This window comes from Phalacrocorax carbo, chromosome 9 (genome assembly GCF_963921805.1).
Source record: "Phalacrocorax carbo chromosome 9, bPhaCar2.1, whole genome shotgun sequence".
Lineage (NCBI taxonomy): Eukaryota > Metazoa > Chordata > Aves > Suliformes > Phalacrocoracidae > Phalacrocorax > Phalacrocorax carbo.
The window spans coordinates 33,253,148-33,541,505 of NC_087521.1; the positions used below are offsets into that span (position 1 = coordinate 33,253,148).

The following is a 288,358-nucleotide window of genomic DNA, read 5'->3' on the forward strand; positions in this document are numbered from 1 at the left end:
CGGGAATTACACTATGTAGCACCTCCAAGAGAATAAGAAGCTGGGAACTGGAAAACTCCTTCCTCTATGGGACAAAAGCATATTAAAAAAAATGAGTGCTGGAACAAGTGAAATTCAGATCACAAATTAGCAATGGTTTTAACAATTGCAAGTTGGTGGATTCTCCACTTTTTAGTGTCTTCAGAACAAATCTGGATGCCTCTAGGAAAGGTTCCCCATAGTTAAATACTGCTTATTGGCTTTAACACAGTTAGAATGGGATGAAATTCAATATATGGGGGATCAAATTGTTTGATTCAATGGTCCCTTCTGGCTGTAAGATCAATTTTGACATATTCCTCCTGCTGGTGGTGCTTCCATTCACCATCTTTCCTGAAGCCTCCTTCCTAATATGCAGAAGAATTAGAACTCTTTGAAATAATTTGTGGGAGGCCTTGGAAAAAAAAGAGTGTCCCAAACACTAAAAATCTAACTAAGCTTGAAATGCTCTTCTGAATACGTTGTCTACAAACAGCAACCATTCCAGTGGTAGGTGAACTTTGCTGGTAGGCATTAATTATCAAAGTGTGAACCTACCAGAGACATTTACTGTTGTAGTACTGAAAACTACAGCCAGTTTAATTCCTGGTAGCAAAGGAGGCTCCATTTTGCTGAATATTGGTCTTACCTGAACTTGGACGACTGTCTGTCTCAAGGTGTTCATCTGTCGTTTTTTCCACGTCCAGCCGGAGATCACTTATTTGTTTATCTAGCTCTTGTAACTGATTTAGTAGGCCGGCATCCCTCCTCCTCAAGCAGTTCTGGAAAACAAGAAGACAAACAACATCAGCTCCTTCAGTGAGGCAGACATGAAGGGGCTCCAAAAACAATCAGCCTTCTCCATCAGAGCATGGCAGAAATACCTTGTCAATACTCTTTTATAAAAAACAAACAAACAAAAAACAAAACACAGCTGAACAAAGCCCTGAAATTTTAAGTAGATGCTCTGGATAAAAACTTCACTGAAGAATTATGCAGGCACTTCCTTCCAGCCTCTTCCAGCCAGACCTACGTAAGGAGCACACTCCCCAGTTTAGGGAGACCAACACACTGCGCTGGCAAAGCACTCCTTTGCAGGACCACAGCTGTGACAACAAAGCTGTACTGCATGATATGGTCAAACCAGACCTGTGCACATGAAACGGGCTCCTTTGGCCAAGGGACGGCTTTGCCGGTGTGACGGGACGTTCACCACCACAGTGATGTTAGACAAAGATCGCATCTGGTCACACAATGGGACGAAACAGCTCTGCCAACAAGTGCCTGTAAGTGTGGGAACTGCCTTGTTCTGCTGCACGTTATGAGCTTATAGTCTGTCTTACAAACAGCAAGATTCCCAAGGCTGGGATCATGGCCCTTTTATTAGTTTTGCAGTGCAGCAGGAAAGAAGAGCAATTCTTCCTCTTCTCCCACTATAATAGTATAAAATTGCTGTGAGATGAATTTTAAGGCTATTTACGAAGGTAATTTGATGGCATAAAATGAGCAATAAGAAATTATTTTGTAAGGCACTCATTAACCCACGGTCAAGGCAATCAGTTTCCCTGTGTGTATTATAATGTTGCTTATCCGTCACCGGTTCAGCTGCATACCCTTTAATTGTTCTGGCTTTGGGGAAGGTGGGGGAGGCAGGAGGAAGGTTTATCTCTTTTTTTCAAGTGCATCATTTGATCGGCGCCCAGCAGTGCTCTGATACGCTCATCGCAAAGAGTTTTGATGCTTATAACTGGACTAGTTCTAAACCCATTAAATCCAGGACAACCTTTCCCCTGGGGTGGCCCAGTCCTCAGGCAAAGGGAAAGGAAATGCTAATAGTATTAGTGAGACTGTTTGAAGATGTGCTGGTATGTAACACCAGCCTTGGAGAACCCAAAGGGGTGATCCCAAGTCTTCTCCCACATTTCTGACGGGAGGCGGGAGCTGGCTGGAAGCCAGGCTGGCAGAGGCGATGGGTTCAAGCCGTAACTCACTGCGCCACCTATTGCCACCAATGTCCCCCCTCCCCCAGCGAGCACCGCATCTGGTTCCAATCTGCAATGTCAAGTGCACAAATTAAAGTGCTACCACAAATCCCCGGGTTTTCTTTTTGGTGTTTTTTTTTTTTTGTTTGTTTCTATTGGGTTTTTGTTTTGTTTTTTTTTTAAGTAATGATTCCCTCGTCTGTCGCTACTGCTTTTTGGCAGTCAGCCCCTTCTCAGCAGCAAAATCATTTCTTTTTATCTTTTAAAGAAGGAAATAATCCTAAATGAACTGCACCAAAAGGCTAAGAAGGAAAAAAAGGAAGAAAGAAAAGGGCGGGAGGGTGGGGGGAAGAAGAAATCACGCAAATATATCACACAATCCAACTTCTCCCTGGGTGAAAGCAAATGCTGAGCCGTGCACAAAGACCGCCAGGCACAGCTGTATGCTATTTTCATTGAAAAATGATCTGCCGCTTCATACCGCCCTCCATCTCTTCCCACACCAGCTACAAAGCGCGTCCTTCAACAAAAGCATCCCTTATTTTAAGGGGCCTGATCCTGGCCGTGCCGGAGCGCTCGGTACCTCCTCTCGGGGTTGCGACCCAGGAGCTCGCTCCCAACTTCCATTCAAGGAAACGGCAGCGCCTCGTCTTGCCTTGAATGGAAGTTGGACCGCCGGCCTGGCTCTGGAAACCCACGGGGAAACTCGGGTTTTCAGCAGCCACGAGCAAAACCGCCGGTGAAACCCGGCCGCCAGCGATTTGCGTCCCCCCTCCCTGCGGCCGGACCCCCGGAGGCCCGGGTCCCGCCTCACCTGCGCGCCCGGCCGGGACGTTGTGCCGGCGTGACAGCGGCGCGGGCGTGCAGCCCTCGGGGGACCGCGGCCGGCCCCCCAACCCCTTTCGGGCTGTGGGAGCCACCGCCGCGGTGGGTCACGCCGCGCCGCCGGGACCGCGGCAGGGCGCGCATCCCCCCGCGGCGGACAGACGCCCGCGCCCCCGCCTTCCCCCCGCTCCCCAAGCCGCCCCCCACCCCCCCCGGCTCACCAGCTGCCTCCGGAGGAGGAGGATGTTCTCCTCCAGGAACTTCTCCTCCAGGCTGCGCGGCGGCGGCCCCTCGCCCGCCGGCTCCCCGCGGCCGCCCTGCGCCCCGGCCGCCGCCCCCGCCGGCCGCCGCAGCAGGAGGCTCTTCACCAGCAGCTCCTGCCGCTGCCTCAGGTACTCCAGCTCGCCCAGCCCGGCTAGCGTGGCCTCCAGCCTCTCCCGGGTGCGTTGCCTCTCCGCCTCCGCTTCGCCCTTCTCCCGCCAGCGCGCATCGCCTTCCCGCGGTCCCCCCGCCTGTCCCGGCCCCGCCGCCGCGGTGGCGGCCGCCGCGGGGCTCGCCTTCATCGCCGGGGAGGGGGCGGCCGCCGCTGACAGGCCCTGCCCGCGGGGGGCCAAGCGCCGCCGACCGCCGCGCTGCCGCCGCCGGTGGCGAATGGGCCGCGGGGCGCCGGGCTCCCCCTCCCCGGCTGCCGCCGCCCCGCGCCCGCCTCCCGCCCGCCTCCCGCCTTCCCTCCTTCCCTCCTTCCCTCCTTCCCTCCTTCCCTCCTTCCCTCCTTCCCTCCTTCCCTCCTTCCCTCCTTCCCTCCTTCCCTCCTTCCCTCCTTCCCTCCTTCTCTCCCTCCCCGCCCGCCGGCGGCTGCACCGCCGCGGTCGCCTTCCTCCTCCTCCCGCCCCACACCTCCATCCCCCCCCCCCCGCCGGGCTCGGGTGGGGAGGGTGTGTGAAGGTGGGACACTAACCACTGACATCTCCAGAATCTCCGGCGGTGACCTCTAGAACCACGCACGGCGCCATCCCGGGCCATCGGCAGCACGTTGTGGTGCCGTGTTGCTTATACAGCCCGACGCGTCCGAAACAGGAGCATAAATGATGCGTCTGGACACAAAACACCCTGGTGTGAGGGTGTAAAGAGAGGGCAGGGAAAGGTGGAAGGCAGAGGAGAACATGGCAGTCCTTGCACCGGGGCGCTGACCACGGCGTAGGCGCGAGGATCAGGGCACCAGCGAGGTGCTGCTTCAAAGCCCGTTTGAGTCGACCAGCCAAAAAAGCCATAATGAAGTGAACTTCATAATAGCATGTAGACTAATTGCAGCAAGGGATCTGCAATTAGATTTTCAATGGGCACTCAAGGGAAAGGGGGGGGGGGGGCGGGAATGCAGATGCCAAAGGAGAAAAAAAAGAAAAATGTTTGTATTGAAATAGAGCAAAAACTGAGTTCCAGACATGTTCTGGGGTGGGGGGGAGAATGGAGAAGGAAGAAGAAAGCATTGAGGGAGCCCTTCACAATATGGGGTTTGTTTGGAAAGACGTGAGCCCGCTATACAGCAGCTCTCACAGACGTTATGAGCATAATGAAATGCTCTTTCCTGCTCTCCCTCTGTTCCTCAGAAGATTATGAGTGTTTGTGGTACTGAAAGGTCTCAGATGAAATTCATCTCCCATGCTGTTTGCAGTAGACAATATATTGCGGTGGTGTACCGTACACCTATTTTACCTGTTGTAGGTGTTGGTCCTTTTTCCAAGAGGTGATATAGATCATTATTTCACAGTCTTTATAAACCAATGGAAAGTGTTTTCTAAAAAGGAGATCGGTTTTCCTCCTGCAGCTTATAACCAGCCCTCGGTCCCTCCCAACCGCTGGCCCAAATGTAGGTGAGGCCACACGCATCAGCCCGGAGGATAGCGGAAGCTAAAGCTAGCTCTGTTTCTTTTTGCTTTTGATCTCTTCCCAGGGCTGGTTCACCACACAGCCGTGTCAGCACAGTGCATCTATGTTAATATTTTAGTTTAGATTACGAGTGCCTTTTTGAACTAACTCTCTAGATCGTTCTGGTTTACCACTCTGCGATTCACATTGCGGAGGGATTTGAGAACAAATTAATTGAGCTGCTTTGGGGTAAAACAAAAGCAGAAGAAGGGAGCACACCTAAAGCACCCCAGCCACTAATGGGTGTTCATTACTGGACATTTGGTCTGCAGGACAAAAATACAACCAGCCCAAAGAAAAACCCTTGCAATACATACAGCATGGGTGGCAGGACCTCAGTACAGCCATGCTGCTTGGCAAATCCATGCCTGTTGTGCTGTCCTAGCTGCTAATGTAGATGTAGGTGTATGTGCCAGCAAAACGGGGAGTGAGGCAGCGCAGGCATAAGCAGACAGAGAAGGCAGGGCCACTTCTTTGGGGAGCAATATCGCTCCTGCCAGATTCAAGAGACCATGAAATTGCAGCCTCAGAGAAAACTGACAAATGCTGAAAGGACAAGGGATGCCCCAAGGGCAAAGGATTGACAGAGGTTGCTGAGCAAAACTGGAAATAAAACCCAAGCCCCATACCAGACCACGGTCTCTCTATTCATTTTATGTATCTGGGCCCATAAAAGGCCCAGAAGTAGGTTCAGCCTCTGCCCCACAACCTGTAGGCCACCACTGCTGACCTAAAAACCGACTCCATGGCTTTCTCTCCTGTGTGGAGCTTGGCATACAGCACCCTCTGAGCATGTTTATGCTGAAAGCTGTGTTGCAATGCAGAGTTACTTTCCCAAGTGGGTACCGGCAGCTCTCCAGGTATGAAAGCAGAGAGCTCCCACATTTTCCTTCACCCTTTTTAGCCAGATTTTGCAGGTAGCTGTGTGCCATGTATGCATTTGTACAGAAAGCTTCATGCAATATTTATGTTAAGCTATGTTAATTATTTCTGTGCTGTTGTGCAGTGTGCAATGTAGAATTTGCTTCAAAAATAAATTACTGCGCTAAATAAAATCTGTCTTAATGTTCAGATTTATTTATTTTGCCACTTATCTCTTGGTAGATTTCGGTGCGATTCCTCCCTCCCAAGTCACCTCTTCCACTCTGAAGAGCATAAGATGCTGCTAGTCTCCTGTACTCCCTGCTGACATTTCTGTGTTCATCCTTCGCAGTGCATCAGTTCCAGTAAGGAAAAGAAACACATGAACTGCCAAAACAGACAAGTGCCTACATCACGTGGAGAGGAGAATGCAGCTTTGACTGAACAAGACTCGCTGTGCAGCTACGATCAGCAAAGAGGAAGGGGAATCTGAAGCAAAAGGAGCTCAGGTTTCACCCCATAGAAGAAGGATAAATATGGTGCCAGAGAAGCAGTGGGAATTAGGAGACTGGACAGCATGGGAGATGGAGACGTGCGAGTGAGCAGCCAGCAAGAAATGTCAAATTATGTGAATGACAGAAGGAAAACAAGATGTGATCTAAGACACCAAGAGTGAGGGAAGGTCCACAGAAGAGTATTCACGGACCAGGATGAAGCTCAGCAGAGTGTAGGTCATGGAGACAAGGGGAGGGAGAGCCCAGAAAGGCAGGATTTGAAGGCAGCAGAAAGACCAAATAGAATAAGCATAAAATAATCTACTTTACTTACTTTAATTTACTCAAGAAGTCACTGTTCAGAAAACAGCAAAATAGAGAGTCTATAAGCAGCAAGGCAAAAAGTCCTGCCATAGGTGGTGGAGTATAGACAGAAGAAAGACAGAACCAGAAGAGCACAATAAAGTGAGAAGATGGAGAAAAGGATGCCTTTGTAGGTATTGTCCTCAAGTAAAACAGATATTTTAAGCACAGAAGGAACAAGAGACTAAGACTGGTTTCTCCCCTCTCAGTTACAATGCAGCCGATCATCCCGGAGAAAAACTAGCCTGAGATAAGAGGGGGGCCCCAGTCCCCAGATTAGCTCTGACTGGACAACCTTTGGAGGCCTCTATCTCAGCAAACCAAACATCTCGAAACTCTTAGCAAGGGCTAAGTAATAGGACTCTCACATGAAAAAAAACCTCCGAGTCCAAAACTGTCTTCCATTCCTCTCCCGGTCTGTGGCAACAGCTGAAGGTCTTGCTCTTTCGCTCCCTCATACAGTTGCTACTCCTTCACTGGGGTGATCAGCTGAAATCCTCCAAAAAAAAATAATCCCAGATTCCCCATCTTAAACTTGAACATAGAAACTGCAAGGAAGGAGTCAGTGAGTTATCTGCAGGGAAGGAGAAGAGATAATGATTGAGGAGCTCTGTTGCTAGGATGTTAGGAGAGGTGTAATTCTGTCTGGTACAGAGGCGGTTACGAAACGGCTTTTCTTTTATGATTATCCTGGCTCATCTTTTATTATTATATTATTAGGTAGTAATAATACTGTGCTGTGCTCCCTTTGCATTTCATATATAGGGAATAAAGAGATGGTCTCTGCCCCACGGAGCTTACAAGACAAGAAGCAGCAGGTGGCTGCCACTGGTAATATAAAAGGAGCCCTGAGAAAGTAGTGGCTGGCATGATGGGCAGTGAATCCAAAACACATCGGCAAGGGGCAAGAGTTTCGGAGCCCCATCTCACCATTAAATTCCTCCCCACTGGGAGCAAACCCCTACGTCCCAATGCATATATTTGTCTTTCCTTCTTCCACCCATTGATCATTAAATTCAGTTTAGATTAAATGAGGCCAATTAACACTTGTTAATTTTCCTAGGTTTATTTTTGACCAGTCACACTAAAATGAGTGCAGAAAATGGCAGAAATCAAGAGGAACATTACAATTCCCTGTTTGTAAAATGAAAGCAATTGCTTTCCTTGCTTATTGTAACACAGCCCTTCGGAGGCAGAGTGATACACTATCCGGAAACATCCACTTGGGGACTATGCTCAAGACCCACAGCTGTCACTACGCCTCTGATACTTTATTTTAATCTATTCTAATGTTAATTTTCTAAGCATTTCTTAATTGCATTGTATAATATAATAGGGTATAAATCTTATCAGCAAATCACACTGACATCAGTTTGTGTTATCATATTACCATGGTTACATTATTATTACAAATGAACCTTGTGCTCGTTACTAACCACAAACAATTCTAGCAAGTAACCCCAACTGAAGCAAAATATCCTGGCAGTGTTTCCAATTTTTGTCAAACAAAACCAATTTCTCTGGGTGACAGGTAACTGCAGTGTACCTATGATGTATTTTACTCTCCTCAGACTCATTCAGCCTACGTTTATCTCGTTGTGTTTGTACAGCGTTGAAACATTGCTGTGCTGTCAACAAGACACAGAGGCCAAATGCCTTAAACATGGACTAGGATCTTTAACACAAATTCGGGGTGTTCAGATGACAGGCGCTACCCCAGCCTGTCAAAACATTACCACGTTTGTATTGTTATGGCAAAAACTGCTAGTGACTGCTACGTTAGGAGCCATTAACTTGATCAGGTCCCTCCAGGGTCCAGTTTCTCCCTACTCTAATCTGATCTGACTGTGGTCTCCCATCGAAAGACACAGTCCCACTTTCCCTCATCCCCAGTGCTGCTGCCCATGTATCAGATGAAGGGACAGACTTTTCCCTTGGCATCACTGCAACGATCTGCCTCCCCGGATCTGATGTATGGGAGGGAAACGCGCTGGAACAGGGGAGGACTGTGATGCTGCCCCTTTCCCTGCAGCTGACTGTTAGTTTGGGCATTTCCTACATTTGGCCGTTCCTCTGCTGCAGATCATTGTCCCACTGGCTGTGCTGGAAAACAGATTGCCTCCCTGATCTGAGTTAAAGAAAAATAACCTCTTCTTTCCTTTCTGTTAACCCAGATATTTCAGTGATCCACTTTAAAGCGCAAGCAGTTGCACTGGCACGACTGAGAAGGCAGAGCTGTACAGGAATGAAGAGATGACAGCAGGAAACCCTCCAGCAAAAAGCTCCATCCAGAGGGAATGTGGAAGGAAGGATGGACCATTTGCAAAACAAGAAGTCACAGGAGGCCATGGAAGAGGATGCAGGAGACAGCTGCTTGTGGGGAAGCGACATTAGAGCTTCTCCAGACATTCCTGTCAGACTACGAGCCGTGCAAAGACATTCATTTCTTTTTTGCAGGCAGCAGCCCACCTGCTGAGGCAGGAAGAGGGCTGATTTTGAATCGCCCATTGCTGCCTCAAATGGGGTAGTGCTCCTCAAGGCCATGAAAGACCCACTTCTCCTTAGCAAAGGAGCAAGAGCAGTGCAGAACCTCTGGAGAGCTGGTGAGTCCTGAGCCCAGCGAGGTACTGCCGCGCTGCTCCAGCAATGCCTCCTGCCTGCATCAGGTGCCAAAATGGGAAAGAAGATGCAAAACTTGCTTCTAGTCCCTAGATTAGGGAAGATGTGTAAGAGAATTGGATGGAAAGGGTGGAAAGCCAGGGAAGATCAGCTCTGTTTTTACCTCTGTTTTAAGGATAAGAGAGGGTCTGATAAAGACAACATGGGGAGGGGGAACATGCAGTTAAACAAACCAGTGTCACTCATGATGTTCACAGCTGACAAGAAGCAGAGCTTGAAGCTACCCCCCTCGTTGTTCACTATAAAGAAACTTTACCAGCATTTTAGCAAAGCACCTAATACATCATGTCTTAATGCTAACTGGTGGGGACTGCATTCCCTCTGCAGGCTCATGGACACTGTTCAAATGAAGTCAGCGCTGGGCTGCTCCAAGTATCGCTTTCTGTCTGACTTGTTTTTTCCTTCTCCCTCATCACCAAGCAGATTATGTCAGTGGGGTTCTGCTGCAATTACTTTTCATTCATCCTTACAATATCATGTGTAATGTTCTTGTGCTTTGACGCCTTTTCTTCTCCCGGCCTGTGTTTCACATTTACATTTAAAAATGCCTAACCTTTGGTGACATGGACATCTGCTTAGTTTAATGCCTTCTTGCTCCCGTGCTGCCAGCGTTCATCTCAGCACACCAGACTGGGAACGGCCCTCACCAGCATGGCCTTTCAGGAAGAATATATATTGAACTGTGAATAATCAGCCACCAGGAGTGGAAGAACAGAAACAATGGTCTTAAATTACAGCTTGAGATTTAGACAGCCTGGGAAAAATTCCCAACAGAAGGAACTGGAACAGCCTGAGGAGGAGAAAGCTTCTCCATCATAAGAGGTCTTTGACAAAAGGTCAGGTGTGGATATGTCAGGATCAATAAAGACTCTTCAAGGGACAACAGTGCACTGAGATTGAGCTCATGCTCTTTGGGTCCCACATTAACGGGGGCTCCAATGGCACCCAGGCCAGTAAAGCAAGTCCATGCAAAGGGTTGGACAACCACTGGTTGTCTTCCCTTCTCCTCTCCCTCTGCCTTCAGTACTCTATATGCCCTAGAGAAGCACACACCCTTGCTTACCAGGAAAGGGAATCCCACCCTACCTGTGCTTGGCTTCCTCCTGCCTCACCCATACCTGTGATTTAGTCTTCAGAGACCTACCCATGGCAGCTGCACAGAGGACCACTTGTGCTGCTGAGCCCTCCCTTGCTCCTTCACGTTGCTAAGACCCTCTGCTCCCCCAGCAAAATCCCTTTGTGATCTCCTCAGCCCCACATGCCCAGGAGCCCCACTCTGCTCCGGCTCCCTGCCAAAAGGAGGAAGAGCAGAAGGGCAGAGAGTGGGTCTCACCTCCAGCATTCCTTTTTCCCTCTGCTGCAGCACAGAGACAACCACACAGGGGTAGGGAGGAAGGAGGCAAAGCACAGCAGGGTAAAAGAGGCGATGCTAGGGCCAGCTCTGCTTTGGGGACGCTGCAAAACCATAGTGACATTGGTTATACTATACTATAATTAAGTATAGCAACAGCTCTCTTGTGCAGCCATGTAGCACCGTTTCAGCCTGTGTGGCCGCTTCCTCCATACAGGATTAATCTAGCCTGGATGGTTGCTAGTGAAGGTATAGCAATAGTGACAGCAGCACAGCCCAAATGTTTTGCCCCAAACAGGCTTATACATTTCGTGCTTTCCCTGCTAGCTGAATCGTTGCACCTACCTCACCACACAGCCATAAACAGCCACAGCTCAGCATTCAGCCCAGGACCAGAGGGGTTCATGCTCAAAATAGTAAGGCCTTCCCAGAAGAAAGGACATAATTTGCAGTACAATTTGCATTCAAACTGCCTGCGACGAAGGCAGAGCTGGCTGCAATTGCGCTCTTTGGATGGCCTTGGGACCCCTCAGCTGAAGCAGGCCACGTGATGGAAGCCTGGAGCTGGGCAGGAATGCTCACGGGAAGGCTTTCCAATCAAGCCTGCCTGCACGCTGTGGGAAGCTGAGCAAGATCAAACTACACCCGCAACACGTTGTAGTTCATACAAATCTGACAGCAACAGCAAGGACTTCTGCTTTTTTTTTTTTTTTTTCTCAGAAAACTCTAACCCTACAGCCTTTAAAGGAGTTCATTCAGCCTCAGCTGATGCTCACTTGGACAAAGGCCCATTTATATCTGCTCCACTGCTAGTGATAAATGACCCTTGAATATGAATCAGAGGCAACTGGCATGTATCTTGTTTGCACCAAACAGCACATCTTATGAGCTGGCTTTTAACGTCCTTTTCGACGTGGGCAGGCTGAGGTGGGCTAAATAACGCAACCAAGGTCACAAGACATCAGTGTCAGAGGCAGAAGAGATTAGACGTACCACCCCCTGTCATTTGGGCTCTCCCTTTAAACCAGGAGATATCTCATGTGTAAAAAAAGAAGGCTCAAAAGATCTTGTGGTAGTATCAGTCTGCTAGACAGTCCTCAGTGCATCCCGTTACTCTCACTATCTCACCCTCACACTCTTTGCATCTGAGAACTTAATTTTGCAATTAAGAACTTAATTGAAAATTTTAAGCTTCATCTCCACCCACTGTCTCTCTCCTGGTTTTCGGTACTCAGAGGGTTAACAGGAGTGAGTTGTGTTTAGTGTATAACAACAAGTCAAGAAACCACTAGAAAAAAAAACCAACATAAATCTCTCTGCCTGAAATAATTCCCTTTCCACTGTGCTAGGGAGAACAAACACACCGCTCTCGCTGTTGCTTAAGGCACGTGCCTGGAGAAAGGGAGGTGTCGCTGGCTCCAGGCTTTGCATCAGTGAGTCCCATAAAACCTGGAAGGTCAGGTGTGCAGTCATGGAGCCCGTGACTTGTAAACAGTGGGATGCGAATCAGAGCAGATAGGGCTCCGGGGGGGACTCTCTCCATCTCTGAGCCTTAACTTAAAACCTGAGCTGAGAAACTGCCACACAGAAAAGGATGGCTTTGAATTCAGATGCAAACAGACCTGAAATTGTACCTGAATCTCTGTTGTTTTCACTGTTCCACTGTTTTTTGAGTATCGAGCATCTTATCAACATTGGCGTAAGAGGGAGTATCACTTTTTAATCTTCTTTAATGTAGGCTTTGTCCTGGAAGAATACATTTTCTATCGACCCAGGCATCTACAAACCTGCAAGAGCAAAGAATGGCATTTCAATTTCCAGAAATGATTGGCCCAAAACTTTAGTCTGATTCTCACAGCTGACCTGTGGATTCAAGGCATGCTGCACCTTTGCATTACTGTTTGCTGTGCTAGCATCAGATGTGCAGACGGGAACATTTTTTTTTTTTAGAAAAATAGCCTGCAACAGCAAGGCAGCACTAAGGAAGTTATTTTGTTTCAAAAGATGTTGGCATTGCAGATCAAAGCCTCTCCCTCATATGGCACTGATAGTCATGGGACAGCGCTGCCAGCCCTGTCCTGGGACAACTCAGCAGCCAGCCTGCTTGTCCCTCCAGACCTGGGAGAGGACACAGGGGAGGGAGGGCTGCAGCTGGTTTGTCTGGAGAAGGCCACTCCAGTCCTGCAGTTTTAAATTTGCCTTTCCTTTAAAAGGAAGTCTAGTTTTTCGTAACCATTTTGGTGCCTCTGCCATAGGCTGAAATTGTTGCCCAGAACTGTTCCCGCTTTTCAGATGATTACCTCCAAGTGGCTCTCAGATTCCAACTGTTAGTCTCATGCATAATGTATTTCGTTTCAAGCCTTTCATCCGTGCATAAGTTTTCCATCTATTTCCATCCTGGTCTCAGGCGCTCTTTTACCTGTAAAGCAGGGGAGGTTGCTATTTTCCCCACTTCTTTCTGGAGTCTCATTTCTCTCAAACACTGCTTGCCAGCTCTAGCATTTGTGCCACCAAAACACAGTTTCAGGGGATGAGGTTCATAGCCTCGTCCTTACTGCGGATTTTTGGGGACAACTCCTTTCCAGCAGCATCTACATTGACTGAAAAGTTCACTGCCTGCAGCTACTCTCTGTTCCCTGCTGCTGGTGATGGATCAGCCAGCTCTGTTCCTGTGATCGCTCCCTAACCCACCTCACCCACAGGGAGCCAGCTTAGCTCACGCTCACCCACTGCTTTTAACCAACCTGACTTCAGGGGTTCTCACAACAAGGAGAATCCGGTTACAAGGAGCAGCAAAGCAGCCACCAAAAGAGGACACCAGAAGGCCTGCCATGTGCCTCTTCAGTTGGGCCAGCAAAACGGCAGCACACTGCAACATCCCGGTATTACCATGCTGCCTCAAAATCTCTGATGGAAACTGCAGGACAGCTGAACTTCTCCAGGAGTTGTGCTGGGCGTGTGTTAAATGTCCATAACTCCCTGTGCTCTCTTCATAATCCCCTGATGGCCAGGGACAAGACATTTAGATGATTTGGAATAGCAATGAGAGCAGATTTAGAGGAACAAGCCTTCAAAGCAGGAATGCAGAGCTCAGCAGTCAAACATCCAACAGTATCTGGATGCCACTTCTTTTCCAAATCTTTTCAGATGCAGCCTAAGGGGTTAGTATTGACTTTAAAAGCCAGGGGCCCTGATTCAACAAAAACAGCTAAGCACTTAATAACATTAAGCACATGCTCAAGTCTCTTCCTATTCAACAAAGCACTTAAGCACATACTTCACCCCTCTTAGATGGCCCAAAACCAAAACACTGAGTTCTCAGAATTTCTTCATTCTTTATTTAATTTTGGAGGAGGGACAGGAATTTGAACCTTGATCCATGTTTTGCAAAGGGTCCCTATTTGCAAGTGAGTCAGACTCCAGCTCCAGACCTACACACCCAAATGCTGGCACATCGTGGTTTGGATTGGGATCTGAATTTTTCAGCTTGCACCTCACTCTGATCTATGCTTATGTTCATTAAAGAGATTGAACTGCAGGCAGGGAGCTGTTAAACCATGTTTCTGTGCAAGGTTTAAATTGATACTTTCCCCAGCTCCACCTGAGATGCAAAACTGAGGTGCTACCTCAGCGTATATCGTGCAGATGCTCAGCCTAGAAGCGGGCAGGATTTGCAGAGCTCACCCCATGTGGCTGCTCTTCCAAAAATTTAAACCTGCCCAGCTCTGTAGCCCAGCTCCCAGAGTCATGGGAAATCCTCAGCCTTTGGTTATTACTAAAACGCCAGATAGCATTCACTTAGAAGTTGCAGAGGGAAAGTGCAAAGGGAGCGAGCCCGGCGTGCTGTGAGCCCGCTGGGGGATGCAGCCGAGGAATGGGACTGACAGCCAAGAGGGAGAGCCTCGATCTGCCTCCGAGCTGTTGTTTCAAGCTTTCGGCAGACTGAGGCAAACGTCACCACATTGCTTTGCACGCATTTCCAAATGTCACTGCTTCCTCCAACACCTTTTTTCCTTTTTTTTTTTTTTTAAATTTGATATGTTTATTACAAAAGCTGAGATCCTCTAGAGCGAAGCAGCAGGCATTAGGAAAAGTAGCAAACAAATAAAGAAATCAAAACAAAAACATCTGGGCCACGTGGCCAAATCCGAGCCCGCTTCCCATCTCACTCAAGTGCCAGTCACATCTCAGTGTGTGGAGCTCAACTCTTCTCCTCTCTTGCTTTGGCAAAGGGGCTCCAGGGCTGCTGGCAGGCTGGAATAAAGCTACGAAATAAAAGGCCAGACTCCTTCCAGAGAGACTGAAAACAAATAGCCTGCCAATTGTCTGGGCGAGCAGGGGAAGTGGTACTCAGACATCTAAGGCAGCCAGAGGATATGAGAGCCCTCCCATAGGCATTACCAATTGCCTGTAGCCGCATTGTCAGCCTTCGGGGAAGGGCATCACTGGAGGGCTTGTTTATTAAATGGTTGCCAGGAGGACAAGAGGAAGAAGGAGCATCCAGCCAAGGACTATAGAGCCCATAAGGTGGCTGTCACTTTGAGCAACAAAAGGCCCAGGGAACCAGTGGGCCCTTCCTTGCTGGCCACAGCAGTGGGGACACCAGGAAAGTCAGAGCAGCTGGAGGGACCAGTTCACTCAGGCTTCCTTCCACCACTTCTGGGGACCGGTAGACATCCAGAGAAACAGCTCTTGTCCTTCCCAGGCAGCTAGACTCAAGGGGAGTCTGACACAAAGACTAAACATGAGGCCAGTAATGAGGAGAGACAGGCATGACAACTGCCTTGTGGGCAATACCTGCCTGAAACCTGCCCGGTTAATTGACTTTCCACTATACCTGCTCTGAACAAAATCACATGGGCTGAAGACACTGAACATCCTTTATTTGGGTGGCTGATAAAGAGGATGCAGTAAATGCCCTGTGTTACCAAGCTGGAAGCAGAGATGGGGAGACAAGTCACCTGCTCAAGCTAAGACACAGAGATGAGAACAGAGCTGGCACATGCACATGAATTTTACTAATCACCATCTGGCGCTACTGCCCCAAGATCAGGCTCCTTCACACCACTGGATGACACAGTTAAACAAGGATTCTTCAACAGCTCCTTGCAGCCCAGCAGCACTTTGAGAGCCTGTCACGCTTGGCTGGACTCAGCCGTGTCAAGGGGAAGAGGTGTTGTAGGCACCTCTCTGCATTTGCGGTCGTGATGCCACGGTACACTGGCTCAGCAGATGATTTCCCAGCCTTTGCAACTGGATGACATCCTGGTGCAACGAGTTTCCCAAATCACACCACTGCATTGCAAGAGGCAAACACAGCACCTTGCACCGTTGTGATGAGGCAAGAGCTTTATCTTTCATGGACAGGTATATGAAGGCACTAACCACAGAGTATCTGAGAGGGCCGCAGTGTTGGGAAGGACTGGATGGCAAATGTTGGTACAACAACAAGGGTTTGGCTCCTGGGTGTCACTCATTGCCCTAGAGGCCATTCCCTCTCCTCTCCTGTCCTGCTCTGAAGCCAGAGAAAGATAAAATGTGTTGAGAGGATGGACCCAGCCCAAGAACCACATCCAGACTGTAGGGTGCTGGCTGGATTGTGCTGGTCTGCTCAGACCTTCCCCACCACTCCCCAGATCACAGGTCATTTCCAAGTGGGTGCATCACCCCTAAATGTGGGTGCAACCCCAGGTTTACCACAGGAGGTGTTTTGACAGCACTTCCAGCTTAAGGCACAAAGGGCCATGCAAAGCCCAGATGATCAACACTGGCTTAGCCAAGAAGCAGGGGAAAAGCTCCAAAGGTTCTTACACTCTCTTGTCTTTCCCAACGACTCCCATCAGCTTATCCAGGGGACTTTTTAACTAAAGTGACCAAAACCCATCTTTTGTTCCTGTCCCTAGTACATAGACTGGCTTATTTTCTATGCTACAACTGCAGGGACCATCGGAAACATGCAGCCCTTGGAAAGCACACGATGGCTGCAGCAGCCACCCTGGGAGATTTATGAGGGCAGCAAGCTCTTGGTTTCCCTGGTCACCCTTGGAGGATTTACAGCCCCATGTATTGAGAATGAACAAAGACCTGCTGTTCCTCATCAGAGACCTTATGATTCTGTCTGTGGGGAGGAGGCTTCAAACGTAGATAACCTTTGCAAGGACAACTAGCCATTCCTGGATGTAATATGAGAGATAGGCAGAAATAAAAGCATCTGCAGTGCTCTGGGAAATCTCAGAAAATGAAGCTGGGAGTTTGCATTATTTGTAAGGGTGGAAAAGAAAGGTTAGCCGTGGGGCAGCAGGAGGAGGAAAGGAGGTTGGTAGCAGAGTTTGTTCATGTAAATTTGGCTTCTGGGCTGATTTTCTCTTGGTTGTGATACAATTAAAAGTTGCTTCTGCACAGGACTCAAGTTCCAGCTTCTTCTAGCTACAGAGCACATGGTGCCTTGAGGTCTGCACCAGTAGTCTTGGACTCCCATTTTGAGTGGGCTCTGCTCTTTGACATACAGATACACGGCACCTACAGGCAGTTTTTGGAGTATAAGGGCTGATAAACTTTCAAAGGCTTCCCTGAAGTCTGTGCACTTTGCCCCTCCATCTGTGCTGGGGCTCTGATCTCCCTGTAATCAAGAAGAGCACGACCAGCAATACTTTCTAAAAGACTTTGCTACAGAGCCGTGACCTGTGTGGTTTTCCTCTCAGCTTGTTATCCAGTCTTAAACGACTGGCATGAGACTTGCACTCAGCTGAAATACTTGATTCTGCTAATGGATCTGACCATGAAGCCCACGCGGCTGTTTACTGTACCCTTTGTATTGGAGTCATCAATGAAGGAGGAAGGACGGTAAACAGTAATTACTATGCAGATTTCAAAGAGAAGTGCATCTGTGCCTTTGGTTTCTGCTTTGTTTGTTTGGTGACATCTTCACAGGACAAAGTAGAGGATTTTTCCTTAACCCTTAAATTAGCAGGGGAAGTATGAATTTGTTGTGCTACTCATTGTCACATGCATTAAAAAAAAAAAAAAAAACAAAAAAACCAAACCAAAACCACGACAACCCAAACAGTAACACCATTCCCTGGGACTGAAGATGCTGCATCTCAGTAAGTGGCTTCCTGGAGGAATATATCCACAAAGGAGCAAATTCCCATTCTAATTAAAAGGAAATCTCTGAGACAAGCTTTTCCATGAAGGAAACAAAAAGGCAGAGCTGACACATCTAATGCATATATTAACACTAAAGACATGGAAATTAATTGGGTTTATTACTAGTCACAGCTGCAAAGATGGCTTATTTCTAAGTTTATTTTACAGAAAGTGGCAGGAGGAGTGGGATTTAATAGTCATCTCAGTTAAGCTAATGAGCCAAAACTAATGGTCTCTTCTTGTTTAGAGAGGCCCCAGTTCAGTGGAGCACCTAAGCATGTGCGTGGCTCTCACCGTGGTTTCCAAGGGATGCTTTGTATCTGCTGGAGTGTTTGTTGATGAGTAAGATGCTTACAGATGCTTACAGTCTGGGAGGCAGAGGAAGTATTTTTCTGAATGGCAGTCAAAATCAATGGGATGATCAGTCATCCCACATTATCATTTCTGTCCAGAAGAGAGGAAATTACTTTCCAGAGGAAAAAAGACAATGAGAAACTCAGTGTCATGAGGACTTCTGTGCTGTCTTGAAGTCCTCAGTGTGAAAACAACAAAACCTCTCCCTGTGCTTGCAGGTGATGAAGTGCAAGAGAGGGACCAGCAGGACTCACACCCTGTGCACAGGGCAAAGCTGGGACAGAGGTGACAGCGCAAATACAATGAAATTAATTGCATTTCAATTACAAATTAAAACTAAGTCAATCCAGCCTGCCCACAAAGAGGATTTTTGGTTGTCCCAGAAAGATGGGTGAATCCTGCAAGAAGGCTAGTTACTGGAAGGGCTGGGGCTGGGCTTCCGGTGGTGACCAAGCTGCAGCAAGGACATCCTTCCTTTTTTTCCTCTCTACTGCTCCTGACTGCAGAGTCTTATCCCCTCCCTAGCCCAGCAGAGCATAATCTTTTTCCCTTTTTTCTCCCAGGTTACTTTTCTGCTATTTTAACAATCCAAACCATCTTTCCAAAGGGTCGGCTCCATTCCAAAGGAAAGCCATAGCTACCTTGTGGTGGCTCCAGCAGGTACACCACTGAGAGGGGAAGCCAGGAGCCTAGCCTCAGCTCAATATTGGCACCAATGTCCCTAAATCACAGCCCCTCTCCTGTTTTCTAGGCTTCATCACTTGAAAGGATACTGAAAAGGTGCCCAAAGGAGATTTCAGAAATCCCTCCTCTCCTACAGATCAAGAAAAACAGGTGTTCAATGGGAAAGCTGACCATGGAAGTGGCAAGACGGGTGTCATTTGCAAAGCACTTCTCTCACCTCTCCACGAGAGGGTTTGGAGGATTTTGGTAGCTTCCTTCCCAAATTGGAAACCAATTTTCTGAGGCAAAGACAGGCTGCCTTAGGCAGGGAGGTGTTAGACTAACAACAAAAGGGAAAGGTGCAAAGAAGGAGCAAATGGAAACTCATTTAGCACATAATGAAGGTGCTGAGAACAAAATTATTCAAAGCACTGAAGGAAGTGGAAAGAAATTCTTTCATCACCTATCCACCAAAGGTAGGTCCTGGCCAATAAACAGGAATCACTGTTGTACAGGCAAAAATTTGGCCTAGCTGGAAAGGTGGAAACCCGGTGAGAAGCTGATTGGAGTGTTAAAATCATGGCTTTTAGGAAGGCTGAAGCGGGGACAAGATGGAGACCTGTTAGAAATAGGATCACGAGCATCCAGGTCATTGGACTCAGGAGTAAATGAATCTGAAAATTGATGGCTCAATCGTCTGAAATAGAAAGCACAAAATAGACCAACCAGTATCTGCAGTGGAGCACAAAATCAAACCTGCAAACCATCTGAACGTCTGCCTGAGCAGCTGCCAAAGGCAAGGAGGGGAAAAGGGCCAGATTGTTATGGGAAAACTTCAAATGGAGCAAATTCTGCAGGAACACTGCCTCCAGCACTGAAACAGCCTCTGTATTTGTAAAGATGATGGTGATTATTTCCTATCTCAAAAGAACTCACACATCCAACAGGGGAGAATTGTATATTCGACCCTTTTTCTTGGCAGATACGGAGAATTTGATCACAGGACTGAAAACGCACAGTAGCTTTGGTAGGAAGTGATTGCCACTTGAAAATATTTGTTATGTGCAGACAGAATAAAATCAAACCCAGTAAGATATTGCCTTGCTGCTCTCTCAGGCTGCTATTACAAACCTGAAAACAGTCATGAGCCAAATCAGTTCAGAGAAGGAATTTAAACAGAAAAAAAGCCCCAACAATTATAATTGGGGAATATTGAAGAACATTTCTCTGTACCAACCAAAAGCCATAATCCAATGACCAAGAGACTATTACAGCGGTTAAAACAACAACTCCTTCCTCACCAAGAGAAGAACACAAATAGCCTTTATGAATCAAACGGGGAAAAGGGAAGCTGATGGCAGTGACTACAGATCAGAAGGTAGGATCTTTAGATCATCCATATGGGAAACAAAAGAGCACAGGAGACAGGAGAGAGCCAAGAGAATTAGGGCAATCACAGCACACATTTTTTAAGTACAGGGAAGCTTCTTGTTCTCCATGCAGTGGGCATAAGCCTGCAGAAAAGGCAGCAACATAAAAGCAACATTTTTGGTGTATGTCTTTTGAGAACAGCCAGATGGTAAGGTTACATCCTATGGGGCTGATGACAAACTTTTCGCTCCAGTGGTAACTAGGGTGATCGTTAGACAGAGGCTAGATACTTTTAAATAAACTGGTGTGTACAGCTTGCAGCCAGGCAGAACTGCCTATGCTGGGCTTTTACCTAGACATTTCCCATTGCTGCTTTGTTGACACGAGCAACACAGGGAGTTTTCATGCAGAGACAGGGCCAAAAAGTTTCTGAGGTAAGAATGGGCAATGTGACATCTAGAACACAGGGAGTAGCCTTACAGTAAAACTCTCCCATATCTCCAGGGTAGATAGGAGCCAGTTGTGCCATTGGCAAACAGATCTTGCCTGTCTTCATAAGGAGCAGTGGGGTTTGCCTCTTGGATCCCGGAGATTAAATCTTACGAGGAACCCATGCTGTTGTTGTGGGACGCTGCCCTTGTGCAGCGAGAAGGACCAGGGCATTGGGTGGGACAGGATCTTGCTGACACACCCCTACAACTCCCAAGGAGTTGTGGGATCAAGTGTTTGCCTTTCCAGCTGGACACTCCCAAACCCACTTCATCCGGATTTGTTAACAGAGATTGTGTACTGCGAAGCTGGTTTAGAAACTCCATAAAAATAATCCTTAGCCTCTTCCCTGCTATTTAGCAGAGCTGCAGTCCTCCAGGGATCTCCCAAAACATCCTCAGAGTTGCTGGAAAGGCAGAATTAGTCACTGAAACCTTTTATTGACAGAGACAGATCCAGAGGAAGGATAAGCCCAAGACAGCTTGATGAGCACATGGCCAGGCCTTGCTTCCAGGACAACGCACCGCTCTGCTCTCCACACTCCGACTGAGCCTGTGTTGACCACCTTCCCACTGCAGGTAGCCAGATCCTCCTTTCAAGACGGGGGGACGATGACTGATGCTTCATGGCACTTCTGTGTGATGGTGGCCATCCTGCTATTGACCCACAAAGCTGTCCCCATTTCCACTGCAGCTGCATGGAAATCAGCCTGTGCAAGCGTATCCTGTGGGCCACTGTTGGCTCAACAGTCAATAGCTGAGCCACGCCGCTCATGGTACCTGTGCAGAGGCATGTACCAGTCGGTATCTTCAACCTCCAGTGTCTTAAGGAAGAAGAAAATCTACAGAGTGGCACAGATCTGCTGTATTTGTGCAGCTGTAGTGAGGCAAGCGTCTAAACGATGTCCATACACACCCACCTCCACTTTCCCAGAAAACGCCTGTTACACCACTACAGAAAAAACCTGTCAGTTATTAACTATTAATGAAAGCATTCTCCCGAGAGGTGGGAAGGAACAGGAAAGCTGATGAGCCCAACCCAGCTTACCAGAGCCAGAGATGTGGGGCGTGCAGTGCCAAGCAGTGGTTGATGCAACATGAGCAGTCCTGAGCCAGTAAACAGAAGAGACCTGGACTGGTGAAAGAGGAGTCTAAATCCCATGGGTGTACAGCTAGGGCCTGGCCGAAAACTTTAGGACAAAAAGTAAAGAGCAAAGTTACGTACCTTGACTCCACCATGAACCCCACCATGCTCCTGGGTGCTGCTGGCTACAGTATATCAGTTCTTAATACAGACTGTTATTTAGCAAGGGAACAAGTCAATGGAATAATATACTCCAGATTCATTACTGTCAGCTCACTCAGAATTATGTGTATTAATGACCAGATTATATCTGTTTATATAATAAAAATTACCATAGAGTGACCGCAGGCATTGAAACGCTGCTTGTCTGTTTGACATACATAAATAATGGAGGAGCTCACGCTGCATTTGGTACACATGACTAACCTTTTATCCCTGGCACCCTGGTGCAGGCTGGAGAAATGACTCGGGTTTCAAATTCCTCGCTCCAGCTGTCATTAGCCTCGCAAAGCGTTAGCGAATCGGTGGCTAATTGATGTCCTTGTTGGACATTATTTTATTAGTCAGGCCTGGTGAGCATCAAGTGGAATTTTAATGCCCTTCTATCCTTGGGTCCACGTGGCCATAAGTGTTAAGGCTTGTAAATAATTAACTGCACTCTAAGAGTTTTAGGAAGGGGCAAATAAGTTATCCTGTGGGTTTGGGCTGCTCCAGCTGGCCCCGGTGTTGCCACCAACGTAGGCTCCTGGCAGAGATGAGCTGAGCTTTCTGCGGGGTGGAAGGAACAGCCCAAACTTCGGTCCCCCAGCAGTGGTGGTTCATAGAGTGGTTTATTCACCAGATCTGGGGTTCACATCATCCTTGAGAGTGGATGGCCCTCAGGGAAGGTGCCATGGGGAAAAGGGAGAAGCAGGAGTTTGCAAATAACACTGAGAAAAGGTTCAAATGAAGGCTCAAGGGATGAAGCTGTGCCACGCTGCCTGGTGCTCGTTGCTGCACCAAAAACACAGCATTGCATCAAGCTGTCCTCAACACGTGGTGAGGAATAAAGGATTTTCACAACCTGCTGTGAGCTTCTGGCTTCTCTGAAAACCCACGTGCTGGGTCACAGAGAGGTTGGGGCTTAATGGCTGTGTCGCTCATGGGCCGGGGCACCGAGTGGCAACCCCATGCTGGTCCTGAGCACCTTTCGGCAGCAAGACTGCAGCTGGGGGACCCAGGGCAGAATCAAACCCCTCTGTGAGTGTGGGAAGAAGGTTTTGCTTTGACAGTCTGTATGCAGAGCATGTTGCTTGGAAAATACTAGCCTTTTTGCTCTACTTTTTGTTTAAAACTTGCTAAATAACCTGAAAACGAGCATAGACTTATAAATCAAGGACAAAAAATATTTTTGCTTGAGTTGAAATGAAATTTTAGGAATGTTTTCCTTTTTAAAATGTCATCTTTTTTTTTCTTTTTGTTTTTTAACAGCACTGGGAAGTCCACCATAAACCCAGGCCTCCTGAGCTCACAGCTGGCAGATGTCCTTGATACCATCCCCTGCTCATCTACTGGGACCTGTCCCCTTCCTTTCCCTCCTCTACCAGTCTCCCTGTAACCTCTCTGGGGCAGGAATCATCTTTTCTTACATGAGTATTCTGCATTTGCTCTCAAACAGATCCTCTGAGGTGACAGCACAATGCAAAAAATAAATAATTTAAAATAAAACCTTCATCAATCTCATGAGATCCTGACTCGAGCCCTGCTTACGTACTACGCAGGCTTTCCAGGAGCTGAGCAAAAATGAACACAGAACTTGGGCACACCAGGCTATTCATACATTAGGCAATAATTATAATGTATATTAACTGCCTGGGTGTTGAAAGAGTCCCAGCATGAGATTGCTTCTCTAATAGGAGACAGAAGTGATAAAAGACAGTAATAGATTGCCTTTCAGATGTGGAATTAAAAGCAGCAACTCATTAGATTATTTTTTTTTCACAGCCTCTAATCGCAAGTAGTTTCTTTTCAAGTCAGATTTCCATTTCCAAGGCTAAGCTCGGCAACACAAACAGAAATTAAAGAGGGGGGTCCTATTCTGACCTCTCCGGCATCACAGGAAATGGGGAGTAACTGCGTTCAGCTCAGCGGTGCTGCCCAGCCAGAGCGGGAGCCCAGGAGCCAGCCCACCTAGGCAGCCTTCTGAAGAGACTATCATCAAAAGATCAGGATTTGGCAGCTTTTTTTTTTTTTAAATGCTAGCTGCAGCCACTAAATTTCCTTTTTTTAAAGAGATAGCCTAGAAGATAAAGCTTTTGAATTAGAGCAATCAAACAAAAAAATGAAGTTACTTCAAAGCAGTGGCGGAGATTCTGAAAAACTGACATTTCCACTTACTGATCCAGTTTGTCTCTGGCAAGGAATGCTTTCCAGACAATTTTTGGCTGCTGTTTTGAAAAGAAAAGTATAAAAAGCAGGAGAAGAAAAAGCTGGATTTTAGCTGAGCTGGGAAGCACAGTAAATAACATTCATTAGGTTCTCCTGGACAGTTTTAATGACTCAGAGTTTTAAATCATTCATTCAACATCTTTACAGGCCGAAGTATAGTATGGTTTCAAACTAAAATCCTTTGGCAGGAGCTGCATAATCCATAAAACATTTCAAGGGGGGAGTACGGGGGGAGAGGAAAGGAGGTATAAAATCAGGCTGGGAATGGTGTTGCTGGTCAAATTTCATCTAAATCAGCTGCAAAGTCCGGTTTTATCTGTATCGATGGCACCTAAAAATAAAGCAGTCCAGAGCACCTCCGTCTTCCCACCCCCAGAGCCAGGACCAGCACAACCACGTGCACGCTTTGGCTTCCAGCGCTCCCAGAGACCCCAAGCATGGGTTAACCAGGTTTCACCGCCTACATTTCTAGTAGCCGAGCTCTTAAACACAGATGGCGATTTGGATCCGGCAGCACAAAAGCTGCATTTTTTTCCGCTGTGTTGTCCACCTACTCTGGATGGGAAATAAGCTCTTCGGCAGATGAGGGTTTTCACAAGATTCACGCACAAAGCCAAGCCTGGGGTTTAGGGCTAGATAAAGTCTCCCAAAATGGCATGGTCCTCGTCCCTTGGGAGCAATCCCGCCGTGTCCTCCCAAGGCGGGTGCAAACGCTGCTAGTCCTGGCACCCCAGCGAGGGGGGGGGGCTCAGGCAGCTGGGACTTGTCTGTGCCCTGACACTGCTCCTGGGGAGCTGGGGGAGTTGAAGGCAAAGCTCCACAGCTTGGTCACGGCTCTCCTTGAGGAGCGTGGGGATGCAGAGAGTGCCCAGGAGCTTTTCTCAAGGCCAGAGGCTGCTTTTGGGTGCATCCCCTTGGGGTGCAGTCACAGCCATGTTCTGGGGAGTCCATCCCCTTGCCCAGCCCCACTAGGCTGAGGCTGGTTATGGAGGTTTATCCCACCTGTGGCATGCTCTGATGCCAGCTAAAGGGAGTTTTCAGGGTAGTTAAGTGCCTGAACAGGCAGAAAAGCGAAGCCCATACCCACAGCTCAGCAGGGCTGTTGTCACAGGAGCCCTTCTGGCTGATGGGAGACACGAGCTCATGAGGCACAGACCTCACGCCAGCAGCAACAGGTGACAGGGACCAAGTGACACTGGCTCTGCCACACGCCAGGGCCCCCCCAGACCGAGCTACAGTGGCATAGCTGTCCCGTGGCAACCCCCAGACCCCAGCTGTGCCGGCGCAGGGAGGAGAAGGGTCCGTGTCCTGGGGAGAGAGACCTGATGCAACTGGGCTGCGCTGTTCCCTGAAAAGGGATTGCTCCCGCAAACCCCATTGCACCACCTGGCAGGGAGGGAGTGGTGAGAGGGCGGCAGCTGGCAGCTGCGAAGGGTGAAGAAACCGTGGCAGAGCATGAAAGGCAGCGCCCACTGGCCTGGGGGCTGTTTACAGGCATCTCACTGCTGCCCCTGTCCCCAGGGATGCACGCCAGGGCAGGGCTCCTTGGGGAAAACACCCTGTGGAGGAGATTTTAAGGAAAGTCTTCAGCATTCTGGGGACTGGAACCCGCCGAGGGTGCTGCAGAGGCACCAGCCCACCCCGGGGTGGGAGCCTGCACCTGAGATGACTTTTGCCATTTTGGTATAATAGCACTTGGGATAAGTGTGGTCGGGGCCTGGTTCTCACCTCCAGCGGTGCAAATCAGGAGTGCATCCACTGCCATCCACCGGGGCGTGGGAGCAGACCAAGGCCTTGCTGTTCGTCCAGAGGTGATGAGAAGCAGGGAAGATGCTTTTCTGTACATCGGTTTGACAAACATGGTGTTGTGGTTAAGAGATATCTAGGAGAGCCCTGCGAGGGGAAGGAAAAGAACATGCAAGATTTCCCATTTATCAGCTGTAACCACCTCCTCTATCTCTGCTGTCAGACAAGAAAGAGTTTGCAGGAAGGCGCTGTGGTCTGGGCAGGAAAGGGATTTCATCCCTATCACACCACACTGCGGCACATCAGGCCCCACTGATGGTTTGCCCGGATCAGACATGCTTTGCCCGGATCAGGCTTGCAGCCATGTGCATTTAATTGCAGCAGCATCGCAGCCATGCGGATTACCTAACATGCTCACCAGCTGGATATCGAACCTGTAGCCAAAACCAAAAGTCCACAAATACAGAGTCTCTTGCCACACTCCAGCTTGGCTCCACTCCCCAACTCTGTTCATTCCTCTGGAGACAAAAGGCTCAAGCCCTGTGGCCGTTTATAGAAATAGCATCAAGACCTAAAGTAGCTATTAACCCCCCACCCCCCACCCCCAAGTCCCCATGGATTAATTTTTGTCGCTAAACACTCTCCTGCTGCTCCCCCTTCCTCCCAGCATCCTGTTGCATGGAGAACTCTAGCACAAAAAAATGCACAGCTGAAAATGAAGCATCCCCCAGAGAAAACAAGGAAACCAACCCAGTAGTGAGCCCTTCCCTTTACTGCCCCATGTGCTAAATCCATTGGAGATGAGCAGTGCAGACTGAGAAACCCCAGGGCTTCCCACTCTCTTGTTCTTTTATGATTATATGTCCCCGCTACAAGAAGGTAATAAAATCCTGCAGCCACATCAACAAAATTAGATCAATTCCATGGCTACACATCCTCGGTGAAACTTGATCAAATAACTCCTCATCCTAAGGAACCTGGGGAATAGCTCTTTATAGGGAGAGCACGAAAGGAGACAGAATCGAATTAAAGATTAATTCAAATTAAAAGGTTCAGTTTTAAAAGAGGCAGGGCCAAGCGAGAAGGAGCTGGGGAATGTATTTCTTAATGAGCTCAGTGGCAAGAGTATCTTTAATAATAGATCTGATGGGGGAACCATGTAACCCAGCAGTGCACGAGGCATTCTCCTCTGCACCGCAATAAATCGAACGGCATGTGTCCCCCATGCACAGGTGGTTGTTAATGCTCTGTCTGAGCCTGAGATTAAATTTCAGTGACCAGAACAAAAATGTGGCATTGGTGTTATGGACAGGCCTGATGATGTTGAGCCAATAGCACGGGGGAGAAAGTGCTCTAAAAAAAAGAGAAGATAATAAATAGTTATGAGAGAAAACGAATAATTCTACAGTAGGATGAGGTCCCCAGTAACTTGGCTGTGCCCCTGGCTGGTCCTAGTTTGAAAACAAACTCAGCAGGAGAAATGCTGCCTTCTTCAAAGTACAGATGAGGATTAAAAAAAGGGAAGGTTTTTCCCCAGGTGCTGGCCTGAACTGCTGGGGCAACCTCAAGGCAGCCACTTACAGCACGGGCAGCACTTCTCCTTATAAATAGATCAGGATACATGAAGGTGCTTGTTATGATGAACCCTCAGAGCATTAACAACATGTGTTATCACTTAGACACATCATTTCCCCACAATTTCTTTTTCAAAATGGGATTTCTCTAACTCTTTCTAAGTGGGGGAGCAGAAAATAAAAGGTAGTTTACAGCTATTTTCCTTTTTTAAAAAAAGCAAAAATGCTTGCATTGCAAGGAAAACACAAGTTTTGAATAAAAAATTCAGTATAAGCCCCTGAGCTGACAGCCTGGGCTGGGGAGCGATACTTCTCCCTGCCCTGTTTCAGGAATGAGCACCCCAGCAGCCTTGCAACCCCTCTGCCAGCTGTGAGCCCTCACCCTCATCAATGCCCCTCCTGGCGCGGCTGCCGAGAGCAGGCGATGCCGTGTCACACAGCAAGGCAAGGCAGGGAAATAGCCCCTGAGAAAAAAAAAATTACCAAACCACTTGTTTCTAACCCATGCAGGAAGCAGGGTCCAGTTTTAAAGAGCTTTGGAGCATTCTTCCGTGGCCCCAAGCCTGCCCAGAGGATGCTCCCCAGCACCCAGCCTCTCTGCTGGGGCCCTTTGCCAAGGGCAGTCCCTGCTGGGGATGGGGCAGGGGAGTGCAGATGCTCACAGCTTTATTATAGTTTTTACAGGCAACTTCACCTCCACCATTGCAGCTCAGTTCCGCAGCTCTCCAGGCTTTTTTCAATCAACCACATCAAAACTTACTGTCTGATATCGCATCCCGAAACAGCGAGAGCTGAAGCCCAGCTGATTGCTGTCTCCCTTTCCGGGCCAGCGGGGGAGCACAGGACGGGGCAGCGAGAGGAGACAGGCACTCTCTGTGAGCAGGAGGTGAGATTTATGTGAACAGTTGTGGAAGGGAGGAAAGGGAGGGCTTTGGGGCTCAAGAAAATCTGCAACTGTTTTCTTCCATGGCCAGCTCCCTCACCGGTAGCACTGCTTCATGGGCAGCTGGCTGCCAACAGCACCATCAAACTCATCGCTCTCCTGCTGTGGCTGCACAGAGGCTTTGCAGGAGTTTTCCAGGCACCAGAGAAGTGCAACAGGCTGCAGGAAAGCAAGTTGGCAGCAAGAATGGGCAAGAGCTTGGCCAGGAAGACAGGCAGGTGGGGAATGGGGAGAAAAACAAAGAGAAAACCAATTTGTGCCTCAACATCTCCAGCTGCAGATCAGTCCTTTTTATTTTTCCTTAATTTTCTTAGTTGTCTTCAATATCCTTCTCTCTTTTCTCAGCAGAGTATGGCTCATTTTTCCCTCCCAGGGGAAAGATGGACTGCCTTGTCAGCAGCTGCCCGCAGGCAGATTGATTGCAATATATAACACGCACACACATATATATGTATATATGCATTTACATGTATAGCTATATATATATGTGGTGCCCTGAGATTCCCTAAGACGTGGGTATCCAAGTCCCACATCCCCCCCACCTCAAACATCTCCCTTCCTTGCCCTGAACTGGAAGGCATTTCAAAGTCAGGTTTAAGGACTTAAGTTGCTCCCTGCCTTGGAAGACTCCCTGCTTGCTGGAAGTGGAGTCTCCGCTGCGGCACCACAGCCCTGGCATTTGCAAGCCCAGCTCACCCCAACACAGGATTTTGGTACAAGCATTTTACAGCAAACAATGTGGCAACCCATCTATGAACGGGCAGGGTTTGGGAAGAGGCCTGACATGGAGCACTGGGGTTTTGATGCTACTTTATGAATAGGGGCAAAATTAGAGCCCAGCATTTCTGTCCTTGGAACACAGTAATTCTGCCATAGATGTGGATGGGTGAATTAAACTAAGAAAAAGCTTAGAGAGACACTGCACCATGCTAAAACCCAGTATTTAAAAATGTTAGAACCTGGGATAGCATTGGAGTAAAGGGCTCAGGACATATTCACCAAGCCCTCCAAAGCTAAATGGTTTAGGTGCCACCATGCCCTAATGAAGGGCCTCAACGCGGGACCATATTGTCACCGTGTCCCACCAGCCACAAAGAACATCCTGAGTTACTTGGTGCCATCAAAAATGTCACAGTACTTTGTCACTGTATTTAGCACAGCTCCAAAGCATCGACTGCCAGTCGTGGATCATATCACACCAGCTCCTGTTAACAAAACAGAGTAAATCTTTGGCTCTTGTGATTGTGGGGTGAAAACCTCTGGAAGCACATTGGCTCCTAACCTGCAATGCCAGAAACAAATAAGAAGCATGAGCAATCCTGTCCTTACGCAGGGATTTTCTCATCCCGGCCTTCCACATTTTTTTCAGTTCTTATTTCTGGGGTGATACCCTATTTCCTGCTTGTATTGTGATATTTGAGACCTGGAAGGTCACCAAGAGGCAAGTGTCATAATGTCTTTAGGATCCACCAGGGTGGGGGCTGAGCACATGGGATGAATCCCACAGGATGGCTGGGTCTCCAAAAGCCGACATCCAACTAAAGCGTCAAGGAGGAGCTTTCCCCACTGACACTTCACTTCCCCAGCATGACCAGTCACTGAGTCCTTGAGCTAAAGGGGAGTTTTGTACTTGTTTAAGAGTTTTTTGTCCTCAGCAAAGCACCATTCAGGGCTCCCTGGCGGGGAATAACCAATTCCTGTGAGCTGGAATAGCCCATTCCCATGTGCTGAGATTGCTGCACTCTAAACCAAACATTTTTTAAAGTTTTGGCTGCTGTACGGCAAATGCCCTCGATCCCCACTTGGGCTAGGTCCCTTGGAAAGCAATTTCTGATGAGTTTTGTTTTTTAATTAGAATGTGGCTGCATAAAAAGTTATAACGAGGCTGCTGTTAAACTATACTTTTTACAGCTGCGCCATGGGGAAAAAGCCCTTGCTTTAAAGCACGGGGAGGAGTCAAGTGGGTAAGAAAGGTGATAGCTTCCCTGGCATGCTCTGATGAACTCAGAGCGCTGAGCCCTGGGGAAATGCCAGAACAGGCAGCTCAGCTCCATCACTCCTGCCTTCACCTGGCCAAAAACACCACCGTGCCCCTGCCACGGCCATGCAGCCCCCACCTTCCATCTTGCTACGGATCTGCTGCACATTGACTTCCACTCCAGGATGGTTTCAAAAGGCTGGATTTAGCAATAGATGCAGGCCCACGATCAACTGCGCCATCACCTCCAGTTGTGCATCCAAAGGTTTCTCTTTCTCTTGCTGTCCCGTGTTTGCCAAGCGCAAATTGAAGAGTTACAAAGAAAAGTAATGGAAATTGTTTGTTCCCATTCTGCAAAGGATCCGAGGGGGTTCAGGGACCTCCGTGCAGGTACAGCTGCACTGCCACTGACACCAGCCTGACTGAAGGTAGGCTTTGCCAGAAGCTAACCGCTGATGAAGGCTTCAGAAGAGCAGCCCAAGCCCATTTTTCCATTGCTGGTCACAGATGCGCCATTGGAGGTTCTGCAAAATTTCTCCCAGCATTTTTCTTTTCTTTTTTTTTTTTTTTATAGCCTCATAACCACTTAAAACACTTCTCTTGGAGGAGCAGGGGTCTCTTTATTTGTTCAGAAGCGAGGAGTGGATTGGCAGAGGACAAGGCGAGGACAACCCCTTTGAAATGACTCCCCATGAACCAAGCAAAGCACCTGGATCTACAGCACGATGGAGGCAGAAGTCTGTCTTTGCTGGCTCTCTTTGGAGAAATAAACAAAATAAATGTGATTTATACAGCAGCTCACGTGCTTAACAAAAGGCAGGCAACAGTTGAGCAGTTCCCCTGCTCCAGAAGGTGGGAAATCTGTTTGGTTACACTCACCCCCTTCCCGAGTTGTTGGCATATCCCAAGGAAAGTGTGATATTTCCGCATTTCATGGGAGCAGCATAGTATGACAGAGAGACCTAGAAAGCAAGGACCAGCACAAAAGCAATAAATACCAACCACAGTGCTGAGCCAATTAGTGAAACAAAAGAAAACCAATTCAGCCTTGGTTTTCACTTAAAGGTAGCAACGCCTCTCCTGCAGCCTGGGAAGTTCGCAGGCGTTGGCAGGTCTCTAAATTCACCTCATGTAAACTCAGCAGAAAGATGAAAAATATGTTCCTGCTCCAGGCAAAGCTGCTGAGAAGCTGCAAAGTGGCTGAAAGAGGAGTCTGCAGGTAGATTAATGTGGGGATCGATGAAATAGCCAGAGCAGCCAAATGAACTCAGCTGGACATGTGAGTGGATCGATAGGGATACGTGAGCAGCCTCCAGCCCAGCCAGTTAGCGAGAGCTTTGGGTCAAAAGCAGCACTTAGAAAACATGGCCAGAAAACAGAGCTGGAATCAAGGATGATCTTTTCTACTCACTGTGTGAGGAGGAACCCGACACAAAAATCAAAGCACCCAAATCACCGTGGTACTTGGAGGACGCTTGCATGGCGGAGAGCAGAGAGAGCACCGCAATATCCTACAAAGGATATACACAAAAGTATGAACAGAGGTTTCTGTGCCAGTAGCTCTCACCCCTGGTGGAGGGATGTCTTCCAAATTGGGACTTTAGTTCAGTTCCTGAGCTTCTACACAGGGAATTCAATGTCTGATGCCCCAAGCAGCAGCTCTGTTTTGCCTTTATTAACCCATAACCAAAGAAAGAGTTTTAAATCAGCTTTTACACAAAGCTCCTGCATCACTGCTTTTTGGCTGCAGGAGCCATGGCTCTTTTGAAACCCTCTTCACAAAAAGAAGGCACCAGGAACAGGCTCTGCTGCTGCATGAATGTCCCCTACTCCAGAAACTCGTGAGAAAACTCTCCTCTCATTGGGAGTGTCAAGCGCAGCTAGCAAAAAAATAAGTTCTTTTAATTCATATAGACATTTTAGCTTTGCAGCCAGTCTTCATCATTAACAGCAAATGTAATTCTGGTGACTTCCATGCACCCTGATGAAGAACAGGCCTTGAAACTCCTGATGTTGCTGTCCTTGTGCCCTTTACCCTAAAAAATGAGGATATTTGAGATTTAAAGGAGGCTGTGCAGCACCAGGTAACTGCAGCCCCAGCAGCCTGACCCGACCTGAGGGGCTGCAGGAGCACAAAACCCCGAGTCAGCGTGAAGGAAGGCTCAGGCCAGAGCGTTGAGCGTGCAGCGTTGAGCACCCCAACGCTGGGCAAAGGGCCCAGGGGGCACCAGCACGGGAGGGCAGAGGCGACGGCGAGCGGCAGTAAAACAGGCTGAGCGGGTCACCCAGCCACAGCCTTGCGAGAGCCAGTGTTTATTCTCCACAGGTATCTATGCCAGCAGGTAATGGTAACACAGCGATGGCTTCAGCACTCGATAAAGCACAGTCTGCAGGAGATCCCTAATTCTCTTGCTGGCAGTGGAAGCTTTCACATCTGGGGACCTGCTCTGTTTAAAGCTCTCTTAATGGTCCCCTCTGAGTATTTTCACAGCCAGCTGCCCTTTCATCTGCAGTAGGGAAAGGAGCGGGGCCTCATGGATGCCTCACCTTTCCCACACTGGCTCTGCCAGGCTGCAAGCACTGGCAGCCGCCTGCCTGTCCTTGGCCTCTCACAGCTGAAATCAACAGCACGGCTTTGCTTTTCCTTTCTTACTTTGAGAAACTCTGGGACACACCCCAGCCAAGATCTGGCATCATCCCCAGATAGCCATCAGCTCCCAGAGCCTCAGTACCTCTCGATGGGAAGGGATGCCGGTGGCTCACCCAGGAGCTGTTCTGCCAACCGGATCCATCACGTCTCTGGTATCTTCAATCAGGAGCTCAGAAATTTAAAATACTGTTTTAAAAAGTTGTTTTCAGTTGGAGGAGGATATTCCTGCTGGGGTTCGGAGACAGACTGGCCACCGTCTCTGCCGTGCAGGGTCATATGTGGTAGCATGGATCTGAGTGGCACTGGTCCAGGGGGCAACAGGGGAGCCATGTGTGCATTGGGCAGGAAATGAGATGGTTTGCTCCATCCTCTGACAAGCCACAAACCCAGGGATTTTCAATAATTCCCAGGGATTTTCAATCATTCCCCATTACCTCTAGCGATGCCTGAAGGATGCAGGGAAGGACCAGACGATGCCAGCAGGGAGATGGGAGCAGGAGGGCCTTTTGCAGCCATTTCTCAGCTTGGCCAGAGCAGACGGTGGTGGTGCTTTGGCACATTCCTCCTCTGGACATCGCCCGTGCGGGATGCGCAGGGAATGGAGCACACCTCCCTCGTCGTCCCCCAGCACAGAGCGCTCCCACCTGCCGCTGCCATCTGGAGCAAATCCCTCGGCTGGGCCAGCAGCAGAGGACAGGGAGCAGCAGAAGAAATTATTTCATTTCATCTCTGCTGCGATAATCAGGAATCCGTGTGTAAACTGGATTTGCAGCAACAGCACCTCTAAAGATGCGTTTACTGGCTGAGCAAGAAAGTTTTCTGTTGAATAATAGACTTAATGAAAGACAGCTTAAAAACTGGCTATTTCTAACTGAGCAACCCAAATTCCTAATTTCTGCATATGCTCCTCGCCCTGAGACACAGCACGTAATACATCTACGCATACCAGCATGCAGTCTGAGAGCTGAAATACTATACCCCTCAGTTTGTCTGAGGGAGGAAGAGTTATCAGATTAAAGATCAGCAAGATTTAAGAACTGGTAAAGGATTTATCACAGTGTTTTTTGCACTCATCTGCTTTATGTACTCAAGTGGGATTTACTTGGAGTTGTTACTACGTGGGCCTTGAGGAGGAAGTACGCAGAGTCCTTCTATGCTTCTCATTCAGTGAGACATCTGAGCCTATGCCTAAATTTACCCAAGAGAAGGGTCTCACTGAAGCCTGTACAAGTATTCATACGATTAAATGTAGGCATGTGTTTTAAATATCTTGTGAAACTGAGGCTTGGGTGCAGTAATCCAAAATACTTTCACGTTTCTATGCTCGTCCCTGGCCCTGCTCCTTTCAGAGCTTCTGTCAAGTTGCTCAAAACCTTTGCACATTAATATTTTTCCATTTTGTGTGGATACTGTGTCAGTGTCACTAGTGGCAGCCAGAACAATTAAAATACTCCAAGGGAAAAACTCACGGTAAACCAGCATTCAGTCAGGTACTTGACCTGCATCAGAAATGTATGCATTACCTTTTTTCTTATTTATTCCTTGCTGCAAGAATTCAGCTTTGCACCCCTTAAACTATCCAGTTTCTGGGCACTGTTTTCTTCAGATGTTTCATTTGCCATGCAAAAGTTAAGTATCACAGCTAAAAATTCCCATTACACCAAACACCTTTTAAAAAAAAAAAAAAACTAACAAAAAAACCCAACCAAAACAGCCTTTTCCCTAACAAAGATACCTGGCAAGATACAGAAATAGCTATAAAAATAACACATGAAGCATAATGGCTGCACTGCACCCATCTAATTTCGTGTTGTGCTTCTGGTGGTGGCCACCAGCAGATGCCCACAGTGCAGGAAAAATAAAATCTGTGACAACTGTCTCACATTTGCTGAAAACAATCTGAATTCCAGCTAATTACCTCGTGTCAGAACTGGCCTCCTAAGCCATCTCACAGCCTACAAAATGCTCTTGCAGACAGAAACTGGGAAGGAACATTTTAATGCCAGCAAAGGCCTTGCAAGAGGACCCTGCTTCCCTGCGATGCAGTGCCCTGCCCAGACACCCAGATCCGTTTTTCTCTGCTTCTGTTTAAGAGCAGCGTTCCCAGGCTGCGTTTCCAAGAAGTTTTTGGTTTTACAGCTGTCATGACAGTAATTTTCTCAGCTTTGCAATGTTCCTTCATATCCTGTTCGAACCGGCTTATCTCTGTTTAGAAGGGATGTTCCTACACAGCGTTCTTCAGGAACAGATGTTCCAGCTGATCTCACATCGCAGCGCTCAACATATTACATGGCCCCATTTTGAAACAATTAGCCTGTCACCGTTGAAAGAAACCTAATGGTTGGCTACTTGTTCACTTTTGAAACAAAAAAAGAAAGAAGTCAGCAGTAACCTATGATTTATACTTTTTCCAAGCATGCTAAGATGCTCTAAATTTACAGTTCATTAACATGGCAGCTTGTCCCGGTTCAGCTGCTGGTCCCAAGATTTGTTATCTGGAGAAACAAATCCCTGGGCAAAGCTGCTGGCAAAGAGCTTCTCCAGCCCAAGTGACAAAAAAAAAATCCCCCCAAAACTAATGAGAATCTTTATTTACACAAATTAAAAGCTAATGAATTAGTGAGGAGTGTTTAGAGCGGTGGCATCCGTAGCTTTTGGACCACAGACTGCTGTCAACACATGAAATTTATTGTGGAATACAAGGCAGTCTAATTACTAAGTCTGTAACGGAGGATGCTCTGGAGAAGATTGCAAACACCCAACTGAGGGCCATGTACCTGTGGTTGTGACTCCAGTCGTCTGCAGACAGCAGCTCGGGAACCGTCCGTGCAGGGCGCTAACGCAGACCCAGTAAATCACAAGATGCGGTAAACGGCTGTAGTGCCATATAAGTCAATGGAGCTACATGCAGATTTATATCAGCTAAGAATTTGATCCCCTACATTAAGCAGCAATATACTCACATAAAAGGAACTTGCAGGCCACTGTAATAAAATTATCTCCCTTTGATCTCATCAAGATTCCTCCAGCCTAGTTCCACTCAGAGAAATTGATCTCATGGTTATACAGATCCAGACCAAAGCGAGTGAGCGCCAGCACAGAGCCCATCCGCTGCCAACACACATCCCCCACTTGTCCGTATCTGCTTTGCACCTTCCTCAGTGTGATTTGTAACCCTGCTTCTTGTTGTCTCCCTTTTCCCCTGTACCTCCCTTTCTCCTGGGGGTGCAGCATTCAGCGATGGCGGGGGTTGAGCGAAGCCCGAGCTGGCAGCCCCGTGGCTGACGTTTCCTGGCCAGCACAGGGTGCAGTAACAAGGAAGACAGCAACAACCGAGTTTCCAGCATGGAGCAGCTGCCAGGCCACGTGTCCTTGCTGACACGCTGCCTGGCAAGGACAGGCACAGTCTGCCAGGACCAGGCTGAGCAGGAACGGCATCTCCAGGAGCAGGCTGAGAGCCCAGGCAGGAACAGCATCTCCGGTAACAGCTCAATAGTGGCAGATGGAGATAGGAGATGAGCTGAGGGTCAAGAGAGGGCTTGCAACAACCACAAGCTTCAATTAACTGAAAACAGCAGAGGCTGCCTGAAATAAAGCTCCTTCTCATATCAGCCAACACTCACGGCAACGGCATTTTTGACCATCAAAGCAAAACCAAAAAGCTTTGCTCTCTGCAATTGCTCACAGACCTTAGCTGGGAAGTAATCCTGCCACTCAAAGTTTTCACAAGAGAAATGCTTTCTCAGGCTCCTAGAAAGACCACACAGCACAGATGTGCCAGAGACAATCCCATGTATTATACATGCGTATCAGATGCAAAACTGCTTTCATGAGTACGTGTCGTAAGCAGACAGCCCTTAAAAATAGGAGTAGCTGAACTGAAGGGTGGGAGTGGAGCAGTGAAATGTTTGCAGGGACCCATCCAGGTCACTGCTAACTCCAAATACACATTTAGCAGCCAACACCCCTCAAAGAAAGGTTTGAAGATGAGGTCTGCTTACTTGGAGGCTCTCAGGCCAACAATGCTATTGGAAAACGAGCCATGGGGTGGGTTCATCTCTACTACCCCCGATCCCTGCCATCTAGGGACGCTGAAGGGAAAGACCTGCCTTACCCCAAAGGAGGTGTCTCCAAGAGCAGAGATGAGTCGCATCCTATTCCAAAAACCATAAGGAGGTGCAGAGGGCTAGCAGAGACGTGGACATCTTCATTGCCCAGCAAACTGACTCCCAGCCTCAGCAGAGACACAGCAATAGGACCTCTGAATAGGCTTACCTTTTGCATACAGAAAAATAGTTGTTTCATAATGAAAGACAAATCATGGACCCAGCACTTACTGCCCTGGAATATTCCTACAAGGTTCATCACTGATTAAAGCGATTTTGACTCCCCACTACCCTCCCAGACTGGCCTTTCTGCCCCTGGGTTCTTGCACATAGCCAGGAGTGCAGCACGCAGGGACTGAATTGCCAGGGTTATAATTCTTGGCCGTGTACTTTTAACTACAGCGAGGCATTGGCACAGCTCAGCACACTAATTCACCTCCATGTAAACATGATTATTTTAAATGAACTCCAGACGAGGTTTAACTGTAAAAACATCTCCAGTTTTTGTAGCGTTTTTAAGTGTTCAGCTCGAAGTTGTTTTCGTTATGGCAAGAACTTACCCTTTCTTCATTTTACAAAGAATATTTTCAGAATTAATGATGTCAAAACAGCCTCGCAACTATAACATGAAGTTTGAACGAAAGTCACAAGTCTGAAAATTAAGCTGCAGCAGGATTTCATGGTCAAGATTTTCCCTTTCTTAGCCAGCCATTCCTTTCCTTACAAGCAGAAATGCTTTCTGGTTTCAAAGCCAAGTTGAAGAAGAGAAGTGAAAACAGTAAGAGGTATTCACTTGGCCACATTTCTTTCAGTGTGTCTGGTGTAGGAGTCCCATTATAGCTTGCAAGGAGAAGTGGCAGAAGAACATTGTGTATACATTGTAATGGTTGTGCATTCTCTGAACAGACACGCTTCCAGGAGGCGGCAGATTAAAGAACCGGTGTTACTTCAGACAGAGGAAAATAACATCTTGCCAGTTGTGTTTATTTGTAGGGACCCATGATTTATGCTTTCCCAATTGTAGAGGGGTTGAGAGAAATGGATCACGTGGGCTCTGTTTAGATAATCCCTGAGGAAATTCAGACTACATCAGGTGGGAAGAGATAGGGCTTGTTCTCGTAGATGAGACAGGCTGGGAAATGGTGGGGAGACGTGAGATTTCCTCAAGATCCTGGAAAGAAGTTCAAGGCTCCAATTTTCTGAAAAGATTGAGTGTGGGTTGTGAGAATGAAGCAATTAAGATAACAACAAAAATAGTCCAGGTAGGCAGGGATGAGCAGTTCTTTGCTGTTATTTATTGGCCCAGTGCAGAGAAAAAAATGTTCCTGCCTAAAGGATCTTTACCAGTCAAAGAGTACAAGAAGATGCAAAACTCTTCCTACAAGCACCAAAGAGGGATGTGTCACCCTCTGACCCACTCCTGCCCTTTCTTTTCCATAAGGATGCCTCTTTGTGGTGTGGTCCCCATCTCATCCCTCTGCACCCTCCTAGTTTTACCGGGACTTGCAGAAACCAGCCGCTATTGTCCCCATAGAGGTCTATAAGAACCTAAACAAAACCACTGAGACCCCCTGCCCTGAACAACAAACACCCTTATCGTAATTAGAGGAGGCAAGAGTGCGCCTGCTTTTAAAAAGAAAATACTTATTGCAAAGATGGCTTTAGTTAATTGATCTGGGGAAACAAAACGGAACAAAACAAGATCAGTTGTTCAAAGTCTGGCATCAAAGGAGGCAATGGCACAGCAGCCCAAGCACAGATGGGGAAATCCTTCTCACTCTTGAGCTGCAAAGTTTATCAGCCAGAGGAATGCCTTACTCTACAGCACCTGGCACTGTACTGCCTAGAAAGCTGCATTAAACAATCGGCATTAACAGATGTAAGTGCTATTTAAGCAGATGCTGGGTTTCACAGCAAGTACCAGGTTTAATCCGTGGCTTCGTGCCCGCTGCTTTGCCATAGGTGCTGATTAAGGAAACACAGCAGGGAAGGCGCCACGGCTCTGCAGCACGGAAGGGAAGATGGTATTTATGTGACAGATGCAGGATGCTGAACGCCCTTCTCCAAGGGCACATCACGCAGGAAGAGCACAATTTCCAAGAGTGTCAGAATAAAAAGAAGGGAGGGGGAAAAACGACAGGATGTCACTCACCCAGCAAAATCCCCAGTCACTGCAAGAAGCGTCTCCCAGAACCCATTAAAAATAAGCTCTAAGTCATCATTTCAGTGGCAAGATTTTTACACGGTGATCAAACAGTTGGCTATCCAGGCGATAACAGGCTGCAGGGTAAGTACAACTGTACATATATTAAGGAACAAGCACTAACCAGGGGAGATTTTTCAGCTGACAGTAAGAAATCGGTGTGCTGAGATGGTAGAGCAGGGAACGACCCTACCGATACAACTGCAGCATGTTGTCCCTGCACAGGGGCCTCTGCCTGCAGCCACCTCAAGGCAAAATGAAATGTTAGCAACCCTAATTTGCAGGGCTGGCCACTCCTGTCAGGAAAAGACAGAGCCAAGAGAGGGCCTGAAGAGCCAGAGCTGCTGCCTTGCCTGCCCAGGGCTGGCAGGATGAAGATGGGCACTGCTGGGAATGCCCTGCCTGCTGCTGGCAGCGGTCACTGCCTGCCTCCCGAACCTCCCTCCCGGCAGCTGCCCAGCCTTCCAGCTCATCAGCAAAGTAGGCAGCGGTAGCAGAATTGCTACTTTCCTGTTGTTTTTAGTTTTCTGAGTTTCAGTAAAGTTCTTTTCTCAGCACCCTGAAGCTCAACTCTTCGGATGACTGATCTTTGCATCTCTCCCTTTCCCAGCTATTATTCTGAGAATAGCCCTAGACCTGCAATGGCAGCTACACAGGCAAGAATCACACTGGCTTTTAGTTCAAGCCATTTCAGGGGCCTCATGTACCCCCCTTCAAGGCTCTCAAGAGCTTTAGTGCAGGACCTGCCAGCCTGGAAGACCTATGGGCCTTGGGAGTGAAGTCTGATCAGAACAACGATGCTTCTCTGCCCCAAGGAAGTTCTACAGAGGGGTGAAAGAGTACTTTTTCCCAAAACAGCCCTTTCATGGAAATACTGGGGTGCCGCACAGGCTCCTGATTACACTTCTGATTTGACTTTTCTCTTACCTTCTGGTTTCTAACCTAGATATGAAGCAATGTATAAGGAAGAAAAATGATCCCTGAACTTTAATGGTCCACTTTCTCCTCTCAAGGCAGAGAATGACAGCAAAAGGCAAAAGCAGGTTTCACCTTCTACACAAAATATAACAAAAGCTCTAGACACAGACACAGGTTTGTGGGTTTGTACTATTGCCGTCACAGAAGCAGGGCCCAGGGCGTTATTGTGGCCCCTGCTCAGCTGGCCACATCACCGTCGTGAGATTTTGATGGGGTTTTTTAAGATTTCTGGAAAAAGCTTCTGTTGCAGTTCCCTCACTTGGCTCAAGGATGCCACAACATCAAGATTTGGATCTGCAGGATCAAAGAAGCAAAATCACATCCAAGTCCTGGAAGGTTGGGGCAGATATCAACACATAATCACAATAATGAATATTTTAGAGACAACTTTTAGAGACATGTATCTAAATCAGGAGTGAAGCAGAATAAGGGGAGAAAAAAAAATAAGAGAGCTCCATAGGAACACGCCTGCCAACCAGTACAAATATCACAACGCTTATACAATAGCTTTCACTCCCACACACTGTTGGACACCTATGGAAAGGATGAACTTCTCAGGATGTATCAATTCTATAGGTTGCAATCCTCTTGTCTTTCTGTCTTAAAGCCTTTGTTGAGTGTTAACAGAAAGCTGTTAAACAGCTGCAGGGTTCCAGCTCTTAAATGGCTACATTTCAGACTAGGATCCAGCAAATTTTTGCACACGTGTAATTTTAAACATCTGAGTATTCAATTCACAGGGAGGAGGTTGGCACATACATCTTTACCCAGCCAGGATAGACAACATTATCCTGTAGTGATGTGTAAAGCACCTTGGAAGGTTAGCATATGTTTTTAGCAGCTAATTTTGACAAGTTCCATCTCTGAGCTACGAAGGTGAAGAGGAATAACCAAAACCTCACTTTATCCAATTTCCCACAATTGTTCAGATGAAACGTGCACATGAAATTTTCTGCTTCCTATACTGAAAACCAAGATAACTCAGCTGAACAGGGGAAGGGCGACACTGGCATCAGACAAATTACCTACCAGCTTATGGCTGGGGTCCTGTCCCAAGAGCCTTTGCTGGCCTGGGAGCGAGGATCCCTGCCCGTGCCAGGAGCAGCATCATGTCTCTCTCGATCCACCCATTCTCTTCATTGCTGCCACCCTCACCATACAGCATCTCTGTTTTTTTTTTTCACAGAGTGGGAGAAGAGGAAGAAAAAACCCCCTGGATTTTGAGCACCTCACTTCCAAACAGCCGATTTAACTTACCAAAGTCAGAAAAGATGCTCTGCAGATATAACCACTTCTGACATTTCAGTTTTGCACTTTCATATACTGCAAGTCCAATCCATCAACAAATACTCTTGTTCTAGTGCTTTTCTACTGTAAGACAAGAGCAAGCTTCACCAGGAATTCAGTCAAACCAAAAAAATAAAGCCAGGGTTTTGGTTTCCACACGACAATCCTGAAATCCAATAACACCCCTCTCCCCCCCACCTCTCTGCTGCTGAGAATTAACTGAAAAATATAGCTGTACAGAGGTGGGGTTTTAATACTTTTTCTAGATGGAATTCTATTTGATGCTGTTAAGCTTTGATGACATACCCCAATGACTTGCTTGGAAGAAATCCATTTAGCAAGCTTGCAAATCATGCTGTTTCAGTACTGCGAGTGCCCATGAGAGATGTGCATTTTCAATCATAAAAGCTGTAGAAACAAAATGGAACTTGGAGACGCAGACAGACAAATTCCTTATCACGGCTTGGCTGTGTTCACAGAACATGTGCTTACCATTTCAAACCCCGGAAAACTATTTACAGGAATCTGAAATATGAAACTGAATTGAAAAGAAATAGATAAATTTCTAGAAGATACTTTCCCCCCCCCCCCCATTTCAAAGGAAAAATGGAGACTCTGATTAAAACCAAAGCAAAACAACCCACCCGCCCTCAGCCTACAGCTTTTCCTAGGAATATAAATACCTGCAATACGATCTATGCACAGGGTCCCAGATTTACAGATGTCCATTTATGTTTATGTGGCATGATACTTTGTTTTTGGAAAGCTTTGGTGAAGGAAAAGCAAATAGTTTGCACTTTCTTCCTCTCCAAAATTCTCTTTGAATGGGAACAGTGGGGGTTGTAGAGGGGATGAACATTAGCGCATCCCACTGCCAGTGTGATCCCCACCAGCAGCAGACCTTTGAAGCAGTGCCAGCCATCTAGAAGCTTAGGAAAAAAATCAGTCTCGTCAAGTTGGGAGAGAACATAACTCTATGGGGAATTTTCAAAACTGACTGAAAATGGTCTCCACCAGGCATTTTCTGACATACTTCCCTAAAAACACAGCTCATTCCTACAGGATTCAGTCAGTGACAATGACAACACCTTTGATGTGATGCGCTTCTTCCCAAGAAGAGAAAAATAAGAGAATTAGAGCAAAACACGTGATGCTCAGCACTGCAGACAGTAAAATGTGACACAGTTGTTTTCCTGGTATGATGAGACACTGCCTCTCCCACTGGCCAGGGCTGTCTCATCCTTTCCTGTGCGCTCTCCTTTCCTGTGTATCCATCTGCTGTCTCCCGTCCCATCCTTAGTTTATCAGCTGTCTTCGTGTTCTCAGTGCGATTACCATACTTTGGTTAACAAAGCACAGTCCTGACCCAGGCCTACAGCTCTGGGCGCAAGAAGGGTACAGCTCATTTGCTTTTTACACCACAACAAAAGGGGACCTAAATTATATATTAGGAGCCTTAAAAATCTAGCAGTTTGACAGATCACTTGGAACATAGTTTCATGAGGGTTTTCTCTCACGGGAAACCTGGTTTAAGAAGCTCTTGCCCTCTCCACTGCATTTCATTATCCTGCTGTCAGTTGTTACAGTGCAACCATTCAGAGCCCTGCTGTAGCAACCTGCTGCAGGGTAAAAGAACACCTCCACCTTCCCCAAAAAGGCTGTTGTTTTTTAAAGCACTGCTCGTGTCAATAGTCTGATTTATAGCACAATTCCTCGGACAGCAGCATCAGCACAAGCTTGAAGATACTCTCCTCTGCTCCTGGTGGTTTTTCATGGTGTAAGAACATCTAGAGGCAGCTTTACCACTGGAGACACTCCTTGTGGGATCATATGCTGAAAACCAGCTCCCAGTCATGCTGTCTCATTTCTACCTTTTCTTTTTTTAAAGTGATGTTGCATTTAGCATGAAGCCTGCCACGCTTTTACCCCTCACCCAAATCTGATGTTCACATGGCTGTCAAGACAGACAAGAAATCAAGTCTGTAACATGCTAAAGAGACTCTCTTTAAAGTTGAATCCTCTGGATATTACCGACCTTGAACGGTTGAACCTCCCTCTTTTTCCATTTACCCTTGCAGATTCTGCAGCAAATCAACAGAACCTCGTGGTCAGTGAGATCAAAATATAGCCAAAAGGAGCTTTTAATGTTTGTCTGATACGGAGAGATGAAATCAGCGCAGGCTCCATAATATAAGAGTAATGGAAACTGTTCACAGTTATGAGTATCTGCAACAACCAAGCACTTCTCGTTAAGTGATGCTGTGAAGCTGTGCAGATGGAATTATATGCTCCAGTGTCACAACAAGGTACAAGTCAACCCAAAATGAGTATTTTTTTCCTAGCTTTTGAGAGGTGCCTTCATGCCCCATGACTCTGAAAGTGCCACAGTATCTCCTCTTTCCCACAGATATTGCATGAAAAGTTCAAACTGGATGAGGAACAGATCAAAAGCTGTGTTTGCCCTGCTTGAGAAGAGCTTCTTTCCTAGTTTTCCTACTGGAACATGTCTGAATTCCTCTTTTTTATTTTGCTTGGAAGCTGCTTGGGGCAGACAATCCTACCTTCCTCCCCAGACACTGCTGGATCAATCACGTTGTCCTCGCTAAGGCAATAAAAAACAGAGCAGTCCCTGCGAGGGTGGCAACATGCTCATGCACTCTTGCTGTTAATCGTTACTATGGTATTTCTGGCTAGAGATTATTGGGCTTCTGAAGGGCTAAGACTGCAGTAACTAGCTCTGTCTCATGAGAAGGAGAAATTTACATTTTAAAATGTAAACAAATAACCTTCTCACACAATCTCTCATTGAGACATGTTTCAAGACAAGGAAAAAGTGTTTAGGGGAAACAAACATCAAAATGCTGAAAAATTCTTGTAATTCTAAAAAAAGAAATTCCTCATAATAACAATACAAACTCTAACAGTCTCTTTTACATTCAATTTTGAATTACTGCCTTGTGATAGCAGTCTTCTAAGCTCTGACGATACCTAGCAACAGGATTTTCTTGCAAACTTTGGTTTTAAATATGTTTTCCTCTGGCTCCACATTTCGACAGTAGTGACATTATATTGAGATAAGCATTTTTTTCCATCAGCGAGGCAGACTTTTGCCATAGATTTTAATACCAATCACTTCATTGTTCCTCTGTACATACAATAAATAGTTAAATGGCCTTCACCTTCATTGACTTAAACTCACAATGATTCTGAAAGAATCGCATTTTATTTGCTTAAAAATATTTTAAATACTCACAAACAGAATTATTGCCTAAATTTATAATCATAATAAAATTGTAAGAAAAACAGTAGAAAATAAGCAGTACTGAAAGACCAGTATTTTGATGAAATGTCCAGGCTATCACACTAGGCATCAAATGCACCAATGACAAAATCTTCAGACAGTGACTGCCATAAAAACCCATGAGCTTTAAAACGTATCTGTCCCTGAAGAATCTGAATCGCCATGTGTACTACTCATACTTTGTGTTTGGTGGTCTACGTCCATGGAAGGCAGCCTCACTGACACCTTTGCTGCAGAAACACGTGAATTTAAGTGTGGGGCAGCATCCTCTCCTAGAAAAAAAAAAAAGGCAGAACAAGATACATTATTTGTTGCCTGTAACAAACAACTAAACTGTACCGAAGTCATCTCCACATTGCATCACTCCATGGAAATACACAGACATCCTTACCGTGCACAGTTCTGAGGCATTTCAAAGAATGCTGTTTTAGCCATAAAAGTTCCCTTTAGCAGGTAACAAAGGGATGAATTTCTGTGCATATGTAGCCTGGGTTGTATTTACAAACAGAAAAACTATACATACACACACACACATGTACGTATATTATCTCCGGTAGGCCCAGAACAATTTCAAATATGTATACTGGTGCTTTCCACAGAAATGAACTGAGATCCACAGACACTAACAATATTCCTAAACTCCATCTATATGTGTAAATTTGTTTGCATCAAACCCTCAGGAATCATTCAGGTTTTTCAATACCCCACATATATATATATATGTGTGTGTGTGTATATACACACACACAATCATAAAAAGCAAAGCAATCCAAATTTAAGCCATTGGCTACAAGTCCTACAGAGAAAAACACCCTATCAATGTTTCAGCTGCCCAAAACACAAGAGAGAAGTTGCTTTAGCTGCTCCCCATCTCCAGCCCATTTCCCTGACTCATTAAGGGTCCTTCTTGCTACTCCTTTGTGGTTTATCTCCCTTCTTTCATCCTCTGACAGGCTCCAGAGAAAATGTACACAGCCTCCCCCGTGGAGATGTGGCTTGCAGGACTTTACGAGCCACGTTCATCTCCCAGCAAGTCTGAGACGGCCCCTTGCCACATGCGATCTGACCCTGCAAAATGTGGGACATCCTGGGAGAGGAACAAGGCCCTGCACAGCTGAGCCGCAGCCCCTGCAAGGGAGGGGGACAACGTCCTGCAGGGTTTCCAGTAGCACTGGCTGCTGAGCACCTGTGAAAGATCACTGCAGCACTGAAAAGTCCCCCTGTCTGGGAAGCACTGGAGGGGTAGAAAACAACCTGTAGCCAGATCCTGGAGATGGGAAGGGAGAGGGGTCATGGCGAGAGTTACTATATTTAGCCAGAGGAAGGAGACAAGATGAATCAAGTCATGGAGCAGGGGGAGCAAGACAGGAATCAGGCTACAGACACAGAATGAAGGTGGACAGGAGAGATGGCATTGGATGAATGGTACAATGTTCATGAAACTGCAGAAAGAGCATTTTGAGATGTCAGTTGTTCTTGGGACATTTATTTTAAGTGCAGCAGCTACAAGCAAAACAAACATATATGAGTCTGTGTACCACAGCAAAGGCTCTCTTGGAGTTTGTTCTTATTCCAATAAGCTCTAACGCAATATAATTGTCCCTTCCTCTGTGATAGACTAGGTAATTAAAACACTATTCTCCCAAGAAAACCAAGAAGTTAGGCTTGCTTTCACCCCAGTTAATTATCTACTGTGTCACTGTAGTAATAATCTGCTTTCATCTGACTTGTAGCAAAGCACGCTTCAAATGGCTAATTAAAACAACAAAACCCCACTGCTAAAATAAAATTTCATCCGGTGTTCTTCATGCTAGAACAGCAGCCAGCAGCCTAGGAAGTCAAACACGAGGGAGGCCAAAGACAGTAAAGCCAGTACATGGAGCGACCTGTGCCAGCCAAGCCTTCTGTCCCTCAGGAAGGCAGGGCTCTGGAGAGGGAGCAAGAGCACAAGAGCATTTTTTGTGTCCCCAGGGAATCAACACGTCACCTGCCCGCCACAGCTGCTTATGCACTTTGCAGGAAGAAGTGCCCATAGTTTCACCAGACTGTCCTCACTAGCTGACAGGCTTCATCACCTCCAGCCCAAATCCCTCTACAAAGCACAGCTGCCAAAGTTTGGGCTGCCATGGGCCTGAGCAAACCTAACACACGAGCAGTAAGAAGACATGAGAAATTCTACATCTTCTGAACATGATTCAAAAGCACATTTATGGTAACACCACAAAGATGTGCAAGCAACATGTGTGTTTTGTTTTTCCACAAGTACTTCCACGAGCTTAGTCTGTAGCCATGTTTGCGTGATAAAAATAGGTTATTCTGAAGGCGAACTGAAGAAAAGCAAAGCGTTTATTTGGTTAGACGTGAAGCTGACACACAGTAAAGACGTGAATGTGTAATGCCTGAGGAAACTCTGTAAATCATGCTAGACGCTAAAGCAACTCTCTAGCACTACATGTAGCTTGATGCTTTCAAAGCTTGACTTTGTTAATAATTTCCACAGTCATGTCACATTCCATTATGTCATTGTTTCAACAGCTGTTTTCAGGTTTGTTAAAAAAGAAAAAATGAAGGTGGAAAAAAAAAAGAATATTGCCTTATCCCAAGGCTCTGTAGTAACTTCCCAAGTATTTGATTCTGGGGTGCTGAAAGAAAGTATCATATTAGTCTACATTCTTCCTAACACAGAGTCTAATATATTTTACAGGCATACTGTACTTTGATTTTATGATAGGTATAAAATGCTAAAAGGACAGAAAAATTAAAATAATAATTCCATCTACTTGCTCAACAGAAAGGTTACCAGTTTCCTGGGTTATCTAAATATCCTTAAAGATAAGCTTAAAAATACCCAAAGTAAACATTTCCCCTTTTTTAAAGACAGAAATCTGAAGTCTTTGTTAGATGCACACAGAAAATACAGAATCTGGATTTTTAGCATTTTAACTGTAAAAAACCCCTATGGATATCCTATTTCAGCTACATGGGAGACTCTGCTCCATGACTGTATCTTCCCAGGACAGAAAGCTGCTCGTCCTGAAAGTCTACATTGGCCCAAATGTACAACTGCTAAGTTACTCTCACATGTACTTTATCATTATTACCTTTTGCTTAATTGAACCTTGCGCATGCACAGTGCATAAAACACATTCATATATACATATAGGGCTGGGCATATGAATAAATACACAAATACAGCACACATATATGCTATTTACTGATGTCTGTATCTGCCTTTTGCTGTACTCCAGTGATAGTGCTTGTATAGTCCCTGGCCAGCTCCTTAACAATGTGATACTCCCTTTTATTTCTTCCCCCCCATCAGAGAACAGCTCATAACCGATACTAAGATTGTTTCCCCTTAAACATTGAGCTCTTCACCACCACAAATATGCAAATTGCAATGATGCTCATCATCTTCTGATATGCGATAAAAATGGAATAGAAAATTCCTCCATTTACAAAGCAGGGCAGGGCAGGAAAGCAGGTAATCTTCACAGCTTTTTTCCCCCTCTTTAGAGGCTCTGGAACTACTCAGTACAATTTTGTAATCATGTACTTAGATGTATTTATAAAAATTTTCCTTGTTAAAATCCAATAAATGGAGCTGTGACCTGAGGTGACCTCCAGTTCTCCAAATTAATTGTCACCGTCTAATAGAACACATTCATATAAACTGTGAAAACTGACACTCTTAATAAGTGTGATAGGGTCCTTCACTGGTAGAAACTCAACAGTGACTGAAAACATCTTGGTGACCCACTGATGGAAAGGTCAGATTTCAGATTAGAGATTTTTCCTGTTCTTGGCAATCTATAACAAATTCATGCACAGTACTGAATTTCCAGATCTTTGTTTAACAGAAACATAAAAATTAATGGTGTGTCAACCATCCGGTGACCTGTGAAGGGAGTTTTTCTCTAAGAGGTACTGTCACACACAGAGTATGCTATATACAAGTGTATCGTGAATGCACGCCAAATGGAAAAGGAATTAAACACACTGAAGGGAGGTTTGGTTACTAATACCATATGGCAACAATAAGAACAAAGAAAAATGTTTAAATCCTTCTTTTTAAATTTTTCTATTTGGCAAAATAAAAAGACTAAACAAGTCTGACTTTTAAGGCAAAGAAAAACCATGTGTTTTAACTCCTTCAAGTCGGTGCCCTTACGTTAAATAAAACTTCTATTTTTAACCTATTCAGAGGTAAACCAGACCCCGTTTTGTAAGTGAAAAGAGCTATCTTCAGGACACTAAACACGGAGGGGTTTGAAAGGTCGGGACCCAGGTTATTGTTTCAGTATAAAACCAGAACCATAATTACTGTAATTAACTACATGTTACTTCCTAAAACTTAAAAACAACCATAACCCCCCGCAACCCTCCCTGTACTCTCTAACCTAACAACTGAAGCAGCTAACTTCTAGAGCAAGAATAAACTTCCAAGCATATATAAAAACAGCTCCAGTGCAGTGCTCTCATTCCTTTAATATCACGGGTTGATATGAATGCCTTGTTTCTTCTTCTGCCAGATTCCAGCTGCTTCACTTTGTTTATTACTGACATCAAAGTTTAAAACACTGTCCTGTCCCAACAAATAACTTCCTCCAGATGGCATTATCTCAAGTGTTCAGAGCACTGCAGACAGCACAGCACCTGCAGATCTGTAATTCAGCATCTTAAAATCTTCAATGAAAGGGCCTTTTTTTTTTCCCCCGTGTCATTCCCCCATTTTGCTTTTTCCCTACAAAAACAATTTACATCCGGGACATAGTTACAAAGACTGCTAGCAGGGAAACAGAGTTGTCAGAAATTCTTTACAGTAATCACTGTAAAGTAGAAGAATACCTACGAGCCCAAAGGTAACAGAACCACTACCAGTAGAAACTTACTTTATCTGCTCCTCTTACCTGTAAGTAAAGATGTGAGATTGGTGCCCATCTGTGTCCGATCTGTGTCTCTATGGATAGCCGTAAGGTACCAAAGAAAAATTCACCCATTTTCATATGTGGTTCTACAGGCAACTTACCAAGTATAGCAAACCAAGCAGCATTTTCAGCAAAACCAAAATTATTCCAGGCTTGCTGGGCTAACGTATACTGATAAGAAACATCCATGTTTTGATGTAAGCTATTCTGAAGGCTACACTGAAAGGAGAAAATACACTCCAATGTCAGTCACGTTACTAATTATAATTATATACAGTATTTCCAGTTCAGACTCATGTCTAGCTATACCCTGCATATCAGCTACATAATTCAACGCTTCTGGAATTTAGTGGCTTATACAGTTGAAAGTAGGTATGGTAAGGAACTAGTCACATGTCCTCAAGATGGTAAAGAATACAACATTCTCAGGAATAAGCCGGACCATCAACAGTTTCTCAAATAAGCCGATTGTTTGGACAAAATTATTCTCCATTTATTAGAAATGATAGCTCCTCTGCTTTTCTAGCCCCGACTACCCTGAATCCATATGCATATTTATGTTATTGTGTAAAAGGTGTCCTTCCTCAGCTCTGCCAGAAATGAAACAAAAATGCTTAAGCACGTGTGCTTTTTAGGGCAGGGACTCTCTTCTCATTGTGTAAATGTTTTGCTAAGCATCGGGCTCTGGCTGCAGGTCACACCGCTGCCTTCCACTAGCCTAGAAATACAGAAATCAAGGATAAGATGCTCTGCAAATGCATACAGTTCTGTGTTCGTAACTCAAAAACAGGCTGCCCCTAACTTAGCCGGTTTCATGACAAACAGAAAAGACTCTAGGCAAACTTAGGCAAAATTTCTAAAGCTATGTTACATAAAAAGGATAGATTTACAATTAAAACACTTCAGTTGTTTTACAGAAATGGACTGACGTCTGTAGGACTTGAGCCAAAAATGTCTGGATTTGAAAGCATGAGTCTACTGCTTGAGCTGAAAAAACACAGCTTCATTCTCAAAGGCTTCAGCCAACTCATAAACCTCCATAAGTGGGCCACAGACACCAGTGGAGACAGAAAACTATATAGCATGAGTTCAGTTCAAGTTTTGACCTAAACTTGGCAAATTCCACCTTCGCATGGTGTAATGTACTTACAGAAACTCTGCATACAAGCACACAGAAAATAAACATGCATACACACAGGCGCTTTTCTTTTTTTGTTTGTTTGTTTAAACCCTAATGTATATCCTAGCTATAAATATTTCTGAAAAGAAAATAAATTCAGATCCTGAGTCAGTAAAGGAGGGCGGGACACAGGCTAAGCAGCTAACAAATTTTTCAGAGCAGAATATTTGAAAACAATTTTTCCTTCTCTCAAGTCTGAGTTCAAGGTTCAGTGGTTTTCCAAAACATGCTATATTCCCACCAATAGCAACACTAAACAGAACCAAAACTAGAAATACATAAAATAAACTGGAACCAGATTTTTCAAAATCCTAACAGAGACCAGTAGGGAAGGGCAGACTGAAAGCAGCTCCGAAAACATCTCGGAATGAGACTGCAGAGTTTACTAAATAAATATTTCCTGTTGGTGCCTAAAATCTACCCTGCTCCTTTAGATCTGGCGTATTTTGCTCTGTACAATATCTCATTGCTTAACAAATTTGTTTCCCGGCCACAATTCTTGCTGTTGTTTCCCAGCAAATCATTTCCAAAAGTTGTGTAATGATCTTTCCAATTATCAATACTAAGAAGAAATATTCAAGGTCAATTTGATTTTTCCATATAGATGCCCGTGATCTTTGGATGTGCAATTGGCTAGAAACAAATAGCCGTCTTAACTTTTAAGCACTGCTGTTTCTTGACTGCAACCATTTTCCTGAGGAGAACTGAGATGAGAGGTCTGCAGCAAACCTTGAAGCAGCTGCTTTTATTTCAAAGTAAAAAAAGGAGGAGGAGTTGGTTCATTACTGGTCCAGAGTCTCTGAAAAACACTAGGAAAATGTGTATCTTGTGCAAGGGCTGGGGGGGAGGAGTAACCTCTAAATCCAGAAGAGACAACCTAGGTAAACAGCTGGTGGGATCAGGAGAATCTGACAAGTGATAATTAAAAATGTGCATATCTCATTGTATAATTAATATTTTATTTATTCAGTAGAAGTAAATATCACATACATACCAATCTTTTTCTCATTTTTCTGCAAAATCTAACAGGCAAGTGGACAGGAGGGTAACCTTAAAAGCATGCTTGTATAATATATTCAGCTCTGTTATTCACACCTTCATGACTGGGGATGCAAAAGACATGTTAATGCCAGCATCTGAAGCAAAATAAAGAAGCTCAAAAAGAAAACAGACTCAAATGATCGATAGTGGGAATTAACACTAAATTCTACGATAAAGTTATGCAGACTTCCCTCAGAATGCAGAATCATTCACTGCAATCCTAGCAGTAGGACTGGCTCCACTGAGACCTCGTATCTTAACAATATTAATTGCAGCAATACTGCCTCCAGCTTATCTACATCGTACCACAGTGCTAGACATAATAGCATTCATAGCCTACATGGGGAGTGGTGAATTAAAGAAAAAAAAAAAAGCATCTTTTTAGTTCTTAAAAGTTACATGGTCTGTTTTTACTTAAAAATAATTAAAAAAGAATTTACACAAGTAATTCAAGTTGAATGAACAAATTCACTGATGTTTCATCATAAATTAGGGTTGCAGTAGGTTTGAATATGAACATAATTTTAAGTGCAAACTGGAAAGAAGATGGGTGTCCCAGTCAGGGGATTGCCTAAGCAAATAATGTTCTTTTGTAAGTTGGCGCAGTGGCCAGGATACGTATTGGGTCACTCTGGAGGCCCTTACTGTCTCACAACTTTAGTCCAGCTCAGTTTGGCCCATGCAGTTAAATTACCAACAATTACTCCAACGAGCTGCTCTTACGCAGTCTTTGATGTGTGGCTGTCCATGTCACTTGGGATGCACATAATTCGGGGCAAATGACAATCTCTACTTATCAGGCAGGTTCAGTACCTTGCAGGTCAAGACTGAACACGTTATCTGCAGCAAGGCTTGCACTCCATATGCTTACTAAGCACTGCATGCTATCCAGCCCGATTAACTCCTCAGCTACATGACTATTAAAAAAATTGTTTGGAATGTGAGACAACTTTCAGTGAATCAGCATGAGAAGTCACAAGCTACTTTCTATTACTTAAAAGTGTGATGGAAGACCTTGATGAGCTCTCCCTCAAAGAGCCAAGAGGATTTCCTGGGCAAGGAGGTTTTATCCCCTCCAGCCATGGCAGCAGTCAGCACCCAGATTTGAATGAAGACTAGGGGATAGGCATCATCAGGAAGAAAACAAACCTTTCTGAAACCACACGGCTCTTCAGGCTGTGCTGCAGGGCAGAATTTTCTCATTGCAAGTCATTCTTCACATATAATGGAGGTACTAATGCATTCTTATAATAAAAATTTATATGAGAGATACTAAAAATAAAAAACTGTTCAAAGAACAAATGTTTTTCTAGATGACCACAAACAAAATAGCTATTATTTCTCTATTCTGAATACATCTAAATTCTAATTATTCACATGACCCTATGCATTTGTTTTGATGATTTTCACTTACAAAGTCATGGGATTCTCCATATGGAAACAGTTTGCCAAGACTCCTATTACTGTACTACCATTACAAAGATCTGGCATATTAAAACACTTATACCTACAGCACAATTACTTAATTTTTTTAATTACAGCTTTTAAAAAGGAGATTGTGAATGTTTTTCCCAGGAACAAAAAAGACAGAACAAAACCAACCCTATGCAGTTAACGTTTTCCAGTGTTACGTTTAATAAACACTAGGACATTTCTACGCACATTTCTAGCGCGCACACTGACAAATTCCTTAAAAAGACCTCCTTTCAAGCCATTTGTTTAATAGCAGAAGATGGCCATGAAAGGTCTTACATTTGTTTATATCAATTAACTTTGAAAAATGTATTAGGAATAAGCAATTCTAGGAAGCTTAGAGAGGCAAGCAACTATTAGCTCAGAGAGAATACTGTTGTCATCTACATAAGTAAGTATAGGTTAAAATAAGGAAAACATTACATGTCTTTACTGGAAGATCTGCTGGAAGACAGCCATTATGTAAGAGTCCTGCCAAAGACCAGCTAAACCTTCTCTTGACACGAGTACCCAGCGTGATGACAAGTAACACTGCCTCTACAGTTTAATGCCTGGGACAAGAGACTTGGAAAGGTCTGAGAGTAAATACACATTTTTATCCTGTGCTATTTTAAAGTTTGTTAAAATCTAAAATGTTTCAACTTTGTGCAATAGAGATAAGCATTCCTCCTTGAAAAAAAAACAACAACAACAAAACAAAACCAAAAATCCAAGAACCTTGGCCTGTTACATGGGAAAGAGTGAAAACAAAACTCCTTTGTAATACCTGGGTGAATCTGAGCTCTAATTCATTAAAATAAATGAACTGCAGAAATGTATTGCTCTACATCTATGCTACATATTCAGCACACTACACCACCTTCTTAACTCACTCTCATACACATCACTATTGATTTTGATATGACACACACGTCCAACTCTGCTAATTGCTATAAAAAGCAGGGAAAACACTGCAGACTGCTCCCAGCAACACTGTGCCTCCTGAAGATTTCACTACCGACCAAGGGTTCCCAAGTAGCAACCATGAAACCAGCAACTGTTGTTAGCAACCCAGGAGCTGCTCTGCCCAAATCTTCAAGCAGCAGTAAAGCAATGCCTTCTGAGACACTGAACATACACATTTACATTAGGTTCTTGCTTAGGCAGATGTTCTCTACCTCTGAGGCTGCACATACACACGCAAGTTGAAACTCTGAACATGCTGGCTGCATTAACTGATGGTGCCAACTCCTGCTGGTATCTAGTGCCAACTTATTTTAGAAAGCATTGCAGCACTTTGACATTCGCTCTTCCCAGTTCAAAGTGCTGGTGCCAAACCTGGTTGCACTCAGTTCATCAATAGCTTTCTTCATTGCTCTGAGCCACAAGCATGATTAATATAGCTTGTAAGCAGCCTGAATGAAATTCATTTATCATTTGTCTAGGTTTAAATATTCCTGGCCACAGTACAGGGAAATCTGCATTGGAAAGGAGCGTGGACGGAAAGCCAGCCAGCATGTGTGGGAGCAGAGGTGTGGGCTACTGTGTGCTGATGGGACGTGACTTGTGCAGGTGAACAGCGCAGAGGCCGCAGTCTGTTCGCCGCTGTAGAGCGCACGCTGCAACTCCTGAATTTATATAGAGTTTGTAGGTAAAGCAATTACGGAAAGCTCCTTAAGAAAGCAGCTTTTGCAAGCCTGCCATATACCTGACAATGACATAAACCCAGTTAGTTAGCACAATCCTAAACTGCCACAATGACACCCAGTGTGTACCAGTATGAAAAGCACAAAGGCAAAAAAACCCCAACTTATCTCATGCGTCTCATAGAATTTCATGGCTCCCCAGTATTTTACTTGAAGTGAATTCATCCACATTATATACACACACACGCACTCCCGAGTTCAGGAACACTTACTCTGCAAGTATTAGATAAATTAATCTGCTTTCTAGCAGTTTCTTGCACACACTCACAGTAAGACCAGAAATTTTAAATGCATTATTCCTTATTTTCGTTCTCTCCCTCTTTTAAATATCATAAAAGAACTGAGTCTAGAATATACTTAATATTCAATACACATACAAGTTGGGGAATATGTTTCCCCTCATCATTACTCTGTCACTGAGTTACATGGCCACACGGCCTACGCAAGAGCAGAAGAGAAAAAATGCTTAAAGATCATCTTTGTTTATACAAGACAACATTTGAATGTCAGTTATTTAATGCATATTTTTTTTGTTTGTTTTGGGGTTTTTTTGTTTTTTAAATTTTTTTAAGTCTTGGAAGGAGAGAACACACACGTTGCAAGGTCTCTCGGAACAGGACTGTCTCCTGCCATGTAGGAAGCCTGGCAGAAAGGGGGCTGGATCATGCCTGGGACCTCTCAGTCATTCTTGCAACGCAAACCGTAATATAGTTTTACTGCCTAGGTTACAGTTATCCAGTCCTTCCCTATTCCTTCAGAGAAGAAATAAACAGGTTAATGCAGACTCATTGTCCATTGCTTTATATTTTTAGATTGCTACTTGAAAAGTGAGTAGCGTAGTAGCCAAGGTGTAGCGTTATTCACACAACCTATGCTCATCACGCACAGAAAGTTTCCTGGAAAAGTATTCTAAATCTGATAAGACAAATCCTCATTAAGACTCATTTGCTTGTTTAATTTTCACTTATTGAGCTTTAATATACCATAAAAGTAAGTAATAACAACAGTGCTTTAAATAAATATTGCTTGTCTTGTACTCATTAATGTTTCAGAAGAACACAGAACTGCCTCTAGATACAGGAAGCTGCTGGAAAATAAAAACTAACCAATCATATAAACTAAAATGAGAGCTTTAAAGAATTTTTTGTTGAACATCGAGTTCAACAAAAATGTATTCTGTTCACTGTACACACGACACCAATGGGAATAAGAGCCAGTTCAAGTTCTAAGTTACCATTACTTGGGTAATAGTTTCAAGCTGCAAGGCACAGCTGTATGGGCCCAGCCAGACAGGCTATCACAGCAATGCTTTGATAGCATGGGGCCCTTAAGTGTCAGGATATAGAAAAGGCAGCAGTTGTTGGCTGTGAAAACAGTCTGATACAAACCAGATGGGGACTTACTTGATGGGCAACACAAAGGAAAACAATTGGCTCATTCAACAAAGTCAGGCCACTGCCCCGGAGAATTAACAGAAGACAATAACAGTCAACCAGAGTTGATGCAAACAAGAAACAGCCATGTGGTTACGGTTTAAGGAATTGTTTCTCCTCAGACTAAACATAAAGTTTTGATTTCTAATTCTTATATTCATTAATTTCAGTCTCGTTTACAAGCCCCCTCTTCCTCCAAAGTCTTCCGCATAATTCATTTATGTAGCACCAGCCTTCACACACCTACTTAAACAAGAAAAAAATTATATGACAAAGGCAGCTATATTAATCTAATGTTTCCTGAAGAATGCCAAGCCACAGACAACTTTCTGAACCCTGTCAGAGATACAGAGCACACAGTGTGTTATTAGACACATTTGCATGCATATGGCAGCATATTTACTGATTCTTTTTGATTTGAAATGCATAAAGCCCAGTAGGTCACACACTGGGTTGCCAGAGTACAGATGTCTTCAAGTTTTGTGAAGAGTTCTTCTGGTTTCTCAACTTTTTTTTCAGAAGTAAACTTCAGATTAATTATGTTACCACATAACAGTTTTGTTTGTCAGGTTACAGTTTAAAAATCTATTGAAATAGCTATTACCAAACTTTTTCTGAAGCAATCAAAAAATTAAAACCTGGCTATTTCAGCCATAACTAAAAAAAAAATCTCCAACCCATTCATTTTTAGACGCTCGTAGAAGATTATGGTCCAAAATCTTAATTGCTCTTGCTGTTTTATTACAGGAAATATAAAAGTGACATGTGCAAAGGTATTTTGATTACAAATTACTTACAGAGATTGCACAATAAGTCAGACCTCTAAGGGCCTTCTGCAATTTCACTCTCAGACTAAAAACATCTGAACTTTCTTTTCATATACTTCAAAATATTCCCTCTGGCAGTCTCTGCGCTGCAGTGCTCTACACGAGTGTGAATGGTTGGATGGCACATTCTGACAGACAGTCACATAACCAGGACACCCAAGCAAGAGCGTCTACAAAATGCAGTCACACACAGACGTCCTGGATGCCTTATGAAGTCACACCGTCCTGGGACCCATCAGCTTCAGCACACCACCACGCAGCCCCTGAGCTTCACTGCTTCGGGGGATTGCTTGATGGCTAGTTCACGGATTTCTGAGCTAGCGGTGTTGCATGATGTAAACATCTCCTAAACACATCACTCAGATCTACGATGGGTACACCTGAACTCGATTCATCTTTCTAAGATCTTTACTTTCCATGCAGACTTGCAAAAAGCAGCTGGGTTAAGAACTGAATATGCGGTGCTCATTTAACAGCCCACACTGGACAGACAGAGCAAGGGAGTTTGTCCTTAAAGAAAGAAAAAGACCTACTGAATTAATAAAGTACAGAGTCAGGTCCTAATTGCCACCTTAAATGGTCCTAGCTTTTAGCTGTTTGGGTGCTCAAGCCTGTGAGCACGGTTTTACTTAGGGGAAAAAAAAAAAAAGAGAGAGACTAAAACCCAGCCTTGGCCACATTCGAAACAACCACCAAATATCGTAGGTAGAAAAGTAAGGTTTTTACTGCAGTTTCCTCCCATAAGCACAGAGCCAACACTCCAACAAAGCCGTTGTGTGCTGCGCTCTGTCTGAGCTAAAACATCTCTCCAGCAGAATCATGAGGCTTATTTCCAAAAGCTCAGCCAAATTCTTGAAACCTCCAATGAAGGGGTGGGTTGTCACATCATAGCAGAGAAAATTTTGCCTGCAGTGCTGCTATTATTCATTTTTCACACCATATATATCGAGGCCAGAACACACTTTTTGCATACAGCTGAAATTTTGGGTTGAGTCTCTTCATTAGGCCCTTTCTAGAAGATTACAGATCTTAGGGGGAGAACAGCCTTTATCAAGCCTTAACCTCAGAGATACTGGCTGTTGTAGCCTTGCATTTAAAAGCAGATGAGAGAGGAGCAAAAACCTCTTTAGATCCCAGGTCTGCTTGTACAGGCTGACCCCAATTGCTCTTGTAAAAATGGTTTTGGACATGGTTTGTCAGAGAACGCCTCCACAAAGGACAGCACGTAAAGGCCAGCTGGAGCAGGGGGAGGCACAACAGCCTGGCCTCCGTTAAAATGAGGACTCCAACAGGAAACTGCTCCCTCTCTTTTTTGTTTTTTAATCAGGAAGGAAGCTTCATCTTCAGAAATAAGCATTCCCTGTGCAATATCCCTGCTTGCCTGTCTCTAGAAGCAGGTCCAATTACTGAAATAAGCAACATGCACTTTTAAGAAGTTAATCATGTATTTACACTGTAACTCAAACTAGTAAATATTTCCCATTTAAAATTCTGATGTATGTAACAGGGCACAATGGCAGCTGTTAAGTAAATAAAACAGTTTTCTCAAGATCTGTAATTATGGTTTTAGGATTATAAAAACAGACTACAAAAATTAAAAATAAAGCAACTGCCAGCAAATTCCATGCCTTTTACTTCTACTGAAGATACAATGGCCTGACAAGGACAGAAACTGCAGCTGTTATACTGCCTTTAAACAAACATAGCTCTGCCCATGTCTTGCAATACATACGTTGCATAAAACAAGGCCACAATATGCAACCCTGAGATTATTACTTTACTGTAACAACCTGAGTTGGGATGGAGGTCTGCAGGTCAGCTCATATTAAATCTAACCTGCTTTGATTGCATGGTTTTGAGCTAAAACATAAATGTAATTCTACCAGACCCAGCAAATGTGAGATACACATTTCCATTGTTTGCATATGGTTGACGATTTATTATTTTGTATTAAAACTACATGTCTATCTGACATTAAAAAAGGAAGAGTTAATGAAAGTCAAAGTTGTGCAATACACAAAAAGAAACAGTTACTTCCCCGTGGCCAAAGCATAGGGGAAAAAAAAAAATGCACTTTACAGAACTGTTACATATTTTGTGTCACACTCAACAATTTTTACTCAGGCTGTTTAAAACTGTGCTTAAAAACAGTTCTTCCTTCTTTAAAAGCAAAACATAAGTTTTAGACTAGAGAAGAATGACCAGGCAGATACAAAGATTCTAAATGTAAATTGAGTTTTTCTAGGTGTACCCTTTTTTTTCCTGAATGACCGCATGCATGATAAAAACCAGAACACCGTAGTCCACAGACAAAATTTAACCCATCTCTATCATTTACTCTTGCTTCTTGCAAATGCAGTCACCAAAAACACACTTGTAACTGGTATTTCAGAGATGAGGATTTGTTGTATTTTACTTTCGTTATTAGTTTTATGGAAGATGAAAAGTGTTTTAACCAAATTTTGCATTTGCACGTGCTATTCAACACTATTACAAAATGCAGCCCCATATGGAACCTCAGCAATGAGTAACAGGTCACACACGACAACTTTAATCTTCACTCACCAGTCCTTATCCTATTTTTAAGAAGAAAGCTACTTTGGCAGACAGCATTTCTCAAAACCAGCATGTTATCAGAGAGTAGCATTACCATTATTTATATAGTATTCTTCATTTGGAAGATGTCCTAGATAACATTTACTTCATGCTGTTGCCTTATTTGAAAATTTCCTGGGCTTCTAGTCATAAGAAATTAATCACATAGGCATGGAAACATATATTTGTATTTAATTATAGGCAGTCTTTGTATCACTGTATTGAGAAGCTGGCTGGAAAAAGCTGGCCTCCCTTCAGCTCATAAAGTAGAAGGTCTGTTTACTCCTAATGTATCTAGGAAAATAAGCAAATAATGTACTTTGGTAACGACACTGTTCAAGAGCATGAGAACTGCCGGTAAGTCAAGCCTTTCATAATATAATAAGAAGTAAAATTTAAAAAGTACCATTACAATTTGACTGTGGACACCAATCATCTAAATATCTGTTTTTATTGCCTAGTTAGGTTCTCTTAATGACTTTACAGCTATGCCTTGCCTCTGCTAGCAGTGCAAAAATTTACAAAGCATTAAAAAAGAAGAAGAAAAAAGTTTAATGGCTGAGAAAGACAGTTTTTGCAAATCCCCCATCTCCTTTATAAAAGAGTTTTGGAGGCAGACAGGCAGAATCTGTAGGTTATTCATCACTCACATTAAGCTACCTCCACTCAGCATATACACTCATGTCCTAGTAATTTTTCTCCTGCCCATTCACCCCACACACAAACAGCTGTCTCCTTCCAGTTTTTACGTAGTGCTTTAAAAAGCTGAATTAAGAGCTCTTGACAACAGGTAAAGCTGAAGGGTGTCCAGCTGTCTCTGCCCAAGGATCACCAAAACCAACACAGTGGGGAAAGCAGAAGCTGTTCCTTCTGTTGTGTTGCTCTGAGATACACAAGCCACTGAATTATAAAGGGCAACATCTGCCTTCCCTGCCAACCAGAAAAATAAAACAAACCCAGCACATGCTGAACACAGAAAGCCTACATTTCTCCTATCGCGGTGCTATAAATGTTTCTCGAAGTTGAAATATATGTTTGTAATACACCATGTCTTCACCTGTCACCATACAGTATCCATGCAATGTGTTGCCAGCACCCAAAGGCATCAAGACTTCCTGGTCTGATACTGATGCCTTTATTAAAAGAAATGCAACTTTCATACTAAAAAAGAAACGTGAGATGAGAGGTCTACTTAAATGACTGTTAATCCAAGAAAGGATGATCATCCTGAAAGATCCTATAGTGCATCTGCCAACTGAACTACCACAGAGTCGGCAGCAGGTCTACCCGAGACAGCTGGAATGGTTCCTGACTCCAACTTAGCTGGCATTGACATACCAGGCTGAAAATGATAGGGACTGAGGAGTGGAAATACATCTTATTCAGGAAATTGCCTTTGCAGGCTGTATTCTCTGGCAGAGGCTGTAGCATACTCCTGGAGGTAGTAACTCCCACCAAATGCTTGGCTGAATAAGGAAAAGGCAATGTTATTTCTTACAACACATCTTGTTATAGTCACATACAGAGGCACAGTTTAGAACAACTAGGAATCTCAATTTAAATTCATTTGCCATCACTGCTAACAAATAGGCACATGAATTCAAGTAGTACAAGACCATAGAAATCCAATGCCTCTTCGCAACATTATGACAGAAGAGGATGTGTAAAGGGACTTCAGACTCAATTATACATATATAAGTGAGTAACAGGTTCAGGAGAGACTATTCTGATCATTTTCCATGACCTACCACAAGACACAGGCCACAGAACAGCTAAGCACACTGACTTTCTAGATGCACATCAGTTCGTTCTTATTAAACCATGGACTCAGAGCTGTGGAACCACTAATTTGTGAGAAACTTTTCCCTCCAGAGAAGAGCTAACTGGAAACAGCCCTCAGGCTGATGTAAGCATTAAGTACATGGGGAGTCTCTGTCCTTAGGTGGCTTGCCCGAGCCCATTAATTTTTTGTGTGCGTCCCCCATTTATATAAGCAATGTTTGCCTGAAAGGGGAAAGCAGGTCAGCCTAGTCAGCTTGCTACCATCTGCTTTTATTCAGAGTTACTCAAGATCAGTGCCAGTGGGATCAGTGCCCATTAAGGGGGTTTATTGTGTGTGTTTATTTTTTGCTCTTTACAATGAAGGCAACAGCAATTACTGTAAGTTTGTAAAAGTGCATACAAATCATAATACACAATACAAAGCTGCTTCAGTCAGATCCTAGCATGTTTACGAATCCTACACAGGCTGTGAGAAAGACCGCTTTGGCACAACAAATTGGATAGACTGGTGAGGAGTGTGTTAGTATCCAGGAGATCTGAGACTGTATTTAATACTTGCTGTCAAGACCATACTCTGCTTGCAACACACAGCAAATCCAGCTGATTCACCACCACATGAGAACCTTACACAAAAGAAAAAGCACGACATTCTAGCTTCGACCCCAGATGGGCAGACAATAGGTGGATTTATACAACTGGAAACTAGAACTGGTGAAAGATGAAAGGTAGACTGCTAAAGTGGAAATAGCAATTTAGGGCTCTCAGCTTGTACATTCCAACTCTTAAGAGTAGATATGCAGCAGCAAGAGGTATTCTCCTCTTAACGAGAATTCTGCTTAGAATATGCCTGGCTATTCGAAGAGACACAAGCTACAGAAAAACACTTGGGCTTGTGTCAGCAATAGTGTGGCCAGCAGGAGCAGGGCAGGGATGGTACCCCTGTGCTCGGCACTGGTGAGGCTCCACCAAAAGAGTGTGTTGAGTTTTGGGCCTCTCACCACAAGAAAGACATTGAGGTGCTGGAGTGTGTCCAAAGAAGAGCATTGAAGCTGGTGAAGGGTCTGGAGAACAAGTCTTATGAGAGGCAGATGAGGGAACTGGGGTTGTTTAGCCTGGAGAAAAAGAGGCTGAGGGGAGACCTTATTGCTTTCTACAGCTACCTGAAAGGAGGCTGTAGTGAGGTGGGTGTTGGTCTCTTCTCCCAAGTAACAAGTGATAGGACAAGAGGAAACAGCTTCAAGCTGCGTTAGGTGAGGTTTAGATTGGATATTAGGAAAAATTTCTTCACCAAAAAGGCTGTCAAGCATTGGGACAGGCTGCCCAGGGAAGTGGTCGAGTCACTGTGCCTGGGGATATTTAAAAGAGGTGTAGATGTGGTTCTTAGGGACATGGTTTAGTGGTGGGCTTGGCAGTGCTGGGTTAACGGTTGGACATGATGATCTTAAAGGTCTTTTCCAACCTAAATAATTCTGTGATTCTATGAAATCCGCATTGCAGGGATGAGGCAGTGGTGCCACATGCAGCTTAGCAGAACAGCCTGGCAGTCTGGACTGCTTTGGTTCCAGCAGGTAGTCATAAGTGTTTGAAAAGCAAATACAATTATGAATCGAATTTTTAAAGACATTCCAATAAACTTGGAAGTAAAATACTTTACATTATTAAGATACACTTAAGATCAGAAGATCCTCAGAAGTCTCTGGTGTCTGTGTCATGCGATACAGACAGCTGATGCTCAGCAGGCACTCCATACTGGGTACCACATGATATTTTGAGGCAAAAAGGACATACAAACTCCAGAATGTACATTGGATGCTTTATGCAGCAGTACCACAGGTTTTCAGCTTACCAGTATGAAAAAGGGACTGGTCCCTCATTATTTGCACATTACAACCCCTACGTATGAGTGAAATACCAGGCTTAATTTTGTCATTGCCTTGAACTTTAGTTTATGATATATAAATGCACTTTGAGGGATGCCACAGGTCATGGGATCAGATCTCCTGCAATCCTTTAAAATCCAGGCTTGAAGAGAGAATCTGATAAGATTTCTAGATATTTACCTTGAGCCCCAGTAAATCTGGAAAAAGACAAGTAAAAATCCAAGTATTTGACAGTCTCCATAGGAAGTAATCCTTTAAGTAGTGATCATGTCAGTTTGAGTAAGTTTTTCTTTCCCTTTCTGCAGGAAAAAAAACCAGCTGGTGCTGGAATTTTCATGAAAATCCCTGCTGCTGTGTACAGAACAGAGGATGGACTGGGTACCAGGAATACACCCTGAACCTCTGCAAAATACATGTACTTTAAACGCAAAGATCTGATCAAAAGGGAGAAAGGGGCAACTGTAGATACTTTCACCTGCTTAAGTAATGGGACTATAGATGCTAGCCTCACCTCCTGAACTTAAAACTTTTGAGCAGGAACTCTCCTTAAGGCCACACTGGAAGGTTTCCTGCTTTATTCTTTTTCACTATATAAAAAGTGCAAAATACCTTCTTTCCAAAGAGTATGCATACTCACATCCAGCATGGAGCAGAAACAGATTCTCATGAGGGCTCTACAAGGGAAACTTAAGATATACAAAGCTGTGCCGATTTCATGATGGGTGTAAAGCATCATCTGTATAGGCACCAAGGGAAGACTAAAAGGGGAATTTTCCTGCCTTTGCACATACCTCCCACAGCAAAAGCCTCAGCACAAGGTCAGAGAAATGTCTTGACAATACTGCAGCAGTGAGAGAGCACTGTATCCCTCTGTGCCGTTTAAGGAGGCAGGCAGTCTGAGGAGAACTAACTCTCAACCTCTTAGAAGTTGAAGAAAATTGCCAAGTGAACAGAAACCTAATGCTTGTAGATTCATAAGAAAAGGGCCAGGTGACACGTGGTATGGTACTGGACTCCAGAGGAGAATGACTTCTACCTGAGCATGCCAGTCAGTAGGAAACCCTCAGACTGCAAGAAAATGTGTACTGGTAGTTTTCTTTAAGTATAAACTGGGTTTTTTTTTTGTTTGTTTTCTATTTCTCCATCTGATTACTTGGATTTCAATTAATTTAGATGCCTCAAAAAAATAAAATAACATTCTCGGGGTGTAAAAAACACACCAGGGAGATCCATGCTTCACCTGCTAGAAGTTCCCATTGTTCATGCCTTTTGTACAAATAAGTGATGGGAAGAAGTGACAGGCCTAGGAGACTGGAGGATCATTTCCCAGAAAGAGATCTTTTGGGAATAGGTGCAAAGATGTGCACAGTCACATGAAACCCACAGCAGTTCCTGGCGTTTGATTTCCCAGGACCCTAACTTGAACCAGCAGAACACATCCGCAGCAGGAGGACATCATTGTCTCAATAACAATTCTACACAAGACTTTGCCATAAGCTACGAAAAACTAAACTTCTGTTTTAACATTATAACTGAAGTAACTCAGTGGGAGAAGAAGGAACCATAGACATAAATGGCACTTAACAGATAAATAATATTTACAAAACCCAAGAAATTCAAAACTCCTGTTCCAAAAGTACTGTAAGACAGCTAAATATTGACTTACAGAAATTCAAACTAAAAACTCTTAAGTGTGGCTACTGAGGCTTTTATGTGGGGATAATATGCAAAATGCATTATTACTCAGACACATGTTTTCAGTGCAAGGGCTATCACGTAGCTGCTATGGTCACATGTGCAGAAAAAGCAAATGAAAACTCTTTGAGAACTGGTGTTCTAAACCACTTGGAGCACCTAAAAGCTAATGACTACTTATAGAAAAGACACAGTTTCTGTGGGAAACGCAGCTTTGCATTTCCTGACTTGCCCGAATGTAAAATATATTAACTGAATTATGTCAATGAACCATCTGATAGCATGGGGACGTTACTGTATAGGAAAACCAGAGTCAAAATAGACCAGAAATAAGAGTTCTGAAGAAGCACTGAAAAACATACATAAACCTCTAAGGGGACATTTGCTTGAAAAATGCCATAATTATAGATAATTGATTTCATGACTTCAACTTCCAATATCTTCTCCCCAAAATTAGTCAAATTCAAGGAGCAATGTAGGCTACGCAAACTATTCCTACCTCTTGGGTTGTGGTGGTACTGTCTACAGCGTGAAAGAATAGCTCCGTTTTTCATCACTAGCTGCTATTTTCAGGGTGGTATGGATGGTCCTTAGCAAAAGCGTTTAGTGAAATTCAGTCCAAAAAAAGAAACAGCAGGATATTAAAGAGAAAGTAAACTTTCAGTAGAATAGTTGTTAAGAGTTTGACCAAAACAGTTCCAGTTCCAAGGAAAAAATAAAGACCTTTAGCCTTATCCTAATCTTCTTCCTTCCTTGAAGCATCTGTTAGAGATTTGCCTCATGCCACAATAGTTTTAAGAAAAAATAACCCAAAATGTAACTCAGAGCAATGTCTGGCTGAAGAAGAGTGGCAAAGTCGTATTTAGTTATATCCATATTTTCAATATTAGTTTTCAATACAGCATAATCTCAATGCTGACACAGAACTAGCCCATTTTCAATACCAAACAGGGACTCTGGAAGCTTTATTTTTTATATACAGATTGTTTTAAGGGCTTCTTGTCCTCTTACTCATTTATTGCACAGATCATCTCCTCCCACAAGCAATTGTGCAATCTTTCTGTGGCAACAAAGCCAATTGCTTAGTGTCCCAATATTGCTTTCCCATGTACTTAACAGCTGCCTGAATATTATTCACTAGCTGGAGATAAAAAGGAATTACTATCATGAAGTTGTGCTCTCTAGGTCACGTTTTGAGAGTCTGTGCTGCAGAAAAATAATTAAGTGAAGATATATCTACTTCTTCGTTCTGAGCTGCTCATATTAAACTTTAAAAATGCTCTGCAGTCAAGCATTGCCACCTGTTCTTACATTTTAATTTAAAAATTCTGAATCATGTTAATGTAAGCCTGAAAATGCTTGTATTCTGGAAATATGGGCATTCACCAACCACAACAATTATTATCATATTAAATTTATGAAGATATATGAAAGAATGGTACAAAGATTAAAGGGTATCATAAAGCCAAAAATATATATGCATGTATATTATGTACTAAAAATGTATGTTTTCAAACCACTGTCTCCACTATGTCTAGAGAAGGCACACATTTCAATTAATAATACATTCAGGCTTGATTTTCAGTTGTAACTTTCAGGAGACATTACCCTTTCAGGCATGATATTGTAACAGTCCTACTGAACTTCAACTTTCATTAGAAGACATGAATCAACTTACTTTCAGTAAAAACACATGTTCACTGTAGACCACAAAAATTTTTTAAACAACAAAAGAAAGCTCTATCGTACGTATATTTATAAGCATAGACAAAAAATTAATCAAATCTTGTCATGTGTTTATCAATTAAATAAAAAGGCTTTTTTTACACCCAACTCTAAGCCCTTTTCCCTCCAAGAAAAGGGAAAAACAATTTCCCTTTTCTCCCAACATCCTGAATTCACACTTCATTTCAGGGCTCCAGATTTTCTAAGCTCTAATACCAATACAACCACTTACCCTTTAAACTCTGAAAAAAATACCTAAATGGCCCTGCCTCAGAAATGCTTCTCCATTTTCAGGCGAGTACTGAGATAGCAAGGGACAGTGAGTAAAAGCCACCGTTTGACATGAAGTTTTTATAAACAGAGTGCTTTGAACTTACAGGAACAGATGTGCTTAATTTTAAAATGTTGTATTTATTTAAATCCATATATACTTATCATGTTGCAAGTTTTCATTTTTCTTTCAAATGATTCTTATTAATTTTTACCCTCAACTTTTTGACTAAGTTGCTGTGGTGAAGCTTATAGAGACAAGACCTTCTGGTTAAAACTGACAGACAGTTGTTTCCATTTGCAAATCCTCTAGATTTTTACTGGCTCATTAAATATGTATACTTTGAGTAAGATTTAAATTATCCTGGTATATAAATAATCTTTTTTTTTTTGTTCCTCTCAAAGAAAATTGACTACTGCCATCTCGTGGTCAAACATTTTCATCTGACACACAGGCATAGATGGACTGTGCCCAAACCCCTTGTATTACAGTACAGGTTAATTGAGTTTTTCTGAAGATAAATATTCCAGAAAACAAAAGATTTCATAAAAAATATTTTACTCCATTTCCACCCCTCTCTAACACCCTACTCAATAATGCAGGCTGGAAGTGCCATCTTGTTAACACTGTGAGACTAAGTACAGTGTTAGGAGGACTATCTCCCCTTTCCTCCTTCTCTCTGATGCTTAATAGCAAGTGTTGGGAGGAAGAAAAGGAAGATTCCTATAACTGCTGTCAAGGAAGTTCGGAACAGGTTGATCCTGCAAGGCAGACCTGCCACATAATTTCCTTTCTGGCCATTTAAAGGTCATATTCAACTTACTGGAAATTCACTTTCCTTAGGCAATTTGGATTTCCTAAACACCAGAGGAAAAATATGGTTCTTCCTATTAGAAAAAGTCATTGCAATATTTTCCACCAATGCTAAATAAAAGAGTTAACCCCCATTTTTTAGTAAATTCTTTATTTACCTACTTTAAAAGCACGTGTTGATAAATGACCCTACAACAAAACATGTACGTGCACTAAAGTGTGCCACTTCAGTTCTGTAAGCTTTTCCACTAATTGTCCATAGAAGCTAAGTTTTACATTATTCATAACTTCCTTCATATGTAAACCATGGTTCTGAAATTAGGTTCCGTGTCCCACAACCAATAACTCTGGCCTAGGGCTTTTCTTACCACTTATACGTATTTGAAGTAAAATAATTCCATCAGAGTTATAATTCGATTAGATGTTTTAAAAAAATTAAATGGAAGAAGTTCAAAGAATTATTTTAAAAAGGGCTTGAAGGAAGAATTTGTCTATACTAGGGTGGAGCAATTGTAATTGCATTTTTGTAGACATGTAGGTTTTTAGATTCCAGTTCTTAGCACGTAAGATTAAAACTGCTACATATCTCACTCTACCACTTCCACAAAATTATCTCCTAAGACAATTAAATATGGCAGCAATATGCACAGTTTATGTTATTCCAATACTGACTTGAACTACAATAAACATGCAATATCCTTAACACTTCTAACAGACACTGTTATCTCCCAAAATAGCATGGTTATGCATAGATAATACAGAGAGTCCTTCACAAAAGACAATCACTGCTACACACTAGCTTGAAGTCCATCTCAAACCAGGCCGTTTTAACATTGAAATCTCTATTTTTCTTTTCACATTTGCAAGATCTTAACTTTGTATTATCTTTCAGTTCTCCTCTAGTACCCTTGCATTTTCTCATGTGTATGAGCCACTGCCATCTATCACAACATTATGAATATTTTGTTTGCGAACAGCATTCTATAAAGCAATTAAGATTCAGCTGACTACATAATATGCACATTGTCATGCTCTTGGCAAACAAAAATTTAAATAAATACTTAATTGCAAGGATTCTGATGACTTACATACAGATACATTTCCAATCCCTTCAGTGCATCCCAACAATACCATAACTATGTACACAGGTTTATACACACTATATACAAGCGTTTGGAAGTTTGGGTAATTTGGTAGTACTGAAAACCAAATTTTTTTAAAAATCAGTATCTTATTATACATCAGTATTCAACAGCATTTAAAAGTGATGTGCTTAACTGAAAGAACTATGTTTGCTTATTGACATTGATTTACCTTCTTGTTGCACCTCTTCAGACTTCCTTCTCACATGAATAACCAGGGGTCTCACAGTCTCAACTTGTGCAGCTCCTCGGCTTTCCTCCTATATATCATACATTAAAATCATATTACAACCCTGACTTTTGATGTAAAAGCACAGTAAAATTATTTGGAACTTCAAGAAACACCCAAAGATGCTTTTAAAGATTCATTAAAGGACGTGCACTTGTTCTTCCTTCCTTTCGACTTCAAAAGAATTCAGATCTGATTTAGCCTATTGCTGTGCTATTTCCTCCAGACAGACATCCTGGGAGCAGTAGGTATGGCAAAGTGCCATTTAGACCTGAACACACAGGGGACCCTCAATTCCTAATCAAAGCATGTGGCGGAAATAACATAAGATTTCTCTGGCTTTCTTCAATACCCAGGACTTTTCCCTAGGTATTACCCTCCTGAGTAAAAAGAGAAAGTTGAAATGGAAAAGAAAAATAAAAAGACAGCACACAGGTTAGAAAACCCATCACAAGTATAAAATTTATTTCCTTAACCGTGTTTTTAAAACCATTTTCCACTCTTTCTGAAATGCTCTTCAGGACCTAGGTCTGCAACAAAGCCTATAGGAAAACAGTTTCTTAGAAGCAACAAACGCTCTGCAGGTTAAAAAGACAGACATCATATTTGTCAAATATGCTGGTTATCTTATGTGCTAACTGGAACAGGAATTGTGGCCCAAGGACATTGCACTACACATAGACAGGAAACATGAGAAGTGCAAAACATAGAGTCATAGAGTTCTAGAAGACTGAATCATTCTCTAAGACAGACAATTTTGATTTGCGCAGTTATTCTGTTGATTCCACAGATGAATATAAGTTTTTTAATGAAGATTCTTAAAGAAGGAGGAACACAAGAAAGATCATAAATGTTTGCATATCACACAGTGTTTGGAGCCTACAGACAGAATTGCTGTATGACTTCTGGGAAAATTATACGTCCTGAGAAGCAATGGCACGGGCATTCTCTTGAAGACCTGATGTCAAAGTACCAGTGGTATTTTGCTCCCCAAAAGCTAAAAAGGAAGAAAAGGAAAGTATGCTTCAGTTCTGTAAGAGAAACCCTCCACTACTGTGGAGGCCACAAGTGAAACACACAGTCAAAAATATAGATCAAAAGAAGAAAATTTTTATGTCTGGCAAACAATAAGCATGGTGCCAACTATGCAATCAGGGCTTCCCGCTTCTTTCAGCTAACAGCTGTCTCCTATGATAACAGGAATCTCAACAGTAATGGTATTGCTTCTCATGTACTTAATGATCATTTAAGCCAGCATTGCAAAACATTAGGAACAAAAAAAGGATAAGCCATTCAGTCACTGTCTTTTCCTCAGTGGCTGCATGGACTTGTTTACACTCCCCAGTAAACAAAGCATAGAGCAAACAAGCTACACTAGTAGATAGCACGTCATCTCTAACGAGCACTGACACAACCCCACCAGCACAGTGAGAGCGTAAGCTGGTGGAAGTGAATATACATGCATCTGAGATCAAGCTAGCATCTCCACAAGGCACTGTGAGTATGGATAGACCAGTTAGGATTGGTGCTTACTTGGGCACCTCTACACACCATGATGCCGACCAACTCTGTTCATCCTTTAAAGCTTACAAGATAAGAAAGAGCTGAGATGATTTCCTGAAAGCAGGAAGGCCTCACGGAAATGTGATCGAAGGCCACCAATGTTACAGAACATTAAATGCAAGCAGCATGACAGCATATTCATGAGTCCATTTGAAGTGTTTTTTCTGTTTTGTTTTGTATTGGATTTTTAGTAAGACAAACCAAAAACCAGTTTAACTGAACTGAGCTGCAACAAGAAGCTGAGAGATAACACATAGATTCATAATCTACAATTATGCATTCCTGAAGATTAAAAAACCATCTCTTTTGAAATGCTAAAAATGAAAGCTAATGAGAATACCAAAGTGACAATCCCACTTAAAAAATGTTGATTGTATAAAAACATTCATACTTACACAAGAACATGATGAAAATATTTTGCAACTAACTGATTTTCTAAGATTTTAACAATGCATTTGGGACTTCAAATGATTCAGATTTACCATCTTTGAAATGTTTAGCCACACAAATATGACTTCAATGTTCATGTCCCTCCCACGATCAAAATGTTTTATGTAGAATAGGAAAAGCCCAGCTTCCTCCTACTCATTCTGTTGTTTCTTAGAGCTAATAGCACAGGGGCAAAGTGGTCACAAATAACAGTTAATTCCTGTATCATTGCACAAGAATGGAGTGAAGGGGTCAAACCGAAGATGCATTTAGTCTGGCATTCTGTCTAACAGTGGCTAAAAACATATATAAATCTCAAAAAAATCCAACACCAGAAAAGGAGGAGCAGCCAAGGAATCTGGGTAGATAAGAAAATTCCTGTATGACTTCAGCCATTTGTTTTGGAGTGAGTGACCACACAGACTTCACTCTTCATGACTGAAAGCCATTTGCCTCTGCCCTACATGAAAAGACAATGCTCTTTCTGCTGGTCAAAATCTGATCTACACACCGGTGCCAGGGAGCAAACAAGTGGCACATATGTGGCAGCTCCACATCACTGCCCACAACCTCCCTGAAGTGAGGATCCTGTTCAGACAGATTATGGAAACCACGCAGGCTTTGCAAACCTTTTTACAAACCCTAACACCCAGGAGGATTGTTCCCAGTTATATCAGGACAAAGCTCTACCGAACCCAAGCTCAGCTGGACACCATCTGAAATACAGTGCATTCTCTCAGGTCTCCCAGCAAACACCTAGTTTTGCTCCTAAATAGATTAGTCTTCTTGCTTCGTACGTAGCTGATAGAGTTTAATTTCAATGAAGGCAAACACTGCCTAGAGATGAAAGAGATGTGAAACAACTGACAGTGACTAACCTGGGAGGAAATCTTTGAAGAAGTTTAAAGTGATTATTGCCTTAAACATTACATAGAATGAATCATTCTGAAAGCCTGAGCATCTCTTGCTCTTGCCACAGCTGATATTATGTTACCAGAAAATCTGTTTCCTACAGGCAGACGACAAAGCAGATCCAGCCATAGATCTGAATACAGATGACATCCCTAATGGAAAGTAGGGGAAAGGTTCCTCATTGTTACATGTTAGACAGATGCTGTCAAAGCAAACTTTCAAATCATCTGGTACAGGGATTCTTTTTTTTCAGAGGAGGATGTACAGATCCAGTAGAGGATCTTATGGAACACGGCTTTGCCACATCCAGGACAGACATTTACAGTTGTTATCGCATATAGGTACAGCCACGTCATAGAAAGGCAAAAAATTTAGCCCATGAGAAACAGTGGTTTAGAGCCTTAAGTGAGGAACATCCATGTACAGGAAGAGATCATTTTCTTTGGGTAAAGAAATGAAAACAAACGCAACCACACACACAAAGTTCAGGGGTTTGTTTGTTTGGTTGATTTGGAGGGAGGGTGAGTTTTATATGCCAGCAGGCAAAAAAAGTGACACTACGGGTTCAGACGCATGAAGAAGTTTCTAAAGATAACATAATATATAATAATCCAGGTATTTTCTATGAAAGACACAATGTCAGATCACCTTACATTTCTTGCATAGGTAAGACTATGTACATGGGTAACGCAAACAAAAATCAAACCTAACCCCATCAGTTAATTCTCCAGAGCATGAGACGTAGGTATCACTGGGTTCTTCATCACAGCTAATGGTGCTGAAAGAAGGAAACATGTTTTGCCCTCTCTGTCCCTACTTTTGGCTAGTTGAAACGGTAACAAGGATATGAGCTTCACCCCAACACACACAGCGGTTTAACTTAATCCAGCCTTGCCTGTGAACAACCTTTCCAATAAATAATACATTCCAGTGATCTCAAAGTGAAAGAGGTATAACATTTTAAATCCTCTTTGAAGACGCAACACACTGCTTCAGATGACCAGTTCAAGAACTGCTCAGACACCAGTGGCATAATACATAAAGCTCAAAAACATGAAACCAAAGACAGATCAATGTAAGATAGTTCAGGTTATTTTTAATATAGAACATCAGGGAAGGACAGAATGCATGCAGGAACATAGCAAACATGGTAAGTAGATTATTACTTTCAAACACAGTGTGAAGCTTAACATATTAAAGAGCAATCTGCCACCTCGTTTTTAGCTTTTGCCACTTGCTCTTTAAATTTATCTTTAGTTAGCTAGTAAATCATCATCTCTAGGAAACAGCACATACTAAAAAAAGTAGCAATGGATTAACTCTATAGGTTTCAGAGATCAATAGGATCTTCCTCTACCTTCAGGTATTCTGAGGAACATCACCATTACCACCTTTCCAACCCTGCCCCTACAAGGACAGCTAAAGCTCCTGCAATGATGAATCGGTGGGTTACAACTAGTGAGGCCAAACCTCTATTGTCGCTTCCTCTCTCATATATCCATCATGTTATTCTTCTGTATTTGAAGCCCTGTGCCCCTAAAACATTGGAATGCCTCATCTGAACCAAGTACGTATAGTATTAGATCCTGTGAGACCACTGAAGTTGTGAGGAAGTGCAGAAAAGGTAAAGGAGAAGGTCTGAACCTAACAGAAAACATATTGTAAGGATTCCATCACAGTCAACACAAGTATTTTTATTACACACATGTACTTCTGACTTCAGTTTCTCAGCTGAATGTGTCACTTTAATTACACTGGTTCTGTGATGTCAGTCCCCATGGCGAAACAGGAAGATTTATTTGCCAGGGTTTCAGTTTGCACTTTCTGACTAGTCATAGAAAAGATCCTTTGAGTTTACCTGGGACAGATCCTCTGAGAGAGATGTCACTCTGCAGCTTGGTAGGGCTGACTGCAGAACAGGATTTGAAACCAGTTGCGATTCCAGTTCAGCCATAAGCATTGGACCACGACTTGTATCTGCATCTCCAAGAATTTCTGCTGAGAGAGAGAGAAAAATAAAGAGAAAAAAATTCCTTGATGAGCTGGAGCAATAATCTCCCAGTCAACTCATGTGGCAGGATGTGGAGCCTTTCAAGGTTCAATAATGGGACATGCAATTGTAAAGAGAATGATTTCCTCCTTACGTGGCTCAATGTATATCCCTTAAATTGTTCTTGTGGGAAAAAAGAAATAAGAAATACATGTCTGTGGAAATTGAAAAAAATAAATCAGTTTTATCATCTGTAGATTTCTAACATGGCATTTGTGATAGCTTCAAAGCTGTATAGTTCATCATACCATTATATGCTTAATGAGCTTTATCACACATATTGGAAAGAGATTGGAAAGGCTTCTCCATGAAAATGTTTCATTGTTGTGTGAATGAAAAGAAACCTGTATATAGTCTCTTTTAAAGGGACCATTTGCTATATAATCCAGCATTTATCATGCTTTTGCAGCCTGCAAGTATGTAAAGCATCTTTATGAAAAATGTACTGACAGCTCACGGACTAACTTTAGCCTTCTGCTATCATACAGAGCCAAAGAATGAATTTTAAGCCTAATTAACTATAATCATTGCTTAATTAACTGTAATTATTGTTCACTTTAAGACTACATGTGCCACATTCCATTTGCATGTTGGTTTTTATATCCATGACTTCAAGCACTGAAAAGAAGGATTTATAAATGAAAGACTGATCATCAAGATGCTGTTATATACCTGCATAAGCAACACCTGCTCCATCATACAAATATGTAGGATGTTTCCATAATACACACAAAAACTGGTCGCAAAACTGAAGATACCCATACACACACAATCCCCAGAATTCTTACAGGTATATCTGAGAGTGACTCATTTTGACAGAGAAACTGAGTATCCACTGCAGGGTTTTATGTACAGAGATACACACCCTGAAATATATGAACTTTTACCCCCACTGGTGTAACAATTATTTAATTTTAGACCTAAAAATAATTATCAAATAAAATGAAATAAAATGATGGACCTGCATTGTGAATGTTGCGGCTATTGAGAAATATCTCTTAGTCCTGACTCGCAACAGACTGAAGGACATGCAATCTCACATACCAGTGGATGGATATAAAAGATTTGGAAGAAAAGTGGTAACAATCACAGATCATTCCTTCCCCTCTCCAGCTCCCCCACCACCCAGAACAGATTGTTTCCTATTCAGTGTTGATTTTGCTATTAAAGGGACTTGGAAACAAGATTTTCTGTTCCTCCCTGATATGAAAACACTTGTCTTGAAAGGAGACCCTAGGTCTTATACAACACTGTTTCCTGAGCAATGTCAATGAATCCTGTGCTGTGTGTTCTGAGGTGTGGAGGGAGGGAAGCTAAATTAAAAATCATTAGGATGCAGCAAAACTCAGTCTGGGATTATTACAGATTATGTAAAAGCACAGGGCATTCCTATACGGTAGTTAGTCCAGAGCACTTGCATCCTCTAAAACAAATACTAAAACAGAAACAATACCTCAAGATGCGCATAAAAAATTACTAGAGAAACACAATGCTTTTAGATTATCATCACATGTAGGAGCTGGTTTTGGATTTACAAGACAGCCAAAGGGCATCCTAAATTAAATGAAATAAATTTAGCAAATATATATAGGGGAGATACAAACATTTTATACCAGATACAGCTAAGGGTAAGAAATATCCCTAGTAGGCAGGTCCGGCCATTAACTTGTGTCTTCTAACTTTCTATATGGTCCTGAGCACTATCAGAGACTTAGAGCAGACTGATCTAGATCACTGATTTTTCCCACATCACAGTGTTCTTAATGCTGACTGTACTCTAACAACGGTGTTAAACAAATGACTTGGAGAAAGGGATAGCAGCATTACCTAAGTCCTTTGCCAGGAAGCCTAATGTAACAGATCTCCAAACAACATTCAACAAACTACTTTCAAGTAAAAGTTTGATAATATGTAGTGTATGTCATATGTTTATATATAAATATAACATGTAAATACCAGAATGTATTTTCAAGGCTGACAGTGGTGTAGCTGGTCCAAAACATTAGGTAACAGCTGCCTTAAAAAGCTTACTCTCTGTATAACCACTTCAAAACTAAACAAATACTCTTATTTCGCTGAGTTACTTTTTGCCACATATTGAACACATTCAATCTCAATCCACTTCCTACTGGTCAAGGGCTGATAACATGAGATATGCTTCTCTTGTCAAATTCATAAATGTGAAATTTAAAAGGACAGAAAACCAGCTGTGTAATTACTTCAGTTTACACAACTTTTGATGAATCAGTGCAACAACATCTGTGTTGTAACAGCTTGATAATTATTTCAGTTTAATTGAATCACATTTAAAACCACACTCAACAAAACTAAGAGTTTCTACGAGCTTGCAGCAGTTCAATTAAGCAAGTATAGAAGTACATTTTCAGATAACAATAGAGAAACTGGGATAAAAAGATAAGGGAGAGGAAGGATGGGCCAGTGGTTATAGCACTAGTTTCAACTGAAAAGAAATAAATTAATTACCCTTCTTTACCACAGCAACAAATTCCCACACTACTTTGTACAAGCCATTATATGTGTGCCTCACCTACCCATTTGGGAAAAAAAAATGAACTTCCATATTGTTACAGGAATATTTGAAGCAAAAATATATTACCAATTATGAGACACTACAGTATCCCCTTGATGGAGTGATAAAAACAATGAGCAGGTGTGCTGTTTAAGGGGACAGAGAGAAGTAGCTTGAACTGCTGGTGTTAATACCTGTCCTAAGGAAACCGACTTCAAGAACGGTCAAACTAAGTGCTTTTGAGAACTGAATTTGACTTAAAAGACTAAAACACATACTTTACAATCAATTAGTCTATAGGCAAGAGGTACTTGGCACGATTTTTTTCAAACTGTAGAATATTACAGACAAAGAAGAGTGAAGACACAGCTTGAATTAAATCCAGTTCTCAGAATAGGAATGTTAATCATTTCATTGCAGCAATTACCTGTAAATTTTTAATATTGGATTTTGAGCATACTCTCTGAAATTATTTTAGCTACTGTTATAAAAAAAACTCAGCATCCACATAAATACCACAGAGAAGAAGTAATAGTCTAGTTGTACCTCCAGTTCGGGCAAGCTGCCCTGGCGATGGAGAACGGAAACCCTGGTGTGGTCTGTTTTCAGAAGCCCGAGCAGTCGGGTGGTCCATATAAACTGAATGTCCCATTAGAATTCTCTCTGCTGCTCTGGTCAGCCTCGGCCTTTGACCTTCACTGAGCTCCCCAACACTAGCATCAGAATCCTACATAGAAGAGCAACATCAGAACAGCAGGTATAAAAACTCCCAATGTTCCAAAGCCAGGCATTGTTATCTCATTGCATTAACCCTTACAGCATACATAAACTTAAGTCTATACTATTAGCGCTGAATAAAGAAAACTGAAAATTAAGCGATATCATCTAATTGGGTTTGAAATCAAGACCTATATTTATTAGTACTGGACAGAAAAGAATCACTTACAGCCAAAGAACATCACTCTGAAGAAGTCATTATCCCACTCTACTCAGCGCTTGTCAGGCCACACCTGGAGCACTGTGTGCAGTTCTGGTCCCCGCTATACAAAAAGGATGTGGACAGGCTGGAAGGGGTCCAGAGAAGGGTCACTAAGATGATCAGAGGACTGGGAAGCTGCCATACGAGGATAGGCTGGGAGAGCTGGGTTTGTTCAGCCTTGAGAAAAGAAGGCTCAGAGGGGATCTCATCACAATGTAGCAGTACTTAAGGGGTAGCTACAAAGAAGATGGAGACTCCCTTTTTACAAGGAGTTGCATGGAGAGGACAAGGGGGAATGGACACAAGTTGCTCTTGGGGAGATTCCGATTGGACACAAGAGGAGAATTTTTCACACTGAGGACAAGTCACCATTGGAATAATCTCCCCAGGGAAGGGGTTGACTCGGCCACATTGGACACCTTCAAGAGTCGTCTGGACGGGGTGCTGGGCCATCTTGTCTAGACTGTGCTCTTCCTAGAAAGGTTGGACTAGATGGTCCCTGAGGTTCCTTCCAACCTGGGATTCTGTGACTTATTTTGTTTGGTATCCCAATACAATCAGAACCTAAGTTATATTTTCAGCACACGAAGCCTTTAATGTTACACATATGACCATTGTTCACTGCCTGACCTTGTAACACTGGAAGCATCTAAAAGCTACTGACTCTTTGTTGCATAGCATCTCAGCTAAAAAGTTCAATTTTTAAGTAGGTTTGGATGGCACTTAAGATATGGATGGTTCTCTAGATTCTGTCTTTCAAAGCTGCAGATAAAAACCAGCTTGCTTCTATGCAGGAAAACAGGTTGAATACACATATACACATGCGCACAGTATAATTCTAAAGCATTACTAGTAACATCTAGAACATTCTTTCTCTTTACAAATGAGAAGGTATGCCTGCACACACCTTGTCAGAATCTGGGGGTGGGGGCAGTTTATTAGTGTCTTACATGGACAGACCGAGCAGTCTGTGACTATGGGAAAGGGAAAAAGCAAATTAGAGATGCATTTGTAATTGGCAGTGCTGATGAGAAAATGTCACTACAATTACAGGCAGACTCAGAGCTGACACTGTAGAAAGCTTTTCACTAAGTCCATCCACCAGAGCTCATTAAGTAAAATAAAGACAGACAAAGGACCAGTTAAGGAGGTGAGTGAAGTTAGTAATTATTTAGACTAAACTGACCAAGACAGTAGGAAGAAACCGTATATGCATCAATAAAACCACAAAAAGCAAGATCTGCCATAAATAAAGGTGTTTGTGAACCATAATGTAGCATTCACAGTTTACTTCCTTTAAACATTCCTCCAGCTATGTGAGTTAGAATAGACACCCAGTCCAAACTACTATTTTCCACATAGAAAACACTTAGATGTGTGACAAAAAATTACTTTTGTGTCCTTTGTAATGAGATAGTTATATCTCAGTCTGTTTTTTTCTGCCAACTGAATATGAATATTTTGAGATTTTGTTCCAAGATCGGTATCAAACAGCATGCGCAAAAGTGCATGTAAACATATGCTGAGCTATGCTTCATACCTCCCTAAAACACTCATATGTGCCGTCAACTTGTACTGCTAAACATACCACCCACATTGCTGACGTGACAGAAAACTTCCCTGGTGTTCAAAATGACAGGACAAATCTGGTACACTGGAACAGTCACACACACATCTTGAAAACTAGGTACGTGCGATACTATGTGCAGCTAACTTGTTTATAACAAACACTTAACCTTCAGTATTTTTAAAACGTTTTACACAAGAACCTAGCGAACAGAAGTGGGATCACTTCCAGCAGGGAATGAAGTGTATGACCCTATTCTATAGCCAACAGGAAGGATAAGCCTGAAATATTTTATCTACTTTTGAGTAAGAAACTATCACTTCAGAACTTTTGTACTGGAAGGAAAAGGACTGTAAGTTACCTCCAAATGGTACATTCCTTCTTGTGCTGCAATAGGTGCTTGATTTAATTTGGCTAAAAGAGTCAGGACAGGATCCCTGTGACAGCCCTTATCCAGTTTTCTCACCACTTGCCCTTCACTGGGAGGATCATAATCCTAAAATAAAGAAACAAAATCTACATAATACATGATCCAAAACCTGTTTTTTGTAGGAACTTGGATAATTCTTACTTTAGTTCACAATTAAGCTTTTTTCTTTTATCAAGAAAGTTGTTACAGTTTCCACATCAAGAACCTGTGTCAAAAGTCTAGGCATTTAAAAATAAGCAAACTGATGCACTGTTTTCTCCTTTTACCCACAGACACACACAGTCTTTATTTGATACACCGGACTGCAATACTTAGAGAAGAACAAGGTCCTTTAGGCCTTCAAAGTTCAGGGAAACAGTTCCATCCTCATACTGGTTGCTAGCAACGTCTGGCTGCAGAGCTGCTCTCACCAGCATCCTCAGCCAGAACGCCCAGTTTGAGGATGGAGGACTACTGGAAGGAGTTAAGATCCAGCTGACAAAGAAAGGGAAGAACATCTTTGCAAGCAGGCTTTCTAACCTGATAAAGGGAACTTTGATTTAGGTTCACCTGATGACACAGTTTAAGAGAGGAAGTGCAGCAGACAGAGCAGGTATCCAAAGGGAAGCCCACAAAGGGAATTTCTACAATCTTGATCAAGAGGGAGGGCAATCTCCTCAGGTGCCTTTGCACTCATATGGCAAAGTCTGGACAACAGACAGAAAGATCTGCAAGTTCAGGGCACACAGTCTCACAACTATGACATGAATGAAATCATGAATGGGAAAGTATCCACTGGTGAAGTATGGCCATGTATGAGTAGAAATGTTTAGGAAGTATAGGCAGGGAGAAGAAAAGAGGACTCCTACTCTAGGACATTTGAACTTTGCATTATTGAGGTTGGAAGGGACTTCTGAAGATGGTCTAGTCCAGCCCGAATGCACAAGGCAGCACCTCTTCCAGTGTTTGGCCACCCCACAGTAAAAACATTTCTTATGTTTAAACAGAATTTCCTGTATTTCAAGCTGTGTCCACTACTTCCTGTCTTTTCACTGGGCACCACTCAGAAGAGTCTGGCTCTGTCTTCCTTACTCCTTCCCACCAAGTATTTATACACATTGATAAGATCTGCCCCCCCCGAGACTTCTCCTCTCCAGGCTAAATGATCCATGGTCTTTCAGTCTTTCCTCATATGACAGACGCACCAATCCCTTGATCATTTTTGTAGCCTTTTGCTGGACTCACTCCAGTAAATCCTTATTTTTCTTCTACTGGAGAGCCCATAACTGGACACAATACTCCAAATGCTATCTCACCAGTCCTGATTAAAGGGGAAGAACTGCTCCCCTTGACCTGCTTGCAATGCTTTTCCCAAAGCAGCAAAGGATGACCACCAGAATCCCCAGGTTCATTTCTGCAATGCTGCTTTCCAGCTGGTCAGCTCCCAGCATCCACTGGTGCATGGAGTTGCTCCTCCTTAGGTGCAGGACATGCCATTTCCCCTTGTTGAACTTGAGGAGATTCCTATCAGCCCATTTCTCCAGCACAGTGAGGTCCTCTGAATGGTAGCACAACCCTCTGGTGCGTCGACCAGTTTTGCATCATCTGCAAACTTGCTGATGATGCAGTCTGTCCCATAACCTAGGTCATTCCTGAATATGTTAAACATCTCTGGCTCTAGTATCGACACCTGGCATACACCACTACTGACTGGTCTCCAGAAGAACTTTGTGCCACCGCCCACAACCCTTTCAGTCCAGTAGCTCAGCCAGTTTTCCATCGGAGGTCAAATCATTCCTTGAATTCACTGACTTCCATGTGCCTATGGATGGCCTGAGTCAGGATGAGAGGGGAAAGGAACACCGGGGGTGTAGTGGGCAGGGTCTGCTCCAGAGCACCTGACCAACAGAAAGTAGGGGGAGGCTTTCTACAGAACACAAAGAGGGGGCTGATGATTGCAGGTCTTCACCCTCATGGCAGATTTCAACTATGTGGACATCTTCCAGGAGAGCCATACAGCATGGTGGAGGCAGTCCAGGAAGATTTTAGAAATCCCTCTGGAGGTCCCTTCCAACCAATACTATTACAGTTTCACTATCGATTTTTTTATTCTTTCATAAAGAAAACAGTTTGGTTTAAGCATAGTATTATTCTATGTGAAACTATAATTTATATGACAGCTATGTCCTACCAAGAGGCATTACACAGAGTCACAGGGAAAGTCCAGGCATTTGAGGAAAAGTGTTAAAAGAGAAAGGGAATGGAGAATACCTTGAACTTGGGAGGCTTCAGGAACAATGGACTAAAGCAGACATCAGATAAAAAACCATACTGAAGTTTTAAGCAGCTTTAACTAACTCCAGCCTCAGCTAACCTACTTTAATAATTTAAGCACACAAGCAATTAAAAGATGGCTCAAAGCTGAAACAGCTCGGAGCATAACAATGTTCTGGTCTGTTTAAGATGTCTTAAAACTAAAAACAATAGAGAAGAAAATTTGTATTAGGTATCTCTCACCCACAGAAATATATAAATCATTCAACTTTTTAAAAAATATAAATCAGTTTTTATAACTTTTTTTTAAACTCAAATTCTAATATTCTTTGTAAGTGTACAGTTCAAATGCATAAATTTAAGAAGTTTAGAGTGAACATGCTTAAAGCCCATCCAATTTATCAAGATACACAAGGCACGCAATACCACACTAACTCTGTTTCCTTGTGAAAGGTTTCCTTACCATTTCATTGGCATCTCGTAAAGTACTTGTTAAGCTCTCGGTGAGGTTTGGAAGAGACAGTCCTCCTCCGGCTAATGCTGAAAAACATTTAAGTTACAAATACTAAAAAACATGCAAGTTATATGAAAGAAAGCCAAGGCCACATTCTTTAATAATTGCAACACAGCCCTTTAGTAAAGTTGGAAATTCCTGCTACCGGATGTGTATTATAAAGACGTAGTTTCAGCTTCCAAGAAAATCGCTCTTATACTTCGGTTTCAATAAAAACTTAGTACTTCGTACCACATGGTACTTGTGTAAGACAGTCCCAATGATATGACAACAAAAGAGCAGATTTAATCTTTTTTCATTAGGAAACAGAAGCATTTTGTTCAGAAACAAGGAAAAGAGCAACAAGGTCTCTTAAATCCAAAACCATGAACTGAAAGGTAGAGGCCAGGTTAATGCTTGCAGTTTTACCAGAAAATGTATGAAATGTAACTTCAGTAGACTGGAAGAGAATTTTATAAAGAAAAAAAATTAATCCAAGTTCTCATTTCCATAAATTTGCCTAGTTAGTTACCTCTTGCAGCCAGCATCTGTCCATAGCTGAAGAGTACCTCCCCTTCTGAGATGGGTCTGTCTGCAGTTTCTGTTTCTGTTTCTGTGAGGGTAAGGCTGCTTTCCTGTGTGGACTGCCCAGAACTAACTGTAGGCACAGGGGATGGAGCCTGTGGGTTGCAAGGAAGCAATTCGAAGGGCCTTGCTGACAATTGCTGAGATGGTAAAATCAAGGCCTCTGGTTCCTCATCATTAGCCACTGACATCTCACTAAAATATAAGAATATGCATTGTGAATACAACAAAATGCATTGAAGAATATAGGCAAACGTCTTAAATCAATACCAAAAAGAAATTAATTTGCAAGTGTTTTTTCAAATGAAAGAGCACAGCATTTTACAGAAAAGTCCAAGAATCAACATGGTTAAATAACATTATTAATTAATTTCTGCTTATAACTAATAATTACCACATGTATTCCCACTGAAGTAATAGGAAAAATAAAATCCAAATAATACAATATTTCATTGTCAGTACTTTTATTACTGGTAGGTTTAACATTACCAGTTTACTAAGTCCAATGTTCAACAGGACAATGAATAAGGACCAGTACATTCTGAGAAAGTCCAAATTTCACATTTTTCTCCAAAATAGAAGTCAAGCAGTTCCAAAAAAGAATCCTGGCTTATCTCAGTGCCTCGTGATGTACACGTTAATAACTTCTCTACTGATGTTTTGAGGATATATGTTGAAATTAATATATTATTTTTTTAAGAAATGAGAAAACCGTGCAGCCTGTTCAACTCACACAGCCTTGGGAAGGACTGATTCTTCAGTTAAAGGACTGGGTTTCTCTTCTTCCAGAGGAAGTTCTGCATCATCCCATGGGTTTGGAGGCTTTGCACTTTCCATTTTTGCAGCTATGGAGACCCGTTCTGAGGCAGGAGGGCTTGGTGTGGTTGTTCTAGGTGGGGTACTGACAGGGGTAACCACAGGTGTGCCAACACGACTAGTGGCAGCTGGAATCTCAACTCCTGCATGTGTGAAGCCAAATTTCAGATCAGAAAGGAAAGCAGGAAGTATATCTCAGACAGAGAATCAGTCAGTTCTGCTAAGCCCTTGTAATGTTTGTGACACCTTTTGATAGCTACTAGACTAGATTAAAACTAGTTTCTTTTAAGTACAGTGTTGGCATCTGAAGGAGCTAGCATAAAACCTCAATTGCTTATTTCCTTTCATAAGGGAGACTGCTCGGCATTTTAAAAACTAAGCTGCTTTACTTGGAAAGTAAAAATTTGGATTAATTAACATTAGAAACACAGGAAGGAGCAGAAGACAGCTATTTTTCTGATGTGAAAAAACGTGGAGGGGCTGGGAGGGGTAGAAATCACACAGACCATAAAAATGTGCATTAAGTTGGAAAACAGAACTGTTACCAAATAGAAGATGTTTGCTTTTCATATGAATGAGCCCATAATTTTTGTACTACATGAGTTCCCACTTGAATTATAGCCTCAAGAATATTTATCCTGAGAAATAAAGTGTCTTTGAAGAAGAAAATTAAAGGCAGGAGATTAAAGCATATTTGCTACTTCTAAACTTCAATTATTATTTTCACTACCTGTTTCTTTAATTTTTTCATGTTCATGAACATCCCCACTCATTTCTGTAAGAGACAGAGGAGACTCTGGAGTTTTGACTGGAGGCAATTCTTTTTCTGAAGGCGGTGTTTGTGGTGGCGTGGCCTGGGGTGTTGGCAATGGAGTAGGCACAAGAGTCTCCTGCAGGAAAAAAAAAATCATAACCACAGTTATTATCTCAGTGCAAAATCCCTATCTTCCAAGTATCTCCAGAGTTAGCTGAGGAAGAGAGAGAAAAGCAGGTTATCACAGAACAGGAACAGTTGTTGCTTAGACACATGTTTAATGAACCTTTGTGGTTTAGATGGACCAACTCCTCCATCTAAACATAAAGTTTCACCAGGCTAAATGGTATACCTGAAAAAATCAGTTAAAACCCAGTAAGTTATGCTTGAGAATGATTACATTTGGAAATCATTATGTATAGAATAGAACTATTGCAGTTGGAAGGCACCCACAATGATCATCTAGTCCAACTGCCTGACCAGTTCAGGCCTGACCAAAAGTTTAAGCATGTTGTTAAGGGCATTATGCAAATGGCTCTTAAACACTGACAGGCCTATTTCAGTGTTTGACAACCCTCTGGGTAGAGAAATGCTACCTAATGTCCAGTCAAAATATGAATTATATGATTATACAAATTTTAATAAAGCATTTGATACAATGTTAAGCAAGAAAATATTTTGTGACATGGATAAAATTGAGCCAAATTTTATGCTAAGAGAATCAGGTAAAGAGAAGATTACAAAAAAAAAACAATAGCTAAGGCAGTAAAGCACTAAAATAAGGACACAGCTATGATGTTCCTTAAAAAATGACAGTGATGGAGATAAATCTGACAAGCAAGTATGATGGCTGTCATTCAGCCTGCTATGGAAGAATATGATGGACCTTTCCAGGTGTCTTCCAGCCCTGCTCTCTGATGTTTTTTAAGGAAACAAGATAATGGGGCTAAAGGAAGACTTCCAGACTAGTTTCTGCATAATAAGCCCTCAGTCTGATGATTTTTATTAACAGCTCTTAGGGGAAGTGTGACATGCTAACACATTTGGCTGTTCGCATACAACTGTGTGAACACCAAAGAACTCAGTAACTGGCCAGCTGAAGTTCTAGAGAGGAAACTTCACAGTAAGAAGGGGCAGATCAAGAACTCAAACTATGTATTCAAGAACTTCTGCTATAAGCTAAGAAGACAACAAAGGAGAAGAAAAAAAAAACTTATGAATGTGCAAGTTACCCAAAAGATAACTATTAGCCACAAATGTGGAAAAACTTTAAAAAACCCAACTGGCTCCATGAGATTCCAATAGAGGCTGGAGAGTATCACTGCTATAGCACAAAGCACTGAGGAAACCCCATTTACATAACACAGTTTTATTAAAAATGTGTATTACCATATTAGCGTTTGATGTGACCAAGACCAATCTAAATTGGAAAACATAAAAGGGCTGCCCATCAGTAAGAGCTGAAAAATGGTATGTATAGGGATGATTGCTCTACTTAGCGTAATCAAACAAAGGCTGAAGAGGACAAAGCTAATCTCTGTAAGTGCACAAATGAATATATATATAGTAAGGAGAAAACAACCATTTCAGCCTAAGGACGTTTCAGTTTAAGTTGGTACAGAAACAAGAAAGCTTAAGAGGGCCATTAGTAAATGTAGAATGGTTATTAGAAGAGGTTTCCAAGTATCAGAACAAGCTACAAAGAACAGTCGTCTGTAACATCATACCCTCAATCTGTAGTGGAGTGGAGAGCTCTTTAGATGCGGGAGGGCTGTATTTAAGCCTACAGCAGTGAAATGATTACTTTTGGCGACAGGATACTCTGTTGGTCACTTACAGCAGGCACTAGCTGGTATTTCAGTCTATATGCACCATAGCAAAATAGAATAATTGATCTCCCTTTCAAGAAAGCTTTGTATAGTTTGATTTCTAAGCACAGCCATTTCCACATTCATCCCAAAGACCTTATACAACACCAGATTGTAGCACAGCCATGTTGTTATCGAAATAAGAGCCAGCTGTCATTTGATAATCACAGGGAACAGAGGAAAATATCCTGTAGTACAGGAAGCTCTACTAATCATTTAAGCATTTACTGAAAACTACTGAACTCCAAACTTAGAAAGAAATAATACTCATTTTTACAGATAGCAAAGAATGGATGCAAGCCCATAAGACCAAAAATATTCTATTTCTTCTTATATGAAGAAATTAGTTTCTTCATCCATTTTTTCCTAAGAAGGTACTATAGCTATTGTTGTTGAAAATAACCCACACTATCTTTTGACAATATAAAATTAAATACCAAGTTCTTCCCTTAGAAACCAGTTTCATGCTCAGCCTTAAAGTAAATAAATAAATATAGCATGTCGTATGCAGCACAAAGGAATTAATTATTTTTTTTTTTTTTTTTTACAGTGAAACAGATTTTATCATGTTGCTTGCTGGGGTATAATAAGGAATACTCAAAAATGCAAGTTATGCACATTCAGTTCATCAGTCGTCTTCTGTCATCTTTGTCTTGCAGCAGTTGAACCACCATGCCATGAAGAAATTACCCCTTACAACTTCAGTAGGAAAGCTTAAATAAAACAGCCTCTTACCACCGTAATCTTTGTACTTGGAAGAACATTTGTAGCAGGAACTGCTTTCTGAGCCTGCCTGTTACCCAGCATGGTTGCAATTGTCTCACTGAGAGCTTCATTTACAAAATGACTTATCATTTCTGAGTCCACAGGCATGCCAGCATTGATAAAGAGTTGAAATCCTCCACCACCTGCAACTTCAACTGAAAATGAAGAAACATAAAGCACATGTCCAGGTCTCACTTCTTAAAATGTATTTACCACACTGCAGCCACTTATTTTATTCTCTCTGAACTTTTACACATGTCTTTGCAAAAAGTGCGCTTTTTTATTTTAAAGATAAAGGAATAACAGTAGAGAAGCAATTCAGAATCATAAAAGAAGGCAGCAGCAAAGGGCAGTGACATCACAGGAGAAATGCATTTGTCTCCCATTCTCACACATATATAAGGGACATAATTTTTGACATAGCTATTAACAGAAGACAAACAAACATTACAGGCTTAGCAAAATGCCAAACCTGATTTAGAGGGCCAATATCAGAAGCTGATTTCTACAGTGCTATGTTTTATGTGTTCTTTGCAGGTTTTTTTAGACAATTTATTTCAATGGCCTCATAATGTTTGCTCTGCCTCAACGTAAATTAAAGCATGCACTTTGGCATTTTATATTTTCACCGGTTCAGCATTAGCCACTATTAAGCTCAGGCAACATGTACCTACACAGCTTGTTAAAATTAGCCGAAAATTGAGATAATCTATCTGCTGAGAACAATAACTCCTACTTACCAATGTCAGAGGTTACAGTCTCACTGTCTTCACTCCCTGAGGAGCTAATGTTGGGCACTGTTTCTTTCTGAACTGGGTCCATCCCACTGATAATTTTTGCCATTATTTCTTGTTCCACCCTAGTAGAATAAAACCTGTTTAACTGTCAGCAAACACCAAGACACCTCAAAGTATACAAAAGAGCATTCTTAACATAAAATGCAAGGCAGATCGAAGGAAAGAGGAGAAGGGAAGGGAGGGGAGGAGAAGAAAGGGAAGGTATTCTTACAGAGTCATCCTTTCTTCCATATATGTTCTCTTGCCACTTTGTTATATTGCAACTCACCAATTTATCAACCTGCTTTCTATACTTTCTCTCTTCTGAATCAGTTCATCCAAAACATCAGAAGACTGCTGAGGAGCAGAAGCCACTGGAGGAAACAAAGGACCATTGTATTTTGGCGAGGCAACTCTAAACTGTCCGTTAAGCTCCAGAAGAGGCTCAAAGAATTCTGGAATTTCATCTCTCTCCTCTTCCTGATCCTAATAAATAAGTAGTAAATTAAGTTACGGTGCATTTCTGGAAGGCAATGTCATCGAGGTAACCATCAGATTTTTTCCTTTGAGAAACATTTGTAGATGGGTCACAGCACACAAACCACATTCTCCCTTCTTAGTATGTTGTAGTTAATTGATACAATTCTAAACTTAGCAAATCATAAATCTGTGTAAGTCTATAAGAACTGCTAAGTAAAACACGATTTGGCTCATATTTCCTGCCTGTGCTGCACAGGGAAGGCAGCCAACAGTAATGCTAATCCTTGAGAAATTTACTTGTGACATAAGTCAGTTTAATATATACCACAGAAATGCTCCTCCTTTAAACAAAGAAGTTTAGGAAACTTTCTACAGTCACTTGTTGGGTTAGTTTTTTTGGAGGTTTAGGGGTTTTTATTGTTGTTGGGTTTTTTTTAGAAATTAAACTTTTACTGAAGACTAGACATTAATAGTTTACACACATGTTACATGCATGCTTTCACTTTCACTAACATCAGCTGCTGAAACTTAAAATGTATTTCTGGGTAATCAGTTCCCAAGATCCTCACAGACACCTTGAATTTAACCTTAATGTGCTATTTCTAAAAGTTATGAAAGTTACTCAGTGTGCGCTATGTTTGACTGTTTCCAAAGATGCCACCCTCCTTTCCCCCCCACAGCACATACATAGCATTAAGTCCCCCAAAAACAGTCACCAACCCGTCATATCGTAATGTAGCGTTTTAGAAATGTCTTGTGATGGATGAGAACCTGCATCTTTCACTCATAATATTAAAAACAAATGTGTCTAATAGTAATATGATTCTCTAAGAAGGAAATCTGGCATGCCAGAAAGAGACGAAGAGCTGAGCCCTAAATTACCAGTGAGAAGTGTGTGATGTTTGCATAAAAGAGCTCACTGTAAATCTACATTTACTAAGATTGATCTCCAACACAGTGAAAGGATAAAAAAGTCTTCTTTTCCCTTACATAAATTAAATCTACTTTTAACCCATAAAATAAAAAGCTATATATTTTCTATGAATAAAAGAATAAATCTCTAAAAATAGAAAGAAGGAAAAAAAACCCAAACGTTTTCCTGTCTCCTTCCCCAACCCAGCATTAATACTTCTCTCCTGCCTTAATATACTTTAAAACTGAAAAGTCAGATAGGTCCCTAATGGGTATTACGACACATAGCTATTGGGGAGTGGGATCTTTCTGGATCTTTAAATAGCAATAATTCTTCAAAGAAAGGCTGTAACTTACAAAGCGGGCAACACAGAACGTGTATTCTCAGGTGACAAGCAAAGATCTCTAAACCATTCTAGGCACAGAAATAATACAGGAAAGTTAAACCCCGAATGCCACTGGATGCCTCGCAAGCTGATAAGCAGTTCATTCTGTTGGGATATATGTATTCATAACCATAATTCATTCTGACAGCAAATGTAAAGATGTCTTTGTCCAGTGTTTCATTACGCATTTTCTTCCGACTGCATTACTCCATAAATTTTCTTTGATGTTGCAGATTTAATATAATCTTTTCTGAAAGTATGCAAAATACAAACATCTGGATTAAATAAACCAAGTACATACAACAAATCTTACGTATATTTAGTAACTTCTGACAAACTTTTACAGTTCTCCTGCATTTCTAAACTATGGGCAAAAATATTTTATATTTAATAGTGCACAAATCCAAAAGAAAATTATATTCATTTTGGGGTGATATATTACCTCTGATGAAATAAAAAACTAATATAATACGTCAGTATTTAATTACACAGATAGAACTTGCACATATATCACCTTGTAGACCAATCCTGAATAATCTGCACTCAATTCTGCATTTTACCTCCCTGGAGACTGTTGAAAATATCTATCACCACTCCCAATCAAAATACAGCATAAATTAGAAAGTCTTTCAGATATGATTGGAATATTAATCACTGTACTTTATGCTAAAGTATCGAGCCGAAACTCTATTTCCCAAATTACGTTCAGATAATTAAAAAATGTTTGAAATGATTAGGTGGTATAGATTAATTTTGTTGCATTATCAAACATGTATATTCATAGTCTTTTATTAAAGCCATCCAAAACTTAGTCATGGATTTCTTCATGACAGATTTCTAAAGCAATTTTCACACTCAAGGTCAGGCTGCATTGCAGGTGCCACCTGTGATCTTTTGTCTGAAGAGTTACACATGTTAAAAAATCAGTGCCCCAAAAAGAGCATCTACGGAAACCAGGGCTGAGGAAAATACATTTACTCTGGTCTCTGCAGGTTATATATTTTGCAGTGGTATTCAAAATGAAAGCAAAAATGCTGAGAAACATGTCCCCACCTTGCCATCAGGGCATGTTCAGAGGGAGCAAAAGTGCCTGTAATCTTAAATCCTAGGAAGTTTGCTAAAGGTACTGCAGGATGTGGCTGTTCATGAGATCTGGAAAGCAGACTCAATAAATCTTGAGAGTCCGTTCTGGGCTCATGTTAGCTGAGCAAGTTTCTCACTCTGGGTCCATGCAAGGGCTGGCCTAATGAAGCCTCTTCTGTGCAGAAAGTCTGAACCTACTTTGTTGCAGGTGCAACCATCAATCAAAAATAAAGAAGTGTGTAAATCAAAACTGTGTGTAAATCAAAGCTTTTTCTTCTTTATTCCACATGTGATTCTTCTTATTGTGAAAAAGAGCACCTAATTTAACTATTTTGGAGGATAGAGCTCTGGGTCTTTAAATGCTAGAGAGCAAGGTTGCAAAGGGAGAACAAGGCATATCACTTCTTCCCACGGCAGGGTGTGTTTTACAGTCTGGGACACGTTGCATTAGTCCTCAAAACTGTTAAATTACTCTTAGGTAATGTGATAAAAGATTTGTCTCCGCCCACAGAAAGGAGCACGGAAGAACGACAACAGGTGGGAGAATAACCTAATACAACAACTGTGCACCCCAGCCCTACTCCCAGGGCTATCACAGGAGAGGGCTCAGCCCCAGCATCCAGGAGTCAAACCCAGCAAGACAAGCCCATGGAAAGGCTGTAGCACCTTTCCTGAGATTGGGCTGATGTATTTGGATGAGGTGATGACACGATGACTTACTATGGGAGGCAGGGAAGAGTATTTTGGGATGGTACAACACTTTTTATAAGGTGTTTACAGGGAAGAACCAGAGGTGTAGAAAGGGAAAGACCAAGGTGGCTCGGAGAGGTATAGGTGTGGGAAAATAGAGGGATAAGGGGACAAAAGTGGCTGGTCAGCATGCTTGCCTGGCCTCGCCCTATGCCTGAGCAGCGCAGTCTGGCCTGTCTCCTCACTAAATGACATTTCCAATGATTTTCCTGAGCAAGGGGCTTTCAGGGGATCGCATGTCCAGCTGCCAGAGCTGGGGAAGGCAACGACCAGGGTCAGCTGCTGGGTAGACTGTGTCTAATGCCAGATACTGGAGGGATCCACACTGTGTGTGTGTATACCTACGTATATATATGTATACACACGCACACACATATATATATGTACATACACACCAGCACACATATATCCCAGACCTCCACCCTGAACTGCCAGAGAGGGGAACAGGATCAGCACGTTGGTGCTGTTTGAGTGCTGATCCGTGCACCCGCTTGTGTACATGTATCTGTACGCGTAGTGTGTACGTGTGTTTGCATTTTTGTATTATTGCCTACTGGCAATCCGCCCTCAGCCTCACTTCTGGCTGGACCTGGGAGCAGGCAGCTGCGGCAGCCTTGCCTCTCTTGGGCTACCAACACTAACAGCTAGCACTGCAACTCTTCAGTATCTCTTAAATAAGTATCTTCTCGTAGAAAAGGTAGAACAAATCCTAGGAAAAGGAAATGCCTGGGCCAGGGTCCTGAAGCCTTTTTGCAATATCCACCAGGGAAGAAAAAACAGAAAAAAAAGAGAAGGAGGAGGAGGCAAAAAAAAAAAGATATTTCACACAAATACTTATCCTCTTCAGTTCTAATAGAATTAAGTTTTCATAATAAAAAGGGTGTGGGGGTAAGACAATAATAAGCTATTTTTCCTCTAGAGCATTTTATGCACATTTTTTCATGAATCTGAAGCCTCTCTGATAACAGTAACTTTGCTTTCTTTTGATGTCTTAAAAACCCCTGCCACTCCAGAGGTTGATTTTATGCTTCCACACTGTGTTTGCATTGCACATTTTTGAGAACATTGTCTGTGTGGTCACAGGCCAAACATATGTTTCACTTGGAACAGATTTTGGTATTGTGGTTAAAATACATCCATTGCCAAAAATAAAAGATAAAAGCAATCCAGGAGAAAAGTGAAAAAAAGAAAAGATGAATAACTATTATTCACATATAAAAAATTTAACATGGCAGCACTTTTTTTGTTAGTCCATTAACTGATTTCTTAGATAGCTTTCCTATTTATTTTTATAAAATAAAGCTTTTGTTTTACAAACAGAAGAAAGTTGTCCAAATAGATTTAATTCCTCCCCTCCAATAACATAACGTAATTTTGAAACTAAAAATGAATGAAGCATTTCCCCACTTCCAATAGGTAAACCACCCCTTTAGAACTGTTTTGACTAAGATAATGTTAAATGGTGAATTAATTTTAAAAATAAATCTACCATACCGACCTGTAGGCTATAGAGTTAATATTTGAAGTCCCCTCTAATCCTGGGATCAGGAGCACATGAAACAGGTAAAGAGAATACATGTTTGGGTAGATTTTGATACGCACACAGCAAGTCTAGCTCACTGGAAAGAAGCTTGAGGAAGAAGCACTTCAAGAGAAATACTAGGCAGCATCAACAATTTCAAGCTCCTGGTATTTACTGAGTCCTAAATGCAGCAGGAGGTGGAAGCTGCCATCTTCCACAGAGGCAAGACACTCCACAACAGCTGGGCGGCAGCATCTTGCTGCCTTCAGAGGCAGCCTTTCCCAGATACCATTGCATTTCTGTTTCTGCTCTTACTCTGCAGAAGGGAAATACAGGCTGGTTCACCAACCTTGAGCATTTGTCAGCCCCCACTCTCACTGACAAGAGGTCAGCTAACTAAAAAAAGGACTTGCTACCTAAAAAATTAAACTATAAAAGAGTAACAAATAAACCCACGTTATCAAAATCCAGAAACAACAATCTTATTAAACATGCACAGACACACTAACAAGGCATCCAGCAAAATAAAAAATTTGTAAGCTCTTAATGGGACCCACGAGACGAGCAGTACACGTTGTACGCATATACTCATGTGCACTGCTTGTCTTGGTTTTTTAGTTACGTAATGTTTGACTGAAATATTACACTAAATCATTTTAAGACCTCAAAAGCATATGCAAATTGTTCTACACTGAAATCTTCTGAAAGGGAACCCACAGAAAATACTTTCGCATTTTAAAATATAGGTCATCTTTCTTAAAATCTGTAAGAGCATCGTATATATGCCTTACATTTAGATTTCACCATTTCAAACTCTAAGTGCTATAACCGCCACTGATTTTAGAGGACTACTTTTATTCTAGTGGATTCTAACACATCCAAATAAAGCCTGATTTTATTTTTTTATTGTAATTCTTCATATGTCCTTTACTTACTAACACATAATGATTTCTAATATTGTTTATACCACTGTAAACAGTCCAGTATTGCTCACAGGGGATAGTTTTTAAGTTGCCAGTAAACCAAACTGATTTTCTACATTGTGTTTTCAGTTATGACAGAATAACATAAAATAAATACAAAAATGTTTAAAAGCAAAGGACACCTTTGCAATATAATTACCTGCACGACACCAGGAACACCAATGAAATTAGTTCCCGGAAACTTTGTATCTTCCTCCTCACTATGTATATCTTCTGGAGCCTTATAAAGACAGACGGAAATTGTTAAGTATTTCATACTGGGGGGAAAAGAATGCATTAGCAGAAAAACTTCATGACAGAAATGCAATTAAATCACCACTCACAGTCAATAGCCTGAATCCAGAAAAAAATGCTTTACCCACCTTAAAAGTTAGGAAGAATTTCTTTGCATAGCATAAAGAGAGAATATTAGACCTTTTTCTTGTAGCTTTTAGTTGTCAGCATACTGTTACCCAATCTAATGGAATCTCTCAACATCAAAAGTTCTAAGGCAATACCTGTAACTCTTATTAGAAAACCAGTATGACAAAATATTGTAAAACATAGCCCACAAGAGGCTAGGAGTGTCTTAAGCAATTTACTTGTGTGTGATTTCTACAGTGTTATTGAATGTAATTTTTAAGTAATAACCACTATTTCAGTCCATGGTCTCTGTCTTACTCAGTGAGTAACTGGACCACAGCACTCCAGAGGAGCTAACTCCTTAAGTCAGAATAGCAGCTAACACACAGGGAAAACAGAAGGTACAATAACTACACAAAAATAATCACTGCATCTCCATGCCTTCACACTGTCTGGTCTGTGCAACGCACAAGACAGAAGTCCACTGGAAGAAACAACATGCTGTCCTGTAAACATGTGCCCTAGTTTACAGCCTTATAATTCAGCATGCAGCAGTTAACCTTTTTGTTGCACAAAAACCTTCATTGCTGCTTAGATTTGATCAAAAACACTTCTGAAAAGTTATATGGAAGGAGAATAGAGCAGACTGGCCAGCTCCACACACAACAGGCTACCAGTGAACAGGCTACGCATACATGCCACTAACCACTCAAGTACAGCCAAGCCACAGATGGAGGAATGAAGAACATGCTCAGTCTTGATGCCAGAACACTGAAGCTGGTATGAATAAGACAGACATGGGCCAATAAGGGATTACAACTCTTAACAGAACAGAGAAATGCTGTTTTTCTTAGAATTTTGCTATGGTAATTATTTAATCTTGGAAGAACAGCATATTGCTGCAATTTTTCATTTTCTTTAATAAATACCTCTTCAGAACAATTACTCCACTTTTCCTGGAGCTGTCTAATTTCTCTAACTAAAACAAGATAATGAGATAACTTTGTAGTAATTTAACATATTTTCTTTTCAAATAATTTGAATTCACATATGTTTAGACCAATTAATACCTGTATTACAGCATTGACAGGAGGAAGTGCAGGCTCAGAGCTTGGAAGAACATGGTTTACGCTCACATTGTCACTTGAAATACTGTCGATATCTACATTTGGTAACACCTAGAACAGAAAAAAGCACTAATCTGTAAATTTATTATTTAGTAGCTCAGCTACTATCGTTGGACTTTTTAGATTCTATCTTCCACTTGCTACTGAGCCACTAAACTTCAGTGACCTTTTTTTTCATACCTGTATCTGATAGTAACTTGGTTCTGAAAAACAAAATACTGTAATGTACAAAAACTAGCCCCAGAAATATTTGCCTCTTTTCGTGCAGTACCTCATTTCTCCTGTCCTCTAATTCCCTGATACTTTGCCTTGCATGTGACAAAAGGTGAGTATACCTATAACTATTTACATAGCAGATGTGCATTTGACTTGCAATTCGTTTACACTCTGTTGGCCTACAAGCCCCTGTGTAGGCTGGTGATTGGTTTCACATTGTCATACATCTGGTATGGTAGAATAAAGGGATAATTGTATTACAATATAGTTTGTAATAAAGGCATGTCCATTACAGCATCAAAACAGTTTTGGTTTTGTTTTGTTGGTTTTTTTTAATAACAAAGACTTAAATGCTTAATTCTTTGGAGAAAAGAAAATAATTAAAAAATCACCTTAAACATTTAAGAACTGGGTGAAATAACATCAAAATGCATGTGGGTGAAAAACAGCGATACAGCAAGGGAACAAGCCACGTCCTCTACCTCTATTTAACTTGGAGTTCCATTAATCATTTGTATCTGAAAGGTGTGTGTAGGAGTGCATATATTCTCAACAATTTGAATCCAAAATAATGAACATGTAAGAAACATTAACTTCTTTAGCAATACACAGATGTAAAAAATAAATTAAAAAACCCCAACCCACTTGGAAAGGTCTGCAACGGTTGATTAAACAGAAGTAAAATTCTTGGGTTGACTATCATGCTGGAAACAGAAATCTTAAAGGCTAAAGCATTCATCCAAGGAAAGTGACATTTATTTTAATTCAAAGTTTGTTCTGGCTCAAAAATCTCATTTAAGAAAAAAAGATGACATAGAACTCTTTTACAAACACCCTGCATAGGTGACTTATGGAAGAAAGAGTTTTCTATTTTGGTTAAATAATATGGGTAATTGTTAAAATATGAATAAAAGTATTACTATAGCATGACAACTCTTTGGTCCATCCATTTGGTAAGTTTCTAACGCTTACTGAAAACCATCTGTTGATGTCAAAGTAAGTTACTGATGGATGGGACTGTCTTTAGTTGGCATTTATTAAGATAAACAAACAAACAAACAAAAAATCATCACTCTTGACATGTACCTGCACAGACAATTGAGGTGGATCCTTTCTCTCTGATCTCATCTCTATTACAGCTATGTTTGGTTTTTTTATCTCAACCGGTGGTTTTGGTGGCACTTGAGGAAGAGAGGTTGTAACTGTAACAGGATGCGGTTTACCTACAACTACTCCAGCAGGCTGCAGTGGGATGTCGCTAATTTGGGTTTGACCTAAGGACAGTTGAAAAATAATTAAAGATTTATATAAATCTCTGAAGTCAGTAAATTAATCAGTTAATTAAAATTAAATTCTGTGTGTCTGTTTTATATCAGACTGAGATCTCATGTGCAATTACAGACTAATTTAAAAGTCCCCTATTAGCAGAAGCTAGGGTACAGGGCTTCACAAGGTGATTTGAAAGCTTTCCCAGCAGAAGCTGTAAAGTCAACACTGCGTTTTTAAAAAATTACTCCCTTTTCTTGACTACAGTGACACCTTCTGCTGAAAAGGAGAACTACATTGTGTTTGCCATTCAAAAACTACTCACCACGCTTCCCCCCCACCTCACATTTTCTTTATCGTATTGAAAATACTATTACACTTCGGGTGTCTCAAACAAAAAATTGTGGGATGTTATACTTTTCTTAAATAATTATCTTCTTTAAATGCCAATATAATACTAACCCTTCCCAAAACAAGGCCTATATAAACGTTCTGTTGAAGGTCCAAAAATACAGAAGCCATGACAATGAATTTAAGTGCATTTGGCACATTTCTACTGAAATTGTTGGGCTGAAGTCATCATAAATGTTGAACCCAAGGGACAATGATTCAGCTGCCGCTAACATGGATACCAAACTTAAAGCCAGAACAAGAACCCTAGAAATGTAAAGTGTACCAGAGAAGGTATATTCAGCTAAGCAAATAACAGCTCTGTCAGGGTGTCACCAGACATCCAGCAGGAAGAATGAGAACCAGAACATTTTAAACTGTTCCCCCATGTAGATTTCCCCATGAGAAGGGCAGCTGCAAATCTCATGGGCCAGGGCAAATCACTGACTTAAGACGATGTAAGATGTATTTTAATGAAGTAGAGGTTCATTAACCATCACACCTCCCTTCTACAGGTTATTTGCTCCTACCTAGTGGAATAGCCATAGGAATTAGGTGACCTTCAAGCGGACCACAGACTGCAGGTACATCTTGACTTGGACTAAAGAGATACTGATTTTCTTGGCTAAGTGCATACACAGGATGCTGTTTCCTAGGGCTGGTTACTACCTTCTGTATGCGAGACGTCTGAGTTTTTGCTGACTTTACCTTTGTACCTGAAAGAAGAGCAGATAAACCACACGTCGTCAATGCATGTACAAACAGAATAGTATCATACGCTACTAATTTAAGCCCTTCAAATGAAAGAGTAATATATTTTTGCTGTGGGATGAAGGGAGCAAGGGAGTGAGACAGGAAGGGTACAATCTAGAAGTGCGAAGTTAGATGTCACAGTATTGACAGCAACGATGGAATTAAAATTATAATTTTTGAACATCCAAGTCTAGCAAATAAAGACACAGAAATGTGAAGAGAAGGACACAAGGACTGTAGCAGGTTGGAATGAAATGTGCAATTTAGCAGGTAAGAAGAAAACCATCATTTAGGTTTGAAATATGGCATTAGAACAGCACACCAGCCTGGCATGAAAAAACAGGATATAGAATACAGCCAAACTAATCTCTCCCTCATCTGATTAACTGCCTCATTTTATAAATGTGCGGTTTGTCTCCAGCCACAATATTGACAATAGTCAAAAAAACAGGTATAATCTACAGATTCCTGGTTTAACAACTCCTTGCTACTAGAAAATAAAGCCATAACTAATACTCAAAAGTCTTGACTTACAACATCGAGGAGCCACCGATTTTTTGGTCCAGTTTTGAAAGTGTATTGTTAAATAGCCAACCAGAAGTTATGTGTATGTAACAATGCCTAAGCATGTAGCAGAGGAGAATGTTTACTGCAATGTTGCATTTCTCACATTAGAGTCATGCAGGGTCTTAATCAACCTATATTCTTTGCAAACAGTGAATATTATTAGGGAATTTGTTAACTTTAATCTAAATGGATAAAAGCTGCCTTAAATATCCCCGAAAAAGCAGTAAACAATCATGAATCAAACAGAAGTGCTGCTACTGCTATTTTGTAGGCATTAGGAAAATGAACCTGGAAAGAATCACATTGGTAACCAACTCCGTATCTTCACTACAGCTGAAAAATGTCATGTTACTCCTCTGTTGTTTCTAATCATCACCCTTCCTGTATTAATGGCCAGTTAACACATGGCAGCAAGCACTTTTTAGCTCTGTCACATTTAATAGCTTCCTAATTATTTGAAGAATAAAAGCAAATTGTTACAAAATTTAGGGATAATAAAGATTGATAATGTGACTTTTAACAAATGCAGACAAGCAAGTAAGGCAATCCACTCAAGAACTGCTTTTTTTTTTTGTACACATGAACTATGGGTTATAAGCCTAGAAACAAGAATGGCAAGTCATAACTCTTCAATGAGAAAATACAGGTCAGAAAGAAGTGTCTTGGAAAACGGCTTTAGGGTCACATTGGATAAGCAACACAATGAGATCACAATACAATGCTGTGGTCAAAGGGATACAAGTAATCCTCAGATGTCTCAGCAGGATGTGAGTGAGGTGGATCAGGAGAAGGCTTCCATATATGATAACACACACTCCGTTCTAATTCTGTATCTCCATAAATATTAAAATAGATCAGATGTTAAAAGGCCTTTTTCATTTTTTTAAGGAAAATCACCTGGAAACTGAAGTAGCTGTAAAATCGAAGCCAAAAACTCACTACAAATCAGATACTAAATTTGAAGCGTCACATTTACTTTTGAGCCATGGGAAGAAGTAATTAAGGGCAGAATTTCTGATGTTTTTAAATGATGAGCACGTGCCTTTCCGCAAAGCATAAGTTCGCCAGAAAAACTGTTCTTTAGTCAAAGACAAATTACTGGACTCAGTAACATAAATAGATACAGTTCAGTGGCTTGTGATTTAGAAGAGGTCACACTACATGATCCAACAGTCCCCCCTGGCCTCGACCTTTTGAGTAAAAGCAGAAATTGGCAACATATCTGTAATACCGCCAACTTGTAAAAACAAGGTTCTCACAGTAAGAATGATTAAGTACTGTATATACACAGCACCTCATTTTAATTGCTTTCAACTTTTCATTTCCCCCTGAAAGGTTTATTTGCACTGAGCAGAAACTAGACATTTAATTAAATTTAGCTTTAAAAACCTAGTGTTTTACATATATTTATCAGTTCAATTTATGCAAGAAAACAACTCCAACTTTTTTTAGAAATGCTCTCTTACTCATAAAAGTGTTGGACTTTTTTCCCAACTTCCCATAAGAGACCAAGCATTAGTCACTACAGTTTATTTGCAAAGAAAATGGTTGAGAGAGTTATAAAATAACTGAAGAGAGACTCTCCAGATGGCCATTTCAGTCTTAAATAAACATCCTTATTCTAACACTAATTTAAAACAAGCTCAGTGAACTGCTCTAACAAAATAGAGTCATTTAATAAGTCTGGATTTTCCAGCCAATCAAACCCAAGGCCAACGACTTCCAATAATTTTTAAGCCTTTATCACCTGGTACATTTAGGTCAGGAAGGGAATCTGGGGGTGCAGATCCATAAGAACTAACCATGCCTCACACCAGCAAGATTTCTTTCTTTTTTTAAGAATCTGGTGCTTTAAAGTGCTCATTGAACTTGGTTTCCTTTTATTTACACTCCTACTATAGAGGAGTACAGATCTGTTCCTGATTTTATACTTTCCTGCCACAGCAGTATCTCTCAGAATAGCAGCCCTCAAAAATGTTTAACTATTTTGTCTTCACGAGACCCAAGTGAAACACAGAAGTGCTACTTTTCCATTATATTGGCAAGATGTAGGAAAGCACAAAAATTAAGCAGCTTGACCAACTGTCTTAGATGAAGAGTCAAAGGCAAGTAATGTCAGTTTCAAAGGCTGGCCTCGGTCTAAAGCCATGAGAATCAGAAAACTTGGAAGCAGGACTCATTAATTGGCGTGCTATTCTTTTAAGTGACATGCAAAAAATTCTGTATTCTTCCTTTCTTCCCTTAGATAAGAATACAAGGGGGTGTCTCTGTCTTGACAGTAAATAGAGACAAAAAACCATAACTCTCTAACTGCGGTCTGATGTGAAATAGAGAAAGGAATTTTATGGAGGCTTTATTACCGCAAACACACATGTTGCTGCACGGCTGTAGTATGACTTGGAAGAGAATCACTTTGGGTAAAGGCTATCCAGAGTTCATTGTGTTTTCATGCAAATAGCTTTTAAACTGTACTTGTCACATGCAGGAGTTCTAGAAGATTGAATGCAGCATGGATCCAGTATGCAGTTTTCTCTTTTATTTTGATTCTCCTCCAGCAGAGAACAAGCTAAAGCACATGAGCAGCTTCTTACAACTGCATGCAACCTGTAGCTTTACATTTCTCTTACCCTACTGAATGAAACATGTTACCAGTAGAAAACTGGTAGTATCAAATGATCGAATGACCCACTTATTAAAATTAGATTGGGGCAGGGGGCACTTTTTCTGCCTCTTTACAAGGTATTGTTTCTGGAATGATGAAATTGGCCTCCCTGGAAAGGTTGTGACCTTCTATAAAGGACAAAAGCCCAATAAATATAGAAGAGAAATGTCATTTAGGACTCAGCAAAAGCAGAACTGCTGATTAAATATTTTTAAAGTGTCTGTTCTCAATCCAAAACTTAAAGGCCACTGTATCGTGTTATTGCTACACTAAGTGCTTACTAGCACACATTTTATTAAAAAAACATCTGTACAGAATAAACTAAATTACAGGTGTGCAGCACTGCCAGTAGTCAAAAAGAGTGATAGATCATGCTGGTCCTTCAAATGAGTATACTGGCATTTTTCACAAGAAAAAAAAAAAACCAAAAACAAGAAGCGTTTCGAGAGAGGTCAAATAAATTTACATAAGCAGTAAGTCAAGTAGTTTTCATACACCAAGTTATCACCTTTTAAAAAATTAAGTAAGTTTTGAAAAGTCTTCTAGATTTTTGCCAGGACTATAATGCCCATCTTCCAGAGGGTTATGAGAATCGCAAATACTTTCTACCAATAACACTTTTTTTTCATGGATCACAACTGGGCTCCAGAGCGCAGCTAAAAAAAGTGCCAGGAAATGGCATCAAGACTACACTAAGCTTAACAATAGATTCTTGTACGATTTTGAGGTTTTGCCACTGTGGATGTACATAATGTAAAAAAAAAACAAACCTCCAAAAACCCAGCAGTGCTTGTCAAAGACATATATACGTTTTATACCATCCATTTTAATGGCCTAAAAACATGGTCTCATCAAGTGACCGCCTTCTCATGCTAATCTCTTATATTTCATACAGAATATAAAATTTTGACAGGTATAATAAAAACTTCGACATTATTTTTTAAACAGGACAGTTCAGATTGCATCAAGTGTATTTTCCCTGCATGGGTAACAGAAGCACGAGTGCAGGAAGCATGGAGGGAAGCCAACTAATAGTTTTCCATTGATGCTCATCCTATTAACTCGATTGTGCACACTATCACTTGAACTGTCTCTTACACTTAACACACTTTCTCTCCATCATTACCTTTTATCATGTAATTTGCTCACTCTCTCCCACAATGAGAAGAAAAATAAGCCCTTGTGGTTTGTTTTTTTTTTTTGGTTTGGTTGGTTGGTTTTATTGTTGTTTTGTTGGTTTTTTTTTTACTATTTGGTTGGTTTTTTTCTTTTTTGTCTGCACTCCACTGCAGCTTTCTCCTCTTGGACTGGAAAATCCGCGTGATCCTTTGTGGGTTTCTTGCAATGGTCTTTACTTCCTCACAATGTATAAAACGACTTCTAATTAAAGCAACTGGTATCTTGACTAGACTCTTTGCTGCACAAATACAGGGAAGGATGAGCTGTTCCCCCATAGCTTCAATCATAATGAAAACAGCAAAGTGCAACCACTTTGGAAATTTCTTTAACCATCCTGCATGACAAGCATTTCTAGTTCTTAACAGTAACAGTAGCAATAACATCTAAATCTCCTTGTAGTCCTACACATTAGTTCATTAGTTTTTCTGACGTACCAGTTAAGGATTCACCTTAGTTTCTGTATTAAGAATCAGTTAAGTTTTGAAAAGATAACTAGGAAATTAAACACATAGAATTAAAACAGACAAATCTAAAATACACTATTTCAAACTGTTAATTATTTGTAAAGACAAAAAAAAGTACCAAGAAAATTCCATGAACGTAACAACTGTAAGAAAATTTAGAGCAAAAGGCCACCAAAATAGAGAAAAATAGGAACTTATGTTCCTCTGCAAACCCATTCAAATACAATCCTACACTTTCCATACCTTCAGCATAAAAACACCTGGGCAAACACTGAACAGGTCTATCCTTAAAAACATTGATTTTTAAAACAGATATTAAAGGCTGTGCCTTTGAATAGCACTTGTTTTCCCATACAAGTTCCACAAAGATGGATATCAGTGCATGTTTTAATCCTGGCTGAAGATGACTTTCCCCAGCTTTCATAAACATCGTAGCAGTGCCACAGACACGCACACAGACACACACACACGCTCTGCTTACTTCACATAAATATGTTGGTTGGTACTTTTCTTTATTCTTCCTTTTTCTTTACTCCTCTTTGAGACAGTACGTTGAAAGAATTACCACTACTGACAGGGTGGACTAATTTAAAACTAGAGTGTGTATTGAATTTAATTTACTCCAGATCCACTTTGATCAAGATTTGTCTTTATACCTTATAATTGTTTCCTTAAAGAAAGTCACATTCATTAATGCGATTTTCAATGAACAGATGAATTTCTCTAGAGCAAACATTACTTTCTATTAACTCAAGATAAAGTTTCTCTACACTTATCTATGTTGGATATCATATAGTTTCACTTTTTTATTATTTTTACACATTTTTAATAGATTTGAAAATCAGAATCTTCTGATCCTAACACTGCCTACCAAACTAATGAATGGCATTCAACATTAATCAACTAATAACCTTTATCGATCATTTAAATAACCTTAACAAGCTAGTACAAAGAGAGTTATACTCCATTTCCAACCCTGATTTGAATAAAAAAATGAAGTTACCTGCATTTACTGAACTTAAGCAATGCTTCCGATTAACACGTCTTTCAACATTTTCAAGTTAATAGATGTCACACTCATAAATTTAAATTTTCAAGTATCAATTCCTGTATTAGAAGTGGGAAATGAAATATCAGGCTTCCTTAATTTTTCAAATCTCAGTAGATTTCTTATCTCTGAATGAATCAATCGTTTAAATGACATGACTGGATAAACCTGACATAAAGAATACATCTCTTGGTAACCCTTATCAAAAGCTGAGTCCGTTTTTCAACACACTCAGCTTTTGGGTGCTTATGTCATTACTTCTGGCAATTCAGCTGTTTAAGACTTGGGCAACAATAAATATATATTAATATATTTATTAAATTTAGAAGTATTAATTTGTCAATCTAAAATAAGTGAGATACACACAAAAGATCTGAAAACCTACTGGTATTTTTTAGTTTTGAAAAGAGCACCTTTTAGAACAGAAGTTCGGTTGGAAGAGGCCTACAACGATCATCTAAGTCCAACTGCCTGACCACTTCAGGGCTGACCAAAAATTAAAGCATGTTAAGGGCATTGTCCAAATGCCTCTTAAACACTGGCAAGCACGGGGCATCAACCACCTCCCTGGGAAGCCTACTGCAGTTGCTTAAGCTTTAAAATGAAGAGCAGGTGAACTGTGATTGAAGTGTTTCATTTATACAAGGGATTCCTAATAGAGAGACTGGGAAAGAACACCTTGTTCACATCAAAGAGTTACTTACCTCTAACACACTCTGTCACCTTGGGTCTTTGGAGCTTAGATTTGGGAGAGGGAGAGTTGAATCTCAGATATGGTGCTTTTTTGAGTGTGCTACGACGGCCCTGGTAAATTGGTTTCCCATAAATGTGACACAGATAGTCTTCGTTTTGTACCATGGCACTTCCATCCACAGGTCCCTGACACACACCAAAAAAAAAAATTTACAGTTGTTCATGTATGAAAATCTGAACACATCAGTAGAGTTGCAAAAGTCTAGAGGAAAAAAGTAAGAAGTTCTGCAACAAACAGTATAAACTGCGAGCACACATGAAAACTTATGCATATAGAATACATACAAGAGGCTTACTAACAGCTGAATAAAATAGCAGGTGCTGGGTAAGGCAAATTATAACACGACAATGAATTCTATGTTGTTACACACACTCAGCTTAGACTTCTACAGCACGTGAAAACAAGGAGACTTCTGACAGAAATCCACAGGACAGGGCTATCACTGTCATTTAAAATTATTAGTTACACATACAACATTTCACATGAATGCTGCAATCTACAGCACAGCAGTCATTACCAAAAAAGAAACCAACTACTTGGGAACTCACAGCTGCCCTTTTTTCTTTCCTCTGCAAATTTTCAGAAGAAAAGTATGTTCTAAACCTCTGTTTGCTTGTGTCGTCATCTGCTTGCTTCTGTAATGGCTTAGCTGCAGATAAAGGCTTCTTTGTCGAGCATCCTTGAATTTTTTGAGTTTTCCCTTTAACTTCTTTATCAGTCTTCATAGCCTTGATGTTTTGGGCTCTCTTGATCCATGGGACCTTTTGATCATATTTCACTTGTTCTGAATCATTTCTTGCCATTTCAGCCTAAAGATAAATTATAAATGTAATAAAAGGAGATTTTATCTTCAAGGCTGTCAGAAGAGTCTGTGGATAACTTTGAACTTCTGAGGCATGGCCTGTTTTTCATGTTAGCCAGCAACTATGACCAGTGATTTTCATTAAGCAACGGAAGTTTAAAACTAGAGGTAAATATTTCATTATAGCGTAATACATGCTAGTAGTAATAAGCAGTTTTCTAACGTTTTCAAGTTGTGAGTCAATCATGTTTAACTATTGACGTGACAGAACTACGTAAGGCAGAAAAATATAATGCAAAAACCTGAGCTCGTTTTTTCCAGCCATACCTGGATTTCTACGCTGATTGCCTTAATCCACTCGTCCACAGTCTTTTTGATACGAATCTCTTCCAGTACATCTCTGAAACAGAAGAACAAACTATTTTAGGTCATTGCTTCTTAAATTGCACAGGTTTTCCTGGGAAAGTAGTGACCTACAAACACTATGAAAAGAGAAACCCAGAACACAGAGACAGTAAGATTATGTACCCCTACAGTCTCCAAAAGGCACTAAGCAACCCTATCTGAGTTTCCCAAACCTAAATCTGTTCCTATACAACGTACCTGCAAACCCTGTCCCCACCCCCGTATATACTGTCATTACTACAAACTTCTACAACTAAGTGGCAGCCATGGGTCAGTTCCTGTTTTCATCAAGGCAACAAAAACATTCCAACTCAAAAGACAAAAAGCAGACGACAAAAATTACTACTTCTTCTAAAAGCTAATGATAGCAGATGATATGCCTGAAAAAATCTTGACATTAAGAGAATAATCTTGTGTTTTCCTGAGGAAGGTAACTAAAGAGCATTTCAATAAGAGAACTTTCATTATGATTCAAGCAGGAGTATTTAACACAACTAATTAAGCAGAAGTTCAAAAGCCAAAGATCTACTGTAGGATGACTAATTCTGTAACACAGGTTAATGAAGCCTTTTCTGTCTAGAATTATTAAATTTTCCTATTAATGCAAGTTTTTCTATAAAAAGCTGTGTCCCCTTGTCATGACAGCAGAGCAGTTTGTCCAGGTGATAGAGTCTCAGAATTCAGATTTAAGTTCTGGAGCATAGATCACACCATGAAGTAACAAAATTCAGTTCACGTCAGGAGGGTTAAAAAACATCTGACGTTCAAGAGAATCATCTCATGATTGCAAAGAAGAATGAAGAAATACTTTTTTTAGGGAACTGCACTATTTCTTCAATGCATGGAGTTCAAAAACTTGAAAGAGAGTTGATAAAAGGTGAGCACATACCACAGGCAGTCACACAAAGCACTGAGTAATAGGGTCTAACCTGTTCGTAGTCAAGGCGTTAATAAAAGCGTACATGGTGTCCCCATCTTTTGCGCGAATAACAGCTTCCAAATTTTCTTCAAGAACCTTTTTATTGTTTTGAACTCCTCTCAAAATCCTTTCAGCATCTCTTAGTATAGATTTTGGCACTTTAACATTTTGAAGGATGGATGGTTTATTGAGCTGATGAAGTTCAGGAAAATCAGACACATCAGCAGGCTTTTTTGACTAAAATTGAAACAGAAGTGCTAGCTTTTAATCAGAGATTGTAATTTCAATTTTCTGCACACTGATCAGAATTCCTATTCATCTATTATCAAATCAATGGCCATCATATGAAATACCATCTACAGGTACTATTATCAACTTCAATTACACAAGAACATTCAGTATGTTGCAAATGTATTTAAAGGTTAAGCAAATGGAAACACATCCAAAAGCTCTCAAATGTGAAATGATGTAATATATAAGAAGCAATGCTAATTGAAGCAAATAAACATGTGAAAAGATGGCAATTAGATACATGAAGTATTACATGCAAACCTCTTCATGTAACAGTACTTAAGTATAATTAAAAGCATAATAAAAACCAAAATCCTCTAAATATATGCACTCATTTGGCATCAATCTATCCCAAGAAACACCAGGCAATGCACGTACATTTTTACCACAACAAAATAAACCCCACAAACAGCACCATGACCCTCTCCCCCTTTTGCAACTATTAGCCTTTTACTTTGCAGAACCCTTTTACAGAGATAAAAATTGAGCATTTATTAGCTGCTAAATACAAAGGAAGGGACACAAGTACGGGGAAACACAGAGCCAAACAGCTACAGTTCTCACATCCATTTTCACACTCCTGTTGAAACCCAGAGGGCCCCGAATAGGGTGCTTCATTTTCCAGAAGCAAAAAAAAAAATTAAAAAGTGAAAAATGTACTTAAAGAAACCACAAAACAAAATACCCAAACTTGAGTAGGCTCTGAAAGCATTAACTGAATTAATTCAAAAAAATCTCACAGATTGAAAATCAGCTCTGGCTTTAAGGCTACTCTTTTATTAAATCAGATTTAAACAAAAGTTTATGTTCTAACAGGTGTACTGCCAAAGACCAGTGGACGTAACAAAATAGAAATCAACATACTGATCCCATGATTTTGTTTTTGCCTGGTGAGAAAAGGATAAAATACCAAATTATTTACCCATTTTATATAGGCTTTCATTTCAAAATGAAATTTTTGACAAATGCTAGCTCAATAAGACAGGTGAAATTTGTGAGAAAATGTAAGAAATACAGAAACATGTTCAATCGTAAAATGATGTAGACCTGCCAATTAGACTCAGATCATGAAATGGTAATTGCATTAGCAGCCCACATGATGCCCGTTTGGAGGCGGCAGTTCTCTGCCAGACACTTGTATTATTCCCTCAAAGATAGCTCACTGAGACTGAATAAGACAAGTCAAAGAACAAGTTAAATCTGACTTTGAGTAATGCAATCTGTACATAACAGCAGCCTTTTCAAAAAAATACAGGGATGAAATAGTTACTGTGGTGTTATCTCATTGCCAGCATATGCAAAACTGTTTCATTATTACAGTATTAAAAAAAACCCAAACCATAAAAATTCAAGGTGTACCTTAATAAGATCATTCATGTCTGATTTCCATGAATTTGCTTCCTAAAAAGACAGAAGAAGAGCTGTTGAAACTTACCTAAACACAGATCTGTCAGGTAAAATCTAGAGCACAATGAATTCCCTGTGAACTACTAAATCTCACTGCACACTTCTTTTGGATTAGAGCACCACCTTCTGTTCCATCTCAGCCTGTCTTGGTTAATTCAGGCCTTTCATTTGTATAACAAAGCTAGTGGTCATTTACCCCAAGCATTTATCTTCTCACTCTACATCTCTCAATGATGAGAAGTCAATAGCTAAGTATCTAATTGACTCAACTTCACATTTGCTGAACTCATCATCTTTGTCTTCCTATTGACCTTTTTCATAAGAAGACATTTGAATCCATTTATGACAACTGCATCTTTCTCACCTGCCATTCCTTCTCCCATCCTGTCCTGTTCTGTGCTGCCTATACTAACGAATATTATTCAATGTCAGTTTTTAGCAATATTGGTAAGCAAATATTTGCAATGTAAATGGGGCACGTGGCATTGGTTCTCTTACTAATAAGAAGAGTTAAATGTGCAACCCACTAGTATCTTACAAAATCTATGAAACAATGCATCAGCCATACTGTAAGATATGACAGATGAAGCTATGTTTTCTAAAGGTACAGTAACAAATAACTGGCATATAATACACAGTAGTTTTAGGAAAATACACAAGCCAAAACCTTCAACCACAGAAGCAAACCAACAGAATCAAATCTATTATGCTACAAGCCAATTCACAAAGCTGTGCATATTCAAGTCTTTCTTCTTTCCCACCGCTTACGTTTATCAAGACCAGAGGACCACAGCAGACAGGCTAAATGATCAGCTATATCTTCCTTCCAGGTGGAACCAGTTTAACAAACAGATAAAAGCCTCGATTTTCAAAGCCAGGCACACACAAGTCCCATGTTGCCAGCACAGAACCATTATAGCACCGAAGGTACAAACCCATTAGCATGAGAAACGACACAATGATGCATGCCAGGCAATTCTTTGGAAACAGCACTTTTTACAAAAAGAAATGGCAAAACGAGAAAGGAAGTAGCTTAAGTCATTCCTAAAGTTGACTGCAGATAAACAGAATATTGTTCTTTCCCAAATGGGAATGTTAAATCATGTCTGTAGTGCTAGTATCACAGCAAGAAAGCAAGCAGAAACCAGGCACTGAAAACATCTGAAACCTTACAACAACAAATAAATAAAACTTTTTTTTAACCTGTTTTATGTTTGGTAAAACTGCAGAAAGAGCCCCTACAGTCTAGTCCATTGTGTACTCACCGAGACATTACTCGGGCTCAAAGCCCTTCCACATATGAAGACTAGAGTATTTCAAGAAATTGTAAACAAATGTCAGTCTTTTTATGGAGGCAGAAGCAAGGGCAACTCTTTCACAGATACCAGGCCTCTCAGTTTTTCTCTACATTTTTTATTCCCCTTATTCAAACTCTTGGTCATTCCAATAACGTGGACTTTACCTGTAGCATGTCACGCATTTCTCGTCTCAACTGGCCCAGATCTTGAAGTAAATCATCTGCTTTTTTCACTGTTTTCTCAATTGAATTGTAATTTTGGAAGGAGCTTTCGAAAGCGGGGAATGAGTCTGTATGCAAGGCAGTATGCCTGTTGGGAGAAACACCAATTAAGTTTCGCAGTTCCTTGTATCACCCAAGAAAGTAGCCAAATTTGAAACTGAGCATGAATTCAATGTGCAAGAATACCAAACCTTCATGTAAAATGGAATTTGCTTTTTCACTTGAGGTTAAGGACAGGTTATTGGGTTTTCTCTTTTTACCACTTAACACCTTGAGCTGTATCCTGGTATTCTGAACAGTGAAACTACATCTAAAATTCAGATCTAATAGAGCAACATTTAAACTTTGGATGCCTTTCCATTTGAAGCAATTAATATTTTTGTCTATACTATCATAAATAAGACAGTATTTACATAGCTGTTTCTTATTATATTAGTTAAATTATGACATCAAACTCTTGCCTGGAGAAAATATGTTTCAGACTGGATGGCTAAAAACATTTCCTAACTCACTCTTAAAGCCCAGAAACTGGTATGCTGATGCTGCTCCTTCCCAACAAAGCATTCTCCTACAGCTCCCACAAGCAGGCAGCTTGGAGCCTCACTGACATAGGCAGTTCCACTTGAACACAATGCCTGCATAGCTGGCTTCCTGACACTACTCCACAAGCTGCTGCAATAGAAGAAATATACTCAGAAGACAGAAAAGCACTCCAAGTGACACCTGCTGACCTCTGAGAAAGGTGTTACAAACTATTCTTAGCAAGGAGCTTTCATCTACCTTCAGGACAACAGATGCAAAAGCAGCACAGAAATACCACTGCTCCAGTGTTTCACTTCAAGCAGAGCTTTGTCAGACTCAAGGACCACGCCACTGACTCAATGACACCATCAATATCTAATACACCTTTCTCAATTTCATGAAAACAAGCCAAAAATCTTACTCAGGTTTGGACTGTTATGTTTATTTACCTGTCTCTGTCAGAATGCCAGCTCATTTTATTACTGTTTAATATTGCCTTCTCGGAAAACTCAGTTTGCTTCAGTGGCATCTCTTGAGAATTCACAACATGCTCAAGAAGTCTTCCTCCAGCTAAGGCAGAAAAAAAAAGTTACATTTACTGTTAAGTTTGTTCAATATATTTAATACTTACTTTCCCTTTCCAGATATTTCACCATTACATAATAATCACTAAGGATAAAAAATTATTTTTACTAAATTTTAAAACACAGATTTACTTCAGATAAGTCACATAAAACCACTCACACTAATCTACCTTGCTAAGGTAAAGCAGGCATAGTAAAGTTAGAAAACAGATGAATGAAACTGACAGTAATTAACTGAGTCACAGAGAAACATTCTCTCCATAATGTCACAGATTTGTTCTCCTTCCACTGTCTCTTTTTATCTATTCCTGGACCCATGGGACAACAGGAACATGTGACAGCTTTGTGAAAGAGAGCTAGAAGCAGCAGTTTGAGAAGGATCTGATGAAGACACAAACAGGTACTTTGTCCATGACAGAGTACAATGGCTGCATCTTATCTTAGATCCTCAAGCAATTCTAAACGCAACCAGCTAAAAAAGATGCTTTATTTTTTATGAAATCTTCAAAACTCAGTTTAATGCTGCTGAACTGATCAAAAGTAGTGAAAGAAAGTTACTTCTTTTGCTTTACAGATGCTATTTTCATTATGATGGCCTGGAGACCCTATGAATGCATGTTTTTATAAAAAAAATAATCAGTTCAACCAATGATAATGAAGAAGTTATTGAGTAGATCCCAAGTTTTTCATTATTCTATATAATGATCCTTGAACCTCACAGTGAACGGTCATTCAATTTTTCATCTGAGAAAACATTTCAGTGAGCAGTCACGTCGAGACGCCAGAGGTTACACCACTTCTGTCATTAAGCCTTCAGTTAGTTGAGTCAGTGACTAATCTACACAATGAACCTTTCTCAAACGTACTTTCAAATATTCTGAATATACGTATTTCAGTGCCAGCAACCCAACAGCTCAGATTAGGTGAGGAACACACAAAGTAACCCTCAGGCCATACTGTTCATGACAGTGGAGGACAGGAGTGTCTTACCCACAGTACCTTCATGGGTGGATTTGGGAATATTTTCCTTTTCTGTTACAGGGTTTTCTCTCTTTGAGATTTTCACATTTTTTGATACAGGTTCAGGAGCATATCTCCGAGGAACTGGTGTCTTTAGAGGAGACTTTTGTGTATGTATGGCATGACTTTGAAATGGGCTTGAATATGCTTCGGGGGGAAAAAAGGTAATGTTATTTAAATGTTAACAATTCTCTTCATAGGAAAACAAATCTAGAAAAAAAAAACAAGCCAACATTACGAATTTTTCAAAAATGCAAAATGTTACAGAACTGGTTAAAAAGTAAACAGGAAGAAAGTTTCATTCTTACAAGTGCTATTATAAAGGGATCAAAAAAACCCCAAATCCAAACATAGTACGAGCTAGTTCATTGCAAGCTTCCACATAGAGTATTTCTCAGTTAAATTATTTTAGGTTAAGCGTAGGCCTCTCTTGGTGCAGACTAAGCACTCAGTAAGTACTAAATTCTCACTTTAATTTAAACTGGAACATTTTCAGAATAAATGGAAAATATTATATAGTACATTAGGCAATAAAATCAATTACACAGAGGAACTGTTTACTACTCGTTACTGATGTGATATACAATCCAGTATTAATGGAAACAAAATTAATGCAAAACTAACACTGGAAGTAAGATATTAAGGATTTGTTTTCACCTGGGTTGGGTGAACCACTGGTGGGAAAGAAACCCCTCTGACATGAAGACGCTCCGTTAGTAAGCAGTCGCTGTTCTGGCTTCTCAGATTGTTTTGTCATGAGACTGGAGGAAGGTACATGAATTTTCTGTAAGCCACCTGTGTTGACTGCAGAGCTGATAAGATGAGACTGAGAGACAAAATTACAAAGTATTTCTGATATATCCATCAGTTTCCGCAAGTAAAACTCTAAGCATGAATACTTGCCATGTAATCATATTAACCAGACTTTGACATGCTATTTGAGAGGAGAGTCATTTACAATAACCTTGGAACACAGACTTTATTCTGCCTTTCAAAAACCACGCAGGACTCTCCGAATAAAAAATTTAAAACTGTTCATAGATTTTTAATCTGACTAGCTGCTTATTAAATGAAAGCTTCTTCAATCAACAAAGGTCTAAACAATTTCTTAGTGGGAAGGAGAACATTTCACAATTTTTGCATTTACTTTCCACAGACAGAGAAACTATGGGGGAGGAGCGGAGCAGATACCTGGGACAGAACCAGGAATAAAAATTTTCCCAAACAGCTCTGAGCTCATGTGCTGGCCACTGCATCTTTTCTTTCCAATACTAAGATATAATCCAAATTATTATAACACTGACACACAGAAAAAATTACTAAGCTAAGGCTTCTGCATTCTTACTTAGATACCTGAATATCCATTTGTTGCTCCTGTAACTTTTCCAAACGCTGAATCCGTTGCACCATGAAAGCATTCATTTGTTTTTCAAGCTCACCAACTCTTTCATGACAACGGGGCTTCTCATGTTGAGACATTGTGTTTGTTTGCTGTTCAGCAACACGCTGCAGTTGTCTGTCTGTCTCCTGCAGTTTATGAAGTAATGCTGAAACTGAGTTAACTTTTGCTTCCAATTCATTTTGAACCTGGGAGAAAAAAATAAAAGTGGGGGAAAAAAAAACAACCAACCAACCAACCCTTACTGCAAGAGGTGTAGGCATGAAGGGAAACATCCTTCCCATCACCATGGAACACATGGAAACAAACAAATAAAATCCTAGTTAGACCTAATTTTTGGTGGTTTAGTGAACCTATGAAATTCTTCTAAAAGATAAATCAATTGTGTCTGTCTGTTTGCCCATTTAGCCAAATCCAAATTAGTTCTCTCTGGTATATTGATCAGTAAGTCTGAGATTACTAACACACAGAAAAAAGTAAGCAGACACATTCAGTCTCTCTGGCTCTACTACCAGCAATTTCAACACCTACTACTTCATGTGGACAAAGAAATAATGTTACCACAAACTACTTACTTTAAGAAGTGGAGCTGCAGCAGCAATGGCAGCAGCAGTTGCTGCTGCGACAGTTGTTGCAGAATCAACTTCCCTGTGCGTTGACCTGGTGTCTTGGCCAATACTTTGTTTTTTTTCTGTGGAGGCATTTCCTAAGAGCTGTACCTTCACCTCCTTAGGTACAGGAGCATTTTGAGTTCTATAAAAATAAACAAGTGCCTGTAAATAGCATTGTTTCCTCCATATCCCCTCCAAGCAAGTTATTTCCCGCGTGTAGCACTGGTATCACTACTTATATAGGCATTTCTCTTTGAAGCTCCTGAAGCCCAAGAAGTACTTTTATTCTCATTTTTAGCATGACACAGGAAATTTCTCAGGATTATGTTACAGATTCTATTATAAAAGGCACTTCCCCGTGATGACTGCGACCAAAACAAGGAATATGTTTACATGTTGTATTTTGCAAAGTTCAACGTACTAGAACAAAGTCCAACTAAATTTCTGATCTTCAAGACTTCCAGTCTATGGACAAACAGGACGTGTCCTTATCTGTCTTTAAAAATATTATATGGTTCTGGCACGAAATGAATTACCTGTCAGAGCAGTTCTTGCCTTACTCTCGTATCATGAAATCATTAATTCAAACAGCCTAAAGGCATTACCAAAAAATATGTAAAATCAACAAGATACTCCAGTGAGCTCTGAATGCTAAAATAAACTGAGGACACCTTCATAGACAGAAGAAGAATACTAACAGAGAACAATAAAGAATACTTTTTCCATACCAGCTATGCATTTTGGCAGAAGCTGAAGAAGTAGTACAGTAGTACACCTGTACAGACACAGAACAGCTGAGACACTAAGAACAACATACACTTACTTTTGCTTTAGCACCGCTCTCAAAGCCTCTTTCTGGCCAGTAGCATATTGAGAAATAAAAACATCATCTGTGGGGAAGGACATAAAATATACTTTGTCAGGTTAACTGACACAAAAGGCCTATTTTAGAGGTAGACACAAAGCATTATTTCAACAGCAAGTACAATTTTGCTGCAAAGAATCTGTGGCCTGCACAAACCACATTATCTATTGCAACAACAAACTCGTTCCCTTCACTAAGTAGCAGGCTTGAATCATGATGAGAGTAAGGGTAGGCTTCATTTAATGAAATGTTATGTAGTATTGAATGTTGGTATCAATAAAATCTATTTCAGTATGCTGTGCAAATGACAACACTTTCATAAAATTTGGGGAAAAATGACATATAAATGGTAACTTGAGCTCAGACAACCTGTTCAATAAAACCCTGCAAATTCTAACTTGAAAAAAAATGTAATTAAAAAAAATCGTTGTCATAAATGACACCAAATTTTCTTAATAGCTTTAAGTTATGGTAAAAGGATGGCAGGTTCTCCTTCATCCACTGTTTGCAGAGCAGAGGTAACAACCCAAGATGTGGCAGTTTCAGTGTTTCTCTGCTGTCAACTACGAACAGCTGGTACACACATGCTGATAAGCCAGCTAGCTGCTGCCCCTGTGCGCGTAAAAGAGGAAGCAAAAGTATTGCTTTTTGGCCTTAAATGGGGGTATTGATTTGTGTTTCTTTCCTCTACACAGCACATATCCAAGAGTGGATTGCCTTTGAAAAGTCTTTACTTCCCCAAATCTTATCCAAACTGACTGGCAGGTTCAGAAGTTAAAGAAAAGACATCGACAACGTGATTTCTTAGATTCTTAAGGATTAAAAATATACTTTCCATGGTGTAGGTTGCTTGCAGAAAAACATGCGTTTGTAGTACGATTACTCACAACAGGAAAACGCATCCAAAAAAGGTCCCCCCCGCAAATTCTCTATTCAGAGATATGAGTGATTCGATTACCAAAAGGAACTCAACATGCTTGTGTGCTGGTAGAAGTCCCTCTCAGTTAATCACAAGAGCTACATGATCTAGTGTAATACCAGCAAGACTGAAGTAAAATTTGCACAATATAAGAATGTAAATTACAATTATCGTCTTTTTATCAAAGAAACCTTTGAATATTTTAACTCAAAAGTTTCTACAATGAAGAGAACTACCGAAGATAAAATGAAAGCTCCCTTTTTCTCTAATTAATCAGTTTTCTTACAAAAAAGGGGCTGTAGCAGTCCATCAATGTTTCTTACCTTTAGGTCTTCTGCTATCTTCCTGTAGCAGTGAAGGATCATCTTGTACTGCAGCTTCTATAGGATACTCCTTCAGAACAAGAAGAGCAGAAAAGCATAAATCAAAGCCTCTGGTATCAGTGGGCAAAATTTTAGAAGCAGATAGAATTACTTAATACACAAATATAAGCATCTCCACACACTAACACAAGGTCTTGGAAGAAAATATGTTAAGATCTCTCCTGCAGAATCATCTGGACTTCGAAGTCAAGAGCTCACATGACATTTTAGGGACAAAACCCCCAGAAACACAACTCAAACTTAAAGTATATATTCTAAGTGCTGATTAAGTTTATTCCCATTTATGGCCAAAGAAGTTGTGGGGAAACAACATGTATTTAAGTTTATACAAGTTGCTGATCTCAGACAATTCAGGATTGCCCATGCACACAGAATTAAGCACTCGTAACACTGACTGTAGTACTGAAAGGACAGAGCTGAATTTTCTCGAAGTGGAATCCATGAATAATCAAAAGTCTATGAGAAGTCCTAAAGGCAAGTTAGGAAGGTAAAAGTATCTTTCTTAACCTTATTTGATGATGGAGTACTCCACCATACTTTTGAGGCACTTGTTCGGCTCACTAGGTCTACTTCGAGTCATGCAGAGACATTGCTGCAATCCTTTCACAGCACAGGTTAATTTTATCCTCACGCATGCTCATCACTATATGGAACCCCTAGGGACAAGTTTCCACTCTATGTAAGGCACGACAAACAAATCAGAATTATAAGGCTTGTTTCCTTTTAAGTATTAAAGAGTTCCATACAAATTAATGTCCATTTCATTATGATATGAAAACAAAAGTCTACAAAAAGTTTTAGGGTTTTAACAAATATTGTTCCACGTGTAACCGTCTTTTCAAAGGAAAAATTAGACTAAAATTTAAAAATAAGCTTTAGTATTAATTATGCAACAGGAGGCAGAACAGTAAACAAGCCCCCCCCCAAACACTTCACCATTAATATCACCGTAGCAGCAACTCGAAGAGGAAAGCAGCTGCACAGTTACTGTGCAGAAGCTGAGCCACAGATTTGCCATGCTTTTACAGAAGCTACAACTTTTTGAAAAAAAAAAAAGCCATTCTCTAAGTTCAGGATTCCCGGAAGGAACAGTAACTTTTCTTACCATTTGTGATACAAACATGGGCTCAGTAGAATTTTCTACTGAAAGCAGATGTTCCGGGCATCCTTTAGTACTCAGGACTCCTAAAATAAGAGCAGTTTTACTGTGGTGATAATGATTTGTTACCCATATTCAGTATACCTTGACTAATCCAAATCTCAACATTTCCTCTGCCTGTATCTTTGGATATCTAAACATAATGAATTTCATAACACAAACGACTACAGCCATCAAGCTGAAGCTTACAAACATTAATGAATTCTGTGAGCCTGGATTACAGACTTGTTTTACAATATATGAAAAAGTCTCTGAAAAACAAGAGCATTAAAAGAATTGACAATGTCTAGCTCAAATTCAAGTCTAATGATCATCGGAGCATAGAGGGTTACTTGTCTAGAGAGATAATTATATGATAACATCTCTTACAGAAGAAGGACATGGAAGACAGTACACATTTTAGATATGTCAGAGACAAATATGTCTTCCTAACACTATAAAAATAACATCTTTTGAAGCTGTTTGAACCTTGACCCCCAAAAGACTAAAATCCTTTCCCCAAAGACTGTAATGGGTATGTATTTTAAGGAAATAAAATGGAAGTTCTGACTGACTACATACATAGCACAGATTGTGTCACTTTTGAACTTGAAGAGAACACGGTACATCTCTGCTGACTCATTCCATTTAAAAAAGACTTAAAATTATTTACTTAATACTACTACATATATTTTTTTTAAAAAGTTACAGAAAAGGATGATATTTAGGTTTTTCATTTCTTTTACTCATCTGTGTGAGCTTCACTGGTACAGGCAGTTGACCAGTACGTGTTGTTTGTGTCAAGCAGGTGGGGTTTAGGAGGGGTAGGGTTTGTTTGTTTGTTTTCCAAGACTACATGAGAAGAAAAATAATTTTAACAGGTAAAATGTAAAGTTACAGTAGATAGCAGGGAAACTTGTTTTTTCCCTAAGAGTTTTTTGAATAGCTGTTTTAACTGACCAGCTCTGAAACTCATGTTGTTCCATAAAACCTGAAAAAATTGCAAATTAAAAAAGACCACAGCTGAATGACTTTCTCAGAATGCCTACTCCCAACATTTAACATATATCACCTTTCAAGTGTCCAATAAACACTTATTTTAAAAGGCAAGTTTGTACAGCTACAGCTTGAACATCTACTTGCTCAAGCTCTCCAAACAAAATCATCTTTAAAGAAGCAGAGAAAGAGAAGCAATTAAAAGACTTTTGATCTCTCTTCTAGTATAAAACCACAAAATAATTCACAAAATTCCATGAGAACACAAAGAAGGCCCAAATATTGGGACTACCTGGAGCTGTCTGTCAGCAAGAGCAATATTTTGTTAGGCACTGATTAGCTTGCTGACTGTACTTTGGGCATAAAATTGAAGAGATATATAAGGGGTCTAAAAAGGTGAGCTACAAACTGCATTAAAAACGGTGACAGGCTGGAAAGTCACCAAGCTTCTTAACTTTCTTCTTTAGGTCCCTGCCCACGTACGCTGTTTCATCCTCTGATGCTGCCTAAAACCTTCCTGCCTAATATATTTGTGAAATGTCACAATGACAGCCATTTTTAAAAAATAAAGATTATAATTGCCTAACTTAATTGGGCTAGGAACCTGGAGTCAAGACCGGAGCTCTGACTGACCACCCCACCCTGCACAAGTCGCTTTTCACATGCGAGACAAAGTCTGGTAAAACAAAGAGGCCAGCACAACTTTTGAAAGAGCGCTGATATTTGCAGTACCAGAATACAAAAATTTCCTTAACTATAAAACTAGCACAGGTCTGAACACACCACGCAGCGATTTTACCTCCAACCTAAGCTGAACACCCACGGTAAATCACGCACCCGATGCCGCGCTGCGGGGCGGTCCGTGGGTTGCTGCCCCGCGGGGAGCCCTGCTCGCCAGCACGGCTGGAGAAGCGCAGGGTGTTCTGCCTTCAGCCTCAGCCGCCTGGCAGGGGGAAACCGCTTCCTGCAGCTTCTTGACAGCGACCGTCACATTTTTCATACGGCCACCGGCGACAGCCTCAGTGGGCCTCTCCCTGCGGACACCCGTGGAGTGGATGAGGACGTCGCCCGCTGTGAGACTCGCCAGGGAGTCCGGGCTGAGGCTGGAGCTGCTTTCTGCTTCCATGAGGAGGGTCTCCTCGCGCAGCTCCGCAAGGGAGGCCGAAGGCAGCGCTCTGTCAAAAGACCGTCCCTGAGGGCTGGGCGCTACGGCGGGAACGGCCCCGCCGCCGGCCCCCGCGCACGGGGAGCAGCCTGAGGGCTGTGGGGGTGGGTTTCCCGCCCGCCCCGGGTACCCCTGTCCGTCCCGGAGCCCCCCTTGCCCGCCCCGGACACCCCCGCCCGCCGCCGGGGCCCTGAGGAGCAGAGAGAGACCGATCCCGCCGGGGCCGCACCGGAAGTACCCGCTGCCATGGTAACGCCACCCACCTACACCTCCCTCACGCCTGCGCGCGGTCCTCTACTTAATAGCGTCCGGAAGGAAACCTCCACCAGAGCCCCGCCCGCTTCCGGTAGGGCAACGAGGGGGGCAGGTAAGAGCGTTGCGCTTGGGGGAAGGAGGGTAGAGTTGTTGGTAAGTCCGTCCTGGCCGATTCCCCGGGGACCGGCAGCCCCGGGCGGCACGGCCGGGCCCGGCGGCGCTGGGGAGAGCGCGGCACCGCGCCTGAGGGGCCGGAGCGGGGGCTGCGGGGTCTCCTGTCAGCTGTGAGGGCGGCGGGCCGCGGGCAGCCGTTGCCGGGAGAGGGGCTGGGCCATGAGGCGAGGCAGGGCGGGAGGGACGGCAAACACCTCATGGGTGAGGAAACGCCGTCCCTGGGCGGTCCTTTCCGCGGCTCGGGAGGAGGCGGTGTGCCCGCGGCGGCCGGGGCCGGGGCTGCGCCGAGCGAGGATCCCCCCGGGTGGAGAACCTCAAGGTGCCCTTCGAGGCAAGAACGGGAGAGGGTAGTAAAAAAAGAAAGCAAAGCCAAGGTGAAATTGCATTATCTCTAGCTTAGGTTTTGACCTTTTGGGTCACGAGTATCAGTCAGGCCTAATCTAACTCAAATAGGAGACAGCTTATGGAAATATATGTGGGTTTTTTTCCCTCCAGACAGAACCCCTCACCTGTGTTCAGCTTGTTCAAAAAGACTCTCGGGGTGTCTGGTTTCAGACTTACTATGTTAACAGGCATTAGGAGACTTTCTCTGCCATCAACCTTTCTTCCTTCAGAGCATGGTCTGGCCCATGGCCACGAGATCATAAGAGTCACAGAATCATTAAGGTTGTAAAATGCCTCTGAGACCATTAAGTCCAACCATCAACCCAACACCCCCATACCTCCTAAACCATGTCCCCAAAATGCATTACAATAACCTGTGCACCAGGTATATCTTATTTTCCAGCCATCTTCTGACCAGTCCCTTTCTCATCTCACCCTTTCCATCGGAAGGCTGACCATAGTGTGCAGAGTGATAAGAAAACCTTTGTGCAGCCTTGCTGCAAGCACCAACGTGAAGGAGAGCGGCTGGACCCACGCTGGGCACAGGGAGAGCTGGGCGCTGCCCCTTCCTGGCAGGGCTGTGGCTGCGGGGCTGGTGCAGGGCGGAGGGCTGGTTGCCCAGGCAGGCAGCACCACGAGTTTGGTGTTAAATTGCCTATTTTGATGTGGTTAGTTTAGCAGCCTGCTGGTTTCGTAGGTATTTGTAGTTTGATTAGATTCAGTAAAAGAGCTCTTTAAATCAATGAGTTTTTTTTTTAATCTGATGTCAGTTAAGTTCTAGCCTGGTAATTCGCAGCTATAAAAACAACCCCAACTTTCTCTACAGGCTGTGGGTGCTGGGAATTCTTGACAGATTCCTTTGACTTGATATTTTTATTCTTCTTTGCCCTTTTTATACACATGCAGAAACACTTGCATGGTGTTCTGTGGGTACAATTAGAAGTGAAGGTTTAAAAAAAAAAAGTTACAGCCTTGTGTGTCTATAGTAGGCTGTACTTACACCTAATGCTGATTGTTAATTGGGTTAACAAGTGTGATGGATTTATGATGTGTCTCTGCAGACCAATAAAATGTAGCTCCTTGCAAAAAGATTGGAAAAAAAGCCCCAGAACACAGGGCTTGTTTTGTTTCTATGGGAAAGGATACTGTTGACTCAAGATTAGATAGTAGACACAAATGTTGATTACATCAGTGGAGAGAAAGAATATCCTCACTGCAGTTTAGAGTGCATGTTTTACCTGTAAGAACTCCGGGCTGTTATATGGAGGCAGGCTGTTTGGCCACCCAGCAGCAGAGTAATAATAATCAAAGCTCTGTTCCAGTTATTAGTGCTTAGGAGCATGTTCATGAGCCCTCAGCTTCCAAAGGTCTGGAGGTACAGATGGGGAAGCTGTATGCGCACAGATAAGAAGTTTTAGAAGAGTTCTGGCTTCTGTTCCTCCTGCCATGGAAACAGATAGATGAGTGACCTAGGTTAGTTAGGAATCTTTAACATAATCACTGGTTTTATTTCATATACAAGCGTTAGGTTTTTAAAAGAAGCCGTCACTCTGTATGATTCCGTGTCACCATGGCAATGGGAGTGGCAGCTGCAGCAGAAGGAATATTAGAAGCATTTTCCAGATTCTAAAACAGGGCTGGGAGCTGGGAAGGGTGTTGCATAGAGAATAGGTTTGAATAGGCTAAAGCCTTTATTATCTTCAGAAAGAGGATGGAAATCCCATTTTGTCTACGTATGAAAAATCAAAACCTCAAATTTGCTAATTTTGCTCAGAGAGGCTTATCTTAAACGAATGTCTCTTTAGAACACCAAAACAGATTTGGAAGAGCTCCAGGGCCCTTCAGGAAGGGAGAGTTCCCAGCTGTTGCTGCTTTCCTGGTGAACCAGCCCATCCAGACCGTGTGGCCCTTGCTGCAGAGGTTTATTCAGAGATAATCTTCTTCCTTCAGTGTGACATGTTTAAAAGTGCAGTGCCCAATTTCCAAATCGCATTTAGCCCAGGGGAAAGTAATCCAGGCTGTGTAGGCTTAAACCCCAAGCACGCTGGAGTTGTTTGAGCTGTGTAAGAAGCTGTGTGGTGTGTTAGCTGAGGTGCCGAGCCCCATAATGGGCTCTTCCATCACTTTGTTTTGGGCTTGTTTTGCAGGCTGGAGGGAAAGGGGACAAACAACAAGACAACTTGAAATGATACACATAACATACTTTAAGAATAAACCAGATACACACATTTCTGGGAATGTTCAGGTAGCCTGTTTTTAGATGGCAACACAACTGCCTGCGGTTTATAGCTACTGACGGGGTGTGGTAGAGCCCTGTAATTTCACTGCCCACTGCATCCAAAGTGTAGAATACCTGTCGAGGGACAAGTGCTTCAGACACTTAAAATCAGGTAGTGTCACTGTGCTGATTTAAATCCGAGCTATTTCTCAAGCGTAAAAGCTTTGTGGAACTGCAGTTCAGTAAAACTATAATTTTAACCTTGCCAATCTGGTCACAGAGAACAAAAGATCATGTTAGTTATAAACAAGCATAATGAAGCAATACTGAGTGTGAGAAAAGGGTGCTGACTGTTGAAGCTTTTAGCTTTCTCTGCTTGGGAGAGGGCAAAAGTCTTTCCTGTTCCCTGTGGGTTTTAACACTCTGTTTAAAAATCTACTTAAACTGACTTTATAGAATTGTCACTGACTTTTCTTCTAACGGGCTGAGAAATGAGAGAGTGGAGCTGCTGTCTGTTCTCAGGAGTTGTTCTCCCAGATGAGTCATGTCCACCTCTCCTAAAACAAGTTAGAAGTTTGTATTAACCTGAGTAATGCCTTGTTTCTGCTGAGCAATCATATCCCATAGGCTCTCCGTAAGTGTAACCTGTGTGACCTATCTATCCTCGAGGAATTCTTTGTCATGGGGGTATGCACATTAAATCCAAGAATCCCATGTGCTCTTTACCTCCAGCCCCACTACCTTTGCTGTGTAGTGATGAAGTGTAAAGTTAAGAGGCAGATGTTACAATTACTCTGCTGCTGGGTGTGGTGAAGGGGGAATGCATGCTTGTGGGAGTTCCATAGTGCGATTTTTAGTTGCTTAGTTTTCTTTCTGTTGTAGAAATAATTATTAATGTCTTTTTGTCCTTGTTCAGAAGGCTTGCTTACCCTCTCCCTTCCCCCTGCCGAGAGATGGAAATAGTTTGAAGGTTTCTAAAACATGTCTTGCTCAAAACCTGGCAAAGCATAATATGAGATTTTGTTTTAAGTAGCCCTTGCTAAAGGGCCAAATGAACTTTTCTCACAAACTAATTACACTTTAGTGCTAATTTTTCTTCCACAAGTTGATGTGAATTAAACTGAAGGATCTTGTTCTTGTCAATGTGTAACATTAGCTTGCATTATCATCTGTGACAGGTCTTAGAAAGTATGTAAATTAAGTGAAAAGGAAGACTAGCTTTCAGTATTCTTTGAGGAAACCTGCAGGGATGCTTTCAAGCCCTAACTTGTTTACTGTGTTGGATTAGGAATATGAATCTTCCTTGAGGATGCTTGCTTGACTTCTCAGATCCATGACTGTTCACTCTTCCCTTTTTCTTTGTCTGTTTCACTCTCTTTAAGGCCATTCTCATTCTTCTATGTTTTCTTGCATTTAATTCACTATATTCAGTGACCAGAACAATTGCTCTAGTTCAAGTGTTTGGCGAGAATGCAGCTACATAGAAACCAGGCGTCGCTTCTCTGATGCAATCTGGCTTATGCTGCGCCTGTTCAGAGCGGCCACTGTTTCATGCTTGCTTTTTTCCTTACTGTTTTTACAGGTGACATCTGAAGTCATTGAAACTCTAGGGCTAGAAAATGTTATTGCTTGTTCTCCCCCGACTCCTGCCCTAGCTTTACTTTGTGTGTTTGAAAGAATTATAAAATACCTTTTTTTTTTTTTTAATACAGCATTTCAACTGTTTGAAATGCTTAAGAAGCATTTAAAGGGCAGCAGTTAACAGGCGGATCTGGGAAGGTTTCATACCTGGAATTATCTTGCATGTTCTTTTAACTGAATACATTTCAAATAGAAAACTTTCCTTCAAGTGGATGGCGTGAAAGTTCACTAGCAAAGTTGCATTTAAACACACTTCAAGGACATGTAGAATTTCATTCTGTTGTAAAATGTTGCAGTTCATATATATGCTTTTTGTCTGAAACATGACTTTTATCTTCCGAATAGGTGAGTGAATCACAGGCGGTAGAATATGGCCGGACAAATATCGGAATCTGATCAGATCAAGCAGGTAAGACGCTGTAGTAATGAGTGGTGGCTTTGAAGATCTTATAGTTCTTTGTCACGTAGAGTAAAAGGTGGAGGGCATGGAGAAGGACAAAAAGTTAAGTTATCGTCTGAGTTAAGACTAGTTCTGTAGCAACTAAAATTTAATGGTTTGACCATTGACAGACGCAGTATAGTATCTGATTTGATACTAGCAGCATTTGGTGCTGAAGTCTTCTGACTGATAGTGAATTTTTCTAGTGACTTGTCCGCTAAATGTTAGTGCCACCAGGTGGCCCGTGCAGCTGTGGGTAAGAAATTAACGTAGAATTTTTCTTAAAACTCATTGTTCAATTTTTATTTATAGTTCAAGGAGTTTCTTGGAACATACAATAAACTTACAGAAAACTGCTTCCTGGATTGCATAAAGGATTTCACTAGCAGAGAGGTTAAACCAGAAGAGGTGGGTAAATGTTTCCTAATGCTTTTAATGACCCTTTGGTAGAATTGCTGCGCAGCATTCAAATTTCAGAAGCAACTTAAAGTTTTGATCTTTCAACTGGCTAAAATGCTGGTTAGCAGTCTTTAATGGGGTATTGGTGTCTGGCATGTAGCTTCCAAGTGAGAAAAGAAGCAAGTTAGTGGAAGGAAGGGAAATAGCTTGTCTGTAGTTTTGCTTTCCCAAGAATGTCCAAAGGTGATGACAAATACTTCTTTGCACCCTAACAGCCTGTTTACAAAAAGAAACCAACCAACCAAAGCCAAGTGCTTTTGATGTGTTAGATCAGTGGCTACAGACAAACTATGGGCCGGGACCACTGGAGGGTTTCTTGTTGTATGCACACACAGAGGGAACCGTCCCGATCTCGCTCTAAGTATTGGCTGCTTATTGCAATTCTGTGTATTTTGTTCTGAGCTATCAGCGGAGGTTCGTTGCCTCAACTCATGATGGGTGGTATCTTTATGGACATGGAAGTTGCCCACCTACAATCTGCATCTCGTTCCTTGAAGGTAGAATCCTACTGAAATACTTGTTTACCTACCCATGTGCCCTGCATTGTAGTGAGTCATAGAGACGCAGGCCTCCAGAGCTCTGGCTGTTAAATCCACTTCTCTGCATTGCAGGGAGCTCCACCACATAGTCACCTGCAAAAAAGATTAAGCTCTCGATAAGATTAGTTGCATGATTTTTGCCTATCCTCTCCTGTTTCAGGATCTCATTATTTTGTTGGTTAAAAGTCTAATAACCTTTGCTTGGCACTGCTGGCAGGGGAATAAAAACCTGAAGTTTTAAACTAACCGGTTTTTTTGAGCATTTTCTGCCTCCTTGGAGTTTAACTCCTCAGCACAGGCAAAAATCATGTCTCCTTTCAGTTCTTGTTTTGCTGCACTAAACAAAGCTTGCTTGGCTTCCCAAGGCAGATTCCTTGTTTCCCTGATCTTCTCTGCATTTGCTTTAGTGGAATTTGTATTGACAACAGGAGGTCAGAGTTATTCTGGATAAGGTCTTGTTACTGTCTTTTACCAACTCATTTTGAATTGCTTGAACAGTACAAGGAGTGCCAGGTAACAGAACTGACAGAAGTGTTAGCGGCACAACCTTGTTACCCTTCTGGGATGGTATTTGATTTCCAGTAGAGGATTATCTTCCTCCTTCTGCTACCCAAAGTGCTACTAAAATTTCTTTAAAAATAACAGTTCCTGTAGTCTTTCATTAAAGTCCTGGGATCCAAAACCAAAGAGTGGTCATTGGAGGGGACTTTAGTTTAAGATTATTTAGATGCAAAAAATATTCTTAGATGCTGATTTGCCTTTTTTTCTTGCTTCTGTGAGCTGCAGAGGGGCCATGTCTGGCAGTTCAGGAGCCATTTGTTAATGATGGAGGCTAGGAAGAAACTTTCTTATGGGAAGTTTTGTCCGTAATTATCCATTATGGGGTTTCTTGCAGATCATCTGGCTCTTGCCCTTACTGGAAACAGGGCACTGGTCTGATCTGGTATGGAAATTCCTCTGTTCCTACGGAAAGTTGTAGTTTCTCATTAAATAATTAAGACGAGTACCTCCGTGAATCTCCTTTGAGATTCTGCTTTTGAAAAAAACAGCTTCTGACCTCTTTCCCTACAGCAAGTCTGCGCTGCAAGTCTAGACTTCCCCCGGGCACCATATCACAAATACCACGCCCTCTGGGAGAAGTGGCTTGGGGTAGTTCCAGAATTTGTTTCCTAGTCAGACTTTACTCCTGCTTAACAGGTTTTGCTGTAGCTGATGCCAGGTCAAGGAGAGGAGGGCAGGTGGTGGGTGGTGTGCAAAGCTGCATGGGCTTTTCTTTTCACATCCCTTTATACTGAACAGAATCAAAGCGATGTCTGGTTTTCTAGTAATCATGCAAAGTGGTTGTCTTTCCTTTCTATCTAAATGTGTTAACTTTTACAGTTATAGCAAGGTTTAGAACCATGATACAGAATATCCAGTTGGTAGAACTGTTGCTCAGAAATAATCTCATAACTCTTTCTCTGTACTTAAAGAAAGAAAAAAATCCCCCTCTGAATTTAAAAAGTAATACCATGGGTGGAATAGGCCCCGGTATTTACTTCTCTGTCCAGCTGGTTGATATAACTTCCGAGGGTACTCTGGTGGCTTATATGAAGGCTAACCAAGCAAGTACAAGAAGACTAACGGAGCTGATAGGAACAAGGTCAAAGAAAGGGTAAACTAAGCTAGCACACACTAAACTATATTTGGCTGTCAAAAATAGTATGTGTTTGTAAACAGAATTTTAAAAGATAATCATTTAATAGATGTAGTATTTATTGCAAAACAAAATGCTTTATATACTTCAGTTTCACAAGAGGAGCCCAAGGATGAGATGGTAATGCCTCCTAGATCTGAGATGTTTTCCGTGAGGACTTTCATATGAGAATGAATATTAAAAGATGTTTCAGACATCCGTCAAAACTTAAACTTCACATTTTCCACTGCACAAAGAGGCTGTGCACACTTAGGCCCTCATGTTGAGGCTTAACGCAGAATAGGAGTTGTAGTCACCTAATCATTTATCCCTGGATACAGTTATATCTTGGGTCATGTTTAGGGAAACGTTTTAATTACTGTTTTAAACCTTCTGTTTCCCTCTTCCTCCAGATGACTTGCTCAGACCACTGCCTACAGAAGTATTTAAAAATGACACAAAGGATCTCCATGAGATTTCAGGAGTACCATATTCAGCAGAACGAAGCTCTGGCAGCTAAAGCAGGACTGCTTGGCCAACCTCGTTAGACAAGACCACTTTGTTCAGACTTTACAAGCAGTGCCAGTGTTCACTGGGCAAAAACACATTTTGGATTTTCTACTGTCGGGGTGTACGTCCAGCAACCCAGAAGAGAGTTGTAGATGCTCTTCAGATAGTGGAAACCGTGAAGGGTTAAACACGGAGTTAGTCATGCTGGATTGGCCACGGAGTCTGTTTCTGAGGCCCTTTTTACTCTACAATGGAGTAATATTGATACAAACTTTTCCAGGGCCTGCAGATGGGTACGTTTAAATTTCAAGGGGGGGGGGGGAGGGTTATACTTCCTTTCTGCTAGGACTGGTTCAGATGGAAAGAGTGTACTATGGGAAATGCAGGTTTTTTTTAATTCAAGTAAAAATAAATGGGAACTATACATCTGTATGTATGTCCTTTCAAAAGATACATTTTTAGGACGCAGCTTGAAAGCTGTGTTTTGTTTGCTGTGGTCTCGTTCCTCCTTAACTACTACAAGGTTCTGTTCATTCATTGCTGCTGTAAGTTGCTGATAGAGAACGGAATTAGTGACTTTGTTTCAGCAGCTGGGGATTTGTGAATGTGTTATTTCTGTGATTTCAGGAAGAACTTTTGTTGAGCTGCCCTCACGGAGCCTCGTGATCATTCTGACTCTCCTGGAGTGCTGGAGGGTGGTGATGAGAGCGTCCAGCCAAGGGTGGTTATAAATGGCAGAGAACGGCTGTAACTAGTCGGCTGCGGTAGGCAGGGATACTCTGCCAGCGTACCCCTAGGTTATGTTCGCCTCATGCTTCACCAGGTTGTTACAAGGGACAGGAGTGTGTCATTAGCAGCACTGGTCCCCAAGGCAACTTCTTTGCACTCCTCGTTTCCTTCGGGGAACCCCAGGAGCCCTCCAAACCCAGCTTCCTTGCCTGATGCAAACATGATGCGCTCCAAGCACTGGCCTTGCTGGTAGTTCTCTCCTTTAATTCTGTGAATGCCAACAGAAGGCACGGGGTATGCACAAAACGATGCCTTTTTTGCTGCTGGATGAGTACAAGGAGAAATTTGTGGAAGGTAGCTGCTCTGAGGTGGTGGATTTGGTTTAGAAGAAAACACCAGTCCTTTGAAGGGGTCTTGATAGCTGAAATCCGGCAGCCAGGTTGTTAGTGCAGTAGAATGATAGCTAACAGGCACATTTTACCTTAGCTCTAACTAATAAAATACAGTAACAAAAGGAACTGAACATCAGGATTACCGTATCGATTTTGTGATTTCAAGCAATGAAGACTGAAGCAAAGCGATTTCATGTCAGCTGCTGGGTAGAAAGGCAACAGTAAGGAACAGAAGTGGCAGGAAGTCTGCCCACATGCTTTTTTGTTGTTACCTTCTCTCTTGCTTTTTATTTCCAGGGGCAGTTTGAAAGAATTATTTCCTGCTTGTCTTTTTTTCTTTACTACTCAACTCTCAGCTGTCCAGGCTGTAGATTATTACTAGCCCTGACTGCAGCACAGCACACAGGCTGCTTGCACTGGGCACTGCTCTGCTTGCTGCTGTTCATGGCTGCCCCAGCTCTCCACAGAAATCTGTTCAGGTGCCTTTCAAAGGTAGAAGAAACAAGTATGTTCCTACAGTCTCATTTACATGTGTTCTGTACTAGCTCTGTCACAGCTCTTTCCTATTTAGCCCATGCCTTGTTACCTTGGAGATGGCCAAGAGCTAACTCTAAAATAGCAAAGGCTAAAAAAGAACCCAAATAAGGCAGTGAGTCTCCAATGTCCTATTTTTTTCACAGGAATAACCAGCTAATAATAATGTCTAGATTGTTTGCCACAATTAGGCCACAAATGTTATGGCCAATTAGAAATAGTATAGCCATAGGAAAGATTTAAGGCTTTCTTTAAATCAGTCTTTTTGTTAAACGTTCGAAAGTAACTCGTGATTGAAATCATCCCATTTTCCATTGTATCTTAGTGTGCAGAGAGGACAGTTGCTCAGAAAAGCGACTGAAGAGTGTAAGTGATGGGATTGGAGGATGTTCGTGTGCTTGGGGCAGAACAGAGGGGGGTAAAAAAAAAAAAACATTACGATTTTCCCTCATGTTTCAGTGTTTGGGGATTTGGTGGTAGGAAGATGTTTAAATATTTAAGGCAGATTTACTGTACAAAAGGTTAAGCAAGTATTAGAGGGACTTAGTTAATCCATTACTCACTTTCTGGTTCCCCCGTTTCCTTTTACTCCAGTTGTAAAGCTGCCTTAACCCTGTGTTATCCCACGAAAACATGTACTCTTAAAATCTAATTAGATATCACATCTCCCGCCTCTCCCCATGCTCCCTGAACAAGTAGGTGGGCTGAAAAGTATGACTGGAAGTATGAACATTGGGTTGGTAGCTGCTGCCCTGAAATGAAGCTGGACAGACAAACACTCTTGCCTTCCACAGGAGCAATGTGCTTATAGCAACTGCAGTTTGTTTACGGATGTGCCTGTCAATTAGGACTATTTCAAAGCTCATCTAGATATAAGGCATATTAGGTTAGGTGCAGGAATGGAACTGGTTCTGATGGGAAGAGCGAAGGGTGAAAAATGGAGGGCTGCTGAGGAAGGAATACTGAGAAAGCCGTGAAAAGAGTGAGCCAGAGTGGAGGCAGGAGGGAAGAGGAGGCAACAGCAGCGCAACCTGCCAAAAATGGCTTGCTGAGATGGGGCTAGTGTACAGATGTTCATTTGGAGGTGACATTCATTGCAGCAGGGATGGGAACAGAGATCGTTCCTGCTGAAATGAGCCTCTGAACCAAAAGGCTATAAAAGCATGCAATTACTAGTCAGCCCACAGAAAACAGAAGGGTCAAAGGAGAGCCTTGCTCCAGACTGCCCAGTGTATCAGTGGTAGCCACAGAGCGATCAGATCAATCGTCTGGAAGATTATTATAGAGGTCCCTTGAACACTCAAGGATAGGAGCAAAGTCCTAATTTCTGTAACCCTTGCTAAGAGCTTCAACTTCTGAGCTCTCATCGGGAAGGCAAGGAAAGATGCAACTGCAATGTTCTGTAAGGGAAGTGTGGCTTAAATACCTAACGCCCAGAGATAAGGCATGTGCCTTCAGTGCAAGGAGGCATTTTTGTGTGCTCTTAAGTTTCAAGAACACAGCATTAAAAGAACTCTAAATAAAGTTACAATTCTGTTAAATATTAGAATGTTTTAAAATTACATTTTACTTCAGCTTCGCCCTCCTTAGCATTTTGGTGTTAGGTTCTTTCTGTAAACACAACAGCGAGCATTCAACATTCTAGCTTCAGTAGTTCAGGACTGTCAGACCACCAAATGATGGTTGAGTCTCTTTTCCTAGGATTTTTCACACACAAACAGACGCAACTGAGACACATGAAAGACCCTAAATCACTCTTGCGGGGGGGGGGGGGGGGGGGGAGTCGTCTACATTTATACAATGCTTGAACAGACCATGGCCAACATTTTTTATTCTGTAACTCACTTTAATGTGAGGGAAAGTAAGAGGACTGCTGAGGGAGCTGGGATGCCTGTGTAAATATTTAAGGTAGTGTACTTGACATATCACCATTAGTTTATGTAACACAAAGGGGAGCTTATCTAAATTTCAAACAGTCAAAGCAGAAATGCAGTTGGCGGCTATTTCTGTATTTCACAGATCTGCCCTTACTAGGATATGGAATTAGGGACCCTTTTCCTGTCTTTCTGTGCATGCTGCTGCCCCAAGGACCTGCTGGGACCTCTGCTCTGAGTCACGGCTGAAGGAAGAGGGTTTCAAAGCCTCCTTTGCAGCAGGGCACGCTCTAACCACCTTATTGGTAGGAAATGGGGGTTGGCTGCCTCTCCTGCTGTGTTTTTGCTCTGGGGCTTGCTTACGTCTCTGGAAGAGAATGTCTCTGCCTGATGGAGGACACGGGTCCCCTGGGGACAGCGGTGGGGCCTGAGGAGAAGATCTGCGGCGCATCAGTCCTGCCACCTTCTCCCCCGGGGCCTTTGTGGGGATCCCATCCATCAGCTGCCCCACAGAGTCCCCTCAGCGGGGAGTGGGGTGGCCTGGTCTGGGGTGGCTACTGAGGCGGGAGGTCACAGCCTGTGGCTATGGGAGGGCCCAGCGTGATGGCTGTGTGTGCAGGGGAAAAAAACATGTAAGAAACCTGTGGGGTTTTATCTGTTGCCCTCAGGACACGTAGGGAAGTGCTGCGGCTGGTGACAAAGGTGACAGGGTGCGGCTGTGGCGGGAGAGGCACCGTTTGGCTGTGGGGAGCCACCGCCGCAACAGGGCCATAAACTGAAACAAAAGAGAATGAATAGTGCAGAAAACAGTTGTAAGAGAGCTGATGTAACGGGGACTTGATATATAAAGCAGTACTCCGCGGAGAAGCTGCTGGGACAGCACACAGTGGTCACTCGCAGGGTGGGAGGCAAAAGGTAAGCAGCATCGAGGGTTTGGGTTTTTTCTTTTCTACTCTTTTTAAATAGCTTTAAACCTTACCCATTCCTGAGGGAAGTAATTTGTAGGAAATGAATGAGCACCAGGAGATACGGTTTAAGCTGTACATTCACGTAAACAAGTGGCTTGTTAAAAAGAAAAAAAATCCACCCTTCTGCAATGTACGAAGTATTTCATACAAATTCCACATCTTAACCCTCCTTATGTAACTGGCAGAGCCGGCAGGATCATGGCAAATTAGGTCAAGCTGTACCCAGATGAGGGATTAGACAAGGAGTAGTTGAGAAATAGCTGAAGACAGGGACAGGGCTGGAATGGAAACGTTGGGTTGCTCTGAAGAGCAGGGAAAGAGAGACATCGCCGGTAACGCCTAACTGTGTCCCTCACCAACACGGCTCCGAGGGGGAGTGAAGCAAATGCGCTGCTGATGGACAACCTGCAGGTTTTCACAGCTGTGAGGGAGCTTTAGTGCTGATTTTCTTTGCTGGCAAGGAATGGAACAGATAAACTAAGTGGCACGAGGCTTCCATGTGGGTTTTTTTATGAGTGAGCTGTACGGGTGAATTAAAGCCAAGTGTCATAAAACAAAGACAGACACCTTTTTACCTTTGAAAACTGTTGGTATAGGATAGGCAACAGCGTAACGGTACTAACTAATGTAAACAGCTGGTAGTTGCAGACCTGAAGCAGAACCAACCAGCCCAGCCCTGCTCTGACACTGAAAGCAGGATTGATTTCTCTGAAAATGGGAAGAAGCAGGAATAGCAACATAAATAGGGCTGAGATAATTCAAAACAAAGAGGAAGCCAGGAAAGTCCTATCCTTAGAACGGGTGAGAAATGGTCTGCTTTCACAATTAAGATTGCCGTTATCTTTTCAGTTTTCTTTAAATGATAACGCAGTATTTGGCATCAGGCTGTAACTGATCACAAAATCCACCACTCAACGGCATTAAAACAAGCACGTATTCAGACCAATAACACTGTTAACACAAAAAACTGAATTTACATATTCCTCCAAAGCAATGGATGGGACTAATGAATGCTTGTGGAACTTGGGGAACTCACAGATTTCCAAAACAAACAAAAAAACCCCCAATAAATACCAGCTACTTAATGGTGACTAAGTAGCTCTCTCCCAGCGATGTCTTAAAAAGTCATCCTATTTGGTGGAAGATAATAAGGTGGAACAACAGATTTTTCTCAAAATTTGAGGGCAATAGCTTGATAAATAGCGTGAGCTAATTATAAAATGTCTTTTTCCTAAGCCCTGGAACTACAGTGAGTCAGTCCCTGGCACCATCCCCACTGGTTCCAGTGCTTTATTACGTTCCTTTCATCTCCAGAGGTAGTCTTTATCCTGCACATCGTAGCGAATAATAAAATCCCAAGCACAGAGAGGTAAAAATAACAAATATTTTACTGCGTAATATCTGCAAAATGGAAGGGGAGAGTGAGGTAAACAGCTCAACACACTTTTGTTAGTGCACTCATCTTCTGTTTCAGCTTGTGAATCTCTTCCGGCTCATCTGTCAGATTTGTTTCAAGTGATCAAACCAAACGTGCTCTTTTTCTTAAAAAGAGAACAGCAGCATTTCTTAAACTTACTGCTGTAAAAGAATTCCAGTAAATGCTGCCCAGAAAACCCATTTGGCTGCCTCAGCTATCCAAGAATATTTTTAACGGGGAAAAGAAGAATATTTTATAAGAATACTCATTTTCCTGCTGTGAAATTCCATCTGGTTAACAAACCTATCTGGAGAAAGAGGCTCTCTCAGGACCGGACAGTCTGACTGAGACAAAGGCGCCAACAGTCCGAAGATTCAGAATCTCTTTCCAGCTCCCTGCCAAAGCCACCCTGGGTAACTTCAGTAGCCGTTACTACGTGGCTCCCTACACATACAATGAGAATATGTACCCATTAAAAAAATTTCTGCCCAGCATATTCTAATACTACTGTTTTAAGAAAAATTAGACGGAAATGGAACTTGTGCAAAATCCCACAAACAGTGAAGAAGTGATTTCACAGAAACCCAGACTGGTGGGGGTTGGAAGGGACCTCTGGAGCTCATCCCGTCCCACCCCCTGCGTGAGCAGGCACCCCCAGAGCAGGGGCACAGGGCCGCGGCCAGGCGGGGGGTGAATGTCTGCAGGGAAGGGACCCCACACCCTCCCTGGGCAGCCTGTGCCCCTGCTCTGGCACCCGCACAGGGAAGGGGTTTTTCCTCATATTGAGGTGGAACTTCCCGTGTTCCAGCTTGTGCCCTTTGTCCCTTGGCCTGTCGTTGGGCACTATTGAAAAGAGCCTAGTCCCATCATCCTGACACCCGCCCTTTAGATATTTATAAGCATTATAAATATCTAAATATTTATGAGATCCCCCCTCAGCCTTGTCTTCTCCAGGCTGAACAAACCCAGGTCTCTCAGCCTTTCCTCATAAGGGAAGTGCTCCAGTCCCCTCAGCATTTTGGTAGCTCTCTGCTGGACTTACTCAAGCAGTTCCACATCCTCCTTAAACTGGGGGGCCCAGAACTGGACACAGTGCTCCAGATGTGGTGTCGATTTAATCTCTTTTTCTTTCCTACTGCTGTCCTTCAAATCAAAGCTCTTTGCTGCTCCCCGTGAAGGTCAGGTACATTACGCTTCCTGAAGATACACACTTGCATTTGCCTTTGTTATGCTTTTCTTTCACTACTAATTACTAGTGTAAATTTTAACCTCTGTTGAAATAATGGCTTGTTATTATTGTTCCAACATCTTTGCTTCTCCTGCCTGATCTGTTCAAACTGATGAAGCAAGAGAAGGTTTCTGAAACACGAGCAACCTGATGGCAGAGCCAGAAACAAGAGGAGGTTTAACTGGGTGTTGCTAAACTTACATAGCAGAGAGAAAATAAAAACTCATTTGTATCCACATTGCTGGTATACTTTATGGAAAGAAAATAAAAACTAAAATGAGTTGGGAAAGTAATCTTTTCTTACCTTATGTCCTTGCATGCAAATGTTTCAAGTTTTTTCCAGCTTTCAGATATATGCTAATCCAAAAATAGTAAGTCTGACAAAGATCTGACAGTTCTTTGTATCTATTGCAGGAGGTGGGGGGAGAGTCTGAATTCTCTTACAGCCCTGTTTGTTTTTAACAGTTCTAACAACCTTTGATCTCATAGTCTTAATTTTATATATATTTTTTTAAACTTCCTAACTAAGCTTGAAATAACATACATCATTCTGAGAAAAACTGTAAAAGATTAGAAGGCAGAAGAGTGCGAAGCCTGCCAAGAGGGTGCTTTATTTTTGATTGCTCTTACAAACATGATACCTAATCTCTTATTATTAAAAAAAAAAAAAAATCGCAATTCAGTATAATCACAATTGCTGCACCCTCAACAGCTTAAACTTCTATTCAAGGCATTGGAAAACACTGTGGAATTTATTTTATGTCAACAAAGCAGAAACAAGGGGATTAAGGTAAAGTTAGAAATAAAAGATCTATTAGGGCTTCTTGTTGATTCTACCTCTAAGTACAGTTATACATATTATAAAGTTAATCTTCTTTTCCCTATAGTATTTTTAAATGTCATAAGAGACTAATTTTAACATCTACTGAGTAACCTGGCTCACTGCTACGCTTCTTGCCAGAAAGCTAGAACTAGGAAATCAGTCACACGCCAGAGGCTTTGCCAGTGCCTTTTCTTGCAGCTTTAGCGTTCCGCCAGAACAGTAATGTGAGCTGTTACTGGGGCGTGTCTGCCTGCTGGGTACTAGCGCGCAGTAAGCACGCAGAAGGAGGAAGTACGGATTCCCTATGTCCGTCTGTTAGAATGGGTTTCCATGTTTCGTGCGACCATACCTTCAGTCTTCCATGCAATATTTTTGCCATCCCTGCGAGGTCAGAGCAGGCAGCGAGCACGCGGCCAACAGCTGCCCTGAGGCGCAGACGGTTCGGAGCTCGTCCATCACCTGCACGTGCTGAGCGCGCATACGTGCCTGCTTAAGATCTCACATGGTTTGTAGACAGAGGTTAGATATCTGCATAAGATATAATTCATCCTATTATTTCACTGAATTTAAAATTTGCTTCTGCAAATATTAAACTTGGAAGGTAATCTGAGAAAATGTGACCCGTGTTATTTCCTTTTAAATGAGTATTGCTTTTTATTCATAGCTATTATAAGATTAACAGAAAAAGTTAGCTCTGGAAAAAGTCTTTACAACAGTTTATGGAGATTAATTTTTCCTATTTAGGTAAGCCCAGACATTTACAAGAACAATCACTTAAATAAAAATAGAATATAAAGCCTATGTTTAAAACATGGCCTTTATTAATGCTGTCTAGCGAGCTCCATATTTATCTTACATTGAAATAGTTCTGCTTTGCTTAAGAAAAGACAGAAAAAGTGCATTTACAAGAGTACTTTTTCTTTAATTTTCTGCGAAAATGGAAGGAATTGGAATCACAAGTTGACAAATGGTGTAAAATGAGATTTCAAGAAACATCCATTTTAGTAATGCTACACCATCACTAGTGTTTCGTTCTGACCTTCTGCCGTGTGAACCAGAATATCCTGATATACAGTCTAGAGCATCTATGTTATTACTCTACAGCATATTAAACACAGAAAAAGGGGTTAAGAACCCCTTTCAATGTACAAACATGAATAAAAAAATTGATAAAAAAATCACTTTTATACATAATGTATATGCAAATTGTTTTAAATACATGGTTTCGGAGAGTTATTTACAAACTGTATCCGTCTGTGGGACAATCCACAGACAAAGCATACACAGTTGCTTTACTTTATCGTCGCATCTCAACTTTGGGAGATATAAATTCTTTCGGCAGTATAGCAAACGTAAGAACTTGTGACAAAGTATCTTAAGGGCAACCCAATAAATTTTGTTCCTCAAAACAATATAAGTACTAGGACTGCCAAAGTTTCCAAATAAAGTCATTCTTTAATCCAGATGCCCGCTTACAGATTTCCTATGGTGTGGAGGATGCGCAGACAGACCCATCTGAAATACAGGCGTGGCCACTGGATACAACCTCCTTAAGAGCCATAACTGATAAGCATGTTTTATCGAAAGAGTGAACTAACCTAGAATTTTTTTTCCGATTTTATTAATATTTTAAAAAATACATAAAAATACAACATCCAATGTCTGAATAAATATATTTAACAAGTTGCAAGATACCTTATTTTACACAAAAATTTCAGCTTTAGAAATCTTGTTAAATAACTTCATTGTTGTTATATATTTCATTTTTCGTCTTTTTGTAACAAAATAAAAACTCTGAAATTACATAGAAAAAAGACAAAATATTTTTGTCAAGGGATAAGATAGTCCACTGAAAACCTATTCACAATTCCACTGTAAACATTAATAAACATTAAAATATTTGCATAATTGTGTGCTCAAAAATCCTATAAAAAGTGGAAGACTTATTACAACTGTAGTTTTCAGTCAACTACACTTCCTTTCACAATTTATTTTGTCCCATTTACACCTTTAGAACTGGGCACATTGCTGAACACATACTTTGGCAGTTCTGTATAGCAAGTGCTTCCACAAAGAGGAACTACTCACCAAGAGTTACCGTACAGCTCGGTGAAAGTGCAGCAGTTACTCACTTCTTTTTGATAATACTCTGATGTCTGCTCGGTGCACTTGCTTTTCTAAGATCTCCCTAGAACACCTGAATGCTTCATTGGACATAACTTTTCAAATTTGATAAGTGCCCTTTCTCTGCATTAACAAAAAAGGAAAAAAAAAAAAAAGAAGAAAAAAACCAAACCAAAACTGAACACAATGACAAGCATGTCACATTGTGCCTACAAACCTTCAGTTACCAACGAGCTTAGTTTCTCTGAACAGTAAATTAAACAAAAGAAGAGGGTAGGAGGGGAGAACAGGTACAGTCCAGCAGTGGAAGTGTGTACAGAATATACTTGGCAATGTCAAACCAGTTGAGTGCTTTCTGTGGCTGAATTTCAGGATTTATGTCCATGGCAGCAAGTTGCTGGCAAGGCAGAGAAATGTGTATCACCTGCATTCTACAGCAAGCACGTTTTGTGGAGGAGAAGATGATGATGGACTCATTCCAGTGTCTGATGAAGCAGATGACATGGATGCTCCTGTATGTGACACTGAATATACAGAACAACAGATCAGCATCAGATTATCAAAGTACATGTCAGAATGAAGGTTTCCTTCATTAGTAGGTTGTTTAAAAGACCTCAAAGAAGTGGCACAGTCACAGAAAAACAATACGGATTTTCTGTCAATTGCTTTCACTGCTATTTCACGTAACCTGGACGAGTAACCTTACCCCTTCTGCGTCACAGACCAACTGAAAAGATCAGTCAGGTGAGTTGTTACGCTGACTGAAAACTCAGACCGAGCTTGCACTAGGAAGTCCAAGTTTCCAATACACAGTTCTAAAATAGTCCGTGAATGTTTTTGTGAAGTTCAAGTTCTGAAAAGCCACATATATTCTTTCTAAATATGTATACATACAAACAGCAATAACACTTTTTTTTCCCCAAAAATACTGTCAATTGAACTCAAATTGCTTAGAGTTATGTATTTTCAATAAAATTAATTTCTTATAGGAAGCATAAACAAATCTGGAAGTTACCTTCTCTGTCTTTCTTTTTTAATCGTTTTCTTCTCCTGTCTATGGTTGCTACCTCTGACTTCAAGGACATGTAGTATTTTCGTATTTCCTGTAGTTTTTCTTGTAAGAAGGAGATCCTTTCAGTGCTGCTCATATTGTCTAGTTCATCTTAAAAGTGAGAAGAAAAAAATAGCTTCATCCACGTGACTTTAAACAAATGCAATTCTTAAGAGTATAGAAATTGCAGCATGAAAGATAACACACTTCCATAACTATGCCATAAAAGGCACATACCTAATTTAGAACCCCCAAATTTGTACATTTTTCTTTCAGAACAAATTTTCTTGTAAATTCCCTCTAATCAAGTCACTTAAAGAATTCTTACTGAGCTGAAAACTCCATTTGTATACTCGAGGTGAAGCATTCTGGTGGTGGTGTTTTTCTCTGTGTTTATCCTTCTCTCCATCTTTGATGTGAGGTGAAATCACTCTTGCAGGTGATCGAGAAATCTTTTGTGGTTTGGATGCATTTAAGTGTTTTACAGGAGTACATTTACTTGAACTGTCCAGGACAGGAAGGTCTTCACTGTCACTACTTTGCCCTGCAGGAAGAGAAATGTATTTGGACTTGGAAAAAAAAACCAAAACAAAAAACCCCATACATTTTAAAAGTTGTAGTTATAGTCAGAAAGATTAAGCAAAAACTCCTGCTTGCGCAGAAGATCCCAGAATGCAGACAAGAAAAACCATTATCAGAGTCAGTGTATATAATCTTATCAGACACAACATGCACTGAACTCTCAAGTGTACTGATCGTTAACGCAGGAGAAGTCACAGGCTGACCAGGCCTTCAGTTAAAAAACAGTAGCCGATTTTTTTTTTTCACAGAAGCAATAAAGCAGCTTATATAAAATACAAATATTAGAGCACTGATAAACTATCTTAAGTTACGTATTTGGGGTTCTAATATAAAGCAGACACTAGAATCCCTTTTTAAAAGATTAAAACTGTACTAGTATAGGTAGGTAGCACATGGTTGTGTATATTTACCAAAAATTGCTTTACACACCTAAAGGAACAGTTCTGAAATATGACTAAAAGCATAAAAGCTTTAACAAGTAACAGAAAATTACCAGCTGATATATGCGAATATTTTGGATTTCCACAATAACTGCCAAGTTTTACACGAGCATGGTAAAGATGTCTGAATATTGTATATCAGGTAATTAATATTTTAGTTTGATATTTAAAAGCTCTAACACTGCTGCCACAGGGCTTAAAGATACTGACCCATTCAATACAATGATCACCAAAAATGAGCTGCAGAAACACAAAAATCCAGATTTCTGTACCAAGTTAAAAGATAGTCACATACTTGAGATAAAAACACACAAGATTCCTCTCACTGAGAAGTTATTCTTTAGCATCAAACATTTTTTCTGTACTTCATAAACGCACTTTTCCCCCAAGAGAAAAACCTATCGGAAGACTTCACAGGGGATGCTTCTATTCAGGAGTTCCCCTCTCCCAGAATCATAACCAACCCAATATACAAAAACCAACATAATTGTAAATATTTTGTAACTGCAAATACACACAGTTATTAAAAGTTTTCTCTGATGAAGTAATTAAAAATAGCCAAGAGTTTTCTCAGTAACACTGCTATCACGAAGCTGGTAAGTTGCTTCTGTTTATCAGCCAGTAATAATGATGAATAATAATGAAAAGCCCTGAAAAGGAAGTCTCATCCAACAGAAATAGCGGGTAACAGTGAGGACAGTGGGCCCTTACACATATTTATAGGTCAGCATAACCTTCCCCCTCTCCCCGCCCCAGGAATGTACCTGTTCCGTTCTTCTCATTTTTGGCTGCAGCACTTGTTCGCTTTGGAGTACGCTTTTGTTTTTTAGCCAGTGTTCCACTATTGCTATCACTGGGTCTTTTTTGACCTAAATGAGAAGAAAGAAAAGAGAAGACACCTCAAACACTTCTGCTACTAACAAGCTTTTTTCATAAGCGACAAAGAAATTCAAAAGCAGAAGACAAAACAAACCAGTCATTTTTAGCAAAGTACCACCAGCCTTAAGACGACTTCAGGAATCGCGGCAGCAGAGAATGACTTTTCACAGGAAGCGCTCACCTTTCTCTCCGATCTCTCTCTCTTGCATGGCTATGCCACAATTGCTTGACATAGTACTGGCTTCAAATCCATTAGCAGACTCGCTTTCACAGAGACCTTCTTGAGACTCTTCTGCCACGCTGTCGACTTCAATAGTCATGTCACTTTCGCTCTTGATACTGCGGGATTCATCCTGGCTAAGAGTAAGAGGTGAAGCCACTGAAAAGCCCGACTGGACAGCAGGGGGTAAGGCAGATGGATTTGAATTTGAAGCATTAGGGTCTGGCTTTTCCAATATTGCGTCCTCATTACTGCTCTTCTCCTTTTCATCCAAGTCATCCAAGTCTACTTCGTGGCAGAGCAAAGTTTCAGGACCAATCTGAGGCATTGCATCATCCTCATCTTTTAAGGGAATATTCTCATTTTCTTCAGATGGACATTCAAAGTTCTCATTCCTCAGCTCTTGACCGTGCTGAACCGATTCTGCCACCAGGGATGGCATTTCCTCATTTTCAGTCCTGAGGGACTCTTCAGCATTCAGCCCTCTACATTCCTCTGCTCCAGTACATTCATTGGTCCTCTCTTCAGATACGATATTTGGCACTTCCATCTCACTCTCTCGTCGATTCCTCTTCTCAGGTGACGCCTGCTCCAAAGTTTTCCTTTTCAAAAGCTTCTTATCTTTTGTAGAAGGTTCTGTTTCACTTTCAGTAGTGCTGGAAATCTCTTTACAGTCCAAGGAAGACATCTCTAATCTTTCAGGTTCTGTAAGAGATTCATTTGCCACCTCTTCTTGGCTTCCTGGTGCAATCTTTGCATTCTCTAAACAGGGATCTTTTGTCTTGCTCCTCCTCCCTTTTCCTTTAGGTGATTTTTCAGCCTCTCTTTTGATTTCTTCGATTTGTTCTGTTTTATTTCCAAAAATCTGAACAATTTGTTCACTTTCTTCAACTTCCAGTTTCAGTGTTTCTAACGGCTGTACTTGAGTCCTGTCATTTTCTTTCAATGCATGAGGAATCTTTGGGTTTTCTTCATCTAGCTTCTCATCATGTAGTTTTTCACTTTTTTCCAGTTCTGAAGTTTCTGGAGAAAATTCTTCATTCAAATTCTTTTCAGATGATTCATCTGCTTCACTGTCAGAGGAGCCAGAGTCTGCAAAAAAATTTTAAAAAGGAAAAAGCCCCCATATACATCAATTTCAGCACATTTTCTTATTTCAGCCACAGAAAAACATTTTGCCAGTAATCTATGGTATTAACATCAGTTTACAATAAACAATTTCAAACTTAAAAATTCTGTGTTATTCAATGGACTTATTACAGTTGATTTTTACTCAAAATTTTTATGACACTACAATAATTGTGGTACTTCTACTATTTCCCAAGTAAGCCAATATAAAAAAATTACAGTTTACAGTAGCAACAATACTTATACAGACTCCCATGATTTACCTGGGCATAACGCCTTCTCCACCTGACGTTACAAGAACAAAAACCAACCTTCCTCCCCTCCATGCACCCCAAAAAGGAAAAAAAAAAAATCACAAAAAAACCCCCCTTTCCACACCACATACATTTCATTGCCGAGCTATTTACAAATCACACACCATACCCAGAGCAAGCATTGTTACATTACCAGAAGATTATTCAGGGACTTGTACTAAAAGGAGACAGTGATTTCACTTCAGTTCTTGTTCAGAGATTTAGGAATACCAAAAATATTGCTGTCATTTGTCTATAATTAACAGCTCTGCTGGATGATGTAGTACTGAGGTTGAGGACTTAATTACCACAGTAAAGACTGTCATTACACCACTAGATTTGGTCTGTTCAAGATTAGGACTGAAATGCTCTGGCTAAAGAATATGGAATGACTTGCACAGTCATTTCCACGCCATAGCTCTTCTCTGAGCAAGCTGTGCTCCTCAGCAGTGTCAGCTCAACTACTTCCTCAGTAAAACTCATATGGAGGAAGGAAAAAAAAAGGACAAAGTGAAAAATAAAAATCAAACCTCTTTTCTAAAAGGTACTGAAAAAACCTCAGAAGCACACACAGGACTGAGATCACTCGCTGTTTGATCCTCTCTCAGAATCAAACATTCCTGAGCTACGTCTCGTCTGCCTGTGAAGCATCGCTACAATCAAAATCAAAAGTATTAAATTTTACAGAGTAAGATCTGTGCCAAAAATGTGTTTTGTTATATTGCTGGAACACTGAATGGATAAGTAGGGCTTCAAAGCTGCTGACAGCACTGTGTTCACTGAAGTTGTCATATTAATGCACCGCATTACATCACTGTTTACATGCACTTCCATGCCAGGACACGAGTGCACCAGATGTACCTTCTGTTCCATTTGGTAATGGTGAGGAATCTGACAAGTTGTTCCGTGCACTTCTGGCTCCTGATTTACCTTCACTATTAGGTGTTTTGGATAAACTGCAAGATGTGTTTGCTGGAAGAGTAGATTTCAGAGGGGGTCGCCCACGCTTTGATTTCTGTTTCTCCTCATCCTTCTTCTCATCCTTTTCACTGTCCTCTTTGTTCTGAGGGAGGGGAAAAGGATTTTTATTAATATGTTTCATTGCTGATCATCAAACCTTTTCTCCTATTGCTCTACACTTCTATTAAAAATCTAGACTGTGGACTGAATAGGAAAGAATAGGAAAAGAAGCAGTGAGAGTTGTAAGTATTTTACAAGACGACACTTATGGAAATAACCATTACTTTTGTTTTTTTCTTCTGTTTTCTCTTTGGTCCTCCTTTGTCCACAGGCCAGATAATCCGATCAGCTTTCACCCATTCATCATATCTGAAAGTAAAAAGCAGCAAAATGTTATTACTGCTTATAAAGAAATTGTTTGCAATATGAGGATTAGAAGATTGAGTTAGAGGAAGCATGTATTAAGGAGAGGTAAGAAAGCGGAGCATATGTTTACAAACACATGCAGTATCTGGCATTAGAAAGAGGAATTACATTTCTAACACATAAAAAAAGTTATGGGATGGGGGAATGGAAGTGCAAACTTCCTGTCTCTTGCTGGCAAAGCACTAGAAGTCAGGGGACTCAGTCAGCTATAAAGCTTGTCAGTCATTTCACATGATATATAAAAGTCAGTTTTCACCACACCGTATGTCAACAGTAAAATACACCTTTTTTTTAAAAAAAAAAAAAAAAAAAAAAGGGAAAGTTTTTACATTATAGCAACAAACTGTATGAGATTCTGAAAAGCGCAGACACACTACTATTGCTCCTCAAAATTTCCTGAGTTACTAACAGAAAGAACACATGTAAGTATTGGGGGGATACCCCAACACAAATAAACTTAGTGTAGCCACATAAAGAAATTTGCTTAGTTTACTTAGAAAAATGTGGCTTTGGCATGTCTCAAGTTATATAACAGAAGTGTTGTATTTTAAAAATTTTCCGATTTTGTGCTATTTTTGTTTACACAGACAACCACAATGCTCTTCACAACAACCAAAAAAAAAATCCATTTCTACAGCAGCATTGAATATAAAGCATGGCTGCCAAGACAAGCATTTGATTAATTTTTTTCTGTAATTCTTTGTTGCTTAGCCCTCTCTACACGTAACAACCGTTCTCTGTAAATCACAGTTAACTTTGAATACAAGAATAAATTTTGTTGCCAAAATTTTAGTGCTTGATACTCTTAATTGTAGATATCTTCACCATTATCAGTGACTCCCTTAAACAACAGTCTCATGCTGCCAACACAGCTGACACAATAAATTACAGCGACACTCCTGTGAGGGGCGAGGATTACACACTTTAAGCAGGATGGAAACTTGGAAACATACAAGTAAGTATATTCTGAGATTTCAGTGCAATAGTGTCATACCACAAACAAAACAATTAAGATCAAAATACGTAAGAGTCAGATCCTGTTGTCATGTTGATAATTCAATTCAAAGCCATCACTAATTATTTATTTTCCTCTTAAAACAAAAATCCTTTTGCAAATAATCCTTTTAACAAAGAAATGAAAGGCAATTTGTTCTCCTCACCTTACATTCCAACCATAGTAATGAACTAAATATAAAACCTCTCCATCATCAATTTCTGTGCTTTTAATACTGGCTTCATAAATCTTCTGAGTCTTCCCACGTCCATATTTTACTTTCACTTTGGTTCCAGTCAGGCAGGGTTCTGCGTCCTCCTCATCCTCTTCACCTTCTGATTCTCCTTTGTTCTCAGTTTCCTCCCTGCAGTAAAGTGTATTTGAAATGCCCACTAATTAATGACAAAGTTTTAACATTTAACTACTGTAACCAAGCTACTACAAAAGAAAAAAGGCTGCAACAACATTTTTTTTCTCATTTTCTGCATCCTGCACTGCCTCCAAAGCTCACTTGGACACAGCTTTTTAAGTCGAAAACAGGATGTAGAGGGAATAGGGGTAAGTGCCAAAAATATCCAGAAAAATGATATATTAAACACAATTTATTAGGTGTAAAACTACCTCAAAGCGTAAAGATTTTTTAATTCATATTTTGATATTACAAGAAGAGGAATAAGTTAACTCATTATTTGGCTCCTAAATAAGACATGAAATACTAGTTTCAGTTTTTAAAATAGACTTGATTTTGACAAACTATGTTTAAAAAAAAAAATCTTTCTTCTAGTTTGCTTAACAGGCTGCAGCTTACTACCAGTGCACATAGTAACTCTGAATCACCACCACAGTGATCCTCACATGGATACAAACACCATTCCAGTGAAAAAAAAGCTGACTACAACCACATTTAACCAAGATTAAAAGTGTCTATGTAGCTCTTAGTAGCTATATTTACCTCTTCTTAGCTATACCGAATAGACATTCTATTTAAACATATTTTCAAGACTTACAATCTAACCTATTTTTATCTATAGTTCTCCTTTTTTAGGGTGACTTCAGCGTAATGCAAAAGTTACACTACAAAAATTTCACCAAGAAAGAAAATACTGAACAAGACTATGGGTTTGCTTTTAACGAGATAGATTTGCTAGCCTTCAGTGAAAGATGAACTATCTTCTTGTGGCAAACAATTAAAAGAAAGATGAGAAGCACCATCTGCACCACTTCAAAGTCTTTGATGCCTTAGTCATCTGGCATACCTCTGCAACCTGCTGCACACCCACACTGAACCTTCATTTGAGGCATTTCTGCATGCTATGGTGCACTGCAAGACTTGTTGTGGTTTTTTTTGACAGCACAGTGACACCTTCTTTAAAATAGTTGTGTGTTGTTCCCACTCCCCACAGCTCTTTTAGAAGAAAATCTGCAATACTCCTATCAGGCTTTATTCAGTATCAACTTGTGTCCACACAACTTAGCCACAAGGACAAGAAAAACAAGATAGGAAAGCCAGCTGAAACAAGTACGGCACTGCCCTTGGCCACAGCCAAAGTTCGCTGAGAGAAGGTCTACTCGGGCAATAAATTAGTCACCTGCTCAGAATTCGTTTGTAATCAGGACTACAAATCTAACTCAACTTGCCAAGCTTAGTCTCCGGATGCTCTTTTCCCTTTGCCCTTCCATGTCTCTCCATCCCCTCCTCTTCAACCTACCTCTGGGTTTCATTCATACTCCCTCTTTCCTTTTCCTTTGCTTTAGTAGCTGATCCCTTTCCTGCCTGCCTACAAGCATCAAGGAACAGTAAAACCAAGCAAGCTGTAGGTTCCCCAGCCATCGCTGAACACTTAAGCCAAAGCATGGGAGAAGAGGGTCTCTCTTTTCCATTTATGCTTCAGAACAGTCTGCCCAAACAGTTGCTCACCATCCGTACAGCACCTGCCACACTTAGAGCCTGGTCTACTTGGTGTCTGTATGTACTAGTGTGATAAAACATCAGCATAACCTTGGTGAGGCCTTCGAGAAAATGAAAGTGAAAAACACTGCCTGGCATCTACTAGAAAAAGATGCTTCCATAAAGAACAGTAGACTCTACAGACTTAAAATAAAATCGTCCATTTCCTATCTGGCTGAGTCAATTAGGTTCTCAACTTCCACATTTTAGAACTGGTCAGCTCTCCAATTCTGTGTATACTGCTGCTTGGAGTATGGCTCAGTCACGACATGGACATACTTGTAAGAAGGTGATACAAGTTAATGTTTACCTCTCCCTCTGCCTCTCTTCCTCTTCGTCTGACTCTTTATCAGAATCCTCCTGTTTTTTAGTTTTTTTCTCTTTTTGCTTTGGTGTAGTTTTTCTCCCTGGTGGAGTTTCATTTTCTTTCTTTTCTGCATTTTCAGGTGTTTCCTCTAGATCTTTGTTTTCTTTGTTACTGTCTTTTAATTTGTCTTGTGTTTTATCCTCTTCGCTATCTTTTTTAGCAGGGGTTGTATCACGGGCAAGTCGTCTTCGTCCCTAGAACAGAAATAAGATCTGTTTAGTGACTCCTGTCATTTGTTCTCTGTACTGCCTCTCCAAATCTCAGTTGGAAGTGAAACATACTATTCCTGTACAGAAGAAAGGCTGGAGGTAACACCAAAAAGCAAAATATTCTAAAATCTTAAGATAGTAACTTGAAGTCTTTTATTGAGGGGAAAAAAAAAAAACCAAAATAAAAGACATTCTGCTTGGTTTGGAATAAAGGGGACGAGCTTCTGATTAACTTCTGGAGGATTTCAGGACATTCACGGAGACTTGTGAGGTCTGTTGTCCTGATAGTAAGGGCCAAAATTCCTTGCTCAAGTACAGCAATACCATTAATTAATGTGCTTGTATAGGATTACTGAGAGAAGGCATCTTCCATTCAGCACTTCAATCCTGACAGACACCTGTTGATTTCACAGACAGAAATTTGTCAGCTTTAGAAAATCCCTAAGTATCACATTTTTAAAGGGTGCTTTGAGTAGCCAGACAACTGCTGCCTGGGACTATCTGCGACTGGTAACTTGGGGATATAGTACAGGTTCATCATTTTGCCATTAAAAGCCTCTTTATCAAGTCATTGCTTTGTAATCAGAACATTTAAAACACGTTATGAATGCAAGATTAATTATTTGGAGACTGTTCAAAGACAACAGTAATGAAGGCACTATAATAATGAAAATTCACAGTAGTACAATGGTAAATACTTTGTAAAAATAATAATTCATAAATAGATAGCTGTTGATTGGATTAATGAAGTTATAAAATACATTTTATATATCAAATAATATTTACATAATAACAAATTAACATAGACAATGATAAAAAAGACAAAAAATTCTTCCATTCCTTTATCCTCTCAACAGTTTTCTCCAAAAACAACAAAAAAAGAACAAACTAAGAACAGAGCTAGTGTCATTCCAGGAAGTTCATTAAGGCTGATACAGCTTGGATAAACCACAGCATAGAAAGGAGGACAAAACTTAAGTGTTGCTCCCTCTGCTTTTGTCTACATACTCTAAAATTGCAGTGTTTTATTCACAGATAGATAAAAACCAACTCAGAGGAATGCATCTTTCTTTGATTCTTAAAGCTGTAGCAGTCTCTTTATAGTCCTGCTTCTTGCCAGAAAGCTCCAGGTTCCATGTGCCTGTGGAAATTCTCACCCGCAACCAAGACCATCCTGCTGATACACAGCTCTCAGTAGCTCTCAAGCCCTCCCTGAATCAAAACATGTCTGACATCCAACATAGCCTGAACAAATCTCATGGATGGTTTATAATGTGAAGAAATACTCAAAACTGATTCTGTCCACAGGTAGACCATAATTAACAGCTAACACCAACTCTGCATTCACAGAACTGTGTTTTAGGCTCATACAAGTATGCTAATTCAAACGTACAATCACTCCACAAGGGAAAACTCATTATGTACACTGTTCACTATACAAAGAGCTTTTGTTAAGTACTAAATAGAAATCAGTCCACACCACTTACCCTTGGGGATCTTAGTTCTATTTCTTCTTTTTCACTTTCACTGCTGGAATAATTTTCTTCTGCTTCTTTTTTAACTTCTGTTGGGGGCATTTTTTGTTCCTCTTTTACACTTTCCTCCATTGGTTCCACGTGTTTCTGTACGTCTTCTACCACTTTTGGTTCATTGTGATGGATGGTCCTAAACTGAATGTTTGCAGAACGGCAGTACTCTTCAAAACCATAAAGATACCTATAGATACAAATAAATTTCCATTTATATTTCATGGTTTATTTTCTATTTATTGAAGTGCATACAACCTATTTTCCTGCGCACAGAAAACCAAGAGAAGCAGTAACTTCAGAAAACAAACAAACAACAACAAAAAAGAACCCCCAATAAACAAAAAATAAAAAGCCATGAAGATTTTGAAATGAAACAATTATGCACACAAGTCAAATGGTGAGAAAGAATACACGCAGGTGCTTCCCACAAATTTAACTTTGTCCCCGTCCACTTAAGAATTCATGACAGTAAAGCCTAAGAACATGTACGCTGTTTTGCAAATGCACAGTGACAGCTAAAATCAGCCTCGTCTTAGGATACGGGCTTACCAACGAGTTACCACAGCGTAACAAATTGCCATGCACCAGCTTGTTCTCTGGTAACTACCTGCGTGTGCAATCTAATCCAGTTATAGGTGAGAGAAATACGAACTAGCATATTCCTCAAAGAATAAACATGCAAGTTACAACGTACTATCATATGTCCATACAACATAATTATTTCCACTGTAACAGCAACCTGGTACATACTTACCAATCACTCTTTTTATGATAAATACTCTTCTCTGTAAAATACAGACCTTAAATATATGCCCAGTGCAAATCCCACTGAAGGTAGTCTGAGTATTCTCATCTTCATCAACATTAACATGAGCTGAGTCATTAGCCATCCCTATTCAATCAGCCAAATTTCCTTAGGTTTGAGTCAAGAGAACCTCATTCTTCTCTTTTACTCAAAAAGCCCAATTATTTCTTGTCAAAATTCCAGGAGGAGAGATAAATTTAATTTTTATTTAGAAAATGAGCTTGAAAAGTTTAATTCCTAAAAGGTTTCCATTTCAAAAGTGAAAACACATCTGAAAACCAAGGGTCAGAATAAAAAATTTGTGCATTTTTTTCAATACAAGTGGTGATTTTACTACTTAATACTGTCACATCCACCATAGCAATGTACATAGTTATGCCCTAAAGCCATTATTCTACAGATTCCACGATGATATTTAAATATGCAATCTGAAACATGTCTACCAACATTTTTCAAAAAGTTAAAGAAACTGTTATAAAATTCTCCTCACTGCATGTATCATCTACAGACCGAGGACAGAGTCCGTTCTTGTTAATCACCATGAACTGCAAAGCTTTTTTTCGCCAAAGCTTTTTTAATAAATTTCATTGTCGTACTCTGAAATACCATCATCACATGCTGAACGTGAATACTTCTTGATAAGAAAACAAGCAGAATTCTAATGTATTAGAGCAACAGGAACTTATGCAGCCCTGAGCACTCCATCCTTTCTTCCACCGTTTCAATCCTCAGCACTGGAAAATGCTCAGAACTGTTCATTAACTGAAGAATGTCAACTACTGTTTCACTAAACTATTAAAAATTGCTAAAATATTGTACATGCTACTGAAAAAAAAAAGAAGGAAAAATGTTTTCACCATTACACAATATGAGAACTTACTTTCTATAAGCAGTTTTTACATTGTAGGAAGCAGCAGAGTTCAAAATAGGAATGCCAAGGTCCATATAAATTTGCTTCCATACAGCACCACTCTCAATCTTTGGGAAAAAAAGAAAAAAGGGAAGTTTTCAGGTTTTGTTAACCAACAACATTAAGGAACGATATTTAACACAGCCCTCCATGTGTGATACAACCACAGCCTTTAAGAATGAGTAGATTTATTTAGTTCAGGAAACATCCAACACTTACTTTGTCACACCCACCCTGCTGATATACCAGTCTAAAAAGTTTGAAGAGATTAAGGTCCTTGTAGCCCAGAACAGGTGGTTTATTGATAGGAGTACCTAAATAAAACCAGAAATAAGAAGTTATCACAAAGAACAGAAAACTGCTTTTTCCACTCCTTTAGCACACATTTGATTACTACTATCTTCCTACATTTTAAAATCCGCATTTAATAGTTCTAAGATATGTCACAAGTCAGTAGTTTCCAACCACCAATTAAGGCTTCACCCTCTTTTGAATGCATCAGTTATTTCTGGGTGGTTTATTAGCATACGGGCACCAGCTGCTTGATAACTGTGATTTCTTGACCTCCTTTTCAGATTTGTGCAATAAACCCCATCCAACCGGCTGCCTCCCTCTGTTCCTCTCTTGAGCGGGAGGGGCGGCCAGAATTGCAGGCAAGCTCTACAGAGCGCCTGATGAGTGCTGGAATATAGCAATGTGTGAAGAGATTAACTTGAAGCACTGTGGTCTGAAAGGAAGGGGGAAGAAGCAGAGATGTTGGATTAGAGAAAGATACACGAAAGGCAAATTGTCAGAACGTGAAAAAGCACAAAGACCTAACAGGAGGTGAAGATTCAGGACAGTTCCAGGAAAAAGAACGAACTCAAATCAGATGAGTGGCAATGATATAAAGAGCAATAATTAATTGCAAAAGCAGAAACCAAAAGTAGCTTGGGGCAAGTGGCTGCATATGTAGACAGTACTCCTGTAGCAGCAAGAAAGAATATCAAGCCTCTTCCCTGCTGCTTCTCATCTTCCTTCACCTTCATGCAATTACATTTAGAATCATGAAAGTAATTTTATAGGACTTTGGGAATACTGTCATGATTACACAAATCAAAACATTCATACTGAGAGAACATAATGTAGAACAAATCTGGTGGGGAACAGAAATCTTGCTATAAGGACAGGGAGGGGAAAAGACCCAGTCCTGAAAACGTCCCATTATATTGCTCTGTTGACATACTAGCTTAAAGAATAGCTTCTGGGGACTAAGTCTTCAAATTCAGTGCACAAATGTCGTCTTCTTTTGCGTCTACGAGCCCCTGCCTTGCTCCCTACTTGGTTTGTAGCCAAGAGTGCTTAGAAAATAGAGTGAGAAAGGAGGAAAACAGAAAAGGGGAAAGAACCAGGCTACTAAAAAAGATAGAAAATTGTGGGTTAGTCCAGCAGCACAGGGATTTTTTTTCCCCCAACATAGCCTCTTATTCCCCCAAGGCAGGTTATTCTCCAGAAATGCTGGTTATACACAGAAGGCCTGAAAATTATACTGGATGAAACTCCAGTACACTCTGCTATAAAACACTATTGATTTCTAAACCCATGATAAGAACTGGCAATACAGAACAGACTTGGAACTCTTCTTTTTATGTTTCTGTGGACTAGAACACAGCTTGTCAATAGGGATGTAGAACCTCTTTTACAAAAGTAACATGATTCCCTGTCATCTTTGTGCGTGTCCCCCCCCCCAGTTTTAAAGCCCAAGGTAAAAAAGAAAGGGGGAAATATTCAGACACTACATGCACTGTACATTTTACTTTTAGCTCTGGTTATTTCAAATTCAAGTACATCAACATTTTCTGCACTATGATGCTGCTAGAGAAATATAATTCAGGTAACTTTTGTCAAGGAAAATGAAAGGAAAATAAAAGTAAAAAGGCAGTAGCTGCACTTGTAATCTGCCTCCACCAACGTTACTGCAGGATTAACGCAGTATTCGAACTGAAATAGCAAGTTCATGGGTAAAATGAATAAAACAAATATACTTTAAAAGATTAAACTCTTTCCAGGCTTAAACATCCTTCAAAAAAAAAAAAAAAAGAAAAAGGAGGAGGGGAGGATTGCAGCCAAGGAACAGAAAACCTTCCACTTTAGTGTCAGTCTCATCACAACCACCAATGTGAATGGCTTATGCAACAACAGTTCTCCCCAGCCAGCAGGTATATCCTGCTCTCTATACACAGCGCATGCACTTCAATACAAATCTTATGCCAGGACTTTAGCTATTCCAATTTATAACAGTCTCACCTAATTCTGTAAAGAAAAACATTTAAAATTTGCTATTTTCTTGCTCTAGCTACTGGACAAAGTAGAATCTTTTAAGTTGTCTCTTCAGGTGAGTATCACTGTTACATCGGCACATGATTAAGACAGTTCTGCAAGGAGACTTGAAGATGGCACATCTCCCATTCTCTGCTGGTTGAGTTTCACCATCCATGAATAACCTCCTCAGGTTCCAGCCTGAGAGTAACAGCAGCAGAGTTCCCAGCCATGGCTGTCACAACAAGAAATCAACCAAGAGCTTATTTAAGAGAGATTGTTAGCATAAAAAAGGTTTTGTGAAAGCAAAACAAAAACAAAACACCTCAGGGAAGATTTGAGTTTCCTTTGTACGCTGTGCTTCAAAGTACTGGAACCAGATCTGCCACATGTGAAAATGGGTAAAAGTCATTTTCCTTGCACCAGACTAGCTGTTATCCTTCTTCACTGACATGAGAACAGGCTTGTAATAACATCCATTACATTTAAAAACAATTTTTAAAAGCCATTTAAAAAAAGTGGACGAGAGATTAAATTAAAAAAAAAAAAAAAGTCAATGTTACCTCTGTCTTCCATAAACTTGTAAAGCTGTTGGAGGAAGTTGTCCCTCTCTTCAGGATCAAGCTCTTCCTCAGGCTGTGAAAACAAATGCAGTCATAATGAAAACATGAAATATGCAAAATAACAATTTAGAACTAAACCCAAACCACTTCCCATTTGGCCCTGTACCCATAAAATGGTGAAATATGCAGAAAGCAAAATTTACTCAGGAGACTGAAGGGCGCTGCTCAGGAACAGGAAAAAGAAAATGCAGGTCAGGGAAACGCTCCATCAGAAATGACAGAAAGAATATAACTGTGATCCTCAAAATGAACACACTAATATACTTAACATATTGTTCTAACACAGAAAAGGTCTGTAATTCACAAGACTGAAGCAGTTCACAGGAACTTTGTTGGGTTTTTTTGTTCATTTGTTTGTGGTTTTTTTGTTTAACTCCTCCTCCTTACCCCACCTATAGCTAAGGTTGCAGAACAATTCCTTCTCTAACCTTTCCTGGTTTTGATGCTCCAGAGACTGTTAGTTTTGTGATTAAGCTCCAATGCTTGATTTCAGCTCATATTTGGAAACACTTTCAGAGTCATTTCCATAATTCCCTGAACACATATCTCCAAAATTATAAATTCCTTAGTTTCATCTTTACAACTTAAATCCTCAGAGATAAACACTTATGAACTTTATGGTAAGCATTCCACAGTATGAAATAAAGATTTTATTTTATTCAGGTGAAAACCATGAAAATAAAGTACATTTGTCAGGGGGAGGGAAACAATTTCTACGTATCTACGTAGACTTCATGGAATTCTGAGATGCCAGCAGAGACTGAGGGGGTGGGGTGGGGGGGCAGAATCTCTTCCCTGCAACGCTTTACGCATGCCACTTTCTTCCTGCCAGCCTGGCAATCACAGGGACTGCTGGTAACGCAGTTTGCACAAGGAAGACCGCAGCTGTCTTGAAAGAAAGACGTACAGTACGTGAAAAAAAAATCCTATCATTACGTTATTAAAAATAACATAAAAGTCACAAGCAGTTCCAGAAGGAAACCAGAATAGCAATTTCAATTTCAGTCGTCTCTGCATTCTGTAAACTTTAAGCTTCAAGGCAGGAAGACAGGCAGCGAAATATAAATGTACGTGCTACTGCCTTGTTAACGAGAAAGCAATCTGCCCAGCATCAGAATGAATTTCAGCCCTGCCTGCTTCAGTGAATTCTGACCTTCAAAGCCCAACAGGGATCACCTACAATCAGGAAGAGACAATCTCTGGTTTTTATTTTCCTATTTTTTCTTGGGAAATAATTCGAGGAAATCGAATAATCACAACATTGTAAAGCATCAGTTACCATTTGTTCATACTACGTATTATAGAGATTGAAACAAGCAAAAGAGTTATCTATAGAATTATTATGTTCTTCCAGGTTAAAAAAATGAATTATTGCTATAGAAACCACAGCTTTTTTCTCTCCATCTGGATTGCAAACCAACTTCAAGATCGAGAAATTTCTACAGTGTACTGTAATGTTTACTGATTAAAGGCAATGCAACTCAAACCATGCAAACTAAATACATCTAATAACAGTAAACATTCAGAAATATTTCTGAATAGTTGAATTCAAACCATTTCTTTTATGCAGGCACAATGCCAAACCAGAACTGTAGGTCAGAACAGCAAGAAATGTAGGTTAGAAATAGCACCCTTGCAGACAGAATTTTAACCGTTTCACTGATACCAAGTATTTTCAGCTGGAGAAAAGTAAAAAGAAAAGATTAAAAGCACTTACGTACTTATATAGGACCAGGGTATAAAACCTGACTGCAATATTCACCCACCTACGAGAGAGATCCTGAATCCTGTACCTACTTCTCCCTGTTGATTGTATATGAGGTAGGTTGCCACCCCTTGACAAAGACAGTCTGAACCATGGTACCAATGCCAGAGTAGGCACCAAATCCTTCTGAGAGCTGACTCGAATAAGACCTGAATAACTGTCACCAGGGAATAAGTCAAGTGTCAGCTACTTCAAAGTCTTTTTTTGCTACTGGACAAAATGAGAAAGAACAATCCCTCACAGATATGCTTACTGAAACTTTAAGGTACATCGATTTTTATTAGAGGTCAACATTATCTATTTGTAACTAGACATAATGAATACCCATGAGTGTCTACTGTTCTGATTTAGAGTTGAGTTTTATTTTAGATGCATCAGCCATCATCTCAGCTGCTCTATCTGCAACCTTAAATCTGCACCCAAAGGGAAGAAAACACCTGAGAAGTGTTGATGCCACAACCTGCAATCACCATCAGTGAGTGACTGGAGAGCTAAAAGTCCCAGCATCTCTTTCAGCAGGCACCGGGAGGGGTGCTGCTACCCTCCAAAACTCACTTCTATCCAGGCACTTATAGAATCATAGAATCATTAAGGTTGGAAAAGACCTCTAGGATCACCATGCCCATTTTAGACTGGGAATAAGTAAGTTCACAGAGACAATTGTTCAAAATCAGTCTTAAGTGAGTTCTGTCTCTCCATTTCGTTTTTTTCCTATACAGATGTTGGAAGGAAGGGAGACTGTAGGTAAGGATAGGTCCGAGAGAGGGGCAAAACAATATGAAATTTTTCAGTGGCAGGAGTTCAAAATTGAGACCTTTCTGTTGTTCATCCAACACCCCTAACTAAATACATCATCACAATTTTTTTTGTTTGTTTCAGAGCAAGAGGCTGAATTTAATTTAAAAAAAAAAAAAATCTCCAAGATGCCCTTTTAAGCTTATAATTAAAAAGCTGAAATTTTATGGGTTTGAGACTTTTTTCCTCCATTCTGACTAACAGGCCACATCAGTTATAGATAACTGTAAACAGTAAAGCAATGAAATCAACGATGAACACAGGATCTCCAGATAAGGGACATAACTCATTTTCTTATTGGCTTCCAAGTAATAGTAACAGTGTTTAAGCATTCTGTAAAATTATTCTGGAGAACAACCACCAGCAAATAAGCACAACATAAAACCCACAGAAACTTGTAGAAAACTTGTAACTGGCTTTGCTTGTTTGGTTTCAAGCCACTTTATTCACCGTGAGTTTTGCCTCTGTCCGTAGCATGACTTTACACAAGAATAGCTCTGTTATCCCAAGTCATCTTTTACTCCTCAGAAAGATGTCAAAGCTTCTGTGGATGCTAACCTGTAGAGCTGAGTGGAAGCGCGAAGGATGAAACAGTTGATTTTACAAAACAAAGAATGAGTCTCTACTTACAAACACGTACACCATATACTCAATCAATACTGGGCTAAGGTACCAGGGACAGATCTTCCTTCTATGTTATTAATAGACTGGCAATACCATGACCTCTTCTGTGAAATAAATGCAAGCTAAGAGGAAGAACAATGTGTACAGGATTTGGAGTTCAGAACAGATATGATCAAGACAAGCTGCCAGAATTAGAGTTAACATAATGTTGTTGCTTCAGAGTACTTAAATGCGTTTTCATCACTTGCACATTTGCTTTCTGATGCCAAGTTTGAACACTAATTACGGAAATGAAAAGAATTAAACTGATTGCAACAAGTTAACAGCTTTACACTGCGTTGAGATGAGAGTGGTCTTAAAATGTTGACTTCTACCAACAGGAACCAGGAATTCAACCATCTTCAACAATGACTCACTTTAGAGCTGTGCCTCAGTTTGCAACTTCTTCACGCCTCTGAGGAATACGCTGAGACCGCCTGTTAGCACAGAACTGTGAGCAAGAAAGTCTTTGTAAAGAACACTTGCGCATGGTATGATGTAGGCCATGCTTCACAGTAGCCAAAACTCCTACAAATGCATGCATGCACGAGAAGGACGATTAGCTAATCGATGTTTAGCTGTTTTTTAAAGACTATTCTGCATATTACACATCACAGCGGCTTAATTTTATTAATATATCTAGACAAACCGCTTGTTTCTGGATGCCATGCTTAATTAACTTTGAAATTACTGTATTCCTGTATTTAATTTTTAGAGTCTGCTTTTTCAATGTTATCTTAAAATACACATAGGTTGCAACAGAAATGGATGATTCACGTACCATTTTATGTGGTCTCCCTCAGTCGCTTAGAGAAAAGACTACATGGGGAACGAGAACTACTTTGAAGCAAAATGTGAACATTTTAATAGGGGACTACTGATCATTTGTAGGAATCTCAAGCCTCCTAAAAAACATCATGGATTTCATATACTTCACCTTCCTTTATGAACTTACTGCTAATAAAATACATGGCAATGACTTATCATGAGAACCGAAACCCTTACTTATTTGCAGAATAGGTATATTATAAAATGCTTCTGGCATTTTTCCTGCTCAACAATGTAAAGCGGCTCTGATGGATGTTTCTTGATGCTGTTGATATCCCGAAGAAAATGGATTTTTCTGGTAAGTAGTAACAATTAATCATGTGAGCCTGGCAAAACAGAATCGCTGTTCAGGAAAACACTGTTGTGATCCAAGAACCCTCAATACTTTAAATGAATGCACACTATTAAACATACTACAGATACATCCTTCAGGTGACTGTCAAAATGAAGACTAAGAGAAAATTCCTCTAAGTATACACCTGGAGGTGCTACAACTCTTTCTTCAATGAAAGGCATGGGGACCAAGCTAGTCAGAATTTTTTTCTGAACATTTTTTGCATGTTCAACTGCGGGGGAGGAGTGAAAGAACAAGAAGCTACTATTAAAGTTTTGACATTGAGAGACCCTTCCAACTTATCTAAGATGGTATTATAACCAATTCTACAGGTAAGACAGAAATCCCTTTTTCCAGCTCTTGATATTATAAAAAGATACCATTTTGAAACTTGCAAAATTCAAACTCTAATGAACAAATTCCTTACTTTTCTTCTGATCTTATGTGAATGTATCTACTAAGAACACATACTGAAAATATATTTCAAATAACTGCATGTTAAAATCTTGCATTGTTTGGAATCTGAATGGCCTACAGGGAGAAGAGGCAAAACCAAATGTTGCCTACATGTTCCCTGGTAAAATGGGGAATATTTGACTATTTAATCCTGAAAAACAAATAGGTATGATTTCTTCCCTGACGGAACAATTTAAATACAAGCAAATACAGTAGTGCATATGTATAACGTGATTTTTAATAAAACAAAAATTGGGTAATGTTCCAAAAGCTTCTACTTCTATGTGGAGATACTGGAGTGCAGATTTTTCTCATTCCTTTTAGCTGCAGTGCATTTTTAAACTGCCAAATGTACTCTCAAAACACAGTTAATTCTCTTATTCTGACACATTGAAAACTGAGTAAGAACCAAAAGCAACACCCAGATTTTTATCTGGATTCAAACCAAGTGCGTGATTCTTTAAATTTTCATTTGATACAGTTTTTTTTCCTATTTTCCTCCTGATTTTTTCACTTTTTGTGACACAAGCAGTATCTGTTCTGGTATTCAAACCTCAGATTGTGAATTAAAAGTAATCCTGAGTTGCAGCATATACTGCAATTATCACAAAAAATGCAACAACGTGAATGTGCTGAGCAACTTGATGTAACTCAATCCCTGTTAAAGTCAATGACAAGCCATTTGCACATTTTCCTCCTTCGTAGTCAACTCTGGACCAATCAATTCAGTTACCACCAACGAGGAGAATTAGCATCTCGGCACCACCATATTGGCTCCCACTCCTTAGCTTACAAAAGACATCAAAGAAAAACCATGTAAAGCCTGGAAAGCTTGTTGTACCAACCCTACCATGCTCTTAAGATGTCATGAAAGGCAGCACAATTAGAAAGACAGTCTCTGTCAAAACAAAGTTACAGATTTTAACCCAGCTACTGGAAAAATGGTAGGATCTATTATCACCAGCTACAGTAGGTCTCTCTGCTCCATTATCATTATAAAAGATCCTGTTTCAGAAAAATAGGATCCTTTCCCTTCCCAGAATTAAGACTCTTCTGACTAACTTTACACTCTCATTATATATTAAGTAGGTCTGTGTCCATTCGATCGATTTAATGAAGGCCTGTCATGCCTGGTCAGCAGCTGGGCAGGCCTTGACAGCAAAGCTGCCGTGCATTTCAGAAGACGGGGGCCGGGGGGGGGGGGAAGAGATAAATTTTTCAAATCTCCCTCCCATCTCCAGTAATATAACAATTTGCAGGTCTAAACCGAAAGGTCCACTGAGAATATTCCGGCAGAGGATGGACAGAAGCTGTTTTGACCTTCATAAATAAAGGAGAAACTCTACAAAAATGTAAATGCAAAATTTGAGACACAAGGCAACACCACTCACTCGTCGATTCTTTCTGCAATTGGTATTACTACCTTTCTAAGGGAAAAGAAAAAAAATTATGATAAATTCCCTAAATGCTCTCAATTGTAATATCTAGCATGGCCCACAATTAGAATACATATTGTAACAGTTGAATCGGTAATTTGATTTAATGGGCTGAAATGACAGTTCTGCTCTGACATAATCTAAAATGATTAATATCTATCCTCTGCTACATACTGTCAGCATGAAGATGCTCACCTTATTTTCCATGCCTACTTGTCACCTGGAAATAACGGATTCTACAGCTTTTCCTACCAGCACAACTACCTGTCTGGAATCCTTTGCTTTACTACTCTACATTTAGATTATTCTTTAAAAATAGCCTCTATTTCTTTTACAGGAATGCCTTTTCTCTTTCCTTTTTTTTTTTCTTTAAGCCACCAAGCTCCCCCCCCTTCTTTGTTTGAAACATACAGCACTTTTATGCAACACCCATGAAAAATTATATTAAAAATGGATACTAGAAACCTAGTATAGAAATCCTTAATTTTTAGTGACTGATCTTCCGCAATTTTAACCAACATTAATACAAACAGACCAATACAGACTGCAACAGTTCACACCCTGCAAAATGTGGCCTATTCAGTCCTTTTCACACAAACGGAGCAAAAAACCCAGAGGATTTTATATTTTGCACACATTTATCCTTATATTTATCTAATCGTACCATTACTCTCATACAGACATACACTCCATTTTCCAGAGCACTGTTATCAAGGCATAAAATTAACACCTAAAAACAGATTCTTATTGTCTTTTGTTTTTTTTTTTTTTTTTTAACCTGGAAAGATCTACCCTGGCTGCATGCTCCACCAGACAGTTCCCAGATCAGAAATCTAAGTCAAATCCGCATTCTTATCAACCATGTTAACATTACAGATTAAAACACAGAATCCTTACCTAGGAGCTGCATTCTTTCAAATGTAAAATGGTTTTACTTCCTTTCTATCTAATCTGCCCACTGCCTGGACATATTTCAGCCTGACTTCCAAATATTTAATGGCTTTCTCTCTCCCTGCACGCCATCCGCAGTTATACGGCATTACTTACATTCTCTTCCATATTAAAAAAAAAAAATTAAAAAAATAATAATAATAAAAAAAGCCACCCCAGACATTACATGAAAGGCAAAGAAAAGAGACAGCCCATTTCAAAGCATCTGGCAAGCCTCCCCCTGGCCGCCAGCCAAGCCTCCGCGCCAGCGTCCGCCCCCCCCCCGACGCGCATGCGCGCTTCCGACCAGCCGCCGGTTGCCGTGGCAACGCTGTAGGCCGCCTCCACGGAAGAACGGCCATTCCGCGCTCGGGCCGACCGACCCACAGGCCGCGGGGGAGCCCGGGGGGAATCGCTGCTCAGCCTTCCTCAGGAGAAAAACTGCACTTGCGTTTCTTCCTATAGAAAGGAAGGACATATTTCCAAGCGTATTGTGAAAACCAGGCGACGCGGAAAAAAAAAACAGAAAAAACCCCCCAAACAAATCCCACAACCAACCAACCAACACCACCCCCCACCCCCACCCCCACCCAACATCCAGGTTAACAACAGGTAGCCAAAATAAAAGGAAAGTCTCTAAATACGGGTTTGATGACAGGAAGAAACTAGCTACATTTGTGGAAAAGAGACACTCAAAGTATTCCAAGGCAGAAGAGCATTTTACTGTAAATACCAAACAGAAAGTCCACCCACGTTGTAGCATGAGCCTATGATTCCTGACCAGTAACACCGGTGTTAAGAAAAACCTAAAGCTTCCAAAGGTAAGTCCTGTACTGCTCTTAAATAGGGTCTTAGCCACTGAATAGCTTTAACAGACACAATTAGTATAGTGTATATAAGTATACACATATTATATATGAGTATGCGTCAGCTCTTACTTTTGGACAGCCTACTGCTTTTGCTTTAATAGTCTGTCTTTTCATTTTAATCAAACTACTGTTTTCAGAAACAAGTTACTCTTTATCTAAGCTACATATAAAGTACAAAAGAAAAATACAAAGACACTTTTATTTAAGGTTGGATTACTACTCTTAGGCTCAGCATATTTCTTTTTGTTACGTTTCTCCTTCTGACCCAGATTCTGTCACTCTTCTCTGCCTTGAATTCTTCATTTCTGACATTTGGCTCCAACATCTGCACTGGATAATAGGAGGCAATCTGCCACTGCTCACAAACCCTGACAAAGGTGGCTGTAGCAAAGGGAAGATGAACAGGTCTGAAAAGACCTTGAGAAGTGAGTACTGTATATCTGCGCGTAAACTGTTGGAAAGTGCAGGATCTTCAGGCACACAAGTTACTCACTTATCTTTGGAGAATAACTGAAAGTGCCCAGACTTACCACTACTTCTTCAGTTTTCTCTTCCCTTTTTTCTTCCTCTTCATCAGTTTCTGCAGCAGCTCCATCTTCCTCATCGCTGCTAGAGGACTCCAGAATTTCACTTATGTCCATTTTCCAGTTCCGAGGAACACCTTTTGTGTTGAGAAACGTGCTTGCCTCCTGTAGCCCTACAGAAGAAAGGGCCCTGGTTTTACCTCAACTGCAGTATCCACAATCACAAAGCATTTTTAATTTCCTTTTCACCTTCTTGTAAATCAAAATGCACACTTAAACCAAAAATTAAGTAATAAAATAGATACTTCAGCGTCAAACACTCCGTTTACACACTTTACATTTAGACATTGTCGAACTTTAAAAATTGAGTGTCGGCAGCTCATGGAGTTTAGAGTTGAGAATATCCATCCCACACACCACATCCAGTTGTTTTCTAGGCATAGGTCCCTATGAACATGACTAAGATTTACACCTATGTACATGAACAGTGCCAAAGATAAGCAGCTATACTTATCCATATATATTCTATGCAGCTGTTAACTGTTTCTGTATGGAAGAGACAAATGCTGTAATAAAGGTATTTAAAAAAAGCAAACACATCAGTAAGATCAAGTACCATATTCAAAATATCTTCATGTCTTAAAGATTAGATAGCAAAAAAAAAAGCAAATGCTTTGTTTAAGAGCACTGCCTAAAGAGATGTTACACATGTTTGGAACAGAGGGAAAAATACACTAATGAAAAAGGGAGTGATGGAACAGGGAGAAGTCACACTGGTACAATGGGAATACCTCAAATTCTTTTCCTTGAAGAGGTGCTCCAAGGGGGGAAACAAAGCAAAACAAACCCAGATAACACCAAAACATGTCCCCCAGACACAATAAAAAACTTTAATAAAGAGGAATCAGAAGAATACCCAAAAGAGGGACATATTGCAATGAACCATTCACAGTGCTCCTGGAGAAGAAAAGGTACCAGTTTTTAATAGCTGCTGATAGAGTAACCTCCAGCAAGTTGTCTGAAGTTTTTGAAACCATTACTACCTTTGGTTCCACAATATTCCCTCATGGCATTGCATGTCACAACCCAATTACATTCTGCACAAAAAAAACCCCAAAACCCTTTATTCATTTTGTCTTAAACCTAGCATTTGATCTTTTTTTTTTGGCTGTTCTAAAGTTCTTGTACTGTGAAACAGGTATTAAGAAGAAAGTATATGTGAAATCATTAAGAATTACACAAAGCAATCAAAACCACCTCAAACTCTCATTTGTGAGTATCATGTTAAATCTTTACTTGTTAAAGAGCTGTTCCACAACTCAAACAGAAAGAACTGTTGTTGTTGAGTGGGGTTTTTTTGTTGCTGTTTTGTTTTTGGTTTGTTTTTTCTTTTAACTTAATTTTAATAAATACCTTTCAAATATTTCTTCTGAACAAATTTTGTGTTTTGAGGTCTGAATGGGACAAACAACACTAAAAGTTTAAGGATTAGTTAAAGTGAGAATCTCGCCTTTTACAAGCTCACTAAAAAGATGGATTATTGCAGTCACATCATCCATCCATCCCAAAATCACGTTAATCATATTAATCGCAGGCGGGCTGTTGTAGTGAAGTTACACCTTGCTGTCTGGGTATTTTTAATGTAGAATTTTGAGCAATAGCACAAAACTTTGGTTGTAGGAAAGGTAACTATATATTCCATTGTTCAAGGACATTTCAGATACTCTGCCTTGAAAATATTCTATTCACTTTCGGTGCATTTGGAGTGGATCAAAAGAAGGAAATAAAAATCAAATAAAAACCACTTCTACTAGGTGCTATTTTAATAATATTGGCAGCTATATCAAAAGTTTCTCAAAGTTATCACATTTAAAATTGTTTGCAAAATATCCAAGAGCAATTAGCAGAAATCAACAGACCATCATTTATCTGCAAGTTAAAAGTACTATGGCACAAGATTACCTTTTTTAAACATCTAGAATTTATTCTAATTTACCTTTTTTAGGAGAGGACTCAGATTTTGGTACGTTTTGAACATCTAGTTCTTTAATGTCTTTTCTTGCTACTGAATAACTGAAAAAGAATAAGGTTTTTTTATTATTTTAAAATCACAGTAAAGCAAGCATTTCACTTAGAAAAACAGCAATTTCTACAGTTTTCAGGATTTATCATTCAATTTCAAGGTTCTTTTTAACAACTAAATGCATAAGGCATTTGTTATTGTAGTTCCTAATACAAGACTCAAAACCAGAGTAAGCTTCCAATCTTTGAGATTCAGACACTGAAAGAACCCTTGTAATTAAATAATTAAGAAAGTTCACAAATATTCTTTACTTTAAATGTTAAACCTGTACAAATGTGCAAAGGTAACATACTGTACATCAGCAAAAACATTTTCTAAATTGAAAATATTCACACCAATCAACAGTTGCTACCTAAACCAGCAATCTAGCTAAGAAAGAAACAAGCCCTCTATTTTCAAAATGCATTTCTACTAGCACAGAACAGTGAAGCCAAATTCACATAGTGATTTTTATTTTTAAATTACCAAAGTGTTCTCACAACAAAATATATGGAAGTTGCTCTGTTCTAAAGTCACACTGACTATTCAGTTACTGAATTACTACAATAGAAATGCTAACCAACCTGCAAGGAAAGCCTTACAAGTGAGTTATTATAATAAGATTTTTTTTCTTCTTTCATTATTTCAGAAAAACTGGAGTAAAACCTCAGGAATTGGAGGCCGCCATTTTCTGAAGTTAAAGCCATAATACTATGGGGAAAAAAAAAGTAAAACAGAGCAAGTCTGCATGCTTTTCCAATAACATTCTACCTTCAGTACATAAAGAACCAGACTTATCTAAGAAGGCTGATCATACATGTCTACATTAAGAGGCCAAAATGATTTAAGTCTTCAGTTACTTGAAAGTACTCGCACCCTACTCATAATCCTGGCTATTAAAAAAAAATCACAAATTTTTCACTTTGAAAGAAAGAGGGATGACAGCTGGCCTTTGGCAAGGAAGTTCTTAGTTACAATATGTTGAGACAGATGCATTACAAGTAAGGATCAAGAGAAATACAGGGAAACAGCTTTAAGAAACAGTTGTATTCTTTTGAATATATTATTCCTTAAGTAAGACACACATCTCTCTCTCTTCCCCTCTTCCCTTCCCCCTTTGGGGCGGGGGGGGGGGGGGGCGGGCAGGGAAGAATGGACTAAGAGGACCTTTTCTTTATTTTCGCAGGAATCTTCGTTCAGATTCTGTAAAGATTTTAATTAAACAGTTACTTTACAATCACTTTTTAATTAAAAAAGTAGATTAAACACCTTTAAACTTTGTAAACTACCATGGACATCTGGGCACTGGAGGTAATAAGTCAATCAGATATCCAAACTTCTACAACAGACACCCATAAAGACGTAATAATTAAGAGATTAAGGGAAATAATTAGAACCAAAACTCACACTTCAAAGAGCAGGAATAATCTGAAGTGTTAACACCTGTTTTTTTCCAAAGTTCTTCATTTTTTTAAAATGAAGAAACACCAGGAACTTTACTAATCCAATGAACTCTGCCTGTACACACAGTGTAAAGGTGGGTGAGTAACCACAGGAGAAGTTGGCTGGAAATGGACTATGAATGACAAACGTGGACAACCAACAATACACAAAATTGTACCCTTTCCTTTTGGAGGAAACAACTTCTTCAGAAGCAATGTGTAATTAGTTTCGCATTTTTCTCCCATATACATCTAATGAAAGTAAGTTTTACTTACAATTTGGAATCTGCAAATGATCGAACTAAACACTGGTCCTTTTTCACTGTGACGTCATCATTACAGCTGGGAGACACAACCTGAAGTTTCAAATAAAACACTTTTTTTAAGGGGAAAAGAAAAAAAAGCCGATCTTGAAAGGAAAGAAAGATAGACAGCAGGAAAACAGCAGTTTTCCTGTTTCTTCTATTATAATTTCCAGTTCTGAGAAAAGAAACCTACTCCCGTTTATATTACCAAGGCCAACAATGACAAATTTCAAAAAGCAGTTTATCTCAAACTTTTAACTCTATATGCTACGTACAAGCCAGAAAAGTTTGTAATTTCATTTGTAAACTCAAAAACTACTCTACTGGGGTGACTTCATGAGATTCTGTTTATTCACTCTGCTTTTTATCCTTGTCCATACAAAACTTGTTTAAAGCCTCTATTTAAAAAATCACAGGCCCACTTATTTTATACCAGCTTCTGATCTTTGGCATTCAAAAGAGGTAAGTAGTTTTTGGTTTGGGGTTTTTTTTATTTTTGAGGTGCAATTACTGTGGAATCCAGCACATCCATCCACGGCAGTATCCTCTCTAAAAGTCTAAAAAGGTGATAAAAATGCATCTTCAGTATTTGTATTGTCACAAACAGGATAAGTTTATGCTTTGCTCTAGACCACATACAGACAGCAAATGTCAAATGCAGATGAACTTGTGGATCTACCAGGACTCAGTGGAAGCTGTGTCACCCCGTTCAGATGAATCAGAATTTTTCCCCGAAAAATCAAGATAAGGCATTCCTATTTCTCAGGTAGCAGAGAACAGAACAGGCACATAGATGGCCTCCAGTAACTTAATTCCCTAGTTAGAACCGTGTTGAGTTAAAACCTGCTGTTAGTAAAGGGATATACAACAGTCTGAACATGCACAGCAATACCACAGTTTGCATTTTAAAGTAAGATACATCCAGCTGGGTAAGTCGGTATCAGCTATTCACCCTACATTACAGCATAACACTCTTTCAAGGAAGGGAAGACAACTGGCCTGTGTAGTTAGTTACCTTTTGATCCTGGATTCATGCAGGGGAATAAAATAGTAAACTAAGTTAGAAGATTGAAACAGCTGATCTCGTCCCAGCTAACCATGAAAACTCAAAATAAAGGACTAGAGAATATACAGTTAACTAAATAAAATATGCAAAACTTAGTGAACCAAACCTGCATGTTTAATGCTCCGAATAATTTGTTTTTAAACAAACACGTCTCTGATGACTGACAGAAGTGCATATGCAGCTTGTCTGACAATACCGAAAAGTTTACTAGAGAAAGCAACTTTTAATATGCATCTGTAAACTTTTCTGTGTGTATGAAGAATCTGTAAAGTGTCTACCTTTACAGTACAAGTCTGCTTGTACTTCAATTTATTTAATGTATATTTTATTACCAGCAATGGCAATGAACAGCTACATCCTACACTGACAGCCAAATAAAAGTAACAACCAACCTCTGCTGTTAGAGTAGCCAGTCCTTTATATAAATGCAAGCATGAAAGGAACTAGTATTTCACAAAGTTGAAAGTTGAAGGAAAAAGGCGATCATTAAGTACAAAAAGATAAACACTCCACTGCAATTAAAATTCATAAATCTAGTTGCTCTTAAAACGCCTGGGAGCGCAAGTCCTAATGTATCTTATTTTTAGAAGATAAATATTGTTATGTGCTAATCATTTCATGTGCAGTTTTCAAAGACCTAAGAGCCATAAAACTGTAACTTACACAGAAACATTACTCTTTGCTCTCCTACTCTTCAGAGATACTGCATAATATTTTTATTTTTAGCTAATATGGGCAGCAGACCTTAGCCTGACTACACTCGCAACTTTGCTGTAAAACCATCTCATCCAGGAAAACCCCAACATGAAGAGTACAACAAGTCAGATGACACTCTTGTCTAAAAAGATATCAGAGAATGACACTAGAGGTGTCAACGTCTTAAGCAACTTACCAAAGCTGGATACCAGTCTGCCTTCTCAGAATTACAAGTCACACTCACAACTTTGCCAAGCAATTCATCGTTGAGACGCCTTTTATCTTCATCCTCCTCTTCACTACTTTCTTCTTCCTTTTCATCTTCAGTACTAAATTATCAAAACATAAAGTTTTTGTCTGAAGTTAATATCTGAAAGCAAATACAGCTCACAACCAGATCTTGCTTCCTGTTCTGCAAAGCTTCAAAAACAAAAATAGAATTTTAAGAGCTGTAATTGCTTGAAACACACTTAAATATTAAGTGCACTTACTTAGTAAATGGAATTTTGTAGAAATTCTGTCCAAGTAGTACTATTTTACAAGTGTCATGTTGAAATTGGAGACATAAATCAGGATCTGATTGTGCACACACATGAAACAAAGAAATGGTCTCTCCCCCAGAAATTTAACAGCACCTTTTTTTCCTACTTTGTGCAGTACAAAGAATCCTACACTTCCTGACACGAGTTCCTATTATATGAAAGAAGCATAAACATTCTTAAGGCTACTACAAGCAAAAAACCCCATCAATTTCATAACACTGCTAACATATGAACGCGTCTGCGTGAACTGAATTACTTAAGTCCATAAGCTGTGTACACAGCTCCCATGAGAGGATTCAATGAGCTTCAATGGTACCACTTCAGTTTTAGCAAAGGATACTAAAGGAAAGGAAAGCAATAGAGCATTATCAAAACTCACACGGGAAGAGATGATCTTCTTCCTCTGTTAGATTTCTTCCCAATAACTGGAGTTCCAAAGTGCTCTGGATTAGTTAGTGGCAGTTGATCAAGCGTCTACATGGAACAATAGGAAGCAAAATTAGTTTGCAATTTCTTCTTATTATAAAAAAACCCATAAATTAATTACCTGGTTTTCATTGCATGTCCATCATTGTCTTACCTCACTCTCTGCAAAGTGCCTTTCTCCCTTCAAGCATAACGAAGTTCGTCTCAAGGTCCTTTCATCACCATCATCAAAAACTAATATGAAACCAGGAAAACACATTGGCACAAGATGATCAGATCTCCTTCCCAAGCTGACAAAACAAGTCTACCATTTATCTCACAATTTTAGAATGTTCTCTAAAACATGATTTCCAAGACCTCCATTTAAACGTTACATTCATTCAGAAGCAAAATGGGAGGGTGGTATTCAAGATCCAGTCTAACAGGTAACATTTTCACACAGAGATTCAAGCTAGTATAAAGTAAGTCTTTCTGATGCAATAGTCTTAGTCTAATTCAGACATCCTTCTTATCAATACACTACAGATTTCAAACCACAGGTACTGGCTGCATACCTGTTATTACTACCTAACAATCTTAGGGTTTTGTTTGGTTTTGGGGGGGGGTTGTTGCTTTCTTCCCTTTGAGCTATCCATTTATTCCTTACTTACGCTACCTTTTAATCCTCTCTCTTGCTACAGACAACGCCACAAAAAGACGAATGCAAAGAAAAACAAGTGTGTGATAGTTTTTGCTACATTATCAATACTGTGCTACCAACAGACTGGGAGTACTGGAAACTTGCAACTGTCAGTCTGACCAATTTATTAAAAATACTTAGTAGCCATCCTGTTCTCTTAAAACTCATGTATAAGTGACAGCGAAGTTCCATCAGTTTCCATCAATAGGCAGCTGAAGATGACTAGAATGCTACAAGGCTATTGCAAGCTTTGCCTGAGAAAGATCTGCTCATTAGTCAGTTTAAATAAAACCTTTCCACAAAAAATTCCTTGAAGAGAAGGAAAGAAAAGTTACTAGTTGCACCCCCCACAACTGGTTCAGATCCCACTGTCTGAGCCATGCGAACAGGCCCTTCTCAAAGAGCAGAGACCAGGTGGCTGCAGTCTGGCATTCCAGTAAGGTAAAAGTTTATTTGTATGGGTCAAAGTGCAGAACACTACTCTATAATTACACTACTTGAAACATACTTTGTCCAGTAGTGAACTTAAAAAAAGTTTCAAGAGTGTTGTGCATATCAGTATAATTTTGGCATATTTGAACTAAAAAAACCCCAAAAAACTCTTGAGCTAGCATGGTTATCTAACATATGTGACTTTTAGCAAAAACACAAGTTGGTTGCACCAAGAAAAGCACTTATCTGTCAAATAACCAAATAGAAGTGTCACATTCTCATAATCTTACATTAAAACCACAGACTGCAATACTACTGCAAAATAACTATATAAAAAGGTATTAATACAAATTTAATTAAGCTTGCTAAGATAAGCTTTAAGGTTCCTCCATCTTCAAAGTAGAGATACTGCTGTGGTACGCTCCACTACTGAATTACCTGAATAGCTTAATACTTGTATGCACACAGCAACTAACTTTTCCCCTTCCAAAAACCTAATATTTTAAGAACAGCAGGTACGTATATGCCTAATGAGCTATACTACTTAATAATACTTTCAAAGCTTTAAAAAATACAAATACCAGTAAGACCCATCAACCCCAACATCAGCATCTTTCTCTCAAAATCCTCTGGTTTAGCTTACTGCTCAAGGAAGCCACCACGTGACACTGCACATGAACTGGGAAAACACAGCATGAGCTCTTCCCCCTGCGTCACTAAGTCAGCATCGGCACGCTCTGACCAGCAAAGTGCAAAGACCAAAGCACTCAAAATAATTCTGAAGTTCAGTGTTGTCACAGGTTTACATAAATAAAAAAAACCCATCCGTGCCACCCCTCTGAAGTTTAAGTTTCATTACCCACCCAAATGTGTCACTCACCAGCTCTCTGTACGCTCTGACAGCAATATTTCATTGCCATATTTTAAGTTTTAGGGTGGTTTGGCTGGCTGAGGTTTTTTTTTTTGTTTCCTAAATGTTCTGTGCATCCTACAGTGTGTGCCATTTCTCAACACTCCGGAGAGACTTAAAAGCAGATTATCATCACTACCCTCTGCCAAACACATTCAGAACTAAAGTCAAAGTACTGATTCTTTACAAATAATCATTTTAAGGGATAAATGGCTTTACCAAACAGGTAACTTTATGAGTTACAAGCAAACAGAACCTGGTACTTGACAGTAAAGAAAAAAAAAAAATCACTCTAATTTATCCCCAATTCCTGGAAGCTCTACCTATTTAATTAAAACTAGTATAGTAGAGGAAGAAATCAAGCAAACCAATCATAAACCAGATGACATATACCATTTTTTCATCCCTAAAAGATAAAATCTTATTAACACTGTTAACTAAAATACATTGGTAAAACATACTAAACTGTACTTAAATTAGGACACATAAGGAAATGATGGCAATTAAGAATTGTGTGAGGTATTCTGCTTTCCCCAATTACAATGAACAGGCAAGTTAACTTAAAAGTTTGAAAGTCACATAATTAGATATTCTCAACCAATATGAGGCAATTATAGATTGCAAAATGTAATTTTAACTGCAGAAGCGTCAGTTTCATAAATGTATATTTCACTTCCATGGACAATACCACATGGAAGAAAAAACAATTAATGCTGAATAATTAAGTTTTCCTAATCACCCCTCAGACCCAGACAATGAAAGCATAAGTATGCTTTCAGAGCTTGGCACTCATGATTTCAGTCCTATTCCCCATCTCATACCTGAATGAAGGCAAGTCTACCTCTTCCTACAAGCCTTTTTCTGCCATTTCTCTGTTCTCTCTAGTTGAAGGTACAGAAGTGGCCTGTTCTACAGAAATTGCTTGTCCCTTGCCATACAGGGGAAAAAGTGATAGGCCACTCTACGTTTTCCAGAACCAAAACAGGTGAACTACAAAAAAGAAAACAAAAAAAACCCTTCAAAGCCCCTTTTGAAACCCCATCCCAAAAAGGAAAGACACTCTTTCCAAAAGGATGGGGTATGTACTTTCATACGAGAGGCAGTTATCACACAGCTTCAGGAAAGCGCGGCAGAGAAGCACAAATTCTCAGACCTCCTTCCTGAACTGCAGCAGGCGAAGGAATTGGCATAACTGTTAAATGACAATGTAGAAAAGCGTCTCTGTTCAGCAGCCATGTGAGAGTGACTTGCCCAGGGTAAAGGAAATGCACGGCAGAGTGTAAAAGTATGTGATACCTTCGAAGTAATTGAGCCCAATATGCTCCATTTTGCCTTGGTCATTTTCTTCCAGGACTGAAATTTCTGTCCCCCTCGCCCCTCACATTCAGGTTAAAAGAATGCATAAAGTCAACATATCCAATGCCTGAAAGACTCATATAAATATGTGTAAATATATACATACAAACAAATGACAAAACTAGAGGATTTTTATCAAGTCTGTGTGTGGCTATCCCTACAGACATCACCAGCTCAGTACAGAAAATGCCTTTAGTCAATTAGAATAGAATTCCCAATAACAAAAACTAGGTGGTGTTATATAGAAGGGAATACCATAGCATTATCATTACTTAAAAAGACTTTGCCTTTTTGAAATTATTACTAGGAAAGTGACGGTTACATTTAATTTTCTGTCTTGATGGGGACCAGTAGGGGCAGAGGTAGAAGGACCATGAGGGGCAGAAACAGAAGTCACTAATATTTTTAGTCTTTCAAAGTCATTTATCTGCTTCAAGCATAAACTGAAACTTTCTTTTACACGTAAGAGTTTTTAGGTATGTAAGAAATTGTCTGCTCATTCTACAATACTTTATGTTCTGGGCATGTGCGACAGCACCCACAGCTGACAGCCTAGCTGCACAACTCAGAGCAGAACAACTTTGCAGAACAACGAAGTGCATAACAGAACAGCATAGGAAGAAAGATTTCCGTAGCTAAATTAGTGATCACTTTATAAAGTGTCAATAGAGAAAGAACAGCACCACTTTTCATACAAAAATATCAAATATTTGAATTACTGAAGTGGGACCAAGTAAGCAGTCTCTCAAAGCAATTACAATGCATGAAATATTTTCTAATTGTGACTACTTTAAACTTGCTTCTCCTCTAGGGAAAATACTTGTTTGTGCCTTATTAAAAGGGTAATCAGCAACACACATTGATAGTCTCAGCACCTTTAGAAATATGTACCTTTCCTAAACTAAGTAGGCCTTGTGGTTTCCATCTCACTCTAAGGAAAAATCTACTTCAGCAAAAGTACCGCTCATATTACTGCCACCCTATGCATGACTGTTAAAGCCTAGAGGCTTTAACAGAATGTCTTTTCAATGTACAGTATCATATATTAAGGGTTGCGTAACTATAAGCAGCAGGGCAGATGGCACGCTTTTTGGCTATGCGATACTTCAATAGAATGACAGAAGTCACGTCAGAAGAACTTAATACACTCTTAGAATATGCTCTAAGCTGCAAATTCATTCTTCTTTTTAACCTCACCCAGAAGTAGGACTGTTTAACTCTAGGTAAAATGCCTAGTACTAACAAACAGACAAATTAAAAGCTGTTAAATTAGTGTCAAATAGCTTATATTAATTTATCATTCCTTAAATAGGTTATTGTTACAACTGCAAATTCTCCAACAGCAGAAATTCTAGAGTTTGTATTCCATAAGAAAGAATTTACTGAACAGCATCAGTTGTGTTAAGGAGGAAAGGGAACAGAACAGAACAGAGGGAAGTATCTCCCCATATGCATGTAATGTGGTCATTAAATACCGTGGCACTGTAAACACATCTTTTATCTTAGAAGAGGAACTTAAAATCCTGTCCTTCCAAAGAAGCAAGTATGAAAAAGCAGAAGCCCTTTAAGTACGACCATTACCTAATCTTGTAGTGAGCATGTACTTGTGGGGGAAACAGGGTGTACCAGCTGACTACTTCAGTAAATACATCTGGAAAAAGAATGATACATGCTAGCCAGGAACCTCTATCTACGATTTAGGAGTCAATATAAGAATGTAGGAATGACAGAAAGAAAAGCTACATTTCTGCTGGCCAGAGGCCTTTCTTGCAAATGTGTTGCTTTATGACGAACACTGACAGAATGGGAAAAAAAAGATGACTAAGCAGCAGAACCTGGAGGAACAGCGTCTGTTGTAATGCTTGTTTCTAGTCCCACGGATGGAGTTCAATATACTCCACATAGAGCATATTTAATCAGTGGAAATAAGATGGAAATTTTCAGAATTTTGCTGCACCCCCCCTTGTTGATAATAACAGGAAAGAAACAGAATTGATTTTTTTCTCCTGTTTCTGGAAGCCTAGGCAAACCAAAGCTATGACAGAAAAACAAAAACAAAGCTTCCCAGTGGGAATCAACATGATACATCCCAAAAATTAGAAAAAAAATCTCTTTATTAAAAGTTGGGTAGCTCACGAATTCATTAAACAGCGCAACTTTCAACTCACAGCTGATGAGCAGGTATCTTCCATTCCCTGTCTGTAGCAGGCCAATATGTGCCGTTAACAAAAATAATACTAACCCTGTCCTCACAAAAACACTGCCTCAACATCGGTTCTCATTTACTTATAGAAGAAATACTAGCAGGTCGACTAATCAAAATAATTTTTAGGAACTGTGAAGAAACTTGCCACAAAATATTGCAGATCAGTTTAACTACATCTTGTTTATAAACATCCCTAATATTTCAAAAATAAAAAAAAGAAGAACATAGCAGGACAGTAGCAATAACATCCTCATAGTAGTTACCATATTACTTACACAGAACAATCAGTTTTACCAGAACAAGACAGTCCTGTAATAGACAAGCGAATAGGAAAAACAACCCTCAAGGCTGCATCTGCTTGCTAACTTCAAAAAATTATGTTACTGTTGCTGCCCAAAGGAGGAGATATTCTATACTGCACAGAATATGCAGTGTATTTTCTCACTCTTCATCCCATTCAGAAACTTTTAAATCTACTGAGACAACGAAATTACGTACCAACAAGTAAAAACTGATCCAGTCTCATTATGCACACTTAATTCTTTCCACTAGCTGCCTGACAAAGTAGTAATTTGGGAACTATCAGAGATGCTACCTATGAATGTCTCGAGGAATGGAGGCAACTTTTGCAGACTTTTGTTTTTCAGCTGCAGCAACAATAGAGCAAGTACCAAGAGTCATGCAGTACTTGTTGAATGACCTCGTAGACATGGTCTGTACTAACTACCAATTCATCACTGTAAGAGAGATTAAGAGCATGATACTGCGGTGTATTGTGCTACTGGAGAGGCTACAGAACTCAATTTTAAAAAACAAGAAAAAAAAAAGAAAAAAACCAGAATATTAAATGAGCTTCAGTTCCTCTACAGAAACGTATATGAAACATCATTGAAAACACAGACTTGCGACCTTTGAGTCTACTTACAGAAGACTATCACCTTACGAACAAAAACCTACTGAAACTGCTTTTTCTGAGATGTTACAGTAATCTTACTATTGTTATATATAAAGAGATGACAGAAATACTGCTTTCCCTACAGTATTGTTGGTACACAACTTTTTATTTAACACTCAATCCACATTGTAACAAAGGCGGTTTTATAACCGAAGGCTCTATGCAGTTGATTTGTAACAAGGTTCAGTTAAAACACTTTTTCGCCACCACGCCTGCTCCTCCACCTGCCCGTTGCCTACCCACACTTAAGTGCAAAATGCGGTGCTATTGCTTTTTTCTAGATTCTCCAGAAAACAACCGACACAGGGATTGCACAGCTTCTATGTGCCACAGGTGCACTTATACAACAATAAGGAAGGACTCCAGGCAAATTCAGGGTCTCCTCAGAATCCACCCAAGCAACACTTTGAAAACGAAAAGAACAAATTTATGGTGGGTCAGGGTAGTACACAGCACCAGCAAAGTGGGGACAGGTGTACAGTTCCCCTGCCACCTTTGTGGTTTTGGATTCCTGGATGACAAATGCACAGCCAGAAGATGAAGTGATGCTTCTGGGATGTAGAACTCAACAGGATGCTGGGAAGAACTGGTCAAACCAGCCACAAACGTGACTAGTGCCTTGCACATACCACAAAATGTGTGCTGTTGAATTTATAAAGAGACAAACTGACAAGCCTTTGGCATGGATGAGATCAACTGACTGTGGTGGCACTGATAGCTTTTATCACCCTCCATGCAGGAACAGGACATGTTGGGAGCTTAAAGTTGTAGTGGAGCCAGGACAAGACAATTTTTCCTGTTGGTACAGATATCTCCTCACAGCATCAGAAGAGGAAAAGCTTTTTTACAATAGGAAAAAGTGACTATAAATAGCTCCTGTTCACAGCCCTGCTCCTGAAGGTCCTTGGACATCACTGCTGGTTCATTTTCTGATAAACATTCTAAGAATTATAAACTGGAATTTTCAAACCCCATGCAACAGGAAAGAGGACTAGAACCAAATACTTAATACCTTTCATTTCTGTCACCTGCCCTCTTAAATGCAGTACTCCAGAGTGAAGAAACCAGTGGCTGAGGCTATGCTTCATTTCTGGAACAACTCAAGCAGAGCACCCAAAACTTCACTTGCAGTCAGGTATCTCACTCCTCCCAGCGCACGCTCAGTCAGCGTTCCCTACAAACTGCCAGAGTGGAAGCTACCACCACATGAGGCCATAGAGCAGCACAAGCAGAGGTATGGGGCTCACAGGTGTCTCAGAAGCCAGCCACAGGTGTCTGGCTTACAGCACAGCCAAAGTTGGGCCATGATGATGTACAACACCATACTAGAGCCAAAATGGAAAAACTCTGCTTTGTAGACTCACGCAGTATTGAAAAGAATGAGAAAAATAAATTATTTACTATTCACGTTAAAATATTCTGCCATTTCATTATAACTTCTAAAAGGAGAAAAGATGCATCTTCCCTTACATAAAAGCTCTGGATGAAGCTTGAAAGCCATAGTTCTCAAAAAATAAAGATTCATGCTACCTTTCACTCTAAACAGTACAAAGCCCTACTGTTGACAGCAAGGTCTGCTAGAAACTGCAAATGCCTCTCACTGTTTTGGGGGTTTTTTTCTCCCTATTTCCTACTCATTTCAGAGGAAAAATTACTGAAAGTTAATACGTGTTTTCTCTTTCTCTCCTAAAAAAACAACTTTTCCGCGATTTTATCTAGCAAAATACAAGGCTCAATGTGTTTGTTCTGTTTTTTTTCTTTTGTTTGAAGTTGTAGATACAGTTAAACTACATACGCTTAAAGGAGACCTAAGCACATGCATATTATTGACCTGAGTTTTGTCAAGAGCGGGACGACGGTTTCATTTTGATGGGGCAATAAAAGAGTAAATAAAAACAAAACATAAATAAAAACAGCAACTCTTCGGATGCTTGCTCAATTGAAATACTGTTTCTTGCTTTTATATAGACATTACATCGCTTTTAGTTCTGTACAGGAGTGATGCAAAAGTGCCTCCCTAAAGAAGATTTACATAAGGATTTCTGTTTTCTGAAATTCTGGTAATGCATCTAAGATTCCAGAGAAAATGTGAAAAAAGGAAAATACAATTATGTGCTTTGTAAGGTGTGGTCTGGGTTGTGGTTTCTTTTTCTTTTTTCTTTTTTTTTTTTTTTTAAATTATTTCAGATATTGTTTCAGTATTTACCTGAAGCATTTTACATGTTAACAGAGAGTCAGGTGGATGGTAGGCTAAGGAAGCCATAATTGAAACATGGCTCAGCTGAAAGCAGATCCGATAGACCATTCTAATGCTATGCAATTATCACCTAGCAATATATTCAGCACTTCAAAAGCATCAATGCAGCACTTTAGAATTTGCAAATTAAGTAAGTTAATTTTAAATAATTGCATTTAACATCCAACTGAGCCATTTGTTACCCGAAGAACTTAAAGCGCTCTTACTGTCACCCCACTCTAAATTCAGTTGAGCAGATGAGAGGGCTGACTTGTGCAATGGTACTTTCCAGACATTGTTAAACTTTTGCTCCAAACAGCTTTTGCTTCTTCACCTACTTATACTGAAAGGTTGAATTTCAAAGGTAATTTCAAAAGTATTTCCAAATCACAGCTGAAAATTTCAATATGACTAAATGGCTATAGGTGTTATTAGGTAAAAATAGGTCAAAAAGTGATTCCGTGGCAGCTACAAGAAAAATAATTCCTTGTTTATTTTGGGTACACAAGCATCACTAATAGACAGGAGATAGTGTTAAAATAGACTAACTGATCATCACCGCAGCTCTTCCATTATGTTGGTGGCAAAGTAGCCCACTACAGCAAATTCAACATAGCATTTCTGCTGGCTCACCCTATTGAACAGAGCAAAGTTGTTCCAAGCAACTTTTTTTTCTTCTTTAGATCTAGAAGAGAGAACCTGATTTGCAAAAGTGAACATCATTACTTCTCGCTAGGCGTGCATATGATTTGTTTTGGTGGATTTTTTAGATTTTTGTAGTTAACGCTTTGAAAATGTTTGTCTGTATATATTACTCGTTTCCCTAGCTGTATCAGTCTACTTTTAGATCACTGAGAAAGAGATGCTACATAAGACAGAAAATAAAAAGTACAGGAAAAGCGCGTACTACTGAAACACAAACTTTCCCTTTTGCTTTCCAACTCAAGCCTGACTGCATTCGGGAAGGCATTCTAGAAACCTGAAGGCTGTTTAATCCACTTCCCTCTCAACTCTCTACCTTTGACTGAATCGGTCAATAAGACTGCCAAGTAGCACGGCCCACCACCTATTAAAAAGGAACCAAGGCACCTCTGTTTGCTTCACAGCAACATAAACAGACACCTGATTATCTATCCAAAACTTTCCACAGAGGTACAATGGAAGCAGCAGGCAAAAGGTAAGGCTTATTTTTCACACCTCAGCGTTTCTGTGCTCAACCTATAACACTTCCCCAGTTTTAAAAGTAAAATAACCATTTTTTAGATGACACACACTTCATGACACTTTGGTCAATGTTACCTGTGCTTTCAACACCAATAAGCACACTGCCACAGACAACTCACAAAAATGTTCCTAAGATCTAAATACAATTCCAATGGGTTACAATCGCATTTTCATAGTCATAGGTATATGTATTCTAAGATTACTTAAATCCTACACACTCCCAGCTCCAAATCTTTAAAAAATCCTAGAAGTCTTAATACACTTGCATATGGCAAACATATGAGTTTATTTTCCCAATTCCATCAAAGAAGTTTTTTGGGGAAAGAAAATTACAATACATTAATTCATTGGTTTGAGTTTCTGAGGAACTGCACTTTAATTAATGTATAAAGTAAAAATCATGGCATGCATGATTTCTCTCCTACGTTATTGGGTAGAATTCAACAACTTGTTAAAACTAGCCAATAATCCACTAATGCAGAGCCCGTATTCACTGTTTAAATTACCTGCTCATCAGAAATGACTTGGCAGAAGTGTACTGCTCAAAAGGGGGTGGGGGGGAATAAAAAAGAAAAAATACCACCCCAAAGCTCACCCCCAAAACAGGGGATTTAAAGTTCACCTGACAAGTGCAAGAAGACAAATATATATGCTTTATCAAAAATTTAAAGCCTTTTTTAATCACTGAAGCAGGAATATGTAAGGTTGGTTTACTGATGTAAATCTTTTGGTTCAAATTCAAACAGAATTGGCTAAAAATGCTACTTTAAAACTAAAACACGTAGTAGTTTTAAAATGGAAAGGCTAATTCATAAATAATGAAATTATTAGTGCAAGACTGTGTTTCTTATCTCTTCTGTATCAGAACGGTGAACCTCCAAGTCAATATAAAGCAAAGTTGAAGGTCCAGTGTTCTTCACTGAGTATGTCACATCATAGCACTACACCAAGTACATTTGAAATATCTTCTGCACACCAAAATAATCCTGCCTTCCCTCCCTGACCTGACATACATTACGAATTTACAGCTAAATCTACAATTTTACAGCAATGTTATAATCTTGAAGAAGAATGCAAAGGGCAGTGAGCTTTCTCAACTGTTAAGTCAACTGGCTTATACTCAAAGCGGGCAATAACAATTGTAAAGTGATAAATCCTTCCAAATTATCTGCAGTGAGAGCCTTATCCTGATCCCACCAAAGACAACAAAACCTCACCTACTGCAATGGAAATGTTGGATTACTGAAAATATCTTCTTTATATCTTAAAAAAAAGGATTAGTGAATCAAAATAATTGACACCTCATGTGACAGAGGACTCCTCAAGAGAGCACAGAAGAATATGAAGTAAAGCTGAATATGTTTGGTATACAAGGCAGCCGGTAAGAAACAAACAGTTTACATTTACAGGTACTAGTCTCAAAAGCAATGCTGAAGAGTAGAACGTACAGGATATTTAAGAGGAGCTTGGTCCCTCCATGCTGCTGTTAGCGAGTATAACACTCCACTGCTAGAAGAAAGTTGTGTAAGAAAGGACAGGTGCTTGCAAAGCTCTTTGAAATACTGCGGGTTTTTATTTGCTTATCTAGTATTACTTGAATGTTACTGGGTTTTGCCATTCTACTGTTAAAGCTCTTTCAGAAACATCTACAGAGAACAGAATGAGCAATTCTAATTATTCAAAATAAAGAAATTCATCTTGCAATGAATTTTTGTTCAACATTGAAATTTTGCTGCCACCACAAATTCTGAGGTTTCTATTTCAATAACTAAAAAGTGGATGAGCCTCCAACATGAGAAGCAAAGTAGTTTTCTCTTTCACTTTAGATATAATTATTATTCAGAAATTATTTTAAAGCAAATGGTTATTCAGGTTCTAAGTGAATGTCCCCTCTTTTCTCTTCAGGTGTGATACGTCAATTCTTTCCTTAAAAAAAAGTAAATCCTTTCTCCTCTTGTTTCATACCAAACATGACCCTCAACTCTACACAAAACAGAGGAATGACTTCAGAATGCAGTGGTGCTACCAATGTTTTTCTTGTGTGCAAGATTGCGTATAGTGAAAGAAGCCTTGTGTTTCAGTCATTCATTGCATGCCACAGGTTTTCAGCCAGAAGTGCAATTACTAGGTTTACGTCTTAAAATTTGCAAAAACCTATTCTGAATTCCAGTGAGTGACTGTAACATCAGTATATGTATGTTGTGCCAAATGACATTTGATTGTTCAGCCCTGAAATTACCTTTGCAACAGCCCCCCAGACATCAAATCCTTATTATTGTATTTTAAATGGAAAAGGAAACAAGACCAGGAAGACTTTAAAAAGTCCCCTACAAAATCTATCTCTGATCTTACAGTACCAGATACAATTACTTACAGTATTACCTATAATTAGAAATATATTGTTCAAAGATTAGAGACCATAAATGAAAGCACGTGGCTACTCACCTACAGTATACCAACTAGCATCTGTCAACTTGCTGATAACAGCTTCTTGAAAGGATCCATCTGGCATTTTGGTTTCAACCATTGCACCAACCTGCAAAAGGAGTATCTCAAGATTACATGTAATCCCAAACTCTCATAATGGAGAGGAACACACGTACGCATTAACTCTGCCAGCAAGCCAAACTTTTTGGGTTTTTTGGTTGTTTTTTTTTTAAGACTCATTTTAGCTAAATGTTACTCTGTAAAATTCAGCTACTTAGCTGGTAAGAACAAAGGTCCTTATGCACGAAGGCTAAACTGCAAGTAGACAGTAGAGCAGTAAGAAACTTGGAACATCTAATTTCAGCATGACTTACATCATCACAAGAGATAATAGAAGGCTAATTGGAAATAAATATTCAATCAAAGTAATTATTACTTTATTGCTGACATGTATGCAATTACTACTATTTCTTATACTTTAAACATTGTTATACTGACAACTACATCAGAATTCCAGTAGCAGCCTACAACATGCACTGGTGTTCTTGCAGTAGCTGAAGAAAAGACAAAGACAAAAGAAGATGATCTCCTCTAAAGAGCTCTATTTGCAGTCAGCATTTTATAATGCAGCTACGTATTTTAGCAGACAACTGTTACATATAAAAATACAAACCAACACATAATTTTTATATAAAATACATCAACTATTTTAGAATGCGGTTAGAGAAGTAATTTATTATTGTTTAACAGGCTTGAACTTAGCTTCATAACCAAGTTCCCGATTACTTATAAAAAGCTTTGAGTCTTACAAGATACAAAAAAATCACTACGCGTGCAAAACTGTTTGCGTATGGAGTGTACTATATGGAGCAGCCTAAACAGCCTCTAAATGCTACAAGAGTTAAGACTAATTACTCAGAATCAACCTGATCCAAAGCAATGAGCCTCCTCCTGTTAATTTAAATTCTGTAGAACAGGTACCCGCCTAAACAGCATCAAAATTTAGAATTTTACATATCAATTATGTGATTACAAAGAAAAAAAAAGGCACGCAGTATACATACTCTTAGAGGTCCTTTCACTTGGTCATCTTGCACTAATTGAGTTGAATTATCCCCCTTCAGAACCACCTGAAAGATATTAATAAAGTTTTTAACATGTATCTTATTTTTAATAGCTTACAAAAAGCATATGGAACTGTAGTTATAATAATTTGGAAAACAAGAGTTTTATCGATCAAACAGACTCAAACATTACTGAATGCAAAACACTCAGCAGGGACAGTTTTACTCACAGGAAGCCCCAAATATCATGCTTAGTATTTATTGTGAAACATCACAGTTAAAGCATGGGGCAAATCAAACAGCCATTCCAAGGCAAAGAAAATATGTTTTGATATGAGTCTGGATATCAGTGCAATCCAGGGCATACCTGGAACTGGGCTTCCAGATCAGAAGATTAAGCAGTTTCTTTTCTCTCTATTTCAACTGTAGCACTTTATGAAGAACACACTGAGTACTAAACTACAATCAAAATAAAAAGCTCACTTTATTAAATACGTATTAAAAAAAAAATCACCAAACTGACTACAATACAACCACTTCTGCTACCTTGAGCAAGAGAAAGTTTTTGTGGTAAAGATGTGAATCTCTACAAATGTAATGAGAATAAGGATCAGTTACAGTGTAAGTAAAATATGTTTCTCCCTTTAAAGTCTTATGTTTGAGAAGGTAACACTGATGAGACAGAGTGAACGTAAGCCTTTGCAATCTGAATCCCTGAGTTTGCAGAGACTCAATTTAGAAACATAAAAGATTAATATTCAGATGTCAACACTGTTAACTATTTCACCGGCGTTTGTTACAGCAAAAACACCTACCGTGCTTTAATAAGAAAATCCATATTTCTTTTCAGGAATAAAAAGTTCCAAGAGCTTCCTTTCCACCTATAAAAATGTCCAGTTTTCTAGCTCCCCCAGTAATCCCCCAATCATATCTACACCGTAGCTGTGTTATTAATACAACACTAGCGGCATGCTAAAATAGCGTTGGTATTGACACACATTCAGGTTAATAATGCAGTTTATGCAACTTTTATTTAAATTTTTATATCAGCCTTGAGATGAATACAGGTTGTCCTGCTACTCAAGAAAAGACTACTGGGCTTTTTAGACTCCTTGCACTCTTGGCAAGCGTGCCGGGGTGCGCCTACATGCTCTTAATTACAATATCAGGCTTAGCTTGTTAAAACTTCAATTGTTATAATAGAATTGAGATAGAGCGACAGGAATTTCCACCAAGTCGCAACAGCCTCGTATACTTCCAAATCTTACCATGGAGTAATAAAGCATAAGATTCTGAGAAAAAGAAACTCACACCTATTTACAGTCTAAATACTCTATCGGACCAAAGAAAGAGATACAAAATCTGTCAGACCAGGAAGGGCAGCATGCTGTTTCCTACAGAGCTTCTCATTAACACAGATTTCAAAGAACATCACAAATTTCTAAAAGCGCTCATTAAGAACAGGGGAAAAGACTCCAAGATCTGAATTGTGGTGGTTTTTTTCTTATCATGAAAAGCACTCTGATAAAGTGATATGATCTATATATGTAACTGAAGAGGCTGATAGCTTGTTCTGCTTGATCTAAGCATTAAAGCACAAGAAAACTTAGATGTCTAGTTACAAAAAGAAGCTTTCATCTCTATTTGTAGGGGGTTTTGGGTTACCAATGCTTTATTTACATATCCTGGACAGTAGACAAGAAAGTAGGAAGTGGCAAGATTTTGACAAAACAAAGCAGAAGAACAATATCTGTATTTACTTTGAATTCTTAACTTTTATTTAACTACATTTTATTCTTGTTTTCCCACCCTAGCATTAACAACAATACTGCAACATCAAAATTACTTTCTTTTTTGGTTGTTTTGGCATAAGACCTGTAAATGTGGATGAATATTATGTGCCAGTACTAGGCACGTGTAGAAACTCAGCTAAAGCCAAAGCATGCTGTTTTAGAAGCAGCAGCAGCAGCCAGATGCTCAAAACTTAACAAATGGTATCCTGGACACTTCTAAACCTGGTCTAAGAAACTAATTATTGCCAACTTTTTCACTCTTACGTTGATTTATTTTGGCACTGCCTCTTAAGTTCCGAGCTATAAAACTGAGAACGTCATCTGGAATAAAATGGAAATTTTGCTTTTGAAGAGGTTGCTCTTATCCCTTATCAGTCATGTAGAGCCATAATCCTCTATTTTGACATCAAAACTGATTGCTGTGAAACGGATGCATTCACAAACACAAGACAACTGTGATTAGGAAAGAAGTAGCTAGAACAGGTATTCTGAATGCTCACTCCTGTTCCAGCATCCTCCTAAAAATTTTTTAAAAACCACCCCAAACCCAACATCAAAATATGAAAAACAACATTCAAGTGGGATTTTAAAATTCATAGTGAGGTGATGAACATTTCCTAATCTTCAGGACTAGGACCTCCTCTGACTGCCCTTTCAAGAAAATGCTTTCATAAAATCAGCAACAACCATAGCATACTACCTTGACTTTCACAAGCCTTTTCACTGTCTTAATTTTTGCCTCACAGAAGGCACCACGGTACTTGGCACTGACATCAGTTCCCACTGTCAGGTAGGCAGGCTCATCTGCTGCCTATTAAGAAAGAAAAAGAAAGAAAAAATCAGTTCTTTGCATTTATTTTGTACAGCTACATCACTATATATTTAATTTTACATCTAAATTTTTAGAACTATTGACTTTTAAGTGATAAACTATGTCTTTACTCATAATTCCAATCAGACTGTTCTTTAAAAGGAAAAAAAAAGAAACCAACAAACAAGTTACAGGAAGTTTTGTTTTACCAGTGATGTTGGACACCTCCTCCCCCCAATTTGTCAGCCTAATTACTCTCTAGAAAGAGTAATAACATATAGGAGCAACTATTAATTGATGTCATTCCTATACAGCATACAAAGACAAATATTTCAACTGCAAAAAGGCAGCACAAAAAGACAGTTGTACTTTTTTCAGTTATAAGAAATCCAGTGACACAGATTATTTTAAACATTTGAGATCACTATCATCTCAATGCTTACAATTAAGTCAATAATTTTCTACATATAAGATTTTTTTCTGCTGACTAAAAGGAGACCTCTAGAGAAATTTGTTGTAATCATTCAAACGGCTGTTAACTAGTATTTTTCTTTCCTGAAATGCCTTTATCAAAGCTTAATTGCTCATGCATTTTAAGAGCAAGAAATATTTCTCATCGTGTCTTCCTTCATCTGGAGTTTATTACTCAACATCTCACTTTATTGTGCTTGTAGCAACTGATAAACAAGGACACAATTATCACGTGGAAAATGTCTAGCAAGACAGGAAATCAGCACAGAATATTAAATAACTTTTTCTGTTATGGGTTTTTTTTTAAAATTGTTATTATTTCTTCAACTCTGAAGGCAAAAAAACCCAAGTTTTTCTCTCTTTTGTGAATCATACTGCAATTGTTAAGCCTTTGTACTGAAAAAACCGGCAACAGCTAAGGCGGGACAAAAGCTGTGGTTTTGCAAACTTGCAATAGCAGCTGCTGATACAGGAAGCATTTAAAGACAGTAGCCCAAAGGACAACAACTCAAAAGACGTTGTGAATTTTCAGGCTACTACTGCAAGACGATAACAGCTTCGCTCACCCACACCTCCGCCGGAGAGCAGAAACAGGATTTGCAGCACGCACCGAAACCCCGGCCAGCGTTATCCTACTGTTGCTCAGTCGAGACGTGCGATTAAAAATGAAATCGCCAGAAAAGCTAGCGAGCTGGGGCGGGGAGCGGGGAAAGGGAGCCGTGCCCCGCTCCGCGGTAAGCCTACCTTCATCTTTAAGGGTTATTTGAGGGATTCCAGCTCAAAGACTTCTCCTCCCCGCGAGCACAGGGGAAAAAGCTGCAAAACAAGAAGGGGATGGGGGTGAAGGCGGCCCCGCGGTCCCCCCGTGAGGGGGCGGCCGGGCTGCCCGGGCAGCTCAGGGCGGGCTGGCGGGAGCCTCCGCCCGCCCCAGCCCCGCCGAGGGAGCCGGGGCCGCCGCCCGCCGCCGCTTCCCGCCCCGGCGGCCCCTCTCGGTGTGTCACGTCGCCGCCGTTCCCGTTCCCCGCCTCAGAGCGGAGGAGCCGGGGGTGGTGGTGGGGGGACACCCACGGACCCACCGCCCCAGCGCAGGGGCAGCTCCTCGCCGGGGGGCCGGCCGGGCCCGCCGCTGCCTTCCCCGCCCCTCCCCGGCCCTCGCAACTTTCTGCGGCCCGCGGAGGGACGCGCCGCCGGGCCCCTCCTCCCCGGCCCCCCTCACCCTCCGGCCGGGCGGACTTCTCCTTCCCTCCCGCTCCCCCCCCCCCCCCGGACACCCCGCCGCGGGCAGCCCCCGGCCCCGGGGCAGGGGAGGCGGAGCGGGGGCGGGCCAGGGGCTGAGGATGGAGGACGGCGCGGGCGGTCGGTCGGTCCCCGCCGCCAAGCGTCGGGGCAGCCCCGGGCGGGGGGGTTGGGGGGGAAGGCGGCCGGGGTGGAGTTCGGCGGGGAAGGGAGTCCCGCGTCCCCGCCGTGAGAGGAGCGGCGGGATCCCCGCTCCCTCACGGGGTAGTGAGGTGAGGGAAAGGGAAGGGGGGATGTCTCCCGCTCCGCGCCCCCTCCCCCGGGACGGCGGCGGAGTTGCGGTCACCGACCCGCCCTCCCGCTGCCTCCTACCTGCAAACTCGGAGCAGAAGCGGGGAAGCCGCCTCCCCCTCCGTGCCGCGCAGCCCGGCCCGGCCCCGCCGCCGCGCTCCCAGCGCCGCGGCCCCCTCCCAGACGACGACAGCCCCGCGATCGGCGGCGGCGGCGGCGGCTGAGCGCGGCCCCGCCCCGCCCCCTCCAGCCCGGACTCGCACCGAATCACCAGCGACGAACCCAATAACAAGCTGTTGAGCAGAATCTGTCCTCCTTGAACTCCCATTGGCCCCCTCCTGACGCCCCGGGGGCTCTGCCCCATTCGGATTGGGCCCCGCGGACAGCACCCCCATTGGTCACAGGGCGGTCGGCAGAGGGCATTGGCCAGCCGTCGAGGCAGGTAAACCCACGAAGACTTTTGATTGGCGTTCCTTCTTAGCATCGGCCGATTGGTGGAGGTTGAAGTGAAGTCAGCGTCCCCTCGCTGTTGATTGGTAAGAGGTGTATTCGGCTGCAGCTCTAGCCGTGGTGATTGGTCGCGACCGGGGGACGGGAAGAGGAACAGCGCGATGTGATTGGTGCGAGCCGTCTCTTGGAGACGCGGTGGGGCGGGGAAGGAAAAGAGGGAGGGAGGGGGGCGGCGGGGGTGGCGGCGGCCCGGGGCAGGCAGAGCGCATGCGCCGCGGTCGGCCTCCCGCCGCCATTTTGTGTGCGGCTCTTTCCCATTTTAGGCCGCGGGAGGGAAAGGAGCGGGGGTGGTCGGTGCTTCTCTCGCGGGGGAGGTGGGGAGCTGCAGAGCTGGTGGTCCGGAGAAAGGCTGCACTTCGTTTCTTCCCCGGTGGTTCCACCCCCGCCTCGGATGGCTTCACCACTCTCCCGCTCGACGGCGATGGCGTAGGAACGGGCCCGGCCGGACCCGGAAGTGAAGCAGCGGCCATGATGGAACCGCCCGCCGAGAGGGCGCGGAGGAACCGGCTGAGCCGCCCGGGGAGGCGCGAACCCACCAGCGGCGCTGCCCCGCGGAGCCCGCCGGAGCCGAGCGGCAGTGCTGAGGCGGCCCTCCCGCCCAGCTGAGACAGCGCCGGGGCTGCAGGTAGGGGCCGCAGGCGCCGCCCGCGCCGGTCTCCCTTCACGCCTGTCTTTCCGGCGGGGCGCGGGCCGCTGCGCTTCCTTCAGAGGAAGGCGTTGCTCCATCGCCGTTACTCATCCCCTGCTACCCGTGACGCATTTGGGGTGAAGGCCGGGGAGGGGGACGTGACCGTCTCGCCGCCCGGTGGCCTCTGCACGTGGTGCCGCACGGCGGGTGTGACGGCTGGCCGGCGTCCCGCCGGGCGGGTGAGGTCATCCCTGCGCAGGAAGTTGCAGCAAGGGCAGGGGAAGACAGTGGTGGCGGAGCCGAGTGCTTTTTTTTTTGGGGGGGGGGGGGAGGGGGCGGGTTGCAGCCTGGTCCGGTCCCTTCGTACCTCTGACGGATGCTCTGAAGGGGCGGCCTCACAAGGCAGGACGTCTGCACCTGTCATAGGTCCTCTGAGGGAATCTTAGAGGCTGGCTTTGGCACTCCTAAATAGGAGTTATGAACTGAAGCCTGTAATAAAGTTATATTTTTAACATTAGTTTCCCATTTTGACTTCCTGTATAAAACTTGCTCTGTGGTTGACTGTAATGCAGATCCATTATTTTTCCACAAAGTGACGAGAATCTGTCTGACAGCACTCACTCTTAGCTGCAAGGCATACCTGACATCTATTTAAAGCAATGGTGGACGCACCTATCAATATAATTAAGAGATCCATTGTGCCAATTTGATAGGAGTGGATTGTTAGTTTAGGTGTAGCTTCCATGTAAGTTCCGGTTTGAAGGTGGGCCTTGTTTTTGTATAATTTTTTTTTTAATTAAATCTGACGCTTTGGAAAGCGGCACTCAAAGGAACGGTTCTCTAGGGAGTTTAATGAGCTGTGGTGTATAGCATAGATAAGTTCTGAAGGTTTAGTAAGGCATAATGCAGGCAAGGTGTGTTTAAAATTGACTGCAGGAGATGTCTGATGTGGGGGAAGGGTTGCTGTAGGGTTCTGGTACTTGGCTCTGGGTTGTAAACATAAAGATGTTTGGGGATGTACACAGAATAAAGGTTTGAGGCATTTAGTGCTGAGGGAACTCTGATTCTGTGCTGTACCTCCACTTTAGGCAGTGGATAAACAGAAGAGTAAATTATTGTTTAGAATATATTAAATCTGGCCCAACTGTTAACAGAACTTGAAAAATTCACTTTGAATGTGAAATTCTGATCTCACTGTGGAATGTATTGGCCAAATCATGACTTAGATTGTGAGCTTTTTTTGAGGCACGATTTGTATCTGTACAAAGTACAGTACCATTCAATAAATGAGTTTGTGACAAAACTAACCAGTCTTGTTTCTGATTTCTAGCAGAAAAATCCTGTCCACCTGGATGTATCTGTTACAGCCGGCATGCTTAGGAAGTTCATGGCACATCACCTGTCTAGCTATTGTGAGCAGAAGGACTCTTTTTCTGTATAGCCAGTCAGCAGGAGAGGTGACTTGTTCTTTTATGGTATTTAAACCACATAAGAATGCCTAGTTGGGCAGCTCAACAGAGAGCGTAAACATTCTCACACGACTTAGGGGTGATGTCTAGTGTAATGGAATGAAAAAGCTGTACTTTTGGCAAGCCAGAGAAAGGGTCTAATTTTGGTTTAAAACAACTTTTCATTGGAATATGAACTTCATGACTCAGTGTTATGCTGCGGTATTGAAATTTTATATCCTAACTGTGTGTTGGTGTTAACTAGCCCAGAGACTTCAAGACAGCTTGACTGTACTAGGTCCTTGCAGCTGTGCCCCATCCCCCAGCGCAATACCTTATAGGGAATCTGTTGAAAGGAGTGGAAGAAATGAGAAGCGGACTTCTCTGCTGTGAACCGCTATGTTAACTTCACAAAGTTAATACTGTGGAAGCTCTAGAATGCGACAATCATAGTAAGTCCTTTTCGTACCTCATCTCTCTCTAAACAGACATGCTATAAGGTAGAAAACCTTTTAGCATCGTTGTTCAAAGCAGCAGTAAGCGTATTATGTATACTTTCTTGGTACCAATGGTCTTGCAGCTGCAGTACAAGAGATTCACCTGGGGATATGAGTTTTCGTCTTAGCTTGTGCAAACTGGCACAAGGCTTCTTAATTTAGAAGCAGTTAACACAAATGCATCAAGCCACTCTAAGCGTGACACTGGTCTTTGGTCATATTTAATCCTAGACCTTAGGTGACAGCTGTTAAGTAAATTAGAAAAAAATAACTTACTTGAAAATGTCTTTAGTATATTAATTGCAGAATATACAGCAATTTTGCCCAAAGTCTTCCCCATATGTGATGCTCAATAGGAAAAGGCAAGTATAGGAATGGCTGTATCTTACAGTATTATTTTATAAGAATAGCTGAATAAGTAGCACCCAAATAACACTGTTGAATGTATCATGTGGCTTCCTTGACAAAAGAGACAAAATAATGAGAGATTTCTGGGATAAGATGTTTTAATTCTGTTCAGTAGTCACATATTGCTCTTGACATAATGCATTTACACGTAGATAAAAGAACTTGGAATGCACTTAAAATCACAGCAAAAATATTCTAGAAATATTAAAAATATCGATTCTTGTTCTAACACTGAGCTTCTTTTTATGTAATGAAATACTGTGCTCTCTGTGTCAGATTTTGTAGATGTTCAGGAGACTTAGCTTCTTTTATTTTTGTCTCAAGCGTTTAGTTCTCTTTTTTGTTTTGTTTTAATGCTCTTCCCCATGGTGTTTCTATTCTCTAAGTAAATAGGCAACATTTTTTCCAGTGGTGGTTAGCAAGCATCTGCCTTGTGGTTCAGAACCTCTGTCTGTGTGGAACTGCTGTATTTCTGTACAGATGAAGGTCAGAGCTAAGCTTCCCCAAACCCCTTGTTATCTAAGCGATTGCAAACCGCTCAGACAAGTGTGGTAAAAAGTTGTGAAGTACTTAGTGTGCAGGTATAAAGGGGGAAAAATCCCAAGGAATATGAAGTTGACAACAGAAAAGTTCAGTCAGTAACAGCTGGATGATAAAAATGAAAGGTCAAACCTTCTTTGCTAGTCATGGAGTAAATTATGCTTTACTGTTAACTATCAGCAATAAATTCCTTCATATTTATCGTATGTGTGTATGTGAGACAGGAAACAAACAAAAAAAAAACAACCAAGCAAACAAAACCCCTTGATACTGTTAAATGCTTACTTACAGTTTCCCCAGCTGTGGCACATTCCTGTTTCCAGGTTGAGAAAAATGGATATTAAGTTATTCAAACATAATTCTGCATGCTGTTTTTCATTATTTCTGTGTGAGTGTTGCTGCTGGAGAAGACACAAAGTTTAGCAAGCCTTAGGAAGCCTGAATTAGTGCATTATATCCACTGAAGTAGTAGTTGTTTCTTGAATCTGGTCTGGGTATGTTTTGCAGCAGTGCAGTATCTCTTCTGGGTATGAATAGTCATGAAAATATTTACGACATAGAGTACTCTGTCATAAATATTTGTGTGAGGAAAATCTCCTTATTGGGTTTCCTGTCAGCTCTGCAGCTAACAATAATATTCACTTTGTATTTACTTTTTCCAGTCACACCAGTAAAATGATATTACGTGCTCAACTTGTCAGAGTAGCTCTTGTTAATGGCTTCAGAGATCTCCAGGGAGAAGCAGTCCCATTTTTACTGAACAAACTATGTCCAGACTTTGTTGTGCTTTGTGGCTGCAGGTCTTAACTACAATCCCATGCGTTACAAAACATGTGTGGAAATCAGTGATGCATTAACTGATGTGTGTTATTAGCAGCCTAGCACCGAGAGAAGAGGTTTAGTTCTCAACTGATGTAACTGCTGCTTTCATCCCAGCCCGTTAGCTGTGGGGGGGTGTCTTGGCGTGCATCATGCAATCTTTTAATTCCAAATGTAAAAAGTTCTTTTTTTTTTAAGACTGATTTGGTAATCTTGTGTTTGGACAGAATAAGAGCAGTATTGTAAGAGACTGTTTTTATCCTTTCTGGTATGTAATTTTCTATTATGATAGCTAACATATTTGTATCAAATGTTACCGTTAGCTAATTTAGCAGCTATGGAAGAAGAGTGCCCGTTGCCAGGGTTTACTTAAGATTGGATTCTAGTCAGTTTTTGCATGTTTTATCTTGTGCTGCTAAACTCTCTGAATAATTTCTCTCCTGTTGCCTAGCAAAGGGGTGCAAGGTATATGGAATTTGGTTACAAATCACATTAATTTCCTTACATTATTTCTAAGGACTACAAGGTCACATTGGTAACAATAGTGAGGCTATTACAACTACACTGGGGAAGTCGTGCAGCCTTGCAAAACAACAGCGTGCAGTGCTACAGAGAAGCTGAAGATTTGTACGGCAGCTTTAATTTAGATGTTGCAAGGGACTTGTCATCTGCCATCAGATGGGTCTGTCTTTCAAAACTTGAAGTAGATGCTTGAAGTCAAATGAGAATTTACTGTTCTGCATAGTAGCATCACTTCACGTTACATATTTTTCAAAATAACAGTTTGTCTCTGAATGCTAGCAGTAAAGGTGAAGGATTTGATCTACCTGCCATTATTGAATAATCAAACCTTCTGTTTCAGGCTTTATGAATAACACTTCTTGTGACAGGCACAAGACACTAGGTTAGTACTAGAAATGTACCCTATGCACATACAGGCTGTGTTAGTGCATCAGCTGTTCCAGTATTGTAAACTTTAATTTTTAAAACTCCCTGTATTTTTTTTAAACTGGCTTCCAAATCATCTCTCCAGCATACACTTTTTTTTCCCCTGGCTTCCAAGCTGTAGACATAATTACTGATGTAAACATTTTATTTGTGGAAGTTTGATCTTTCAAGGTGAGAAGAGATGGTTTTTCTACAGGATTGGGGGAGTGGTTTTCTGTGTAAATATAGTCAGTCACAGGTCTACAGAGCAAATACAGTTTTAGTGTTCCTGAAATAAACCTAAGCTGAAAACATTTAAACTTGCATCTGAATCTCTAAATAGTCTGTATTCTTCCTAACAGAGTCAAATCTTGTTTATAAATACTACTGCTTGAGTAACCTCCCATCTAAATCAAACATAGAGGGGAAAACTTGAATGTAGAAACCATGTGGTTTTGGGAGTGGCGATTACATATTTCATTGCTATGAAAACTAACAGGAGAAAAAGTCCTTAAAGTTTTAACACTTAAATGAGGTTGCATGTTGTATTTGAAGAACCTTACTGCAATCTTCTGAATAAGTTAAGCTCCTTAAATAGAAGGTATTTCTCCTTAAATATTTAACTTCTGACATCTAGTTTGGAGCAACAGCATCGTCACTTTTTCAGCCTTTTGTGATACCAGACTGGGAGTAAATGCATACCAAATAGATATGGATAGTATTAGACACCTAAGATGTCGATTGGTGCTGGTGTTGGAGAGCTGAAATCAGCTGTTGTTTCACTTTAGCAAAGCGAACTAACCCTGGCTGAAGTAATTTCTTAATACCTGCGTTAGGAGATTTAGGGGCTTTTTGTTTTTCAGAAGTGCTTTTGAGTGATCCGCCATGGCCAATCTGAAGTAAGAATCTTCCTCGCTTATTCTACCCGTTGCTAGTTATATCCTGGAAGGCTTCCCCCTCTGCCCTGGTAAGACCTCTTGCTGCCAAAGTAGCCGTGTTAAAAAGCACAAGAAGGAAATAAAGCTGTTAATAGCTATGTTCTCATAATTGCAAGCTTTTTCAGACACTGGTAAGGGGCTTGCTCAGTTTGGGCTTTTACTAAAGTACATCTTTCCACACTTGTAGAGATAAAAAATGGGGTTCTAATACTGATGGTGAGTCCTTGGATGTGGCCCACCTGCCAGCGTCGGTGTTACTCTCAGGCCTGTCAGCACTGATAAGCTGTTGATTTACAGGCTGTTACAGATGCAGGTTGTAGAGCAGCATGATCCACCCTAACAGGGATTGTAGATGTGCAGTCTTTCCTTGCAAGTAGTCTCCAGAAAGTAGTGTGTGCCACTCACAGCATTCAGCCTAGCACAAAGAAGCAAGCACTACTTCTGCAAAGCATGGTTGCTTAGCAGAAGAGAGCTTGTGAAGACAGTGGTTACATGGCTTTTCTAGGGCGTTTGCTTGTCCAAATTACTTCAATCACTTAGGATTACCTTACTTTTCAGCATCGGCTAACAAGACTGCAGTTGGTCAGTATTGAGTATTAATGTCCTCAGTCTTTTGAATTACATGTTTTTAGCTTTAAATAGCTGCTGTTAGTGAGAATCTACAGTTTAGCCAGTGATTAAATTCTGATTTTTTTTCCTACTTAGCTGCCTTTTCCAAAAGATACTTTTTATTTGTGTGTATTGTTTGGAGGATATTACAGCTAGCTAATTCCCAGGTGGCCGGGGAGTTAGCTGAGCAATCAACCTCGCATAATGCATGCTTAAGCTGTGAATTAGTCGCAAGACTGTGCTGTTTGTAGGAGGTTTGTACCTTCGGGGATGTGCTTTCCCCTGCAGTGCTTCTGTGTAGCCTGTCACCCCCTTAGTTACACCAGTACAGCTGTAAACAGAACTACTGAAACAAGCTGTGCTGTGTGACATCCAGAACTCTGAAAGAAGAAAATAATGTCTTTTTGGAAAGGTTAATTGTTCTGAATCAGTGAAAGATCTTTTATTAGTGTGGGAGTGATCTCCTTGTTGTGCTGCTTACAGGGGACAAACTGGTATGAGCATAGAAACAAGCATTTAGCTGGGGGAAGTAGCTGCTTGTTAAACTGAGTGACAGGAAACACATTAAGCTACATTTTGATTCTGCCTCCTAAAACAGTATTTCAGATTTGTTTCTATTCCTGATGTAGAAAAGCAGTTGGGGAAAAATAGCCTCTCAAGTGGTATGCTTTGTAGACTGTGGAAAAGCCTAGAATTAGAGCTGAAATTGAGCTTTACGTAAGCATTCTGGTGAAGTCATCGAGCACTTCCTTTGCTGCTCCTGACACCTGATAATCCAGCCTAATGTAAGAGGTCTCTGTCCTGCCATGAAATAATTGAAGTAGTGGATTCCTACTTTTCTAAAAGCCCTGCAAACAAGATAAATTTAACTTCCAAAACTTGGGCATCGCTTGGGTGGGGTTTTGTATGTGTGCATTTGGAATGCATCAGCTTGTGGGTGAATTTACTGTAACTGAACTTGGAATCTTAACAGAAGTATTTTGTCTATGCAGACAACACAACTATCAAATGATATCTACCTTTTATGCAGCAATAAAGCACCCGGTGTTCTTTCTAAACTGGGCTTGGCTTGCCACCTCACCTAAAATGGTATTTTCAGTAGGTAGCCTTTATACTGTCTTTAGGGGGGACTTCAGGGGATTTCAGTTTTTCCTGTATCTGATTATATGCTCATGTTTGGACTATGAACTATGTGGTGCTGCTGCCGGCTTTATTCTAGTTGTCCATTTTTGGTTGGCACAGCAACTTGTAAGAACCATTTTTAAACAACTGTTTCAGAGTCCTTTAATAGCAATGTACCGAAGATGAAAGAGCACTGCGTGGTGGCTGCTTAGTCCATTTGGAAATTGGAGACTTGGTCTGAGCGTTGTCGTAGATCCCATGTTCTCAAATACTAGCATGTATTTACTAGACAAACAGTAAGGCTACACTTTCACCCCTAGCACCCCGTTTTCTGCAACTCTGTATAATGAGACATAATAAGTAGCAAGATCTTCAGTGATGGAAAGTTACAAGCAGTTGGTGTCTCAGAAAAGCTCTTGATTCTTAAGTAAAAGTAACTTCCTTGCTGCATGTCACTTCAAAAACTGGTGGGTGGTGGAAAAGCTAGTTCTTGTTTTATAGGCATACGCAACCGAAGAAAGTGAGGGGGAGAGAAGTCTCCGTACTGTGTTTTTGGTGCTATTACAGTCTCAGAATTGTCATGACAACTATTTTTCTCTTCACAATCTTGAAACTGTGCACTTTAAGGTCATGATTATCTTCCAGCTGATAAATGCTTAACAGGCATCGTTGAATTCACTGTTTTGTGTTTCCTTCTATGGTTACAGTTTTATCTTAAGGAAAAGAGTTGCAAAACAGCTTAAGTAGTTACTCCAAATCTCCTTCTGTAAGGGTGACTTGGACTATATAGCCAGACAGCATCCCAAGCAGCATTGCATCTGTATGGACAGTCACACTTTCAGTATGTGGGGCTTTGAACCTCAGGCCATCGAGCTATTTCTGGTGATGAGAAGGAAGCAACAAATGACCTAATGCTTGGCATACTTCAGATCTGCGTGAGACAATCTGTTTGAAATGTTTCCTTTCTGAGAGTCAGCACCAAATACAGATCAGTAGTCTTTGTTTTGGAGACACTGTTGTGCGTATCTGCCACACAGGAAATTTTACATGCGGGTTACTTTTATGAGCTGTTCTTCTATGAGCTTCTAACAGCTCAATCTTACTGTAATTACATCGGCAGTACTAGTCAGTTGTATTGAAGATATTATCCAAACCAGTAATTTTTATGGCCATGTAAAAGTAGTACAAACAATGAAAACCAATTATCCTGATTCAATAGCCTAAACTTGATACGTGACCTCTGCAAGTCCAGTTGCACAGTCTAAAATCTGTCCTGGTGCAGTCATGGAGGTGTACATAAGTAAACTAGATACTGGAGCACTGTTTTTTTGTCATCTGCTGTTCACCATAGCACCCTTCTTAATTCTTGTTAACAAGGCTTCTGTATGTGGACTTGCTGACTAAATAATTATCATAGGGAATGTGACACATCCAGTCCTATTAAATACCACAGTCGTGATTCATCAGGTGCTGAGTAAGAGTCAGTGGATGTATGAGACTTAAAGGGAGAGGAAGCATCTTACTGCACATCCTACTCTTGTGTCATTGCTGCATCTGTGTATTTCTTAAGTACTTCTTGGTGGAGGGATGACTTTGAGCTAAGAGATGAGTTGGCCTATTCTGTCTTACTTTCTGTTGTTATGTTAAAGGCTGTGCTTTGGGCACATGCCATTAAAACACCGAACATAAGATGTTTCAGTGTGGCAAGAACTGCAGTTACACATTCCAAGTGGGTATTTGACTTTCTGCTCTATTACGTATTCCCATAAATGGCCAGTGTGGACTAAGTAGGTTAGTTGTGGAGCCTGAAGCAAGAAGTGCTGCTTAGTATGGGCTAATTACGCTTTTTCTGGTACCTTCAGAACTGAAACTTCCAGTGCTTTGGGCAGAAACAATCCAAATTATACTGTTAAGAATCACCTTTTGCTCAAATCTCTGATGCAGAAGCTCTTACCCTGCCCATTTGTTAGCCTTGCAATGCATTGTCACATTTCAATGTTACACTTAAGTTATAATTGACCCCTTCCAAGCAAATTATAAAAGCTAATTTTTATTTTAGGGAAGGGGATCCAAGCCCTGCTTTTGTAGGAAAGCATGCTGCCTCTGCTGCTGAAGGCTGGTTCTGGGAGCCTTCAGCGGTCATGGTCACAGGCTGCTGCTCTTGAGTCTGTCATACTGCACTTGCATGTGTTGCAAGCAGTGCTGAATTAAGCCAGCCAACTGGGCTGCCCTAGTCCTTTGGCATGTTGTGAGACTCACTGTTCTCAGACCGAGCTTACTCAAAAGTAGTAAGATTTAAGTAGGAGCATGTGCTACCCATTGTCTCAAGGAACAGCTCTGCTGGAACTTCAGCTCTGCAGATGCTGAGCGTGCACATTTCTCCAGACATGCCCCACAGCTGAAGCTACATGAGACTGGTGGAAGCTTTTAAATGTTTTAGCTACCTGATCAATTCTTGTTCTCCGGGCTTAAATCAAACCCTTCCCCCTAGATATTGCCTAAGCCTGGAGGGTAAGGGAGTATCTACAATACAGCTAGATTATATTTTTCCCGCTAGTCCTGTACTTAAAACAGAACCTTTGCTAAAAGCTTTTTTTTTGAGATATTATTCTTTTCTCTTGTTCTGTAACAGATCTAGTTGTCACTTAAATAATAATCTCAGATCCAGCTTGAGCCTTTCTGTAGCTTAGCTTTCACCAAGTGATTTGCCTCAGACAGCTCTATATATATTTAGAAAAAAATGCCCATGGTCTTTAACACCTGATTAATCAAAGTTTAATGATGCTGTGCTGTCCCACTGCATTTTTAAGTCTTTATGTGGTCAGTGTTGCCATGAGTAGCCACTTCTTTTTGGAAGATTTCTTCCGCTCCTCAACCTCCACTATTTGACACAGCAACAAGTAAATACTAATTCTCAGTAGCAAAATTCATTGAAGTTGATATTTAGCCTATCAGGTATGGACTAAATTAGTGAAACATTATGGCTACTGCACAACTGTGTAACTAAGCATCAAGTAACTAGCTTCAAATTAGTTACTTGTTAAATGCAATGTGGCTGTGTCATTGGTTATCCCAGTTGGAACTGTAACTAGGTTAAAGCTGCAGAAATAGCTGTAATGAGGAGTTTGTAGTAGTTTTTCTGCAGAAATGAGAGTCCTGGACTAGAAATCTATTCTACTGTTCCATGGGCCTTATTGTTAAAAGGTAGCAGTGGTTCATGTAAAATCAAGTAGAAGCTTGCTAGCTTTCTGTTTCTAAAGTTAAGGGAAATTTCAATACTAGAATAGTTTACTGTCTTCCTGCTTTTTTCTTCCTTGGGCCACTCCCCACCCCACCACCACCCAAAAATAAATGCAAATACTTTTTCCCCCACCTCCTAATGCTCACTTTTTTACTCTTTCTCCATCTGCAGGCAATGGAAATGGAAGTAGTAAGAGTGTTTTCCTTACCATAGATAAAGATCAATTCTCATAAGCAGGCTGAGCCTATGCTCTGATAACTTAGTGATTTTAATTTGGAAGAGAACATGATGGTAATCATCACCCTTGGTATTGTTTAACTAAATGTTCCCAGGACAGGCACGACTGCTGTGCAGCACGCTGTATGTACTACTAACCACTGCAAAATGCACGTACTCTTGAATTGCTTCTGATTGGACTTTACTACACACCCTTCCACAACAAGCAAAGAATCAGAGCATGGTTCTTCAAAGGAGGTTTTTCAATAGCTCCTTATTAGAGAACATGACAACTTAGAAATCCTGAATAAGTGAGTAGGCAGCTCTGTTCTCACCTATATCTTTTCACATATTGTAGACCATCCTCCTTCTGCTTTATCTTGTAACCATATACAACAGCTCTCATTCTTCTCACTTAACCTTGAAACCTGACTTGTGCAACTGTTGTTACACTTCTGTCTCTACTTCTGAAGGGCAGTTGCTGAAAGGATTGTATGGGAGCATGTAACCACACATGAGGATGGTGCTTAGCTTCCATTTAGCAGTTTGTCAGCAACGCTTTAGGTATAAAAGCAAAGTAAAGGGGATCAGGTAATTCTGTCACACACAGTGAATGGAAGATCAGCCCTCAGCTAATGCTTTAGAGTGCTGATTTGAGTTTCCCAACTGGCACTCGCCAATGAATCAAACAGCTGAATCAGCAGTAAAACTTCAGTAGTAAATGCAGCTTGAAGAAATGCAACACAGAACTAAAGACTGACTCAGCGCAACAGCTATACACCACTGCCTCAGGAGGAGACACTAAAGGACGCTCTCTGTCATGGTCATGATTAATGTTGGCTTAGGCAGGCCTGAACAAGAGTTCTAGCAGCCTTTGGAAGCTGTGCCCAGCTGGAGAGGCAAGAGTTCAGGTAGCCTGACTCCAGCTAAGGCTTAAGCTTGAGACAGTCACCAAGTATCAAGACAGACCCACCTACCCCTGTGGAATTTCCCTTGTCACAAAAAAAGTAGAACCTCTTTCTTGTAATCCTGTTAAAAAAGACACTATAGCTAAATCTAGGTGGTTTTTTGAAAGGGGAAAAAAACCACCAAGCCTGTGACAGAAAGCTTTTGTTTAAGATGACCATTAGAATTTTAACTGCACATGCAAACAAGCTTCACTTTTAACTGAGTTTTAAGGTGAACAGAATTGTTTAGTGTCTTGACAGACAAGGCAACAAAGTGACCAGAATAGACAGTCTTTTTCCCCTAAGAAGCAGGAAAAGAAAGCTGGAAAGCAAGAAAACTTCTGGGAAGGTCAACAATTGATAAAGCTGACTCCAAAGTGATATAAGAAACTACAGCTGAAACTGTTTAAAAAGAATCTCAAATAGGGCACAGTAGTAAGAGGAAGCAACATGAGCCTGACAATATCTTTCCTTCTTAATGTCTGTTTTGATACAGAGTACAATTGCTTCTTGATGATGCTGGCCTATACTCTTGAAACAAAAGCTGACAGACAGTAAAATGGAAAATTTATTAGTGCAAGTTGGTCACTCAGTTTCTTCCAGCAAGTACATAATAGCATCCCATGCTTTATACATTATAAACGAACCTGTTCTAAGTTAAGAAAAGTTGAACTTATTGTGAAGTAACAATGTGTTACATATTGTCATCATCTGATTCATCTTCCTCTTTCAAAGATTCCTATTAAAAAAAAATTTTAGTTAATAGTTTTGACAGTGGTTCTATAAATCAACCTATAATAAGCAAAATAAGTTTTGCTGTAGCTTCATGATCCTCTCAATCTGCCCAAAGTCATCTTTTCTAGTTCCTATCTTAGGAGGTAATACTGAGCACTGTCATTAATTTTAGAAAAGCAATGCTGGAAGTCTAACTTTCTCCAGCTGGTTATCTTTAAAAACTGTTCTACACAACATGACTTACCACCTCTCCTACTCACTTATACCACTGTTGAAGAGTTAATGCATTTACTTTTGAAGAAGAAACACAGCACCTGTGCAGGCCTGCTGAATTACACTGTTCTTCAAAGTAAGAACTACCCCCTGGATTACACTGTAAACTTCACTGTTCTGCCTTCCGAATAACATCAGCTAATGCTGAAGTGACGCGTGTTGCGACTACACATCTTCCAGCCACCACAACAGTAGAAGCCTAACCTTCAGTTAGTTCTTCCTACTCTGGACTTGTTCGTCAAGTGAAGCACTGAGACACCACCAAAGTCAGACCTTACCTTGGCGTATTTTTCTGCCTCTTCCCTGATGTCTTTGGGAACAATTTCATGTTTTCCATTGGTTACTGCCAATAAAGAAAAGTACATCTTAACTAGAATCCACACAAAGACCTTGACAGAGAGTTAATTTAAGATGCAGTGTTTTACTTTAGTTACAGAAAATTATAAATTTTGTATAGTGTTTATAGAAATTACAGAAATGCATTACTTTCTCCAACCCAGCTGAGTTCCAGCTCAAAAGCTTTATCCTTTACTTCATCGTGAACTATGTAGATTCTGGAAGGAACAGACAAAGTACAGATTAGGACAGATTGATCAGTAGGCTAAATAGACTTCCTTCTTTTCACAGATCTCTTCTGCTGAAGTACTAATGGTTAACCGAAGCTCTCCCCATCCTTTCTCCCCAGCCCGCTCACACACACGCCAAAAAAACCCCCAAAACAAACCCACCACCCATCCAAACCATCAGCGAATTTTTGGGCTTAATTGCTAGTATAACAATACATTACATGATTACAGCTAAGAGGTAGGTTGAGATGTTCAAATTATCCTCCTTGGAACAAACATTAAGATTCAAATACTGCAGAACTAAGGCTATGTCATCATTGCCTGGTTCTGCTGGATTTGTTACAATACAGGTAGGAGCGTCCTGTATTTCCTATCAACCTGATTTCAGTTTACACTTAAGACTAAATCCCAACACCATCTTGTGTCTAACTAGAAGCCATACATAGGTCTCCATATAGACTGCTGTGCTTATAGCAAACGTGACTGGAATCAGAATTTAATCTACAAGGGGTATTACAGCATATGCAGTACCATCCACACTAGTAAAATCACTCCTTCGACTGTGGGATAAAAATGTTACACTGTAGCAGCAACATTGATCTGACTGCATCAAAGTATTTGGTCCTCAGTGGCAGAACACACTGTAGCGATCCTGAGTTGAGACATAAAACAACAGCAGAACTTAACCTGTGGCTTCACACTTGTTGGGGAGGGTGTATTCCTTAGCTTGTTTCAGAAAGCATTAATAAGTCAAAAGCTGAAAAATACCAGCTATTTCTAGCCAACACAGAAAGCCTGGAGACAGTGGAGGAAGGGTACCTTCAGCATCACACTAAGTACTTCCAGTTACAGTTTGATAAAGTATTGTGGAACAAATATAAAGAGCAAAGTTAACATTGGTATCCAGGGAAATCACGCTATATGCTTATGTTCTTCTGACACCCTTCTGTCACTGTTAGGCTGGACTCACAGATCATTGATCATCTATAGGCTTTTCTTACATCTTCAGCTTGTTACAAGCCTTTCGCAATAAGGTGTACCATTACAAGCTCTTGAAGAAATCGTTAGTCTGGATGCTGGCTAGTATTTTAGGGTTAAAAACATTATTAAAGCCTTTGCTATCTTGCTAAATGCTACTGCGGAGCTGAATTTGAGCTGAAAAACAAAACTATACCTCGAGCTGCTGTTAAATTTTGAGCTGAGGCAGAATTAAAGAACAGAAGTCTCTTCATTATTTGAAAATCCGTGCCTTATTTCTGCCATTCTAGAACTGCTTTGAGGTCCTTGCTAGGTTTTAAGAACAGAGATCCCACAAATTCTTTCCTCTAGCTGCTGCCATGACAGCCTCAGACACGAACCCTGAAATAAGCTCACACGCTGCAACATCACTGATAGAAGCATATTTATTACTTCTTTCTAAGCTTCTAAGCAATATCCATAAAATCCTGGAGATTACAGCTTTGCAGCTGCAGATTTATTAACTTTATGACAAGCACAGAACATGACCCTGAAGCATTAAAATGAAGTGTTGTAGATGCCTGAAAGGATACTTCTATTTCTTTGAAGAGATACTAATTCACAAAGTATTTTCAAGACAGTTTACTACTGGCCAATTCACGCTCTACCTAGCAGAAAGTCCTCTCTCTTCCTGGTATCTTTTTTCCCCTCACTAGTACATGGCTTACTGAATGGTACCTTTTTTCCTTGTAAATGCACTATCCTCATACAGAGTTTGTGGGATAGTACGAGGGACTACAGCCAATTCTATCACTGATGTGTTGTTCCAAAGTGCTTCAGTAAATAGAAAATTAAATATTTCCAGTCTTTTCATGTGGTATCAAGCTTTATCTTGTAAATGAGACCAGCTATACCCTATATACATCTTTAAACAAGGAGTTACACTTCTTTCCTAAGCACTTTTGTCTCTTTTAGGCAAATAGGAAGGCTGGGTCAAGGACCTCAGCTTCATTTCTGGACTGCTCCTTCATGTCTGAAGCATCCCTTCATTGTTCAGGCTGTGTAACAAATTGTGCAGCTCCTTCTTCAGAATGAGGACCCCAAGGAGTTTCCCTCATCTGTCACCCGGTTTATGTATTTTAAAACCAGTGACTACATAAAGACAGTTTAACCTTTAACCCGCTGCTGCTAAAAGCTGCACCTGTAAAAAGTAGCAGATGAGATCAAAAGGCCTATTTGTTACATCCTTCAGCATTTTTCAGTACTGAGTAGCATAACCCAACTCACAGGAGAAAAAATATTAACAGCAGAAGATCCTAGAATCAGCATGAGCGCTCATCTAGTAGAAATGAAACCTGGTACCCAGTTTAAAAGGAATAGCTTCAGTCTGAAGCCTTTGCAAGCTCACCAGTACAGATTTTTGTCAAGTTAGAAAAACAGGTTGGAGACTTACATTTTTGCAACCTCTTTGACAACATCACGGCAGGTCATCTCCTTCATCTGTAGACAGAAAATATACAGCTTAAGAGAATATACCGGTTTCCATTTCCACAAGGCCAGAACATGAGTGGCTGCGCACATGCCTAATGAGCATACTGTTCAGCAGTGATAAACATGACAAAAGACTAGAGTCAAATTTATTCTCTACAATGAGTCTTTCGGCCTGCTACATGCAAGTCATACTTCTGCTGAGGAATTTTACAGCTGAAAGATTCTATGAAAAAAACGTTACGTGGAAGCTTCCCCAGTTCAAAGCAGTGATCATCCAGAAGCTTAGAAGCTAGACAGATAACCTGAGCCTTGTAAAAGCTTGACTTTTCTTAGATGCTTTACAGTCAACTGATATAAAGTAGCCACATGTACAATATGGGGGAGGCACCATGTTTTCATGTATGATATTCTCTCTAGGTAGTATAGTAATACTTTCGGTCTTACCAACATTTTGTGCAAACGATTTTGACTTTTTAAGTAATGCCCTAAGAGGAGAATGTTGTTCCAGTGTTAACAACCAACTGCATGTCTGAGCAAAGCATCAGCATCTCATTTTATATTTTCTTGCTGTTACATCAGAATCTTCTGACAGTTTCCCAGTTAATCAAAACAAGGTCTGCCAATTTCCATGGCATAATAAACTTATGTTTTGTAGGTCAAATCTTTTGCTAGTCAACTCTATATTGCTACTTTGTAGTCCAGAATTCTTCTAGATTTCATTAATTCAGGGTTGAAACAAGATTAGCCTTATCTCCTTTCCCAATGCTCACATTTTAGTGACACTTCCCCTAGCATAAAGTGATTTTCAAGTTAAAAAAAAAGTTATCATTTCTTTCCCCACTATTTACATTGAACTCAGAATGTAACCCATTATAGATATTTTACCATCTCATTCGGTGGCATGGCAGCTCATTTTGAGACATTAGTAAAGGAATGAAGATGTCAATGGTCCTGCGTTCACGCTGAGTGTCACAGCGCTTTCTGGGGTGATGCGCACACCCACAGAAGCAACGGGGCAGAGAAGGAATGCCCAAGCCAGGTTAGACAGACGTGCCATCACAGTCCCATCCCAAGAAGTTTCCTAAACAGAGAGAGACCCACATCCCCAGCCCTTAGGGATCAAGTGTCACAAGTGCAACACACGCAGCACTGGCTGCCATGTACAAATATAACTTGTGTCACACAAATACTTCAATTACTATGTGTATTTATGCATATAAATTTAGTAGTGAAAGAGGAAAACCCAAAGGTCTGCTTCTATTACACGTATTTAAGACAGAGAAAACTAGAGTAAATTTATTTTTTGCCATTATCCTTTTCCCATCCCAGGTATGTTAATTCTGCAGGCAATAAGAGTAAACACTGTTAACAGTTCAGCACAGGAGTTAATTACGATTATGTCCCTATATCAAGAAGCTGTACATGGCATCGGAGCTGCATGAGAAGCGCTGCAGAAGAGCAAGAGATTCAAGTACTCTCCACGTGACTACAAGCTTTCCCACAGCTGAAGATATCAAGACATTTGCATAAGATGCAACAGATGTGATCAATGCAGTGTTTTCTGCTTGCGCCCTCAGCTATACGAGGGTTTCGCATACTCTGTCCCCTCCCAGATACCGCATCTGCTCTGCAGGACCTGTAAGGCCGGTTTAAAGTTTTGACTACCTGCTTTCCTTTGCCTCTTACTTTCCACCGTAGTAATTCCCTCCACAGGAGCAAACCTTAGTTGACAGGCTACTGTAGGGGTATTACCCCACCAGAGCTTTTGTACTTCTGTCTTCTCCCCATTTCAGTTTTGACAAATTCATCTTGTCAAAATTAACTCTGACCTGGAAACCTGCCCAGTCTACAGTTAACAAAAAGCATTGCCACGCAAGACTGGACTCACTTCACATGGCTGTGACAAGATCATACGCATTACTGAAGACATTCTGCAAACAAGCCATTAAATAAATAAATGCAGTTAAGGCCATATGGCACACCACTGTTCCCATGTACTAAACTTTACAGGCTCTTATGTAAAGTTCAAGCAATAGACACACTTATCAGCTGTACAAAAGCCTGGTCAATAAACCAGAAGTTTTTGAAAATCCCAGCACTGGACTGAACTTTTTTGGGGGTAGATTGTATGTTACCCAACATATCATTATCTTTCTGCCGATTTGCACACATGGAAACTGAAATTATGATTTCCCAGGTGCCATGATTCCAGTATCAAGATCAGATGATCTTGTAGGCTTCTGAGTTTTAATTTGGTATTCAAGCGTCTGACCAGATTCAAGACTGGGTGAAGCAATGCTAGGAACATTGTAATTTTCCCTATAATTTTTCAGTTATGATGCCACAGCACCATAAACAGACCATTCTTAAAAGTATAACCGCCTTATGAGCTCTGAACCATTCCAAGAGCAGCTGTGATGTGCTTCTGCAGAGTGAAACCATAAACAAGATGCAATCAGAGTAGAAAGTAAGAATTGCATGAGACAGACCAGGAGTAGGATTTTTGTCCCATGTTAATTGTCTCCAGTTTCAAGGGTGTCAGATATTAAAACACAGGAGAAGGACAGAAGCCTTTTAGGGTTCTACCACAGTTCTAAGTCAGCTTAATGCACACTTGGGTACGTTTCAGCAGCCCTCCCTCCACAGACTAGTTTTCCACAGCCAACTGTTTGCATGCTCATTCAGAAGGCCCCGAAACAACTTCTCAGTACGCGCTCGCAGAACCTCCTTGTAACACTTGACAAGTTACGGTATTGTACAAGCAGGAAATGCTGAACAGAAACAGCTCTTCTTGGTATCAGTGATGGTGTGCCATACAGTTGTGCTCTTCCTAGTGCTCACAGCACTAAAGTCCTGTCCATCAGACACGTAAAGCTGTTTCAAAAGGTGTTACAGTCAGCAACAACAAGCTACTTGAACACATCTTTTGAAAAAAGGCGGTACCTCAGCACTGGCCAGCTGGGAACCACCATCTTACCTGGCAAGGATTTTATCTTTCTCCGTTACATTTTCAGAGTCATAATATTCCAGTGGTCATTCAGTATTCTGCAGTTCCACTCACTGTCCTTAACAAGACCAACTTTTTAAACAAAAGGATCATCTAAAACCTTTGGGAAAAAATAGATATACCACCCTGTACAATGCTGCCCTAAGGTTTTCATTCACAACTAAAAACTTAGTTACACTTTCATATTCACTCAGTTACTTCACTCGCTGACACACATGGGAGTGTATGTTTATGCTTCCTGTTTTAAACACATACACTCCCTCCGGACTACCCATTGCCCAGGGGCAAGACGTGAGAAATACTGCTATTACAGGGGCTAAAACATCTCCTAGAACATACAAGGAAATATTCCATCTGCTTCGCTTGTATTTGATATATTTTCTCATCCAAAAAGGCAACATAATAAGCTTGGAATATTTGTCTTGAAAGAGCACAACAAAAATGCCATACCTGAAGTTTTTCTATCTCTGTTTTGGCAGCCTGCCTGGCTTTACCAATGGCACACCCCCAATAACCCTACAAAAAAAAAAAAAGGAAACAAAAAATATGCACATTTAATGAAATACTAAGCCCTCTACAGTTCTCACTGTCACTTAGTGTATGACAGCCCCCACCCTACTCACACATCGAGAGGCTAATACACAGTAATCCTCGGTATTGTTCTAGCTCAGGGCACATTCCTGAGCTGTTGAATAGAAACCAATTCCTAGGTTAAGTACTACCGCTCTTGATAGAAAACAGAGAGCTCAGTAGTTCCTGGACAGAAACATGTCTGCTCAATTTGCTGCAACAGGTAGGTTTTTTATTGTTATTACAGTAAATGGAAGAGCAAACTCAAATTAGGGAAGTTCTAAAGGATTAAAAAAAAAAAACCAAACCCACCTATCCCGAAAATATATTGAAGTGTTAGCACATAAAAATGAAGCACTTTGTTTCCTCAACAGCTACAGTACTGCATATATTGAAAGAAAATTTTAGAAAGTCAGAAGGGTACGAGCATATCATCCCGTGTGTGATACACAGCTGGAGAGGCAGCGCTAACAACAATTAACAGAAGTATCTATTTTGATTTGAGCTGCTGTTCGCAGCCAGTGTCAGAGCAGCAGCCCTCTCTTATCTGAAGCTCTCTCTTACCTCAAGTATTTTGTGAGCAGGGTGTCACTACAGTACTTGCCCCTTTGGGCAGTGCACGAGACGTTTCATTGGATATAGCCAGGTGGAATGAACTCCCAAATTTCTCAGAGACAAGCTTTAAAACTAGTTTCATGGGGACTGTACTTCTAAGAAATACACATGCGTATTTAACAAGGACATGCAAATGAGCAAAAACCCGCTCTGTTCATTTTAAGCAGCGATTCATCGGAGATCTTCCGAGACAAAACAAGAAAAAAATTACTCTCTTCCAAACGTACTGTTTTCCTAACTAGGAACTGTTAAAAGGAGTGCTTATGCCAAGATAGAAATATTTTTGACACACTCACGTATGAAACTCCTGATGGATCAATCATGTATAGTTGTGCACCATCATCATCATCATAGGACCCCAACATGAAACTGGAGGGGGAAAGTGACATTAGAAACATTTCTTCTACCAACCCACAAAGAATTTCAGAGCCTACACACCAGCTCAGGTTTCCTACATTCTTGTTGCAGCAAAACTCCCACTATCCTACTACATTCCATTAAGCAATTTGCCTGAACAGTTCAGTGGTACCGTGACAGCCCAGCACCTGTCTGTAGCCAGGCAGCAGATCTCAGTTTATTAGTCCCTTTGTACTAGAACTGCATAGTAGTTGCAATCTGCTCTTTGGGTATTAGGGCAAGCAGCATGATTTTAGAGGAAAGTTTTGCTTTCATTACTGTGACAAGACTTAACAGCATCAACTCTTCACCTTTAAAATTCAGGAACAAACTGGCAATCTATGTAGAAGCTTGGCATGCTTTATGGAAATCTGAATTCTTCACCTAAGGTTTTACACACACAAAGAAAGAGGAAGGGAATGTGCTTATGAGATGAACTGTAGGTTGCTAATTCCGAGTTTAAAAAAAAGACCTTAGACAACCTAAATAGTTCCAGCAGTTGTGAAACAAAGGATCCTTACAAATAGTGTATGTTTGAAAGACTTACCTGCAACCAAAAGGTCTGACAGCACTGTATAGAGTGTATGCATGCACATACATAGCCACTCTGTCCGCAAGATGCTAAGCAGAAAAAGAAAAAAAAAAAACAAAAAACTTTATTTACAGAAATTAGTAAACCTCAAGTAGTAAGATTTAAATTTTCAGTGTTATAGTATCATACAGAATCATTTAGGTTGGAGAAGACCTTTAAGATCATCAAGTCCAACCGTTAACCCAACACTTCCAGGCCCACCACTAAAACATGTGTCACATCTACACGCCTTTTAAATATCTCCAGGCACAGTGACTCAGCCATTTCCCTGGGCAGCCTGTCCCAATGCTTGACAACCCTTTTGGTGATGAAATTTTTCCTAATATCCAATCTAAACCTACCCTGGCACAACTTGAGACCATTGCCTCTCGTCCTATCATCTGTTACTTGAGAGAAGAGACAAACACCCACCTCACTACAGCCCGCCTCAGGCAGCTGCAGAGAGCGAGAAGGGCTCCCCTCAGCCTCCTCCAGGCTAAACCCCCCCAGCTCCCTCAGCCGCCCCCCAGCACACTTGTGCTCCAGACCCTGCCCCAGCCCCGCTGCCCTTCTCTGGACACGCTCCAGCCCCTCAAGGGCCTTCTTGTCCCGAGGGGCCCAAACCTGAGCCCAGCACTCGAGGTGGGGCCTCCCCAGGGCCGAGCACAGGGGCCCCATCCCTGCCCGGCTCCTGCTGGCCACACCAGTGCTGACACAAGCCCGGGGGCTGGTGGCCTCCTTGGCCACCTGGGCACTGCTGGCTCATGCCCAGCCGGCTGTCAGCCAGCCCCTCCAGGGTCTTCTCCACCAGCAGCTTTCCAGCCACTCTGCCCCAAGCCTGGACCGTTGCCTGGGGTTGGTGTGACCCAAGTGCAGGACCCGGCACTTGGCCTTGTTGAACCTCATGCAGTTGGCCTCAGCCCATTGATCCAGCCTGTCCAGGTCCCTCTGCAGAGCCTTCCCACCCTAGAGCAGATCGACACTCCTGCCCAGCTTGGTGTCATCTGCAAACTTACTGAGGGTGCACTTGATCCCCTCGTCCAGATCATTGATAATCAAAAGATATTAAACAGAACTGGCCCCAAAACTGAGCCGTGGGGAACCCCACTCATGACCAGTCACCAACTGGATTTAGCTCCGTTCACCACAGCTCTCTGGCCTTGGACATCCAGCCAGTTTTTACCCAGTGAAGAGTACACCTGTCCAAGCCACGAGCAGCCCATTTCTCCAGGAGGATGCTGTGGGAAACTGTGTCAAAGGCTTTACTACAGTCCAGGCAGACAACATCCACAGCCTTTCCCTCATCCACTAAACGGTTCACTTGTCATAGGAGATCAGACTGGTCAGGCAGGACCGACCTTTCATGAACCCATGCTGGCTGGGCCTGATCCCCTGCTTGTCCTGTCAAGACTTGAGAAGTCCAGAAAACTTGAGCGAATTGTGCCAATTTCTTACCTTCAGTGGAATATCGTAGCCATAGTTAGATCTAAAGTTAGAAGCCTCTTCTCTCGCTATGTCCGCCAAAGAACGAGCGTCTGCCAGAAGTCCCGCTACTGCCTGAAATGAGAATCACCATCAGCTAGGTCAAACACACCATGTAGTAACTTATTAATAAAATCAATGTACAAAAGTCTAATGATGTCACCTGTGATTTCTACTAAATTCTATGCATGACTACAGGTGAATTCAGTCAAGCTATTCATCGGCTATCAAGCTCAAAACGTGTCAATATGATTATATATTAATACAGTATAGAATTTCTCTAGGAAAAGTCAACGACCAAAATTATCTTCATGTTAAATAGTGTCTTACGATTTGCCACCACTTCACTAACCCGAACAATACTTCATATTATGTATGAAAAATTGTTTATCATAAAACTTCATCTAATACTCAAAAAAGACAACCATAGCAATATACTTTTTCTTTCCTGTTTTGTTTGACTACTGGGATTAGAAGCAAATCCAACTCTCTGCCTGATACTCGCAATGTTACCAGCAGACAGGTTCAGGCATTTCTGTCACACAGTTACAACTACCTGCTGTCACCCTGACATCACTATTACAGGTGAGCCAGTGACCTATATGCCAGTCTTTACAGAATTCAGCTGACTCCCACACTGTCGAGAAGAGAATCTTCTGGGAGTTGGACTCGATGATCCCCATCGGTCCCTTCCGACCTGAGATATTCTGTGACTCCATGATCTTATATGCAGCGCATTTCCCCTCAACATATCTTACCTGTTAACTGCATAAAAAAAGGACTTCTTTAACACTTTTGCTTATATTTACATTCACCTTTGAACAACACTTTTTAAAAGCTCAAAATATGTACATTTTCTATTTTAAATTTGGACATAACTTGTGTGTGTGTGCGATCAAGAATAAATTGCAGAAAACAGTAAACAAAAAATCCACTGGCGTTTCCAACTATGTACACAAAAGCATTAACATTACTCTCTTAACTTACTTATTATTAATCCTGTGATACACAGATTTCTACTTTTGAGGGGAGTCCCCTTCAAAAAATGAAGAACTAAACCAGCACCTTACCATTCCAACATGTCGATCGACATTAAAGAGACGTTTATTGGAACCCTCTTCATAAAGCTTGGACAGAACTAGTTTTTCTACCCCGAAGACAACCCCGTCTTTGCATCTTATCCCAATTGCTGTACTGAAAGACAAGATAAACGTAAGTTTCTCGTACAGAACCGTGGTGTAAAATATGTAACAGAGAATTAACAAAATACAAGAAACAATTACATAATTTCCCCAGAAGTAGATTTGTTACAACTCCGCTTCTTACAACTTACACTTACAACTGAGGACAACAAGGGGAAGCCAAAGCCAAAGCTCACTACACCCCCAAACTTTTTCTTAAGCAGAGGAGGAGGGGGCTGCCAAAAGTCCCTGGCCAGTAGTTCTGACCAGGCTACATGCAGCGGCGGCATCGTTTGGAATGACTGCACAGCTGCTGCCCCGACACCGAGCCGAACAGCGCTAATATGAAAACCACGGATTGTTTAACCTCTCCTTTTGGTGAATTCACTCTTCATCTAGGAGATGTGACAGCTCTTTCTCTAACCCTCTGAAAGGGCATCATCAGGCATAAATTACCAACCATGGCACAAACCGCTACACAAAATTCTTCCACCAGCGCTCATCTGGCAGCCGGTGGCTAGAACCGGACACTTGGGTGATCCGGTCCATGCCTTGCTAATGAATCATCTCGCTGCCACTAGAGCACAGCTGGGATTTTCGCTTCGCACCATCCTGTTGCCCACACTCAAGGGAAGAGAGAGACTCTCAGAAAAGCTGATATAGCTTTAGCAGAACTTGAATGTCCTCTGTTTCTTGAGGAATGCATCAGAATTTTAAAATTTACGAGGCCCCGAGCACATCAGTCTTTCAGTGCCTCAATTCACATCCATAAAACAGGCTTTTAGATACTGCTACAGCAGCTCTACCACTGTACCAGCTAAGCACCTTACACATATTAATGAGACCTGCAGTCAGATTTTGCCCCAAAGCATTAAATTTTTATTGCCCTTAACACACACGAGTAAGTTCACTACCTTTGTTTGCATTCTGCACAACATATCAGTTTCTAGCAAGCAAAAGTGATTCCTAGCAAGTGGCAAAAGTGACTCTAAGATTTTTTGTGCTTAATATGAAGCTTCCTAAAATCAACTTAAAGACACGGTTGCTCAAAACTAATTTTAACGACGTAATTTTATCTGCAATGCCATCATGCTTGTCTAGTCCGATTACCCTGCTTTGAAAAAGGCCCACAAACAGACAGAGAAGCAGGTATTTATATCTTACCTACTATTCTCCACAGCTTTCATAGCATACTCGACTTGAAATACTCTGCCGTCTGGAGAAAACGTGGAAGCTGACAGGTCATACTGAAGAAAAAAAACACACCACTCAGGAAAAAAAACAAACCAACAATTATATCCCAGTATTTTCAGAAGTTTATTTACTTAAAAATGCAAGACTGTCACCTGCATGACATTGATGGCTGCAAAGTACCAGCAGCGGGCCGCCCGCTCACGTTCAGCAGCAAACACACACTAACATCACGAGAAGCCCCTGCATCAGCGCTGGGCATACATACCCACGCTTCGAGCCCCGTCAGCCCAGACGTTGCACGGGCCTGAAATCGATGTGCGCTAGGCAATATTTAACACCGGTGCGAGCTTTCTGGGTGCCTTTTAAATTTATTTTTTTAATTGATATTTATTAAGAGGTATGTATTTGAAAGGCTTGAGGGACACTGTGGCCACAGGCAGGCTCGCTCCCAGCCGGCTGAGCACCGCAGGGGCGCGGAGCTGCGGGTGGGACCACAGGCAGGGGCCGCGGGAGCTCCGTGACCGCCCGCCGCAGGCCCGGCCCCGATGGCAGCAGCCCCGCTCAGCGACCCACGCCGACGCGGCCCCCACCCGCGGCGGACGGCGGCTCCACGCCCCGGGTGACCGCCGGGGCGGCCCGGCCTGAGCCCGCCGCCGGCCTGGGACGGCCTGTGCGAGGCCGCGCCGCCGCCCCCCGGCCCAGCGCAGCACAAAGAGCCCCCCGGGCCGCCCCCGATCGCTCCCGCCCCTCCCGACCCCGACAGATCCCCGGCCGCCGCCTCCGCTCTCCCAACGGGCCGCAGTGACTCAGCAGCGGCTCCGGACCGGGCCCCGCCGCGCTGAGGCGAGGCGAGGCGGAGCTGACCGGCCGCCATCCCGCGCCGCGCCGCTCCGCGCAGCGCTCCCTCACTCACTCACCCCGGTGCCGATGGAGCTCATGGCGGCGGCGGCACCCTCAGCCACGGCCCGACGGAGCCTCCCCTCCCGCCACCGGGCCTCCCGCACGCTCCCCACCGCCCAGCAACGCGCGCTCCCATTGGACACCGCACCGCCCAACCGGCAGCCGGCCCTCAGCGGGGCGCGAGCACGGCACTTCCCCGGGGCGGGGCCCTGACATCAGAGTGGTGAAGAGCACGTGCCAATAAGCCAATCTGTAGCGCCCGGCTAGCTCAGTCGGTAGAGCATGGGACTCTTAATCCCAGGGTCGTGGGTTCGAGCCCCACGTTGGGCGCGCTACTTTTTGTGCCCGCCCGCCACCTCCCGTTCGAAGGGCTTCCCTTCATCCTTCCCTCTTGAAGGGCTCTGCGCGGGAAAACGCCACCTCAGCCCTGCCTGCCTCAGCAGCTCTGAGGAGATTTCACCCCCTTCCCCAGAGGGACCAGTGGGGCTCCCGAAGGAAACATCCCTGGTGCAGCAAAAACATGCGTAATTTTGGCAGTGACTGTAATAAACACCATATTACAGCAAAAAAAGGGAAAGTTTTTATAAATTAGCTGGATGCAGGAAGCAAATGTATATTAATAAGCTGGGAGTAGCTGTGGACACCCTCGAGGCTAGAGAACCCTTTCAGAGAGATCTGGATAGACTAGAGAGCGGGGCAATCACCAACCCTAGGAAATTCAACACGAGCAAGTGTGGGATTCTCCGCCTGGGGTGAGGTAATCCTGGTTATACATACAAATTGGGGCCAAGAGGCTGGAGAGTAGCCCTGAGGAAAGCGATCTGGGGGGTTGGGTTGATGGTGAGTTGAACATGAGGCAAGAGGGTGCCCTGGCAGCCCACAGGGCCAACCACATCCTGGGGTGCATCAAGCACAGCATCGCTGGCCAGTCGAGGGAGGTGATTGTCCCACTCAACACGGCACTTGGTGCAGCCCCACCTCGAGTTCCATGTGCAGATTTGGGTGCCTCAGTATAAGAAGGACATCAAAGTATTGGAGTGTATCCAGAGGAGGGCAACCAACATGGTGAAAGGTCTCAAGGGCAACAATTCGGAGGAGTTGCTGAGGTCACTTGACTTGTTCAGCATGGAGAATACTGAGGGGTGACCTCATCACAGAGGGGTGACCTCATTGCAGTCTCCAGCTTCCTCAAGGGGGGCAGTGGAGGGTGAAGTGCTGATCTCCTCTCTCTGGTGACCAGCGACAGGACACGAGGAAATGGACTGACGCTGCGTCAGGGGAATTTCAGATTGGACATTAGGAAAAGGTTCTTCACTAAGAGGGTGGCTGGTCACTGGAACAGGCTCCCCGGGGAAGCGGTCACGGCAGCAAGCCTGCCAGAGTTCAAGGGGCGTCTGGATGATGCTCTTAGTCATATGACTTAGTTTTAGGTAGCCCTGCAAGGAGCAGGGAGTTGGGCACAATGATCCTTATGGGTCCCTTCCAACTTGAGCTATTCTATGATTCTCTGAAAAGGGAGGGGAACGAGTTAAAGCCCCTTTCCCCAGAGACCGGCTCCCACAGACGCAGCACAGACACTGGGCAGACTAGAATAGGCCATGGTCACAAATATTCCGAAATATTCCTCCCGTCAGCAGGACTCAGCTTAGCTGGAGCGGTTTGCTTGGCTAACACTGACCTTCACAACCAGCATCCCCCGGTCCAGAATCGAGAAATTTAGAGGAAAAACCTCCAGTTATCACAGAGGTTTGTGTCTGTCACTGTCCTTTCTGACAAAACATTTGAGTTCACTGTGAAATTGTCTGCTGCAAGGATCCACAGATCCCTGCCATGCCAGGCAGGGAAGAACTACAACATTCATGTGAGGGGAAAAAAAAAAGCCAAATCCCTTTCTACATGAAAGCACATTTCAGGTGTGACCTCTAAGGGCTTTCCAGGGTTATTCATTCTGAAAAGCAGATAACAGTCTTTCCTCACCCCTTTGTTGAAAGAAGAATCCTCTTCTGTCCTTAATGGGTCATGGGACTTTGTGCTTAAACCTGCTAGTAACACAGGAGTTAGCATTTCTGGTCATGCCATGTGAAACAGCAGCTGTTGAAGCTGTTCAGTGATGCAGAAACCCCGCAGAAGAGAAGAGCGGGCAGAATGAAGACAAGGTGGCAGAACGTGCTGGGCTTGTGAAATGTCCCAGAGTACAAGCGCAGAGCAGTACAGAAATACCCCTGAAAAGGGAAGGGCTAAGAATATTCTGAACTTCCTCAGCCGCAGTCTGCTGCAGTTCAGGAAAATTACATCATTGCACCACCACAAACACACGCTCCGTAGGAGTTTAATCTCCCCGGCGTATCCTTCCCACTGAGAACTACTTACGGGCATGAGTAATCCCTCCCGGCTCCACAGGACTTGTGCTGATGGCAAATTTTTCTCTCAGAAGCAAGCCTTGGTAGGCTCTGGCTCCGTTCTTACTGAGGCAAGACACAATCTGGGTCACGGCGCTGCATCTCAATTATTCAAATTATAAATGAAAATGAGGAGCAGAGCTTGGGTCTGAACATTCTTTACGCAGGCCTAAGGATGGCTCTCTGCGCCTCACAATGGAACAGCCTCTCTTTATCAAGCCTGTAATCACATCACAGATTGTTAAGAGCAATTTGTAAGTTAAGAACAGGGATGTAGCAGCCCGGTCTCCAAACCCTGCATTTTCATCCATTTTGTTTTATTAAGCATAACTGTGGCAATCATATATACTTTCTGAAGTCACTCAGAAAACTACCAATTCCCCAAATCCTCGCCAAAGATGCTCCACATGCATCAACCTCATGCGCTAAGTATCAGACTCCGTTGCTCCTCCCTTGTTCAGCCCTGTATGGAGAACCAGACCTCACCCACGGGGTTTCCTGCCCCATGGATCCTCACGTCTCCACCTTGGGAGGAAGGCTATGGCGGGGCAGCGTGCTGAGCAATGTGCTGCAGAGCAGGGCCCTGCTGGAGGCGACGCTCCCGACTTGCGCGTGAGCCCGCGGTCCTTGGTCCCGCTGCAGGGGAGATAAAAAGGGCTTCGTAAGGGGAACAAATCAGAGTGAAGGCCCCAAATGCTTAAGAAGACAAGGGGAATCCTGGTATTTGAGGTATCTGCTGGGAATGAACGTCCCCAAGGATATTAAACCATTCAAGGATCATAGACTCATAGAAGTAAGCAAGAGAAGAACCCTAAGATGTAAAAGAATGCTAAATACCAAACACAATGGGAAGACATGTATCTTGCTACAGTGTTTAATCCATTTTTCTGAGTCCAGGTCTGACAGATGGAACATAGCACATTTTGAAGAACCCATTTCTCTGTCACGGCATACCATTCTCATCCTCAGGCTGCTGCAGAAAAGCTCTTGCACATGGTAACCACAACTCATTTCACCTGGAAACCCAGAAAGCGTTTGGACTGGAGACTCTCACACCAGTGCAAAGAGGCACTGGCCAGGCCCCATTGTGCTCTGAGGACTAAGAAATGATCTCTGAAAGACCAACCTCATCTCAGGACTACAGACCAACCACTAACAACTACTCACAACCATGCCTGTTCATTTTTCTGTGCTGTAACAGCCACACAGCTCATTGAAGTAGGAAAAAGGCAATGTAAAAATACACCTACCAGCACCTCGAGAGAAGTCATCCACGGTAATGCAGTCAGGTCACTGTTACCAACCAGCAAAGTCTTGCCTATGACAGACTAACACTTTAAGCAGCAATTCCTAGGTTTTTTGGGTTTACTTTTGGTTGTTGGTTTGTCTTTTTTTTTTTTAAGCCCATTAAGATAGAAAGGAATATGTCCTACCATGTGTAAAATAACACCATATGTTAAGGTAAAGCATATATGAAATGGAATGACAAAATCATGCAGAAGCGTACTTAAAATGCCATAACACATCACCCTGCATTAAGTTTCACCACAGGAACATTTCTTTAAATAGATGCTTAACTTGCTTCAGGAACCACAGCAGGTAGTTAGCAGACAGCACAGGGAAATCAGTCACAAAAAGCATGTTTGTGGCAATAAAAGACTCCGCCACCCCCAAGAATTTTATATATATGTATCTCCCCAAATCTGAGATAAATCATTACTCCTCAGAGTAGGATTTAAACCTCAGTAACCAACAGATACCAGCAGAGTCACCACTTAACCAGCGAGACAAGTTCAGCCCATTGGCAGCCACTTTAGCAGCATCTGAGACCAGGGGAAGCCCCCTCTCCCCAGACATGGCGCTGCAGAGATGCAGCAGCACCGCCCAGAGTGCTCACCAGCAGCCACAGCTCTGCCGGCAGCTAAGTCACAGCAGTTTTTTGTCCCACAGGAACGCTCCTTCTCCTTCAATACGTAAAGTTACAGCATTGCTAAGAGCCTATTAATTAGCCAACAGTTCCTAAATATAGTGTTAATGCCCAAATGTACTTTTTTTCCCTTAAGCAATGAACTTTGTAACACATTTTCATTTAATAGGTATTGCTGCGGGACAATGACGTGTAATGTTTCTGACAGTGGGAAGGAGGGCAAGGAAGTGACTTCTGAGGTTCGCATTTCAATAAGAGATTCAAGATTTCCTTGCACCCGTTTATAATTCTTACATGGGTGAATTGTTTCAACCATGGGGAGATACTGGGAGAGCTTTTAGCTCAGCACTATGTGAGAGGTACAGGCAGAAGAGTTCTCTGCTAAAACTCTCAAACCAGGACTGTGTCCAGAGGAACAGAGCACCTTTGCTAAACAGCCTCCAACCACTTCCCCACATGTCATTCAAGGGTGGAATATTTTAATACAGAACTTGGCAGAAAAACTTCCACAGGTGTTTCCCATAGTAGAATGTCCTTCATTCTTCTAAGCATATTTAAAATCAAAACATCTTAAAACAAATCCTCAACTATGTCATTTACTGTACAGATAAATAACAAACAACTCAGTACAGTAAGCTACAACTCATGACAGTACAGAATTTCTCCAGAAGAGGACAAAATAGCATAACAGTTGCCAGAGTTAAATTTTTAAACTATAACCGGACGTGGTTTTATACAGTGTTAGTACTTGCCCCCATACTCCCCCAAAACATTCACACTGCTCATATTTAATAGTATTACACAGAAATTACTAAAAAAAAAAAAAAAAGGCAATGCATATATATCTACTTGAAACAGATTAGGAGAATCCTTGTGTAGCATTTAGGTGCTTATTTCTCAGTAGAAAAAGCCCTCTTCATCAAGGGTGGGGGTGCTTTTCCAACATCAAACATCATTTCCAGTGGAGGATTGTTAAGACAGCACCAGTCAGGTATGCGGCCCGTCTGGCTGTAATATTCTTTGGACACAGACCGGCTCCCAAGTATGTCCTGAAGTGCTCCAAAAATGGCTCCTACATTACAGGGGAAAAAAAACCCACAAAACATGTTGCATTAATTTGATGTACCGCATTTCTTTTTCTACTTTTTCCCCATCAAGAATCTCAACTGGATTTTTTCATCTCTGTTCCAAAAAAGTCATAGGAATGAGAAGATCTATCCGCTTTCCTTTTCAGTAGCCCAGCTAGTCCCCAGTTGCCTCCATTTACGTCCCTTGAAAGTAACTGAAAGCAAAGAGTCATCTAGGCTCTGCTGAGAACAAAACAAGCCTAGCTGATCTGCTGCTTACAATAAATTTTCCTGGAAGTTTTTATTTTAAGCACTTCAAACAAGCCACCTTGTGTTGAAGGAAATTTCCTCTCCCCAAAAAGGGTGTCACACAATACCCCTAAGAAGTTTACAGAAGCTGTGAGAACATTCAGAGCGCAGCAGCTGATTATCCAGTGAAGAATAGTATCAGAGAACTTGGTGCAGGTAAATCAATCTTGTTTGCTAATCCTACAAGTAGACTCAAAACTAAAATTTTATAAACTTTTACATTTCAAAGCATATGGAAATAAAATCTACCTTTACAGTTCACATTAGTTCCACACACATACCAGATAGCTCAGATTATTAATAAAGCGTTTAAAAAAGCATGAACTATCAACCTCAGAACCCTCCCTTAGAAGAGCTGCTAGCAACGGCAAGCCTTTCTTTTTCCCCAACAGCAGCCAGGATCCATTGCAGAGTCGCTGTATTTGTTACTGGCAGTTGGGAACAGCACAGGGAGTTCGCAGCCTCCGGCCTCTCCGAAGCTTACAGCTCCTCAGTCAGTAATTAAACTTGTTTTTTTCAATAAGCAGATCTTCCTACACTCAGCAGGTAAGACCAGCTCTGGCTAATCTCTTTTCTGGTGCCACCGCACGGCGGGAGCCCTGTACTGCACTTGAGTCAACACCTCATCTTCCGCACCGCTGGTGCAAACGGCACGTGTTTAAAGCTCCCGCAGCCTGCAGTGCCATTCAGCCCTCCAAATGTCCCTGGGGGAGCTTTACTCAGCGAGATTTCCTCCAGGAGAGCATAACAATTCCACAAGAGCTCCAATGCAGCTTGATTTCAATAGTTCACCTAAGTTTTACCACTATTTATTCATTACAAATCCCACTTGGAAGGTTTGTTTTTCCACTCTGTACCTTTGCTTAACAGCTGTTCTCATTCTTACCTCCTAGCCAGGCCACACAGTTGGGTTTGGCGGGTGGAGTGTGAATTCTGAAGGTTTTAGTAGCAAGCGCTTCTTTGTATTTCGGTTTCTCTACCAGGTACCTGATTTCAGCCATAAGCCTGTGGAGGAATCCTGGCAACATAGCGGTGCCACCGATAACTACCAAGTTCTCTGCCAGCTGCTTCCGGGTGTCTATGGGACACTAATGCAAACAGGTAAAAAAAAAAAACCAAACACACTTGATAGCTTCAGTTGCATGAATAAGCATTCAAAGGCCTGCTGGAAATTCAGTCTGTCTGTCTATGCACTTCAGTCGCGGTTTTCTCATACTTAGCTGAAACATAACTGACAGAATTTTTTTCCCTAGACTTCCCATGAAAACCAGGCTTGAGGAACTGCCCAGCTGAGGCTTACATGAGCATGCTGTGAGTCCCTGTAAAGCCCTTCAGCTGAGACAGGCCAAGACAGCAGAGGCATCAGTGACAGCGATTCCCACGAGTTCTGGGAGAAGATATGCCAGGGAGGTGAAGCCTCAACCAGTGCTCTCACAGAGGGAAAACTGTTAACATGAGATCGACTCTTTTTAGCTCCATGTGGGCAAAAGGTGCTACAAAAGTCTCAGTGGCAGATAAGGTTTCTGCTGGAGCTTACCTCAGGCATCAGATAACCCAACCAGAAGGTGCCAAGGCATGAGAAACCAAGCTTTGTCAGTTCTGCCCCTCACAAGCAGATCTGTGCTACCCCTTCAAAAAAAAATTCAAGGCCACTGTGCTCCTCTGGTCCAGCGGACGCCATTTAACACATGTAAATTTAACATTTATCTTTCCTCTGGCCAAAGAGTGGTGCAAGGTAAATGCCCAGAGGTACAGAGGTGAGGGGTCCAGGCACAGATCTTGTTTAAACAATTTGTTTTGATAAGGAATTCTAATTGAAAAGTTTGTCATGTCACCCAGGCCCATGGCTTTCCAATAAATTATGTCTCAGCAAACTAAATTTAAATGGCATCAATAACTACAGGAAGTCAACTTTAATTAACATACATACACCACCACATAATGAAAATTTCCATTTATAGTGGTTTTCCAATGCATTTTTTCCTGAATATAATAAGAAACGAAGCATTTGCACATGCCAAGAAAAATTGGTGTAATATATCTAATATACCGCCTGTAACAGAGACGTCCACATTAATTTTATTCTATCTTAAGTAAACCAGCCATCTGCAGGAAGCATAAGGTCCAACTCTGAGCAAAAACACCTTTAAGAAGAAGAAACAGAATACCTGTGCCATTTCAGTTCAAGCAGTGTAATTCCTTTAATACTCCTTTGTCATTACATATGCGGAGCCTCACCCCAAACACAGTTTATTAGTAATAAAGTAACAAGTAGTTTATTACTTTTGCTGACGGGTGAGCACTACGGTTCTCAGACACCTCCTCTAGACACTCTGCAGTATAGGAAAGAGTAAGAAAGCTGTCACAAAGCAGGTGACACATGGTGACTTGCAACCCCACAGACACGCATCGTGGCAGAACCCCAGGAGTCATGCTGTGCTAAACTTTTTGAACCAAAGGCAACCTGCAGTCAGACGGGTGTTCCTCTAGATGGAGTCATTTGTAACAGCAGGTTCTCCAAGGCTGGAGGCATTCAATAAATTGTTTAGAATATAGATACCTGAATGAGCGAATCTAAGATCAAAGTGGCCACAGATGTCTCTTCATTATCCTGTTCAAACAGTATTTCAACAACAGAGTCTCTGTTGAAAAGACAGGAAATGAGTGTTAATGAGAAGCAATACTACACTGTGAGCCAACACTCACCAACAGCAGGGCTGGAAATAACTACAGACTTCCTGCTGACAACACATCATCACTCCTTCTGTCATACAGTCCATGCACCAGGCGGTGACAACCGGGAGGAGATGATGCCCCATTCCCTTCCCTCAGCCTGTTGCATCATCCCGTGTTAGTACTCCCTTTCTGTCTCCCCCACTCCTCCAACTATTTGCTCTCATCTTCAACTGTGAGGTCTCTGGAGAAGCTGGCACCTCTTACTATGCGCCCAGTGCAAAGCCTTCATTTAAGAGACATTAAAAGGACATGCAAGTGTTCCATTAAAATTCAATTTTATTAAAATTTATATGCTTTTGGAGTTGAAAATACATCCTCCTAAAGATAAACTCAACTACAGTATTTCTCACCTGATGGGGCCAACTACATGGAGAATCTTTTCTCCATCTAAAGGATAGTCCACATCCGGAGGCGGTGACGGACGCTAGAAATAAAAACATACATGCATTATTTTACAGGCCAAAAAGGCTACATCCACTTTGAAAGACCAGTATAAGCTTCATTCTCCACCCACCTCAGCACTGCCATCAATGTTGAACTTGGCTGCTTGGATTTTCAGTCCACGTTGGAGATCACTCACAAAACAAGTGCGGACTTCATCAAAGAAAAGAAAGGGGCAGAAGAGAGACTTTGTTGGATCCTTTCATCACCAATAAAAACAATAATTTTGATTAATTTAAAGAAGAACGCACGCCTTAGGTCCTTGCTGGTCCAAGACATTATCAAATAAATGCAAAGAAAAAAAAACAGTCCCTACACTTCAGCAGAGTTCAGATGCTACCTAGACCATGAGTTTAAATGAAGCTGACACTGAAACTATGCTAGGACAGGCAAGATTTCTTTCCCAGACAAGCTACGTAAGATTTAAAGACAGGGATGTTACTAATCGTGCCTTTGATTACCACAAGGTGCCAGGGGTTGTATTCTACTCTCAAGCACTGCAGGTCTGGTACCATGGCTTCAAATGAGATGTTGCTCATTTCCTAAACAAGCTGTAATCATGTAATATTTTTCTAGTGCAACTCTTCAGCACCCTAAGAATTCCAGAGCACACAATTTCATCTCTATCCCAGTTGTTAGTGTTATTATATACTTATTTATTTGTATCTGGCACAAATGAGTATCTTCTTCATAAATGGCTGTCACAAAGAAACAACCCTTCAATACACAAGCAATCATAATTTCAACCCTAGCATATTATATCTGGTTCCCAAAAGACTGCATAAAAACCAGAACTGATCAGAAAAGTGTGTTCAAGTCGAGGAGTTAGAAAAGCAACTTCCATCTGACAAAGCACCAGCTGCATTTAAGTTATTTTGCATTTGACTGATGGATTTCTTCCTAATTTGGCCCAAGAGATATATACTAGTCACTATTTTCTACGATTATATATATTTTTATATCTGTTGCGCATGAAACATCACATCGGAATTCATCCAAGTTCTGCCCAAAGATAGACTATTTTTTCTGGTGTAAATGTAGTCCTTGACTCATCTTGCCTACCTGATTAACACGCCAAAATGTCTTCTATACATACCGTACTTTTTTTTCAAAATTGACTTTAAGGCAAAGCAAGCCTTCCTTGTTAATTTATAAACAAAACTAACTTAAAATATTCTTATGTCATGACGTTAAGACTGCTTAAATGCTGCATTTGCATCAAAACATATCTATAATGGGTTTTGTACATGAGATCTGCTAACTCTAAGTCCCATGTAGAGTACACACTGTACACGCTCATATGCAGCAAACAAAATGTCAGTAGTTAATAAATGCATTTAACGAAGTTAACCAGACCTGCTGATCACAGGACAGGTACAATAGTGTTGTCCTCTTTCTGCACTAGTCTACCAAGTGTATCTATGAGCTGTGTCTTACCGACACACAGGCTAAACCTGGAAGAGGAATTCAACGTGGTTTTTGTTTTGCTTTCACAGAGGAAGAGCACTGCAAATTCTTCCAGAAGGTAAGAAATATAATAAACAGAAGACAAAATACTGTCCTAAATGTGAAGTATTGCATACTTGCTATCATCATACTCTACTGCACAATTTAATGTTTCACAAAACATTTTACCTTTTATATCCTCTACTATGTCTTCTGGTACTGAGCCTGAAATAGAAAAATAATTTAGAACAAAGCTTTTTAAGTAGAAAGAGAATTTAAGAATGAAACTAAGTTTGAATTACATTTAGTACTCTGAAGTTTCACTTTGACAACTGCTTTTAAAGATTTCTAAGGAAGAAAGAATATTAAGGACAGAAATAAAAAGTTTGTCTTCTCTCAAAATATGCTGAAAATTACTGTGGAACTTTTATCTAAGCCTTCATTCAAACCGGTTGTTCTAAGTGGCTCACCATAAAAATAATACACTTGTTAAATACGGAGAAAGAAATCATGAAAGCAGATCACATAAGATGTGGTGAATACTAAACTCATTTTATTCACAGGTAGCATTAATCCATTTTCCCCAGCACAAGTTCACAGCACATGCGACATCAAACCAACCTTACCCATCACAGATGGAAGGCTTTGTCCTTTGGCTAGTCCTGTATCAACTGTGCACTGCTCCAACAACTGATATTCCAGCTCCCTAAAATATCGCACATGAAGTTAGTTAAAGGTAGCTGTTAACTCAGGCTGATTCGCTACATTATGCTCAAGGGACAGTATTTATTCCCTTCAGTATTTATTCCCTTCAGTTAAATTCTTCTAAATATTAAATTGAAACAGATCTGATTTCCACAGCTTTTACTACGTCAACAACAGCCAAACAGTGGTAACTTTAAAAATTGGATGCTGTCACAGCAACAGGTATGATTTAAGTCATGTCCAATAGGAATCTTTGGGCTTTAGTCAAAGATGAACTTTCATGAACAATCACCGGTAACCTGGAATGTGTACCTGAGAACTTACTTGTGGATAGCCTTTCCTCCCAGAGGAAGAGAACCCCAGCAGCTCAGTATCGGAATTCCCTCGTATATCTACATCAAGATCAGGAAATTCTCTTTTCTTCTTACGGGTTTTCAGCCTGCTGGAACTGAATGCTTTTTTCCCCTCAACACTCTCTTTCATTAGCTATTGGAAACACTTTCTAACTGCTTTTTTCCAGAACTAATTTCTAGTATATAAAGGCTGGAGTTATGAACCACCCTTCACAAGTTCCGAGGGAACACAGATCTACCACATCAGCTGTGAAAGACATTCACCAAGTCAGGATATCTTAAGAGTCAAAAGCCGGACTAGCCGATGTGTTCTATTACTTTTTAGCACACTTAAAGTCTATAAAAATATCATCTTGTCACGACAGCTTATTGCTGAGCATTTCATTTGTGTATTATTAAAGGATACAGGCAGCACCAAGCTTTCTGCATATCCACAGTCTAGCACCATGGCAGAATTGATCCCAAGTGTCAGGAGAGACATTAGATGACTTGGAGCGAACAAAACGGAAGGTACCTACATGGAAACCAGAAGGACAACTGACAGAAGGGGGGGGGGGGAAGAAACAAACTACCCACAGCACTGATGCTCCCCAAATGTCATATTAAAAGCAAAACCCAAACAATTGTATTTTGAGGTATCCATTTTTAATTTAGTTTTAAGGTAGCGTAGTAATGAACAAAATACCACAGGATTCTAAATTCCACGTTCATCTTATCTGTGGTACATACCAGTGACTTTGGTAATAACAAATCTTGGAATGGGCTTGTAAGAAAAGCAAGTGTTAACTATAGAATTCATCTTAAGTCATAGATCAGGTTTCTCATTGTCATTGAAAAGAAATTAAAGAAACAAACACAGCTACTTGAAATGTTGTATAAATTGAGAGGTAAACAAAGGTGCCAGAAAACCCAAGTCATATGGCAGTGTGCCTTATGACAACACACTGTTGCACACAACCTCACAGCAGAGACTATTTGAAACAACCTCCTCAAAGCAATTTGGAAACTCTAGTCAAAATTACACGAGAATTACTTCCTTCTCCCAGAATTCCATAAATCAAGTTTCCTAGATAGCAACAGTTCCTTTAATGGAACACCTTGAAGTGTGAATTAACTGAGCAATTTCAACAAATCCTGCATTAAGGGCAACATTACTCATACTTAGCCCAGAGACACAAGTTGTAATACTGACCCTGTATTAATATGCTACTCTTAGTCTTCGCACCTAATGGAAATACTACCGGAGAGAATTAACCTCACATCAATATTAGCTGGCTTCTTAACAAGCTACAAAGTCTCTCCATCAATATATGACTTTCCAAGTCACGAGTTATTTTCGACAACCAATTTTGCATGGGAATGCTTTATTTGAGATGTATTTTTTTCCTGTAAGGGGATTAGGAAAAAAAGCCCCAAATCACTCAAATCTTGCAGCAATTTCAAGTCATCAGAAAATTTTGTCAATAGCAGGAGTTTAAGATTATTTGGTAAACTGTGTTGTGGAAGCACAGTGAAGAATACTGGAGACAAACTAGTGTCACCACTTTTTATAGAAGAACCTACGCTTTTTTCTGTCTGAACTGAGGAACATTCTCTGTTACAACTAAGTAAGAATTCGGTTCAGACTTTTCCTCAAAAAGACTGATTAAGCAGAGAAGATAATAAATTTCAGGTAAGCTCTTATCTAAACAAGCACAGCCAGAGGTTAGATCATGTGCTAGGCAAAGATATTGACTCTGGCAGAAGTCATGAGATTTGCTGACAGAGCACTAACAACTGTTTAAATATAAATTCTGGCTTCAGGCAGTGCTCAATGGGGGTTATTGGATCTGTCTGGAACAGTGAGTTGTGAGCTGTATTTTCATACGAGCCAGAGAAACCTTTTGGATTCTTGTCAATAGCTCCTGTTTTCTGGCCTCATGAAGAGTCAGAATGGAACAAAAATGGCCTTTAGTCCAGCCTCCACGCCCTACTTCCCCCGATGACCATCAGCTTTTTTCATCTTCTTTCTGCCTCTCATTCTTTTCACGTTATTTTCATTTCTTTGTCCACATCTGTTAGTGACTGTAAGTACAATAAGTACTACCAGCAAGTGCTATGCTGAGCACACACAGTAGTTATGTAAAACACGTACCTCAAAATGCTTGAAAAGGACTCTTGTGAGCGTGTCTCTGAAGTGAGAAGGGCACAAGACAGATTCTATGATCACAACACGGCGGTCTCTGGGATTCACCAACAGATGTCTAAAAAAGGCAAGACGTGTAAAGCAAAACTGGTTAAGTTTAAGCACTTATTATGGGATCTACCTTATTTTCATATTCCATTCTCCTCAATAATCCTAAAAATCTGCATTTAGATATCATTTTCTACAGCAGATCCCAAAGTCTTTTTCCCAAATTTAAGAAAACAAACACTTTCCTAAAAGAAAGTTAGGAAATTGAGTCACAGAAAACAAGTTACAGAGCTACCTGCCAGCAGGCTGTAGTTCTGAATATCTGTTACACATTTCAATACAAAAATCAATATAAAGAAATGCAAAAAGAGGCATGCATAACAGCCATTAACGGCTTGTCCACTGTCATACAGTGTGTCCATAAAAGAGGAATAATGACGATACAGTTGTCCTGATTTCAGTGGAAGAGGATGGAATTGTCCTGATTTCAATCACAAAGTGATGATCAAGGACAGGGAAAAGGACCAAACAACCCACTCCAGAAGATCTGAGGCACAGAAATTAAGTACTTGCTCCCTGCATCAAGCGATGATTTTTACTGTGTAAAAATAAGGATTGGAAGTAAAGAGAAAAGACTAAGTCCAACTTCATTATTCACTAATGAAATCCACTAAAATTCACTAAAAGTACAATAATATTACAGAGGTAAAAATATTCCACAGGTTAAGATTCCTCCTTCCAAACCAGTGTCACATGGACAGAGTTCTGCACTGATGCAAGACGAGCTTCAGCCCTACGAAAAGCAGTACAACTCCTTAGGTAGTGACTGCCCCCTATAAGGCCCTTCATGAGTGCCACAGTTAAAAGGCAACTTATCAAATCCTTCTTAGTTCTAGAGAGCGACTGATGCTGCAGGCCACTAACTCATTGTAATATAACCTGAATCCCAGCGCCACTGAATTCCTCCTGCAATAACACAGCCAGGCAGCCACCTGCAGAATCTTGTTTCTGTTTTCTTCCTCAGCTAGCCAGCAGTCTCCAGCCACGCTCTGAACACCACAATGTACTCAGAAAAGAGCCGCAGAAAGCTTGAATAACTAACATCCAAGTACCTCTTACCTGAAATACAGCATATGGATAAACTCCTTCAGATACGAATACAGCTCTTCTGTATTAATATTATACTGAACAACTTTGACAGGCTGCAAAAGTAAAAATATCCAGTCAACCTAAATACCAGGCAGTGTTTATATATAAATACATTTATTATATATAGATGATATATTATATCTGAACATATATAATCTGACATATATAAAGAAATACTCACTCTTGCCTGATTTGCTCTATGTCCTTAAAAATGCACCTCATAAACTCACCCCTATAACTAAACCCCAGAGTTTATTAATGCTAACTTTTTGTACTGGTAACTTATCTCAACAGTTTTTCAAAGCTGCCATCCTTTGCCAAAAAAAAAAAAACCAAACCCAAACCGTAGCTAGGCAAAGAAATCTCTCAGTAAATGCCCCAAACATAAGCCATATGGCTGATGAGCACCAATTAATATCAGTGTTAGTATTACACCTACCTGTATCTAGTTACAACCTTTTAATAGTAGCAGTTATAAGATAAATTCTTTCTATACCATAACACAGCAAACATTGTAAAGGTAAAACAGTTCAGGTAAAATAGTTTACCTTAGCAACATCAGGTTTCTTTATCTCACTAGGAATTATGCATCTTGGGCCCGTCTCTCCCGCAAAACCACACCTAAAGGAAAGTGTTGAAAACCTTATCATTTGAAGTCACTATTTAACACAGCGACACAGTGGGCCTAGGAATCAGAGTAATTAATCAGGGATATTTCTGTGACTGCAAACAGGTGTTTTGCATATAGCTTTCTATCTAGCCATTTTTAATGAGAACGATTTTATATCTTTTTATTGACTCCCTCTCAGCTGCGTTAAACACGTTTTTCACTTCCGTAAGGACTGTCACAACTGACTCTGACGTGCCTCCTGCTTTGCACTGAGTACAGTTTTCTGTTCACAGTCTTCCACCTGCAGCCTTCCTTTTTGCCTATCACAATTCCAAAGAAATACCTCCCTATGTCCTCCATACAGGCCCACAGTTTTACTGAAGCTCTCAGTAAACATAGGCAGGATGAAGTTATTGTGTCCTCTTTAAATCCTCGTTTCCTGTGATGTTTATTGAGGAGAAACAAAAGACAAAGGCTTAATGACCATGACCATGCAGGTCCTGTGGCCCATTTCACTGCTGGCCAGCACTGTTGTATCGACACTTTCTTCCTATCTCCAGCTTGTTTAATACTTTGAAATGCATTCCCTTCGCAAGCATCCTGGGTGATTTAAGGTATTACTGCCTCAAGATGACTGGTTACTACTCCAGGACTCCTGACAAAATGTGGGAGTTCTGCATCCAACTTAGATACAACATAATAAAAATTGTAGCAACCCAAAAACAAACTTTTTGGAAACCCATCTGGTTTTCATAGAGATTGCACCTTAAAAGATGCAAGAAGCATCTGACTGAAGAAGGCAAATTAAAAAAAAAAAAAAAAGAAACTCAAGATTTGATTTTAAGAAACTCAGCGCTTGACACTTCTTTCACCACTGCCACCCCCATTAAGTACAAATGTCAGAAGAAAATGACAGGAAAAAAACACTAGTAGAAACCTATAAAGCTGCTGGACTTTGAGTACTTTTAATGCAAAAGGTGAATTAATACTTTATTTTTATATTTGGCAACTGTTTCTTCAGATCATTTCAGGAAAAAAACCTTAAAATAGAAATAATTTAAAATTTATTTTTTTTCTTTGGTTGAGACCAAAGACTTGGGCGGTCCCAGGGTGTACACACAGTTGTCCTCACCTCTCATCCTGACAGCTTTCGAACTTTTGGTTAATTTCAGCCTTGTATGGAAAAGGACTGATATCACAGAATCACAGAATGGTTTGGGTTGGAAGGGACCTTTAGAGGCCATCTAGTCTAACCCCTCTACCATGAGCAGGGACATCTTCAACTAGATCAGGTTGCTCAGAGCCCCGTCCTGCCTGGCCTTGGATGTTTCCAGGGATGGGGCATCTGCCACCTCTCTGGGCAACCTGGGCCAGTGTCTCACCAGCCTCATCATAGAATTCTTCCTTATACCCAGTCTGAATCTACCCTCTTTTAGTTTAGAACATTACCCCTTGTCCTATTGCAATAGGCCCTGCTATAATTAAATTGCCATCTCTTCTACAAGAGGGAAGGTTGGAAAGAGGCCCTAAAAACACACTATTTAGGGGCAATCCTTTCCCATGAGAGCATTTTATTAGGTAAATAACACCCATGGGATAAAGCCTTACAAGCGCCCCAAGTTTGGGAAAAGCTTGCCATCGGTGACATGACACGAACCCACAAGAAGCCACTTGTGGAATCACTTGTTTCCATCCGTGAAGGATTTGTTAAACCCTCTCCCTAACCACACTGCAGCGATTACCAGGTAACGAAGCCCACCTGCAGTTCTGCAATTACACAGTCACTTGAAAAAAAAAAAAGCAAGTACAACTTAAAATAAAACCAAGTTTGGACAAGAAACCCCATCCCTCTGACTCCTGCCTATTCTTACAAGCAGAGACATCCTCAGGGCTTCAAGCAGGTCAACGCAACCCCACAGACCCAGGCCCAGCCTAATAAGAGTTACATATGTTTGAGGAGGTGCTTTTGTTGCAAGATAATCTTTTTCCCTGTGTGCAGGCCACCTTTCCAAACAGGCCACTGAAACCCAGGGAGCATTTCCAGAGTATTTTAACCCTGGATCGCTTAAATGATCCCTTTTTTGCAGGGTCTACGCGTACCTGGGGCATGAATGCATGGCAATGAGTCAGGATTTCTAACACAAGGGGCTACTTTGACACGGCGTGGGCAGCAGCACTGCTACGTTTTTACCCCACAACATAAATACTACATATGGGGTGCTTCTCTTTCCACCTCGAGTTGCACTGGTATTTGGGTTAATTTTTTCTTTTTTTTTTTTTTTTCAGAGAATGTTAGGGGTTGGAAGGGACCTGTGAGGTCACCTCGTCCAACCCCCTGCGTGAGCAGGCACACCCAGAGCAGGGGGCACAGGACCGCATCCAGGCGGGGTGTGAATGTCTCCAGGGAAGGGACCCCACAGCCTCTCTGGGCAGCCTGTGCCCCTGCTCTGGCACCCGCACAGGGAAGGGGTTTGTCCTCATGTTCAGGTGGAACTTCCCGTGTTCCAACTTGTGCCCATTGACCCTTGGCCTGGCGTTGGGCACCACTGAAAATACTCCAGCCCCACCCTCTTGACACCCACCCTTTAGACATTTATAAGCATTGTTGAGATCCCCCCTCAGTCATCTCTTCTCCAGGCTGAACAAACCCAGGCCTCTTAGCCTTTCCTCCTAAAATAGATGCTCCTTTCCCCTGATCATCTTCATAGCTCTCCGCCAGACTCTTTCTAGTAGTTCCCCATCTTTCTTGAATTGGGGAGCCCAGAACTGGACGCAGCACCCCAGATGTGGCCTCAGAGGGGCAGGATAACCCCCCTCGCCCTGCTGGCCACACTCCTTTTCATGCACCCCAGGACACCGCTGGCCTTCTTGGCCACCAAGGCCCGGTGCTGGGCTCAGGGTCACCTCGCTGCCCCCCAGCACTCCCAGGGCCTTCTCAGAGGAGCCGCTTTCCAGCAGGTCACCCAGGGAAACCCCCACAATTATTTATCCCGAGGGTAGGCCCGCCCCGCAGCCGCGACACAGGCTCCACGGCAAAGCCTGTCGCGATAGACAGACGTCAGAGGCGGGGCGGGGAGCGCGGCGCCACTCACTTGGTGAAGGCCTCGCCCAGGTCTATCACCACGGCGGTTTTCTCCCCGCCGCTGCCCAGGCCCTCGTACAGCGGCATCGCGGTCTCCCGTCACCTCAGCCGGCGGCGCGACGGCGTCCTCCTTCCTTCCGCCCGGCGCGGCGCGGCGCGATCGGGGCCTTCCTCCCGCCCGGCGCGGCGGGCTGCCCGCGGCGCCTGCCCGCACCCCCGCCGCCCCGCTGCCCTCCCCGCGGTCGCGATGCCGCCCGCCTCCCCTTCTGCAGCCATTCCAGGGGGTCGGGAGCGCCCCGGCGGCGGCGGTGTGCGCGGTGCGGCGCCGCATTCCCTCAGCTGCGGCCCGGCGGCGGGCTGGGCCTCCCCGAGGGAGCAGAGGGGATTCCCGCCGGATGAGGCGGGGCGGGGTCGGCTGTGAGGGCGGCCTCGCTCCCCTGAGGAGACCCAGCCCCGGGGCTTCTCCCGCCCCAGCCAAGTGTTTGGAGGACCTTTAGGGGCCATCCAGTCCAACCCCCCTGCCGTGAGCAGGGACATCTTCAACTAGATCAGGTTGCTCAGAGCCCCGTCCTGCCTGACACTGGATGTTTCCAGGGATGGGGCATCGACCACCTCTCTGGGCAACCTGTGCCAGGGTCTCACCACCCTCAGAGTAAAAAGTTTTTTCCTTATATCTAGTCTAAATAGACCCTCATTTAGTTTAAAACATCACCCCTTGTCCTGTCACAACAGGCCTTGCTAAAGAGGTTGCCCGTATCTTTCGTATAGTACCATTTTAAGTACTGGAAGGCAGCAATAAGGTCTCCCCGCAGCCTTCTCTTCTCCAGGCTGAACCCCAGCTCTCAGCCTTTCTTCACAGCAGAGGGGCTCCAGCCCTCGGAGCATTTTTGTGCCCTCCTCTGGACCCGCTCAAACAGGTCCATGTCCTTCTTGTGTTGGGGGCCCCAGCGCTGGATGCAACGCTGCAGGGGGGTCTCACGAGAGCAGAGCAGAGGGGCAGAGCCCCCTCCCTCGCCCTGCTGCCCACGCTGCTGGGGATGCAGCCCAGGGGACGGTTGGCTTTCTGGGCTGCGAGCACACATTGCCGGCTCATGTCCAGCTTTTCGTCCATCAGTACCCCCAAATCCTTCTCCGCAGGGCTGCTCTCAATCTCTTCATCCCCCAGCCTGTCTTGATACCGGGGATTGCCCAGACCCAGGTGCAGGACCTTGCACTTGGCCTTGTTGAACCTCATTAGGTCCTTGCAGGCCCACCTCTCCAGCTTGTCCAGGTATCCTTCCTCTCAAACAGAAATGTCTCAAGGGGCAAAAAAGCCCAGTCCCCACATGCCTCCAAGACAATGGTGATTAGGAGCAAAGATAGGAGTTTGCAAATACAGTGGGGACGGGAATAACAAATAAACGCACTGTGGTAACCTGTGCTTTCACAACTGGGCCACCTGTGTCTGGTAGGCAGTAGAAAATCGGCTGTTGTGGGAGTCAACCGGTAGGACGCAAGGGCTAAAAATGTAACTTGAATGAGTTAAATTTTAGCCATTTTCATGAAAGTGTATTGTTGTGCCAATACAACTGGGCTTTGCCTTCATCTGTCTTTTTTTTTTTTGAAGGGGGGAATTTCTTGCTGTTCGGACTTCCGTAATAACAGAGCCACTCCACAAGACACATTTTGCAAAGTTGTGGGAATGCTGTATTATGTCAAACCCCCATGAAATGACAGGCTGTCAAAACCAAGATCTTACTCAGTTTTGCAGCAAAGAAAAAGCTGCGTTTGTGTGCAAGTGTGTACATGCCCACATATTACAGTGAAAGACTTTGACCCCATGTTGAGGTTTTAACCCCATCAAGGTTAGGAAATATTAAGTTTTTCTAAATAATCTTCACCTCTGCATTATAGCTAAATGTCAGCTCTGCTACAGGTGAGGTCAGTCACCACTTGTTTATAAGTTATTCAAAGTGTCTTAAATATGCAGCCCTGCTTAGATGGTCTTGGTATTTCTGGTCTATAACAGCCATGTCATGAAATCCCCTTAGCGTGAGTTTGTGGGAATGGGTTCTGTAAGTACCTCAGGACATGGATGGGAGACAGTTAACCCAAAAACAGACCAAAGAGAGGAAAAGTATGTGCCAGAAGGCAGTATGTGAAAGTCCCCCAGCGCCAGCAATGGGCTGTCTAACGCTTACCGCATCCACAAAGATGGTGGCTGCTGTATGCAGAGAGGGACAACAGGATTATCTAGACACCTGATGGAACAAGGCACTCTGCGGGGCTTTGTGAACACCCACCTAGAAGCTGTTGGTTCATCACTACGAGCCTCTCTTTCTGAGTAAAGAGCAGGGTTGGCCTTCTAACTGTTGCTCCAGCTGGAAAACTCAGAGAGAGCATGAGTACAAGTGAAGTGTGTAATTAGTTATCTGCTATTAATAATAACAGCTGGACTCTTACTAGTAAAAGCTTGGTCAATAAAAGGTGTTCTAATGAATATTGTTTGTGGTATGTAGGATGTGGTAGACAGGAGACCCCTGTGACTTGATCCCCTAGCTGGGAAACGGGAGATTATAGCAAATGTAATGAAAATTTGGGATCACTTGAGGAAGAGGTTCCTAAGGAAATGCTTATCCAACTCCCAACAACCACCTCCTTTCCCCTACCAATCTTCCCCTTCTCCTTTCCCCACAGTAATCACACATGTAAAATCAGCTGCTCTTCAGGCATTTTTTACGTGAGCCCTGGAGTGTCACTACGGCCCTGATCATGTCTCCAGGAGATCTGTCACAGGGTATTTATACCAGCTCAGTGCGCAGGACCCATTTCTTCTGCAGGGAAGCAAAATAAATATTGAAAAAGCTCCTAACTGGTGACTCGGGTCTAGACATTTGCTCATTGCCAGACAGGCAAGCTGGGGAGCCTCAGTGCATACGCACAGGAGGGCGAGGGCACTAACGAAGCAAGAGGATTTCAAGGTAGGCTGTCGTGACAGGGATGTGCTCTGTTGCCACTGAACCCAAACTCCCTGAGCTGTGAGCCGCTGTAGCAGTTTGTAGATGCTGTGCTTCTCACATACTCTGCAGCAGAGCTGTTTGTCCCACATCCACACTTTCTATTTAAGGTCTGTGAAGGTGGAGGTGTGTGGGAGAGTTGGACAATGAGTGGGAGTGATGTGAGACACCAAAAGCTGTCACTGCCACCACCTGCTCTGTCACCAGAGCAAACCCCTGCACTAGCCCATCATTGGGACTAGCAACTCTACATAACCCCTTTCTCTTCTGCTTCTGTCACAGCCTTGTTGCCTTCCCCGACAGGAATCCTTCTTCCCAGGAATCCAGGCAGTGCAGAGGGAATGCAAGAAGGGTGTGAAGGAGAGGAACTCCGCAGTGACAAACTCAGGAGAGACTCCTCACAGAGCCCTTACAGCCCTCCTTCAGATACTCTCCCATGACTCAGTATGAGCCTGTGCACTCTTCATACGACCCATCGCCAGCTTCCCATCCTGTCAGCTACCTCTCCTTGAAGAGGAAAACCAAGGAGAAAGGACAAGGCTATAGTGGTGATGTGAGATGCAGAAACAGCAACAGGACCAGCACCCACCCAGTGGGTTCTGGAGGAGGAGGAATCATTGCCAAGGCAGCAGCAGAGGATGCCGACACATGAAAAAATAAACAAACAAAAGCCTGTAGCAGTTAAATGCTCCAACACAGAATTCAGATTGCCTTACGATTTTGTGTGGTTTTATGTTTTAAATGTTTTTTTAAATTATTTTTTTATGATTAGTATTTTATGCCCTTCCAGAATATGGAAATGCAGCTGAACTTTAAAGCATATGAAAACAACAACGCCCAAAGATATGTTTAAATGCCGTTCTCACAACACAGCCTTAACTCTGCCATGCTTGAGCAATACCCCGGAGTACCAAGAATACACTTGCTCAGTTAGAATTACGCCTGACTGAGCTGGGAATTATATTCAAGAAGCTTTTCTCTGGGCCTTCTGTTGGGGAAGTGATCCCAGAATTCCCCAAGTTACTACCTGGGGTGCTGCCTGCCATCGCTGGTTCTTTCAAGGACAGCAGGAGGAAAGCCGCGTGGTTACTGTGCCTGGTGAGAATATGCTTTCACTCGCATGTGAATTTTCATTCTTTTAAATTCTGTAAAATGGTCCTGAATATCTCTGTGATAGGGGCCTTATAAAGGCATAATATAATATACCTAATGTTGTTGCTCTTGAAATACTTGAAGTCTAAAAATTGGAGTAAAAGTTTAGCTAATATGTGATTCATTTACAGCCTAAGCATGATGTTTTCATCACCTGTTTCATCTCCTAACCTCACCTGTTTATGATATCTTACTGTGCCATAATTACATGTTTACAACACTATGCTTATGTTTTAAATCCAATGTTATAGGTAAAAATAATTACTTAGACGTGTTTTCCAAAAATGATGGTCCCTACTTGAACTACACAGCCTATCGCTTCCTCCTGAACATATTATCTCTGGGTTAGGAAAGATCAGAGTTTGCTGCTAATCATATCGCCGTCTTTATAGTCCATTGGAAATCTTTTCTTAAATTACATTAATCAATCACAATTAACATGAGTTCTGAATTGCAAGCTGCAGCTTAAAAGTGGCTTAATTTAATGGATGGTCTTTCCAGAGCCTGGCAGTTATTGATAATAGAAGCCAGAGACTTAGAAATGTTCCAGGGTTTCATAACAAAATCCATCCACGCCGTGCTGGTTTAATCAAGGAAGCTGCTTGCATAATGTGGAAAGCGCTCTCGCTCTCCCGAATATGTAACTGTTGAAGAAACAGATGGTGATGCTAACCCGTAAGAATCAGCCTATAAATACATTCAAGATAACAATATAAATGAAGATAATTATTCACAGTCTAAGGAGCTGGTAGGACAATTAAGCCAGCTACTAGGCAGAAGGTCAAGGTGAGTAAAAAGCAGGATCTCCCTAACACAATAAAAAATTATTCCCTGAATGCAGCCAGTTCCTGCAACTCTTGGAAGCGGTGGTATCCTCTGACAAGCAAGGAAGAGGTTGCCCAAGTGTATAAAAATACAAGAAATTAACAGCAGCCCACTGAAATCAGTGAAAACTCTCTGATTTATATCAAATTTGTAAGACAGTTCCTTTTGGCTAATGCAGTCCTTTTCTTTTTTCTTTTTTTTTTTTTTCCAAGGCCCTGTTGGTGTTCAAGCCACTGGCAGCAAAAAATCTTTTTAAATCTCACGCAGACGCGTTATTGTCCCAGAGCAGCGCCATGCACTCGTCTGCAAGGAGCGGCAGTGAAAGCCATGCTGGTGCCTCGAGGTGGCAGCTACAGAACTGCCCTGGAGGGTTAAAAGGGAATGTTTTTTCATAAAGAAAATTACTTTTCTGTATGAGTCCTGAAATACGGCAGCTCTTGGTTGAATTAATCCCCACAGTTCATTTGCGAACATTGAAAACATAAAAGAATGTGTCCTGCAGCATAAACACTGCAGGCCCGAATGGGTACGGCAAGGAGGCATCGTGCCCAGCTAATATTCTCTTCCTTTTAATGCCAAAATGCCTATCTGGACCCCTGCAGAGACTCCGATTTCAGCTGAACCCTATGCATATTTCAACAGTGAAGCATTATTATTTTTCTTGGTCATAAAATAAAGAGTCTTTTGTGTCCCTGCATTGGATGCCTTTGTCTGTGTACTCGCTTTTAAGCCTCCTTAATCCCTATATACAGGCTAACTGAGGCACGTCCCCATTTCTTCTCACAAAATCAGATAGTCGCATACTTAGGGCCAGCTTCAGACAACAAAAGAGCAGTTGCTCAGAGCTCCGTGGTACCTTCTGGAGCTCACAGAGTGTCTCCTCGCCTTTTCCCAGCACATGGATTCAAGGGGATCCACTTATCAGCTCTCCAAAAGGAGAAAGAGGAAGAAAGCCCATAGTCTTTTCTACTGCTTGGGGTTCTCTTAACAGCTGGGCCTGGTTCCTGCTATAGGATTTCAGATTCATTGATTTGAATATTTCCAAGACAAAAATGTGTCCGCCTCCCCCCCAGGTGTCTGGATACCACATGTTACCCATGGCAAAGACTGCTTTTGACTCTGTGGTTGGGACCTTTCAGCCCCTCTGTGTTTGTTTAGTGAGGGCTGTACTGTGAGCAATGGAGCGGCAGTACCAAAACGGCATTTCTTTAAAACCTGTGGATTCAGGGGTTTAACCTCAAGCTTTGAGAAGCAGACGAAAGCTGGAGTTTTCATAGTCCCTCTGGGTATTACCTGAACAACTATATTTAAGACAGTGGAGAAGCAGAGGATTTAGTGTCAGAACAGTGCTTAGGGTTCGCGGGCTTTGGGGTGGCGTGTGGAGTGCTTTTTTTATTGTCAGCCTAATTTTGTAGTGGAGTATGTAGGACAGGGGGAAAAAATATCCAAGCGCTACAGGGAATTGGCAGATGGTTCACGTTTTAGCTGAGACTCCAATATGCATGGGGATGACTTCCTCAGCACTTTATTTCTGGGAAATTTGTAATATGTGGTGCACCTTGGTATTAACTGCATTGATTTTGTCAAAGGATATGAAGAAGAGTGAGGGCTGTACCGTGATCCAGTTACGGAGCTGAGCATTGATCCCCCTGGGCTGCATTCCCAGAGCAACTGGCTCCTGTGACCTTGGACCAGTCAGCAAAAGCCTGGTTCTACTCTGAAAACTGACTGTGTAAAAATGGCACTTTCCTACTCAGCAGATCTGGTTGCTGCGTGCTCTCCAAGTCACATCTGCTGACTTTAGTGACAAAAATAAGTTTTTATGGCTTTCCTGCTCTGTGAGCACTGCAGAACCACAAGAGCTGCGGAAGCAGAAGCTGGATCTGGTGCCTCCTTGTAGGACGAATTGCTATAAATTACAGCTGGCAGTGGGGCTGCACTGGCATCACTTGGCCTTGCGCCGCTTTTCTGTTAGTCCTAGTGGTTAGGAACATGGAAGAAAGGAATCAAGGTTGGTTCTTTTGGTTGATTTTAATGGCATTTATTGCCCTTGCAGTTGGAGGAAAAAGAAATCTGTTCATCTGCAAGATGATTACATTTTAAATAATTGATTGGCCATAAACTTCCTGCTACCCTTTTCAAAGTGGACTCATTTTAAACATGCTTCCCTCCCTCACAGGGGATGCTGTTCTCACTTCCCCTGATTTACACTCATCGCTGCTCCATTCCAGTGACTGCTGTTTAATAGGAAGAGCAGGTCCCCTTCAAACAGATGCTACCAGCTGCTCTAAAGGTGAATCGTGTGATGGAGCTGTGCACTGATTTGTGCACTGGATGTCCCCGATATGCAATCTCGGAAAGTCATTCAGCAGAGAAGTTAATGGTAGCTATTTTAAAATTGCCTTTACCTTCTGTGGCGTGTCCTGACATACTTAGGATAGCTAATATTGTGTCATCAATGATGCCGGGAGTAGCATCGTCAGGTGCAGTATTCTGATGTCAGGACAATGATTTTTTAGTTCCTTTTATACATACAAAATGTGTCTTCATGTAAATTTTTAAGTGACCCAGTCTCTTAATTAGGACGTGTTATTTGTACTTTTTGGTATACACAATAAGGCTGCAACAGGAATATCACCTTTTAAAGAAATCCACTCTATTGTATTGCTACTTTATACAACAGTTTGCTGTTATAACAATACACAGATCTTATAAGGGACTCTTACAAAAATTAGGTGTTATTTCCATTTTACAGAAGGCGACATGAGGGCAGAGGGTGGTAAAGTTCAGTTTTGAAAGTCATCTAACAAGTCAGAGCTGGGAACGGGACATGAGTCCCGTTCTCTTTACCAGCTACGCTACCCGCATGGAAGAATAAACCAGCTTACCTCTGAATTTAATCTCTGAATTTCACCTGAGGGGTGAGAAGTCTTTGAAGGACAAGACCAATAGAGGATTGCACTGAAATGTTTCGAGTCAGGGCACTGGTAAGAAGGGAAAGGAATGGATGTTTCTTTACTTGCTGTGGAAGTGGGGCTGGTTTGGCTTGGTATATACTCTGTGGTGTGCTGAACTGAGTTAAAAATTATGATACCAATTAATCAACCATAGAAATGAATAACAAAATGGTGCCTTCCAGTGATTTCTGATTTCTGCCTCTTTCATCATGCCTCCTTCTTTCAGTCTGCAGATTTCTTTTGTTGATAATGCAGAAGCCCGTGATTTTGGCAGGTTATTCAGGGTAAAGAAACTTGCAGGGTATGGGAAATTTGCAATTTCAGACAGGCTAAAAACCTATAGATAACCAGCTATTTTGGTTACAGTGATTCTCAGTGAAATATTTTACCTTGAGAGTGTACAGTGCCAACCCTGGGTTCAGAGTCAGTCAATGACAAGGGGGAAGTGAAAACCTCTCCAATCTATTAAGTGCTCTGCATGCCTTAGAGAACAGCAGAGCATCAGTCATACATGCTTTACATTTTAAATAACTTTCCTGATAATTTTAAAGGTTAGATAGAAAAGGGGTTGAAACCAATAACTCTCATTTCGAATCCCAGGTCAGCTGTTAGGGGTGAATTTTGTAGCTGCTGAAGCCAAGCCCCTGGCTCGAGCCTGGCGGACTCGTCGCTGAGAGCTCTGATATCAGGGAGGTGGGGGGGGAGAGTCTCTGTTGTTCTGCCCCTCTCTCTGCACACGGATGACTGAGCGGCTTGGGAATCAATCCCTGACCCGCCACGATGTGCAGTGCTGCATTGGAAATTAAGCCCTCATTGATTTTTTTTTTTGTGCTGTAAAACCTGGCTATGCCGTTAACTTCAGAGGTGGCACCTCCTCCACAGCCAAGCCATCCCCTCCTCTCAGTCAGAGCCCTTGGCCAAAATGAAACGGCGGAACAGAAGGTGAACCTGTGGCCAGTTTTGGGTCCATAATCTGGGAGTTGGTGGTGATTAAAACGGCCACAAAAATGCAGCTCTCGTCCCTTCCTTCCCGCCCCCCCCACTTTGCCTCCCTTACACAAGAGAGTAAACACCCTCTCTTTTCACCTATTTGTATTTTTTTAGAAAGATGTTGCAGCACTGGAGATATTGATTCATGAAAAATTTCCCAGATTTTACAATTTATAGATGCGAAGCCAGAAGCGACTATGACTATTCCCATCGTTTTGTCTGACCGTTTGCTCCACCAAGGCTAACTCTGAAGTTCTTTCTGAGGTCTTTTGCCAACGACTGTCTTTATTGCTGATACAGGCATTTTTACCCTTTATTTTCAACTTATGCAGAGGTTAGCAATATTACCCTGAAAGAAATTACCCTGACCTACAACAAATCTGTCTTTTAAAAGTTTTAATATTGGATGCAGAATGCCACCCAGATGAATTGGGTTCATTCCAGCTTGGTTGAAATCCAGTAGAAAATGCTCTGTTTCTCTAGAATTACATAGGTAAAACATTGGGGTGAGTCTAGCAAAGAGAACAAGCCACTAATATCAATGCTATTTCCAGTAGCACAACAAACGGGAAAAAAAAAGGAGAACAATTTCTTGATGAGGAATATCTTAGTTCTCAATCAGTTCTTTTGTATTCATAGCATCACAGAACGGTTTGGGTTGGAAGGGACCTTCAGGGGCCATCTAGTCCAACCCCCTGCCATGAGCAGGGACATCTTCAACAAGATCAGGTTGCTCAGAGCCCCGTCCTGCCTGACCCTGAATGTTTCCAGGGATGGGGCATCAACCACCTCTCTGAGCAACCTGGGCCAGGGTCTCACCAGCCTCATCATAAAACATTTCTTCCTTATATCTAGTCTGAATCGACCCTTTTTTACTTTAAAACCATTACCCCTTGTCCTATATCAAATGGATGTTGTTTATTTAGAGAGCCCAGAGCTTAACAGGTATGAGCAGGTTAAATCACACCCTCTCATGAAAAAAAAACCACCCTAATTTGATAGATTATTATAACTAGAAGTACAGAGGGATTCACTGATTTACTTGATGTGATAGAACACACACATAGCAAAGTCAAAATTTTGACTCTTCTCCCCCATATCATTCCTCTATTCCCTCCCACCCAAACCTCTCCTCCCCAACCATCTCCTCCTCGGAAAAACCATTATTTCTGGTCTCTTCTCACCTGTCCCTGCCCACCGTGAACGCTTTGCACCTGCTGCAGCAGGGCTCTGAATGAGTCATCACCCACGAGGGGGTATAAAGTCCTGTGTGCGCGGCTGAGAGCTTGTGGAGCTCCTGATGCCAGGCTGAGGTGGGAGGAAGATAAATTGGTCTCTTCTTTTGGTTTTTGGAGGCAAGGTATGGGCTTCTGAGCTGCTATTTGACATAAAGTAAGGTGTTGTGTATTCCAGGACCTGCTGGTGTAAATATTTTCTGTTTGATTAGCTGTGGGGCTTCTGGTGGAAAAAGCAAGTGGGAGAAGGAAACTAGGAGTAAAATTGTTTACTTTTCTTTCTCCCTAGCCAAATAGGTGCTTAAAGCAAAGTGCTAAAAATAAAAGCTGAAATAAGCTCTCCAATACATGTGTGTGGAGTAATACTTAAGAAGTCCTCCTTTGTAGAGAGAGTTAGCAGAAGGTGACCTCTACAGCTGAAAACACTGGAGGAGAATCTGTAACAGCTGGAGAACTACTACAGTGCTGTAGGCCTTGCTTTGTGCATCCTCTTGTATGGAAAGAGAGGGAGCCTGCTGGGTTAGGCTCTGATCCCGGCTCCCGAGGAGGAGTTGGGTGCGTGGGCTGCGGCTCTGACTTGGGCGCTGATGCTGCCTTTGGGGGAGAAAATTTTGGCGGGGGGAAAACCCCGGGACGACCCCTGGCAGGGGGGCGGGCGGCGTTGGGTATCCCCCCCCCCCCCCCGCCGTGCGGGAAGCGGGCGGGCCGGCCCACCGGGGCGGTGTCGGGGGCCGGACCCCGCCGCCCCGCCCCGCTCCGCCCCGGCCGTGGGGCGCGGGGGGCGAGCACGGCGCGCCGCCGAGGTGCCGGGCGGCGGCGGCGGGAGGCAGGTGAGGCCGGGGGGGCTCCTCCGACCCCGGCTCGGGGAGGCGGGGGGGCACGCCCAGCACCCCACCCCCACCAGCTGAATTTGCCCCGTGCGCGTTTAATCCTTTTTATTGATTTTGGTTTTTTTTCCCCCGTTACTGATGCGCGGCTGCCCGCGGGGCAGCGCCTCCGCGGCGCGGCTCTTTGTTCCCGGAGAGCGGGGCTGGGGGATGCCGTCCCGGGGGGGTGGGGGTGGGGGTCGGGATGGCCTCTCGGTAAATCCCTTTTTTGGGGGGAGTGGTGGTGTGTGACCGACCACCGCTGTCCCTCTGTCCTGTTGCGGGCCTGGGCTGGAGAAATCCCTGGTGGTGGTTTGCACCTGAGCCGGCTGGCGTGGTGGGCGGCTGTAGGGGAAAGGATGCGCTTCTGGGTCTTGAACCTCACCTGTAAATATGACTAAGGAGGGGAGGGGGATGGATCTGAGCCCCGCGAGCAGGTGCGCTGGGTGTGATCAAGCCTCGAGCCGTCCCTAATCCTATTCCCTTGCTGAGAAGTGGGTTCTGCCCAAGATAAAAGGGCCTGGCAAGGTGTATTTAATCTGACCTTAAACCTTCACCTGCAGAGACTCAGGATCTTCTAGATCTACTGTGCTGTGTTGCTGGCTGTGTTAGGTGAGGCGCTGAAATTTCTGAGTGTTTCTTGCTGACTGGAATGTGAATGCTACCTGTCTGCTCCCAGCCAGGCTGGAGAGCAGCATTTCCATCCTTCTGGTGTGTGAAAACTGCTGCACCCTTTGGCCTCGTTCTCCCCCCCCCCCCCCCCGCCTTTTTAATCCTTCAGGAATTTGGTAGACCTCTGACTTCTGTGGTGCCAGGGAAGAAGCTATGAACTATGCGGCTTCTACTTGCAAGTCTGAGTAGGGATTTCCGTAGGTGGTCTGTGCTGTTCTGAACAAAGCAAGCACTCGCTTAGGGGTTGGGGGAATAATGCCTAAAACATGTCATGTGTCTCGCTTCTCAAAGAACTACTGCTGAAACACCAGTGCTGGTGGTGGAGGTGATGTATTATGTGTTAAGGTGCCTCACTAAGACTGGTAGGAAGCTGTCCTTATGGAATATTATGTCATTTGTTTGCTTGTAAGGATCTGTCCTCCAAGGTAGGTGTGTGGTTGTGTCTCCATAGTTTTGCTCATCTGGCTTGAGCTGTATTGGTGGCTGGTGTGGAGTCGTGTCACTGTTGGTATTTCACTGCGAGCTGTTGGAGACAGCTTAACTGGTTGAGGTCTGTTTCTCTGAAGTATGTGCTGTAAGAGCATCAACTCTACAATTCACTTGATTGAACTGGGCAAGAACGTAATATAAGATGAGATGAAGGCATTTTTCTCAGCTAGTGTGCAAAAGTAGGAGTTGGAGCTCTGCAGTGCATTATCTGCTGGCTTTTGTATTCAGCATGAGTAATAAGGCTTGGACAGCATACATTAGCACTCTGGTAACATAGCATTTGATTGCTGGCAGTTGCTTGACCTGTATGTTTTGGCTAAATCTCACATTAAAAGATTTGCAGTGTTTTTGTCAGCTTCCCTTATCAATCAGCTGGTGAATTGCAGAGCTGAGCACCTCCAGGACTGTTCAGCTGGTCGAAGCTGCCATAATTGAGTTTGTTCTTGGAGGTGCAAAAAGCTGTGCTCTGCAAAGGCTAGACAGTGATTTGTCTGAAGCTGACCTGTTAATCTCCTGTGTTCTCTGCTATATGATGCATGCAGCCACTTCAGTTTCAGAGTACAAATGTCCTCCCTGTGTGGGAGAGGGATTGTTAGAACAGTGAGTTAAAAGCTCGATGCTTTTTTCTTGCTGTTTCAACAGTTCAGGAAAAACACAGCCAGAACTTGCCAAATGCAGAAAATAACAGCAAAGGGGTTTCTTGGGAATTTTGAGAGATTTACCCAGCCAGTTTACTTAAAAAGCCATCCTAGGGAGTAGCCGCATCCAACTGGGGCGGAGGAGGAGTTTCACCCTTTGCAGCATGTGTCTGCCAACCGGCAGTCTGTGTAAGGAGCAGCTACTGAATGAGAGAAATCTGGTCTGCTCTGTGCCTGTCCCCTTCACGCCTGCTCTGTTGGATTGTCCCTTCATCAGACTTCCTGAGAGCTGCCTCTTCAAATGGGTCTCTCAAATTCATAAAGGGTGTTAATGGTTTAATAGCTATTGCTATTTGTAAGTGCTAATTGCATAGAGCAAGGAAGTGGCTTGGTTCAGAAAGATCTAACTGGGTCTACAGGGCTGCTCCAACTTGCTTTTATTGTTCCTCAGCTTGCAGACTTGCCCGCTATAGTAGATGATGGTTATTCTGACAGGCAGCTTCTGGAGACACCTGGTTTTGGCACTGTGTTTTAGCCTACTAGTTCTTCGTGTTTCTTTCCAGCCTACCAGGTGTTAAAAGAAAACTTTTTTCCTATGCTGAAGACAAAGCTCCCTGGCTGTCTGCAGTTGTGCTGCCTTTGCGGCTAGGGGAACTGCATCTCTCGGGATTTGTTGTTGTTAAGTGCAGGGGAAGGAGCTGGTGTTGTCTCTTGCCCTCTGTGTGTGCTTCCTATTTGAAGCAAGGATTAGTTTTCCACCGAGAGCCTGGCCGGTGCTTGGCAGCTGTCCTCCAGGGCTTCAGCTTGTCCCCAGCTTTCACCTGGCATTCTCCAAGGAGTTTCTGTAGCATGAAATACCGAGTTACTCCACAGGTTCAAGCAAGCAACAAAAAAGCTTAATCTTACTACAGAGGAGGTGCTTGGGCAGAACAGCATGCTCCAGCTTACTTTTATTGCTTGGCTGAGGCTGTAGAGCAGACTGATCATAAAAATAGCCAGATGGGAGGTTAAATGTATAGCCCACTGCAGCTTGAATAACAAACTGCTCTGCAGCCAGCAACCTGCTAAAACCCAGATCGCTTTTGCAGTAAGTGGAAGTGCTACATCAAGGTGTCAAACTCTGCTTAAGAAGATAGCCAGGTCACTGATGTTCATACACTGTCTAATCCAGCCTCTTCCTAAAGCTAAATAGACCTTAAGCTCTGACTAATCTTCTCTGAAGCGTGAACTTGTGCCATTATCCTGCAGCAAGCTTCATGCCTCTATCTCCAGCTTTCATTGAACATAAAGGTCTAGGTTAGCTTAGATCTAGTTGTTGTGGATTTCCTGAGGAAAAAAAAAAAAAACCCTCTTCAATGTTATTTTAACCCTTTAAAAATGTAGGACTATGGCTAACACTGTTTTTCAGACTGGGGGGGAATGGTACGAGGCCACCCAAAGTACCCCAGGAGCTCTTGTATCTGGCTAGTACTGATTGCTCACATTATCTACTAGCCAGAAGGAGGAAAGGCTCTTAACACTCATCTCTTTTTACGTTTTAATTAATGGATCTCTGAAAGCCAGCCTTTTAGGGAACAGCTTTCCCTCTTACTCACTGACACTCCTGATCCTAGTAAAGATGGAGTAATCCTGTTGAGGAGAGATTAATGTTTCAAGAGGTGGTTAGCAGAATGATTGAATGTCTTAGGCTATTTGGGAATGTAGAGCTAGAAACCTACAAATGTGTGTATATATGTGTATATGCATAATGTATATGACTGCAAGAGAAATGCTATGGCTGTCTTTCAAGTGCAGCTGGAGTTCTGTTTAGGTCTAACTACTTGTGTAGCCTAAAAAGACTTCTGACTCCTAGTGAAACTGTATTTAGATCCCAACTGTTCTTCATTTAGAAAAAACCTTAATGTTTCAATATGTCTGATCTTAACTAGCACTTGCTGAAGGGGTGTGAGGTAAACGTAGTTTATATTTCAGTGTGGCAAGGCAGATGCATATCACTGGGCACTATCAATTTAACTTGCATTATATACACTTTATGCACTTTTGTAATTAAAGCACTAAGGATTAGCCTGGAAGAATTGCTGAATACTCTGGTTTCAACTCTTCTTTTGGTAGGGAGGGTAGAGGAGAGAAACAGGTGGCCACCCATCCTCCAGAGAAAGGAGATGCTAAAAATAAAGTGGAAGGTATCTATGCTGTTGCTGGTGAACAGCTTCTTGGTGGCTTCTGTTTGTCCCTGAGCACCTGGTGCACGTGTGTGGCCTGTGACAGAATTATTCCAGCAGCTCAAACTGCTGAGGGCCAGAGCTGCAGGGAGAGTGGAAAAAGCGACTCGGTGTGCCCTGAAGGCTCAACCAGATAACGGAGCCTGCAGTAGGTGACTCTGACCTGTGTCACTCTAAACTGGTAATGCTGAGGTTGTCTTTGGTGCTACAGACAGCCCTGCACATCTTAAGGGTCTTCAGCTAGAGAAGTCTGCCTGTCCTGTGTGGAATAAGAGGTATTTCCATTGTAAAGTGCACATAGCTCTGTGTGACAAGACAGATATATTTAAGCTTTCTGATGTCTTGGTTGTGTTTAGCCCACTGGACACACCCAATAATGCTTTCCAAAAGGAGACAAAGGTACATGAGCAGGAGGACACAGAGGACCTTTGAGCTGGATGGGCTAGCACAAATGTGGTGTTACTGAGATCCTTCTCCCCGTGACAGCAGGTACCTCTTGCACAGCAACATGTGAGTGTTCACCCCTCCATGTCTTCTCATTCACCCTTGTATAATAAAGCGGTGCGAGGCGGCTTGCTGCTGCACCGTGTGTGTACAAATGCAAGAATAGTTATCTAAATTTGTTTTGGGTTGGTAATTAGTTTGGGTGGGTAAACGAAGAGTCTAGCAAGTTGGGGGACTCATCCTGGTGCTCATGAGCAAGACTGCAGAAGGTGATATTTGCTGCTCGTCAGATGACTGAGGGGTGGTTCTGATGACTAGCTTTTTTCCTTAGTAATATTTATTAGTCCTGTGCCTCAAAGGCAAGAGCAGCTCACTTGTAAAACTGAGAACATACCAGCCAAACCAAGTGAAGCTGTTGATGGTTGGAGACTTCTTGCAGTAGGGCTTGACTGTGCCCCTGACAAGCTGCCTCCTGGAACTGGGAGGAGGATGACCTTACCAGATCTGCCGTGTGCATGAGACTTGTGTGACCAGCTGTCCTGCATGTGATAAGCAGGGCCTTGGATGGGGTGGTCTTCTGTTGAGTGATGGTGTGGCAAGCCCAGGACTGAGAGGCACTGGCCTGGAGGGAGGTGGCTGAGAGCAGGCTGCTGTGAGGTCCTCCATCTGTCTGGCAGCCTGAGGTGTGTTGCTGGAGGCAACAGAGCCTGCTGAGAGCAGGCTGTTGGCTGGCTGGATCACTGCTGGGCTACTGGTTCAGCTCTCCTGGAAACTCTTGAAGCACACAATGATTGTATACATGAAACTGGAAGTGCCTCCATGGTGCAGTGCAGCATAAACACTGCTAATGCAGCAGTGCTGCTGTCTGGGCTGTGGCCTTTCTCTGTGGGGCTAAGGAGCTCATACAGGCTGTGACACTAATGCAGCCTTAAAGCCTCCTGTTTAGGCTCTGGTCTTGTGTTGCACCCTATAGACCCACCTTGTCCTCTGCAAGTTCCTTGTTTTCCTTCTGTGTCGATGCACAGAACAGGGCTTGCCATAATGGGCCTGAGATTTCAGTCTTGCCCTGTCAAGCATCAGTGCTGGACTTGGTAAAGGACAAACAGGTTGAGCCTCATCATATGCTTGTAAGTCTGATGCCTGCTGGGTAGGCCATAGCACTCTACTGCTGGGGTAAGAGCTTGGCAAGGTCTGTCTTTGGCTTCAGATCAAGATTTGGCTTTGTCTGGCATGAGAGTTCAGATTGGGTAGGCTAGGAACAGTAAAAGATAGAGGGATCATTGCTTGGGATGTGTAGGAGAATTCTGCTCAGAACTGGCCATAGACTAGCATGCTCAGAACTTGTCACCCAATTATTTAATGCCCTGGGTCAGTAGGTGGTTATGGGTCTGTGTAATCTCGTTTCCTTTTTCCCTTTCCAGGTCTTGCACTCCAGACTTGTCAGCCTTCCAGGCTTCTGGGCACACCTCTTCTCAGCTATGAGTAGATCAATAGGATTTAACATCTGCATAGTCACCTGCAGCATCCTGCTCTTGTCCTCTGGTCCACCATGCCTTGCATCTCAGTCACTGGAGGACAGGGACATGACAAAGGTCCAACATGGCCCCTGGGCAGGGAATGGGGTGGACGATGAAAGGACAAGCATGCTGAACTTGAAAAATAACCTTGGTCCTTCTGAGCAGACTGTCTCTGAAGAGCCATGTGGAGTGTCAGCAAAACCATCTGGGATGCCCTTAAATGATGCTTTCACTGCAGAAGGGGAAATTCTGCCTGCAAGCCCAAGCCATGTCATCCTGGGCAGCCAGGGCCCAGGTGCTCACAGCTCTGCTGGGGCAGTGGCTGCTGTAGATGAGGAGGAGGTTGGTCCCACAAAGTCAGAGCTGGATGAAGATGATGTGTTCAAGGCCATGCTGACCACAGCTGTGACCATGCTGAGCCCTGCTGTCCAGGAGGAGTCTGTCGGTGGCTCCATTGGTGAGACCACCACAGAGGGTGATGTTGAAGTAGAGCACAGCACTGCCAGCCTCACTGCAAACCCCCTTTCTGGGACAGCTGAGGAGGTGGTAGAGAGCAACTTGCACCCCTCGGCTGCACCCCAGGCCACTCTGTACTCCAGCTCTCCCAGCTGGGAAACAGCAAGTGACCGTGCTGTCACCCCAACTCCACAGGCTCATGGCCTGATCTCTGAGGTGGAAACTCCAAAAGCCCACACAGGGAGCCCTCTGAAGTCCCAGGCTGTGCAAGCATCTGTGGCTGCAAAACATCCCCCCATGGTGACTGAGGCCTCCCTCTACCTGGAAGCAGGGACGGGTGTCAGGCAAGGAGAGCTGCCTGCCACGGCTGGCACTATCACCGTCCACCGTATGGACACTGTGCCGCCTGACTGGGATGACACAAAACTAGGGGACATAAGTCAAGGGGGAAGCATGTCACATGAGGAGGTAACAGAGGATCTGGGGGCAACAGAACCATCCCAGACCCCACAGGGAGTTGTGGGGGAGGAAGAAGATGCAACAAGAGTGCTGCCATCCCCAGCATCCCCTCCACCAACTCCAGGGCTTGCCAAGGAGACCAACTGCTGCACAGTGCCAGTGCAAGGGGAGGAGATGCCAGCAGCTCCCACAGGCAGTGGTGATGCTCTCCACACTGCAAATGTGACAGGTGTAAGCACAGCTGATCTCAACTCACTGGAAAACATAGATGCAGTCACAGCAGAGGAGGGGAAAAGCATCCTGCCATCACAGCCAGAGGCTGCTGTGGTGACAGATACACAGTCTGATATCTCTCCTACTCTGGAAAGCTCATGGAAAGGTAAAATATGTGTTAGAAACTGGCCTCTAAGTGTAGGTTTAGGAGGGATGCTTTTGGGAATCTGCTTCCTTTCAGGGAGATAAAGTGGAGAAAGGTGTGATCTTCATACCTGCAATAGAGGTAAGACACCTCTTCCCCCCAGGAAAGGCTATGGACCTTTATGGAGAGGTGACAGCCTAAACAGGTAATTCACGTTCATAATGTAATGCCTAGCCTTGGCTGTTCCTGTACGCGGTGTCCATCGTACAGGTAGGCACAGTCTGCTCAGTGGTCCCCAGTCTGACTGTCATATGAAGCAACTGTATTGAGCTGCTGCTTCTGCTCCTCAAGCTGAGAGAAGGTGGCCACAGTATCAAATGGAAAGGCTGTGGCAGCTGAGCCTGGGGTTGAAGGGTGTACTTGGGTATGGAGGTCTCTGTAGAGAAATGGAGTCTCATCAGCAGAGACCTGGTTCTAGTTAAAAAAATTGCTTTGTTAATGTTCATGTGTGGTGTACTACCAAAGCAGAGCTTCAGTTTTGGTGCTCACAAAGCAGTTGAGGGGGACAGCTGTAGTCTGGTTATAGGCATCTTGCCTTGACCAGAGATGTTTTGAATAACCCTCTGGTATGCCTCTCCTGTGACTGGGGAAGGGAGTCCAACTTCTGACCTACTGGTTAAACACTTTATTTCAAGGAGGATAATGCTCCCCCAAGTATCCCTTTGACATAGCAAATGCAAGGACCCAAAGGTGGTCCTTGCAGGGCTTCAGAGTGAGCTAGTGCAAAACAGTGGGGAATAATTTCTGGAGGTTTAATTAGAATCTGGGATCACCTGGCTCTCAGCTGCTAGCTATGGACATGTGTAGTCAGTGCAGAAGATGCAGAGTCGATGGCTGTAAATGCTTCTGAAATCCAGGAATAGGTGAGCTGTCCCCATAGCTTGTGAGTAGCTGACATCTTCCATGGTGTTACAAAGATGCTTGGATCAAAAGATCTGTCCAGAGCTCTGTGGTGTCCTTTGTAATAAAAGCTCCTGGTGTTGTCTCCCCACCCTAGAGTGAAGTTGAGGCCAGGCTCTCACTGTCCAGTGTCTGTGCCAGCTGTGTTACCAGCAGGCAGAAATCTTCCTAGAGAGCCTGCCACAGGCTCACAGTGTCACCCTGTACTGTACTTGCCTGCAGAGATTGTACCTTCAGCCCACTGACAGTTTCCACTCAGTATTTAATAGAACTGCTAGAAATGTGGGGGGGAAAAAATGTTCTGGTCAGGTGTTGGGAAATGACATGTTCCCAGGCTGATGAAAAGCATGAGCTGGGGTTTAGGATTTTGTTTTAGCTGCTGGTCATTATTAATCTTTCCCTCTTAGGCTGCAGGGACCAAGAGGATGACTTCCCCTCACTATCCAAAAGATCTTTCACAGCAAAAGCTAGAAGGAAATCTAATTGCATGCTGGTGCTGAAACCTGACTGATTAATTTCTAGATTAATTTATAAGCACTTAACTTGTCAGCAGGTTCCCTCTCTGCTGTTTCCCAGATGTTGGGGAAACAATGCTATCGATAAGACTTGTGCAATAAAAATAAAGCCGCCTACAAAGCTGATGTCTTGTAGCCGTGAGAGCTGGTCACTAAAAGCACTGTGCTGGCAGCATCACTTGCTTTGAATGGTATTTTGCACCATGGGCCTGAAGTGCTGTGCTCCCATGGTGTTGCTCCCCCATGGTTCCACTTGTCCCCAAGGGGCAATTATAAAAATGAGGGCTGATTCTGTTGCTTTCATTCCTATTATGCATATTCTTATATCTCTTTTTGCACTGCCCTGATGATACTTGGCTGGACCTGCTGTTTGCACTGCAGCTCTGGAAATGCTAATGTTATATTAGTTATACTAATTGTTATATACTATTTATGAGTTATATTACTTCAAATGCCTGCTCTGTTGCTGTCAGCTGTTCTATGGGTTCGTACTGATAAGTGTTCTTGCTGTAGGTGTTACTCAGGAGGTGACAACAGTTGCCCAGGAGGCTGATGCTGCTCTATCAGTTGTGACACTGGTGCCTGCTGCTACCCAGGGAACAGGAGCTGCAAGCCTTCTGCAGGAGAACAGTGGGGAGGACACCCAGGTGCCAACTGCTCCTAGTGCCACCCAGATGCTGGTGGCAACTGGTGCTTCCTCTATGGTGAACACTCCAGATGTAGAAGGTAGGGTTCTGCTTCAAGGACTGCAGGTTCATTTCCATACAGGATGAGACAGTACGTCTGAAACCAATATCAATGCTTGGACACTGAAGTCTCAACACAGCATCCATATTCTAAGTGACTTTTTATTCTAGCCTTCTGCAGGGGACCTCTAGCCCTGGATTTTCACTGCTTTCTGCCCATGCTACCAGATAAACATATGCTGGCATATTTCAATGTGGTGTGTTTTTTGCCCCAGGTAACAGTGGACTAGTTAAAAACCCAAACCACCCCAAACCAAACAAGCACCCCACATCATCCTTGCTAGCAAGTTGACTCTTAGCTTTAGACATTTAAGTCAGCCCCTATTTATAGAGGGGGAGCTTTTGCTGCTGGAGCCAAGGGCAGTCACAGATTGCTGATATTGCAAAGGACCAAAAGTTTCACTGGGGTAGCATGGGAGCAATGTAAGGTGGGGACGGATTGTGTGGTCTGCGTGACCCTCTTGCAAGAGTCTGGCAATCTCTTGTGTGGAAGCCTGCATTGATATTCACTTCCATTGAGGAATGGCAAGTTCTTGCTTCTTGGGTTGATGTAGCTCATACAGAAATGCTTTAAGCAGTCGTGTTCATCCAGTTACTGCCTACTTGTTTGATGTCACCTTGGCAGGAACATGTAGGAGCCTGTTGCCTTGACAGGAGTGTAGCAAGGGTTCCCTTAGCACGGAGATGACTTTGAGGTGAAGTGTATTTCTGTAGTAGTAGGTTCCACTGTAATGAAACTGCTGCTGGGCAGCTTTTCTGGCCTTACATTGCAGGGCATCAAAAGAGAAAAACCTATTTGCATTGTATTGCTTAAATTAAGGTCCCTTTGTAAGGGAGAGAGGGCTCTTCTGGCAGTTTCCACTAATTTGCTTCTGGGATCTAGTTATTCAACTAATTTTTCTTTGCAGTAAACAATTAGATCTCTCACTCTGTTCAGGTCTCAATCAGTGTCTCAGTGCTCTGATCTTGCTATGGGGTGGTGACTAGCAGTCCTCAAAGCAATGGAAGTAAAACCTAGCTAAGTTCTCATTAAGGGAGTACCTATTGTGCTGGCTGTCCTGGAGGAGAAGCTTTCATTACAGCAGTCACACATCTTGAAAGAGGCAAGAGTTTAAACTTCTGCTCAAAGTTTTCATTAAGGAGTTTGTTCTTAAATGGTGGGGTTTTTAAATATTGTTGTGCTAAACTGCTGCTGCTTCCTATCTTCTGTAGATCTCACAGATGTGGTCCTGGTCACCAGTGAGAAAGCTGTTGCAGCTCCTAGTGGATTGTCTGCTACCCAGTCTGAACAGACAGAAGAGACATCCAGCAGAACTGTGGTCCTAGTAACTCCAGCATCAATGGCATCTTCTGTCAGGAGGACAGCTCTTCCATCTGTGAGGAAGATCAGTACAGCTGTGACCTATGGGCTGGACCGCTTGGAGTCAGAAGGTACCGGTGATCCCAAGCCTAAGAGGCGGGCAGTTCCATGTGGGATGGCACACTTGCCTTGATGCTGAGCTTTCCAGTTTGTCTGTTTGGCACACAGCTATGTGCATGTGTTGTTGCTAATAAAGTTGTTGAACAACCTGTCCAGTTCCAGGAGGTACAGGAAGCAAGCAGTGAACAGTGTTGTGGAGGATGCTTGAAATTCAAGTGGCTGTGGTGGGAAGGGTGGGGTTTTTCCCTTGGAGAGGGAGCAGCAGTGGTATTGCTGTTGCAGCAGAGCCTGGCTCTGAGCACCTGTAACTGCTGTTGTGTGCGTTGATTGCAGAGCCTCTGTACCAGGTAACACTCATGGGGAACATGTTTAGACAGCTGGAGTGTCCTTGCCACCCTACTGCTGAAATCCTTACCACATGCAATGCAGGGGGCTGTTCAGCCTGAGATGGCTACCTCTGTGTCCAGCTGGCTGAAGCCTTGCTGGGACAAGTGATGCCCTATCTTCACTCCACATGTGACACTGCTGGGAGAGGCAAAGGATGTATCCCTCTTGAGATAGTCTTCCAACTCAATGCTACCTGCTAAGCTGCTTTCCCATCACTGGCTCCTCCAGCCACGCCTCACCCCCTGGGCTCCCTCTTCTTAAGCTGCTTTTGCCCACTGCTGGTCTTGGAGTCTCTGCTCCCTGATTGTCTTCAGACAGTTGAAACCCAGTAGCACAAATTCTGCCTGGGCAAACACCTACCAAGAGAGGTTTAGATGAAGTGGATGCTACTCTGGAGTTGATCTGAGCTGCAGACCTGATATCTCTTCATCTGTGATTTTCCTGCAGAGAATTGTTTCATTTCTTGCTTTCTCCTACTTAAACTCTTCTCTGCTTGCTCATCCATCCAGTTTTGTACTCCAGTGTCTGGACTGACACCACCTGGCAGGGATTAATCTTTCTGCCTGTTCTGCTCCCCTTCCTTTATCTTGACCTTCTCTTGCCTTCGTAGTTTACTGCAAAGGTTGGCAGCTCTCCAGGGGTGGTATGCCAGATGGTATTTTTCTTCTGATTAGAGGTGGGGTGCCATAGACAACAGCTAATCAGCGTCTTTTCTCTGCATGAAGCAATAACTCTCACTCCTGTTAAGTTTAGAGGGCAGCAGAAGCTGGGATCCCTCCCCACTGCATGTGTGAGGTGCTGCAGCTCCTGCCCTCTGTCAGGCTTGCTGCTTGCTTTGAAGCCTGTCATGAGCTCTCTGGGCCTCCAGTGACAGCCCTCACCCCTTGCCAGGATGAATCTTGCATGTATCTGGCAATGTAATGATGTGGTGCTGATGATGGGAGAGTGGCAGCAGGGGAAGGGCATGTGGGGGGTGGAACTGATCTTTCAGGCTGGGAAATAAGGTCTCTGCTTAGCAAAAGCAATATGATTCAGGAGGCTAAACTGTTCCTGAGCCCTTTGGGATCTCCTTTAGAAGCCTGTTTTTCTGCACAGGAAGATAAGAGGGATTTCAGTTTCAACTGAGCATTGGTCTCTCCCTGTTTAATGAGACTTTCTGCATAGGCATTTAAAAAAAAAAATCTGCTCTAACATAGGAATGCAACTTTCCTGGGTTCCTACTGAGCTCTGTTATGCAACCGCAGGTCTGTTTTCTCTACTCTCAAATATGCTCTGTGCTCCTCTAAGGGCAAATGTGGGTTTAGCTAGGTCCAGCCTGCTTAAATGATGACTCAACTAGAAGGCTGTGGGGTTCCTGGCTTTGGTAGGACTCTGCAGGTGCCCATCATCCAAGGGACACGGCGCTCTCTGGTGCGCTGTGTGGTTTTGACAACTGGCACATCTTTTGTGGTCTGAATCTCTTCTGATCAACCTAGACATTAGTGTGGTGAGCCAGACTTCTTCCTGGTGTTAGGGATCACCAGTCCACATCTTGTAAAATGGGACAAACACCACTTGGATAGGCTTTCTAGCTGGGGATGCTACTGTCCCAATTAAGTACAAAGGAAGCTTTTGAGCTGCAGATCTGCTTTCTAATATCTCTTTTCCTGTGTAATGGCATTTAGGGGGTACCACATCCTCATGGCAGAGTGGCATTTGGGAGGTTGGTTTCTGTTCCCCCAAAATTACAGCTCCTAGTACTTACTTTCAGAATACCTAGATGGTGCCAGACCCAAGATGTTAGGGAGTGCTTTCCTCTACACTGAGCTGCAGCCCAGGGTGCTCAAGCTCCTGGGGGATGCAAGGTCAGACATCACTGCTGTTGCAGGCATATGCTGGAGTCCCTAAGGAGGATCCTGGCCCTTTGCAGGGATGCTGTGCCTTCTTCACCAGTGGAAGAAGTTCAAGGAGCTGAGTGAGCTCAGCTGGCCTCCACTGCCTTTGGTGGGTCTTGCTTCTCTCACCGAGAGCCTGGCTCATCATTAAATATAAACCCCTGCTGTTCAGCTAGCTCTGTTTCTTGGGGACCATCTGTGCCAAACTGCCTGCAGCTAATTGCATCAGTATATTCACCTGCCTGGCTTGGATGGAAGACTATTTTAAAAATCAAATTGCACAGACAAACATGAAGTGCTTTAATATGTCTCTAGATGAGCTTATCCTCCTCTGTAGTGAACTCTGGAAAGAATACCTGAGTAATGAATATCCTCCTACCTTGACTCTGTGGTGATACTAGTTCTACTTGCCCTTCCTAGCCAAAGAAATCCTATAAAGGGATTACAGGATATGGGGACGGGACATGGCAGAGGGTGAGGCTTACTTGTCTGGGAGACTTAATTATATATTTTGTTCCCGTACCCAGAATGTGGGTGTCTCTAGCAAGCTGAACACTGTACCTTTCTCTGTAGGGCTTCTAGGGTCTGAAGAGAGAACCTAGTTCCACTTGCCTACTTGGGACCACTGTGTAAGCCTCCCAACATGTTTTTTGAGAAGTAGCTCTTTCCTTTCTGACTAGATTCCTTTGCCATAACATCTGCCACGGTAGGTATAGGTAGCGATTGCTGCACTCCTTCAGCATGGCAGCATCTGGTGGGTAGAACTCTCCAAAGCAGCAGGCCATGTTCCCTCTTTGAGATCCTTGCAGTGTTTAGTTGAAAGCTGGTGGAGCCAGCTGCTATTGCACTCTGTCCTCTTGGCTGTTCCTCAACCAGCTCCTGTCACTGTTTCCTATGGGATGTGATCCAGGGATGCATTGATGTTAAGCAGGAGGTAGGTCAACGCACTTCCTGTGTGGGCTTTGAAGGTTGTCTTCCTTACGTGCTAATTTTAAACCAGCAGTTAGTACAGAACTAGGCTGCTGCCAAGAGTGCCTCACCCATCACAGCCTGGTTCACAGGCCAGTTCAGTGTGAACAGCTTACAGCATCACTGCCTGTGGCTGTCAGTGTTGGTGGGTCTGTATGTGTCAGTGCAGACCCAAGGGTTGGTGTTCTTGTGTGCTACCACCCTGCCTGGACAGCAAAAATCCAGCTGAAATGGCTGGGGGTAGTGATTATGGAGCAAGGCACATGGGATAAAGAACAGTAAGATGTCTCAGCATTTATCAAACTATGCTAAGATTAACCTCTTCTGACATGTAGGGCAGAGGTTACTGTTAACCTTTTAACCTTCTAAGGCTGCCCAGATGCAGCAGTAACAGCTGCCTCTTGATGTACCTGTGTTTCAACCCACATAGAAGCCCTTCAGCTGTTAAACCCCCACATATGGCCCTTGCTGCATCCAGACTCATCAGGAAAACAGCTTAAGCTCAGTGGTACCCACTCCCTGCAGCTGAGCAAGCTCCTGCTTGACCCACTTCAGCATTAACTTGGGATTTAGAGACTGTTTATTTGTGGTGCTACTTTTTGGGATGGAGGGGGGAACAAATCTGGATCTTGCTACTCTGCTGTAGGGTTTTTGAAGATAACTAAAAAAGATATTATCTGTTTGTTTCTGATTTGCCTATCCTATTTTGTGTGTACCCCTTCCACCAAAAAAATCCCAAACTGCTCTGCAACAATGTGTAAGCCCTAAGACTGGTCCTGTTCAGTCATTTAAGCTTGCTTCAAGCTGTTGTTGAGGGTGAGCTGCTTACACAGTTTGGCTCTCATGTAGGCTGCTGGATATGGAGGGTGCTTAGAGCTTTATAAAAGCAGGAGATGCTCTACCTATTGGCTGTTCCTGAGAACATACAACAGCTCTGTGAAAATGAGCAACTTAAACTCAGCTACTCTAGACAGAGGAGGTCTGAGCCATGTAGCTCTTGAATGTGAAGTGTTCCTTGTTAATCAGGCTGGTTCTCAACATGCAGCTGGTGGAGTCCTGGTCTTTAGGGTGGGTGGGTTGGTAAGACAGTGTCAGATGTTTCTTGCCTAGGACAGCACAGTGGTGCTTCCAGTACTCTGCCTGGTGAGCTGGTGTGTCCCCACCTAAGGCAGCATTTGGCTGTGGAGAAGACCCTTGATGCTGAAACATGGCCGGCACTATCCTTGGGATCAGCAAACCCAGTGTCCTGCAGCTACAAGGCAGCTCTGCTCTGAACTTCGGCTGTGGGCTTCACTGTGTTTGCTCTGTCTACTGCATTAAAGGCTGTTCCAGAACAGTGCCAGTATGAAGTTTTAGGCTTTCTGACCTTAACGTATTAGTGATATTTTAATACCTACTTATGTCTGGGTTTAAACAGTTCCTGTTTTCCTTTGACTTGCGTACTCAAGCTTAGCCTTTCAAGGAAACTAGCTTAACTAATTTCAGTGAGAAGAGCTCTCCTAGTCCTCTTCCCTGTTCTCTGCCTGCTTCCCCTGCATCTTGTTCTTGTACACAGCCACCTAAGCTGTGTGTCATACTTCAGAGGTGAAGGCAGTGGTCACGTTGCTTTTAGAAAATAATTCAGAACTTGTAGCCATTTACATAATTTTATAAAAGACCCGTCAACTTCTTATATTTTTCTCCCGAGCTGTGTCACAGTACAAGGAGCCTTCTTTTTTTGGATATGAAGAGTATTTTTGCTGGAAATAAAGTCTCCGACTGGGACTGCTATTTGGACCCTGACTGTATGAATTAAGACCTGCCTCATTAAATCTCTGCAACCCCATTAAAAATTTAAATGAGGTTGCAGGGTTGTAAATAAGATGGGCTCTTAGCCCAGCATGGTTAATTAGCCTGATACTATAGTTCCTCACCAGCTCTTTGGATATCAGCTAAACTGGCAAGGAACAGAAGTTTTAAAACAAAGTGCAAGTAAAATGAATTAATAATTGTTTTCGGTACACACTTTTGTCTTGCTTCCAGTTTATTGCTGCCACTGAAATGGGAACTGCTCTCCCTCTGGTGCAGGTTGACCTCCATGTTCTTCACAGTAAATGGTAGTTCATCCTTGATTCTCTTTTGTAGCAGAAAACTGTAAAAAGAAAAAAAGGTGTGACAGAATTTTGCATCAAACCCAAGCTTCTTTCTTTTCCTGAAAGTATTTGACCAAATACAACACCTCTGCTGCTAAATCTGGTGGTGGCTTGTTTTGCTCTGTGAAATCCATCTGAGAGTTGAGGAAGGCGGGGTGGGGAAGGGTGATCAAGCCCTTAATGAGTTGGGAGCTTGTGGGTGAACAGCTAGGAGAGTGTTAGGCTAATTAAAGGCTTGCTAAGAGGAGGAGTGAAGAAACTCCTGCTGTGTGCAGCCAGTGTGCTGAGCTCAGCCTTGTCTGTGCTTCTGTGAAGGGAGGCAGAAGGTGGCCTGGCCACTTAGCTCCGCTACAGATGCGCTGGCAGCTCCGATGACACTAAAACCACATGATCTCTCAAAGGGCTGAGCATGACAAATGAGAGGGTGTTATCTCAAATACCATATCTCCTGTGCTTTATGGTCTCCAACAGCAAGTCCTGCCAGAATCTCTAGGAATGGGTTAAAGAATCATTGCATTGTCTTTCCCAGATGCCTGAGAAGTGGCATGTGCCTGCCCAGCTGCTCTGTGGGTGGAGGTGAGCTGCACAGCTGGCTTAGTCTTGATTTTTTTTTTTCGTTGGAGGGAAGGAAACTTCTCTAAGTAACCTTGTTCTTTGTGATATTCTGGTACTGTTCTGCCTCAGCAGTTTAGATGATATTTCTTAGTTTGACCCACTCTGGTTGCTGTTCTGGCCAGGCTGTGCTTGATTTTTTTCCTAACTGTATCAGACTTCTTTTTTTGTCCAAAAAAAATTAGAGTTCACTTAAATATTACCTTAATGTTGTAGCTTTCTTAATGTTTAAGCTTATCTTCAAGCTTAAACAAAAACAGCAGAAGCCCCCTAAAGTTGTTCTTGAAAGGTAATTGTGTGTGAGAGTTTAATGAGTTTTTGTTTTAATCGGAGGATTAAGCAGTTCACCCTTGCAGGTCTAGGGAGGTGGATTCAGATAAGCAGGTATGTGGCAGTTTTTCCTGAAGGCTCTGCAGGGAGTGTTTTTATCCAGAGCTGCTGATGGCTGGGGTCCATGTAGAGGAGTGATGCTTATGGGGCTTCTCTGTGGAGCTCTGGGTGTTGGGACCAGGGCAAACCACTCTGCAAATTGGTTTAGCTCTTTCAGTTCTGCTTCCTGCCGTGTGCAGGTGGGATGCTGTCCCTCTTGTCGATCTGACACCGGATGCAGTGACTAGATCACTGGATTTTTTTTTTACCTCATCTTCTGGGAAAAGTCATAGGCTTTTTTATTTAACATCAAGCTTTCTTTAAATGGGGGTAGATTTTGTGGTGTGTTTCCTCCTGGCTGACACCAACACTTGAGGCCACACGGGTGCAAGGACAGGCCAGCACTGTTTTAAACCTTTTCATGAAAATGTGGTGGGGAGGACTGTCCTTGACAAAGGCCAGTGAAGGCTGCAGAAGGGTGATCAAGATCTTAAAAAGAAACGAGTTCTGCCTAGAAGTGAGCTGAGTGGGCTTGCAGTTATCATCCCTTCTGGCACCCGATAGGACTTGAGCTAAAACCTTGGTACCCTGGAGACTGTTGCCCATAATAACAGACCCACCCTGTAATCTAGATCATTTATAATGGATCCATGCTGGGTTTGGCTGGAAAATGAAGCTTAAATAAAATGTTTTCTTAATTCTAGACTGTTGGCCGTTCCTTTCCCAGGCACTCTGATTGAATTGGATACTTCTGAAGAGACATCATCAAACACCTTTTTGCAAGAGAAAATAAAATTAGCGTCTCTGCTGGGTCTTATTTTTTTTGTGATTGGAAGAAAAGTACCATGCCCACAGCCCTTCTCATGTTCAAAGCATTTTGTTGAGAGAAGTAAACTCCGTATCTGCCTTCATCTGTCTTGTCCTACCCTGTCCACTTACATGTCAGAGTCATTAAATCTGGACTGATCTGAATGCCCTCACTTGATAAATCACCTCTTTCTTTTCTTGATTTCTACACTGGTTAGTTCAAAAACTGCATACCTCAGGTTAGAAGAGCAATTCTAGAGCAAACTTGTTATATATGTTATGATTCTGCACCATTCTGGGGTTTTTTCCCCCTTTAAAATAGCCTTGTGTTGCTAAACTGACTCTCTAGCCTGGCACAGTGTGAAAGCAATTTTGTAGTGAATACTGCTGGAATGCAGCTTTTGGGAATGATTATTTCTGATCTTAATACAGAAGCAAGCCCATGGTCCCTGTTGGAATACTTTTGCCTCTTCTTCCCCCCCCAGCTCCTCTTTGAGCTCTTGAGTGCCTCTGATCCCCTGTGGTGAGCAATGCACCATGACTGAAAAAGCAAATGTGAATCCCCTCAGATTTGTGGGGGAAGCAGGTTAGGATCAGAATCCAAATCTCTCCTTGTACTGCCTTTGCAATGACTAAGAGCCCTCTGCTGGGAAGCAGCTTCTGCAGCACTTGGGCTTTGGCAAGCAGAGGCTGAAGACTCTGCTGCTTAAGCATAAGCTCAGCTGTCAGGGCTGTGTTCCCTCTCCTAGATAGGGCAAGGATTTTCCTGTCTTACAGAAAATCTTTGGACATGTAATTTCTCTCACTTGAAACTTGTGTGTTAGGGTTAGGCTATCTTGCTTTATGCAGTAGGATCCCACGCAAAGGATGTGTTCTTCCCAATACTCCCTTTCCTTGGTTCTGTGGAATAGGCCACATGCTGATACTTCCCATGAGGTACTGTGCTTGAGTTTGCTCCCCTTCCAGAGCAAAGCATTTAAGACTATGTTCATGTAACACAGTCTGCAAAGATAGCTTTGCAGTGAACATAGCTGAGCTTAGCTGAACTCATCAGTACGGGGGTTTTATCCTGATGATTTTGCATAGCTTCTGTACCTACTGCTTGTTTGAGTGTCTTGACCCACCGTGGTACAGTACTTTGCCCAGAAAGCTGTCTATGCATGATAACAACCCATCTATGCTCCTCCCAGCCATCTCCTTCCAAGCTGTCACAAGCTATTGTTCTTGGCAGCATTTTTGAGATGATGGAAGGTGACGTTATTACTGATCGTGTGAAAGTAACAGATTAATAATAAAAGAGTTGTCCTAGAAAGGCCTTCCGGCCTTGATAGGCAGCTGTGATTGTAAAAGCAGTGCAGAAAATGAACCTTACTGGAAGAAAGCATTTAGTAGAGACTTCTTAATGCCTCCTCTTCTTGTTCTGGCAAGAGAACGTAGTGATAGACCCTCATCCCTAATCCTGTTATTGGTTATACTCCTCTGCTTCCTATGCTGTGCGTGCACATGGGTGACCAAGGCCCAGTGCTGCCATATAAGTGCGAAGTGGGAAAATATAAGCTATGGGGTGTAGGGTGGACAAGATGCTTCAGGATGTGCCTGTTGCCCTTTTCTTCTCTGAGTGGCTCTAGTACATACAGGAGGAAAAGAAATTGCCTCCTTAGTTAGATGCGTGGCCCATCTGTGAAATGGGTGTTATTCTCACCCTGGTGCAGCATCCCTGGGAGAGGGTGGGACTGATTTCACATCATTCCTGATTTCATACTGCAGAAGAGTTATATCAGGGGCACAAATTGCTACATGACTGCTCATGTAGCTTGCTGTATCCAGCCTTCTGAAGTCTGTCATTTAACACTTGCAAATCCCCTTGCTGTGTTGCATGACAAGAGCTGTAGGTGGAGGGAGGAGAGGTAGCTTTGTCCAAAATGTTGCCCTAAGAGGCAGTGTCATGATACCTCTTAGGTGGCTAGTTTGGTGTCTGTGGGGCTGTTGCGGAGATTAAAGCAGACCCCGAGTCCTCTGCTGTGTTTTGGCAGCCAAAGCTTCTTGAAAAGTAGAATTTTGCTCAATAGCAAGTGAATCCAACCTTCCCCAGTCACAGCACAGCGGGGTGTCATTGTGCTCCATAAAGCTCTCCTTTCCTTCAAGGCACGTTATGCAGGTAGGTTCTAGATCTGCACACTCTGGAGCTGTCTTTCAGCTCATGGGAGTCTTTGCTAAGTGCTTGTACAGGAGAGGTCTTGGCATACTGCATCTCCCTAAAGCCAAGCAAAGAGTCGGCTTGTCATTGAAAACTAGTTAGCGTTGGTTGCTGGTCAAGCACAACTTGGCGCTCATCAGGTGCTCCTAGGCATTTGGACCCTACAGTGCTGGGTACCGTATGAAATGACAGCTTAGGCTATCGTGAAGCACAACGATGCTCCGCGTTACCGTCTAGGCATTGTGGTCCTCTGAGTTTGGTGTGAGGGAGGCTGGGAAGGAGAAGGACAGAGAAAACGAAAACTCCAGGTTTTGTCCTGCAAACTCCTTTTTATTTCTTTTTTTTGTTTGTTTTAATTCAGTTTGTGAGTGTGAGTGAATCTATCACCTTCTAATGAGGGACTTTTGCAGCTCAGGGCACAGCAAGCTATTTCTCTTGTGCACTAAACCTGACAAATGAGGGTTTCTCAAATCTTCTGAGGAGTAAAAAGTGTTTGCAAATATTAATGGAAAATATCTAAAGACACAAACATCCCACATCAGTGAAGGTTTCTTCAGCTGAAAACAGAGGCCCTAATCTAACCCTGTTGCCTTCAGCAAGGTTGTGACAACAGTAGCTTCGGCTCCGGCTCGTTACATGCTATTAAAACAAAACAGCTTTATTCACTGCCGTTACAGCCCGGTTATAGCACGTTCCTGACAGCGGTGTTTGCCCCAAGTGCTGCACTGAGTGCCTTGCCGGTGCTGCTCCCCCACGGCATGGGCTTACAGCCGCTGCCCCGTGCTAATAGCGGTGCTGTGAGTAATTCAGATTTCCTTCTGCATGGACTTCTGCAGCTGTGTGGAGTCTGAGAAGTGTGAAGCCTGGCTGAAGCCATCTATGAGGAATGGGGTTTTTGGTGCTTTGAGTTGCCAGGAGGAAGAGCTGGGCCTGTGATCCCCTTCCCTGCAGCTCGGGATGGTCTGGAGAGACCAAGCTCCCTCTCTGCAGTTGGTTTGCGAGGGCCTTGCTGCCATCACGGGCTGAGGCTTCTACTTGTGGGACATTGGCTGTTGCCCAGCTGCTTCAGAAGCTACTGAACATGGGTTTATGCTGGGTCAGGGAGATGTTTCTGGAAGGAGATGTGAGGTGGTCTCATTTCTCTCTGCTGAGCCACAAAAGTCATCATGGATATGTACATTTTTGTAGTGAAAAACCTTGTTTTGAGAAAAGCATAGGGAGCTTTCCCACCCTGAAATAGCAAATCCCATCCTATGGATACCACTAATGGATCGGTCCAGAGCCCTATGATAAAGCCCAACCATTGCCATCTCTGGTGACATTAATAAATCTGGGAACCCCCAAAAACTCCACTAAAAATTTGTTATTTTGTCTCAGATTTGTTTTCTTGGTGCTTTCCTGTAGCTTCTCTAAACCTGAAAGTTTGAACACCTGTTACAAGGTTATCAAGTCCTTCAAAGCGAAAGCCTTTGATATATGAATTGGGAATCTCATTTTCCAGGAGATTCCTGCTGCTTGCATCTTTCTTAAATTGTACTGTTGTCACAGCAGTGAGTTGTTAAGTGTCTTGATTTTTTTTTTTTTTCCTTTCCTGTTTCAACGAAGGCAAAGCAGAGCCTACTTTACAAAATACAGTTCTTATTTAGGCTGTCAAATTGTGGCAGATTTTGGATTCCTTTGCTCTTGGAGATGAGTCTTTAACTCTGCCCTAGACTACTCTCACACTACCTTACCTGCAGTAGAGAATATGAACATCTGCTTGGACTACAAGTGTTTTGGTGCCAAAGACTCCTGGTGTCACCAGGAGAGGAGACAGGGTACCGCCCCTCCTTGACAGGGCCCCGTGGCACATCACAGCAAGAGCTAGGCTTCGGTGCATGCAAGCAGAGCAATGGGATCAGCTTATATGTCACGTAGCAAGAGCTATAGAAAGATGGTTCACAGCAGAAACCGCTGTAGGTGCTGTGTACCTGCCTGCGTCAGCAAGCAAGGGGCACTTGTGACGACTGTCAGATGTTTAGAAGTGCTCCTACAGCTGGGCTGTAGGTGAATGCCTGATTTGGATAGATTTGTCTGTGGCCAAGAAAACTTAATACTTGCAGTTTTTTGGTTGGAGACTAGTGCCTTCACTGTGAGACACTAGCATTTCATTATATGTTTATCTTGCTTCTTTTGTAAGATGAACCTTAGCCAAAACTGAAGAGTATATGCAAACGTGGTACACAAAATAGTTCACAATGGGCTGCAAATGCACATGAAGATCCGAATGCCTTCTGAATCTGCTCAGCTTTGCACTTTTAGTCCTTGCTACCTCCATTCTTTTCTATTTCTTTTCTTTCAAGCTGCTGCTGAGGCCTCTGAAAGGCTAAAAAGTGCCAATTTAGGAGGGAAAATGTGAGTTTTGCAAAATGCTCTTGTGTGAAGCACAGACCTCCAGCTTGAGGTTCAGCTGTGTGATGCTTGCTTCCATTTTCTATCTTATGAGACTGCCAAGTGTTCTGTGCATCCTGCCCACGGCTGCCGGGCTCTTGTTGCACCTCTGCTCCTGAAATACAGCACTTGTAAAGTTTGTCGTGTTTTTAGAAGTGTAGTTTCCTCCTTGTGACCACCAAGTGGTGCTCTGTGCTGCAGCAAGGCAAGCTGCTGGCATTTTGGGATGGGGGGTTAAAAAGCTGTTTTCAGAGTAGGAATGGGCTACAGAGGAAGAGAAGACAAGTTAAGAGCCCTTTCTTTTTCCCTCACAGTGGTTGTGCTACAAGGACTACATTATTCACATCTTTGTGCTGTGGCTGCGTGATGATTGATGTAGCTTGGTGATGATCAGACATGATAAGTAGTCTTGGCGCTTTCAATTTGGGTGTTCAGCTCAGCTGCCTGCAAGACTTTGGAGGTACAGAGATGGCTATCTGCTGCTTCAAACGTAGGTCCTGGCAGGTGTCTCTGATTTGGCTTGCTAAAATTGCACGAAGCTTCTAAAAACCTTGTCCTGTATTAGTTTTTCTGAGAGAAATATCTGATCGCTGGTTTTTCTTGGCTGCTTTTTCACCCAGTCCATCTAGGGAAAAGCCTCTGTTCGTGTGCCTCCTCTCTGGTGTGCTAACTGTTCAGCTATTAAAGTTGGAAAACGTTTATAGCTGTGCTGCTTCTCAGCAGTGGTAAAAGACCTACATTAACTTGTCTTTGCAGGTTTCCTGCAAGCACTCTCCAGGTGACATTCTCAGGTTTACAGAAGCTGTGTGTTTTGTATGACAACATGCGGGTTGATAGAGAAAATTTTTATGTTGATTTGAAATGACGGGCACATTATAAGACAGAAACTGCCTATAAAATGTAATGGGAATTTAAGGGGCTAACTACATCCCTGTAAGCTCCATTAGATGCTCTGTGTGGTATAATTGTTTGCAAGAGTGATCATTCCTTTCCAGGTACTGAAAGCCATGCTATAGCAGGATGATGCAGCTAAATTCAAACAGAAGCTCATTTGTATGAAATGCAGGGCTAGAATTGAAAGGTGTCGAGCAGGATTGTCTTGTCTGGTGAGCTAGAAAAAACATGCAGTGTTCTAAAGCAAATCCTTGAATTAGAAGGAAAGGAGATGCCATGTAACAGCACAGTGAATGCTGTGGTTTTATAATAGTGCACAGACTTCTCTAGGTATTCCAGTGTGTGAAGTAGGGGCCAAAGGAAGGAGGCCAACTCCCCACAGTTATTTTAAGTCGGATATCCACCAACTAAATAGCTTCCCCAAAGTTCCCCAGTTAGTTTCTCGGGTGTTTTGTGAAACAGCTGTGCTGGAGTGCCATTGCATCTCACAGCAGAAAGGAGAGTGAAGCATCACCTGCTTTACTTACAGCTGGTATGATATGTGCAGCCCCTCAGGTGTCCTACCTCAGCTGCTCCATCTTACTGCAGTGTCTGTAACCTATATGAGGCACAACTCCAACAGAAATAAAGGGTTGGCTGGATTGTTAGTTTTTTAACATGGTCTTAGGCCCTGTGTCTAAGCCAGCTGCTCAGATGCAGGGTGATGGGCTCGCCCAGTCTGAGTACATCAGGAGGGAGTTTTTCTACCAGACTGAGCAGAGCTTCATGTAAATTAGATAGAGTGCATAAATATTATGCTTTAGTGTTTGTCTTTGAAAAAAATTAACCATCAGAAATTGAAAGCATGTCATTATTCCAGATACTATCTTCTCATGGTGGGTAGCTCCATTAGGAGCTATTAAATAGCTCGGATGAAAATTCTGGCTCAGGAAGTCCTTGAGTCTTTGATAACTAAAAGCTGGGAAGAGAGACTGGGAAGACTGGCTCTGCGTGTGCCTTGCTCTAGTCTTTCTTTAGCACCTGCGTCTAGCTGTGGTCAGAAATAGGATGTGGGCAGGAAGGGCCTCTGGTTCGATCCAGTGTGGTCATTCTTGTGTTGCCGTTTTAGACTAGCAATGAAATATGGCTTGAATATTTATCTCTCCATATGTTGAGTACAGTCAGCTTTGGAATAAGATGGGTATCTGCTCTGGTGGAGAATCCACAGGGATTTCCTCAGTGTCACATTTATCTGCTTTCTTCTGAAGTGTTGGCTGTGTTGCCTTCTTTCCAATACGGAGTTAAGCCTTCCTTGGTCATACCTTTGGTGGAAATCTGTGGTGACAGGAGAGCCGGTACAAGCCTGCTGAGGATCACTACCATCTCCGCTGCTCTCCCGCACCCAAGAGCTGATCTGCCAGTGTGCAACAGAGCAAGATGCATTTTCTGGAGGAGGGGACATATCAGTCTAATTGGGCTGGAAAGCAGCATCCTTTCCAGAGCTTAATAAAAATTAAAAATAGAACCAGCTTATTGCTGCCTCCAAGACTGGAAATCAGGGAAATAATTCTTACCGGAGCTGAAGTTAGTTGAGCAGAGAGCACTATAATTATATATACTTAGTTATTTGTACACATGCACATGCTTGTTTGTACTCTGCTCTTAGGAAGCAAAATAACAGTATTTGCCACTAATGCATTTGACAGTCGAAGTCAACATCTCGTTGTTACTTAGCAACTTAAAATGCTGGTGAGCTCTTCCAAATTAACCCCTTTGGGTGTCTTTCCTGTTAGAAAACAGGCAGCAGTTCATTCAGCTGGCCTGCCTTTGGAGAAGTGATATCAGCTGGCTGTCTTGGTGCTCACCTGTAGAGATGTATAAATATTCTGTGTTGTGGGATCTTTTCTAATGTTGCTTTTATGTCTCCCTGGCCAGAAGGTGAGGAAGAGGAAGAGGAGGAAGAGGAAGAGGAAGAAGAAGAGGAGGAAGAGGAAGATGAGGAGGACAAAGACATAGATTCAATGGATGAAAGCATGGAGGGTGACACTGAGCTGCCAGGCTTCACGCTTCCAGGAGAAACCTCTCAGGAGCCCATAGCTGGCCTGGAAAACCCTGTGGCCCAGCTGGCTGGGGTGTCCTACCAGGTTCCCGACACCATCGAATGGGAGCAACAGAACCAGGGTTTGGGTAAGGGAAAAAGCCACTTCTTCCTTTACCCTTACAGAGGATGTGTCCCGCTCTTCCCTTTGCGTGGACAGCCCCTCATGCCGGGGAGTCTCATGGGTTGGCTCTCAAGCTAAACACAGAGCAGGTTCATTTCTGAGGAAACTTCATCCCCCAGTAACAACTGGTTGAACTGGGATGGGTCCCAGGCAGTGTGACCTGAGTTTTGATTTTGGGGAGAGCTGCTCTAAATACTTCAGACTTGCTCCTTCATTCCCAGAGCTTAGTGTTGTCTTGCTCTGAGGGTGGACAGATAAATATTTCTCAGGTGAGGGGAAATTTCAGTGCCCTTTGCCTGACGTGGGTTGGTGCAGGGATATACGTCCTGTGGGGACAAACTGAGTAGGGTAGTTGATTAGTTGTTTATCAGCCCATTTGCTACTTCAGCAGCATTCTTGTAAGTGCCACTTTTCTGGGATTTTTAAGGGGTGTATGTTACAGCCATGGGACCCTATGGTGGCAGTATTAAGCAAGAAAATCCTGCAACACCTCTATAAAGCTTTATACAGTTTATTCCTGTCTTTCATATAGGTGCTGTGTTTTACGACTGGACTAATTTATTCCACCTAGGAATAGCTTATCAGTGTTTATATGTGTGAAGTCCATCTAATTCAGGTTAAAGCTGGTGTGGGACAAGGTAGAGTTTAGAAGGGAACTTGCCCAGCTTAGCTAAGGGCACTGGGATTATTTCCCAGCATACTAGATTTCCAAGCCAAGCTGCATCAAAAGCAATGGGAACGTTTCATGTTCATTGGTGGAGCTGAACCACATCTATACAGAAAATCTCTGTGTTTGACTACTAGGGAACTAGCTGTTTTGAGAAGCTCATCGAATAAAGAAACTGCACAACTCTTATGTTGAGTTAGAAGAACTATCACTTCCCCTGAATGTTTAATTTTTATTTAACCCAGAGGTTCTCCCCCTGCAATGCTGTTTCTAGCCTGTTTTAGCACTGTTAGCTTCCTTTGAATTGAATCAAAGAGCATATTTCAAGAACTCCCTGGGAGGGTTGCTCTTTGAGGACAGTTTGAGTTTGCATCAGGTCTGATATCTCCCTGTCCCACTAACTCTTGCTTGAAAAACATTGTACTGGATGGTTGCCACATCAGATCTGTTTCATGTGTCCTGTTATTCTATTAGTCTGGACAGGAGCTGTTTGAGGGAATAATTCTAAGTCTTTAAGGCTTTCTGGTTGGCTTTGGTAAGCCAGACTAAAGAGTTACATGGCAGTGCTTAGAGGAAAAGTGTGTAAGAAACGTAGGGTTATGATGGGAGTCACATCAGCAGCGTTGTGTTCTCATCCTGGTGCAGGATATTTGTGGTGTCTTGAGAGAAAATGCAGGAGGAGCAGCATGTTTTCTGCACTCAGGGGTGCAATGGGCTGGCGTGGTGAGCTCTGTACAACTGCTAGCAATAGTGAGAAGGTAGCATTAAGTTATGAACCATCTAAAGCTATTCGCCTGGTTCAAGGCCATAAGTACGAGGACGGGTAGCTTGGCAGAGCTTTGCCTCTGAATCAGTCAATCCTGGCTAAGGGTGACAGTGCTTTGTAATGTGCTCAAGAGAGGCAGCGTTTTCCAAACTCTAAGGTGTGTCCCTGCACGCCAGGCATCATGTTGGGTGTCATGGAGGAAGATGGCACTGATATCTCTTCAGGGATCTTGGAACATTTAACCATCCCAGCTAGGGTGGCTGATGAAATGTCATCTGGCTTGGGTCCCCGGAGGGCTCTGATGGGAGTCCTGTTCCCAGAACAGGGCGCAGGGCAATGGTTAGTTTGGAAGGGTGTCTAGAGACTACTGAAGATGCTGTTGTATATGGCATAGGCTGTTGCCATGAACTTTGGGGCTACAGAGGAGGTTGTTCTGCTGTAAGTCATCAGGCAGAGCTCTGTTCACAGCTGATGCAGGTCTGAACTGGAGCCGTGGCTGTGTTTCCAGCCCGACCACCTTCACTGCTGGAGGAAGAGACTCAGGGTAGGAGATGCCTGTCAGATGTGCTGGTAAATGAGGCAGGTGGGGAAGCAGTGACCACAGGCTGAAGCTGTCCCTGGTGTGCAGTAAACTTCTGTGGCTGGAGAGACTGTAATAATTGTGCACAAAAAATAAGCAGACCTGGGCTATGAAACAGTATGTAGCTGTAACAGTCCTGGTGTAATAGCATCAACTAGGAGGGGTCCTTGTCCTAGCGCAGAGCCATGCTGGAGGATGCACTTTTCACTATCTCTTCTGGAGACCTGCTTCTGGACATTGGCGTCTGGTTCAGTTTCTGATGTTTAATATTGCATCATCCTGCACCCTTCGTCCTCCACCACCTTCTATTTTAGACCTTGGAAAGGCTGTCTTTCCAAAAATTTCAGTCATGGAATAAAATGACTGTGTGGCAAAAGGCAGGATTTTTCTCCCTAACTTAGGTTTTATTGACCTGCATGCAAATTGGAGGAGCCCTTGTCAAGTTGGGTCAGCTGCAGAGCACCAAGTCTGGGCACCTGGAGGACTGGGCAGATGCGAATTTCTGTGTTCTCTGGAAGTGCCTGCCTGGGTTATGTGTCACCAGATCCAAATGGTTTGGGTTTTCTTTTATTTTTAAGCTGTTGCAGTCTGTGCAAGCAGCCATGGGGGAGAGGATGAGGCTGTGTCTGAACTGAGTTCATCTTTAGGACTTAGATGGGACTTGTGTGCAGTGGTGTCATGGGTGGCAAAAGAGGGGACGCAGTGGGATCAGTCTTTCTGCTTGTGACTCACCCCTCTTATTCCACCAGGTAAACACTTTTGTAAAGACCCATTTATTCTTTTTCTGTCTAGATGACCTTAATGGCTCTTCAGTATTGCTTCCTTCCCCATCTACAATGTGCTGCTGTCCACAGTGGTGCAAAGAGGAAGGGAAATTATTTATGGTTTAGAGGCACAAAGAAAACCAACGATTTGCATGAGCTCACACTGAAAATCTGAGGCCACGCAGGGAGCTGAACAGAGGTGTTCAAAGGCCTCGTTTGCTGGGGTTGCATGGGGAATGGGAGATTCTGTAGCATCTCCATGGCGCTGCTGGGCTTCTTTTTCCTGAGATGCTGCTGCAGTAGTGCAGCCCTTCCCCTCTTCCCAGTTTGTGCTAGGTGGGAGTTTCTGCTCTGGTTCTCTGGCCTCGGGTGTGTAGGCATGTGCTGGACTACTGCTGTGTCCATACCTGGTCCTAGTTACTTGTTTCTTTATGGGGTGTATTAGGAGAACAGGAAGGGTGGAAAAAAACCCCATATAGTTTGTGTCAGCAGGAGGTGGATTGTTAAGAAATCCCCCAAATCTGACAAGAGGCCAGAAGAGGTGCCCACAATGTTCTGTTGGAGCACCTGGAGAGACGAGACTCGCTGTGAAGGGCTTGTAAAGCTTTAGATCTGCTGGACGTGTGCACAGACTATTTCTCTTTGAAACGCTTTTTCTCTAAATACTTTCATCTAAAGCTACCTCTTTGAAATCCATTTCCTTTAAGTGCTTTTTCTTCTAAAGCTAAAATTAACTTGACTTTAATTTTAAGACAGCTTCATCACCACTGGACGTCCCCAGATGCAGTCCCTGGAGGGGGGAGCTGCAGCTCCGAATGCAGCCGGGTCAGGGGCGCTGTGCTCAGCCTGAGGCGTGCATCTTTGTGCATCCCGGGGAACAACTCTGCACCTCCCTTCTTTTGCCAAACAGTGCTGAGATGTGAAGAACTTCTCATCTTGTGCAAGTGAAATGTGGTTTAGAGAGAAAAACTTTTGTTGTTCTGCTTGGCCTGGGATGTGGCATAGGAAAGGAAGACCTGCAGAAAGGTAACAGTACCCAACGCAGTACAAAACAAGGGCACACTGTCTAAGCACCAAACTTTTACACTTTGCATTTTCCATCTTTCAAATACTTTGCACGTAGGTCCTTCTCCTGGGGATGCGTCTGTCCTCTGGCTTTCAGAATTTTGACATTTAACGCTAAAATCTATAGTACAGAAGAGTCCAGAAGTATTGGAGTAGCTATTCTCAGGTCAGTTATTATCGAGTTTGCTTAGTCTGATGGCTGACACACTGCAAATCCCTAGAGAACAAATAACTTGATCCACAAACAGCTCGGCAGAGCAAGAGATGGTTTGGATTTTTGTAGTGGTCAGTGAGAAAGTGCTGGAGAAACAATCATTAAAAAATGTCAATTCTGGGAAGTCAGATGGCCCTACGTTAACTGCAGCTGAGCAAAAGCAATTTATAAATGCCAGTAACGAGGCTGTCAGTTTTACAGTCCATCAGCTGATTCTCTAACCAGCTGTTGTGATGGGTGATTTAGATTGCTTAAAGAATCACCGGCAAAGGTATTAGCAAAAGTGGTTTTAATATGATGTTGTAAAAGTGCAACTTAACGAAGTTTGATGGCAAGCTTCGCTATTAATTACTGTGTGGAAGAAACACACGAAGGAAAATGGAGTTACATTTGAGTTAGAATGATGCACAGAGAGGCCAGGGATGCAGAAGCATAAGGAGGACCCTCCTCTTAAGTCACAACGTTCAGAGCGGACCCCTTTGCTTCCTAAACTCTTTCCTCAGAGAGGAGTCCGGGTGCAGCTAGGTCCAAACTTAGCCTTGGACTTGGTCAATGGTTTACGTCTCAGGGATTATATGTGCAAAATTTATGTAATGTTTCATTAGCATCAATTCAGCATGCAATCACAGTTACCAAGAGAAAATCAAAGTTACCGTACTACAAGGTTTTGCGCGATATCAGTCGCTTACCAAAGATCTGCTGTTGGTAAAAGGTCTCTCTGCCTCGAGGTGCAGACACCTTGAGAGGTGTAGTGCTGCCTAGCAGGGAGAGCACAAAGAAGGCTCACTTAGGGTGTCAATTTTCTGGGATAAAGTGGTTGGCTTGTAGTCAAATTACATGTGATGGAAAAGGTATGCAGGAGCCTACTTGTAACCACAACTTTCTTTATTCCTTGATAAATGAGTCTTGGAAAAGCCACCAGCGTGTTAAATACATGATTAGTGTTCCAAGCTCATATGCATTGATGCTCACAGTGCCACTCTGCTCCTTTTTGGGTTTTCAAAGAACAGATTGAAACACAAGGAGTTCACGGCCTGGCTACGGCTCAGCCCTTTACCTCTTCCAGAGCTGCACCAAACCACCACCAGTTCGGTCAAGGCAAGTGCACCCGTCACACCAGCAATATTTATATAAAAAGTAAAGCACGTGATCTGTGTCTTTGTAAAATGGAAAACAATCCTCCAAAAACTGTTCTAACAGCCTGCAGCTATGGAGAAGGAAGGTTTGATGTGCTTTGGGATCTCTTTTGCTGTCCTGTTCAAATGCTTTGTCTCCAGAGGTTGCCAACAAAGGACACGGCAGTATTTTGAGACCTCTCTACAATGCGTGCAAGATGTCTTTGACCTTTCTCTCCTTGCTCCTTGGTTTGTACGCAGGTGTTGTGTGGTAGGTGAATACTAACTTTTCGGAGAGCATGAGTCGGGCAGAAAGCTTGGGCTTTCTAGGAATGAATAAAAATACATCATTTTTCCCTGCTACCTCTTTTGTGATTAAGTGTTTATGTGTTACAAGGAGAACTGCAGTTGGTTTAGATTAGTTCAAACCTAGTGAACATTTTCTGGGTCCTGCTTTAGTTATTCCTCATGATGGTCTTTGTTGTACACCTCCATGGAGATAAAGGCCCTCTGCTTCGGTGGTGGCTACTGTGACTGTGTTCTTCTCCCACTTCTCAAGAGTATTTATTCTCCCAGTGTCTGAGAGACTCCTTATTTTACAGACCATGTGCCAAGTCGTAGCAGCTTAGCCTGAACTGTTACGGGAACATTGTGGTAGAGCACGAAAATGTCCCCAGGCTCCCAAGCTATTTATTAATGCCATAGTGTTTGCCTATCATCCACATTCCAAGATGAAGTTCTTAACTGGGACCTCCTGCTATCCATAGTAAGGTAGCAACTGGAGGTCCAGGGAAATTTACTAAGCCTTTAATATTGCTGTTTTGGCTCATGCAGTAGTTTGCTTTGTGCATTCAAAATGTAGGGAGTTGTTCAGAGTGGCAATGGCATTGGCTTCTTGAGGCATATAGGGTTGTGACGTTTTGAATGTATGGCTCAAATTCCCTACGCAGAGGTGGTTATAGTGGACTTTGGTTAAGATGTTGACTGAAACCAGTTGCTTATCCTAGGCTACCACTAATAAACAGAGGAGGGACTGCTTTGAACCAGAAACCTGAACAGAGGAAACTCCATTGTTATGCTCAAAATCTTGTTTTATCGGCAAAGAGGAGGCACACCTCATATATATATAAACCCAAGAATTTATTGGTAATATAATTGAAATCTTAAGAGTCTAATCATTATTAATCTGGATCTGATTATTACAGGAAAAAAAATAATGCAGATAGTATTTTACACACACACTTGTTGGTTTCTGTGCTTTATTCTAGTGTTATGCTTGTCCTTCCCTTGCTTCTGTGGGTCCTTACAGTGGTGGTTTCATTCAGGGGTTTGTGGTGAGTTTATTAGGGTGGGTCATCAACGTCTGGAATCCTTTGCCAGGAGGAACAGTGTTCACACTGACGGTTTCTTCTTCCTCACTTTAGGGTCCACTTGAAGTCATTTTTGTATGTTTGCTAGCATGCTTTTGCACCTTGCTCTTTCTTCATTGATCTGCAGTTCCACGTTACAGTTACATGCGAGTTTAATATATATGGTGGCTTTTATGTATGTTAGATACTATTTTCTGTTCTCCTTTACCTTAAACCCATTTTTGTCCAGGTCTGCATTTCTTTAACTGACCACTGGTGTGTTGGTTATATCCACCTGCTTGTGGCACTGGCAGTACCGTCTTACAGGGTTACATGAGCATGCTGTAGCTTGTAAGAAGTCACCTGAGTTCCCTGGTTCCCCAGCATCCATTATTGGTTTCCATCTGCCTGTGGAGATCTAGTACACAGAGGATTTAGGACCACGGCTGTTGATGGAAATTAAAGATATAAAAAAATAAAATGGCAGTTTAGAAGTTATGAAGTGTGACAATGTAATTTTCAACACGTAGTTTCCAAGATATATACCATGTCTGCATTACATGTATTTTTGTGTGTAGGATCTTAGTTCTTACAGTAATGGAAGGTCATGCAACTCTCTCACTTAGGTAATGACAAGGCACTTGCATAATAAACACTTTTGGAATGTAATTTTTTTTTAATGGATAAAAAATATTTGCAGCTCTGAGTAGTTACAGAGAAAATAGCTCTAGCTGTATTGCAGATCCATGTTCACAAATTATACTGCATAAACCATATAATGGATGTCACTGGTTAATGATGGTAAGGCAGGGTAGTGGAGGATGATGAATATTTGAAATGTCATTTTTACAGGAAGCTAGGATTAATGCTTTTATGGGCAAAAATAGCCAGCATTAGGAAGGCAGAAGCTGAGACTCAGAAGTTAGTAGTATGTTCTTTAATTGCTGCCCAGAATGGATCTATTTTAAGTAATCTTACAGCTCGTGTTATTGGAACATCAGAGTGCCTTTTAATCTTTAATGCATTTATCTTCTTAATTACCCTGGAAAGGGTATCCATGTTTTACAGGTGGTAAGCAAAAACGCAGAGAGGCCAAGTGACCCCACTGGTTTCATGAGGGAGCCTTTAGCAGTGTAGAGATTTAAATGAGGTGAATTAAATCAGTGCTTGGGCATTTTGACACAAAAAGTCACCATCCCAATTGAAGGGACTGAGTCCATAGAAATCCCAGGTGAGAGGGGCTGGCAGGAGCCAGGGTCAGGAGCAGAGCCAGCAGATTTTTCTTCCTGACATGTTCAAAGCCCAGTTGCCTGCAGCAGTCCTGCCCTCTGTAGCTTTGCCTCGTATGTGTTTATGGGAGTTTTGTTGCACAAAGCGTTGGCCATGCGAGGTCTATGTTCCAGACGGCTCCAGACTGAAATGAGCAGTCTCAGAAATATAGATGATTATTCTTCCTGTCTTTCTTGGTGCTCCAAATAATTTATACAGTTCCATATGTTCCTTGCTAGTTCCCGTTTCCTCTCCCAAGCAGTAATAAAGCTCCCATCATCAATCTGTGCCTACATCAAGTTTCTGTTCTTCACGAGCGATGTGTATTCTGTTTGGAATGACTTATTTTTTTACTCTTTTAAGAGATTGTTCATGGTTGCATCTTAATCCTGGAGCAGACTCATATTTAATCAGGTTTGCCTTGTCGAAGGAAATTTTGCATCCACATACCTGTACACAGTAATGATCCTCTCTACCAGCTCGGTGTGACATACACTGTTGTTAACGGCAGAGCAGCTCCCAGGAGGGAACAACTCACACTGGAGATACCTTTTTCTTGTTGTCAGATTTTATCACAAGGTGTTTTGGGATCAAACACTTTCCCCTCCTTAATATTGCTTCTTTCTTTGACCTGACTTGCTGCTAATTCTGCTCTGAAGCCAGCTGAGATAACGAGCCTTGAGACCAGTCCTGCAGAGGCTTTGCAGCGTGGTGCTCAGTGGTGTGCTGAGAAGCAGCCTTATGCCTCACGCGGAGGCTTTGGACAACGGGACCTTCCAGGAGATGCAAAACTTGGACAAATCTGAGCCCTGTGGTCCTGACCTGCCACCCTGATCTTCCATTTTTCCATCCAGCACAAGACTCCTGTGCCCTTGTGAATGAGGCCCATGCATTTTAAATGGGAGAAGCTGACAGCTTGGCTGTTCTGCTGTGAACTGGGATGGGGAGTTTCCAGCCATGGAGCATGAACCACTAATGGGTTGGAGCCACGTCCTTCCACTTGGAAGCAACTCAACTCTTGTCCTTGAAGCAGAAATCAAGACCAAGAGTAGGGAATAGAGATGTGTAAAACAGAAGATTGGAAGGTGTTTTGGTGATTCCTAGCAATGAAAGCAAGCATCTATCAGAAACAGGTGAAATAAAGCTGATAAAAAAATTGAAACCTCCAGCAGGAAACCAGGGCAGATATTTTAGCCTGACATTTTTGGTGGAGTATATTGAGAAACAACAGCACTATAAGATCCTTTGAAATAGCAGCCCTTCCACAAGATTTATGCATCAAGTTAAACCTGTGTCGGTGGAAGACTGGCTAAGCCCATTTGTTACCAGCCTTTAAGTGCTGCCTCCAGGAGCTGGGGGTGGATTTAGAGGCATTTGCTTGGGTTTGGCTCTGCCTTCCCCCTCCCTGCCTGTGAAGAAGATGGGATCCCATCAGACAAGGTGTTAAACTGGAAATACTGGCTATTGCTAGGGGGAATGAAGAGATCCTGTCCATCCACAGCTTTTCTGCCTCCTTTTCTTCAGTCCTGGAGTGAGGCGGTATGAAGCCACGGAGAAATCGTCTGCTGATTCATGGGAGGAGTGAGGGGACTTTGGTCACCATAGCTGATATGGTCGGTATGAGAGGTCCCAGCTGAGGTCTGGCTGATCATGGGAAATTTCTAATGGATGGTGGGAGGCATGGATGAATCCAAGCCTGAGGGCTGCTGTCACTCCTGCAGGCCCTCGTCCTCACTACCGTGCCATGCAAAAATCTCCAGAAATACCCACAGCAACAGATTCTGTGGTGGAAACTGCTGCCTCCCCAGCGTGGGGCAGGGGAGCCTTGGGTGATGTTTGTGTGCGGAGAGTGTTAGGGGAGCTTTGCTGAAAGGAACTGAAGTCTGGGCCACTGGTCACCTACAATTTGCCTGGAGAGCATAGCTGAGCAAATTCACCCTTCTCGGCTTTCTGGGGAGCATGGAAAGGCAACCTGCAGCAGCACCAAGCTCCTGGGCTTTCCCAGCACAGGAAGACTCCTTCTAACAGGCTTTCTGCCTGCACCTCCAGTTGCTTTTGTTGACCCAAGAAAGCAAAGCTTGGAAAACTCAAGCACATGGCTGGTGTTTTTGACCTTCTCCAGCTGTTTGGCTCCATCTATCCATTTGCTACAGCCTTTAGAGTTAAGATGTGTCTACCTTGGAGCATGGCTTGGCATTTGCTGCTCCAAGTAATTTATCTTGTTTTTTTTTGCCTGGATTGAAGGATAGGGCCCATTAGCCTGCACAGAGCTCTGTGCTGCGAAGGCTGGACTGCATCTGCTAACCAAGCACCATCTGGGTTTCCGCACAGCGTGGTGAGACACGCATCCTTCCATACTGTCAGCTGCCCTGGCACTGTCTGTCTGTCTCCTTGTCTGTTGGCCCTACTGTAATATAATCATAGTGTCTATGCTGTCTTTTTAATCTGCAGTAATCCTTTTTTTCCTCATGTCTGCAATTTCAGTGTATGCGTGTATCACATCTCAGTGTGCTTTGCCTCTTCTTCTATCCTTCAGTTTATGTGTGTCAGAAAACTTGGCTCCATTTAGACAGAGGAGATGGTTTTTAGCCCTCTTGCCCTCTGGATTTTAGTAATCACTTAGCTGATTGAAGAACACACGCAGGGCAGTAGCTTTCCCTGGGTGAGAGTTATTAATTTTTCCTATATGTGCTAGTCTGGGTGGCCTTTGCCTTGTAAAAAGAGACTTGTCCTTATGTTGGAGAAATCATATTTATTTTCTAATAGTGATCTATACTACAGTGCAAAAGATCTGTCTGTTTTCATGGCATTTCAGCCCTCCAAAAGAATAAAAAAATGGAGAGAGGGAATGGGAAGGTTCATTGGCCTTGAATTGCCTCTGTCCTTCTGGGGATTTGCGTCAGAGGCTGATCTTTTGGGTTAAAAAGTTGGCTCCATTGCAGAGCCGATAAGAGAAAAACAGAGGAGAAGAGCTCATTGCGACAAGAAGCAGGGAGAGAGAGGTAATTTATTGAGAAGATGGTTTTAAAATATACCTTTCTAATGAGACTGTAGATACGCTTTCTCTATGCTTGGGCAGTGCAAACCACAAATGACTGATGCTAAACCTACCTCCCCTCTGGTGTTTACTCAAATTAAGGTGACTTGAGGATCAAAGGAGATCCAGGTTCCTTCCTGGGAGGATGCTCTCTTGATACACACATAAATCCTGCCCTGCCTGACAGTGAGTTAGGAACATGTATGGGAAGTAAGTAAATTGCTTAGATTTTGACTCACAATAAAATAATTACCTCAAACCTCAAGCAACTGTTTTGCAAAAATGCTGGATATCAGCATTAATCACAGAGAGGGGGTTTGATACAGTGAGAATTACTAGAGGCTTTTGTGCTTCCCCCCACTTGTTTTTTAATAACTCTAATCACAGTCTCATCCAAGCCTGGGATATAATAAAGGTTTTCAGCAAGGCTATTCCCCAATAGCCTATCATTTATTTTAATGTACCGGCAACACCATCTGCGCTTGAGGCTTTATTAATGTGAAGCAAGGCCAAGAGTTTCTCCATTTTTTTTCCTGTTCTACGTCGCTTTCCCCACATCCCCCCATTTCCCTCTGACTGCTCAGGCTGACTTTCTCACCCAGGCTTTTGCACAATCCAGTTTTGCAGTAGTGGATGCTGAGGCTTGTGCTTGTTTTTAGCAAGGAGCTCGATACAGTCACTGGGGCTGAGCTCTGTCCTCCTCGCCACCCGTTCTGCAGCCGCAGTGTGTGTCCCCAGGGGACGCCCTGTTTTGTTTCACAGTGTCACGTGCTGCGCTCCTGTCACTGCCCCCGTAAGCTGAACATGCTGTTGCATCCATCATACTGGCTTATGGATGCCCATGCCAAGGCGAGCTGGATGCTGCTCCGAGGTGCCTGTCAGACCTCGTGTCCTGGCACATGCGACATCGTGATGGCCTTTCTGCACTTTTGCTACACATGGAAGTTGAGCTGGCATTTCTCTTTGCACGTTTGAGGACAGGTCTAACGCCAGTGGAGAATTTCAAAGGGCCCTCAATGGCCCCTCTCTCCCCATAACACCCCATCAACCTGGCATAGGATCACCCCCCCTTGAATTGCCCTGATTTTGTTTCCTTTCAACACAGTTGTCCCAAAACCCAGACCTGAGCACTTGCTTTCATTCAGGATTGAGGAGAGATCTCGGCATCTGCCCTTCCAGTCCAGGCAGAAGCTGTTTCTTCCCATGAGTAAGCCTTGGGGGGCGGTTGCTTTGCCCTGCTCAGTTCTGGCTTTCCTTGCAACTGTCTATAAGCAAGTTTTAGAAAATTATAAGATAGGATTGAGTATAAATATCCTGTCAGGAAAATACCTTCCTCTTGGGTTTTGTTGTTATCTGTATCTATAAGAACTGGTTAAATACAGTCTCTTCCCATTTTTCAGTTGTAGGGAGTGTTGGGTAGAGGGTTGAGTGTAGTATTAGACTGAATGAATAGCCTCAATGAAGCAATGCTTTCTGGTTATATTTGCTGTCCTGTAGCCAGAATGTGTTCCTGTGAGTGCTGTTTACGAAGGCTAGATTTTATTAAGTGCAAATAGTGTGGTATTGATTTAGAAGATGGTGTGGGGTTTAGTGGGCAAGGATATAGCCTGTAAGTGTGTACAGCTGTGTAATATCTAGGCTGGAGGTGGGTTTCTTTGCCAGACAAAATGCAGGTGCGTACTTCTGTACCCTTTGCTCTCTTTACTGTAGGCAGCAAATATGTTCCTGATTGCACCCTTCCTGGGAGACTCGTGCGGTCTTGTGCCTCGGGCTTATGTCAAGTTACAGAGCATCAGCTGAAGCACGGTAGCTGCTTGTGCATGTGGGCTTAGTGTGCAGCAACCTCAAGGTGACATGCCATCAGCTGGCCCCAGAGAGATGAGCTGAGCACCTTATGTTTTCTGTTGGTTGGGAATGTGCCTGTGGCTGGTCTGTGTGGCTCAGGTATTTTGTGATGACCTCTTAAATCACATTTTGCAGTGACTCCATGGTGAGCCAACTCTGTTCAGCCACATGTTGCGTGCTCCAGTACAATTGCAGCATGGACCAGGAGAGGCAGAGGGTTAATTTAACTTCTACTAGATGGAGGCAAGCTAGGAGCGTGTTTTGCTAAGGTGCATATCTTAATGGAGCAGATAAAGTCAGAATCCCAGCTAGCAAAACTGAGCATCATTTCTGTGAGTGCTCCTCCAGTGGAGGCTCTTGTCTCACAGCCTTGGAGGGGCTACGACTGTGAAGACCCTTCCCCAGGACTGTGTACCATTTTGCTTCATGCGGAGCACGGCTGCGTCACTGGCCCCTTATGTGTGACTTCAAACTTTGCATCCTGACAAGCTTAGAGCAAAAGCCACTGTGGTTAAATTTGGCCCATGGTTAAATTTCAAACCGTGCTAGATCGGCTCTGTGCAAGACGAGGTACTGGCCCGGCTGCAGGTGGGCCCTGACAGCACTCAGCACACAGAAATGCCTTCGGGGCAGAGTGGGATTTGGGATGCATCTGCACGGCTCCTTCCCAGGGCGCTGCAGGGAATCCTGTCCCTGAGGATGTCTCCTGGTGCCATCAGTGAAGCTAGTGGGAGCTCCTGGGACAGTGCATGAACACGGGCCAGCACGGGCACTGTGATGACATCCCTCCAAAACAGAGCTGGCATCCCCAAATCTGAGTCATCTGCTGTAGGGAAAGTACGCATCAACAGTACTAATTGACAGCAGCAATGATTACTTATTAAGGTTTGATTAGTCGCTACTGTGTGGACTCTGAAGATGAATATGACAGTTTAAAAATCAGTGGGACTCTTAATTCTTAATATATTCTGAATCTGCTTCAAGTTCCTGCCAACAGTGACACTGGGTATATTACATAGCGTGGGTGGGCAGGAGGGCCCCTTGTCCTCACGCCCCAGGGATGAGCTGGGAGAGGTCTGCAGCTACCCAGAGTCCTGCCGAGGGTGGTGGAGACCCTCCTTGTGGCCTGCTGGCTCCGCTGCTTTCGTGTTTCCCTCCTCTGTTCTGCACTGCCTAAAACTAGCCTTTACTAATAGGGTTCCTAGGTGTGAGTACTGGACCCATCCTACCCTGTCCCAGGCCCCAACTAGTGATGTAGAGGTTTTCTCTACAGTCACCCTGAGCTTGGGATGGGTGGGTATTTACTCAGAGTAAATAGCCCTGCTGAGTCATGGAAGAAAATAGGACTTATTTATGCCTGGGTGGGTAGGAAAGCATAGATAATGTTTCTGAAAGAGATTCTGGAGAAAATCCTAGGGACAGTCAAGTTCCGGGGGGAAATTTAGGCTAAGAGTTATTTTTATTGTTAGTCTTATCACCATAATAGAGTGAGTTTGGATGGTGATCTGGGGAGTTGGATGGCAAAGAGTAGAAAATAAAGCAAATCCTCTGTGCCAAATCCTTCTGAGAGGAAGGGGAGGCTGACACATTAGAAACAGTAATCTGGCGGGATGTGGGAGAACAAAGCAACAGAAAGAAAAAATATTAACCATCGTTCTGACCCTAAATACTCAGTGCCGTTCTGCCCATCTGGAGAAGAATACAACAGAGCAGGAAAAGGTATATGGAAGAAGAAGGGTAACCAAAAGGATAAAATAACAAAAATAATGAGAGGATAAATAGGGTTCTGTGCAAGGTATGACTACACAGACCTTGATCGAGGTGGGTAGAATCAGGAGCGTTGAGCAGGGGAACAGCGAGTGACTGTCCCCTGATACCAGACCTGGGGAGCATCGTGTGAAACAGGCAGGAGGCAGGTTCCTAACAAATTGCAGGAGACGTGCTCAGTGCATTGCTAACCATGGAAGAACGCCTGTCCACAGGATGCTGAGGATGCCCACAGTTTGCACCTTTGCTTTTCTATTTGGGTAGGCAATTTCACAGAGGAAAAATCCATCCCAGTCTTTGAAATGCAGAAACCCTGCCTCTGGCTCTGTGGGTCTCTGAGCCGCAGACCACCAGGTGCGGAGGGTGTGTAAGGGGAGCGACTGTGTGATTGTCCCGTTCATAAGCTTCTCCTAGATGGATACTGTTGGCCACTGCCAGCCTTACTAAGCCAGGCAGGCCTTTGGTCTCATCTAGACTGGCTGTAAGCAGAGCCCCGTCTCCTCATCTCTTTAATTACTGGCAGTGCTGCTTTTCTCCTTATGTGTCCTTGAGCAAATCACTTACCCATCCTGTGCCTGACTCCCAGTGTTCATACACAGGACAATATCAATGCTTTTGTGGTGGCTTATTTGTTTAGGTTCTTTTGGGCAGATACAGTCTCCCTTTACATGTTTGTAGAGCATTTATCATGAGTGTGTCATCTCAGATGGGATTTCAGCTGTTGCAGTAATAGAAATAATTAACAAGAAATTCCTTTTCTTCCTCCCTGTATTATAAATGTTAACAGTTTCTGAGACAAAAATATCTGTTGAAGCCTGCGAAAGAGGAAAACTGTGACCCCTGGATCAGCAGTAAATTTCTGCAGGCTGGAGAATGAGGCAGGGAAGTATCAACTGTGTGTTTGCCCTGCATTTAGGCTTTTCTGTGAGCATCTGCTTTCAGAGATGGAATGCGGGGCTGAGCTGATCCAGTACAGCCATTCTTATATTCTTTTCCTTCAGTACAAGCTTCCCCCTAAAGCCCTTAACTATGTGCCAGGGCAGGAACCCCAGAAACCGTCTGGGTTTGCGCACCGACCGGGAGATGTGACTCAGTAAGTCAGGGTACCTTCCAAGGTGCTTATCTGAGCAGTGTCTTTCAGGTTCACCAGGTTCCACATAAAACGTTTTGATGCTGAAATCAGAGACCAAAGACATGCAGCTGAGTACGAACATCAGTGTAAGCACATGTCATCCCCGTCCCTTGCTGGGGACTCTGCACATTTTCTTTTGCGGCTCGTTTGCCCTGCAGTTGTTGTCGCTGTTGGGCTGAGTTAATTTCCTGCTTGCAGCACAGGCAGGATCTTTTCTCACGTCCTCAATGCAGAAAAGCTGGTGCAATAGCATAGAAAGTAATAGCATTTTCAGCAAGCACCAGATATGTTTGCCCTGCTCTGTTTCGCAGGGTCTCATTTGCTATTCACAGATATTGGAATGGAGATTTTCTTGTATGCACAAATTGGCTGTGGATTCCCAAAGGCACATGGGTTATGGGTCCAAGAGCTCATACGGAAATGTGTGGTTTGTTACTCCTTTGGCTTTGGTAGATCTGTTTGTTATATCTTAGAAATGGACTTTGAAAATGAAACTTAAGCTCTTGTGTCTCTTCGAGTTAAAGTAAATGTGGACAAATAGCATTTCTAAGTCAAGGAACAGATTTATAAATCAGGATATAAATCAGGATGTTTTGATGAACTGGTTTGAGTCAACACTTCATCTTGTCCACCGACCAAACTCCTAACTAGGCTTAATGAGTAATTGCCTAAATCTGTCAACCAATTCACAACTGTATAGGATAAGGCCAGTAATTTTCTTTCATGTTTAGGACTAAATTTTGGAGGTACTCTGCAGTTTCACTGTTTTCTGTACCTACAAAGAATTGCAGATTTTAGGTGGCCCATAGAGGTTTTGTTTGTGCTGTGGAAAAGGCAGCCTTTCCCCAGGGAATTCTCTAGGCAGAATATTTGCAGTTATAAACTAACAAAAAAATGCAGCTTAATCAGACACAGCTCTCTCCTGTCTGATGGACTGTGATACTTTCGAAACAGCTGAAAGAAACTTCTGGTTCCCAACCTTTTCTTGGCTTTGTGTATTTCTGAAATATGCTGTTGGATAAGAATTTCCTCCTCAGGGAAGACTATTAACATTGCCTTTGAGATTAGAGCTTGCTCGCTGACTTCTTTGCAGGATTTTGCAAGACCTGTTGAAAGATAAGCGACCAGCCCCCTGCTTGAAGTCTGATGAAATGCCTGTGTCTTTCTCCAGGCTGATTACTTTTAGCATGTAATGTGGAGATTTATCAGCACACCGGGAGATACAAAATCCTGGCAAAGGTCTCTAAATATTTCATCGTGCCTTCTCCTGCTGCTTCTTGTCTTTTTTGACCTTTGTTGCATCCCCTTACCTCATGGGTGATGCTGTATCTTACAATCCTTCCAGACTGGGAGTGAGAGTTGCCTGCGGTGAGTTTGGACAAGGGTCTCCCACCTCACCATTTTTTTGGGGTGTGAACAAGTCTCTGTGTGATGGAGTATGTAGCCTGATGCATCCCATCATCTGACAAGAACCTGGAGGTCTCGGGAGGAGTGGCTGCCCTACAGCTGGGCATGGGCTTTGCGGGAGTCTCCCTTTGAGCTCTGACCCTGTTGCATGTCTTACCTGGTGGGCATGAAGCAGCTGGTCAGTGTGGGGTGAATGACTCCTGCCTGGTGCGTGGGGCCATGGAGGAGAGAGCCTGTAGCATTGTTCTGCTGACACATAAGCGTCAAGTCGTGTTGGGGAGGTGGTCATCAAGATGAAAGCAGGTTGTGTATGGTTGGGAAAACGTTTACACGTTGCGGTGGGTTGACCTGGGCTGGACGCCAAGTGCCCACCAAGCTGCTCTATTGCTCCCTCTCCTCAGCTAGACTAGGGAGAGAAGATAGCACAAAAGGCTATGGGTCAAGATAAGGACAGGGATATCACTCAGCAGCTTGACTTGACTTGGGGAAGTTAATTTATTACCAGTCAAATCAGAGTAAGATAATGAGAAATAAAACCAAATCTTGAAAATCCTTCCCCTCACCCCTCCCTTCTTCCTGGGCTCAACTTCTCTCCTGATTTCTGTAGAGAAATCTGCCCTGCAAGCAGCGCAGCGGGACGGGGAATGGGGGTTGCGATCAGTTCGTCACGTGTTGTCTCTGTCGCTCCTCCCTCCTCATGCTCTTCGCTTGCTCCAGCGTGGGGGCCCACCCACAAGAGACAGTCTTCCACAAACTTCTCCAACATGGGCCTTCCCATGGCCCACAGTTTGTTATGAACTGCTCCAGCGTGGGTCCCTTCCACAGGGCACTCCTTCAGGAGCAGACCGCTCCAGCGTGGGTGCTCCCAGGGCAGGTCCTGCCAGAAAACCTGCTCCAGCGTGGGCTGTTCTTCAGTGTCACAGGTCCTGCCAGCAGCCTGCTCCAGTGCGGGCTCTCCACGGGGTCACAGCCTCCGTCAGGCACATCCACCTGCTCTGGCGTGGGGCCCTGCACGGGCTGCAGGTGGATCTCTGCTCCACCGTGGACCTCCATGGGCTGCAGGGGAACAGCCTGCCTCACCATAGTCTTCACCACAGGCTGCAGGAGAATCTGCTCCAGTGCCTGGAGCACCTCCTCCACCTCCTCCTTCACTGACCTTGGTGTCTGCAGAGTTGGTCCTCTCACATATATTCTCATTCCTCTCTCAGGCTGAAGTTGCTGCTGTGCAGGGATTTTTTTTCCCCCCTTCTTAAATATGTCATCCCACTGTCGCTGGTGGTCTCAGCCTCGGCCAGCAGCGAGTCCATCTTGGAGCCACCTGGCATTGGCTCTGTCAGACATGGGGGAAACTTCTGGCATCTTCTCACAGAAGCCACCCCTGTAGCCCCACCGCTACCAAAACCTTGCTATGCAAACCCAATACATGTGTGAATTAATTTCTTCAGTGTGTCTAATCTCTTTTAAAACCACAGTGCAGTTAGGCTACTACAAAAATAAGCTTAAGAAGTGTCCTCTGTTTATTCCTTCCTTGGGGCTTGTCAGTGCCTTCTTTATATGTCTGCCTCTGTAGAGTTTGTCCTCCTAGAGGACCTGATACAGCACTTGTCAACAGAAAGCTTTCTGGCCCATTTCGTGGGCTTTGGAAGCTAAGCAGTAGGGAGTGGCCATCAGGGTTTAGATAATAAACATTTGCTGCTACTTTGAAAGCTGATTAAGCTCTGAAGCTTTATCCAGATAATTTTGTGAAGATTCTCACATGTCAAATCATTTCTTCATTATTTGAACAGATGATGGCAGCAAAACCAGGAGTTCATTCGGAGATGTTCGTGTTCCAAAACATCATCTTAGAGCCACATCATATCACTATCCTAATCAGAGAGTGGTCTCTGACCAGTTCCAATCAGGGTAATGCCCTTTCAGTGTAAGTAAATTGTTACAGATTATCTTAATCTGCTTGGAGAAACACCAGATCCATTAATTCCTGATTGGAAGGGTTGGGATGCAGAATGCCACAGCACTGAGTGTGGATGCTTGAG

At 42.4% G+C, this 288,358-nt stretch overlaps 7 protein-coding genes, 1 long non-coding RNA gene and 1 other non-coding gene across 27 annotated transcripts in view; 3 read left to right on the forward strand and 6 right to left on the reverse strand.

Moving 5' to 3' along the window:
* DACT1 (dishevelled binding antagonist of beta catenin 1) overlaps nt 1-3,854 on the reverse strand; it is a 9,986-nt gene extending 6,132 nt beyond the window's left edge. For 3 of the 5 annotated variants that reach the window (XM_064461027.1, XM_064461024.1, XM_064461025.1), the window contains exons 1-2: nt 3,047-3,503; nt 668-800 (exon numbers count right to left, since the gene is read on the reverse strand). In XM_064461027.1, coding sequence (XP_064317097.1) covers nt 668-800; nt 3,047-3,388 — 475 coding nt within the window. In that variant the 5' untranslated portion in view covers nt 3,389-3,503. Of the gene's footprint in view, nt 1-667; nt 801-3,046; nt 3,504-3,783 lie in introns of those variants that run through there. The other 2 variants (XM_064461028.1, XM_064461023.1) reach the window with 2 other exon arrangements.
* A 24,843-nt stretch (nt 3,855-28,697) lies between these two features.
* LOC135315063 (uncharacterized) lies at nt 28,698-39,114 on the reverse strand. The gene is made up of 4 exons (XR_010374513.1): nt 33,006-39,114; nt 31,685-31,784; nt 31,153-31,235; nt 28,698-31,027 (listed from the first exon to the last, which is right to left on the reverse strand). It is a non-coding gene; the product is annotated as an uncharacterized LOC135315063 (long non-coding RNA).
* Nucleotides 39,115-44,701: 5,587 nt separating this feature from the next.
* Nucleotides 44,702-120,263, reverse strand: KIAA0586 (KIAA0586 ortholog). Of its 8 annotated transcripts, none has more exons than XM_064461032.1 (32): nt 119,769-120,263; nt 117,903-117,982; nt 116,738-116,807; nt 115,454-115,520; nt 114,595-114,772; nt 113,974-114,207; nt 113,278-113,446; nt 112,600-112,767; nt 111,466-111,586; nt 110,438-110,582; nt 108,928-108,969; nt 107,288-107,514; nt 106,281-106,353; nt 105,700-105,960; nt 105,102-105,276; nt 98,255-98,440; nt 97,155-97,342; nt 95,796-95,903; nt 94,523-94,603; nt 88,557-88,753; nt 88,232-88,350; nt 87,462-87,646; nt 84,835-84,994; nt 84,022-84,247; nt 83,236-83,483; nt 82,674-82,750; nt 79,889-80,023; nt 77,528-77,708; nt 74,260-74,399; nt 69,441-69,528; nt 49,709-49,768; nt 44,702-45,070 (listed from the first exon to the last, which is right to left on the reverse strand). In XM_064461032.1, the coding sequence occupies exons 1-32, from the start codon at nt 120,055-120,057 to the stop codon at nt 44,925-44,927; spliced, it is 4,824 nt and encodes a 1,607-aa protein (XP_064317102.1). In that variant the 5' UTR covers nt 120,058-120,263; the 3' UTR covers nt 44,702-44,924. The 8 variants fall into 8 exon arrangements, with proteins under 8 accessions (XP_064317102.1, XP_064317101.1, XP_064317100.1 ...); XM_064461031.1 differs by having other exon boundaries at nt 74,260-74,396; nt 112,591-112,767; XM_064461030.1 differs by having other exon boundaries at nt 112,591-112,767.
* A 163-nt stretch (nt 120,264-120,426) lies between these two features.
* On the forward strand, nt 120,427-128,822 carry TIMM9 (translocase of inner mitochondrial membrane 9). 3 transcript variants are annotated; one of them, XM_064461048.1, is made up of 4 exons: nt 120,427-120,463; nt 125,114-125,177; nt 125,520-125,615; nt 128,294-128,822. In XM_064461048.1, exons 2-4 carry the CDS (start codon nt 125,139-125,141, stop codon nt 128,426-128,428), a joined length of 270 nt encoding a protein of 89 aa, XP_064317118.1. In that variant the 5' UTR covers nt 120,427-120,463; nt 125,114-125,138; the 3' UTR covers nt 128,429-128,822. The 3 variants fall into 3 exon arrangements, with proteins under 3 accessions (XP_064317118.1, XP_064317117.1, XP_064317120.1); XM_064461047.1 differs by lacking the exon at nt 120,427-120,463 and adding an exon at nt 120,466-120,504; XM_064461050.1 differs by lacking the exon at nt 120,427-120,463 and adding an exon at nt 120,876-120,899.
* An 8,434-nt stretch (nt 128,823-137,256) lies between these two features.
* ARID4A (AT-rich interaction domain 4A) lies at nt 137,257-187,590 on the reverse strand. 2 transcript variants are annotated; one of them, XM_064461040.1, is made up of 24 exons: nt 187,453-187,590; nt 186,589-186,660; nt 185,263-185,373; nt 182,770-182,835; nt 181,724-181,814; nt 169,435-169,514; nt 169,234-169,328; nt 168,509-168,641; nt 166,522-166,601; nt 164,738-164,814; nt 162,748-162,914; nt 154,082-154,154; nt 151,440-151,534; nt 151,191-151,288; nt 149,464-149,692; nt 147,711-147,961; nt 145,619-145,816; nt 144,317-144,401; nt 144,003-144,135; nt 141,613-142,743; nt 141,317-141,421; nt 139,859-140,074; nt 139,495-139,641; nt 137,257-139,003 (listed from the first exon to the last, which is right to left on the reverse strand). In XM_064461040.1, the coding sequence occupies exons 2-24, from the start codon at nt 186,592-186,594 to the stop codon at nt 138,900-138,902; spliced, it is 3,771 nt and encodes a 1,256-aa protein (XP_064317110.1). In that variant the 5' UTR covers nt 186,595-186,660; nt 187,453-187,590; the 3' UTR covers nt 137,257-138,899. The 2 variants fall into 2 exon arrangements, with proteins under 2 accessions (XP_064317110.1, XP_064317108.1); XM_064461038.1 differs by having other exon boundaries at nt 143,934-144,135; nt 187,453-187,589.
* A 13,181-nt stretch (nt 187,591-200,771) lies between these two features.
* On the reverse strand, nt 200,772-214,334 carry PSMA3 (proteasome 20S subunit alpha 3). Its single transcript, XM_064461046.1, has 11 exons — nt 214,177-214,334; nt 213,230-213,312; nt 211,955-212,078; nt 210,858-210,959; nt 209,379-209,452; nt 208,732-208,804; nt 207,701-207,766; nt 204,206-204,252; nt 201,716-201,783; nt 201,508-201,572; nt 200,772-200,960 (listed from the first exon to the last, which is right to left on the reverse strand). Exons 1-11 carry the CDS (start codon nt 214,195-214,197, stop codon nt 200,916-200,918), a joined length of 768 nt encoding a protein of 255 aa, XP_064317116.1. The 5' UTR covers nt 214,198-214,334; the 3' UTR covers nt 200,772-200,915.
* An 82-nt stretch (nt 214,335-214,416) lies between these two features.
* On the forward strand, nt 214,417-214,489 carry TRNAK-CUU (transfer RNA lysine (anticodon CUU)). Its single transcript has one exon. It is a non-coding gene; the product is annotated as a tRNA-Lys (tRNA).
* Nucleotides 214,490-219,067: 4,578 nt separating this feature from the next.
* On the reverse strand, nt 219,068-232,724 carry ACTR10 (actin related protein 10). Its single transcript, XM_064461029.1, has 13 exons — nt 232,567-232,724; nt 229,413-229,485; nt 228,835-228,917; nt 227,677-227,785; nt 225,949-226,056; nt 225,514-225,581; nt 225,111-225,190; nt 224,674-224,709; nt 223,112-223,191; nt 222,948-223,021; nt 222,422-222,503; nt 220,748-220,949; nt 219,068-219,557 (listed from the first exon to the last, which is right to left on the reverse strand). Exons 1-13 carry the CDS (start codon nt 232,641-232,643, stop codon nt 219,376-219,378), a joined length of 1,254 nt encoding a protein of 417 aa, XP_064317099.1. The 5' UTR covers nt 232,644-232,724; the 3' UTR covers nt 219,068-219,375.
* A 10,029-nt stretch (nt 232,725-242,753) lies between these two features.
* ARMH4 (armadillo like helical domain containing 4) overlaps nt 242,754-288,358 on the forward strand; it is a 73,279-nt gene continuing 27,674 nt past the window's right edge. For 3 of the 5 annotated variants that reach the window (XM_064461041.1, XM_064461043.1, XM_064461044.1), the window contains exons 1-5: nt 243,470-243,541; nt 249,464-250,853; nt 252,821-253,033; nt 254,266-254,484; nt 269,059-269,310. In XM_064461041.1, the coding sequence (XP_064317111.1) occupies nt 249,521-250,853; nt 252,821-253,033; nt 254,266-254,484; nt 269,059-269,310 (2,017 nt within the window). In that variant the 5' untranslated portion in view covers nt 243,470-243,541; nt 249,464-249,520. Of the gene's footprint in view, nt 242,837-243,469; nt 243,542-249,463; nt 250,854-252,820; nt 253,034-254,265; nt 254,485-269,058; nt 269,311-288,109; nt 288,238-288,358 lie in introns of those variants that run through there. The other 2 variants (XM_064461045.1, XM_064461042.1) reach the window with 2 other exon arrangements.

Bases quoted from the DNA above. Each gene is read 5' to 3' on its own strand.
- KIAA0586 (XM_064461030.1), bottom strand. From the start codon at position 120,057: ATGGAAGCAGAAAGCAGCTCCAGCCTCAGCCCGGACTCCCTGGCGAGT. The intron at 88,351-88,556 runs GTGAGTTGCAAT...TTATTCTACTAG, and splicing joins GAAAGCAGGTTGATAAATTG to GGTGGAACAAGAAATAATGG. The intron at 84,995-87,461 runs GTAAGAGGCTGT...TTTTTCCTGCAG, and splicing joins CAAGTACAAAGATTACGGTG to GAGACTCTTGTGCCTACTCC.
- TIMM9 (XM_064461048.1), top strand. From the start codon at position 125,139: ATGGCCGGACAAATATCGGAATCTGATCAGATCAAGCAG. The intron at 125,178-125,519 runs GTAAGACGCTGT...TTTTATTTATAG, and splicing joins AATCTGATCAGATCAAGCAG to TTCAAGGAGTTTCTTGGAAC. The intron at 125,616-128,293 runs GTGGGTAAATGT...CTCTTCCTCCAG, and splicing joins GAGAGGTTAAACCAGAAGAG to ATGACTTGCTCAGACCACTG.
- ARID4A (XM_064461038.1), bottom strand. The intron at 168,642-169,233 runs GTGAGTTTTGAT...TTGATAATTTAG, and splicing joins AGAAGATCATCTCTTCCCGT to TACTGAAGATGAAAAGGAAG. The intron at 140,075-141,316 runs GTACATTCCTGG...CTCTTCCTGCAG, and splicing joins AAATGAGAAGAACGGAACAG to GGCAAAGTAGTGACAGTGAA.
- PSMA3 (XM_064461046.1), bottom strand. From the start codon at position 214,197: ATGAGCTCCATCGGCACCGGG. The intron at 213,313-214,176 runs GTGAGTGAGTGA...TTTTTTCTTCAG, and splicing joins TGAGCTCCATCGGCACCGGG to TATGACCTGTCAGCTTCCAC. The intron at 201,573-201,715 runs GTAATGCATTTC...CTTTATTGGCAG, and splicing joins ACTCAGCTGGGTTGGAGAAA to TAACCAATGGAAAACATGAA.
- ACTR10 (XM_064461029.1), bottom strand. From the start codon at position 232,643: ATGCCGCTGTACGAGGGCCTGGGCAGCGGCGGGGAGAAAACCGCCGTG. The intron at 227,786-228,834 runs GTAAGAGGTACT...TGCCTTTTTTAG, and splicing joins ATCCATATGCTGTATTTCAG to ACATCTGTTGGTGAATCCCA. The intron at 226,057-227,676 runs GTACGTGTTTTA...GTTTCCATGTAG, and splicing joins TCCTTTTCAAGCATTTTGAG to GTACCTTCCGTTTTGTTCGC.